The sequence below is a fragment of the Colletotrichum aenigma genome (assembly GCF_013390185.1).
Source record: "Colletotrichum aenigma strain Cg56 chromosome Unknown KSG_Cg56_contig04, whole genome shotgun sequence".
NCBI classification, from domain to species: domain Eukaryota; kingdom Fungi; phylum Ascomycota; class Sordariomycetes; order Glomerellales; family Glomerellaceae; genus Colletotrichum; species Colletotrichum aenigma.
Window position 1 is genome coordinate 4,735,662 of NW_023500910.1, and position 231,277 is coordinate 4,966,938.

General features: G+C 55.6%; 65 protein-coding genes across 65 annotated transcripts; 31 read left to right on the plus strand and 34 right to left on the minus strand.

Annotated features, from left to right (window-relative positions):
• Positions 1-7,088: 7,088 nt before the first annotated feature.
• On the minus strand, positions 7,089-8,711 carry CGCA056_v007095 (uncharacterized protein; the record flags this gene model as incomplete). The annotated part of the gene is made up of 1 exon (XM_037322344.1): positions 7,089-8,711. One exon carries the CDS (start codon positions 8,709-8,711, stop codon positions 7,089-7,091), a length of 1,623 nt encoding a protein of 540 aa, XP_037179679.1.
• Positions 8,712-10,720: 2,009 nt separating this feature from the next.
• On the plus strand, positions 10,721-12,100 carry CGCA056_v007096 (uncharacterized protein; the record flags this gene model as incomplete). Its single annotated transcript, XM_037322345.1, has 3 exons — positions 10,721-10,855; positions 11,834-11,936; positions 11,988-12,100. The coding sequence occupies 3 exons, from the start codon at positions 10,721-10,723 to the stop codon at positions 12,098-12,100; spliced, it is 351 nt and encodes a 116-aa protein (XP_037179682.1).
• Positions 12,101-22,244: 10,144 nt separating this feature from the next.
• On the plus strand, positions 22,245-23,354 carry CGR1 (Cell growth-regulated gene 1 protein; the record flags this gene model as incomplete). The annotated part of the gene is made up of 2 exons (XM_037322346.1): positions 22,245-22,671; positions 22,864-23,354. The coding sequence occupies 2 exons, from the start codon at positions 22,245-22,247 to the stop codon at positions 23,352-23,354; spliced, it is 918 nt and encodes a 305-aa protein (XP_037179681.1).
• Positions 23,355-25,232: 1,878 nt separating this feature from the next.
• Positions 25,233-26,387, minus strand: tae1 (Alpha N-terminal protein methyltransferase 1; the record flags this gene model as incomplete). Its single annotated transcript, XM_037322347.1, has 2 exons — positions 25,233-25,572; positions 26,083-26,387. The coding sequence occupies 2 exons, from the start codon at positions 26,385-26,387 to the stop codon at positions 25,233-25,235; spliced, it is 645 nt and encodes a 214-aa protein (XP_037179674.1).
• Positions 26,388-29,544: 3,157 nt separating this feature from the next.
• On the plus strand, positions 29,545-30,267 carry CGCA056_v007099 (uncharacterized protein; the record flags this gene model as incomplete). The annotated part of the gene is made up of 2 exons (XM_037322348.1): positions 29,545-29,633; positions 29,685-30,267. The coding sequence occupies 2 exons, from the start codon at positions 29,545-29,547 to the stop codon at positions 30,265-30,267; spliced, it is 672 nt and encodes a 223-aa protein (XP_037179673.1).
• A 2,255-nt stretch (positions 30,268-32,522) lies between these two features.
• Positions 32,523-33,086, minus strand: CGCA056_v007100 (uncharacterized protein; the record flags this gene model as incomplete). Its single annotated transcript, XM_037322349.1, has 1 exon — positions 32,523-33,086. One exon carries the CDS (start codon positions 33,084-33,086, stop codon positions 32,523-32,525), a length of 564 nt encoding a protein of 187 aa, XP_037180487.1.
• A 2,187-nt stretch (positions 33,087-35,273) lies between these two features.
• On the plus strand, positions 35,274-36,476 carry CGCA056_v007101 (uncharacterized protein; the record flags this gene model as incomplete). Its single annotated transcript, XM_037322350.1, has 1 exon — positions 35,274-36,476. One exon carries the CDS (start codon positions 35,274-35,276, stop codon positions 36,474-36,476), a length of 1,203 nt encoding a protein of 400 aa, XP_037180486.1.
• A 725-nt stretch (positions 36,477-37,201) lies between these two features.
• Positions 37,202-40,922, minus strand: CGCA056_v007102 (putative peptidoglycan-N-acetylglucosamine deacetylase; the record flags this gene model as incomplete). The annotated part of the gene is made up of 3 exons (XM_037322351.1): positions 37,202-40,168; positions 40,219-40,546; positions 40,597-40,922. The coding sequence occupies 3 exons, from the start codon at positions 40,920-40,922 to the stop codon at positions 37,202-37,204; spliced, it is 3,621 nt and encodes a 1,206-aa protein (XP_037180485.1).
• A 2,309-nt stretch (positions 40,923-43,231) lies between these two features.
• On the minus strand, positions 43,232-44,792 carry CGCA056_v007103 (Reticulocyte-binding protein 2-like protein a; the record flags this gene model as incomplete). Its single annotated transcript, XM_037322352.1, has 3 exons — positions 43,232-44,069; positions 44,120-44,641; positions 44,713-44,792. The coding sequence occupies 3 exons, from the start codon at positions 44,790-44,792 to the stop codon at positions 43,232-43,234; spliced, it is 1,440 nt and encodes a 479-aa protein (XP_037180484.1).
• A 3,833-nt stretch (positions 44,793-48,625) lies between these two features.
• CGCA056_v007104 (uncharacterized protein) lies at positions 48,626-49,930 on the plus strand (the record flags this gene model as incomplete). Its single annotated transcript, XM_037322353.1, has 2 exons — positions 48,626-48,753; positions 48,838-49,930. The coding sequence occupies 2 exons, from the start codon at positions 48,626-48,628 to the stop codon at positions 49,928-49,930; spliced, it is 1,221 nt and encodes a 406-aa protein (XP_037180483.1).
• Positions 49,931-50,952: 1,022 nt separating this feature from the next.
• Positions 50,953-54,806, minus strand: ypp1 (putative cargo-transport protein ypp1; the record flags this gene model as incomplete). The annotated part of the gene is made up of 4 exons (XM_037322354.1): positions 50,953-51,588; positions 51,641-54,486; positions 54,555-54,675; positions 54,801-54,806. 4 exons carry the CDS (start codon positions 54,804-54,806, stop codon positions 50,953-50,955), a joined length of 3,609 nt encoding a protein of 1,202 aa, XP_037180482.1.
• Positions 54,807-55,426: 620 nt separating this feature from the next.
• rix1 (Pre-rRNA-processing protein rix1) lies at positions 55,427-57,731 on the plus strand (the record flags this gene model as incomplete). The annotated part of the gene is made up of 2 exons (XM_037322355.1): positions 55,427-55,765; positions 55,812-57,731. 2 exons carry the CDS (start codon positions 55,427-55,429, stop codon positions 57,729-57,731), a joined length of 2,259 nt encoding a protein of 752 aa, XP_037180481.1.
• A 422-nt stretch (positions 57,732-58,153) lies between these two features.
• Positions 58,154-59,041, minus strand: CGCA056_v007107 (WW domain-containing protein; the record flags this gene model as incomplete). Its single annotated transcript, XM_037322356.1, has 1 exon — positions 58,154-59,041. One exon carries the CDS (start codon positions 59,039-59,041, stop codon positions 58,154-58,156), a length of 888 nt encoding a protein of 295 aa, XP_037180480.1.
• Positions 59,042-60,877: 1,836 nt separating this feature from the next.
• nirA-5 (Nitrogen assimilation transcription factor nirA) lies at positions 60,878-63,018 on the plus strand (the record flags this gene model as incomplete). The annotated part of the gene is made up of 4 exons (XM_037322357.1): positions 60,878-61,621; positions 61,672-61,988; positions 62,045-62,395; positions 62,448-63,018. 4 exons carry the CDS (start codon positions 60,878-60,880, stop codon positions 63,016-63,018), a joined length of 1,983 nt encoding a protein of 660 aa, XP_037180495.1.
• Positions 63,019-63,324: 306 nt separating this feature from the next.
• Positions 63,325-64,340, minus strand: CGCA056_v007109 (uncharacterized protein; the record flags this gene model as incomplete). Its single annotated transcript, XM_037322358.1, has 3 exons — positions 63,325-63,385; positions 63,441-63,567; positions 63,992-64,340. 3 exons carry the CDS (start codon positions 64,338-64,340, stop codon positions 63,325-63,327), a joined length of 537 nt encoding a protein of 178 aa, XP_037180494.1.
• An 880-nt stretch (positions 64,341-65,220) lies between these two features.
• CGCA056_v007110 (uncharacterized protein) lies at positions 65,221-66,356 on the plus strand (the record flags this gene model as incomplete). The annotated part of the gene is made up of 4 exons (XM_037322359.1): positions 65,221-65,848; positions 65,899-65,930; positions 66,229-66,279; positions 66,342-66,356. 4 exons carry the CDS (start codon positions 65,221-65,223, stop codon positions 66,354-66,356), a joined length of 726 nt encoding a protein of 241 aa, XP_037179568.1.
• Positions 66,357-67,473: 1,117 nt separating this feature from the next.
• On the plus strand, positions 67,474-68,655 carry CGCA056_v007111 (uncharacterized protein; the record flags this gene model as incomplete). The annotated part of the gene is made up of 1 exon (XM_037322360.1): positions 67,474-68,655. One exon carries the CDS (start codon positions 67,474-67,476, stop codon positions 68,653-68,655), a length of 1,182 nt encoding a protein of 393 aa, XP_037178798.1.
• A 487-nt stretch (positions 68,656-69,142) lies between these two features.
• CGCA056_v007112 (putative very-long-chain (3R)-3-hydroxyacyl-CoA dehydratase) lies at positions 69,143-69,927 on the plus strand (the record flags this gene model as incomplete). The annotated part of the gene is made up of 3 exons (XM_037322361.1): positions 69,143-69,371; positions 69,430-69,780; positions 69,833-69,927. 3 exons carry the CDS (start codon positions 69,143-69,145, stop codon positions 69,925-69,927), a joined length of 675 nt encoding a protein of 224 aa, XP_037179570.1.
• A 155-nt stretch (positions 69,928-70,082) lies between these two features.
• CGCA056_v007113 (uncharacterized protein) lies at positions 70,083-71,424 on the minus strand (the record flags this gene model as incomplete). The annotated part of the gene is made up of 4 exons (XM_037322362.1): positions 70,083-70,234; positions 70,284-71,113; positions 71,167-71,324; positions 71,383-71,424. 4 exons carry the CDS (start codon positions 71,422-71,424, stop codon positions 70,083-70,085), a joined length of 1,182 nt encoding a protein of 393 aa, XP_037179571.1.
• A 513-nt stretch (positions 71,425-71,937) lies between these two features.
• On the plus strand, positions 71,938-74,223 carry CGCA056_v007114 (Vegetative incompatibility protein HET-E-1; the record flags this gene model as incomplete). Its single annotated transcript, XM_037322363.1, has 1 exon — positions 71,938-74,223. The coding sequence occupies one exon, from the start codon at positions 71,938-71,940 to the stop codon at positions 74,221-74,223; it is 2,286 nt and encodes a 761-aa protein (XP_037179564.1).
• Positions 74,224-74,539: 316 nt separating this feature from the next.
• On the minus strand, positions 74,540-75,653 carry hxnY-6 (2-oxoglutarate-Fe(II) type oxidoreductase hxnY; the record flags this gene model as incomplete). Its single annotated transcript, XM_037322364.1, has 3 exons — positions 74,540-74,672; positions 74,721-75,562; positions 75,612-75,653. The coding sequence occupies 3 exons, from the start codon at positions 75,651-75,653 to the stop codon at positions 74,540-74,542; spliced, it is 1,017 nt and encodes a 338-aa protein (XP_037179565.1).
• A 954-nt stretch (positions 75,654-76,607) lies between these two features.
• Positions 76,608-77,744, plus strand: acmsd (2-amino-3-carboxymuconate-6-semialdehyde decarboxylase; the record flags this gene model as incomplete). The annotated part of the gene is made up of 1 exon (XM_037322365.1): positions 76,608-77,744. One exon carries the CDS (start codon positions 76,608-76,610, stop codon positions 77,742-77,744), a length of 1,137 nt encoding a protein of 378 aa, XP_037179566.1.
• A 338-nt stretch (positions 77,745-78,082) lies between these two features.
• PUS7 (Multisubstrate pseudouridine synthase 7) lies at positions 78,083-80,316 on the plus strand (the record flags this gene model as incomplete). Its single annotated transcript, XM_037322366.1, has 2 exons — positions 78,083-78,192; positions 78,240-80,316. 2 exons carry the CDS (start codon positions 78,083-78,085, stop codon positions 80,314-80,316), a joined length of 2,187 nt encoding a protein of 728 aa, XP_037179567.1.
• Positions 80,317-80,980: 664 nt separating this feature from the next.
• Positions 80,981-82,706, minus strand: MKK1 (MAP kinase kinase MKK1/SSP32; the record flags this gene model as incomplete). The annotated part of the gene is made up of 4 exons (XM_037322367.1): positions 80,981-81,113; positions 81,161-81,822; positions 81,869-82,588; positions 82,653-82,706. The coding sequence occupies 4 exons, from the start codon at positions 82,704-82,706 to the stop codon at positions 80,981-80,983; spliced, it is 1,569 nt and encodes a 522-aa protein (XP_037179572.1).
• Positions 82,707-87,362: 4,656 nt separating this feature from the next.
• Positions 87,363-88,982, plus strand: DBP8 (ATP-dependent RNA helicase DBP8; the record flags this gene model as incomplete). The annotated part of the gene is made up of 1 exon (XM_037322368.1): positions 87,363-88,982. One exon carries the CDS (start codon positions 87,363-87,365, stop codon positions 88,980-88,982), a length of 1,620 nt encoding a protein of 539 aa, XP_037179573.1.
• A 10,437-nt stretch (positions 88,983-99,419) lies between these two features.
• Positions 99,420-100,190, plus strand: CGCA056_v007120 (uncharacterized protein; the record flags this gene model as incomplete). The annotated part of the gene is made up of 1 exon (XM_037322369.1): positions 99,420-100,190. One exon carries the CDS (start codon positions 99,420-99,422, stop codon positions 100,188-100,190), a length of 771 nt encoding a protein of 256 aa, XP_037178751.1.
• A 5,822-nt stretch (positions 100,191-106,012) lies between these two features.
• afsR (Regulatory protein AfsR) lies at positions 106,013-108,653 on the minus strand (the record flags this gene model as incomplete). The annotated part of the gene is made up of 3 exons (XM_037322370.1): positions 106,013-106,018; positions 106,071-107,806; positions 108,008-108,653. 3 exons carry the CDS (start codon positions 108,651-108,653, stop codon positions 106,013-106,015), a joined length of 2,388 nt encoding a protein of 795 aa, XP_037178750.1.
• A 966-nt stretch (positions 108,654-109,619) lies between these two features.
• Positions 109,620-111,541, minus strand: CGCA056_v007122 (Kelch repeat-containing protein; the record flags this gene model as incomplete). The annotated part of the gene is made up of 5 exons (XM_037322371.1): positions 109,620-110,067; positions 110,121-110,450; positions 110,502-111,210; positions 111,266-111,358; positions 111,415-111,541. 5 exons carry the CDS (start codon positions 111,539-111,541, stop codon positions 109,620-109,622), a joined length of 1,707 nt encoding a protein of 568 aa, XP_037178753.1.
• Positions 111,542-112,866: 1,325 nt separating this feature from the next.
• Positions 112,867-114,090, plus strand: CGCA056_v007123 (putative transferase CAF17; the record flags this gene model as incomplete). Its single annotated transcript, XM_037322372.1, has 1 exon — positions 112,867-114,090. One exon carries the CDS (start codon positions 112,867-112,869, stop codon positions 114,088-114,090), a length of 1,224 nt encoding a protein of 407 aa, XP_037178752.1.
• A 53-nt stretch (positions 114,091-114,143) lies between these two features.
• On the minus strand, positions 114,144-114,947 carry cwf23 (Pre-mRNA-splicing factor cwf23; the record flags this gene model as incomplete). Its single annotated transcript, XM_037322373.1, has 1 exon — positions 114,144-114,947. One exon carries the CDS (start codon positions 114,945-114,947, stop codon positions 114,144-114,146), a length of 804 nt encoding a protein of 267 aa, XP_037178755.1.
• Positions 114,948-116,202: 1,255 nt separating this feature from the next.
• On the minus strand, positions 116,203-116,725 carry CGCA056_v007125 (uncharacterized protein; the record flags this gene model as incomplete). The annotated part of the gene is made up of 3 exons (XM_037322374.1): positions 116,203-116,350; positions 116,411-116,538; positions 116,663-116,725. The coding sequence occupies 3 exons, from the start codon at positions 116,723-116,725 to the stop codon at positions 116,203-116,205; spliced, it is 339 nt and encodes a 112-aa protein (XP_037178754.1).
• A 1,309-nt stretch (positions 116,726-118,034) lies between these two features.
• CGCA056_v007126 (uncharacterized protein) lies at positions 118,035-119,387 on the plus strand (the record flags this gene model as incomplete). The annotated part of the gene is made up of 4 exons (XM_037322375.1): positions 118,035-118,128; positions 118,181-118,682; positions 118,733-119,008; positions 119,063-119,387. The coding sequence occupies 4 exons, from the start codon at positions 118,035-118,037 to the stop codon at positions 119,385-119,387; spliced, it is 1,197 nt and encodes a 398-aa protein (XP_037178757.1).
• Positions 119,388-120,503: 1,116 nt separating this feature from the next.
• Positions 120,504-121,712, minus strand: CGCA056_v007127 (uncharacterized protein; the record flags this gene model as incomplete). Its single annotated transcript, XM_037322376.1, has 1 exon — positions 120,504-121,712. One exon carries the CDS (start codon positions 121,710-121,712, stop codon positions 120,504-120,506), a length of 1,209 nt encoding a protein of 402 aa, XP_037178756.1.
• A 314-nt stretch (positions 121,713-122,026) lies between these two features.
• On the plus strand, positions 122,027-122,607 carry PIN4 (Peptidyl-prolyl cis-trans isomerase PIN4; the record flags this gene model as incomplete). The annotated part of the gene is made up of 3 exons (XM_037322377.1): positions 122,027-122,167; positions 122,224-122,326; positions 122,393-122,607. 3 exons carry the CDS (start codon positions 122,027-122,029, stop codon positions 122,605-122,607), a joined length of 459 nt encoding a protein of 152 aa, XP_037178759.1.
• Positions 122,608-122,894: 287 nt separating this feature from the next.
• On the minus strand, positions 122,895-123,632 carry RPS12 (40S ribosomal protein S12; the record flags this gene model as incomplete). Its single annotated transcript, XM_037322378.1, has 3 exons — positions 122,895-123,019; positions 123,082-123,400; positions 123,630-123,632. The coding sequence occupies 3 exons, from the start codon at positions 123,630-123,632 to the stop codon at positions 122,895-122,897; spliced, it is 447 nt and encodes a 148-aa protein (XP_037178758.1).
• Positions 123,633-124,322: 690 nt separating this feature from the next.
• crp-27 (40S ribosomal protein S22) lies at positions 124,323-124,948 on the plus strand (the record flags this gene model as incomplete). Its single annotated transcript, XM_037322379.1, has 2 exons — positions 124,323-124,455; positions 124,689-124,948. 2 exons carry the CDS (start codon positions 124,323-124,325, stop codon positions 124,946-124,948), a joined length of 393 nt encoding a protein of 130 aa, XP_037179633.1.
• Positions 124,949-128,706: 3,758 nt separating this feature from the next.
• Positions 128,707-131,148, plus strand: cat-3 (Catalase-3; the record flags this gene model as incomplete). The annotated part of the gene is made up of 7 exons (XM_037322380.1): positions 128,707-128,985; positions 129,040-129,242; positions 129,290-129,362; positions 129,414-129,581; positions 129,633-129,995; positions 130,044-130,251; positions 130,304-131,148. 7 exons carry the CDS (start codon positions 128,707-128,709, stop codon positions 131,146-131,148), a joined length of 2,139 nt encoding a protein of 712 aa, XP_037179634.1.
• Positions 131,149-132,103: 955 nt separating this feature from the next.
• DRS2 (putative phospholipid-transporting ATPase DRS2) lies at positions 132,104-136,309 on the minus strand (the record flags this gene model as incomplete). The annotated part of the gene is made up of 3 exons (XM_037322381.1): positions 132,104-132,284; positions 132,337-133,004; positions 133,055-136,309. 3 exons carry the CDS (start codon positions 136,307-136,309, stop codon positions 132,104-132,106), a joined length of 4,104 nt encoding a protein of 1,367 aa, XP_037179631.1.
• Positions 136,310-138,902: 2,593 nt separating this feature from the next.
• On the plus strand, positions 138,903-139,256 carry CGCA056_v007133 (uncharacterized protein; the record flags this gene model as incomplete). Its single annotated transcript, XM_037322382.1, has 1 exon — positions 138,903-139,256. The coding sequence occupies one exon, from the start codon at positions 138,903-138,905 to the stop codon at positions 139,254-139,256; it is 354 nt and encodes a 117-aa protein (XP_037179632.1).
• Positions 139,257-139,763: 507 nt separating this feature from the next.
• Ephx2-1-1 (Bifunctional epoxide hydrolase 2) lies at positions 139,764-140,795 on the minus strand (the record flags this gene model as incomplete). Its single annotated transcript, XM_037322383.1, has 1 exon — positions 139,764-140,795. The coding sequence occupies one exon, from the start codon at positions 140,793-140,795 to the stop codon at positions 139,764-139,766; it is 1,032 nt and encodes a 343-aa protein (XP_037179629.1).
• A 1,255-nt stretch (positions 140,796-142,050) lies between these two features.
• On the minus strand, positions 142,051-143,110 carry CGCA056_v007135 (Pinin-like protein 1; the record flags this gene model as incomplete). Its single annotated transcript, XM_037322384.1, has 4 exons — positions 142,051-142,398; positions 142,448-142,516; positions 142,579-143,038; positions 143,094-143,110. The coding sequence occupies 4 exons, from the start codon at positions 143,108-143,110 to the stop codon at positions 142,051-142,053; spliced, it is 894 nt and encodes a 297-aa protein (XP_037179630.1).
• A 421-nt stretch (positions 143,111-143,531) lies between these two features.
• On the plus strand, positions 143,532-143,920 carry CGCA056_v007136 (PHD finger-like domain-containing protein 5B; the record flags this gene model as incomplete). Its single annotated transcript, XM_037322385.1, has 2 exons — positions 143,532-143,548; positions 143,605-143,920. 2 exons carry the CDS (start codon positions 143,532-143,534, stop codon positions 143,918-143,920), a joined length of 333 nt encoding a protein of 110 aa, XP_037179627.1.
• A 328-nt stretch (positions 143,921-144,248) lies between these two features.
• CGCA056_v007137 (uncharacterized protein) lies at positions 144,249-145,723 on the minus strand (the record flags this gene model as incomplete). Its single annotated transcript, XM_037322386.1, has 2 exons — positions 144,249-145,155; positions 145,221-145,723. The coding sequence occupies 2 exons, from the start codon at positions 145,721-145,723 to the stop codon at positions 144,249-144,251; spliced, it is 1,410 nt and encodes a 469-aa protein (XP_037179628.1).
• Positions 145,724-147,016: 1,293 nt separating this feature from the next.
• parn (Poly(A)-specific ribonuclease PARN) lies at positions 147,017-149,258 on the minus strand (the record flags this gene model as incomplete). Its single annotated transcript, XM_037322387.1, has 7 exons — positions 147,017-147,402; positions 147,452-147,821; positions 147,882-148,228; positions 148,275-148,326; positions 148,394-148,570; positions 148,626-148,975; positions 149,042-149,258. 7 exons carry the CDS (start codon positions 149,256-149,258, stop codon positions 147,017-147,019), a joined length of 1,899 nt encoding a protein of 632 aa, XP_037179625.1.
• A 1,703-nt stretch (positions 149,259-150,961) lies between these two features.
• On the minus strand, positions 150,962-152,168 carry CGCA056_v007139 (54S ribosomal protein L17; the record flags this gene model as incomplete). Its single annotated transcript, XM_037322388.1, has 3 exons — positions 150,962-151,255; positions 151,344-152,068; positions 152,120-152,168. The coding sequence occupies 3 exons, from the start codon at positions 152,166-152,168 to the stop codon at positions 150,962-150,964; spliced, it is 1,068 nt and encodes a 355-aa protein (XP_037179626.1).
• Positions 152,169-153,163: 995 nt separating this feature from the next.
• Positions 153,164-155,304, minus strand: CGCA056_v007140 (PHD and RING finger domain-containing protein; the record flags this gene model as incomplete). Its single annotated transcript, XM_037322389.1, has 2 exons — positions 153,164-154,899; positions 154,971-155,304. The coding sequence occupies 2 exons, from the start codon at positions 155,302-155,304 to the stop codon at positions 153,164-153,166; spliced, it is 2,070 nt and encodes a 689-aa protein (XP_037178824.1).
• A 3,753-nt stretch (positions 155,305-159,057) lies between these two features.
• RPL43 (60S ribosomal protein L43) lies at positions 159,058-159,945 on the minus strand (the record flags this gene model as incomplete). The annotated part of the gene is made up of 3 exons (XM_037322390.1): positions 159,058-159,121; positions 159,194-159,390; positions 159,928-159,945. The coding sequence occupies 3 exons, from the start codon at positions 159,943-159,945 to the stop codon at positions 159,058-159,060; spliced, it is 279 nt and encodes a 92-aa protein (XP_037178823.1).
• An 840-nt stretch (positions 159,946-160,785) lies between these two features.
• SCCPDH (Saccharopine dehydrogenase-like oxidoreductase) lies at positions 160,786-162,552 on the plus strand (the record flags this gene model as incomplete). The annotated part of the gene is made up of 5 exons (XM_037322391.1): positions 160,786-160,840; positions 160,927-161,070; positions 161,362-161,707; positions 161,779-162,344; positions 162,395-162,552. The coding sequence occupies 5 exons, from the start codon at positions 160,786-160,788 to the stop codon at positions 162,550-162,552; spliced, it is 1,269 nt and encodes a 422-aa protein (XP_037178822.1).
• A 1,024-nt stretch (positions 162,553-163,576) lies between these two features.
• Positions 163,577-165,214, plus strand: RMD1 (Sporulation protein RMD1; the record flags this gene model as incomplete). The annotated part of the gene is made up of 3 exons (XM_037322392.1): positions 163,577-164,686; positions 164,737-165,088; positions 165,141-165,214. The coding sequence occupies 3 exons, from the start codon at positions 163,577-163,579 to the stop codon at positions 165,212-165,214; spliced, it is 1,536 nt and encodes a 511-aa protein (XP_037178821.1).
• A 301-nt stretch (positions 165,215-165,515) lies between these two features.
• CGCA056_v007144 (uncharacterized protein) lies at positions 165,516-166,436 on the minus strand (the record flags this gene model as incomplete). The annotated part of the gene is made up of 2 exons (XM_037322393.1): positions 165,516-166,088; positions 166,146-166,436. 2 exons carry the CDS (start codon positions 166,434-166,436, stop codon positions 165,516-165,518), a joined length of 864 nt encoding a protein of 287 aa, XP_037178828.1.
• Positions 166,437-167,639: 1,203 nt separating this feature from the next.
• cct8 (putative T-complex protein 1 subunit theta) lies at positions 167,640-169,455 on the plus strand (the record flags this gene model as incomplete). Its single annotated transcript, XM_037322394.1, has 4 exons — positions 167,640-167,698; positions 167,768-169,160; positions 169,211-169,384; positions 169,438-169,455. 4 exons carry the CDS (start codon positions 167,640-167,642, stop codon positions 169,453-169,455), a joined length of 1,644 nt encoding a protein of 547 aa, XP_037178827.1.
• A 1,820-nt stretch (positions 169,456-171,275) lies between these two features.
• Positions 171,276-173,566, plus strand: chyD-1 (Amidase chyE; the record flags this gene model as incomplete). Its single annotated transcript, XM_037322395.1, has 5 exons — positions 171,276-171,447; positions 171,500-172,059; positions 172,115-172,232; positions 172,282-172,422; positions 172,479-173,566. 5 exons carry the CDS (start codon positions 171,276-171,278, stop codon positions 173,564-173,566), a joined length of 2,079 nt encoding a protein of 692 aa, XP_037178826.1.
• An 822-nt stretch (positions 173,567-174,388) lies between these two features.
• CGCA056_v007147 (uncharacterized protein) lies at positions 174,389-178,164 on the minus strand (the record flags this gene model as incomplete). The annotated part of the gene is made up of 5 exons (XM_037322396.1): positions 174,389-176,337; positions 176,387-176,619; positions 176,673-177,384; positions 177,444-177,794; positions 177,957-178,164. The coding sequence occupies 5 exons, from the start codon at positions 178,162-178,164 to the stop codon at positions 174,389-174,391; spliced, it is 3,453 nt and encodes a 1,150-aa protein (XP_037178825.1).
• A 3,414-nt stretch (positions 178,165-181,578) lies between these two features.
• Positions 181,579-181,815, minus strand: CGCA056_v007148 (uncharacterized protein; the record flags this gene model as incomplete). Its single annotated transcript, XM_037322397.1, has 1 exon — positions 181,579-181,815. The coding sequence occupies one exon, from the start codon at positions 181,813-181,815 to the stop codon at positions 181,579-181,581; it is 237 nt and encodes a 78-aa protein (XP_037178818.1).
• Positions 181,816-192,825: 11,010 nt separating this feature from the next.
• Positions 192,826-194,712, minus strand: CGCA056_v007149 (uncharacterized protein; the record flags this gene model as incomplete). Its single annotated transcript, XM_037322398.1, has 1 exon — positions 192,826-194,712. One exon carries the CDS (start codon positions 194,710-194,712, stop codon positions 192,826-192,828), a length of 1,887 nt encoding a protein of 628 aa, XP_037178817.1.
• A 404-nt stretch (positions 194,713-195,116) lies between these two features.
• Positions 195,117-196,672, minus strand: SEO1-7 (putative transporter SEO1; the record flags this gene model as incomplete). Its single annotated transcript, XM_037322399.1, has 2 exons — positions 195,117-196,374; positions 196,422-196,672. The coding sequence occupies 2 exons, from the start codon at positions 196,670-196,672 to the stop codon at positions 195,117-195,119; spliced, it is 1,509 nt and encodes a 502-aa protein (XP_037179710.1).
• A 622-nt stretch (positions 196,673-197,294) lies between these two features.
• On the minus strand, positions 197,295-198,398 carry CGCA056_v007151 (uncharacterized protein; the record flags this gene model as incomplete). The annotated part of the gene is made up of 2 exons (XM_037322400.1): positions 197,295-197,850; positions 197,902-198,398. 2 exons carry the CDS (start codon positions 198,396-198,398, stop codon positions 197,295-197,297), a joined length of 1,053 nt encoding a protein of 350 aa, XP_037179711.1.
• Positions 198,399-198,988: 590 nt separating this feature from the next.
• CGCA056_v007152 (uncharacterized protein) lies at positions 198,989-200,151 on the plus strand (the record flags this gene model as incomplete). The annotated part of the gene is made up of 2 exons (XM_037322401.1): positions 198,989-199,352; positions 199,433-200,151. The coding sequence occupies 2 exons, from the start codon at positions 198,989-198,991 to the stop codon at positions 200,149-200,151; spliced, it is 1,083 nt and encodes a 360-aa protein (XP_037179712.1).
• An 85-nt stretch (positions 200,152-200,236) lies between these two features.
• lacC (putative beta-galactosidase C) lies at positions 200,237-203,585 on the minus strand (the record flags this gene model as incomplete). The annotated part of the gene is made up of 8 exons (XM_037322402.1): positions 200,237-202,176; positions 202,223-202,337; positions 202,388-202,765; positions 202,834-202,986; positions 203,043-203,184; positions 203,249-203,292; positions 203,345-203,393; positions 203,449-203,585. The coding sequence occupies 8 exons, from the start codon at positions 203,583-203,585 to the stop codon at positions 200,237-200,239; spliced, it is 2,958 nt and encodes a 985-aa protein (XP_037179713.1).
• Positions 203,586-214,204: 10,619 nt separating this feature from the next.
• CGCA056_v007154 (uncharacterized protein) lies at positions 214,205-215,695 on the plus strand (the record flags this gene model as incomplete). Its single annotated transcript, XM_037322403.1, has 1 exon — positions 214,205-215,695. One exon carries the CDS (start codon positions 214,205-214,207, stop codon positions 215,693-215,695), a length of 1,491 nt encoding a protein of 496 aa, XP_037179714.1.
• A 1,880-nt stretch (positions 215,696-217,575) lies between these two features.
• On the plus strand, positions 217,576-219,135 carry rhp23 (UV excision repair protein rhp23; the record flags this gene model as incomplete). Its single annotated transcript, XM_037322404.1, has 7 exons — positions 217,576-217,593; positions 217,703-217,750; positions 217,838-217,910; positions 217,967-218,046; positions 218,099-218,431; positions 218,483-218,959; positions 219,010-219,135. 7 exons carry the CDS (start codon positions 217,576-217,578, stop codon positions 219,133-219,135), a joined length of 1,155 nt encoding a protein of 384 aa, XP_037179715.1.
• A 1,197-nt stretch (positions 219,136-220,332) lies between these two features.
• Positions 220,333-222,240, minus strand: bdp1 (Transcription factor TFIIIB component B''; the record flags this gene model as incomplete). Its single annotated transcript, XM_037322405.1, has 1 exon — positions 220,333-222,240. One exon carries the CDS (start codon positions 222,238-222,240, stop codon positions 220,333-220,335), a length of 1,908 nt encoding a protein of 635 aa, XP_037179716.1.
• Positions 222,241-222,837: 597 nt separating this feature from the next.
• Positions 222,838-225,446, plus strand: BRE1 (E3 ubiquitin-protein ligase BRE1; the record flags this gene model as incomplete). The annotated part of the gene is made up of 5 exons (XM_037322406.1): positions 222,838-222,969; positions 223,302-223,445; positions 223,501-223,561; positions 223,612-225,218; positions 225,273-225,446. The coding sequence occupies 5 exons, from the start codon at positions 222,838-222,840 to the stop codon at positions 225,444-225,446; spliced, it is 2,118 nt and encodes a 705-aa protein (XP_037179717.1).
• A 404-nt stretch (positions 225,447-225,850) lies between these two features.
• Positions 225,851-226,765, minus strand: saraf (Store-operated calcium entry-associated regulatory factor; the record flags this gene model as incomplete). Its single annotated transcript, XM_037322407.1, has 1 exon — positions 225,851-226,765. The coding sequence occupies one exon, from the start codon at positions 226,763-226,765 to the stop codon at positions 225,851-225,853; it is 915 nt and encodes a 304-aa protein (XP_037179706.1).
• Positions 226,766-228,815: 2,050 nt separating this feature from the next.
• On the plus strand, positions 228,816-229,862 carry FICD (Adenosine monophosphate-protein transferase FICD; the record flags this gene model as incomplete). Its single annotated transcript, XM_037322408.1, has 1 exon — positions 228,816-229,862. The coding sequence occupies one exon, from the start codon at positions 228,816-228,818 to the stop codon at positions 229,860-229,862; it is 1,047 nt and encodes a 348-aa protein (XP_037179707.1).
• Positions 229,863-231,277: the final 1,415 nt, after the last annotated feature.

The following is a 231,277-nucleotide window of genomic DNA, read 5'->3' on the forward strand; positions in this document are numbered from 1 at the left end:
AAAGTTATTATACTTAGAGCCTTTAATTTCGTTCGCGTTAGTTTTATAGATTAAGTTATTTAAAGTAGTTTTATTTAGTTTATATATAAGTATAATAAAAAGGAAAATATTATAGTTGTTATATATATAAGAGGATATAAAGAATAAGCTTAAAACCTTATTTAAAGTAGTAGTTAAGTTTTTATATTATAGCTATAAGAACCTTTTTAGCTATATAAAGAGTTATATTATTAAGTTTACGCCTTTAAGTATAGGTTTAAGCTATTGCTATGCTTTAGTTAAGAGTATTATTAGCGTTCTACATTATAAATAACGCTCTCGCTAGTATATTTTATTATTTTACTACCTACTTACCTGCTCTCTTCTATTTAGCTAGAGATAAGTTAAGCTAAACGTTAATAACTAGTTATACTGAGATTTATTTATTTACTTTATTAAGATTAAGTATAAGTTAAAATACTGCTATTAGGTTTTAATATTTTGAAAAAAAGTATAGAGTGAACTATAATACGTATTTATACAGGTTAACTAAACTGCTAATATATTATTATTTTATACAGCTAGTGTTATATACATAAGTAGTAAAAATTATAAAAAGAGAGATTAATATTAACTAGATAATTTTAGAACTTCATAAGTCATTAAATGAAAATAAAATAAAGTTAATAAATAAAGCTATTTTAAGTTATAATTTAAACTTATTAGAGAATTATTTTGAGAAGTTATTAATAGATAGAAAGCTTATAATTTTAAACTAAATAATTATTCTACTATTTAAATAGATATATTTATTTTTTATATTATTTATATATCTTAAATAATATTATTAGCTTTTATTATTAATTTTATTAATTTATTTTATAAGACTATTTATTAAAATATTAATCTTATTATTAATAAAAAAGAACATTTTTCTAGCTATTCTTTTTAATAAAATTACTTATTTTATTATTATCTTTAATAATACTTAAAAATAAATTTAGTTTTAATTTTATTTTATAATATTTTAAATAACGTGGTTTATCAGTCAGCCGGCCAGACCAGTCAGCTGGACGTTTTTTTCTAAACACTCTTACGTCCAAATCACTTAAACCTTTGACGCATAAAATCTCAACAACCATAATGCCAATCTACACCTAAGAAGACAGAGTCATTCTTGCGATTAAAGCGATCTGATCGACACGCGCTGCAGGTAATAACTTAAGCATTTCGCATGCTGCAAAGACCTACAGTATCCTAAAGAGCACCTTAGCCGATAGAATGAACAACTAACCGCAATATAAATAAACTTAACCCTAATAATATAAACTTAATCTAATATAAGAGAAAACACTTCTCTAATATGTTATTCAATAGGATTCCAGAGGATTTCCTTTCCACTTCAGCAGTGTGGAAGATATAGCTAATCTCCTGCTAAGAGCGCGTAATAGCAAGCCTGTCAGCAAGCAATAGGCTAGGCGGTTTGTAGACTTACAGCCTGCTCTGAAAACCAAGTTTAATTATCTATATGATTATTAAAAGGCTCTTTAAGAAGATCCTAAGGTTATATTAAAGTGGTTTGCACTATTACATAATATAATAGCTAAGTATAGCATCTAAAAGGGGGACCTATATAATTTTAATAAAACTGGCTTCATAATAGGCATAATCACTATATTAATAGTGGTTACATATACTGATTAATACAGCAAAGCAAAGTCTGTCCAGCCTAATAACTATAAATAGGCTATAGTTATTAAATATATTAATTCAGGTGGGTGGTGCATCCCTCTGTTTATAATTATCAAAGATGTATATCACCTTATTAATTAGACTATAGAATCAGGATTTCTAGGTAACTAGGTGATTAAACCTACTGCTAATAGATAGATAGATAATTAGATAGGTCTTAACTAAATTAAACACTTTAATAAACATACTAAAAACTAAATAAAAGGTGTCTACTAGATACTTATTATTAATAGCCACAAAAGCTATTTATCAGCTAAATTTAATAATTACTATAAGCAGAATAATATTATAACTATTAGTATACCTATATATTTATTATATCTACTACAGCTATTAGATATTACCTTTTATTCGCCTTTAAAACGCGCATACAGTAATAAAATCAACTAATTGATCAGAGCCTCCATAAATCATATCACCAAGTCTAAGTTCTTTATTACCTTCCACTAGGCCTATAATAAGGTTTTCAATAAGGAAAACATTAGGTCTACTTTCTAAGGCGCTAGAATTTCACCATAGGGCCTAGACCATATTATCAAAAAGCTTGATATATATTTACAGACGCCTACACCTCCTATAGCTAACCCTTCAACACCTCTACCTTAGTAGTTATAAACGCACTCTAACCTATAATAAACTATCTTACAGTCTAACTTTATCAAAAGTTATATCTCTGCTTATTAAGGAAGCTTACTAACACTAATTATTACTGCAGTTAAGCAATTATTAAAGGGTGCGCAGGCAATAGCGCACTTAATCACTATTTTGACTGATCGGCTTCATACCTTTGAGGATGCAAATATAACACTTGCTAAGCGCTAGAGGGCTAAAAGAACGCAGGTCCAGCTTAGAGGGGCACTTAGTATAGAGGAATCTCAGGTTTTACTTGAAGGGAAACAAAAAGGGAAACGTCCAGCACCTCAAGAGGACGACGAGGGGGGTCTATCAAAGAGAGCCCAGCCAGCTTAGAGACGCTGTGGTATGTGTGGTGAGACTGGGCATAACGCGCGAACCTATTCTAAAGATGTCAAACCCTCAGGAGATTCTGATAGCGACAACTAATAGTTAATTTAATGCGTTATGGTTAAGAAATACTAGATATTATTATGTATGTGGGAAAAGAACATCCAGCTGACTGGTCTGGCTGGCTGACTGATAAACCACGTTATAGAATATTTAAATAATATAGATAATAAATACTAATAAGTTTATATAACATATTTTTAATATATTTATAGCTATTACTCTATTTATAGATATGTTACTAGCTTTTAGCTTATCTTTCTCACTATTAATATAAAGAATAAGAAGTTTTTAAAATTTTGAAAAAAAAAAAGAAAAAGTTTATAGTTTAGCTTTATATATCTAGTTTATATGTAATTTACATAATATAAATTAATATAAAATATATTATTAAGTTAATATAGTTTTCTACTAGAAATACTTATTTTAGACGGAGTTTAGAAAAAATATAATACAGAAAATATATTTTATTTTTGTTTTTTTTAAGAACATGTCTATTTTTAATTAAATATAATAGTTTTTAATATTATTTTTTAGATATATAGCTATAATAAAGTAGAAAATACAGGGTTTATATAGGTTACTACGTAATATTATTAATTAAATTAATTTATATATATTTAAAAATGGGTCTGTATTTTTAGTATACTATATTTAACTTAAGAAGAAAAATATTAGTGTATTTATTATATAAGCAGCGATAACTATAGTACACTGGGGGCTATAAAAGTGGGCCCTATACCTAAAAATAGCGCTTTTTGATAGATAATTCTAATATATTTACTTTATATAATAGCTATATTAAGCGCTTAAAGATATTAATTCTAGTAGATTTAACCTTATGAGGGGATGTATTTATTTTGTATTTTTTAGACAATCTCTGATTTTAGAGGTGAAGATTTACTTAAAGACTTTTCTTTTAGTATAATAATATTATAGTATTAAAAATGGCTTATAATTAGTCTTAGCTACTAACTAATTATAAATATTAAATTATAGAGAAACTATTTAAAGAATTTATTTATTGTTTCTATCTATTTATACTAAATAAACTAATAGTATAAATATATTTTAAAATTACCAAAAAATATTTCAATAAAGTTATAATTTAATAAATATAATAATAAGTATACTAAAAAAATATTAATATCTTTATATATATTCTTAAACCTCTTAATAAAATACTAATCTATATTATTTATAACTAATATTAAGTTAGACTTAAGATATAGTTTTATAAAGAGTAAAATAAAATATTTAACTTAATATAAAAACCCCTCTATATTAATATAGCTAAAATAAATTTTATAAATAAGTAGATTATTAAATATAAATACTAAGAGGATATAAAATTATTAGCTTTATTTAAGGATATTTTATTTAAATAGTTAAATCTTTTTAAATAACTAACTTATTTATTTAGTTTTAATATAGTAATTTATATTACTTTTATTATTAAAAATAAATTCGTTAATATATATATTATAAATTTACTACTAATAAAAAAACTGTTTAGTGGTATTATATTAAAAAGTGATATTATTAGTTTTTTTTACTATTATTATATTAACTAAAAGTAGTATAAAATAATAGAAAATAATATATATAAATTAAATTTATTAATAAAGAAATTTTATATTTTATTAAAATAATAATCTTTTTATTATAGAGTAGTTTAAAGATTATTTATTTATATATTAATATTATTTTATAATTATTAAAACTATTTAGTTAACTAAAATATTTTAGTATATCCTCTATTAATAAGTATATTTTATAATAAATATAAGTAGTTTATTTAAAGTATTATGCTAGATTTACTATAGCTTAATTATAGAAAAATAATGTTGATAATAAGTTTTCAAATAACTTTCATTATCTTTTACTAAGAAGTAGTATTACTATTAGCTTCAATAATTAAATAGTTAGTAAATAGTAAATAAAAATAAGAATAAAAATATTAATATAATTTCATTTATATTATACTATTAAATACTATATATCTATAGTTTAAAGAATAAGCTATAATACTTTAGTATTTTATATTATAACTATAACTTCTATAATAATAATCTAATTTTTATAACATGTTTTAATATAATTTTTAAATATTTTTAGCTAATTACTAAGTAGAGTAATAGAATAAGCAATATAATACGTTTATATATATATAGACTAAAATTATTAGTTCTTCTTCTAATATAATATATAATTAATATAATTAATATAGATATAACGAAAAACAACGACGATAGTTAAAAATAATGAAAAGAAAGTATCAATTAATATAATTAAATACGTTATAACGCGGTAAAAGTGGTGGCGGGCAAAAAACCTGAAAGTTGCGCATTAACAGGGGTTTCGGAAATGTCAAACGCAAATGGGTGCATTATCTGCCCGCTGCGCCGCGCATTTCAGCCAAAAAAGTAATGGAAGCCAGAAAGGAACATCCAACTGCAACGAGCCGAGTCAAGCCGCTCAGACCGCTGGACGAGCAATGTATCCATCCGCAAGCCCCAATAACAGACGCATTACAGAAATAAGAAAGAATAATCACAGAAAAAAAGGTGAACTGACTGACCGGTTCGGCTTGGCGTCGTTTGGCTCTACTATATCCCGCACCACACACACACACACACACACCCTTTGGAAGATCAGAATCACGAATATTGTCCATGCCACTCACTCAACTCACCTTTCGGCTTCTCCATGTCTACCCCCACCCCCTGCCCACTCCCGATTCTTACCCTCTTTCTGCTTTAGGCCAGGCCATCTGTGAACGACAATCGAACATCCCACGCAGGTGGTAAGGAACCGGGCAAGAACACAGTCAACATCCCACGCAGAAAACTCCCACTAGAGAGGGCACAGTCGACATCCCACGCAAAAAGAAATCCCACAAAAAAGGCACAGTAACAGTATCCCTTGCCTGGCGCGATAAGCAGACGTCAAAGATGCGTTGGCACGTAATATGTGCCTCTCTTACTCTCCCCAAAAGAGTCAGTTAGTTTAGTTCACGTCTAGCTGACGGCAAGGGGTGGGCTCCCCTCCTCAATCCTAGAAGTGGTGCGTGACGTGGCTGAGTGGTTGGCCCCCCTCATTACAACAACAACAACAACAACAACAACAACTCTGTCAGAAACCTCAAGGAAACATGCAAAAGGCAGTTGTGATCCCACCTCTTCCGCCCTGTCAGCTGGCCTAGGGTAAACGTTAGGAACACATTCGGATGCTTGGGGTTTGCCTTATCTGGCTGAAGGGAAGGGGGTGTGCACGGTAGAGTACCTCACCTCAAAGGGGGGGCGCGACCGACAGACCGGTCGATCAGCCAGCCCAGCGCCTCCGATGATGGATGGATGACTTGCATTGTGGCATAAGCTGACTTGCCCACACACCGGGCTGCGCTGTGCCTTCACCACAAGCAACCCCCGACACGGGCATCTTCCCAGTCTCTCTCTTTCTCTTTGCGGTCCCTGATCGAGCTGGACTAACAACACCCCTCTCTCGCCTCACTGTTGCCTTTTCAAACCAAACTGCCAAGTCACGATCCCCCCCACGCCATTGGACCCGTCAGAAGGGGGGCTCGCGCCATCATCTTCCTCGTCATCGGTTTCCAGCAAGGCAAAAGCCGGGATTGAGGGACTTTGTCAAGTTAAACATAAAGCTGTTGTTGCTTTTTTCCAACACGCGGCTGTCTAGTACTGTTTGAACCTAGCACAGGTAATGCCGGCCCACGCCCGAGGGCATCCATCCACCCGCCGGTCTCTGTCCTCGCTCGCCAAGACCCTTTGCTCAAACAGATGTGATAAACACATAGTGTACAGATTCCACCACAATCAAATAGGTATCCGCCAGCAACGGCGTAGAGCAATACAAGAGAAACAGATAGCCAATGCTTCGTCTCGGGCGCCCTGAAAGACAACTTTGAAAACACCAACTTGAACCGCCCTTGAAGGCTTTGTCCTTTTTTTTTATACACATAATGCCGGGAACACATGAATAATCTTCTGGACCAAGTCCTGCTCTGTTTTTCTTTTTCTGTCCTGATCCTGATGGTGGAGATATCCCTTCTCTTTCCTCCCAAAAACGGCCAACTCCGGTAACAACCAACAAAACGTCCGCGTCGGTCGCCCAACTATGCGAGTCTTTGTGTGAAAAAGTCCCTGAACCCCAAATCAATTGTTCCATTTTGAAGCCGCCCCTCCTATTATAAATCTGTAGCCATACGATTCGAACGGGGAAGCAGCGAAACGAAGTGGGTATAAAGTAAACGAGTGTCGAAAATGTCAAATAACCTCTGGCTCATTGAAGGCCGTATTCTGTCGTATCGGTTCTCACCGCTGGCCCTGGTCATGCGGATGGTGTCCGTGGTGAGGCGGCGGGCCAGGGGGTCTGCTGGCGAACCCCGTCTCGTGGGGGACGCGGGTGTAGCTGGGGTACATCGGACCGCCGGGGGTTTGAACCATTCCCGGCTCCGTCCCGGGAGCTCCGAAGGGTCCTTCCATAGCTCGGAGAGGAGGCAGTCTTTCACCGCCGGGGGCCGTCGAAGGTGGGCGCTGCATCATGCCGTACGCTCCAGCCTGCATCGGAGGCAAGTTGCCCGGTTGGGGGACCGGCGTGCCATACGATGGGACCGAGAACTCGGGCGTCGGCGCGGAGTCGGTCCTTCGTCGTCGTGCCGGTCTCTCCACAGACGACTCGCTTGACGCGTAGCCCTGCTGGGGGTGAGAGAGGATGGGTGCCTGCGCCATTGGGCTGGTCTCTGCCATCGAACCACCGCTCCGTGAAGACGTCGGGCTGGGTGGCCCGTTCGCCATGTCACTAAGTGGTGTGCGCAGGACCACCTCACGCAACCGGTTCCGCTCATCCCTGTAAAAGTCTCTTTCTTGAGTCAAGTCCCGCAGGCGAGACTCCAACTCCCGATTCCTCTGCTCCAGCTTGTTCATGGTGGCGATCTGCTCTGCGTCTCTTTCCTTCTTCCGTTGTCTAAACCGTGCGGACGCGCCGGCGTTGCGTTGCCGCTTCTCGTCCGCCTGCTTCGACGCCTGGTGAACGTCGACGGGCACCACCATCCCGCTGTCCCCTCCAATCCTGAACATTATCCCGCCCTCCATCACCGCCTTTGCAGATTCGGACCGCAGGCTCTGGTACAAGGCCGTTCCGCTCCCAGGGGCTGACCACACGGGGCCGGGGGGGGAGACTTGTGGCGGGTAGTTGGGCCCGGAAGGCATCATGCCTTGCTGGCCCTGGTATTCCGGTCCTCTGGGATCTCGTGCCATCGGAGGCAGCTGAGGCCTATCAGCATGTGGTAGCTGTCCAACCATTGGTTGGGACATGGATCGGGGAGGCGTCGTCATTGGTCCCATGGTCGAAGGCGGAGGGCCAAGGGATGGCGGGCCGGAGAATGGGAGACCAGGCGGCGGACGACTTGGCTCCTCCTCGTAAGGCCGTTTCGCTCGCGGCGCTGAAGGGGGTAGGAAGGGGGTGTGTTGGCCCTCGTGACCCTTGATGCTTCCCTGTCCGACACTGGCTGCTCGTGTTTCCCCGGGGCTGAGAACTTGCCTGCCCATCGTCGGAAAGGGGAAGCCGCCCTTTGGCGAGCTCTCCGAGGGAGTGTACCCAAGAGGTGTCGTGGCTGGGTGCCCGGCTGGGGTTACTGGCTGTGATCCCGGGGGACCAGGAAACGAGTATGGTCGATCCGACGTGCTGTAGTGTCTCGGGGGCATGCCGTAGGGCGAGCCCTGGGACTCGGCACTCCGAGGTTGCGAAGTCTCCCCCTGGTACCCTTCTGCGTGTGCCTCGGAGGGGTTGATCAAGCCTCTGATGCCCAACGACGAGCGTGGAGCGAACGGATCCCTAGCAACATCTTGTTGTCCTGGAAGAGAGCTTTGTTGGAAAGGGCGAGGGGGTGACTGCGATGGAGGCCGAGATGTAGGTGCAGGTCCCCTCTGTGACATCGAGACCTGGTCCCCTTCGCACTCCTGGCCTTGAGGGCCCGAACATTGACCGCCCTGACCAGTGCTTGAAGCGGAGGAGTGATCCTGATCCGGGTGGGAGGCTGGGTGTTCGGATGTGTGCCCGTTGTCGAAACCAGACTGTCGAGGCGCAGTTGACGGATCTGAGTGTGCGTAATCGCTCTCCTTAGCCTCTCGGCTTCGTTGAGGATGTTGTACAAAAGGCCGGGCAACTGCTGAGACCGCCAGTTTGTCGACTGGGGGTGGGACTAACTGGGTCGAAGCCAACAGTCCCAATTTGCTAGAAGTCGGTCGTAGAAGGAGAGAAGATGAGGAGGCTCCGGCAACGGCTGGGAGGGCCGTCGATGATGTTAGACTCTTGACCTTGGACAGTAAAAATGGGTGGCTGCAAGAGTTGTCGAAGGTTGGTTGGGTGATTAGCGTAGCTAGCGTCTAAGCCGTGTGCTATCAAGATGTCGTGATAGTCCCTTGGAGATGATGGAGAGAACGTGGACGAGTTGATGAAAGTCCTTCTGCGGAGGAGGTTGATGGAGGGTAGTTAAGGATGCCCGAGGTGGCCACCAAGATGTATGTCGGGGGCTGGCGGTACTGATGGGTCAGGATTAGATGCGGTGAAAGGTGGGATGCAGCTGAGCGGACCACTCATGACTCTAGGAACGAATCCCAGACCATGAATGGCCAAGGGGATCTTACGCACTGTTTATGGCCGGATCTACCTACCAGCGTGGACAGTCGGGCGAGGTGATGGCGTCTTGTAAGCGAGCTGGTGGATGTTGCTGTGTCGAGGAACTGGCCCCCAAGCTCCGTTCTTTCGAAGAGAGAGAGAGAGAGAGGCGGTGTTGATGTCGGGTTGTTGGGGTTGCGTGTTTAAAGTAGCAAAGCTTGGATCGTGTTTCCCAGAGACAGTTGACTCGAAACCTTGACAGGACGGGTTGGCCGGCGGCGGTATCGGTAGGAATAAGAAAGTAAGATCGAAGGGAATCGTCAGGAAGTTCGCAGGTCTATTGCTCCAATGTAACCGTAGTTCATTACGCGACACAGACGACGACTAGACAAGGTCGGGAGGAGCCAGGTCTATTTGATTTTTTTCTGTCCAGCCCTAGCGTAGTTCTCCCATGGCGGCATAGCGTTCTTATCGAGCCCTGGCAACTTGCCGGGGAGCTTAAGGTGCATGGGGGTGTGGTGGTGGAGGAGGATGAACGGCGACATGGATACGGATACCTGGTGAAGCTGCAGCAGCTTGTTGGGTTGCGGTGGACGTGTGCTGGCCGGGGTGCATGTTGCCAGGAAAACACCGGGGGGTCGCCCCATTCTCGGCGCCATAGGGTGCTCAGACATTGACAGGGCTTAGTCGACCGGTGGCTCTTCGTTCGGGACCAGAGACAAGTAGCGGTACAAGTCCCCTTCTGACACGACCGTACCTCTGTACAGGTTGTCTTGCTAGCTGCGTGTCTGCTGTCTGTCTGCCTGCAGACTGTCTGCTTCTGCGTCCCCGTCGTCTGCAGTCTGCATCTGCGTGCCTTGCTTGGCTTTGACTGGGACCTTGACCATGACAAGTTTGTGTTTTTTTTTTTTTTTTTTTTTTTTACCTCCCCTCGCTTCCTCACTTTCTCTGTTGTTTTGTTTTATGAGTCTCTCTCTCCGGGGCCTGTCATGCGGGAAAACGCTTGTATTCCAGGAAGGCTAGCCATGCTTGCCGCACAGAGGATAAAAAGGTTCTGACTGCTGAGCCAGTCCGGAACGCCAGGAAGAAGACTGGGATATGCCTGTATATTTTCTCCTCGGGCCAACCCAGCAATGACGGACAGAAGCGACGGATGCTTCGCAGCTACCGTCCGTCCAGAATGGCGCAGCCCGAACGCCTGAAGGTCTGTAGCAACTGCTGCTCGGCCGAGACTCTACCGGCAGCTTGTCATTACCAGAAGGCATAGCGAGATGACGATGCGCTCCGCAACCGTTATTGCGCTAGGGCAGCTTCGTCGACGGCAAGGATGGGAGCACATCTGGCGCTCCACGATATCCATCCCGTGCCTTATTTCGCACAGATGGGCTCCTGTGTATTGGTGTGTATCGACTTTGGGCGACGGTCAGCAGCAGGCAGTCAGATATGCCTGAATGGAGAAGAGGTACTGCGATATCCCTCTTTCTGCACAAACATGTATCCCTCTGCATGATGCAAGGCTCGGGGAGGCTGGTCCAACACCGCTCTTCTGACCGACTTTGAGAGGAGGAAGAAACGCGGTATGTAGGACAATTTCTCCCTCATATCGACCGGCGGAGCGCGGAGAGAATGGTAGAGACTAGAGAAGAGAGGGGAAAAAACAAAATCGGCCGGGATTCGGAGGTCCCTGCGCTGGTCCCCGGGGAAGAAGCAAGAGAGAAGAGACTTGAAGACGATGTCCTTGGGCCAGGCTCATGGAAGCTACCTGGACGCTAGCCGGCTTGTCGCCTAGCGTGGTTCGTAGAGCAAAAGTGAGGTCGACGGGTCAGGTACAACGGCATCTACGTACACGCGCTGCTGCTGGCCTGCTGGGAAGTACATTGTAATGCGGTGGTGGTGAGGTAGGTAGGGTCAAACGTCCAGGTCGACGGATCCCAGCAAAAGACTTTTCGTCCCAAGAAGCCCGCCTGTCTGGGGCGGGTTAGGATCCAAAGCCGCGTTGCTGAGGGTGATTGGAGTGAGCAGATCGCCATTGCTCCTCGCGCGCAAGCAGCAGAACCAGGACCAGTGTCTCGGCGGCAGGCCGCCCGCCAGTGTGTGGCAACCAGTCACATCCATTGTTCCCAGGGGTCCAGCCGGTTCGTCAGCTCTGAGGCGAGGCAGGCCAGGCACTGGAGCAGATGCCCGGGTGGGAATCCCACAGTCAGGCAGCCTGCAAGGAGGGTACTTTAGCCTTTGCCATGTCGATTTGGCAGTTTGTCGGGCGGACGTCGAATCGGAAAGCCGGAGGCTAGCAGAGAGGAGCCACATATAATTCATTATGTGATGTGCAGCGGGCGGCAGCCACGTCGATTCCATCTGAATAACGGTGACGTTTGGGAAGCCCGTCCACGGAGTCTGGGGGCGGAAGATTTCTGCCCTGGTTCGCATGGCCGGCCTGTAGAGGAAGAGGCGGAAACTCTGGCGTCTGGAATCTTGGATACGTGATCTGGGCAACGAGCTCGCACGTCGTAGCTGGTACTTGTGTAATTGTTGGATACGGTACGCTGGGCCTGACCTGACCGGACGCCAACGGGCGCTCATTGCATCATCGCCAGGTCCGTTTGATGAGGCGGCAGACATCGAGAGCAAGGGTGTCGTTTACTGTGTTCTGCACCAGCCCCAAGTCCAACAGCCAGGCGGACGGGAGGAGGCTGGAGCAGGCGGTTGAAGAAACGGAGAAAGGGTACTGCGCACCTAGCCATGGATGATGAGGCTAGCGGAACTTGGTAATCGGTCAAGTAGCTTGAAGCATGGCGAGATTGTTGGCGACGTGACGGCCGAGGGTCCCCGGGTGGGTATGCGCAACATGCGTGATGCGGTCCCTTGGCCTGGACAGAGTGTATGGAGACAAAGCTGCTTTCGGTAGAAGCAGAGAAGGCAAAGGAAATTCGTTGATGCTCGGCTCTGGTATGGGTGCTGTCTGGGTTGAGGGATGTTGGCGACGATGGGCGATGGGCAGATGAGAAGCAGTTCGAAATGGCATGGTGGTGGTTCCTGCCATGGCATCGCCTGCTAATTAACCCAGATGAGGAAAGAGAATGGAACCAGAGCTACCTAAGCAGAAGAAACGATAGCGGAGCTTGAGGTGACGGGGAGGTGACCTGGGCACATGTATCGTCACACACAATCACCGCAGGGGGGGTACATGGCCATCAGAGTTTCCCAAGTGCCCCAGCCTAGTGCAGCGCTCCGGTCGGCATGTTTCTGTGAGCTGCAGGGGAGGCAGCTCTGGTGCCAGGAACTTGGTGCCAGGAACTTGGTGCCAGCCCACGGATACCTAGGTCCAGATTGCCCGCTGCCCGGGCTCTCACTCACCTTGGACTCACCTGGGCCTTACCTTGTTCCCTAGAGAGCGAGGCCAGCTCAAGTCATGTCGCACCGCGCCTTGATAACGTGATGAGTTGCACAAGCACAGCATGACACCGCATTTATTACAATTGGAGCACGGCGCCAAGAGCACGCATTCCTCGGGTGAGGCTCTACTTCCAGTCTCTTTCTTCTTCTCCAGAGGAACAGATGGATGATGGCCACTTACACCGGTGGCTGGCGGACAAGGCTTGCGACATCAAGAGTCAGGCAAACTGCTCGTCTTCGGTTGGGTATTAGTCGTCGCGAGTCCCGGTCCTTGGACCCTTGGCTTCCGAGGGTTTGGGCAGACACGCGTGCTTCTCTTCCCTCCCTCCACACACCTACGCAGAGCTGCTGTGCTCAGATTTCCACTCAACTCAGATGAAGGCGATTCAGGTATTTTTACCACCCCCCTTGCCCCAACTCAGCTTCAATCCCTTCCCTTACCGTAAGGCTCCTGTGGGATGGGATTAGGAAGGAAATGCCGCGCCCTCAGAAGTCTATTTGATGACGGAATTAGAAGGGACCGCTGGGTCAAGGCGCAAGATGCTTTAATGACTGACGGACGGACTTAGGGACTGGGGGACGGGGAGACGGGGACATAAACCAAGTGCGGATAGAGAAACCAGAGCAAGAGACGGAATGATGGAGGGCGGGAGGGATGGAGCAGAAAGTAAGCCGGAAGAAGGAGGGGTCATGATTGAACGAGACTGAAGAGTGCATTCATTATTAGCACTTGACATAACAACAGATGAAGGCTGAGACCCAACAAGTGCCGTTCATCATTCCATTGCCAATGCCAATGCCAATGCCAATTTGCCTTTGCAACTCTTTCTGCACTCCTCTTTCTTCTTCTTTCCCCCCGCCACCGGAGCGTCGTCCGTCTCGTCTCTGCCGCCGTTTCCCCCCGTGTTTTCTTCGTCCCAGCACCGCCCGCCGCGAACCTTCATCATCATAGCACACTCTATCTCAACACTGTTTACTGCCTAATACTTACTTTACCTTGCCTTTGGTGCCGCTTCCACCCACGTCGACGCCCTCCCGAGCCTCGATTCGAAGAGGGAATCCCATGCGCGGGCTGAGATCGATTAGACTTAAGCAACATACACCATCGACACCACTTACAGCACCGCTCTTGCGTCGCCGGAGGTGAACTATGGCGTGCCCTCATCGCCCTCCCTCCACCACGGACAAGAAGCGATCCAGCCCAAACCAAACCAAACCAAACCAAACCAAACCAAACCAAACCAAACCAAACCAAACCAAACCAAACCAAACCAAACCAAACCAAGCCAGACCAGGCCAATTGCTTTGCTCTGCTGCGATGTGACGCGATGCGATGCACAGCACAGCACAGCACAGCATAGGCATAGGCACACGGTGTAAACGGCATCATCCACGTTGGACGACTTCCTTTTGGATGTTGGGCACCCATGGCGCATCCACATTCCTTTTGCTGCCCCTGTCCCTGACACATCACAAACCACCAGGTCCAGACAGAGTGCTCTCCTCCTCCTCCTCCTCCTCCACCACCTTACAACTGTGAGGCAGAAGCCCGCCTGGGAAACTGAGAAACGGCCTCTCCACCGCTGCAATGAAGCTCCCCCTGCTTGGATCCCTGCCGCCCTAGCCCATCCCAGCTGCACCTTGAACACGTTTTGGCTCCTCATTTTCCCTCGCGGAACACGGAAACCGCCCCTGGTCTGTTCTAACGTCACCGTCACCGTCTTTTCGAGAAGGAGAGACGAGGAGATGTGAAAGTCGATCTCGTCTCATCCACTTGTTAGTCTACCCTGTTACCTACCACAGCATGCCTGCCTGCCTGCCATCGCCAGCAGCGGGACCCCGTACTTTCGATAGTACCGCCCTCTGTGCGTACTGCGCGAAGGAGGAGGGCGTTCCGCGGCGATCATGATCCAAAAGACCAAACAGCTTCACGCTCATCGAAAATCCGACTCGTCATATTCCGGACGGCACTAACACCACTCACCTCCTCGTGCTGGCCTGGGTTTGCCGCACCAGACTCGGCGCCGCAACAGTCATACCGCCCCCATGCCGCAGCGACAACTCCGTGACAACACACCGGTGCAGCTGGCGCTTAACTCACGCAAACATGCCTCACTTGAGTTGCCTCCTCCAGCCCATCAATCAACTCTGCTTCTGCCCCCCTCATGAGCCCGACATTTCCGGCGATGGTTATTCCCGTTGTACAGGGCCATGGAAGGGTGGTCAAGATTTTGAGTGTAAACGACGGTGAACTGAATCCATGCAAAGGCACGAACGTGACGATTCTGTCTACATGACTGCGTATGATTTAATCTGTCCGAGGTAAGCAACGGATCTGACCTGGCCTGCCCCCAAACATGATCCTCCTGCGAATAAATGAATAATAGCCTTACATATACATGACTTGATGTCAAGGTATAGCACCTCTCGCAAGGCGGTCAGTTGACACGCAAACTCTAACCCCCAAAACTGCGCCAGACTTACAGACCGACTGGTCGTCAAGATCCACCCTCATACACATGCTGCATCCGCTCCGTGGACACCTACACTATGTATCGCGCGCATCGCATCGAGGCGGGCGGGTGGGTGGGTGGAATAAACTGGACTGGTCATGGATGCTCGCTCACCACCTCCTTCTCTGATCCCACCCGCGCTGCATCTCAAGATCCTCGTCCAGGCCATGCCATGCCATGCCGTAGGTACCATGCCATGCGAGCCCTTGCTCGCCTTCCCGGCCTCCTGGAACACCATTCACACGCAGCCACGGCCGGCCGCTTCTGGATCGAAGCCGGACGAGAAGCCTCCTTGGGGCATGGCAGCGAGCACGCTCCATCGGCGGGCCACAGCAGAGAGACGGCCACATCTTGCGTGCATCTCAGTCCACCACCGGCCATGGGGGGACAGGGTCCATGGACGGAAAACGAACCGTCCCTCAGTCAATTGCGGCATGTACCTCCTCCCGTCGCTGGGAAATCTCCAAGGAGGGGGCGGAAGGGAAAGCTAGCACGAAGTACGAAGTGCGCAGTAGACTTTACATAGTGTAGTGCTCCGTACTTCAGCAGCTCTGCTGGCCCAGCAGCAAACACGCAGCAAGCGCACATTTCATTGCTGTTGTCGATGACCCCAGAACAGCAGGACACGGCATTGTGCAGGATGACGAGCCATCTAATTGTTTCTTTACCGTTGCGCTGTTGCTACGCTACGGTGCTGACTGACTGACTGACACCAATGGAGAACAGCCGTTTCGTTTATGCTCGGCTCGAGCAAGACATCTGGGTTCATTCATTCCTGCTCGCTCTGTGTCTCACGCACCCACACTCTGTCTGTCGCTCTCTCACACACACACACACACACACACACACACGCACACAATCTTGTCTTTGCAACTTTCCCCACACCACTATCGATTTCGATGTAATATACCCTGCAAGCAACCTTACGAACTGAAATAACCACCCATGCTTTCCCAAGACTCTCTCCCAGGTTCCCAGAAATGCCCCAGCGAGCCGACACCGACTATGACCGACCACTGGCTCCAGCTGCCCGTCACACGGTCACTCGCTCGTCATGGCATGGGGGCAGACGAACAGTGGGAGAAGGAGACCCAAGACCCTCTCAATTCCCCCTCTCTTCGCGCCATCTCCACCCTCGATGGCCTCCCACCCGCGCCTTTTCACACATTTCTCATTTCTTCTTCGTATTATCATCTTAATTCTTTCGCCCTGGGGAGGGGAGCCTGGATGAAGAGGAGGAGAAGGGACTTGATTCTTCACATTGTCCTTTCTTTTTTTTTTCCCTTCTTCTGGATGTGTGACCGACCCACTGGCACAGAGAGATAGCTTGACGGACAGTTGTCTGGTCTGGTCGCGTCCGTCATGGTCGCCGGCAGCCACCGACCGCGCCGAACGAGACAGACAACAGACGGGCAGGGCCGGACGAGGCGTCGTCGTTGGTTGTCGTTCGTTCAGTGTTGGTTGGGCGCACGTCGGCCATGATATCACTCACCCGCCTCTTGTCTACCATAGTAAAGACTACGGATGCTACAGATGATATCTGACCCCTGGCCCCCGGTCACCGACGCACAGCACCACCCGCGGGACGTGTCGTCGTTGTACATACTTACATGCACCATGCCGCCTGCATGAGCTGTATGCAAGGCCCCAGAAGGAAGGAAGTGCCATCTGCAGCCCAACATGCGGCCCCCCAACACACACACACACACTCGCTCCCTCTGTCTCTGTCGGCCGGCTGCCCTTCCACCTTACCTTCTAAGGGCAGGGACAGGCCGAGTACAAAGATACCTGACCATGTCGTCGCTCCAGAAGAGACGACACACGCGCTAGACCAGCGTAATCGACAAGGCAAGGCCGCCGCGGAGCCAAGGCACCTTTGACGAGAAGACGGTCATTGGTGCTCCGTACCCAAGGACCAGGTGGCCGCCCGCCGCCCATCAAACTCACTGCTCGCCTCAGCAAATGAATCGTTCCAAGAGAGTGGATAGGCGCAATAATTCCACGTTAGCTCGTCCGGGACTTTTCGTGCTTCCGCGAGCACCCCCAACCTACAACATGAGTCCTCGCCAACCATGCCAGTAGCCTGCCAGGCCCCCTTGAGTCCGTCCTGGAGCTGGGAGCTGGAGCTGGAGGCTGGCCAGAGCCTGGCACGCACCGCCTCGCAACCGATCGCAACTGGCTGGCAAAGTATCCGGGCAGACAGAGAGACGGAGAAGCACACTGACTGGTTTGCGTCGCCAGACAGAAACTCTATCCGTCAGGCACCACGCCTTATTACGTCTTGAGGAGCTTGGGGTGATTCACAGGTTGCGTGCGCATCTAATGGGCGGGGGGCTGAAGCGACGGCTGCACAGTCCTCACGGTCTTACCGCCATCTACACGCGCTCGTCTCTGCCGCGAAGCTCCCCGAACAACCCAACACCCCCCCCGTCAGTCTGCTCCGTTTCCAAACGTGTGAAAACGTGCCAGGGCCACCATGGTTCCGACATGCGTCACGCCTGAGTTGGCGAACTAGTGGCATATGCTGCCAAAGGTGACGACGGGAAGGCGGTGCAGACAGACAGAGACGACCCCAAACCAGACAGAGAACAACGTCCAGTCTCATACACCACACGCACGTTGGACGGACAGCAGAGCACCCTGCCTGGCAGGCCGCAAAACAAGATTACCTTCACACCCATCACGAGGCTCAATTTTGATCAACTTCCAAAGTGTTACATTTTGATGCCACGGCGCGCGACATGGATGCTACTGAATAAGAACAAAACCCTAGGGCCTGCCGCCTCTCAATTCAAACGAGATGGCCGACTCCTGGATTTTCAAGATGAACGGGCGCCCTCATCTTATCAGACCTTGTCGCAGTGTGCTCACAGGGACCAGAGTGCCAGGACGAATGTAACATCGGTTCACGTTGGGACCAGCAAGGCACAAGGACATGCCATCGCCGCTGGGAGGGAAATCCGTGGATCAAGCTTTCATTTGCGCTCGTCGCAGCCGAAGCCGACGCAACCTAATAATAAGAGGCTCGCCGCCAGGCGGACAGGAGCAGCGAGCCAAGCCAGACTGCCTAGATCCATGGAGGGGGAGGAGAAAGATGAGGGGGGAAGCCTACTGCTATGCCACCACCCACCCCCCAGTTATGACGATGCATCTCTAGCATGCCGTGATTGTCACGGGGAGTTTAACTTTGTGATTCGGAAGCCACGGTGCGGGGGGGGTGGGAGGCAGCATCTACAGATGCCAAACCGGCGCCGACTCGCAGCCGCAGATGCTTTGCCGTCGGCCGTTCAAGACTGCAAGAGAGACGGTTTCCGTGAAGTCTAACAGGACGTTATTGAGCCGCTGCATCTGGCCGGTTGCATGCCGGACGATAGAGTTGGTCCCCTCCCCGGTGTGGGCTGCAGAAACAAGAGGAGTAAACCCCGATGCGGCGATAGCGATTGCGCGCGCGCTGGTCCCCTCAAATGACATTCCATGTTCCATGGATGACACTATGAGGTGCGCGAGATGAACCCCACCGAGGGGCCGAGTCCTCGATTGTTTTTGATGAGACAACTGAGACATCTGCAACGATAAAATGAGCGCCGATATAACGATCAACTGCAACAGCGGCGAGCGCAACCATCGTGGAGCCAGCCGCCCTGATGAAGTCCTGTCGCGTCGGCCAGAGCGTTGCGTTGCGTTGCGTTCGGGGCGAAGGGGAAACAGCAACACACGCTGGGCAGACAGAACATGTTTGCTGCATCTCTCGGCAGTCGTCCGCAGAAGCAAGGACAGGCAGGGAGAGTTTCTGGCACATATCGATACTTCATGGTGACTTTGTTGTCTGTTGTTGTGCTGGTGGTCTTGGATATTGCTGTTCCGCGAGCTGAACTCTTTGTTTTTTTTGTTTGTTTTTTTCTCTTGTGAATGCAATCCTAATCACACCTCCGGATTCGGATTTGCGATAGGAAAAAGGCCACTTTGGCTTGCGGCCATTTCCCACCATTGCCCAATTTATTTTGCGCGCGCTCGTCCGCTCGTCCAAGCGCAGGAACTGTGTCGACATCGACAGGTCACATCAGCCCAAGGCAGTGTGAGTGCAGTGAGAGAGCAGCAGCACTTCAAAGCCTGTTCCCTGCCCGTGTTCGCTGTCCGGCCCGTCCCTAGCAATTTGGTTCGCCAGCTAGTCATACGCAGTACCATACATACATCCCACCAGTCAGCCGTACCGTACCGGACATGGAGCCTGGCGGTACATTTCCGTTCACGATTGTCGCTAGTGTGATCCGGCAGAGCGAGCGAGCGCGCTGACCATTGCAAGCGGAGGGATGGTTCACGAGAAAGGAAAAGAAAAATGGAGAGCAAAGCAACATGCGCCGACGATCACTGCAACTCGGAGAGCCAGCCAGATGGGGTGGGCGCTCAGAGGTTGCGCCAATTTCGCAAAACTGTTAAATGAGGCCTTGCTAAACTGCACTTGGGTTAAACTGCCCAAGCAGTGGAATGACAAGCAATCCCAATACAAGAGGCCAATGCTACCTTGACGGGAGTGCTGACTGAATGAGCGACACCGAGAACTGCCCAAACGAGGCGAGACGGCGGGAAGGGAGGAGGGAGAGACCATGGACCGCCCAGAAGAGGATGTGACGTGAGAATGGCATGCATTTGCAGCTGCAACTAACACAACGGTGCTCACACGGGCCGCGGTTCATGCGCCCGGCACCACCCCTGGACGAGAGCAGCAGCAGCAGCAGCAGCAGCAGCAGTAGCGCCTCGGAAACGGTAGTCCTTGATAGGAACGGTATCGCTACAGCACCAAGAAGAGACAGGCAGACAGAGAATGTGATCAACGGGTTGCCAGCGGGTGACCCGTGCAGCTTGCCATGCAGCTCGCCATTTGGAGCGAGAAAAGAGACGCCTGAACTGCTGCTAGGCTGCTGCAGTTCCATGGCCGGCAGCAGCAGCATACGCGCCCAACCGCTGACTGCTTGCCTGCTTCATGAGTGAGCTCTCTCTCCAACGTCACTTGTCATTGTCAACCGGTGAGGCTTACAATACGAGAGAGGATAGCGCCAACGGCCGATACCACGTGCCGGAAGGCTGTTTGAAGCACGTTGGAACCCCCTTTCGTTGGTTCCTGTTCATCCATCAGTTCAATGCTACATGCTAACCCGTCTGTACAGCTCGTGTGTACTCACAGCACTCTGTAAAAGTGACAAAAAGACAGCCCAGCCAGCCCGCTTGACCCGCATCGGCACCTGAGCTACACTACACGATTCATGGGCAAGCTACGGACGAGCCTCGCTGCAACCCCTCCTCGTTCGGGAAATTTGCAGACCTTCCCTCCACGGCTTGTGGGCGATCATGTGTCTGATCCCCCTCCCCCCTTGGTGATGGAACAGTTCGATCGGGGTTGCATAGCCTGCCTGGACTGGACTGGACTGGGCCATCAGCCTGAGAAGCCCTGTATTGCAACACAAACCTGGAGATATCCACCCCGTTTTGGGGGCCTTGATCGGTTCGTCTGTATCAAGGGCGCAGCAAACAATGTTTGATTCAATCTTACATTGTTGCTGCTGTTGTCGTTTCTGCTTTGACCCTGCTCAATCTCGCAACAGAAGCTCTTCGGGGTGCTCGACAGATCAAAGACAGTCGACCATCACCCGCAGCGAGGGTTCGGCACGTGAAACGGAGGGTTCGCAGGATGGGACCGTTAAGATTGGGAATCTGGTGAGCCAGTCGGAACCAGGGGTTGACTTCGACATCGCCCCCAAATGTCCACCAGACTTTTTGGCTGCGTAACTCTTAAGGCGGTGCGCCGTCCTGAGTCGAGTCGCTGAGTACTGACCATCGTTCGTGTCGCAACCCGGACGGGAGAGGCGTGCTGGCATCCCCTCCTACCCCCCGGACACACGCAACTTCGCGGGCGATCTGAACATTGTTTCCCTTCGGTCCACACCGCCGTCCCGGAACACGCGCCCAACGTTCCCCGGGTTCCGGACTTGCTCCCAACCCCCCGGAAGCAGCTCCTGTCGGGCATGTTCTCGTCACAAGACCACACATGCACTTTGCTCTGAGTAGTCACCAGCATCGATGGGCGAGCTAGCCTTTCTCAGGGAGCGGCTGCGCTTTTCCTAGCCGCCGAGCGCTTCCAGACAGCCGTTTGCTCGGACGCTTGGCGGACGCCCATCAGGAGATTTTCGGGCGAGATCTGCTGGTGTTTATTTCACTCTACTGGTTTTCTCATTGCTTTTTCCCCTTGCACACGATTTCCATCATCCCCCCAAATGCCGGGCTGATCGCGAATCAGTACGGTTCATTCTCTTACATGGAGTCGCATATCGCAACCGCAGTCGACGACATTAGAAGAAGCCTTCCACGTCGTTGATCTTGTGTCCTGTTGCACCGCTGAAGCCGGCGGCATATGAGGCTAAGCGGCCCGCCTTCCGTCGGCTTCACGCAACGAGTTGGGTTGCACGCGCGATACCTCCGTGTTTTCGGAACGAGATGCTTCGTCGCAAAAGGGCCAGATTGCAAGGTGGATAAGGGCTTCGGTTCGGTTCGGGGAGGAGGGGTTCAGAAAAAGAGCCAACAGTATATCCTGTCCTCATTCCGGATTTTGTATCATTATCTCTTTTAATGACAACTTTCTGACGTCCGTCACCAGCAAACTACAACTCTCTGTTCCAAGTGCAACTAAAGAAAGCGGAACCACTCGTTGTCGGGTTTCCTTCGGATAATTCTGGGGGTTGACAACACAGTGGCAGCAAGCAACGCGCCGCATGCAGAGGACATCCCGGGTCAATTCTGCAAGGAATAACCAACGTCTCTCCTCATCGCGAAATCCCTCATCAACCTTTGGGTCGACAGGAAACTCTGAGATTCTTCTCCGTCACGTCAAAAACGTAATCGGACGGAAAGGGCCGCGCAATCATTCCACACCTCCCGCAGCACGTAGCAGTCATGGCATCATCCCTTCAACAGTGGAAGGCCGACAAGCCTTACCTCAACATCCACTGCGCGCTGGGTGAGGGGCCGTACCACGACAAGAAGAACAACCTCCTGCGCTTCGTCGACATCAAGAAGAAGCAGGTCCACATCATCGACCTCGCCCGGGGCCCCGCGTCCCTGCGCACGCTACAGCTCGACGTCCCCGTCGGCGTCACGGCCGACATCGAGGGCGTCGACCCCAAGGACCGCATCCTGGTCGGCCTCAAGTATGGCATCGCCGTCCTCGACCTGCAGACGGGCAGGTACGAGTACGTCGGCAAGCCGCTCAACGAGCAGCGCAACGAGCGGCTGAGGGCCAACGACGGCGCCGTCGATCCTCACGGCCGCTTCTGGCTCGGTACCATGACGGATTTCGGGTTGGGCGATTTTCAGATTGAAGGTATGTCGCAGCAGCCAGCAGCAGAGAGGAAGGCAGTTGAAGCGGTCTGACGGACGTCACGACCCATGTTCAGGCGTGCCGCCCGTTGTCGTGACAACGCACTTCTTCACCGCATATACTCCTCAAGCCCCCCCAAAGGACAAACACACAGCAGCTCTGAAGCCAACTCACGATACTGACTGCACCCAAAAGGCGCCCTGCACCGCCTCGACGGCACGTCGGGCAAGGAGGACGTCGTCAAGGGCCTCATGATCCCCAACTCCGTGGGCTGGTCCCCGGACAACACGACCATGTACTTCACGCACTCCACCGAGCGCAAGGTGTACGCGTGGGACTACGCCCCCGCGGACGGCGCGCTCTCGCGCAAGCGCGTCTTCTACACGCACGACGGCCCCGGCGAGCCCGACGGCTTCCGCGTCGACGAGGCCGGCAACCTCTGGCACGCCGTCTACGGCGAGGGCCGCGTGCTCAAGATCTCCCCCGAGGGCACGCTCGTCGGCGAGATCCTGCTGCCCACCAAGGCCATCACCTGCGTGCAGTTCGTCGGCACCGAGCTCTTCATCACGACGGCCTCGCTGGGCGAGGAGGAGGAGGCCACGCAGGAGCAGGGCGAGAACGGGGGCGCGCTGTTCCGCGTCGACGTCGGGGTCAAGGGGCTCGATTTCTTTGAGTTTAAGCTCTGAGCTGGCAGCATGTCCGCATGACGGGCCTCCTTTTGCAGGGTCGCTACGGAGTACTACGAGGGGAGGGGGTGGAAAGTTCACGATGGAGTCAAGTGTCTCAGAAACTCCGGAGGGAAAGAAAGTTTTGATGGATTCGACGAGGGATGAGGTGACCCGGCGGGTTGTCAGGGTCCTTGACAGCACGATAGTAGAAACGTGGTTTGTGATGAATGACGAGAATGAAGCATACGACACCGCTCTTTGGGCTTTTCCTCCCCATCCCCTCCCCCCCCTTTTGCCTCCTCTTCCGTCCTTGCCGCGCTTTGCAGTGCGGCGGCTTCCCATTTTTCCGCCGCTGCTAAAGAAAAAAACTGTGTGTCGAGTCGTGTCGTGGTCTCTGAGTGGCTCCCCCCTCTTCTGTTCCAGTCCCGGTCCAGACAAAAATCGTCAACACGACGCTGCGACGACACCTTTCGCAGAGCACATTCACATGAACCAATCCGTGGTGCAGCCAGCAGCATACTCAACAAAACCTCCTGCGCTTCCTGCGGCTTCACGATAAATTTTTCTCGGGTTCGAAAAGCTGCTTCGTGTCTTTGCGTGTGTTTTATTGACTCGTGGCCATGTAAGTCGAGGGTTTGCTGGCCGGCTGGCTCTGCTGCGCTGCATGTTGGCCCCCAACAAACCCCGTATAATCACACTAAAAAAGGACTGCAAGCAGCATGCAGGAGGCTCGCCTCACTTTCACACCGTCCAGGTGGATTTGCAGTTTGGGCACCAATGCCTAATGCCTCCGAGAGAATACATGTACACGTTTTTTCTGTCAGATTTACTGCACATTGTCACAGCTTCGTGTATACCCTTTCCCATCGCTGGGAACGTATGACAGCCAGCGAAAACGACGTGGGAACGACGCAGCTAGTGACGTCCGACATCGCTAGATGGGGCAAGCAAGGTAGAGAGGTAGGGTCGAGTAAAACCCCAACCACACGCTGCACACGCCCACGCAATACAGACCACACGCCCGTCCGTCGCGTATCTGCATCTGCAGTCGACGTGGCAGGCCTCTCTCGTCCACGGCAGATTGTATGTGTACATGACACGCGCTCACGACCCTGTACCTCATACTTTTGTGCTCTTTTTTCACCTCTCGTCTGCTGTTCACAAGAGTCCACCCCGGTTTTTCCAGATCGGAGAATTAAAGTGGTTCCCACGAACGAACGACCGGGGGCCTGCCGCATCGTGCAGTTAGATCGGAGCCCGAGCCGCCATGTCATCCCATCCCATGCTGGCTTCGCCTGGGCCTGAAGAGGCCGGGACGCACGCGGGATGACCTAGCCCTAGGGGGGTTCTGCACCTGGGGGCTAGTCTAGCCCGTACCATTCCTCCATCGTCGTCCATCCGGCCGGCCCCCCAATCCCCTGGTCTCCCGGGCATCAGCCCCGGATCCATGGTTGGCTTGCCGCTTACCGCCGCCGCCGCCGCCCTTCGCCGCCACGGGTGTCGTGTCTGGCCCCCGCCTGTTCTGTCCGCCACCGCTGGTTTCTGCCCCGTCGTCTGCACTACTTCAGTGCGTACATGCGTACCGGGAACAGTTCCTTGGGAAAGCCACGCTGCAGCTCCGTCCTGATTAGGCGGAGACCCGCTTCCTCGAAGAGGCTGCGGAACTTCTCATCCACTCTATGTGTTTGTTGCACTTGCGTCAGTCTATGCAGGTGTCTTGCATGCATCCGTATACACGGGCCATTGGGGGCAAGGAACAAGGAAAGAAGACGAGAAAACAGGGCCTGGCCGGCGTTGGGCTCCGGCAGAAATTTTGCCACCGCGGTGGTTGGTGATGGAGTGTACGAGACGAAAGCTCGGGAAGGATGAACGGGGCCGGGTATAGCGCAAGCTAACTCACCTTGTCACGCTGCTGTCGACATCGTCGAACAGGTCAATACCGCTAGTGCTCAGGTTCTCCTTGACGACGATCACGCCGTCGGTGGGAGCAATGACCTCCTTGCAACGACGCAGGTAGGCAACGAGCTGCTCGTCGGTCAGGTGGCCGACGCACCATTGGTTCCAGACAAGGTCGTAAGCGGTGCCGTCGAGGGGCTTCCACTCCTCGAGACCAATGTTGAAGACAGAACCGACGCCCAACTTCTCCTGAAGAGCGGCGGTGAACTTGGCGATGGGTTCGACAATGTCGACTTGTTCAGCTACATCAAGCATGAGTCCCTCTGTGATGCGGCCGATGCTGGGGTTCGAGGGTCAGCAGGGATGGTCGTGACATGGTACGGAGACTTGGGTCGGGGAGACAAGGGCAGGGGGTGTATGTCAGAGGTACCGGTGAGAGGTTCCGACACGAGGAGGCAAAATGGAGAAGGCCCAGGGCGCAGAACAACGGGGTCAGGCGAGGCAAATCATTAGCTCGGCCCGCCTTGCAGTGTCGTTGTTGCGGTGGGTTAGGGGAGAGGTGAAGGGCATGGGATGGCGAAAAGAAGGGGTAGGACTGAGAGGACGTGAGAGGCGGTGAGAGAGTTGAGTGACGATATGGCGGTGAAAAGGGAAAAAACGACGGGGGTCCATGTATGTCGGTGGTGGTGGTGGTGGTGTTGGTGATGTGAGATGGGAGCAACCAGGACCAAACCAGCCATCAACCTTCCGCCGGATACATGACACTTGAATGTAACGGGTACCGGATTGACGAAACCCTCGGGCCTGAGAACAATGACAAGAGAGAAAGCGAAGAGAGAGAAAAACTCACCCGGCCCCGCCTTCCAGAGCGCGGCTCACCGTCCGCAGACCGCTTTTCGTGCCGATGCCCAGCTTGGCCAGAAAGTTGCGCGAGCCCTGCAGGTCGACCTTGCTGATGTAGGGGAAACCACCCAGCATGCCGTTCACGTCGGCATCGATGCCCTGCCAGTAGGAACGGCCATCTTTGGCGTTGATCTTGGCGTCGGGCGGCGGTGTGGTGGTGGTGGTGGTGGCTGCTGCTGATGCTGCAGACTGCTCTCCCGCTGTTGAAGATACGGCCGTGGCTGCGGGTGCCGCTCCTTCGTCGCCGGGCATTGTGACGTACACGCACGCGCACGCGCAATCTGACTTGACTGCCTCAGAGGTGGTGGGTGGTGGGTGGCGGGCGGATGCGGCGTGGTGGTGAAGAAAGATCGGAGGCGGTCGGGGGGTGTGACATTGTTGAAGAACCGCGCCGGAGCTGCAATGCACTGACATACAGGAGGGGAACGCTCGATTGATGCATAGCGGTACATTATGCGAGTTAGACACTGCTTAATGGGGTAGATGAAAGAGATAGTTGTCTAAGCACTCCTATCCATCTAAACAAATGAGATCCACTGATAAGGCTGATAAGACAGACTGCCGCCCCGGTGCCTGGCGTCATCACGGAACGCCCCTAAAACTAAGGTTAACTTTGCAACCTTAGTACGCCCGCCCGCCCGGGGCCTATCGACGCCCACTGCGCGCAATAAAGTTGACCTAAATGCTTGCTGAATTTATCTGCACTAACGGGAGTTTCTTTTGCCTTTAATCTTCTTTATATCCATCTGAACCGCTTCCCCCAGCTTATCTCAGCTCATGCACCTGTCAGCCTTGCCCGTAAAAGCTACGTGGGATGCGCGACTCTCAACGTCTTTTCATCATGGACGCGGGTGGTGACTACATGTCATCTGCGACTTCACGTCTCTCCCGCCGCGACATCAGCCAGTGCCCGTCTCTGATCTCAGCTCTTGCATTGCTGCCTCATCTGCGCCCGAACAACAAGGTGCTTACGATCGACCGTTAATGCGGCCAGAACCGACCGCCTGGGACGCGCGGGCTTCTCGACGAGATGATTCACGTCGACAGATTCCGGATGGTTCCTCAGGCCACAGCTTCTCTTACACCAGTCAGGTGACTTGGACATTTCCCGTTTGGTAATTCTTGCGATAGCGCGATCAATGTTTGAAGGTCCGTCCAGACGACAGCAGCGTCCACAACCAAGAAAAAAAAAAAGTCGCCGTCTCAAAAATAGGCCGTCGCTAGCGAACGGCAGCCATCATCCGCAGAACAATTGCTCCCATCGGCAATGTCAGAAGGACTGTCACCATCTCCAGATGAAGCAGGTATTCCAAACCGGACCTCAACGAGGCAACTGTTCGTCTCCGCCGCGGGAGAGCAGGCGATCATAATGTGGAAACCCGGCTGCGACGTTCTTCGCGATGCGCTTTAGCGACTCCGGCAAAACTTGTCTCCAAACCACCACGGCTCAAACTTCCCGAAATACATCGACAGGCCACCGCCTGGCCTGTGTCTCGAATCGCAAAGATTTTCTTCCAAATCACCCAAGCCGATCTTGGAGATCCAGTAGGCTCGCGAATCTGGGGTTGCCAAGACATGTAACCAACATGCAACCGCTGCAAACGGGCGTGGGATCCCTCTTGGAACAAAGGATCTGCAAATATCACGAGAAGGGGCAGACGTCCCTTTCTGTACAAGGCGTCACCCTGGGTCACTCGGCCACCGCCGTTGCACCTCAACGTCGACATCATGTGAAGCCCGTGGCGACACAGCCCGTTTCTCAGGTTCTGCGTGGTGCGGTCCAGGCTTTTTCGGCCAGCGAGGGCCTTGCGGCTGCATGCAGGCAGACTCGCAGCCGGGTCTTTCCTACACACTACCGCGTTCTGATACTGGACCAGGGGGGGGTCTGAACACCAGCAGACTGGGTCCCCTTTTCTTCCCCGCGGGGGCGGAACCTATGGATCGCGTGAGAGCTCGCCAGACAGAATCCACTAGCAGTTCGAGGCAGTTGATGGCGCTCCCAATGGCTCGGTTTTCCGGCAGGTTTTGTGGCGCATTCTGCTACTGAGGAGTACCGCCTGCTTCCCAAACCTAAGCCTTCCAGTGTCACGAAAGCTTGATTGACAGCGGCGATCAACCTGGACCGGCACTTTCTACCCGCGACGCGTCAGTCTTTTGATCCTTTGCATCGCGAATATGCAAATTTTCATCGAGCTTTACTCGGCGACGAAGAGATCCGGAATTGGATCGAGCTCCATTGGGGGCCGGACGCTAGCGTCATGGGCAAGTATGCTTAGGCAAGTATGCTTAGGCAGGTATGCTTACTTGACATCACCATGTCCTGGTCATTTGTAAACTGGGAAGATAAACGGTTCTTGACAGAAGTTACAATGTGCGTAATCCTCCAAGGGAACGGCTGAACTTCCAGCCTATCGAAAGTCTTCGTTCTCGGTGTCGAGTCGTAGATGGCAATGCAACGAATGGCTCTGGGCAGAAAGCGAAGCCAGGTCGGACGAGGCGAGGTGGTTTGAGGCGGTTTGACTTTTCTCGCCTCCTTGCAAGATGTTTTGCAGCTTGTGGCCCCGACGCCTTCGGGCCAGAAAGCTTACTGCCTCAAACGTGGTGAGGACAGCAAGGGGGGATCTTGCAAAAAGGCACGAGCCAGACAAGGGCCGATCACCCGCGGCTGTGGTTATACCAGCGTGTGGGCTCCCGTTCCTCCTGCTTGGTCGCTGAGACCAGGCCAGGGGCGGCCATACAGATGAGAGCGCATTCGAATCAAGCATGAATAACCTTAGCTGGCGCTGTGGGGGTCTCTTCTCGTCTGCAGAGCATGATACGCGAGGAGGGAAAAAAGAAAAAGGAGAGATAGGGTGAGGGAGACTGGCGACATCGGACGAAGGATTAGAGTTTCGGTTGCTTCGAGCACCTTGCCCCTTTGAAGGTCTGGATGTAAGGGACTTTGGACGACGATGGACCGAGTTCCGAAACACGACTCTGCGGTTGGCCTGACTCAACGGTGTTGCTATTCTGAATGATGCGATGAGAGAGGCAGCAGCAGCAGATGCATCTACACAATCCGGTCTGTTCACGCGAATCCTTGGAGTGGCTCAGCACATCGCGCCTGGACATTGACATCTGTCTGCCCCTGGGCTTGGGGGTTTCAGGCTCTCGGTCACCCTCTCTCGACATGTTCCGCTTCACGCCACTCTCAGTCTTGTTCAGGTCCTTGTTTGGGACGAGAGGCGAGTGAGTACATAAAGGCTTCAACCCATCCTCTCTCTTGGCAGTTCCTGGATTGATTCGACGGCAGGCCTCACAATACCAGATTTAACACATACATTCCCTTACAACCAATATCAGTTCATTAAATCGACCGGGTTCGATTATCTAATTCATCAATAACTTCGGTTCACTTCAGTCCAACAAAATGAAGTTCCTCACATTCTCCCTCTTCCTCGCCTCGACACTCGTTAGCGTCAGCAGTGCTCCCGCCGATGTTGATAGCAGGGCTGTCACGTAAGTCACAGTTGCAGCATCTCAAAGGACCATCACTAACGCACACCGCAGTTTCACCAACTATGATCAGCAGTTGCAGGAGCGCGACCAGGAGCCCCGCGGGGTTTCCGTCCCCTCCTTCAACGGAGTTGAGACCACCAGCGGTGTGATCGCCGACGTTCAGGACGAGGAGGAGGCCGTCCCCGTCCGCGCCCGCCAGCTGCTTAAGAAGAAGAAGGGCAAGAAGGGAAAGAAGGGCAAGAAGGCGAAGAAGGCTAAGAAGGCGAAGAAGGCCGCCAAGGCCAACGCCGGCGCCGCGAAGGCCAAGGGCAAGGCTACTCCTGCTGCCGGTGCTGCCAAGGGCAAGGGCGCCGCTCCCGCTGCTGGTGCTGCCGGCAAGGGTAAGGGCGCTGCTCCCCCCGCCGCCGCGCCGGCTGGCGGTGCTGCGGCCAAGGGCAAGGGAACCAACCCTCCCGCTGCTGCTCCCGCCGGTGGTGCTGCTGGTGCTCCTCCTCCCGCCGCCCCGGCCGCCGCTCCCCCTGCTGCTCCTCCTGCCGCTCCCCCTGCCGCTGCCGCGAAGCCCGCTGCTGCTGCTCCCGCCGCCGTTGCCCCGGCTCCTGTCGCTCCTGCGCTCCCCGTCGCCAAGCCCAACTAAGCTCTCTGCTTTTTGCGGTTTTGGAGGCGTAATGGAAGGGTCGCCGGCACTGGTGCCGGTTGCTTGATTCACGAGGGCTACGGAAAGCAGAGTACCAGGATAGTCTACGGACTACTGGATCTGTAACGATATGACAAAAAAAGCTTATTCTACACAGGACGTCCGGTCCTAAGGGGTTCTCCAGCCATTTGGCTTGGACCGGCGCTGTACGAAGGGTTCAGGGGTAGTTGAGACCGGAGCGCGGAAGTACATAGCCACGACGAGCAATTCAAGCGTCAGACGATTTCTTTCTCAACGGTCATGTGTTTGGTGAATCTGTTCGCAGTTTTCTCGGAATCGGGTCCGTATTGGCCCCAGTGACATCAACAACACCGCGATCCGATAGGTATGACACGAGATATCTTGGCGCTATGATGCCAATTATAGGGGTTTATCGTTTCATGGGTTGCCCGTCCACAGAAACATGTTTCGTGTGTTGGTCAATGCTCGGGCGCATGCGGGTAATACGCCATGTACGTTGCGGTCGTCTCGTCTCTTTGCGTGCAAAAAGCGTAAATCGCTGCTGTGTGGGTGTGGTCGATTCGAACAAGGACGCGACGAAAAAGAGAAGGTTGGCACAAGACGGGCCTCCATCTCTCCGGAATCTGATCGACATTGCGAATGCAACCCTCTCTGATGGGTTTTGCGGAGTGGATGGCGGTCCACTCGGACATTGAATCACAATCGCACAATTCTGTTTGACTGGAATTGACGGGATTTGGCGACGTATCTGACAAAGGCGCTTCGCTTCGCCCCTCGCGCGCAAACATGTTGCCTTTTTGGAAACTGTTCCGGGATGGGCTCTGGTGACCGAAATGCTCCGGCCGATCCACCCGGGAGCCCGGTCTGCGGTGAGCCAATGAGCACCCCTCGTCAACGACTCAAGCCTTTGACGGGAATCCTTTCGCTTCCCTTCCCATCCGAGCGTTTTTTTCTTCTTCTGCTCCATCATACCTGATCCACCGACCAACGTCGAGTCCACTTTTCCTGAGTGTTTTCTCTCTTTTCTCCCGCCCGTTCTCCACTGAACTAGCTCATCGTCTCCAGTCTCGTACTCATGCAAAGAAAAATCTCTTCGCCGGCCCCTTCCTAGCGTCTTCAGCAGGTTCTGCTTCGCGTTTTCCAACAACCACCTCGGCTCAATCAGCTGAAGCGGCCGGTTGGCCCAATGGCAAGGCGTCTGACTACGATTCATCGTGCAATCAGGAGATTCTGGGTTCGACCCCCAGGCTGGTCAAGTAACTTTTTGTTGCGTCTTGATATCTCGGCGGCACGGTGACATTTTTCATGATGCCTGCTACACACTTGTTTCGACACTGGCCACTCTTTGCCGTCAGTGTACACAAACTTATTTGCTGTGTTTGTCTCTTTCATCTTATTGTTCCTTGAGAAGGACGTTGGTCGTCGTAAAATATTTAACGACGTCGAGTCAATTCCTAGCCGTGGAGAAATAACGATAAGCTTAAAAAGGTGACAGAACTCAGTGAGGCGCTAGTCAGAAGTTACCACAGAGTTTGATCTCGCGTGGCCCGTCGCGTGCTGCGATGTGGCCTTCGCCCTGCATAAACTCAAGCCGTCATTCTGAGCTTGTTCGCCAGACGTCATGACTTGGAAGGGGTATCTTGGTCAACGAAATGGCCCGCGCTGGCAGAACTTATACACAGTTTGATGAGCTGTGGTGAGAATTATTACTATCTATGAAGCGAAGGCATTGAGAAAGGAGGAGTTCAGCGACCGATGAATTCTGCGGCAGCCTGGCGACCGACTGCTTGAGCGCTGTGTCCGAGACCTTCCCCTCTGATCACATCAAGGGTCCAGGGGTCTCCTCGGCAGCGTCAAGGTTCAACTTCGGTATGCGTTAGAGATGTCTTATCCCCGAATGTCCTCTTGGATCTAAGAGCATACCCTTGGATGACTTTTGTTGTCGCAGTGCGCGCAACCTCACTTATGCAATACGACAAGCTTTTGCTGCTTTCCTGTCTCATACCAAATCAAATTCGGTTGCACGCTTCACGTTGCCAATCGCAAGAATTTAGGGTAGTGTTTCACTCTCTTTGTATTTCTCTTTTGCGTCTTCTACCACTCATCCGGTTGAACCAATGCTCCAAGTCTATACTTCTCGTGGGTTTGCTCGCATGTCTATGCTACTACTGTTGGTCGGCGTTCCGACCCTGTCTGGCCTCCGATGGCTCTTCGGCTTTCTATCTCATGACTTTTCACAGCTCCACGCTAAAACACAAGCTGTAAAAGTTTAAATGTTCTTCTTGAGCCAGGTCAAGCTCAAAGAATTGACGTTTAGGACCCTCGACGCGTACTATGGTCTCACCCATAGTCACTGGCAACAGGTTCCAATCAACGAATGCGACCTTCTTTTCGTTATCGTCTAGGTATAACAAGACACAGTACTTTAGACGCGAGACTTTGACGAAGGATGCTGTCTTTTCCCCAGGTTGTACTTGAACACGCAGCGCAAAGGCCCCGCGATCATCATTTGCCTGGCGAGCTCGATCGATTTCCAACGCTTCCGCGAGAATGAACGGCACCTTGAGGTAAGCAGGTGGTAGCACTACGTACCATCTCTTGTGAAAAATGTCTGCAAGTGCCCATATCGCCATCTTGGTTGGACCGTTGACGTCCACGGTGATGCCGTTGCAGCGATCCAGAAGCCAGCGGATAGCGACTTCATTGATTTGTGGGGTGGTTGAGAGTATCTGTGTTAATCGATTTATCGCGGCAACGAATTCATGCTCATGCGTATCTAGGTCTCCCTGCCGGATCATGTGGTGGATCAGGATGAACAGCTGGCCTACTACTTCCGCGCTACTCCAATCCTATTTGGATGTAGAATGATTTGGCGTCCACGTGGTCTCGATAGACCATGGGCACAGGCGAGACCCTTGATCTGCTTCCTTATCGTCTGCTCCCACATCGTCCTTCGGAATGGCTTTCACAAGTTCCTTTTCAAGCTTGTCTTTCTTGTCTAGGAAGAACTTTTCCCAGTTGTTGATCTTGTTTGTTAGAGTTTCGTTCTCTCTTAACAAGGATATATTATTGCTCTCGAGTTCCTGGACCTGTCTCCGGAGAACGGCAGTCTTGGGAGGAGCCATGGTTGACGTGAATAGGCAAGTCGCAGCACTCAGTGTCGTTTCTCAGCTCGAGTTTGGGCTTCGTGTAAACTGGTGGCGATTGACTTCCAAAGCATCTATTGTTTCCGAGGTCAGGTATCCTGGTATGAGCGATGTCAGTACTTAATCGCCGCCTTGTCCGCTCATTTTACTGACCTATGCACTGAGATCTGCTGGAAAAGGTATGTCGTGAAGGTCTGTGATCAGTTGGATGATGTTTCTGGTCGTTGCCTGCGGGAGGTGTTTCTGGAAGATACGACTGGTTTTGGTCGAGTCCCAGAGATACTTAAGGAGAAGGGAAACAGGTGGCCAGTGGGAAGTTACCTGAAGCGCGACTACCTAATTAAGAGGGATCCTGCCTCATCTACGCGACCTTGATCTGGGCCCTTCTCTATTTGCGAGGTCCTCCTGCTTCCAAAGTCTATCTGGCTTTCAACCACACCTTCCATCAGATATCATCTCCCAACAAGAGTTCATAACACATTGACGACGGCAGCCACCTCAGACATGACGAAGATAATGGACACGGTAAAGACAACAAGTCCAGAGGATTGAGGGTTTGCTGCGCCATCACATGGTCGAATATCTCCTTGGGTTCTCGTGCGAAAGCTCCGGCAGGAATAATTAACAGGTGTGCAGTTTACCGTGACGTCTCCCCTTTCCTCGTGTGCTGTCCTTGGAGACCTGCTGTTCTGGGGCCTGCCGTGCTAGCACCTGCCAAAGTGAATCATGCCAAGGACCTGAATCGGGATATCACGACATGACTTGCTTTCTCTCGTTATTGGATGTTTGTTTCCCTCTGACTCTGTCAACATAATCTATCGGTCTGTAAAAGTCACTAGATGCTTCAGCCAAAGACCAACACTGTTGGCAACCGCCCGGAGCCCCTCAAGTATTGCATGCCATGGTGTCGGAGAAAAATTTGAAAATCACTGCCTCTCGCTCTTTCTATTATTTCTGCTCAAATTCTTGCCATTACGTATTTCGCGTTGTATGTTTCCTGAGCACTCTGTGAACCTTTCTGTGAAAACCGTCAGCACTCTCCAGGTGTCTTTGAGATACAGATTTTCAAAGAATAGAAATCAGTGAACCACTGACTAGTCGTTCCTTCTTCTCGATGTCCTGGTGATAGCTTCATCCCTGAGGACCCCACAAAATCTCACCCCTCTGCTATTCTGACCTCCTCCTCTACAGCAACATTTCACATTCACCATCGATTCCCAGTCATCCACTCTCGGGAACTGAGAAAACTGCACATTGGTGCTTTTTGTCACTGCGCTTTCTTTGCTTTCGCACTCCACAAAACAAATATTTTTCTCCTTGCACTCTGGTTTCCGCAACACCACATCTCCCCGAGCCTTTGACATTGCATCCTTACTTCTCACAACACGACCAAATAAACGCTACTTGGAGTGAGAAGACAAGCTGATACCGGGGCCGCAGCTTCCTCAATTCCTCCTCATCTACAGTCCTCGACCCAGTCTACAAATATCACCCTTTTTGTTCTCAACCCCCCACGCCAAACTCTCCTCCACAACGAATAATCAATTAGCTCCCGACTTTCAACCACCTAGCTGAAGACCAGTTAGGTCAGACGTACTAAAACAAGATCGAAAGGGACCGACGTGTCGTTCCTTCCTTCCTCCACCCCTTGGTTATTTCACCTCATCACCAGCCATAAGTATCCGTCACCCACTCCCACCACAACATCTCAACACAACATCACAACCACACAAAGTGATTCACCACAACAACAATATTCGCATTCACCCTCCACCCAGTATATATCGACGACCGCCCACCAACGTCATCCTTCCAATCCCTCACCCGACAACCGCCACCATGGTCAACACCAAGTCTCCCGAGCTGGTCGAATACCACCAGTTCCTCATCAACCGCATTCCCTCCAACGTCACCGACTCCTTCCGCATGGCCATCATCGACGTCATCGAGCAGCGCGTCGAGTTCCCCGACCCTAATGACTGCAACCTCCTGTGGTACATCCAGAACGAGTACGAAAACGACCGCGAGCCCAAGGCCGCCGAGGTCGTCGCCCTGGCCCTGTGCTACGAGAAGGGCGCCATCGAAGGCGGCATCTACGATATCCAGCAGAAATACTATGCCAAGCACTCCGACCTCGCCCACAACATCCACAAGTGGACCATCGCCGGCATCTCCGGCCAGCCTGTCCAGGAGACGGATGAGAGCGGCACCGCTTCTCCTGACGCCGAGTTTGCTGACCTTTATGCTTCTTTCCAGCAGCCTGATCCGTTCACTGAGCTGTTCAATGATCCGTCCGAGAGCTCCAAGGCCAAGGGAAAGCGCAAGGCCTCTGACGAGGACGACGAGGCCGCTAAGCGCGCCCGGCTGTCTCGCCTCTCCCACAACGACTACACTGACAACGAGGACACACCCCTCCTCAACAAGCTCATGGCCAGCGCCTTGGCTCCTCCCAAGAAGTCCTCCAAGAAGGGCACCTCCAAGACCGCTGCTTCATCCTCCCGCAACCAGAGCCAGGACGCCAACCCCGGCCCGACCACCGCCCTGATGGTGACCTCCTTTCCCCGCGTTCCCATGACCAGCAGCCACGCTGCGACTTCCGACAGGAACGACACGGGTAAACGCCAGATGCCCGTCACCCCCAACGCCGGCTCTCGCCGCACCAGAAGCAACCCCGTAGACAACCTCGAGGCCGCCAAGACAGCCCAGACCCAGGTCATAATCGACGTCCTCCACAAGCAGGCCACTGACAAGCTGGCCCACGCTGAGGCTCTCCGCAAGGAGAACTCTGCTGCCCTCGATCAGCAGCCCGCTGACATGAACCTGGCTGCTCTGACCGAGCACGTCACCCGCATCAGCAGCCTCAACTCCCGCATCCACTCCTACCACGAGAGCGCCATAAAGGATCTGAGCGAGGCCGTCCGCCTCCAGCGTGAGCAGGACAATGCCTCCTTCAACCGGCTCAACCACATGGAGAGCATCCTCAGCGTGATCGGTAGTGCCGCCCGCTGCACTCTCAGCCGCACCCATGAGTCTGAGAACTGAACGAGCACTTCCGCCCTAAAGGAACTTGTACGAACAAAGGATTCGGAACCATGCCCGGCTTTTTGAGATTAAGGGCGATTTTTAATTTTTTTTGCAGATTGAATTGAAGATTGGAGCGGGCTTGGCAGGTAATGAAGTTGGTTCGGAAAGCTCAGGAGTATTCAAGGCGTTGGACAAGGATTCAGATACCCAGGAAGGGGATTGTTTTTCGCAAAGCTAGATAGAGCGGGCCAGACCTTGCTAAATACACTGCATTGAATGAGAAGCTTTCACTCATGATGTTGTTGATATACTGTGGTGTCTGACTGCTAGACTGCTCGTTGTCATATGCTTGCTGTGATGGGATACCGCTGGTGTCTTTAGTATAGAATGCTGTTGAGCTTCAGGCAGGATGTGTTGGACAGATGAAACTCTCAAGAAATAATTGAAACGAGAGATCAATTAGTTCTTTCTCTAATAAACCCAAATGGGCTACTTTACAAGCTTGTTCTGCTCAAAAAATGAGAGGTATTGATCGCTCTATGTCAATGATGATGCTCCCCATGCATAAAACTCCGGAACAAGGAGATAAAAGAAAGACATGACAAGAAAATAAGAAAAAGAAAGGAAATTAGTGATTACAACAGAAAATTAACTTCTCTTCCGACCCCGTGTAATCTGTTGATAGACAACATTTTTTGTTGTCTTCAAAAGCAGCGCTGAACTTTTTTCATCTTCTCCTTTTTTTAGAAGCAGGTACCCCATTCCGGCTGGCAGCCGTTGAACGCGTAGCAATTGCCATTGTTCCAAATCCACACCTTTGTAGTCGCACATTGACCTTTACTCGTGCAGCAGAGACCCGTTCCGCACTTTTGTCCCAATGTCGAACCACAGGAGTCACCGACGTTGTTGACGACCTTGACGACCTTGGCCGTCTGCGAAGGGGCAGCGGAGGAGGAGGTCGTGGTGGATGTCAACAACGTGGAGGAGCTGAAGATGCTGCTGCTGCTGCTGCTGCTAGAGGACTGAACGCTGCTACTGGTATCGCTGCTGGAACTGCTGCTACTACTACTACTAGAAGACTGAACGCTGCTGCTGGTGACGCTGCTAGAAGACGAGCTGCTGGAGCTGCTACTAACAACGGCATCGGGAGAAACGACAGCACTACTGGTAATGATAACAGAGGAGCTGGCAACGACATCCGGAACAACGACAGGACTGCTAGTAACGACAACAGACGAACTGGCAACGGCATCAGTAGAAACAGAAGCACTACCAGCAGTAACAACAGTCGAGCTGCCAATGACATCGGCAGAAACGGAAGCACTAGTAGTGACAACAGAAGAGCTACCAATGACATCAGCAGCAACAGAAGCACTACTGATAGTAGCAACAGTCGAGCTGTCCGTGGTGGTCGATTGGGACGAAGATACGGTCGAGGTATTATCTGGCAGAGGAGGTTGCTGTGGAGGAAGAGCCTGAGAAGTAGTGTTAGCAGAAGGTAAGATAGAAGAGGTCAGCGTCGATGCGCTTGTGACCTCGGTTGACATACCACATGTGCCGAAACTGGATTGACATCCAGTGCCACAGTGAAGATCAGTGCTACCGCAGTAGCCATAAGCCGAGCAACAGTTTCCAAAGGTGGAGCCCTGGCAGGTCTCCGATCCCGAGGTGCCCGTGTTGCCGCACTTTCCATCAAGAGACACGTTCACATCCGAGCCGGCGCCAGAGCACTTTCCGAAGCCGCTCTGGCAGCCCGTATCGCAGTGAGCGGTGGTGTTACCACAGTAGCCGTAGGGCGAGCAGCAGTCACCAAAGTTGGTGCCTAAGCAGTTGAACCCCTTGGTGCCACCGCAGGAGCCGTCGCTGGAAGGGTTGGTGTTGGTAGATGCCGAGGCGGAAGCAGTGCGAGTACCGGTAGCCTGGCCAGGAGCGGAGCTTGCAGCGGAGCTTCCGCCGGATGCAGAGCTCTGGCAGCTGCCGAAGAGAGACTGGCAGCCAGTGCCGCAATGGGCATCAGTGCTACCGCAGTAGTTGTACTGAGAACAGCAGGTGCCTCCAGAGTAACCGACACAGCTCTTGCCCGCCGCGGCACCACATGAGCCATCGCTGGTGGCCGGGAAAGTAGAGCTTGCGAGAGGGGCAGAGGCAGAGGCGGTACCGGCAGAGCTGGCGCGGGAGCTAGAGCCGGCCGCGGCGCTTGCGGTGCCGCTGGGAGATGTGGCGTTGACAGAGCTGCCACAGGTACCGAAGACACTCTGGCAGCCAGTGCCGCAGTGAGCATCAGTGCTTCCACAGTAGTTGTACTGGGAGCAGCAGCTGCCCTGCGAGTAGCCAATACAAGTTCTGCCGTTGTTGCTACCACACTCGCCATTGTCGGAGACGGGAAGGGTGGAAGAGGGAAGAGCAGCGGTGCCAGTGCTGGAACGAGAGGCAGATGACGAGCCCGAAGCCGTGCCGCTGGCCGTGGATGAGCCAGACTGGGCGGAGACGGAGCCAGAAGCCGATGCAGAAGAAGACGCTGAGCCGGTGGACGAGCCGGAGACGGACGCAGCAGTGGCGGAGCCAGTGGAGCCGGTAGAAGAACCGGACGCAGAAGAAGTAGAACGGGAAGTAGACCCGGAAACAGAGCCTGAAGTAGAGCCCGAGACTGAAGATGATCTAGTCAGAGAAGAAGTTCCTGTGCGAGAAGTAGACCCGGTGGTGGCAGCAGTGACGCTTCCGGTAGCGGAAGTGCGAGAGCTGGGACCAGTGCTGCTACGAGTGCTTGAGCTGGAGCTGGTGCGCGACGTGCCAGTGCTGGAACGCGAGCTGGAGCTAGAAACCCGCGAGGACGAGCTGGAACTCGTGCGAGCGGTTGACGAGCTGACACGCGAAGAAGAGCTGGTGCGCGAGGAGGAGCTGCTGGTGCTGCGACGAGAAGTAGACGAGGTCCTACCTGTGCTGCTGGAGCCGGCGTTGCTTCCGCAGTTGCCAAACTTGGACTGACAACCTGATCCGCAGTACGCGTTGGTGCTACCACACCAGCCGTTGACAGAACAGCAGTTTCCAAAGGTAGATCCAAGACAGGTGTTTCCGCTTGTTCCACCGCAGGAAGCGTCAGTTGAGACAGCCAGGGACGTGGAGGTGGGAAGGGTGGTAGCGCCACCGGTAGAGAAAGCTGCAGTGGTTGTCTTGGATGCTGTGCTAGCGCAGGCCGCAGGGCTGGATGCGGTGATGTTGAAGTTGTAACCGGGGTTGCCGCGACGGTACCAGTTTTCAACGGGATCGCCCAAGCACTCGCCAACAGTAACGGCCCTCCAGCCGTTGGCAACGACGGAGTCCAGAATGTGAGGAGTAAGAACCTGGGCAATCTGCTGGTGAATGTCATGCTCGATGTGCAAGTAGGAGGCGTTGCAAGGAGACTTGGCCAGCATGGCTTGGTCCCAAAGGTTGACACTGACGCCGATCTGGCTGGGGTCGGTGTGCAGGTAACCTTGAGTGTCAAGATCAAAGTAGGTGATGTGGTAACCAAGATCAGCCATCTGTCCCTGACACTCAGTTCCGCAGATGGAGTAAGGAGGACGCATGTAAGTGGGGTAGAAGCCCAAGATGTCGGTGAAGGCGATCTCGTTGTACACCATCTGGTTCTTGCGCTGGGACAGAGTCAAGGAATCGAGGTTCTCGTGGGACCACGTGTGGCTGGCGATCTGGTGACCCTCGGCAACCATGCGCTGCTGTTGTCAGACCCCTGCCAGATTACGGACGCGATTGGAGGTCTTACCTGAATGGTGCCAACGTAGGCGGAGTTGATCATACCCTTGCCAATGTTGTTACCAGTGATGAACCATGTTGCAACAGCACCGTGAGCCTTGAAAGCATCCAACATGCCATCGGTGTAGAGGTACGGGCCATCGTCGTAAGTGATGGCGACATCACCGTCGTTGACGCAGTTGTAGATGCCAACACCGCCATAGGGAACGTCACCACGCTTGGGTCTGGCGTCGTTAGAAGTATCGGGGCCGCTTGGTTTTTGGTTGCCGTCGCAAGCAGGGCCGTAGCTGATTTGACAATCGGGAGAGTTGCAGTAGGCAGGGCCTTTACCACACCATCTATGCAGGGTTAGCCACTGATTGCATGCCAGAGAAGCATTGGAAAATACCCAGAAGCCGAACAGCAGTCGCCCGGGTTGCAAGCTCCGAGCTTCGGACCACACTGCGATCCATCTCCGACCGCGATTCCGGAGGGCAGGGCCTGTGTCAGGCCGGATGTCTGTCGGGCTTCGAGGGGGCTTGTAGCGTCTCCGCGGGGTTTGAGTGGCACTGATGGAGGGTTCCATGCCTCGTACGCCGCACGCTTCTGTCGCAACTCGCTGGGTCCACCGCGTCCCCAAATGACGTTCATGTGAGGCTCATGCTCATCGTGGCCGTGTGCCTGAGCGAATTCCAACCCAGTGAGGGAGGCGAGGAGGAAGGGAGACCAACGCATTGCGGCTCGCTGTATTAGACAAAACTAAGATGTGAAGTATAGTGAGTGGTGCAAAGAAATAAAAGAAAAGGGCTAGGAGATAAAAGAATGACTCCAAGCTTCTTGTAGGGACACTGAAGCACCTTGATAGAGGATACCGAGATAAAAGCTTCTCATGATTCAAGCGCGGCCATCGATGTTATATACAGCATGGGAGGCGTCGAGGATGAGGTCGTGGCATCAGAAACGGCGTCACAGTCTCCACAACATGGTTGCTGATGAACGCGAAGAAGCACCCCCCACCCCTCTCCGGGAGGCTCGAGCAGTAATGGATGGAAATTAGAGGGTCAAGAGGCGAGGCCGCCAAGTAGCCGGGTCGGGAAAGTTAGCGTGGCGTCAAAGATTCTCGATCACCGTCTGGACGGGTAGCAGCAACGAACTCATCGGCATGGAATCGCCGTGATGTGCGCGCCTAGCCTTAGACACGCTGTAAACCGGTCCATTCGTTCTGAAGAAATTCATTGAGCTCGTCGCCAAGAGCGAAAGCGATAAAGATGCCATGGTAGTGTTCAGGTGAGACCATACCGAAGGCAGCGAGACGGGAATAGGAACTGATGAACCGATGGGGACGGTAAGTGAACACGAAAGAAACGCGGTCAGAGCGGGCTGGGCGACACGCCACCGGTTGCGACTGTGACTGTGGGAGGAAACGCCAGGACGAGCCGAAGACGCCAGTGGCTGTACGGGGCCGCACCGACGGGTTCGAAGAGGCTCGAGGGGTATGGAATGCCACGCCGTGGTCGCATCGTTGGACCCTTCTGGACGTCCGCTATGAAAGGCGAGCGAACGGAGCGAGTTGTGGAGGTTGTCGAAGAAACAAGAAAGAGAGCCGATCATGGAAAAGCCTGGTCGGGCGCGCCACAAGACATCACCCGTTCCAAGGCTATCTTGGGAGCCTATTCCGTGGTGTTGAAGCCTACCTCCGTGTCTGTCCATTTTGGCTTCGGGTAGAGTAGCGATTCTGGTTCAGAGTCAAGAACGCGGCAGCACTAAGCCGAACCCGGACGTGCCTGACAGTAGCGCACCCCGTTGATTGGGCCATTGCTGGCAAGATCGGAGAAAAAAATAGAAATGGGACGAACGCATTCGGGTTGCCGGTCGATCTCATCTTTCATTCCTTTCTCCTCCACGGGGAACCCTGATTGCTTGGCTCTGCCGCACTGCGTAGGTGAGCAGCGTCCCCTGACACCTCAGTGCGTATCCTGCAATCTGCGTCAGTATCCGTCGCCGGGCCATGTGTTGATGTGGTCTTGGCGTTGAACGACCCGATCCTGACCAGAGGGCAGGCCGTCGCTCAGATGTTGAGATGCAGATTTGACTTCAGGTCAGAACAGACGCGAGCCCACCGGTCTGGTCAAGCTTACAGATGACGTCCTTGCGCTTGCATGGAAGCCTGGAGCCATGATGCCTAGCTGGACGCAGCGCCTGTGCAATAAACAAACAAACAAAGCAGTGCAGACTTCATCGGAGGATCGGCATGGCACAGGCGCTGTCATCCCATCGTCTTCATGCATCTCGCCTCTCGGCCGGCTGCTTGGGCCGAGTCGCGCGATAACATTTGGACCAGGGTGAACCGAGTCGTTGGTACCGTCGTTAGCAAACCGAACCCGAGCTCCCGCGACGGCGTGCCCGCTGCTTGTAGATGTGGCCGGTCAAGTTCTCACTGAGACCATGCAATTGGCTGGGCGAAAACAAGCTTGTTCTCCGCGGAATGTTCATTTGAAATTGTGTCCTGCCTGACAGCTCCCACGCTGCTCTCCCGAATTGTCCCCGATGTGCCGGTAACCCGGCTACCATTGTGCTGAATGAGGTTATGCATATTAACTCCAAGACGCCCGACGCCACACTCTCCGGAATTGGTATATCAATCCATTATCGGACCATTCCTCGCCTCGTCTGGGTGACGTCGGCCACAACCGCACGACAACCCTCTGTCCAACGCCGTTTGCGGAAGCCTCGGCATTCGCGGCAACCTAAAAAATCAGCGCCCCCGCTGGTATTGAACCACGGTGTGCATCTTAAAGATCCCCCCCTCCATACTGTTAAAGCACCGTCATTTCGAATTAGTTGACGTAGAACATGACTTCCCTTGTCGCCTCAACTTTCGTTGTTGTACCAACTGGCATTGTCGTCCTGGTGTCGCTGACGTTTCCTCGGAGCATTCCGATCCGACCGTGGTAAACGGTCAACTTTATCGGTTCGCCGAGTCGTGGCATGTCGTGGGCCCGGCAATCGCTTGTCGAATCTTGAAGTTCCGGTCGGTCCTGTCCTTAGAGTGGTTGAGTGCTTCCCGACTCCTTCGCGGCGGCTATCGCTTTCGCCTCTTCAGCCATCGCTTTAGCCTTAGCGTCGGCGTCGTCAGTGGATCCCGGGCCGGACGGAGAGGAGCCGTCGCCCCCCAGACCGTAGTCGAGCTTGAGCATTTCGTCGAGGTCATTTTCGTCAAGGTCGTCTAGTCCATTTGCTTTGGTGTCAGCTGGTTTGTTCTGGGCGTCGCCTTCGGCTTGCTTCTGCTGCTCCTGCTTCTGCTGCTCCTCTTGCTGCTTCCTCTGCTCCTCTTGCTGCTTCTGCTGCTCCTCTTGCTTCTTGCGCTCCTCTTCTGCTTGTCGTGCGGCCTCTGCCTCACCTTCTTTTTTACGACGCTCGTCCTCCTCTGCTTTTGCTTTTGCCTGTTCTTCGGCCTTCTGCTTAGCTTCTTTTTCTGCCTGCTCTTTCTCTGCGTCGGTGGGACCTATACCTCCTTCTCTGTTGTCGCCGTCGCAGCGTTCGCGTTCGAGTTTCATGTCCATGATCAGGCTGACCTCGGGACAGTAGTCAAAGATCTTCTTGCGCTGGGTCGGGTTCTTCCAGACTTTGTCGGGAAGGTTTTTGCCGCCGTCGGGAATGTGGTATCCCATCGGCTTCTCCATGTACACCTCTTCAACGGCGAGGGCGCCCTTCTTCCCGTGCGCCACCTTCTCCCCCTGCATCACCCACAGTCTCTTGCCATACCACTCATCTTCTGCTTCTGTGTTGTTATATCTTTCCTGGAATTGCAATACCCTCTTGATAGAGGATACTCTACGGAGGGAAAGACCGCCGTTACCTGAGAAACGGTCGTCGGGCGTTCTATGGGTGGGTTAGGACGGCAAAGGTATTAATGCATGGGGTTGACTTACTTGGGCGCGCCAGCCCAGCTCCAGTCCAACCATTCATTCAGACTCGTCGGAGAGTTGGAGCACAGGATGCTGTCCGACTCGAACTTGAGGATCCACTCCACGCCAGGGAGGAATTCGTCGTAGAAACGTCGGTCGGTCAACAGGCGGTAAATGTGCTCCTTGGACTCGATCGACCAAGGCTCGGGAAGGACCATCAAGTCCAGCTTGCCAATGATCTGCTGGTGCTTGACGCCGTAGCTCCGAGAGATGCTTACGGTGCTCTTGTTGGAGCCGATGAACAGGAATCTCCAGTCAGGAGGCACGACAGACGTCATATGCAGCAGCTGGGGAACCAGGTGAGGGAGCGGACGAGGCTCGATGATGAGCGCAAGCTTAGACGCATTGTATCGAGCCCTCGGGTCGTCGGTCGGATTCCAGTCGACCTTGATCTTGGGAATCTTCTGCCTCGCCTCATCCAATCGTGACCTGAATTGCGCCTTGATCATGGGCTGGTAGCCCGGGAGGATGTGGGCGAACCACCATCTGCACGAAATGTCAGTTGCGCGCACTGGGTAGAAGAGCACATGATTGCATATGCAGACGGGAAGACGAACGTAATAGCCAATGAGACAAGAAGCAGGAGCTTGCCTTTCGTAATGGCAAAAGCGCTCGTTGAGGAGGTTGCGGCAGCCATGGCGAATAGGCGTCGACGTCAAAGGACGCGCAGCGAGACGAACGTGAAGGGATCGGCTGTCGGGTGTTTTGGACGGAGCAGTAGTGAGTGATGGTGAAGTCGAAAAAAAAATGTCGAGGCAATACTCTCAGTCGAGGGAACGAAACGCTCGGGGTCGGCGGAAAATCAGCGGCGCGTCATATCGAGTTGTGAAACCGCCGAGAAAAAATGCCAATATGGACTGAATTTCGCGTTGTGGACAGCTTGACAGGTCCCTGGAAGGGAATTGGAGGGAGTCCAGAAAGTTCGCCCCGACGCGCAGGAATTCCGGGGGTATTGAGGCTGAGTATCGTTCGGGTTCGGTGTGCCGGGAGGAATTCAGAGACAAGGTCTGCGAGGGATAGGAAAACGAAATACAAGGGGTTCAAGGGCGATCAGAGAACCTGAGATAGATAGGGCACGCAATGGCAGATGACGAGTCGCTGCAGGAGGTGCCGATACTGCTGAGTCGAATGTCATCAAAATGTCCGTACCGTTGGCCACGTCCGCTTCACAGCGCAAGCCTGGGGGTCCAACGGATTGGGGCGCGGGAGGAGGGGGAGGCCTGGAAATCAAGCAATTCCACTTGCGCCCACAGCAGAGAGCACGCACCAGCACTAACACCACTGATTTGGAGAGGAGGGTGGGGGGGAGCTACTAGGCGTGGGATATGTGGGAGCGAGAGCAGAGGGCCCTGCAAAGCGTCTAGACTGTGGTTGATGGTGTTCGAGATCGAGTCGGCCTTTGGGGGAGGACGTGGAGGTGGTGGTGGCACATGGAGCACATGGGCGCAAGGGAGGAAAGAGAGACAGAAAAAAGTGACCGGCAGGTACCCGCAAGTACCGTCCGGCCGCCCAACGTCTGGTGCTGGCGTGGCATGCAGGGAAGGAGCTCTTCCCGTAGACCCCACCTTCCCGGGTCGCTCCTCCCTTCCACGTCGCCCTTCCCTGCGTCAACCCAAGGCCCGTGGACTGAACAGTGAACAGTGAACACTGCAAGAGCCCACGACGGGCGGCGGGCGCCCGGCTGAGGGAAAGGGCTCCCTGCGTTGCGACTCGCTCTCGTGATCCGGGGTGAGCGATTCAGCACCGGCTCGTTGTCTCTCCGCGCAGTCTCTTTTGCTGCCCATCACAATCACTTGAGATCAATTTTCCTCTGTCAATGGGTTCGTCAATCATCTTGCAGCTCCTCAATCGCCCCAACTTTTAATTGCCACGAACTATCATTACTCGAATTAACCTCACCTTGCATACAGTCTGATATGGAACCACCGCCCATTCGTGCACGGCTTATCGCAACTCCAGATGACAGTCGAACCTGCAGCAACACCACTGCATGAAGGCCTCAGTGACGGCCGTCTGCATATGTGGGTGATGTGCCTGGTAATAATGGCGCTGCCCAGCTGAAGCTCTGAGCAGGCTGCGCTCGATAGCCTTCCGCCCGAGAACAGCGGCGGACTTCAGGACACCGTTTCTTTTCCATCTCGAGAGGTGAGTCTATTTGATTCAACGCTCTAACGCGGCTTTTCAACGCCCGCTCCGCTCTACGCTTTCCATGCGAGCAACAAGAATGCTGCCGTCGTGTCGTCTCCAGAAGGAAGTTGGAGCTTCTCCGGGTCCGAGGAGCGATATGGGTACGGCCAAGACATTGTTATCTCACGTCCTCCCTGCATGGTGTGGAGGAACCAACCGAGCAAGGCTGGAGCCTGGAGAAACAGGCCTCGCGATGTGCAGCAAGGGCCATCTATTGTGCCCTACGATTGGTTTTGCTCGCCGGTTTGGACTCGACCTAGAAAACCTCCCATTCACAGAATCGTACAATGTACGCGAGCGAAGCAAACCAACGCATCGGCCTTCAGTGCCAAGACAAGCAAGACACAGCATCGTCCGTTGGCTGCATGAGCCATCACAGTCGGGCGGATTGCTGACGGTGTCCCAGTGTATCAGTGTGGGCGCCGTTCGTTCATGTAATAGCCTTTCGTCTGAAAAACTCATAAGCGATGATCATTTCGAAGCCTCGAGAAATTTGAGACAGCACCACACACGGTCCTCCCTTGTGTGCCCTTGCATCCAGTCTTTTTTGTCCCAGGGTCTCGGTCTTTTGTACTAGCTGGGGAACCGAGATTGATCTGACGTTGGATCAAGCGATTGACGAGGCTCCCGTGAGTCTGTGACAATTCGTCTCGAAGAAGCGGTTATCGGGAGCCCATGTGCTACCCGTAGACAGCGCAACACACCATCATGCTGCTAGCATTGGGCGACGCGCTGTGATTAGTACCCCTGGGCTTTAATACGGCCCGGCTAATGGGTGACACGGCCGGCGATACCGAGAGTGCGGCACGGGGGACTGTTGGTTTGCGATTGCGACCAAGGCCTGCACGTACTCGGTAAAGAGCAAGGTACCCTGAGTCTCGGAAGCTGTTGCGCAAGTCGCCGGCGCTCACGAATCGGTTCGCAGGGCAAGATGATGAGACGAAAACCGCTGCGCCCGCCGCAAATTGCATTCTGTCCGCGACCGCCGTTCGTAAAATGCCATCCTGTGACCGACCGACAGCTTCGTGGCGCTTCGTATCAGTTGCGGCATCCAGCAGCTGGAAGACGTCGTCGAGTCGGAGTGTGAATGGTGGCGTGACGTCCCGCTGCCGTTCGTTCCTTATTCCCCTGCCATAATACACACCGAATCGAGCCCTTCCTTTCTAAATCTGGAGGATCCCACCCCGGGTCAAACGTGTGAGGGGAGCTGCAAGTCAGAGGATAATGGAGGGGACGGCGAAGGAACCGCACTCGCAGTGCGGATAGCCTATAGGTGGCCTGGCGAAAGCATCCTGGGTCCTCATCATCGCGCTTGGCCGTCACCATCGGCGGGATACTTTGTGATACCTGACAGGTACTCGACCGATTTAGATGCTGCTACAGTGGCTGCATTGCGCGGTTTGACAGGGGCTCGGCGGTCGTCGACGGCAGCCAGGGGTGGAGAGGCTGCAGGGGAGCTCGCTTCACCTCCAGTTCTCTCGCTCCTCAGTTGCACGAGGAGCGGTGCTTGGGTGCTCCAGTGTGGGAAAAAGAAGAAAATCGGCTCGGCCGTCTGAGGCACTAGCAGCCCACTAAAACGTCCCATTCGCCATCCCTTTGGTTGAAACTTCCACGACCCAGGGCCTGGCCTGTTTGATTGGAACTCGCTGGCACAACTCTGTCTGGCCCAGGCGTGGGAGGCTGGCGTGGACAGGTGCCAAGTGTAAAGGGGGAGAGGGAAGGGGTGCAGTGTCTTATCATCAGATAGTTTTCCTTCCGCGACCCTCAACGAGCAGTCTGGCATCATTTCGAAGGGAGGCAATAGCTACATTCATTGCGGGTTCGCTTTTCGAGGCCCTGCCCCAGGAAAGTTGCCGCCGACTTAGTGCAAGTGGAATCAGCGCCTCTGTCACATCACGCTCTCTGGGCAGCTTTCTATGTCCCTCTCACTCTCTTTCTTCTCTTCTCATCCTACAACACCTCTTCCTGCATCTCCAACGCGGGCCATGAGCAGGTATCCGCGCGAGTAGCCATCCGCTGCCGTCGTCGTAATCACCACCCGGCCGCGGATCCGGGCATGCCTTAGTCCTCCCCTGGCACGCTACCGCCCATCCGCGCCATCGACCTGCGTAATCGCTGTGGACCGGACGGCTCTGCGAATCGCCAACACGCCCGCTCCCACAGCCGGTCTGGCCGCCAACTTCCCCGACACAATTTCCGACAGAAGCATCTCCTCGCTACAACTGCCGCGCCGGGGCTCGTCTCCAAGCGCTCTTTACCAGCCGTCTTGGCTCTTTCGTCAAGATGGCTTTACCACCTCAGCCAGACACCAACATGGCCGACGTGAAGCAGCAGGTCAAGGTCCTGCTGCTCTCCCTATGGGCTCTGACGAGCCGCAGGATGAGAGTGGCCGGCGCCTTCGTCCTCTTCCTGTAAGTCGACGGTCTGAAGTATCACGGGCTGTTCGCTGCGCCTGTGGACGTGCGCCGCACGAGTTACTGACAATGAGGTGACAGCGGCGTGTCGGTATGGCTCTCGCTACCCACGATCAAGACGATGACCGTCCCAAAGGTCACCCTCGAATACGCACATTCGCCATACAACCACTCCAAGGTCGCTCTCCTCGTCGAGAACCGACCCAATCCTATCCTGGCGCCTCTGATGCTGCATTTCATCTCTGTCGTGCCCCCGGACTGGCGCTTCCGCTTCATGGGCTCCATTGACTCGGTCCGGTCAATCAACCAGTCTGTCGCCATTCGCGAGCAAGTCGCCGCTGGCAAATTGGATCTGACCTACATTCCCTCCAACATGAGCACCGCTGGCCAGGAGATGATCAGCCGCTTTCTTACCAACCTGTGGCTGTACGAGACCGTTCTGCAGCCTGCCGAATGGCTGCTCGTCTTCCAGACCGACAGCATTCTGTGCGCCAACAATAGGCAGAACATCAATGACTACCTCGAGTATGATTGGATCGGCGCCCCCTGGAACCCCGGCGGTCGCTGGGGTGGCAACGGCGGTCTGTCCATCCGCCGTGTCAGCGCCATGATCGATATCCTTCGTAACCAGAAGCGTGTCGATGGATCCGAACCCGAGGACGTCTGGCTCGCCGAGCGTCTCGCTCACCGCCCAGGCAGCAAGGTTGCCAACGGAACCGTCTCTTTGATGTTCAGCGGTGAAATGCACACAGGGCCGGGCACCGTGATCAACCACGACGGACCCAACTCGACTTTGGAGGCGGCCGCTGAAGGCGAGCTTGTTGCCGGCATCGACGACTACCGTGAAGGCTACTACGAGCCCATGGGGTATCACACTGGTGGCAGCGGTATCTGGTTACACAGCGCCATCTGGGGCACCCCGGCCCTACGCAAACACATTTGGGACTACTGCCCGGAGGTCAAGTTGACGTTGGCTATGGACGCCGCCAAGTACGTTCCGGGTACATGCAAGTCCAACTGGAAGAGAGGAATCGACATCTACGAGGACGGAGGCCTGGTCGAACGCGAGGAGGAGATCTCCGAGGAGGAGGCTCTCTCGGCTTACCCGTTCGGGACCGAGATGATTGACGGCGAAGAATACCCCAAGCTGCCACCCAACTTGATGATGTGGTAGCACCTTGCTCTGTATGAGGAATCTTACTTTCAATCTGCAAAGGACCACATTTCGAGCCATGGAGGGCGCATGGGGCGAAGTTTGTTACATTACAGGTGGTAGTTACCACTGAATTTGGCTTGGCGTCTGGAGGACTGCTCCTGAATGGAAAGCGGACAAGACAGCTCGTGGAATGAGTCATGTATGGCATAGATCATTAACTTTCCGAAATAACCATTTGAACAACACAACTTGAGACGTAAATCCTCCGTAAGTCGGCCCATCCCGGCAGCGAGGCGGTCGGAAATGAAGGTGAGCAACTTGTGCAGGGCGACGCCCCCACGTCCTCGATGTCGCACAGGTCTCTGCTGTCGTCTTCTCTTCTCAGTCGCGCCGCAATCTACCTGCCGTACGCCGTCCAGAGTTTCTCAGAGTTAGAGAGACACGGACACCCATGCAAGAAACCGGGGCGGCCAGCGGCAAAGGGAAACCTTGACAAGACCGATCATACGCGCGCGAGAACAGGTGCATAGACCTACCTGCATGTGTACAGAAGTAAGGTTTTTCCATTGTCGAATTCTGCGCTCGGATATCGGCTTCCATGGAAGTTGCACATAAGACAGGAGTGACCTCCGGCGGAGGTTTCCGGCCTTGCTTGAACCCATTCCCCGGTTCCATCGCACAAATCTCCTGACGTTGGCCCGGTGGGAGCAATGCAATTCGATTAAGTTACGATCTAGGTAGCTACAGGCAAGATGGCCGCGGCGGGCCGCGAGACTGCAGAAGTGCAGAACGGCCCGTTTGGCGTTGAAGGTTGGCGCGTAGCCCTGGCTAACGGGATTCCAACCATACACTGTTGGCTGCGTCGGGAATGTAGGCAAGCAGAGGCACTCAAGAGTGAACAGATATCGAATAGTGCTACAAAACACGGGCCGCCAGGTTGTCAGCAGGCCTCTACTGGAGTGCGTTGTATGTCTTGACAGTAAACCAAGAAATGTGTAGACAGGAATCAGGACCAGAGATGGTCGGATTACAACAAGTAATTAGAGCACGTATCCGCCGCTTCCAAGACACTGCCACTCCCTCACGCCCGTGTGCTCCTCGAGCTCGACGCACCACCAGAGCACCTCCTTCGCCTTGTCGATTTGGCCGCTCTCCTCGTGGGCCCTGGCCAGCGCGAACCAGGCCTCCGAGTTATTCCAGGCGACACCTAGTTTTGTCAACGACGACAAGAGACCGTAGGCACGGTCGCGCGCTGCGAGGCGGTCAATCTTTGGCAGTGAAGCTGCCTTGTACGGCGCAGGCAGTTTCTCGTCCGACTCCGCCTTTTCCAGAGACTTGATAGACGAAGCGGTCGTTGCTGACTGATGAGCACTCGTCTTGCCGATGCCTGAGCCCGACGCACTGGAGCCCAGTCCGAGTGGCTCTGACGGGAGGCCGTGCTGCGGTACCAAGATCTCGGGCAGATCTGGCGCTGGCAGTGACAGACTTGAGATGTTTTCTGGCACGCTCAGCACCGGAACTGCTGGCGGCGGCAAGACCTTCTCGGTGTAGATATCAAGCAGAATATTGGACAAGCCCACGATAGCAGCAGCGTGATCTGGGAAGTGGGTGAGAGCCATCTCAAAGTCTGATCTCGCAAGGTACGGCGATCCCTTGGCCAACGAGAGATATCCCAACTAGATGTGTTGTCAGTGATTGTGTGCAGCATACCGGACGGAAGAAACTCACCTCTGCCCAAACGTCTCCAAGCAGTTCGTCAACCCCCTTCTTTTCCGCCCAGCCATCGCCTTTCAAAGACAAAGCGCCGGTAGGATCTTTGGCAACCTCGGCTTCGAGGATGCCGACGAGCTTCTGGGCTTCTGAAATGGCGCCCTTGCTGTCCTCAAACATGCCCGCCCGACGATAGAAACCCGCAATCATCAACCACACCTTGACCAGCAGAGCAGCCCGTTGTCTCCGCTCCAAGTCCTGAGGAAAGTGTATTAATGGCAGGGGGTTCGAGATGGTATATGTAGCACTGGCAGAGATTTCGGAAAAGTTGGTAGACCGTGACTTCTGAGAGGTATAAGACTCAAGGTGATGGAGTGACCGGCCCCGAGAGATGGATGATGCCGTGGAGGCCTGACGATTTCCAAGCGGAAACTCGCTTTGTTGCAGCTCGTCCGCGGGAGTGAAATACACCTCGCCATCGAGAACAGTTGGCGCGTGAGGGTTCGTGCCTGCGCTACTAACACTTGATGTCCTCTTGCGGCCGCCGCTGCTATCACGCTTGCGAAGACTGTGCCTCTTGCCAGACTCGCTTCTTGCCCGGCGGGTGACGCTGGAGAGTCTGCGCGATCGCTTTTCGTTCGGCGATCCGTTCTCCTGAGTGACCTGGATGGTGGGCGCGATACTTGCAGAGGTCTGAGTAGTCATTGGGCGCGCTGTCCTCTCAGTCTCCGCTATGCTTGCCCTCCTCGTTCGCTGCGAACCAAAGATGCTGCCCTTAAGACTCCTCAACGTGCCTGCCGAGCTCTTTGGTGGGAGCATTGTGGCCCCCGTCTTGGGCGGTTGCGCTGTAGATTTGGCTTCGAGGCTTCCGAATAGCCGGTTGAACAGCGACAACAGTTCGGAGCTTGCGTTAACAGCCACATCGGGACCCTCAAGAAGCTCAACCAGTGCGAGCTGCGTCATCTTGACCTCGAGAATGCTCTCTCTCTCCGTGTCGTCCATGTCGTCCACAACCCCCTTACGTTCGTTGGCAATCTTCTCGTCCTGAGCCTCGGCATCATTCAGATGCTCACTCTTGAAGTGGAGATCCTGTCGTCCGAATAGGACAGAGGGGTCACGGAACTGCTCAAAAGCGCCCTCGCAGGCCTTGGCAGCCATGTTATATTCTTGTCTCGCACTCAGAAGGAGGGCCAGGAGATGCCAAAGGGGAACTAGAGAGCGCTCCTGCCAGAAGGGGCCGTGATAGAGGCTATGCTCTTCGTCCGCAGACTTGTTGGATATCAGAGCTGTCTTCACAATGTCGATTGCGGGGGTGAGTTCCCGCCGCTCAGCCAACAAAAGACCCAGGGCGAAGAGGCTGCGGACATCTCTAGTGCGGCCCAGCTCTGGGGAAAGCGACTTTCTCAGACACCTGATCGCCTTTGTCTGAATCTCGGTTCGTGACGCTGCGTCGTGCGTGATTCTCGACCAGTGGGCCTGCGAGAGACCAATGGCTTGCCACGACAGCGCAATCAGGTGGGGGCGGATCTTGGGGTGAATGGTAGTCGTCTCATCCTCTTCCGGGACACTGTTCTCGTTCTCGACACCATTCTTCAGTTGCGGCAGTCTGAACAACCAGTCCTCGAGCACATTGCCAATGTCACGAGCCTTCTCGACGGCGTCTTTCTCACCGTAGCGGCACAACGCCAGAATGCACTGCGACATCGTCTCGAGCACCGTCCCGTCATCGTCGAGATTGGCCTCGAGGTGGCCCGTTTTGTCGACTCTGGCCTTGCCGTGCTTAACCAGATCCAGGTATGAGTCGAAGGCCTTGAAAGCGAGGTCAAACTCGGCCACCGCAAGATGAACCGTAAACAGGCAGCGGAGAATGGCAGTTGAGTGGTACGTCTTGGTTGCGCAGTCGTAGAGAGTATCGAGAACACCTCTGCTGAGGCTCTCGCGTCCTCCTTGACCAAGATCCTGTTCTTTCCACCCGCGGCCACAAAGGATAGACCAGTTGCTGACGACAGTCCTCACAAACGATTCAACCTCTTCCCTGGTTTCGTCGGCTTTAGGGAAGGTGGTTTCGCCGATCAGGAGCGCTTGGTATGCCGCTTCAGTCTTTTTGAGCTCGATTCTCATCTGGTTCCGCGCTGAAGATTCCTTGGTGATCTTGCCGAGGAACCCTGTCGGGAAGGGCAGATCTAGCTCGAGAATATTCGTGAGAGCCAGGTAGTATTCTAACCACACCTGTCGCCTTGGCACGGAACCCCTATATCCATAACCTCCCGTGACAGGTCCCGTCATCGACTCCCAGTATCTGGCCCATGATCGGAAGCAGGCGAGTGAGTTGGGATCCTCCAGCGACCTCTCGTTTGAGCGCAGAGCAAGGCTGTGCAGCACACAGTATTCCGTCAGGAAGAGCTCCGACCATACTCTGAATTGCTTGTGGGCGTTGCGGGTTGCCGAAGGCGCGGAAACGGATGGCAGCGCAGAGTCAAAAACGACCAGGGCCTCAGCGGTCTCATTGTTTCGAGACAGGCAGTTGGCCTTGATGAAAGCGGCCTTCAATGCGCTGATGTTGGTCCATTCGGAGAGCGTATCGGTAGAGCTGAGCTGCGCAAGCTCCTGCTCGAGGTTCGATGGCAGCTTCGCGGCAGCCTGATCGAACTCGCCAACCACCCAATGCAGCAAGCCAGCGCAGACCTGAGCCTGGAATCTGTCCTCTGGGAACCGTGACTCTCCGTCGACGGCAGCTTCGAGCTTCGTGATGACATTCGCAGCATCGAGGTCCTTCGCGGATACGGCAGTTGCTGGTCGGCCCGCGCCTGAGGGATCGGTCGCTTTTGCAATTGCGCATTCGGTTTCGGCGGCCAAGGTCAGACCTGTAGGGGATTCGAAGTCAGTAGGGTGGACGGGGCCGCGTATGCAGGTTTCGTTCGAGGGCACCGACAGGTTCGGTCAGGCGCATGTTTCCTGATCTTGCGGACGAACTCGGGAACAGCGCTCCAATTGCCGTCGCATCTCGCATCGTCGAGGGCCTTGATGTAGTGGGCGGCCTTGTTCGGGTCGGGCTGCAACGAACAAAGACAAACATGTGGTCAGTCAAAATGTCCAGCACACACAGCTTCGACGTCATGGGTTGGGGCATGCATGGGATGGGCGGTCTGTCCACAGCCCCTGGGAAAAGCACACTCACAGCCATTTTGCGATGCCTCGGCCAGTGCCAATATTTGGGGGAAGATGAGAACCAATTCTACTAGCACGGCATCTGGGCATACAGCATGTTTTGTTGAAGATAGCAGGGGGGCCGGCGGTGGTTGGCGATGTTTAGGAGCCGAGAAATGGCTTAATTAGGAGAAAGCACGTTGCACAAGTGATTGGGAGCGAACGCGATATGACACGCTTGTAGTGCTGCTGCTGCTGCTGCCACTCGCTGCACTAAAAATGATGGTGAGGTGGGCTGGACCTCCAAGGACTGCGAGGTCCCTGGAGGGAGCACGGGCCAGTAAACGGGTGAAGATCAGGGGATCCTGTCAGTGCCTGTGAAAGGCCTCTTTGTACCATTGTATCTTTGTGCTCGTTATGCCCCTTACATAACAGACCAGGGAGTCTCATATGACCAATCAGACGACAGCAACAGTGGAGTCGATGGTACATGCGAAATGTACCTTTTTCACTTACAGGAAAAAAGTTTCATTCAGCATCAACAGCCTGTGAAACGACGACAGTGCTCATCATTTATCGAGTCGGCAGGCCTCGAATACTATCTTGGAGACTCAATTGGGTCATTATATCTTTTCCAGTGTCTGCGGTGCAGTCAAAATGTCCCTCCCCCCCGATCTGAAGGTGCTCTGCCGCCGCTTGACCTCAACACCACCTGCCCAGTTACCTCATTCGATCCCGGCCTTCATCAACCACGTCCTCCGCTGCAAAGATGTTCTCTCGGCGCCCCAAGACCAAAAGTCCAAAGACGCCGCCTCATCCGAGACGGCGTCTCTGGTCCACAAGTTAAGGACTATCATCACGACTCTTCTCAATGGCAAGAGCGCCATGGGACGCTTCACTGGCGCAACTCTGGTCAAGGCGGTCGTTGATGTCGGTGGATGGGAGTGTCTCAAGGAGTCTGGTCCTTGGGTTCGCAGCCTCTTGGCTATGATACAGGTTAGTAAAGTTGCATTCCATGGGTCCAATCACTGACAGATCACAGAAGAACGACCCCTTCCCAGTAAAGGAGGTTGCGATTGTCACTCTCGTCAGGATATACTCTCTCATCCATGACTACCAGACTCTCACCAGAGAAATCGCAACACCCACCATCCCAACCTTCTTCAACGCATGCTTGCAGCTGATCAAGCTCCCGCCAGCTGGCCAGCGCCTCAAGACGCCCCTCGTTGTTGTCGAGACCATCCTGGATGCGTTCTCAACTCTCATCCCTCTGTACCCGACCACGTCACGCCCCTTCAACGGCCAGACCAGGACTGCCATCCGGCATTACCTGGCGCCAACTTCCTCGGACGGGATCACGATCCCCCAGCCTCTCCGCCGCGCCAGCAGACATCTGGCGCTCTCGCTCCATTTCACCACCGCCGGCAAGACGGGACCTACTGATGACTGGAACAAGCTAGTCGAGGAGCTGAGAAAGGACTTCCATTCCAGCGCCGACCAGGCTTTCCGCGCGGTGCAGGAGTCGTGGGAATCATCTGCGCCGTACACCCGCTCCAAGGTTGACTTTGACGCACCCCCGGCTGGAGCCGAAGGAGCAGCCCAGCTGCCCCCTTGGACCGGGATTTCGGCGGGCCGCGATAGACTTGTCGGTCTCCTCGAGTACCTCACAGACTCCCTTCGCTACACTACGAAAGCATCCGTCACCGTGCCCGTCGGTGCCTTGTTGGACTTGGTCTCCCGAGTCTCGTTGATCAGCCGCAATTCCAAGTCGCAATCCTGGGAACAGGCCCTCGAAACGCAGGCCGCCGTTGGTAGAGAAGAGAAGGAGGAGCTATGGGCCGTGATGCCGGACATTCACGTTGCCGCGCTCGACCTTTTGTTGGTTCTGGTCCAAAGACTCGAGAACAACTCCCTCCCCCTTGCCCCGGAAATCTATGACAACCTCCTCCTCGTCTTCAAATCCGGCATCAACATCCCCTCGGTGCGCTTTGCAGCCTACAAGCTCCTCAACGAGACCCTCCCCGTGTGCGGTCCCGGCCTGCAGAAGCTCACCGTCGAGACTCTTGGAGTCATCATCCTCGCCTGCTGCCGCGACATCCAGCAGGAGACAGGCTACGTCAAGGAGACCAAGGCGGCCACCAAGAACGGAGCAGACACCAAGAAGAACGGCATCGCAGCAAACGCGGACCTCTTCCTCCCCTCGCAAACGTCGGATGCCCAGTCGTCCTCAAAACCCAGCTTGTCCAAGGACCATCTGGCCGCCGCCGAGACCCTCCTCACCAGCCTCCTCTCCCACCTGCCCCAACAGCACCTCAAGCCCGGCCTGCGCGGCCTCCTCGACCAGACCGCCATCCTCTCCCGCAACAAGGACGCCATGCTCGCCAGCGTCCTGAACCCCTACGTCAACCAGGCCGGCGCCATGTACCCCAGCATCCTCCCCTACCTCTCGCAGCAGTACCCCAACGACAAGGGCGTCGAGATCCTGCGCTCCAGCATCCGCACCTCGACGCAGACGCCCACGCCCGCCGACGACTTCGGCGCCAACGCGACGGCGACGCTCGCGGAGCTTGAGGCCGAGGAAGCCGCCAAGGACGGCGAGGAGGAGATCGTCTCCGAGATCGAGGTCGCGCAGGACGAGGAGATGAAGGACGCATCCGCGGCTGCCGGGACCATTATAGTCGCGGCCGACGACGACGACAGCAACCCGTTCAAGACGTCCAAGGGCGCCAACGCCGCGCCGGCGGAGGTCGCGAACCCTTTCGCGGTGTCGTCGGCGCAGAAGCGCAAGCTCAACGACAGCGACGCTAGCCCGCCCAAGAGGCAGAGCGTGGAGAGGAAGGTGGAGCGGGCCGTCGTGCCCGAGCCGGTTGCTAAGCCCGATGAGGCGGGTGACGACGACAGTGACGACGAGAGTGTCCACTTGAACATGGATTTAGATGATGAGGAGGAGGACGAAGAGTAGGCCAGACCATATTTTTATTTCGTGTCATTTCAAGTGCAGATGGGCATGATACCCCCGAGGGAGATTCCAGCATTTCGACTTGTGAAGTTAGGGTATATAATTTGAGGAAAAAATGTGCGAGCTCGCGACTCCATGGTCTAAGCTGTATTCTGTTTACACGACACTGTGAAATCGCAGTATCCAGGGCCACGAGGCAGTTGACTATTCTCGGAGTATGTAAAGCGTATCCCGCGTGAGAAACGGGCGTAGAGTGTAGAAATGCAAATCCCAAGGCAATCCCGTCGATAGCCTCTCGCAACGCCGCCCAGTGAAGAGGTTCTCCACCAAACCCCCGTTCCATGTGTGAGCCAAGATATTTTTCAAAAGCAAATTTGCAAACCAAAGACCGTAGAAACAGAAACCCCCGTAGCGTGTCGTCTCGTTCAATCCCGCAGCCAGGCCCTGCGCTTCTCCTCCTTCCTAGCGCGTCGCTTTTCCTTAAACTGCTTGAGCTCCTGCTTCGTGGGCTTCTTGCCGCTGCGCTCGGCCTTGAGACTGCGCCCGTCGTGGGAGTTGGCCGCGGCGTCGACGTCGAAGAAGGCGTTCATCTGCCGCCTGCTCTTGGCCTCGTCCGAGTGCCGGTCCGGCCCGTCGCCCGCCGCCTGAAACTGCCCGGTGAAGCGGTTGAACTGTGCCATCGCGCCGTAGTTTTGTTCCGCGAGCGCGGCGGTTTGCTGTGCCTCGTCCTCGTTCGCCTTGTCTCCCTGCGCGTACCACGCGGTCGGGTCGTAGTCGCCGTGGATGGCAGGATTGTAGCCGCCCGCGGCGGGTCGGTCGTTTGCCGGTAGGGGCGGAGGGCCTGATGGAAGAGGCGCGGCGGTCGCGGTGGTGCCGGGCGCTGCTCCCGCGTCGGTTGAGGATGAGGCCGCGGCGGCGCCGGTTTGCACGCGCGGGTTCTCCCACTGCGTCTTGCCCGTGAAGCGGTTGAAGAAGAAGTACGCGTTGGAGGTGGGATCCCACTGGAAGTCCCAGCCATCGTCTTCGGCGGCAGGAGGCGACCCTGAGGGCAGCGGCGGGGCTTCGTTGGGAAGAGGCGGCGCATCGTCGTCGCCGGCAGGGGCCTTGTCGTCGGCGGTCGCGGGGGACGCGCCCTCGCTGGCCTCGCCGGACTCTGGGGAGCTGGCGGCAGCCTTGTCGTCGTCGCCGCCATCGCGAGAATAGTCTGGCGATGCAGAGGAGCTTCGTTTGTCGTCGGCCGGGGCATCCGCAGGCGTGCTCTGCTCGGGATCAGCCTCGCGGGGGGAGGCGGGTCGCGGCGACTCTGACGCCATGGTTTCAAAGGGAGATGGAATGCAGGGTTTAATTCGATGGTGCGTCGCGAAGTAAGTCAGTTGTCTGTCACCGAGTAACAAGAGTCTGTCGACCTGGCTGGACCCTCATAGCTTGGTGGTGAAGAGGTCGACGAACGGAATCGGAGAGTGCGCGCGCGTGCTGGGGGTGGTGGGAGAAGACAAGGCAGAGACTGAAGTTGGTTGGCAGGTCGCGCAGACCCAGTGCTCGGATGAGTGCATCACCTGAAATTTGGATACAAGGAAGACGCCGCGCCGGTGATGGGCCGCATGGGGTTCCGCAGTTGCAATCCTGTGAACTGACGGCGGGCTGGGCGGGCGGACAGGGGAAGGCCCAAGGCCCAAGGCCCCCTCCAGGCCAGCCAGCCAGGGCACTCAACCTGCCCGGAAGGCTCCAGGTGAAGGATGGCCAGGGTTAGGTAGGGGGCACACGGCCACCACAGCACCACTTTTGGCACTGTCTGTGCGCACTGTGCCGAGACCGACGCAGCGAATCTAGTGGCACCGTGTGGGGTCAGTGTCCTTTTCTTGTCAGAACCTAGTCCAAAAGTGACGATGGACCACACAGCCGCTGCAGGCACGCACTCTGCTGGCCAGACCCAGACCTAGCTAGACCTCTCTCTGGCTGGTGGCAATACCTACCTACCTTACGGAAAGTGGACGAGGGAAGGCGGGCGGGAGTGGGATGGGCAGTTGTCGACTAGTCGGGTCGGGTCTGACGGATGGATTTGCTGCCCGCAGAGCCCGCCTACCTGGTAATGTAGAGACAGACTGCAACACTGTACGGCCTGGACTCGAAAGAGGGCACGACAGAGGTGGGCAGATTAAAATCACACTCACTGGTCGGAACCTGATGGAAGTCGACGGAGCTACGTCCGGTCTTTTCCAGGGACAGATCGGATTCTCTCCTTCATCTGTCTGTCTGTCTCTGTCACTCTGGTTTGCCCTACTACTACCACACTCACACTGCGCCCAGCCAGCTGAACAGAGCTTTCTTCTGCCTCTCCCTCTGCCTTTCCTTCCTCTTGATGGTTGCCGTCCTCTCTATTTGACGATTGACCTGCTGTTATCTCCTACGCCGTCGTCTCACTCCCTCCCAAACCGTTGAGCCTCTGCCGCCCTCTTAGTCTCACCGTCTTCTTTCTGCCCGCCCTTCATCTCCGCCATCACCCGCATCGTCCGCACCACCGCTGATGATCTTGCGCGGGGAGCCGCAAATCCTCGCCGTCGTTGGATCGTCTCAGCCAATGTCTGCGTCAGTTGGAGCTCATCGACACGGGTTCTATCCTGCGCGGTATACGGACGATCGTGTGCTCTTTGTTTCTGCTCGCCCCCTCGGTTATTATGCTGCCTCCCCTCATGCCAAATACCCCTCTTTTCCCCATCACGACGACTGAAGCCCGTTCTGGTACCTTGGGCAAGTTCGCTCCATCGTGAACCCCTTTCCCAGTCGTACGAGCACTGCTGTTGAAGCAGCAACTCCCTGACCCAGCCGAGGGCATCGATGCAAACCTAGTCGGAATTATGCCTGACCAGAGTCTCCGTCGATTGCTTCCTGCCCCAAAAACCCCCCTCCCAGCTTTATCACGTCCACCGCCTGCCCCCTCTCGGAAACGTGCCACAGCGACAAAAGTTGCATGCAATGCCTGTCGTGCCAAGAAAAAAGCTGTAAGCACCGGGCCGCCCCGTAGTCTTCCTCTCCAAGTCAACTAACAGATCTACCTTCAGTGCGATGGCAAGAGACCTGCGTGCTCATCCTGTGTCGAGCTGAACGTGGCATGCGCTTATGTCAGTGTAGACGAAAAGGAGACGCCCGCAATGGCTCTCAAGCGCGAGAACCAGGCTCTCAAAGCCGAGAACGAAGCTAACAAGCGCGAGAATGAGGTCCAGAAGCGCAATAACCACGCTCTCGAGTCAATGTTGGCCCAGCTTAGCTACATGTCACCAGAGGCCATGGCGAGGACTGTGAAGGAATTCAAGTTCGCAGTCGACCCAAACGCTCCTCTCCGCTCCATCACACCGTCCGGCCTTGATCCTCGACGCTTTCTGCCTCAGCTGCACACCAATGTCGAGTTTGAACTCACGAGAGACTATCCGACTGCGTATCCTATTTCAGGAAACGCCCCTCGGTTCTCCAGTCCAGAGAGCACAGACTCCAGACCGTCCAAAATGCGTCGGATCACTGAAGCATCTGATTCGGCCTCGTCATCGCCTGAACCGAGCACGGTCTTCAGCAACGTGTCCGTGGCCGGTTCTTCATCGGGAGAAACCTCCAACGAGTCCATGGTCCTTCCGTCGAGCACGTCCAGCGTCTTCTCGGTTGAGTCTATCCGCCCTCCCCCAATTCAGACCGACTCGCGCCTGAAAGATCTCGACATCACACACTGGACGGCCGTGTCCATACCAAGCGATGTTGCTGCGAATGTCATCTCACTTTACCTCGAGACGGACCATGCCATCCTAGGCTTGTTTGACACCGAACTGTTTGTGCATGATCTCACCCACTACGAATACCAGTTCTGCTCTCCGCTGCTCGTCAGCGCCCTTCTCGCCTTTGCTTGCGTTAGTCTCGGCATCCCTTTCCAGTCTAACCACAGCTGACGCCTGAGTAGCAAGCCTATGCGGCATACGACCCTGCCGCCTCTGGCTGGAGTCACGAATTCCAGGCAGAAGCAGACAGGTTATGGCGCGCAGATCGAGAAGACTCCCTGACGACTGTTGCCGCCCTGGCTTTCCTCATTCAGTCTGTGGGCTGCAACGGCGACGGCGAGCTCGACGTTCAGTACATCAAAGACACGGCAGCCATGGCAAAACGCATGAAGCTCTTCGGCACTCCTGATTCCTGCACCACCGAAGACCTCGGCAAACTCTCCGAGGAAGACGCAAGGGCGAAAGCACAGGTCGCCTGGGGGGTCTTCAGCAATCTGAGGTGAGTCTCGGAGAAGACCACCCTTGCGACAAGAGTGTCCCTAATAATAGGAATAGCATGGCTTCGCAATTTTATCTGCCAGCTACTACCGAGTATCCGCCAGCTCTTCCAATACCTGGGAAGGATCCCATCGTACATGCTGGTACGAGAAGCGAGAGTCCTCCCGAATCTGGTTCTCGTAGGAAGAGAAGCGAACCACCACGAGGGGCAGCGACATTCGCAGCTCTTTGCGAGTTATGGGTCATCTCATCACGATTGACGTGGTACTACCAGCATGACACCGGCCCTGGAAAGGCCGCCAAGGGGTTCGCCCTGCAAAAATACCAAAAACTGCTGTCATGGGCAGCCAACCTGCCCGAAGGTGTAACCCGTAATGAGCACAGCCCTGGCCATGTGCTCGTTTGCCAGTACGTCATCCCGTAGCTGAGGCCGCACGTAGCCAAGACTCACCGTCTGTAGTATGCTCTTCCACGGCACGATCCTCTACCTCTTCCGGCCGTTCATCCCCACCGAACAGCAGCACACGATCAACTCGTGGTCGCCGTCTGCGCCAGCCGTACCGTCCATATTTGCTGCTTCCCTCGAGCAGCTTAAAAGCCTGGTGGACACCTACATGACATTACCTCAAAGGACCTACTCCATCTTCTGGCACATAGCCCTCATGCACGTGGCAAACGCAGCGGCAAACGACGCAAGCGATCCCTACGGACGCCACTACTTTTTCAAATGCATCTATGCTTATCTGGGTCTCTACCGTTCCTTCGCCGTCGCCGGAGTGATAGCGCAGGGCCTGCTGGGCATGGCGGTCAAGAAGGGGACGCTGAATGCCGCGGAGGGGTATGCGATATGGCAGGAGTTCCGAGCTACGGATAGTCAGAGGAGCAGCGGGCAGTCGGTAGCTCCGACGGGGTTGTTCGTCACGGATCTCAACCTGGCCGTGAGGGATCGGGAAGCGGCGAGGGTGGACAGGCTCATTGAGGAGTTTAACGAGTTGACGCTGCTAGAGGAGTTCACCGTGGGGGTTACGTGAGGGTGTCTCGGGCAAGTGCAGCCTGGCTAGGCATCCATGACAGAAAGCAAACGAATGAAAACGAATTCACCGCAACCTCTCTGGTCTAATCGCACGTTCCGCGCCCAGGAAGCTCCATGACTGTCGTCCCTCCTGTTCCTTTCAACAGTGAATAGAACCTCCCATTTGGTGCAGAGGTTTAGCATATCGCGCTTTCACCGCGGGGACACGAGTTCGAATCTCGTAGTGGGAAATCTTTTTGATTTATTGACCTTGTCTGCTTTTCATTTTTTCAGGCTTTGAGGCTGGCCGAAAATTCACCCCTTTTCATGACTCTTGCGAACTCGAGAGGTCGCCACTCACGAAAACTACTAACACTGCGGCGTATCTAAGGGGGGTACATTAGCTTGATATCTCTCAAGTGGTGACGAGGCTTGACTTACGCTGCGGTTCCTGCGAATATCTCCGACCTCCGCGCGTTCATCGTCAGCCCGACGCTCAGGGCGAAAAGAGCTGTGAAAAAGGCGATGAGGCCAAGCTTTGCGGTGTCGTTCTTGGCAAAGTACAGTCCTGTTATGGACCCTATCAAAAGGATTGCTGCGATGAGGGTACTGATGACGACGACTGCAGAGGATACGGTTGACTCGTTATAGCGTCCTATTCGAACCCCCTCAAATAGGTCGTCTTTCTAGAATGGTACCGACAGGTGAGTTTACTGCGTAGATGAGACACTGACTTGGGTCGGCAACATTCTTCTGAGGCATTCTGACAAATAATCCGTCTCTTGAGTGGGGTTCAAAGCGACCAAATCGTTCGCATTGTCGAGAAAGTACTTGGATCTCCCGCCAAGTTTGGGTATGCTCGTGAACCATGCCCTAAATGACGCCAGTGAACGTTTACTGGGTCGTCTAAGTCTGGAAATCTCGCTCTGCAGCAGTAGCGCTTTACCTGTCCAAGGTTGAGTTGTGTTCGAGAATACCCGGTGTTAACGTACGGTATGTCTCCAGCTTCTGACGTATCTTCTCGATCAATGCGATCCGAGTCTTAGCTTTGGTTCTGTAGACAATTTCTGTCACCCGTTCTTGCTCCTGATGGTTTGGTGCAGCAAGTTCATTCAATATCTCCCAATCGCTGATGGCATCGACCCAATCCATGTCCCCATCTATCACATCTTCCCAGTCAAAGTCCGCGAGCTGGTGCACTGAGCTAATGAGCTCGGACTGGAGATAAAGGAGAGTTCGTGCTCCGAGTTCATCGAAGCGACGGTAAATAAGACTCTCGTCATCGACATCCCGTGCCATCCAGTCCGCAACTTCGGCATATCCAATTTTCTGGCCTGCCATGGCACTTCTCATTAAGGGAGGGCCACCGAATTTTTTCTCAGTGTGTGAACTAATGGTATAACGCAAAAAGCTTCAATATTGGTGAATTTCGGGGTCGTCTAAGCCTCCACAGCGGTAAACATGACTTACATATACATAAGCAGCTGACCGGTGATGTCGGAACCGGGAGTTGCTGCGAAACCGATTGTAGCCAATACATTTGCAATATTACCCATCTCACCTCAATTCCTGCCCAACATGCAGCCTGATAACCAATTATCCTCAAAAGTCTTGCTGATGTGGCACCTGAAAGTGCAAAATTTGAGGCTATGAGCGTGTATTTTCGCACTTGTGTCGTTTCCAGGGCGGTTTTAGTCAGACTGGCGCGTCAAAGTAAGGCAGACGCCGTTTGTTTGTTAGGCAAGCATGAACACATATTTTACATATCGCTTTGGCCCCGGCTTTGGAACAGTCCTTGCTTACGGCGGGTTATCTTCGTACTCGAGTCAACAAGGAAACATTATTCACACCGTATACCAATTCGTTGAATCATGACATAGGGCGAGTTCAAATGGAAGACCAGCTGTTTGCTGATGAAGAAGCCCGTCAGCAGCGGGCGGACTATGCTCGAGCTCATGCTAGCGTGCCTAGACAACATTCGTCTCTTCAATCGGGGTCATGGTATGGAGGCTATCAACGGGAGTCGTTGTATTCACCGGAAACTACGGACTATGTGGTAGAAGGGGAAGTCAATGACATGCACACGACAGCATGCCCGGACACCGGGGCCGATGACTGCGTCATCTCCGACGATTTTGCTTCCAAGCTAGGCTTACTCCCTATCTCTGGAACAAGAAAACTGGCCGTTTTAGCAAACGGTAAGACTGTTGAATCGCCAGGAATGGTTGAGTTGCATTGGAAATTTTCTCGCGATCGAACACCACACAGCTTGCATTGCTGGATATTGCCCGATTGCATCAATGACCTCGTCCTGGGACGCACATTCCTTGGTGTGACGAAGACGCTCACGACATTTCGAGATCGCATCAAGAGAATTATTCGTCCGAAGACGCATCGACTGAAGCTCACCGGAACCGAGGAACAGCGTATCCTCGGATCATTCAACAACCAGGCCACAGCAGCACTCGCCGATACCGGCTCCGATCTCATGCTTGTTTCATCGAAATATGTCAAGCGCCATGGCCTCACCGTGAATTCTGGAAATGGCTACTGCTCTGAAGTCGAACTTGCAGACGGGACGACCACATATACTACTGGTGTTGTCAGGAACGCAACGTGGCGCATAGGGGACGACGCCATGAGGTGCGATTTCCACGTGCTGGATGACCTGATTGTGGATGTCATCCTAAGCAAAGATTACATCTTTGAACGGAACATTTTTGCGGAGCACGCTGAGTCGTTCATCGACATTGATTTGATCGACGAAGCTTCCAGACTCTGTGGCATCCGTGCCCCTGAACAGGGCAGCTTTGACATGGATACTTTGGAAGGAAATTTCTTGCGAGATGGTATGTCATATCCAAAATCAACCCATGATCCCAACTGATGGCTACTTCAGTCACTTCATACGATGCCTTCAACCTCGAGATGGTGAGGCAGGAACGTGTGAGGAGGGACATGGCTCGTGACAGGATTGCTACATTGCCTCACAATTTAAGGGATGAGGCCAATCTTCTCGAGGACGATAAGAAACGCCGTTGGGACACAGCGAGAAGCCAACATAGAGAGCTTTGGAAGAACCATCGAAGATCGCTTCCTAGCGTTGACATTCCATGTCCATGCACCGGTTGTCACAGTCTGATCTGGCTTCAACGACAAAATCACCGACGCAACGCAGTTCGCTTAGAGCGCTGCTTCAATTCCGCGCTTGGTAGGTACTATCACCCAGTTGGAGTATTGCAGCGTAATTGTTGCAAAGATCTCTCAACTTGAAATTATTGTAAGTTCTTGCCATATTGAAAGGCGTCCAGGTGAATGAACTTAGCTGATGTCCCCGACTAGGTGGATGCTACATAGCCCTTAAGGTTGACGCTTAAGGGGCATCGAAGTTCATAGAAAAGCATTACCCGCCTTGATTAACCCCTAATTCAAAATATGATTACGGAGAAAACGAAACTGACTGACTGCCCTCCACAAAATCACCATCGCCTGCTCTAAGCCCTGCAGCGGGTGTAAGTCGTGAGCAGAGTTGACAGGGGTGCAACCCTTCCTTCTAATTGGACGAAGCCCCCCCCCCCCCCCCCTCCACATGGCCATGAGCATCGTACCGCACTGACCTCTCGCGAGCTAGCAGCGTCAGATCCTCTCATTTACATCTCTCATCAATCTCTCATCAATCTCTCATCACAACAAGGACATCGGCCCTTCAGAGATAGCGTTGCAGTCCACGGTCATGACCTCCTTTCGCACAGCCTCCAAATGCCACCGCAGACCTCCCGTTACAACCCACAAATAGCTCAATGACACCCGTGCCGCCGTCGTCCCTGTTACCCGCCGCTTAGGAGTCTGGAGCGACACGGAAAGCTCCACGAGACGACGCTAAGAGAGCGACTGAGCAACAAACACCGCATCCGGCCGTTTAGGTTGGCTTGGTGTGCCAAATTGCTCTCCTCTTAGTCAAGGCTCATTTCTCCGTTCCTCTCCCCTCCGCTGCTTCCAAGCTTCCCGCCCGGTCCCTAACGGGTACGACGGGATCGCCATTGCCCAGTCGCGCTGGCCGCTGCAACAGCTCACTCTTGACGCTAAGCCTGAACTCTCTGCAGCGTTTTCAAATCATGGCGACCAAGTGGCCGCTAGCCAAGGAGCTCCCGACGCCGTTTTCGTAGGAATCTCGCGCGATCCCCAGTAGCTCTCTGCCTGTTGGTCACTCGATCTGCTGTGCTTTTGTTCGGCCGGGGCGATGGTCTGGCCAGCTAGTGGCTCGATGACATTTGGAAGGAAACAACAACGCACGATCACGTCTCACATTCCGGTGCGCCGTTGCTTGGGGATGTGTTTACGGCAACACCATCCCAGGCCAAGACAACGATGGATTGTCACCTCTTCTTTTTAAATCATCCCATCCCCGCGTTCTCTCTTTCATCCCGTCCCCGACAGAGCCGCACGCCACTCACTCTCTCAGACAAACACAACCATGCCGTCAACGAGCTCATCTATTTTGGGCTTGGCCCTCGCCCTGCTGCCTCTGGCTGTGGCTGACGACCACCCCGTCGTGGCGGACGATGTCTGCAACTGCTTCCTCACCAACACCTCAGAGAGCTACTTCACCAACCATCTGTTCTACGACTTCCGCAACCTCGGCCAGTACGCCGGTGTCCCTGACATCATCACCAGCTACAACGACAGCGGCAACGCCTCGGTAACATCAGACTACTTCAACTCTGATGCATGGACGTCAATATGGTCTATCCAGAGCTGGAACAACAGCGGCAACAGGGGCAGGAGCGGCAACGATGCCACCATCAGCATGGTCAACTCTCCCAATAACATCTACATCGAGAAGAACACCGACTCCAACCCTCAGTCGGACACCTACATGAGCTTCCGCACCGCGCGCCTCAAGGACTTCCAGACCTCTGCCGAGATGGAGTCTGTCTCGATGGGCTACCACTTCGTCTCGGTCCGCATGTTTGCCCGTACCATTGGCGACTCAGGTGCCTGCACGGCCCTGTTCACCTACCGCGAAGCCGAAAAGTACGCCGATGTTCAGGAGGCCGATATTGAGGTCCTGACCAAGGACCCCGACAACAGGATCCAGTACACGAACCAGCCCTCGTTTGACGACAGCGGTAACACCATCGACCAGTCGACCCAGAACGGCACGGTGCCCGTCTCTTGGCGCGACTGGGCCATCCATCGCCTGGATTGGGACTCAGAGCAGAGCGTCTGGCTTGTTGACGGTCACAAGGTCTCGACCATCAAGTTCCAGGTTCCCCGCGATCCCAGCCGTGTTATGATCAACTCCTGGAGCGACGGCGGTTCGTGGTCTGGCGTGATGGAAGTCGGCAATTCGGCCGTCTTGCAGGTGCAATGGCTCGAGTTGGTCTTCAACACCACCGACTCTCCCACAACCGTCACAAAGCGCGGTGCCGCCGATTCGCAGCACGCTCACGGACCCCGGGGCAAGCTGGCGCGTCGCGACGGAGATGGACAGTGCCAGGTCGTCTGCAGCATCGACTCCGCGCACGACTTTGGTCAAGTCGTCATGTTGCACAACGGCACGGCGCCTGGTCTGTTGCTCGCCCAGTCCAGGGCCCTGGTCTTCTGGGTGCCGGTGTTCATCATGTCGGCAATGTTCTTCCATGTCCTGTCTTAATGAGTGTGTGGGTTTGCTTTCCAGCATAGCAAGGGGTTTAAAATGCATCTGTATCTTGATAGATAACGAAGTCTACGATTACATTCTCGCAGCTGTTTCTCTCCTCACATCTTGACACTCTTATGTCCCCATGACCAGGGTGGTCAGACAAGCACAAGCTGTCAGCGCTCTGAAGGGATGAACAATGCAGCGAGCTCGACCCCTGTATCTCCAAACCGGGCATTACGGCGTACCTTGTACAGTGGGCCGCCCTGCAGAAACAGCGGCTCCAGGTGAGAAGCCAAGAAGCCTCGGCCCCGATGGAGGGGTGGGACGGGAGCGAATGGGAGAGGATCCAACTCCAAACCCTTGCTGCAGCTCAACCTCCCTCAACAAACTTCTCCAATCCCGCTGGCAGTAAAAAAAAAAAAAACACCAAAGCTGCAGTCCTGCGATCACCACGGAACACAAACCCCAAATCTACCACAGCTGCCAACCGCAAGCAATCATGGTCGACCAAGTCCCGACGAAGCCCCAGAGGCGCCCCTCGTCGCCCGCGAAGAATGCGTACCTCATCTTCTACAACTTCGTCTCGACCGTCGCCTGGTCCGTCGTCCTCGGCAGGACGGTCGCCCTCTTCATGATGCGCGGCCCTCAATTCGTCTTCCTAGGTGTCGGCGATTGGACACGCTGGACGCAGACTCTGGCCGCCATGGAGGTCCTTCACGCCCTGCTTGGTGCGTACCCCTAAGACCCAAGCCAATTGCTTCAAGAACTGACGGGAATCATGTACAGGAGTCGTCCGCGCCCCCGTCTTCACGACCGTGATGCAGGTCCTCAGCCGCTTCATTCTCGTCTGGGGCATCGTCTACCCGTTCCCCCACCTCGCCCGCAGCACCTGGTACTCGTCCATGCTCCTCGCCTGGAGCGTCACCGAGGTCATCCGCTACTCATACTTTGCCCTGAACCTCAGCGGTATCCAGCCCAAGCCCCTCGTCTGGCTGCGCTACAACACCTTCTTCGTGCTGTACCCGATTGGCATCACCAGCGAGTGCGCCTTGATCTACCTTTCGACCGGCCCCTATGCGAAGCTCAACCCGTTGCTCCCGGCCATTGGCTACATGGTTTTGGCCATCTACGTTCCTGGTACGTTGGTTGCGCAAGAGAAATGCAAAGACTCGATACTAATACACGGCAGGCTCCTATATTCTCTACACCTACATGATGGCGCAGAGGAGAAAGGTCATGCGCCAGATGAAGGCCGACGACTTGGGTCTCTCCAAGACGCAGTGATTGCATTGCAAGACGAGGTTTAAAAATACAAGTGGGTATTTGGAGGCTACGTGGGTATGGATTTAGACAAAACCGGTATCTAAAAGCGCGTCCTTCGTTGCTCTGGAGGCGCAACATTCGTAATAATATAGATCAAAAGGAAACCCTCTCGTGCATCAGGCAGTTGCACTCTCTCCCGCTTCCGTGATGGCCAGCTTCGGCTCCTCGCTGGTCTCGTACCAGTCATTCGTTGTCCACTGCACGATCAGCGACGCCGCATCCTGCTTCAGCTTCTCGTACCCAGGGTTCTGCTTCGCCTCAAACATGTCTGCGGCGGTGTCAGTACTCAGCTCCACGGTCGGTAGCAGGCAACTTACTCATATGCGCCAACGTCTCGTCGGTAGCCATATCATTTACAGCCTCATTCCACACCCCAGCAGGGCCCTTCTTTGGCAGGTTGCAGAACGTGCGGTCCTTGCCGAGCACCGTCCCGACTACACTGACCTCTTTGCTGCCCGCTGCCTTTCCCAGCCGGGTGTACAGGTTGGCAAACCCGACCCCGAGCTCCCGGTTCAGCTTGACCATGTACTGCACCCTCTTCTGCAGCTCCGCGCCCTTGGCGAGACATCCGACAAACTCGAGGTGCGACGTCGCCCAAGTCAACCCCTGCGTGATCTGCTCGCGGTTGTAATACGCCGCCCCGGCGCTCGCCGCAGCAACAGCGGCGCTACCTGCCACCATGGCAATCTTGCCCCATCCCCAGCCAGCCTGCTGCTGCTCCTTCTTGGCGGGCGGTGCCGGAAGCGCCGCGACGGGAGCTTTGTTCTGCGCGGGAGAGGCGGCTTGCTTCGCGCCCCAGATGGCCGTCCCGAGGCCGCTGAGCTGCGTCATGGCGGCGGAGGCGGTGTTGTAGTGGCCCTCGGCGCCGTGGGCGACGACGCCGGGCGAGATGCCGAGATAGGGGGTGTCGAAGGCGAGCACGCCCTGGACGTAGGGGAACATGAGCCCGTTGAAGGTGGACGGGTTGTCCGACTTCTCGACGCCGTCCTCGGAGTAGATGGGGTGCTCGGAGGTGAGCCCGACGACGGTCTCGGCGGCCACGATGCCGCCCATGGAGTGGCCGATCAGCACGATCCTAACGGACGGGTCGACCGTCGGCGACGGTGTGGCGTTTGCGACCTCGAGGTCGATGACCTTTTCTAGGAGCCTGGCTGGGTGTCAGTGGCCGACCCTGGCATCATACGAAGCGGGGGAACTCACCAGTCGCGGAAACGGCTGACACAGTCTCCCAAATCTCCGCGCGTCTCATACTTTGGGTACACGAGATGCTTTACGTTGATTTTGGGGAGGGCGGCGGCAAGCTGGGCCCGGAGCTGCTCTGTAAAGCCATCCTTGTCCCCAAAGGTGTCGTCACCTCCCTGTGAAAGTGTCAGAAGCTAGTTGCATGTTGAAGTCCCCCCGACGAGGAAAACATACCTTGAAGCCGTGGATGAACACAAGAAGTAAAGTCTTCTTCATCTTGTGATCGCCATCCACGGTTGCTTTCAGTTGGATGTTCGGGACAGCTGGCTTAGCTTCAGCCTACGGGCTTGTCGGCTGACAGTACGAGGACAGTGCGAAACTGCATGAACGACTGGCCCCGCATCGCCACCCCACCCATGTGACTCCCTTCTGAAGGGCAACTTCGATCAAGCATGTCTCTCCTTCATCTTGGAGTAGAATGACGTTACTTTGAGAGTCTGTCTTCATTAGTGCTTTGACAATAAACTTGACCATGAGAGTCAACAGATTGGATACTTGCAGCCGTTTCTGAGTTCCTCCGTTGGCACTATGGCGTACCTACGGCACAGCGTGCAGGCAACGAGCGGGTAGCTCATCCCAAAACCAATCAATCATGGCTAATCCTGTCACCTGATGAGGTATGCAGGCTGCAAGAGCCGGCCACTTTATCAAGTGCGTATGCCTTTGGCTGACGCCGCTTCCATTGCATCAATTGCAACTTCGAAACTTCAACACTTCAAGATATGGGAAATGCGTCTTCTCAACGTCAAGACCAGAACGTTGGAGCAGTATTTCAACAACATCCCGAACTATGCGATACTTTCTCATCGATGGGGCGAAGAAGAGGTCACTCTCCAAGACCTCAGCGCTCCAGCTTATCAACTCATGAGAGGATATGCCAAAGTCAACGGCTTCTGCGTCTTGGCTGCGGAGCATGGCTTCGACTATGTCTGGATCGACGCCTGTTGCATCGACAAGACGAGCAGCGCTGAACTCTCTGAAGCCATCAATTCTATGTTCCGGTGGTACGAGAATGCATCAGCCTGCTATGCTTACCTTGACGACGTAGGCAGAGGTCCAGCGGACGAGAGCCAGCCCGACGTTGATGGCGAATTCAAAAAGAGCCTTTGGTTCACGAGAGGCTGGACTTTGCAAGAGCTTCTCGCCCCCAAATGTGTGCTGTTCTACGACAAATTTTGGAGGCAATTTGGCGACCGCTACTCCTTAGCTGCTGATATCAACGCCATCACAAATATCCCCATTTCTTACCTTCGTAGGGAACAAGATTTTCGTACAGCGAGCATCGCCGTCCGCATGTCGTGGGCAGCTTATAGAGAAACTACCAGGATCGAGGATAGGGCATATGCACTTCTGGGAATATTCAATGTGAACATGCCGCTTCTTTATGGAGAGGGTGATCGCGCATTTGAGAGGCTCCAACTAGAGCTCCTAAAGCTCAACACTGACGAATCCGTTCTTGCGTGGAGCCCGCTGGATACTGCCTTGAAAGAGGAACCTTCGGATGTGTTCTACAAGCGTTTCCGGATTTATTATAGCGTTATACACCTGCTATCCGCCGACCCTCAAGAAACTCAGTACTCCAAGGAGTACTACCGAGAAGTCTCACATCGACCTGAGTATCACAGGCTACTCGCTCAGAGTCCCAGAGACTTCGCTTGCTGGTCAAACATTTCCGCTATACCGATGGGTGGAACAAGCTCAGTGCCTGAAATGACGAGCCGAGGCCTGCGAATCACGCTTCCTCTTTTCCAACTTGAGAAGCTTGCCTACGGTCTGCTTGACTGTCAGATTGGGACGGATTTCAGAAAAGTCGTTGCGATTCCTCTGTTCCAGACCGCTATCAGTGATGAGTACATCCGACCAAAGCAGCCCCCATGCTTATTGGATCTCCCCTGGAGCACTACGCGGCGCATGCAGTATCGTACCATCTACATAAGGAAGGACAAGCAGGATCACCGTCTTGAGCAACCGATCTGGAATACGGATGTCAAGTGTGGGTTTGTCCGTCTCGACGCTGCACCAGATTTACCGGAGCGGTTGGTGAAAGTAATACCGACAGAGGCGGACAAGAGGCAATGGAGCAGCGTTTGCCCCGTTTCAGGTGCTGACCAGACTTGGAAACGCATTCTCTTGCACTACTCAAAGGACGACGGTCAAGATGATGGGTTCGTTGTCGTCCTCGAGCGGCGGACCTTGATCCGCGCAATATTCTCGCGTACTATGGTTCCACCACCTTTCGTCTGTCACATCGTCGCCAAGAAAAAGGATCAGTCTCTCGAAGACATGTCACAGAATTTCGATAAATCCAAAGCAGGCGACTTGGTTGTGTGCCCGGATGGACCTCGGAGTGTCACAGTGAGACGCGATGCGTTCCTGAAGCACGAAATGTTCATTGTCACGATCTCCTCCTCTTATCCATCATGTCTGCCAATCCAAACTCAGATCTTCAGAGCACCCTCACGAGGACTATTTGCTGGGGCTGGGATGAATGCGGACGCTGCAAGCAGTTACGTCTACGAAAGTTGCATGTTTAGTTGGCGAGAATTCTATTTCGTCCCCATTACGATTTTCTCTTGGGCATTGCTTAGCAGTACGGTCAGCAAAGCAGAAATTGCTGTGTTGGCCGGCTATAGTCTCTCTTACTTTGCAATACGCCTCAAAGCTCGACATGCCGCACACGCCATCCATGTGTCGAACGTCGATACATCTGAGTACGAAGTCGCATTCCGTTACTGGCCTTTGGACCTGGCGTTTGTAGTTTGTTTCACGTTTATCAACGTGTTCATCTTCATTCGCTGCTATCGGCTTGGCGAGGACAATACTGCATTGCTGGGCCTTCATCTACTCTCGATCTCCATCTGGGGTCAAAGACCTAGGACTCTTGGTACGCCTTGGAGGGAACGGCTGGTCAAGACTTGGCTGCGTTCTCGTGTATTTGCATTGAATGTGTCTATACTTCTCCTGATTCTGTCATTCTATAGCCCATTGACGGAAATGGTGGCCAAAACTGGATGAGCCCACGACGGAAGAGTTACCCGACTTGTAATATACAGACTTAGGCAGAGAACCACAATGCTTTATCAGCGTGTAATTGACCAGGATGATGTACAAAATATGACCGAGCAAAGTCAAAGCACGAGCGATCGGAGGTACAATAAGCCTTGATTGATCATCTCTAAGTATACTTCGAATCAGTCTCAATCATGTTTTTGGCATACAACTTCGATCCTTCGTCAGCAGAAGGCGATATTAGTCAATTGACCCGCAGATCACCCTTGGTAAACACGATCAATTCGCTTTTAGTACATCGTTAGTATAAACACCAAGGCCGTTAGTACGTGGCAGCCAGTCTCTGCACAAGGTACTGCCCGCTGTTGATACCCTCGTACTTCTTCTCCGCCTCCGTTGCGTAAGTGCCCGGAATGGCCTCAATGTGGCTCTTGAAGTTGGGATTGCAAAAGTATCTTTTCATCGTTAGCATCTCATCCACTTTCCTTGGTCATCTGACTTACGCAATGCTGTACCGCGGAGGGTACTCGGATCCATCCTCCGGCTTCCTTGGGGGCTCGACAACACGGTGGATCGTGCTCTTGATTGTGTCGTTGCTCCATCTCGCCAACAAGTCACCCGCGTTGACGACCACTGTTCCAAGGATGGGCGTGGCATCCACAAACTGGCCGTTGGGGCTCTTCACCTGCAGACCGCCGCGGTCATCCTGGAAGAGCAGGGTGATGGAGCCATAATCGCTGTGAGCTCCGGCACGAACCTGGCCGGGGTTGATCTTGAAAACTTCAGGGTTGACTGACGGGTAGTGCAGCAAACGGAGCGTGTTATCGCCAACATCTGTGAACCCGTCAAAGTAGTGCTCATCGATGCCCATGCCAACGGCAATAGCGCGCATGACCTCGACGTGGAGGTTCTTGCACTGCCCAAAGAAGTCAAGCATCTGGGCCTTGAATCCGTCCACGGGGCTGCCCGCATTCTCCACGGGCCACTGGTTCGGATGCGTGGGCTCGCCTTCGCGTCCAATCTCGTAGCTCTCCTTCAGGTCGGGGTTGCCAGCGCGCTCCTTGCCGACCGAGGCGGCGTCCATGAACTGGCTAACCTTCTCGCGGCCAGGGGCAGAGTACCCGCGGTTGGCCTCGGGCGTGGTCCAGCCGACGGCGGTCTTCGCGTCGTCGTCCTGGGCGAAGAAGTCGGCCGACTTGGCAAAGGTGGCAGCGCGGAGCTCCTGGCTGATGGGGACATTCTTGAGGTAGATGAAGCCGGCGTTCTGGAAGCCGTCGAGTATCTGTTTGGCGGTCTCGGTGCGTTTCGCCTTATCGCCGCTGAGGAAGGCGGAGAAGTCGATGAGCTGGGGTGCGTGAGTGAGAAGTGAAGTCGGAGATGCTTGGCGAACTCACGGGAATGAAGAGACCCTCCTTGTCTACCGCGGTGGCCGCCATTGTGATTTAGTTATAAACAGCTGAGAATGAGAATGAACACTATGAGATCGCAGAGAGTTGATGAGATGTCAGTGGTCAAGTGTATCAGATACCATTACTCGGACTGAGACGTAGAATATTCCACGGCGTCGCGATAAGGTTCACGAGCGAGATCCGTGCGGTAGGGCATTTGAGTGACTTATATTCGTCTGGTAATACAACAGGACCCTTGTGAAAGTGCGAGTTCAGGCTACCAACCACATGGCCGGCATTGACCTCAGCCCGGGCATCTAATCAGTCCAGCAGGCCAAAGCCCCTTGCTGATCCCGGCAAAGAGGTGACGGAGGAAACAGTAAGCCATACAAATCCCTGAGGGGTCATAGGTCGGCTCAAACCGGGCGAGTCGCACGACCAAGGCCATCGGAGACCTCCTACGCTGTGCTCATAATACCAACGTGTAAGACAATAAAACAGAGTGGCGTTACCCCGCCAAAAAGACGACGGAAAGATAAGGCCGGCGCGGCGCAGAGGACCGGCGAAGATAACGGCGGGGTAGGACAATCGGCAGCCAGCGCAGTTGGAGCAAGACGCCCGCGTGTGGGGTGGGCGACTTGATGCGGAGACGTGCATTTCGGATGCAACTTCATCACCTTCCTGTAAAGACATAGCCCTCGGGTAGCTGGTACTTAACTCAGGAACACGAGAATGCTCAGCGCTTAAGAAATATCCGTCTCAAAGACTCGACGTTGTGCCATTTTTCATTTCTGCAATTGCGTGTTAGCTGAGAACCTTCACGACTCGCGATTGAGCCTCGACCATTTGTAAGTCGGCAACCTCCAACGTCGCATCTTCAATTTTCAGCCAGAGACTCACATCAAGCACAGAACACATCCAAGGCGCTCCCTTCATACCCCGCACCTCACCAAACAACAACGAATACAAACATCTTTGAGCATCTGGTATAAAAAAGACAGAATGGCCTCTTCAACACCGATGCGGGTGGTAGACATCCACACGCACATGTACCCCCCGTCGTACATCAAGATTCTCGAGTCTCGAACCACCATTCCTGTTGTCCGCCGGTTTCCGCAGGACCCCGATCCGCGCCTTATCCTCCTCGCCTCGGAGCAGCAGGCCCTCGACGAAGCCACCAAGGATGCCACGGCAAAGCCCCCGGGCCGGCCGCTGACCTCTCACTATGCCTCGCTGGAGCAGAAGGTGCGCTTCATGGACACGCACAAGATCGACATCTCGGTCGTTTCCCTGGCGAACCCATGGCTGGACTTTATCGACGCCTCGGAGTCGGGCCCCATGGCGCGGGATGTCAACGAGGAGTTTGACCGCATGTGCGCTGCGCATCCCGGGCGTCTGTTCTTCTTCGCTGCCCTTCCCCTGACCGCGTCGCTCGAGACGATCCTCGAAGCCATCAACCACGTCAAGGGGGTCAAGTACTGCCGTGGTATTATCCTGGGCACGTCTGGACTGGGCAAGGGCCTCGATGACCCAGACCTGCTGCCCATCTTCAAGGCCATTGCCGCCGCCGGTCTGACCATTTTCTTGCACCCGCACTATGGCTTGCCCAACGAGGTTTGGGGCCCGAGGGCGAGCAACGAGTACGGCCATGTCCTGCCCCTGGCGCTGGGCTTCCCCATGGAAACCACCATCGCCGTGGCGCGCATGTATCTCGCGGGCGTCTTCGATGAGGTGCGCGACTTGCGCATGCTGCTCGCTCACAGCGGCGGCACGCTGCCTTTCCTCGCCGGCAGAATCGAGAGTTGCATCCTGCACGACGGACAGCTGGTGCGCGAGGGCAAGGTCGGCAAGGGTCGCCGAAAGATCTGGGATGTGCTTAAGGAGCAGATCTATCTCGATGCAGTCATCTACTCCGAAGTTGGATTGAAGGCGGCCATCGACGCGAGCGGAGCCGACAGGCTCATGTTTGGTACAGATCACCCCTTCTTCCCTCCGTTGACGACTGATGAGCAGGGTGAGTGGGAGAGCGTGAGCATGAACGCGGATGCTGTGGCAGCAGCTGTCGGTGAGGGAAGTGACCAAGCGAAGGCTATCATGGGTGGAAACGCGATTGAGATTCTGAATCTGAAGGCGGATTGAGTAATTGCATGAATTGAAAATGAAAAGTACCTTGTAATCAGAACATTGCGATGAGATTTAGTGAGACGTGGGATCTCATATGAAAAGTGGCTCAGTGAGATTCGCTTCACCGCTTTCTTCTTTTAACCAAGACCGACGGAATTATTACACACCGCCTGCCATTTCATTCACACTCACCAGTTTCTGCCGGCAATTCCTGAAAATATGCCTGTTGGCCCCGCGACCCTTCCCATCAGACATCTCAACTCTTACAAGCCCAATTCACTCACTTTTATCGATATACAAGTCAAATTACTTGCAACTACATCGCAAACCTTGCTCAATATCATCACATCAATATGGCGACCGAAATGCGCCGTGCTAACGGCACGCGCCTCGATGCGTCTCTCGGCATCACAGAGCGCATCGCCCCGAGCATGACTGCTTGGACCGGCGACATGCGCAAGAGGTGCGCAATTCCAACCTTCAAACTCAACCGTCACTAACCAAGCCCAGATACACCGACTTCCAAGTCTACGAGATCAACAAAGATGGCTCCGTCCTCCATCTCACAGAAACACGGCTCCCGCAGCCCCCTAAGGAGCCCACCCCTCCGCCGCCGGCCGCAGAGGAGAAGCAGGAAGAAGTAAAGCCCGAACCACAGCCCGAGAACGGCGAAAACGGCGAAGCTCCAGCGCCAACGATCCCCGAGATCTCTCCCGAGGACATCGCCACCCTCACCTCCCTCACAAATGAGGACTTCGCCAAGCAGCTCGTCGCAATGTTCCAGACCATCTCCGCCGACAAGAACGCAAAGGTCGAGCCCGCCACCTCACCCGCAATGGACGACAAGGACCAGCGCTCGCAGCTCCACCAGGCCGTCCGCCGCATCTTCAACTCCGTCATCGACACAACAACCGACCCAACAGGCGCCATCGTCGCCAAGATCTCCCCGCCGAGGGGCAAGGGCAGGGGCGTGCGCGGAGGCCCCCAGCAGAAGAAGAAACAGGAGCCCAAGGTCAAGGCCCCCGGCGAGGGCGAGTACTTGCACTTCACGCTCTACAAGGAGAACCGCGACACCATGGAGGCGACGAACCAGATCGCGCGCGCCCTGCGCGTCAAGCCGCAGTCCATCGGCACCGCCGGCACCAAGGACCGCCGCGCCGCGACGACACAGCGCTGCTCCGTCCGCCACGTCCGCGCCGACAACCTCATGCGCGCGAACTCGCGCCTCAAGGGCGTCACCACCGGCGACTACGTCTACGCCACCACGCCCATCCACCTCGGCGCGCACACCGGAAACGAGTTCGTCATCGCCCTCAAGGACTGCGCCGTCGCCGGGTCCCCCGACCTCCCCCACGACGAGCGCCAGTCCAAGATCCAGGCCTCGGTCAAGGCCGCCATGGAGAGCATGCACTCCCGCGGCTGGATCAACTACTTTGGCCACCAGCGCTTCGGCACCCACGCCGTCGGCACGCACGAGGTCGGCCGCATGATCCTCCAGGAAGACTTCGAGTCCGCCATCAACGCCATCATCTCCTACGACGAGGACATCGCCAAGCGCGCCGCCGGCGGCGAGGTCCCCGCCGAGGGCCACCAGCGCGACGACTTCAACCGCCACCACGCCTGCATGCTCTTCCGCCAGGGCGGCTCCGAGGAGGACGCCATGAAGATCCTCCCGCGCCGCTTCAACGCCGAGGCCAGCGTCATCCGCCACCTCGGCCGCGCCACCTCCCGCCGGGACTTCATCGGCGCCCTGACGAGCATCACCCGCGGCCTGCGCAGCATGTACCTCCACGCCTACCAGTCCTACGTCTGGAACCACGCCGCCAGCCACCGCTGGCGCCTGTACGGCGACAAGGTCGTCGAGGGCGACCTCGTGTTCGCCGACGCGAAGCCCCAAGCCGACGCGACCGCCGAGGAAGAGGCTGACGACGACACCGCCGACGCCCGCGCGCTGACCGCCGAAGAGGCCGCCTCGGGCCGCTACACCATCCACGACGTGATCCTCCCGTCCCCGGGCCACGCCGTGCTCTACCCGACCAACGCGCTGGGCGACTTCTACAAGACCTTCATGAAGGAGAACGGCGACCTTGACCCGGAGAAGATGATCCGCCGCCACCGCGAGTTCAGCCTGCCGGGCGCCTACCGCAAGCTCACCGCGCGCTTCCTCGCGGAGCCCCGCTTCGAGGTGCGCGCCTACACGGACGACAACGAGCAGATGCACCCCACGGACATGGACCGCATCCGCGCCAAGCAGCCGCCCTCATCCAAGAAGCGCAGCCGCACCGATGGGGACGACGAGCAGGCGAACAAGAAGGCCAAGCCCGACGAAGACGCCGAGGTGAAGCCCGACGAGACGATGGAGGATGCTGCGGCTGCTCAGCCCGAAGAGAAGCCCGAAGCTGAAGACAAGCCGGCGCAGGCCCCCGAGACGGATGCGGTGGCAGCCGAGCCTGAACCGGCGGCGGTCCAGAAGACGGCCGTGGTGGTGACGTTCCAGCTCCCCAAGAGCGCCTACGCGACAGTCGCCCTGCGTGAGCTGATGGGCGTCGACGAGTCCGAGGTCATGACAGCCCCTGCAAAGTCATGAGAGAGAGCACTGGAGGAAACATTTGAAGAGGCCTTTCATCAATTCCACTTTGCATCTAACCATGCCTAGACTAGATACCCCTGAAGAGATTTGCTGGGTGAAATAAAATATGTACAACGCCCTAGCCTTTGCAAAAATGACCAGACTCCCCCGTTCCGTGGCCAAGGACAATGTTGAAAAGTTCATTTGTGTACTTTTTCTCAGTTGTACCATACTTAACATGTCATCGCTCCAGTGTCATGATAACAATGCCATGCTGACAACCACCCAATACACAACAGTCTGGTGCGAAGATATCCCCGCTCCTCCCGACCGTCTCGGATACCACGACTCGTGTCCAAATAGCCCTGTTCCCTCAAAGGCGGTAGCATCGGCAGTCCTGTGCCGTGCGGTATTTACTAATTGTGAAAAATCTGCCCCTTCTCTTGCTGGTGGATCGTTAGATTTCTAGGTTCGGTGTGATGTTAATTCTTTGTTGTGGCTGCCGTTGACGGCTCGTCTCGCCTCTCTGATTGTTGCGGTTTAACTCAATACGCGTTGCTTTCGTGTGCCTCTGTAGACCAACGAGCAACGCAGTGGTGTAAAGATTCAGACATATCTCCAAATTCGGCCATGAGAGTGCACCGAAACATGTATTGCCGACTTGGTCGCTTCTGAACAAAGCCTACTTGGTCTCCCAGCCCCATACCTGCGCGAGGTATTTGGCCATGTTGACACGCTTCGACCGCATTTCGACCATCCAAGGATGCTCAAGCATTCTCCAAGGGCTTGCTCTCCGGGTGGACTCCTTCTCTAGGCTTCAAGGTGTTAGTCATGATTCAACCGCTTCTCGAGGTATACTCACCAGCACTCGATGAAGTACTTGAAGTTGTCACTCCAAAATATGTTGGCATCCGGCTCGTCCTTGAGCTTGGGGATGGGCTGCCGCACAATGTACGTAAGAAGATCGATAAGGCCGGCGCGAGGCTGCATCTCGGTGCCGTCGGCGGGGAAGGGGAAGCGATGTTGTGCCACCTCCAAGAGGGTGACGCCGGTCGACCAGACGTCGGATGTGATGGTGTATGATTGGCCAGTGATTCGCTCCGGGGCCATGTAGTAACTTGTACCGATGAAGGTGTTTGCCTCGCCCTTTGTTCCAAAGTCTCCTGAAACACCGAAATCGCACAGCTTAACGTCTCCGTTCCTGCATAGCAAGATGTTGGAAGGCTTGATATCTCGGTGAATGATGCGCATGCCGTGCAAGTACGTCAGACCGCGCAGGACACCCTCGGAGATCTTGCCGAGCACCTTCTCGCCTGTGCGACCTCCAAGCTTCTTGACCTCCTTGTAGATGCTGTCGAGAGAGCCGCCCTCGCAGAACTCCATGGCAATCGAAATGGTGCCAGTAGTGTTGTCTTCGAAAGCGCCGTAGTACCTGCAAATGTGGTCCGACGCGCACTCCTTGTTGAAACCGAGCTCTCTCACGATCTGCTTCTTAACGTCGGGATCGGGATTCGTGGTGATGATCTGCTAGCGTCAGTTTAGTTCAAGTGGTGTGTCCATATTTACGCACCTTCAGGGCGAAGACGGTCTTGCCGCCTTTCAGCTTGGCTTTTGTGACGGCACCACCGGCACCCTCGCCGAGAGAGTCGAGCTCCTCGATTCTCTTCTCCAAGCTTGCGACCCTCCACCCATCTGCGTCGAGTTCCTCAACATCCAACGTCCTGCCGCGCTCCAGAGACAGCTTGTCAAAGCCCTCCAGACCTTGTAAGCTACCATCTCTTTCCATGCCCACGCCGCCGTCGCTTCTCTCCGAGTATATGGAGCCGACAGCAGACGACGGGTCAGGCGTTCCCCTCGGTGGCGCACCGAAACCATACTGTGAGGCAAATGACAATGCCGAGTACTGAGATCCGGCCGAGGTGGGGTTGCTGGCCCTGCCATCCAGAGGGCCGAAGCTTCCTGACCTAGAGTGGGCCGCGCTGCTCTCGCTGCCACCGCTGGCTGACTGACCCACGCCGACTGGCCTTTGGGGCTGCTCATAGGGGGTTGTCTGGCTGCCCATGGGGGTTGCAAGGTGAAGGGTCGGTAGAGGAGGTCGAGAATTTACGGGTTGGGGCGCAGTACCGCCGACGGGCTTTGCATTTGGCGAAGGTGGGATCGCAAGACCGAGTCTCGGTGTGCGGGCGCCGCCGCCGGGCCTCGATCCGGGGATGGCAGGACGAAGAAGAGGAACGGGAGAGTTCATCATGGGGACGGATCCGGGCGTAGAGAGGGGAGAAGGGATTGGAGCCTGCGTGGTGTCAGTCAGCGTGCGTGTTGAGGGCCGGTGAAGTGGATGCTGGCGAGAAGCTTACCTGCTGAGGAGGGTCCATAGTCTGTGGTTGTGAGGAAGAGTTTTGGTCGGCCATTACGGCGATGTGATGTTGGGGCGGCCAGAAGGTAGTTGTTGAAGCTGGGGAGGGTTATACACAAGAGGATTCCATAAAGTCGCAAAAGGGCCGAAGCCAAGTAAACCAACGACGTAGTTGGATGTAGGTCGAAGTGTGGTCGCTGCGGTACAGGGCACGGGCGGAAAGACGAGAGCTAAGGTAGCGTGCTCGAGGGATTGTGGGAGGAAAAGCTGACGTAGCAGTTGGGGCTAGACAATGGGATTCGCGGACGGGTGGTTCCTCTGGCTCAGGGCAGAATGCGTTAGTACCCGTCGAGGTCGGCCGTTTAGGCGGTTTCGTGAATATGGGTGTCGGAGCGAGTGGAAGACGGGAAACATGCAAGGAAGAAACGACGACGACTTTGACGACCGAAAGGGCGATACGATAAGCAGCGTGCGTTCCCCGCTAGGTGTCGCCTCGGGACGAATCAAGGCTGAAATGGAGGTAGGTCTCGGTATCTGCCCACCGTAATAATGGTCGAGGTCGGAAATCGGAACGGACAGTGTTGGAGCTGGCCTTGGAAGGTGGTGAGAGGGTGGAAGAAATGCAGTCGGCCGTGGATGCGTACGCGGTTTCAATGGTCTTCAGGCCCGACGTCTGGTATTGGGACCGGGGTCTGGAAGAGGGGGTTTCTTTTCCTTAGAGGGACGTGGTGAGGGACCAGCAGCAAGCAGGCCGAAGCAGGACGACAGGGACCGACCGACGGGGAGGAGGGGAGGGGGGACCAGACCAGACTCCAGAGGGACCCGACGAGTTGTGGCGAGACCAAGGTCCAAGGTCCAAGGTCGCAGTCTTTGGGAGCGCCTGAGAGTGGGATTCAAGTGGGTGAAAAAAGGCGGGGAGCGGGCGGGACGAGGGACGAGGGACGAGGGACTTGAGCTTGGGCGCTAATTCCAAGGCCAAGTTCCAATCGACGACACCAGTCACCAGGAAGCCTGCCTGAGATGACAATGCCCTGCTGCGGTTGTGAATGCTGAATGCTGCACCGCGCGCAACACAACACTACACAACACACGTAATTGCCCAAGGAAGGTGTACCTTAGTCATCCTTGGGTATTCATCCCATCTGCACCTACGTCCGTCATGCTCTAGCTGCTAGTACAGAGTTCGAGCATCCCGTCGGGGCCTTCCATCGCCCTGCCAGGGGCTCTTCCATTGCCTTTATTGCGCCTTACATACCGCAGTACATCAATCAGGTACTTTACCCAGGTTCAGGTCACTTGGGCTGTACCTGCCGTCGCCTCGAGAGCACGAACCCAAAGTCAACCGGCACCAGAGCGACGAGTCAATGGATGAAGCTTGGAATCTGAAGAGGACCGCGCTTGGTCATTGAATTTCCTTGTCTCTTTTTCTCTCCAACGTGTGCCATACGGGACGATTACGCGCGCCACATTACGGAGTCCCTTGCGTTGAGTCGTCTGAGGTTTTGCCATTCCCACCTTGGTATTTCAGGAACGGCATCGGCCTTGAAGCATAGACCGAAATCGCCGTGCTGGTCCAAGAGGACGACATATGAGACCTGGACGGGACAGCCTGACCTGACGAGCCAACAGGAGCAAGTCTACCGGAAACAATCCACCCACGGATATGTCTATACGCATAACGTGCTGCCGGGAGAGAACAGCAGCTCTGCGGCGGAAAAACGAAAACGAGACAACAAAAGCAATGCCGCTGTTCCGACTCAAGTCAACAGTCATCCAGTACATTGACTTTCCTTGCCTCAACTTCTCGCCTCGAGACGCGTCAGGTACCTGTTGATCGAAACCATCGCAACGCAGCCACCTCGCCAACAAAGCCTAGTGTCATGTTCACTCATCGCCTGTGTGGTGAGTCGCCCATTTCATCCAAGGCTGGCTCTGGGTGCACAGTGACCCCGAGTCTGGCCAGTAACACGCAGCTCTCGGGCGACGAGATTTGGGAGGGCACTTGCGATGCATCAACCAGCATGGGGGCGTGAGAGACGACAGGGGTTGTCCTGCGGTTGGTGGTGTGTCGTCTGTGTCTTGGGCTGCCATTCGATGCCCTGCCCTGCACCCAGAGCTCGCTGCTTGTGCCCTCGAGCCTGCCTCCCATGTCGCTGACGACTGTCGTCCGTCGTCAAGCAGTCTTGAGCTGCTGCTCCTTTGCATCCTGCGTCCTGCGTCCTGCATCCCGCCCTGGCTCTCGCCTGTGTCTGCTGCACCAAGCGGGGGGCGCCCCCGATGCATCAAGACTCTTTAGTCGAAGCAGAGGCCATGGGGTGTCGATCGACAGAACAATATGGATATCCCGCCTGTTCAATCAAAGCAGACGTCGTCGGACGATGGCTTTACCCTCTTGAGCATTGTCAGCTGGATTGGCTATCAGGCCCCTCCTCGCCGCCCCTCGATAATTAGCCAGACAAATTGTTGGCAGCCAGCCATCAATCACAATCACTCCCGTCACACTCTCACACGACGCAGTCTGTCGCCTCGCTCGCGCATACACTAATTAACAACCGGGAAACCTTTTGACTACTGCACAGTGCCTGCCTGCTTGCTACCGATAAACCAAGACGGGATTGGGGTCCAAATTAATGCGGGCTTTCGGCAGCCAATCTCCATCCACAGAATTGCCATTGTGGTCCAGAGCGTGTCGATGAAACTCGCATAAGCCAGTTGACAACGTCGTTTTGTCTGGAAAATGGGGCATCTCCGGCGGCGGTAGACGAGGTGAGGGGACTGAGAGAGACACAAACGGCGTGGACATATAGGGAGGGACGGCAAGGAGAAGGGGACAGGATGGGGCACCACACGGAGCTCCCCTCGGCACCTGTGTTGGCAAGCCTGCCACCCTCCGTGTTCTTGCACTGGCTGCTGCCGTGTTTCCATTCCAAATCATTCAGGAATTGTGACTGCCATTGCGACCCAACACTACAGACCATCGGCACAGCAATCCATCCTTCTGGGCAGGTTCCAGTAAGCTGATTGCAGAGAGTCATAGACGCGACCGATGGAGGATGCAGACCGTCTGCAGCACCACCGCGCCAACATCCTCTCCACCGGTCCTGCGGCACGAATAGGAGGGGGCCCCGAGATGGAGGGGGAGCCAGATACGGACGGGAGGGACAAGGAATCCTTTGGGGTCCGAAACACCACAAATTTTTATCGTCTTCTCTTTTTTTTTTCTGCCTTTTTTCTTACCCAACGCGGCCAACACGGTAGGCGGCGGCGGCATGTCTGCGGTGTTTGGGCGTCGCGCAACTCATTTTCCTCACCGCATCGCAGCTGGATCCCGACAACCTTCGGACGAAGGCCCGATTTTACGAAGCCCTGTCCAGGACACGTACGTGGTGCACCGCTGTTCGGCGATCAAGCTGCACAGGTTGCCTGGTTCGGGGATTTGCCGATGCCTGAATCTGAATCTCCGTTCCTTGAGTTGTCTGCCTTACCACACGGCTTCGCAGTCCGTCTTGGGTGATGGCAAGGCGTTGCCGTGGCCGTCACATCACATCATCCATCTGTCGAATCCGCTGCACCGGGACCCAGATGAGAGCTCAAACTCACCGACAGTCAGACGGTACACCAAGGTGCACTCGCTTGATACGAGAAACGACAATGTTCCTCGAGATTCCCTATTGGACAAGCGCTTACACGGTTTGGGTCAGCAGTAGGTGCGCCCCGAGACGTCAGTGATCGACACCCGATTCCTTTCTGCTTTACATGCCTCGTCAATCCTCTCCACCAGCATCCCACACACACACGCACCTAACGCACTGCCGCATAGGGTACGTGCCGCAATCTCACCTGGCTTCAAAGACGCCAATGCGATCATGGGCGCGGCGGCGGCGGCCGAGTCGTCCATGTCCGAGGCTCATGCTATGCACGGGGTCTGGGGGCATAAGCACACAGCGTCCAGGAACCGGTACCTGGAGTCTGCCAAGCACATAGGGCGGAAAATGAAGTCGAGCTGGCGGCATCCCTGGACGGGAAGCAACGCTATGCTGTCATCAGCCTCAGCCCTGGGGTTGCCAGCAAAGTATTTGTGCCTGGCCGTCCAACATTTGTAGGTAGCCTGCTAGCTCACACATGACGCCAAAAGGACTGCACCGCATTGTGGAAAGGTCTTGCCTCGACTCATCATGTCAGGTCGATCCATGCGGCGCCGTCGCGTAACGCACAGGTTGCAACCCGGGGGGCCAGAGGCATTGCAGCTCCAGATGAAATCTGCAACCAACAGATGACAGTCGCTCGTCGCTGCAAACCTACCCTCTGAGGTGGGCGTCTGAGTGGTCGAAGGCTTCGTTGCAACGCTTTTGGCGCCCTGTGAATGGCTGGTGATCACTTCTCATCCGGCTTCAGTGGCTCGTTTCCCCAAGCGCGCGTCTACCCGGTCAATGCGGGGCAGTTTCTGGCTTCCCATTGGGTTCTTCCACGCTAAGCCCCTGCATCACCCCGCCTGCCCGCCCAATCCCGGCAGCTGGCAACGTTCTGAATCCGCCCAAGCTTTTTGGCTCTGGCTCCGTCAATCCAAAATTTTTGGAGGGACCCTGAAGGAAAATTCTCATACGCTGGTGCAGCGCCGCCGTCCACCCGTCACCACCGTCCACCACGAACAAGCTGCATAACGTCTCAGGTTGCAGTCGAAGCCGACATATTTTGTGATTAATCACCTCAAATGCCGTCTTCCGCAGCTCCCCGACGGCCGGGCCCCGCGGCCGACGACGAGGATCCGGCTTCCTCGTCCGCCAACTCCTCCGGCGCCGAATCCGAGTCCGACTACCTAGACAGCCCCGGCTCCCGCAAGAGACGGAGGACGGAGCCGCCAGCTGCCGAAATCATCGAGGAAGACGACGATGACGACGAGGAGGAGCTCAAGGCTGTTGTCTCTACCATCCAGGCCCCTTCGCGATTCAAGCGCGCCGCCGTCCCCGAGCAAGCACCAAAGACCGTCCTTCCCGCGCCGTCGCAAAACGCAATCACTGCGCCGACAGACCCCAACACATCATTCTCGTCCCTCAACGTGCGCCCATGGCTGGTCCAATCGCTGGCAAACATGGCCATCAAGCGGCCGACGGGCATTCAGAAGGGCTGTATACCAGAGATCTTGAAGGGCAGGGACTGTATCGGTGGCAGCAGGACAGGTTCCGGTAAAACGGTCGCGTTCGCGGTGCCTATCCTCCAGAAATGGGCAGAAGATCCCACAGCCATCTTCGCCGTCGTCCTGACGCCGACACGCGAGCTTGCGCTGCAGATCTTTGAGCAGTTCAAGGCCATCTCTGCGCCGCAGAGCTTGAAGGCCATCCTCATCACGGGTGGCTCAGACATGCGCCCTCAGGCGATTGCTCTGGCGCAGCGACCCCACGTCGTCATCGCGACCCCCGGCCGTCTCGCCGACCACATCAGGACATCGGGAGAGGACACCATCTGCGGTCTGCGGCGCGTCAAGTACGTCGTGCTCGACGAAGCGGACCGCCTCCTCGACGCCACCGGCCCCGGCAGCATGATCCCCGACGTCGAGGAGTGCCTGTCCGTCCTGCCGCCCTCGTCGCAGCGCCAGACCCTCCTCTTCACCGCCACCATTACCCCCGAAGTCCGCGCCCTGAAGGACATGCCCATCAAGCCCGGCAAGCAGCCCGTCTTCGTCTGCGAGGTCGACACCCAGTCCCTCGCCATCCCCGCGACCCTCTCGCAGATGCACCTGCAGGTCCCCGTCACCCACCGCGAGCACTACCTGCACACCTTCCTCCTCACGGACGGCAACGCCGACAAGTCCATCATCATCTTCTGCAACCGCACCTCCACGGCCGACTACCTCCATCACCTCCTCCGCCTGCTCGAGCACCGCGTGACGTCGCTGCACTCCGGCCTGCCCCAGCGCCAGCGCGTCGACAACCTCGGCCGCTTCCGCGCCGCCGCCGCGCGCATACTCGTCGCCACCGACGTCGCCTCCCGCGGTCTCGACATCCCGGAGGTCGCGCTCGTCATCAACTACGATATCCCCCGCAACCCGGACGACTACATCCACCGCGTCGGTCGCACGGCGCGTGCGGGCCGCAAGGGCGAGGCCGTCACCTTCGTCGGCCAGCGCGACGTCGAGCTGGTGCTGGCGATCGAAGGCCGCGTCGGGCGGCAGATGGAGGCGTGGAAGGAAGAGGGCGTCAACCTGGAGACCCGCGTGCTGCGCGACGCGCTCAAGGTTGTGAGCGAGAAGAAGCGGGAGGCGTTGTTGGAGCTGGAGGAGGGCAGGGAGGTGGGAGGAAAGAGGAAGAGGGCGAAGCAGAAGCTCAGGGCGTAGGTTTGCCCTTGGAATGTATGATCTTGTGCAAAATGGGAATACATGGAATAGACAAAATAATACCCGAGATTTTGAGACTGATTAGCATTTGGCGGAGATGTATGTGATCTAATCGGTCTGATTGTGCGTGAAACATAAGTCATGGATGTACCACTGGGCAGACACGGTGAAGTGAGTATGTGGCATCATGGCTGCACCTTTAAGGAGACCTCTTCACCTGGGACGCGTACGTAGTATTGCAACGTGTCGGAATCATAGTCTTCGCGATGGTTATCCTTACACAATTGTGAGTGTGAGAAGCAGATATAGGCTCACCCGCGTGTCGTGGTCAAATATAGCTTCTCAAGTACCCAGCTCCATCGTCGTCTATCATCCTCGTCGGATGATTCCTGCGTTATAGGAGAACTGTAGGAAAGTCATTTGGCTTTGCAGTTTGCTTCACATCCTTTACTTTGGACGGAAATATAATCATAATGTGCCAAAACCCATTTTTTTATAGGCAAGGAGCACACGCAGTACATTCCTGTTTGAAAAGAAAAGGGTCATGAAAGGGAACATATTAATAGTATTATACCAATCATCGTAAGGTCTCGTTTAGATATCATAATAGCGATTGAGGCAATAGGGTCATGCGTGCCGTCTGGAGTATTCATAGCCAGAGCCTCTTTTTAGCGAACAGATAATTCCTGCCTCCGCCAATACCAGTTGAATCTTCAGGCGCTATACTTGGATGCTCTCCGCGTGATCGCCATGGTTAGGGCTGGTTCCGTGGTCTGCGTGTCAATTGCTCACGAAGCTGAGGTCAACCTTTGGCTCTGTTGCATAAGGGGTTCACAAACAAGCCTCAGTCGGTCATTTCCACCCGCAACTTCTACCTACTTTGTACTGGCTTATAAATAAGAGCAAGATGACATCTGACAATGTGTTGTCAAAATGGGTGGTCGATCCAAAGATCCATCGTGGAGTTATGCTTTGTAGCTCCTACCCCCATTCTGTGTTATGGTGTTTTCCTCTGCTTCTTCCTCAAGGCTGTTGAAATTTATGTTTGCACACTCTTCCTCGACGAATGAAGCCAAGACACACGCTCTCCAACAGTGGGCATCGCGATGAGCTTGGCATCATTAGAAGTTGCACCGACAATGGACCGGAACTCACAGAGAGGAGCCGATGATTGAGATTTTTCAACTAACATTCGAACCTCGTTCTGGATCAAGAGAACACGAGGTCATCTCCCTACCAATTGCGGGTCCTCAATGCCATATTTTCACAAGGGCGAAGGAACCTGTTACAAAAGAGCTGGGTAGCCCAATATCTGAGTCGTCAGAAACGAGCAATAGCAGTTCTTGATTGACGAAAGCTGGACACTCTAGGAAGTTGGTGAAGGGGGAGAAATCGCAGGTGTCGTATAGGAGGAAGAGCTTCTACTAAACTTACTCATGTTCTAACGGTGTCCGTCACTTTCTTACGAGTGGGTGAGAACGAATAAGACAGGGACGATGACCTGCCTGAGTTGTCTCGGCTTCGATGACTCATGGGAGTCAACTCAAACACCATACTATCCAGGTGCCGAAACGCTGCTGTGACCTTTATCAAGTGTACAGAAACAGGACATAAAGCTCACATTGCCCCCGAGGTCGTTGAACTCTGACTACGGAGATCGCTTCGACATCGCCACCAGCGCAAAAAGGTTACAGTTGGGTTCTGCATAAATGAGCCAGAAAGCCAGTTTACGGACTGCATTTTCTCTTCCTTATTTCAACAACCTACACATCATTCGACGTCGTCAACGAAAACCAAATCACACGTTGCATTATCTTTCCTACATCAACAAAGCAGCTCTTAAACAACAGCAAGATATTCACAATAACCCAAATCAATATCAGCAACAAGCATACCAATTTGGCAAGGCCCAGCGACCATCGAGGTCCGTCGGCACGCCCATCCTGCGCGGGCAAACGCCCGTATTTCAAGCCTCGACCATCCGGGAGGCTATTCCACCTCAGGCCAAAGATAATGTATCTTATCTCTGCAGCCATCATCATCCCTGTCGTTGTCAACAGCCTCTTTGACAGCCAGATCCTCCTTGCACCAACCAACGGCCTCGTTTCGATCCCCTTCGCCCTTCTCAGTCTCTTGACAAGCATCATTGCTACTGCCATTTTAAAAACTGATACAAACTTTCAACCGGATAGAAGAGGCCCTTCTGTGTTGGAAGCCCTTATCTTGGTGGTTTGGCCCGTGGCACCAGCCACCTACTTCGTCAGACTGGTTGATGCAGGTAGTTCTCGTTTGGGCGACGTCCTTGCGACGACCATCATATTACATGAATGCATGACCGCTCTGATGTGGATTGCTATGTTCGCTTACATGGTCGCCTGGAGGCAGATGAGGAGGCAGCTTAGGGAGGCATTTATGAAAGCAGCTAGGAAGGCAGCTCGGGAGGTAGCTCTGGAGGCAGCTGAGTTTATATTTGCAGACTCCTTTCCGCTGCATACAAATGCTGTCCCGGACGATGAAAAGTTTTTCGACTAACACGTTGAACATAATAAGCCTCCGCCAGCTTATGCCAACGTGTGAATGTAGACGGATGGCATCACGCGATCATAGGACGTGCATTCTCTCGGGAGTAGAACGGCATGATAGAAAGTTTTATCGGCAATTAACGCAGTGTGTAGTTAAAAGTTCTTTGCTAATTATCCCTTATTTAATATTTTTTTCCTTTTTTGACTTCCAGATGAAAAGTGCTATATAGTGCGGCATCTCTAAGCTAAGCTCCACCCGTAGAGTATAAAACCATCCAGGACGTACACCCGTGTAAGCCAGACCATTAGTACCAATAGACGGAGACTACGGAGACACTAACACCGTGAACGTTATTCTTTGGTCAGATATTGCCCGGATATGCGAGACTGTCATGCAGCACTGACCCTGATGATGGCAACCCTTGCGTTCTTTTCCACGTCACAGGAGTCAAAAGCAGGATGAGCGCGCGGGACTGCCAGTGCTATGCCAAATGTTCCTGAGATCGCGTGTTTATCTTCCCGCCGTTGTGACTCTTGCCTCCTAACTTACAGCCTCACGCCTTTTGCGACCACATCATGCCGTACTTTCAGTTAGAACAGGACTAAACAAGTCAAAGAGCTTCTGGCACTATTCTGTAGTCCCCTGACATCAATCTCTGCTGGGACTAGGCGCTTCGGAGGCAGGCTAACAGAAGCAGTTGTGCAGCTTAATGACTTGCTAAAAGGAACGTAATTTCTACCATGACGGCATGATCTACAAGTGGAAGAAACGGAGATATACCAGCAGCGTTGAGAGGCGTCCGCTACTCGGATCCGTTCAGCAGTAGTTTTCAAAAGACATCACTGGCGCGCTAGACGCCCCTCGTATCCCACATTGCCGCCGTTCTTTGTTCCAAGAATAACATGGCTAACATAGCACTTGCTCATAAAGCGCTCTGCCGATGTCATGCCCGTGCTGAACACTCAGGTTCACTCCGCCCTACTCCCAAACTGGGAGACACACACACACACACACATTACATTCGTGTTATTGCATCTTTTTTCGGCTCAGGAACTTTGGGTCAACATTGGCATGTCGCATCTGCATTCCAACCCAAAATGCCATTTCAGACAGACACCCCCAGACTAACACACATGCAGATGGGTATTTTCGGTAGCACGCCAACAAATTGATTCACCTTTACCGAACGATCGTCATTTGCCGTCCCGGAGATTTGGTACCAAGACACGGGGCTAGCTTCCAGCCGCGATGAAGAAACACGTACTCTGCCGCAGTGAGACCAGGCACCCGGGTCAGCCTCAATCACCGACCCCCAACGATCTACAATCACAGATCTCAGACATAGCAACACTTGCGATAGAATGTTGTCTACATGCAACCTGCGAAAAAGAACTCCAGGACAACATCCCCTCCCTTGTGTTTACTTCCCCCCTATTAAACCCTCAGCTCATCAATATTGTAGCACAGAGAAGTCCAAGCGCAAGACCCGAGCCGGGGGGCCGCATCAATCGTCTCACCGCGGAAACGCCACCGGACAAGGCCCTGGGACCTGAACCTAGGTTTCCGGCGCCGGGGGGCGGGAGGCGTGTTCCCCGACCAATCCGCTTCCACGGACATCGCAGAAGACCTGAGGTCAGACAAGTCGGATCTCCCTCCCTCACCCAGCCAGCCTGGTCCCCGCGGAAAGGGGAGAGCTCTCGTGCGGTACACGTAGCGGGACAGGCACAAAAATAAAGAAAACCGAGACGTGATGCGGCGGACGAAGCAATCTGTTTTTGGATAGCTTCAGCTAGACAGCTTCAGCACGTAGCTCGTGTGGAGCAGGCAAGGCGTGGTTCGTGGCTCGGTCCAGACCTCTGTCAGGAGTTGAAACGCCCTTCAGACGAGTCAAAACCAGGATATCTCTCACTATCTGATCGGACCTGACGTGACGGGAGTGCTTGATCGCCCAGCCAAGCGCACACATCACCCGAGGGGGCCCGCGTCGCTGAAGGCTCCCGCATTTCCGGGCATTGCCAAACCAAAGAAAGAGACAGACCAGCCTGACCGGGCTCTTATCCGGGTTTCGGAGCCCAGCCCCGGGGCCGCTCCCCGACGCTCGACCGCCACGGCGCCGAGAGAACGCCATCCCATGCTCGCGTTTGTCATCAATGCCTTCTTTCCAGGCACGAGTCCCATGTTCTTTCACAGTCCCGCAGATATCGACACGCCCTTTCGTGGGGCCCTTCAGCCTCCACGTGGGTGTACCTAGCGCAGCGTAGCGAAGAGGGAGGGAAAAAAAAATCTAGACTCAAGCCCACAAAAGCCCAGTGAAAATCGCGAACTGACCAGAAAGATACGGAGGAAACCAGCAAGAATAAGAAAAACTAGCATAAAATTTGCATCACGATATCCACCGCGATGGATCCCCACGGCGCCTTACCGACGCGAACCGGGCCTCTGTGAGTGTGACTGTGTGTGAGTCTGCTGACGTCAAAAAAAGGAAATGCCTGCAAAAAAAAGTTTTCCAGAGAGGAAAGAAAATCTCCACATGGTGTTGGTTGGGTTTTTAGTTGCCCAATCCAGAGCCCGGGACCCAAGTGTTCGCGGCTTCGCGGTTCGAATACTCCACCGTTCAAGAACCTGAAGAGTTCGTTCTCGCAACCCCTCCGATACGCGGAATAGTAGAGAATTTCTCTTCGCAAGGATGGTGGATGACCGGACACCCAGCACATCCATTGACGGCGGACCTTGCACCACGCGACACACACAGAAGCCACACAATTCCGCGCATCCACTTCCAGAAACGCCAGACAGGAATCGCGCAAGCCCCTGATTTACGCTAGAAGCACGCTAGAAGGCCGGATCTTCCACGCCAGAAGCCGTGCACGGTCTAGGAAAGCGGAGACCAGCCCAAATGGAAGGACGCTAGAAGGGCGGGAGAAGGGCAGGGGTCTCGCTGTTTTGAAGCCATCTTGCGACAATCCTCAAATCAAACACGCAAAATTGGCATGCCTATGAGAAACTTGGCAGCACACCTCTCTCAATTTACACCTCTCTGACGGGGGAGCGACGTCGCATTCTTTTTCTGCGGGTGATCCAGATACGCGGTGTCTCGCATACATATTCGGCGCCGCTGATAATGACCAGCGGTGACCGGCCAGGACGTCCTTCATAGGACCGCAGACACCGAACATGTACGGGGCGCCTCCATCACGCCCTCTCGAACGATGCCAATCTAAAGCGATTCCCGCTGCATTGTGGCTTGTGTGGGGGAGGAGAGATTTCAGGGCGTGTTCGGACGAGACCGATGCAAAATCCGGCGACATTCCGGCGCCTCAAATTCCACAAGCCGCCCCGTTCGTTCACATTTCCCGTTGCGCGTACGAGCTGTGCCGCCAGCGCCCAATGCAGCAGAGAAGCAATGCATACCATTTCATATACAGTCATCGGGGACGCTGGCGCAAATAGCCAATAAGCGCCGTGGCTGCATTTCTTTTCGGTGGTACACATACCAAGCCTTCGCAGCGCAAGCCACGAGCGGTGAGGATAACACGCAGCTGGGGTTGCACCGCCTCAGTCTTCTGATAGGGCGCTGATGCGAGGAGCGAATCATCGTGAGGGCGCGATGCAGTCAGCATACCGACCTACCCCAAAGAGCGGGAAAGAAGATTTGCACAGCAAAAATGGTCGTTGGCTCGCGAGTCGCGGGAACAGCCCTATCTGTGAAACCTGCATCATCGTCGTCGGCGAGTTGCTACGTTCCATTGTGCCCTTGGTATGTCGACGAGTAGTAGGTGTGCTGTGCTGACCCCTGGCTCTGCCATGTAAGAAGCTTACCAATGACTCTGCATTGGTCATTGTCGCGCTCCCCATTTGCACACTTGGCTTGGGGGATCTGTAAGCTCCGTCGGCGTCTCTCAGTCAACAGCAATTGGTGTGTCCACCGAGGCCCGCTCGCAGGGCTGCAGGGTCTTTCTGTCCTCGCATTCCATCGCCCTCGGCCATGTCCATAGGCTGACCGTGAGGCACCCTCCCACCTGAGCACGTCAGACCAACAAGAGTCGATGAGACGCCGTCTGAACCCTCAATTGGCTTCTCGCGTCATCAGTCCCGAGGGAACACGGAAATAAGGTGGTGATGGTCGCACAGGCAAGCGCTGGCGGGGAGAAAAGCATAGGGCAGCTGTCAGGACCGCGGGATTGGGAATTCAGCAGCGCGGTCCCCACTCCCAGCAAAGAAGAGAAGCTTTTAGCCTTTCGGCAACAGTCTGCTATGACGCGAGCGCGACGATGTCTGGACTTTTGCAGTGATGAGTAATTTTGCGCTGATCTCTTGGGCTCATGAAAGAAGTTCTCTCTCTCCGACCCGCCGACCGTCCGTCGGGACCGCGGTGTCAAGAGTGAACCGTGCGGGAAGCTCGGCAGGGTGGGGACGAGGGGTGTGTGCGAGCCTGCGAGGGGTGGTTTCTGGGTGACTCGCAGGCCGCAAGAGAAAGATGCCGAACTCCTCCCCCAAACCCGGGTCATCATCGACAGGAACTTTCGGACGGCATGGGGCCAGCTCGTGAGCCCTGTCCACGAGCCAAAGACGGGCGCGGGAACTGTGCTGTCATCCCGCGAGGGTTTTCAGGAACCATGGCTGGCGTTGCTCCGTGTTGCGCCGTAAACCGTAAACCCGCGATCCGTAGCCATCGTGGAGTGCGGGATACGTTGTTGGCGGCGGCGGCGGCAGAGCCTGGGACCCCGAGTCTGGGCAGCCCCCAATTTCCGCAACTTGGGGAGCCAAATCGAAGGCGGTCACGCGTGAACCGGCGGTCTAATCCACCAGCCCGGCCGTCCGCCCTGCCGCTCCAAGTAGCGACCGCTTCCCACTGCTGCCATCGTGGCTTGGGTCCTGTCCTCCCCTCTCGCGAGAGACGGCTGCAAGCCTGCACGGTATTTTCCCTTCTGGAAGGGGGACACAGCAGCTGGTTTAATTGGCTGGACCGAACTCGCGGTGAACGCGAAAGGGGACTACGAAGTATTGGCATGCTGTGTTGCGGCCACCATGCAAGCCACCTGTTCTGATGCCGTGGATTCGTACGTGGCCGTCCACGCGAATGCGCAGCAGAAGAGCATCAGTCCCATTGAAAAGCCGTCGTCCTCGCGACTGGCTTGGTCTGGCTGCAGGTCGCATGCGACAGCGCGCCAGATTGGGCTTGGAGGAGGGGAAACGGAATTTGGATGTGGCTTGACCCCTGCCAAAAGTCTGGCAGATGACTGATGAGCGATGAGCAATCCTGCTTCAGGATGAGTGTTTTTTTGAGTTTCCTCCCTTTGCTCCGTGCCCCCGAGTGCGGTGCCGCTGGTCTCCGACAACCCCACGCCCAGAGCAATCTCGGAGAGTAAACTTGCGAGAGAGGCTTTCTTTCGGCATGGGCACAGTCGGAGACGGCCCCCCATCTGGCTTTTTTGTCATCACTTGACAGCTCCCGTGCGGAGCCAGGGTCCTCTTGCTTTTCGTCGGTATCCAGGGAGACGGGACAAATCGGCGAACTGGTACGGCAGTATGACTGTTGTCGATGCTCAATCTGACGGCAGCCCGTGCGAAACATTGGATCAATGCTCAAAGAAGCAATTGCGGGTTTCTTCTGCTTCGTTCGCAAGGAAGGGCGAACAGAGACAGGTACGGGGAGACGCCTCAAAGTGTAGGCAGACGCGAGGCTCCTCAACGGCGCCGCTGATGCAGCAGCCCCCGTGGATGCTCCGTCGCCCCGGGCAATTGACCAGTCGCGAAAGGCCGGCGTGGGGTACCAAGCAGGCCGACTCATCACGACTGTGGCTGGTGTTCTAGGCATCACCGTAAAAGAAGGGACACCGCGAGAGCGAGTACGGCGTGTGCGTTACGCAGTAGCCTGTGAATCCCGTGGGCGTTATGCCCAACGCGGAGAGCAAATGTACCTCGCCCATTGGCTGCTGCTACGTTGCCCTCAGCCCTATCTCTCTTTCGGCGTGCTGTATCTGTACGTACACTCGGCACCCCTGCGCTTCTCTCTGTAATTACTGCTCGGGGCCACTCGTAAATCCGTACAGATCTGCTTCGTGTTCCTCGCAAGGTGCTGTGATTGGTGCGTGTCCGACAAAGCCAGTCAGCTGGTTAGATGGCCCCCAGTCTCAGGCTCGCACTCGCAGCCAGGTGAACGGAGCCGACGGGCGGGCTGTGCTGATGCTGATGCTGGTGCTGATGCTGATGCTGTGCTGTTCCGCCCAGCGCTGCCTGCCAAATTATTATCCATATTGGTGCAATGATTGATGATCGCGGTGCCCTTCGCGGCCCTCGGCGCCGTGCATGAGGCCCAGCGACCGACGGGGGTACGGATAGGTGCCCAGGTTGAGGTAGCAACCGCACTCGGTCTGCTCGTTTAGTCCTTTGGACACAATTAGGCTTCGAGTGCGGTACCTGTCCTGGGGTAAAGGACTAGGGATTAGGAATTGGTAATTGTGCCAATTGCAGGCCTTGGCCGGGCGATCACGCCCAAACACCACCCCGGGCCAATATTGAGGCCGTCCTTCTTTCGCTTGTCCGCCTCAGCCTGTCGCAGATGGCAGATGTGTCGAGAGTTACAGTTTCGAAGGGAGATGAGCCACGGCGATTGTGACGGGTGCGCCGAGGCAAGATGTGCGAATGCGCATAACCGCGTAACGGCCGAGGCGTAGGGGTCGTCGTACGTAAGGCACGCCCTTATTTTCACCAGTGATTGAATTCTGTGCAGAGGTTTGTCAGATGAAATTGTGCATTCGAGACTCGAGATGACGCGCTGGATGGGTAACGGGGATTGTGCTGTACAGGCCGGGCCGCGGCGGTCGGCATGGGTAATCACTGAGCAGAACAGTCAGTACCCGGATGCCAATGGAATCACGGTGGAATCGGTGGTCGGTGCGGAGTTATGCCTATCCCCTATGTCCAAGGCATCGGGTCGAGCCCGTGATGGCGGGAAGAGGGATAGCGGCCGCAGAGTTTGGACGGTCGACGTTGATGGAACTGATTGATTACAAGCACTGGCTGACAAAACGAGGTGTACAGTAATGGTAATGGGGATGGGATGGTATTCGAAAAAGGTACGTATCCTTTGGCCGAGTGCGTCAGAGAAGAAACTGAGACGGGCTTGACGGGGCAGCCACGTACCTGGCGCCGGACAGCGCTGGTAAGCTGGAAAGTCCGAACCACGACGGCAGACATACCCACGGTGAGATAGGTACCTACGGCAGGTACTGTGGCAGTAGGTAGGCGAAAGAGCGGAAAAGTCGACCTGTGGTGCGCTCTGTAATGGCAGCCTGTGGGTGCTGCGGAGGCTCGGGAAGCGCCTCGGGCTTCTGATGACAAAAGCCGCCCAAACTCCAAAGTCCACAAGCCCACACCTTTCCGCTGCAAGTGTGTGAGTCCTCAGCCTAAGCCTCTCCACCCGTCCACCCGTCCTCACACCCCCGTGGTCATCACCCCCCCTGCACCTGCACCTGCCACACACTCTCGACACCACACCCCTCCCCTTGTCACCGCTTCCTCACACACTTTTCTTCTCTCCGAGCCCGACAGTCCAGCGAAGCGGTCGAGGGAGTTAAAAGAAATCTGTTTCCCACCACGATCTAGATTCCCATCTTCCAGTCCACCAGCTCCAGCTTCACAATCAACAGCCTCAGATTTCCAAAACAACAAGCTTCAAACATAAACACATCTCATCCCCATCTTTGGATATCTCAAGCTGTCTCTTCGCCTTACCTCATCAACCACTCCCGAGTCCAACCCGAGAAAAGCCCCTTGGAGAAGATTATCAAAGCTTCACACACCGGAAACACTAGCCTAGGCACCCCTGCACCACAACAACCCCCGATCTCGCTTTGAGTCATACCAGCCAAAATCGCGACATCAGTCACCGTCGGTGCAAAGTCACACAAAATGTCCACAACAACCACCCGTCCCCATACTCACTCTTCCTCCTCACCTCTGCACATCACCGCCCTCAAGAAGAAGATGAGCATCACTCAGACCTACTACCTTGCCCACAAGGCCCGGGCCAAGCTCTCATCTGAGGCTGCCCGCGCCGACCACGACCTCCGCCTCCTCGTCGGCCACGCCAACCTTCTCGACTCCCTGATGCTTGAGCTTGCCGATGCCGAGCGTGAGCAGGAGAGCTGGTTCAACCAATCCGTCCGCGGTGCCACCAAGAGCGAGGAGCGCCACGTGCAATGGGCCGACACCATTGTCGAGGATCCCGAAAACGACTGGGACGCCTCCGACTCGGATGACTCCTCAGTCTCTTCCGACGACGACTACGACGAGGAGGACGACATCGAGATGGCCGACACCGTCTCCCTCCGCCGCATGCCCTCCGGCTCCGCTTCTCCGAGAACAACAACCGTTTCCGTCTCCGAGGACTACGACATGGAGGAGGACGACCTCGAGGAGGACTACGCACAGCTCGAGCTTGTCCGCACACCTTCCCACTCCAGCAGCTCATCACCACCAGAGCTCGAGCACGACTCCGACATCTCAGACGACGAGTCGATGCCCCCATCACCGCCAAACGCAGTGCTCACCTTCTCCGAGAAGGAAGCCAAGGAAGAGATCTCACAACAACAACAACAAGACGGCGCCTTCTACTCTGAAGGCTACTACCTGCCGCCCAGGAACCCAACGAGGCTTGTGTCTGCCATCTCAGTGTACTAGAAGCCTACACTTGGGACGTTTTCACTACTTCGACTGTGATTTGATCTCTTCTTTGGTTTTACAGCGAGCGTTTGCATAGCATGGCGTTATTACACATATCGATACCAAGACCGGCATGGTTCATGATTTTGAACGGGAGGGTTTACAAAAAGACAGCAATGTCTATCAGGAATTTCCTCTCATCTCTACGGATTTACTACAATATTTTCCTATGTCGGAACCGGGAAGCAAGGCACGAATGGGTTGGTCGGGTGGACCACATACGACCTTGATGGATAATGGATGGCTATCGGAATTACTTCTCTTCGGCTGCCGCCCCCGACTCCCCCGATCTCGGATCGCAGGAGCATCGTGGTTGAGTGGTTCAGCATTGTGTTACAGACAGATAGAACAGAGCCGCTGGGGTTGCAACAGTGCCCATCAGCGAGCAAAATGTCCAATTGAAACAGATTTCAATCTGAACCCCCCCTTTCCCCTCGTCTTTGCTTTGCACACGTGAAGAGGTCACGATTGCATCATTGCACTTCATTCGCCTCATCTCGGGGGTTGAAACTGGCTGACGAGTCATTCAGGCAGTCCACATGATTCAGCAGGAACGACAATGCGCTGCAGCGCAGCGAGCCAGCCAGCGAGAGAGAAAGCGCAGGCGACGGGACGCTTAGGTTACCTAAGCAGCAGAGACAAACCAACAGCCACAGCGATCTCGGCAGATCGGCGTCGCTCAACTTCCGTCCTCCCTGCTGCTTACCTCATTCAGCTCTTCCCGCTGCCGCCTTCTGCACAACCAAACTGTTCAACGAACCGACCGCCCCGACTTTCTATCGACACACCCCTGTCGAGCTCAGCAAGCCGTATTGCGGACGAATCACAAAGGAGCCATGGCATTCGGACTTTGGCGGTGTGTTTTAACTCCCTCCAAAAGTCGGAATTGCCAAAGGGCTGCCTGGAGCAAGCGAAAACCCCGACGCCAGTGATTATTCCCGTTGCGGCCGCTTCGGGCAGTCAATCGAAATTGTCATTTCGTCGCCGTCAATTACAACGGTACCGCGCAGGACCAAACGACGAGAGTTGCGCCGCTCCCCCGACGGATCTTAGGTATTGAGGCAAACGGCGATGAATGCAATTCCGACCATGGCGTGATTGCTTCGATGGCAACGCAATAGCGGAAACGAGTGCGAACGATGGCGGACGGCAGAAGCAGCGAGAAAAGGCGGCGCAGTCGTGAGTCCTGAGCGATTACGACGATACGACACGAGTCCTACAGCGTGTGCACCCGCGGGATGAATCTAGCGGAGTGCGCGGCCTCGCGAGCAGATGCGAGTGGCCGAGGGGGAGGGGTGTGTGGCAGAAATCTAGCCCAGCAGCTGGCAGGCTGGCAGGCTTCAATCAATCAGTCATCACTTTTCAGGACGGACGAATCCCGCCCGAATGGAGTCGGCGAGCCCAAGAAGGGGAAATTTTCGAGGGAGAGACCACCCAACGGAGCCCGTTCGACCTCCTCTCGGGGCCCGTGTTGCCTGCGCTCGGGCCGCCGTACACCACGTGTCGGCTCTCTGGCACACCCCCAAATCTCCATCTCCAGCCCCCATCAACCGCCCCCTGCGACCATCATCCTAGCTGACATAAGGCGCAGCAGAAGCTGTGCAATAGATCTCGCTGAGATTGGAGATTGGAGATTAGGGACTGCTGGAGATGGACAATGGCACGAGGTTCGCTTGGCTTTCTTATTGCGCGACCCAGGGTCCCGGTCTGGCATCTTACTGTGCCTGGTCGTGGCCCGACGAGATTGGAACTGCCAACCCCTCGTTGCTCAGCTCACCGATCCTTCAATGCTGACACCAAACGCCAGGCGGACCAAGGCTTGTGTGTGATGAGCCGTTGTTTAATCTTACTGGCAGTTCAACCCGACAAGCAGGGCTGAGAAGGAGGGCACGATTGCCGTTGGATAAACCGTCCAACCTTGAGAGCGCAGCGACACAAAAAAACGAGTCCGACTTCGCTCCCGCGCAAACGGCACAAAATCGATTGAGCCGACCGACGATAGATAACGAAGAGGGGAAAGCAGGACGGATGGAAAATTTGACGATCCAGTGACATTTTCCCGCCCGCCATTCGGCCTTCGCATCCGATGCGACGCAATCAGACACCCCCCGCCTTTCCGTTCGCCAGTCTCGGCAAGCCTAAAAGTGTTGGTTCAGTTGCTCGGCGGGAAGCACTTTAGCAGACGGCCAGCGACAGGCGACGCTTATTTGTTTCACCTGAGTAGAGCTGGCCCTTCCCGATCGAGTATCCTTTGCCCGCGAGAGAGATTGTCCCGTCATGACTGACACTTTGCTGCTCGCACGCAATCAACCGAGTCAATCAGGTCTCGGAAGACAAGTTTCCCTGGCGTGCCCAGCTTGCCAGCGTCCAGGCTAGGCCTCTGCGCTATCCCACGCTTTCGATTCATGCCCCGTTCCACGATACCTCCCAAACGCACTTGTTGACCGCCAACCGCTTCACCGTCCACCAGCCCGCCGTTTAAAATTTTTGCTCCTGCCCTACCGTGGAGCTTCTGGGCTGCGGTTGAGAGAGGGCCTCAACACTGAACCGGGCAACGTAGGGCGGTGAAAGGGGGGTCCCTTGCCTGTGCCTGAGCCTAACAAGCATTGAAATGCGAAATTGGGCCAGCGCGTTGCCAGCACGCCAGCAGCCAAATTTCGCTGCAAAGTGCGTGCAGGTGACACGTTCACCCCGGATGAGACACTGGGCGTGGGGTTGACCCTATCTGCCTTGACCTAGGACGATCATCTGAGGCGGGATTGTGCAAGGCACAAGGCGGGTACGCCATTTCGATCGCAATAGGAAACACTGATTACCTGCTGTGCGCGCTGCTCCCTCACGATAAGTCGAATGCTAGCTACAATGACTATTCTGCTAGAGTCCTACAACGGGTCACGATGGCAGTTGCAGTGGTCCGCTAGGACTATCGAGCGATCTTGGCCTCGACGATCTGCTGATAAGGGCACGGCTTGGCTTCCGAAGAATAATGCTGCATCCTTCTGTGGTCTACGGGAGCCTTCCAACAGGCCGACCGACCGCCGCACCGCCCGCAGGCGGCAGCGCTGCAGCAGCCGACCCCGCTGAAGTTCCCTCCGATCCGCTCGCCGCAACAAACTCCATCAGCAGGTTCGCACACACCCCCTTCTCCGCCCCTCCGCCGGGGTGTCTTGCGGCGAACTGACGAGATGCGGAAAGAATGTGAGTCTTTCGGCACCGGCGGGGCGGTGGGCTTCTTTCCATCCAGGCACGACGCACCTCTGCGGGGGTGGACTTGTTTTTTCTTCTCTGCGAAGAACCATGTCCAGCTGTGGGACGGACGCAAGGGCTGGGCGATGATTTCCATCGACCATCGTCGAAAAGGTGCAAGAGAAGCGAGGCAGATAAGATGGAGCACGTCGTTCCAAGGCCGGGCTCTCCACCTCTTTGAGTCATCACGACGAGAGAGGAATCGCGGCGTGCACAGTCACTCACACACAAATGTTACCTTCTCGCGTCCCACTCTTGATCCTCTGATGCGCGCATCTTCTGCTGCACACCCCGCTTGAGCTTGGCGTTGGAGTTAATCTCACTAAGTCCAGACCTTTAGCCCCGCCGGCAAGATTCCATGGGGTGTGAGTCTATCAGGAAAGATCTGGTGGGATTGATAATTGTGCTGCTGCTTGGGTAAGCCGAAGCCGAGCACAAGCCGATTATTCATCCAGGTACCAGCGCGCAAGTGACGCGGACTCCACACTTTTCCGCGCGTTGGGTGCAGAGGTGCGGCCGCGGCTGTTTGTCTGGCGGCTGGCCCTGTCGGCCTGGGACGTGCTCTTTCTACCCTCGGCCGAACCAACGCCCAGTGCCCACTGCCTAGGGACGAGTTCGATGCCGAGTGACCGAGGAGGGGTTCGACTACGGAGCCAGTGGGCTGGGATGGTTCACCGAGGTGAAGAACCCCCTTCAGACGAAACTTGAGACGGGTGCAACGGTTTGCGATGGCTTGGGGTTCTGATGTCAGAGAGATTAAGAGTCATGATGATGCTATTTTTTCAAAATAAGAATATCTGAAGCAAAACAAAATGAGAAAGCTCCTTATTGGGCCGTACGTGCCCTCGTGAGATGCCGTTCTCACCTCAGCCCACTATGCACCGCCATTGTTGTCTATCCGGGTGTTCCAGACCAACGGTTCCTTCAATCCATCACCAACTCCGAGTAAACAAGAGTTGGCCCGTCCGCGAGAACATGGTTGTGGCTGAACTGCAGCGGGTGCCTGGTGAACCGGTCTTGGGGGACATACTCGGGATTAAGAACAGCTGTCATCCAATGGCAGATGCACCCTCCGGAACCCGATGGTGAGGGAGGGGGGTGTGTGAGGTGCGTGACGTTGACGATCTGTGTGCTTCGGATTTAGAGGGGTGATCTGGTGATGCTGGACGAGGCTTCGCTCTCGCGGTGGTGGTGTTTGCCCGCGTATTCGACAGCGTGGGGGTGGTGGTGGTGTAAGACCACGCGGACTGTGAGTGTGAGGGCCGCGGCGCGGAGCGGGATTCGTGTGTCACCCCGACGCCGACGAACACTTTTGCTGTCAGTGTCATTGACTTTATTAGGCATAGGATGATCACCCTTTGCGCACAGGCCTGCCGGCCTCCCGGGACGTTCACAGCTCGGGGACATGCCAAAGTCCGGATCTCTCGCTGCGAAGGGGGGAGAGTCCCCACTGTTTAGACGTAATTCGAGTGCCAACAGGTCCCTTGCTTTAGCGTCGTCGCTCTTTGTGTGGCTGACGCCAATACCGAAGCCGCGGGGCCCGGTAGTTTGGACCCTTGGAGAATGGATGAAGTCATTTGCGAGGTGATCTGCGGATGAGATTGGTTCGGACGACGTGTTTGGACAAGGTGTCCGTCTAGGAGGCGATGCTGTCATGGAAGGGTGATCGGCGGGATGGGATGATGGGCCGGGGGTTGTTGACGTTGAGATTTTGGGTTTGGATCGATGAGAACGGTCTGTGGAGTTGGGTGCCGTCCATCAGGGTTGTGGTGCCGGATGGTTGGGTTCAACGTCTGTCCGTAGAGGTTGTGCTTGATTAGGCTCGGCTCATCAGCTGTTCTCGCGAACACTGTTCAAGCCTCGGATCGGGTGTGGGCACCGAGTGCCGGAGGAGCGGAGCAGGCACTGGACGGGTTGCATTCCGGGCCAGAATCCGTGCCGGTCGGTGAGGCTCTCCAAAGCCATTGGATTCAAAGCCAAAGATATATACGTACGGCGGCTCTAGCTAGACCTTTCTCATTCTTCCTCTACACAATTCGCAACTATCTCTTCACACTTCGCAAGTAGATCTTGTGCTGAAACAATCCGGGAATGAATCTCGCCAAAAGTTCTGCTTTGCGCCTCTATCATGTGGTTGATCAGAGTTCTGCCTGTTGTCGACGTCCCCACCGCCAAGTAAATCCCCGCAAGAACACTTTGCCTTGCTATCAAATCTTCGTCTTCTCCGTCGTCTTCACGGACTCCTCGCCTCTTAGCAATTACTTTCTCGGTTGCTTCGAGCTCCTGACCGAACTTGATTGCACTTACCATCTGACCCTTCATTGCGTAGGCTATCGCCAAAAAGGCGTTTATTTTGAGATGGATTCGTTGATGGAATGTCTGACATATCAAGCTCGGCCTACCCTCCATTTCTTCTGCAACAGCTGTAAGAGTCCGAATGGCGTCGTCACACTGATTGTTGCGCATGTACGCAGTCCCAAGCGCCAGCCGAAATTCTAGGGGCTGCAGTTGCGGAAAGTCTTGGCATGATACCGTCAGGTCTTCTCCCGGTGTGGATTCTAATAGGTCTATTGCCCTACTGGGCTGACCTACGGCTTCGTAGGCTAATGCAAGCTGTTGTTTCACGCTCAAGACTAGTAGTTCGTCGTCATGCTCCATCTCATCGTGCAGTACAAGAACCTGTTCCTGCATGTCGATGCATTCATTGAGTTTTCCGATGCGGAGAAGTTCCTGACCCAGATAGGCTTTTGCTTCTAATACCCAAGTGTGCTCATGAACGTCGAAGAATTTCAGCTTTGCCACCAATATATCTGTCCGGTCAGAAGCTTCGCTCTTTTGACCCGCCGAGAGGTATACTGAGACAAGATCCAGCTCTGCTTTGATCTCACTTGCTGCATCAGTCCAACGTGAACGTTTTGTCTGTTCAAGGACAAGCTCTGCGATTTCGACTGCTCGTTTTCTCTGCCTGAGCCCCATCTCAGAGAGAGATTTGAACAGAAGGATCCGTGTGGATATAATGAACGCTTCGTCTTTATCCCACCTCCTTTCACATAATTCGAGTACGCGTTCGGTTATTTGCGCAGACTCGTGGTATCTGCGGTCACTATATAGGAAATAGTTGGCATAATAGCCCACCTCCCATACTTTCTCAGTCAGATCAATCTCGGCCGTTTCTATTGACATAAGAAGTCTGCAAGCATGCGGGAGGTACGCCCACCATTCTTCGACAATTTCCTGCGGTGATTCTGGTAGCAATTGAGCCAGACGAATTACAGCAGCTTCGGTGGCGGCTTTGGAACCCTTCATTTCTCTGAGCCAAACTCCTGCGGCCAAGTGAACAAGGCTGTGCATATCGAACGTCTGTTCCATATCGCCTCGGTCACGGATGAAGGCGTAGCTCAAAAGCGTTCCAACAGCCTGATCCAACTCAATCTCATTTGTGAAATTGGGAAGCATCGTTCGTGGTATCCCTTTTGGCTCAATCTGAGAGCAAAATGATAGTAAAGTGGCGGCTTGCGGGTGATGTGTATTGATTTGTTCGAATGATATTGCCCATGTGGTCAAGACGGAAGCCGTCGCTCTTCCAGTTGCCATCCGCTGCTGAAGAAGCTTGATAAAATCTTCGTCGGTACCAGCCATAAGATTGACGTAGTCGCTCATGCACTTCCTGTTTCTTTTCATATAAGCTGCAGCATGGGCGATAGCAAGCGGCAAGCAAGTAAGCTTCTCCAGAAGAATGTCAACCATTTTGTCCGGCTCTGACCATCTGTTTTTGCCAATGAGCTTGACCAAGAGGCTCTTTGCGTCGTCTTCGTTCATGGCCTCCACATCGATCACATTCCCTTGCGAGACGCACTGGGCCACATCCCATGACCGTGTTGTGAACAGCGTGAGACAACCATCGTCTCGTGGAAGTACGCTATTTCCATCGCTATCGTGAAGCATATCCTTGAGCATGGTTTCGTCATCAGCGTTGTCGATGATGAGAACCCAAGGGCTAGCGATTCCGGAGGACAGATATCGTTGCAGCGCCATCTTCACCATAAGACCCTCAGAACAGTCAAGACCAACTTTGTGAGCAATATCTCCGTAGGATTTGTCAATGCTACCGCTGCTCAAAGCTGACATCCAGAATATGGAGTGATCTGGCATGGTGTCTTTGACCCAGTGGGAGAAGCTGAGCGCGATCTCGCTCTTGCCCGCGCCGCCCAAGCCGCAGAGAGCGACTGATTCGCACTCTTTGTACCGCAGCATTGTTTGAAGTTTCTGCATGATATCCAAACGGCCGACAAAGTTCAAATTCTTCCCATTAGGAATGTGATGCGATGCTGCTCAGCTTTGTTAGCACGCCATAGCTTCTGTCACATCGCCCGTTGGAGCGGCCAACTCACGCTTGGATTTGCCTTGATACTCATGTTTCCTTTTCGAGGGTCGCGACAGACAGGTATGGTCAAGGTGATCAGGACAAGAAACTGTGACGTTGATTAAACTCTATGTCTGATAAGATTGATGTCTGTCCTAGCTCTTACCAGATGTCAAGGTCCCAACGTCCCCGAAAGTATTCCCCGAGTTATTCCCTGTGTTCATTATACCACCAGACATGTTATACTGTGTGCCTGAGGCGTGGTCACGATTTGTTTGCTGCGCGTAGATCGTTCCCATCTCCATCTCGGAATCATCCAGGGATGGCTCAACTTTTGAAAGTGAGTTGATGGCCTCTTTGATCTCGTCAAGGTCATCGTTGAGACTGAAGACTTGGCTCATGGCCAGGATCCGCATGCGGTCCAAAATCTCCTTCATCAGGCCCTCCACACGATCAGCCTGCATGCCACGCATAGCTTCACGGTACCAGGCCCGGGCCCTCTTCCAAGTCTTGTCGGCGTCTCGATCCTTGCATTTTTCTTCGAGTGTGGCGAAGATCTTCTGGAGCAGCTCGACTTTGTCGTGGCAGGTGTTGATGGCCTCGCGGATAGAGTCGCTGTTCTCGTCGACACTGGGATCTATCCGTTGGATTCTTTCATAGACACGTTGAAGGACACCCCGGACCAAAGGGAGATTTTTGTTCACCTCGTCGAAAGCCTTCGGAAGGTTCTGGATCTTCTTGATGGTCTCGTAGGCGCTGGCAGCCGCTCCAATGATGCCAATGGTTGAGCTGATTACACTGAGAGGATCCATCTTGGAAGCCGAGGTTCAAAGATGGGAAAGGCTGCTGTGACGTGAAGCGTCTGAAATTCATGGGAAGAAGACGAGGAGTTGCTCCTTGGTGTTAGGAACTCAGCTTGTTCGAAGGTGCTTTCAGCTGAGTTTATACCCTGGTCCCAACCGCCGAGGCCAGGGAGCGTGCCGGGGATCAATTGGCTGCTGCGCTCGTCTTCTGCATGCCCAGCCTCACCAACAGCGTCTCGTGCGGCGCAGCAACACCAAATGCAACTCGGTCTCTGGTGGGCATACAACACAAGATTAGTGTCTGCGTATTAGCTCTCTGCAAGTTGAGGACATAGTGAAGTCGGCTAGATCTGATAGCATTATCGCTATCGGAGAACGTCCATTAAGGCCGGGTCTAAACTTCAGACAAGTTACGTCAGGTTCCTAAACGAAGCTTACTTACAGTCGATGTCATGTGAGATTCATTATTGTCAGTAAGTCCGTCTGTCTGAAGCTATGACGAAGGTTCCAGGAGCCGCCTCATCTCCTCACGCCTTCCGCCGTCTGCAAAAAGTCTCGAATATCGTCATCTTCTGGCAGCTAGCTCTCTGCCGCCGCAAAAATACTATCCAGCTGGTCAGCTCAGGTCTACGTGCCCATTGCTGAAAAGAGAACGATGCCTGCCAAGACCAGCCTTGCCTTCTCACCACCCATGAAAGTAATTCTTGCACGTGAGTAGTCTGCGGATGACCTTCACCAAGCGTCCTCCCCCGTACCTCTTCGACGCGCAGGTCGCATCTAGACATAGCTTTGCCTATGAAATTGGCACGAGTCATATGTGGCGCGACGCGGGATGACCCCCGGCTGCCTCCTTGGCGGTTGTCAGGTCCTCGAGAGTTGAACATCATTATAAGCTAGTTGTCTACAGTCTAAAGGTATCTCATGAAGGTATATTTACCGCTTCGGCCATTTCCTCCCTGTTACGGTCACTTTTCATCATTTATGCGTTCCCGACCCATCCAGCTCGTACATCACCCTAGGATTGGCATCCAACTCCGGAGGGTGCATCATCTTAGGCACGTCAGGGGGAGGCGTCCGTCCACTCTCCAACTCCGAGGCCGCAATCGTCGCCGACGGCGGCACGGGAGAGTATCCGTGCTGAGGGGCGTAGGGCTGCGCCTCCGCAACGGCGGGCTGGTTCGCGCTCTGGGCCTGCCTCTTGCGCCTCTTCAGCAAGCAGAAGGCCGCCAGGCCGATCGCCGCGATTCCGGCCACACCTCCGACGACTCCGCCGGCAATCGCGCCGGCGTTCGAAGAGCTGGAGCCCGAGTCGTTGGAAGAGCCACTTCCGGAGCCGGAGCCAGATCCTGAACCGGAGTCGGAGCTGGATCCATTGAAGAGAGCCGCGACCTCGTCGCTCGTATAAGTCACGCTCGAGAGTTTGCTTCGTCCATATTAGCTACGCCATCTCTCAACTTCGGCGCAATCAAAACTTACCCCTCGTCATACCAAGCCTGCACGGTGTCCGGCGTCTGGTACGCGGCAGCGCTGGGGTTGTAGTTGTCGGTCCACTTCAGCTCCGTCATGTCGAAGATGCCAATGCCCTGCGGGAACGGGTCCTTGTTCGCAAAGAACTTTACGGACTGCCCAACGCTGCGGTTGATGCCGCCGACGGTGATCATCTGGCGCTGCCCGCCAACCGCGCAGCCCATGGCGTCGCGGGGGCTCGTGGACGTGTAGTCGGCCTTTGTCCAGAAGAAGCCGGGCAGACTCAGAATCCAGACCTCGTCGAAGGTGTTGCTTCCGCTGCTGCCTCCGAAGATGAAGCTGCGCGCTTGGTCAGTATTTACTTGATATCTCGTTTCCTTAGCGACCTACATCTCATATGTGTTGTTCTGTCCCTGTGCTCCCACTGCGCAGTGCCATTGCCGCGGCGCGGGCGGCGTTCCAGACGTCTTTTGGGTGTACCACTTCTTCGTCACGGGGTCCATAAAGTAGAGCGTGTCAAAGGCTTGAAGCGCAACATCGTCTGAGGCCACACCCTCTCCAACGGTGTACGTGCCACCGCTGAAGAGCATGACAAGCCCGTTGTCGCCAAAGGTCGGGATGTACTGCGCGGCACCGCCAGCCATGGTGCCGTATGGCGAGTACGGGGCGTCGGTGTGGTTCGTCCACGCCTGCGTCTGGTTTGCGTAGTTGAACTCCAGGAACCCCGGCACGGGGCCGGCGGGCGTAGGGTCGGACGTCGCCTGGGAGTAGCCTCCAAAGTAGAACCCCGACTCGGGCGTGCTCACGAAGACGCCGCCCTGGGAGCGCTCGAAGTCGAGGAAGGTGCTGTGGCCGGGCTTGATTTCGGTGTTCCAGGAGCCGCCGCCCTGGTTATCGGGGTTGAACCTCCACAGCTGGGCGCTAGGGAGCGGGTTGCTGTACGAGATGAAGCCGCCCCAGATGTAGAAGATGCCGCTGGAGTTGTCCTTCAAGATTGCCTGGCGCATCATCGTCGGCGCGTCGGTCTTCTTGGTCTCTATGAAGGTGACGTTTGAGGGCGTCCAATACGATGTGAGGTCAATTGACAGCGTGCTGTTCACTGTTGGCATTGTTTAGTAGGGCGGTCGACGAAACGGCCGGCGGGGCAGACGAACTTGGGTTCGAAGCACGGTATGTGAGGTTCTTCCCGTTCACCAGCTGTGAAACTTCGCCGCCGTCGATGTAGAGATAGTTGTCGACTACGGTTGCTGTTCGCCGTCAGCGGTCGCGACTCTCACCCCCAGTAGAGCGAGCAGGGACATACTCCTAGCAAAAGCCCTCCTCACAAAGTTGTCGACGGACGGGACGTCTGATACCTGCGCGGCGGTTTGCGCATAACATGTCGTAGCGAGCTGCCCAGCGGCGAGCAGCGCCGCCCATCGTGAAACCATGGCTAGAGAGAAACTCAGGCCACCTCGAGATATGGCGTTCTTTCGCGATAAAAGACCGCGGTCTTGGTAGTTGCGGGGGACCGAGTCAAGGTGACGGCAATCTTTTCGTCCAAACAATCGAGCTTCGAGACTAGAAACCACGCTGTTCCAATCCGTCCATCCGGCGATCACGAAGGATTCAAGAGCAGAGTTCGCGCCAGGGAGAGAGAAAAGGCGGGAGAAGGATGCGAGGGGGACAACCCTCACAGAAAAGTCACCAAAATGTAAGACGGATCGGCAAAACAGATGGCCAAGCTAGCTTCAATCTACGGATACTGGGGTTCCGCTCCATGTCGAACTGCATTGGAGCATCAGCTTCAGTCCCTGACGCCGACATTTCATATCGAATGGCATACCACGTAGGAAGTGCCAGGATGCCGATCCTTTACCGCGACTCTGTGGGTGCATCTTTGGTGTCTCGCGTGCCTGGCTAATGGGAGGTCGTCTCTCACTTGGGGGTCGCACCAAAGTCCCCCGGCTAGCGGGCACTTAGCACTCATAGCCACGGGGCGTCAGACGGCTAGCGCAATCCTGCGCCCACAGAGCGTGTAACCGTAATCATGGTGATTGGCGCTGCAACGGCCAGGGTTGCGGTATCCTGGGAAATTTGGGAGCCCACTGAAGCGCATGCGGTTGCATCGATCCCCTTCAGCCTTGCCCGGTGGTGTGGTTGCCGGCGGTTGTTTGGGGCTGTTGCGCGGGACAGACGGGAGTGGCTGCGCTGTCGGTGTGAGTGCATGAGACTACTCGTCACTTGCTGCGAGGAACAATCTTGCCAAGGCAATTTGGGGCACAGTCTGGCACCGTCTCACGGAGTTGCCAATTTGAGAGAATAACGTGTGTTGTTGGGTTTGGAGACGAACAATTGAGAGGTGATTCTCGTGATGCTCAGCTGTGGAGTTGCTTGGAGCTTCAAGTTGCAGTTGTGCTAGGCAGCAACTCAATGTTCAAGCACAGGCCACGTACGTACAGGGATAGCCCTGAATGGATTTCCAGTCCCTTATCCGCTGGCTCTCTATCCGAAAATTCAGCAGAGGCCGGGAAATAATCGGACTTACAGCGGTCGTCCGATTGCCCATTCCCGGCTTGCCCCGTGCGTCCCGGACGGCTGGCAGTGCGTCATTACAAACCAACCCTGGAACAATTTTCTTTCCAGCACCCGATAGCTATCGTGGGGTACGGGACTCGAACCCACGCGCCTCGGACTTCGATTCGACCGAGCAAACCTCTTTCCAAGCTCCGGAAGCTGCAAGAGTTCTGTACGAGTTCACACAAAGTTCCAAACAATGCACGGAATCCCTCGACTCGCCGCGCGCAAGCAGCTGTCCGCAGCCAGCTTCGTCTGCCGGAGCTGTCGCCAGCACCAGCAGCAGCAGCGACAACGCCGCCCGTACTCGAGCAACATCAGTCCACCGCCCCCGGCACCGCCTGCCGCCGGCTTCACGGCTCTCCCCTCGCGCCGCCTCATCTCCGTCGCCGGCCCGGACGCCGCCAAGTTCCTGCAGGGCGTCATCACGGCCAACATCGCCTCCAAGGAGGCCCGCGCGCGGGAGACGGGCTTCTACGCCGCATTCCTCAACGCCACCGGCCGCGTCCTGCACGACGTCTTCATCTACCCGGACACCGCCGGCCTGGGCGGCGGCGCCGCTGCCGGAGAGCAGCAGGCAGGCACGCGCTTCCTGATCGAGGCCGACGCGAACGAGGCCGAGAGGCTGGCGAAGCACATCAAGCGGTACAAGCTGCGCGCCAAGTTCAACGTGCGCCTGCTGGCGGTGGACGAGGCGACGGTGTGGCATGCGTGGGATGACAGCGGGAAGCCCGTCTCAACCGATGCGGCGACCTTGAGCACGCTGACGCGAGACCCAAGGACGCCCGTTTTGGGGTACCGGTTGGTGCGGGGCAGGGATGCGCCGCCGCAGCTGGATCTTGAGGCTACCACGGAGGATAGCTACACCATCAGGCGATACTTGCAGGGGGTCGCTGAGGGACAGGACGAGATCATCAGGGAGCACGCGCTGCCTCAGGAGACGAACATGGATTACATGAACGGCATCGACTATCACAAGGGCTGCTACGTCGGACAGGAGCTCACGATCCGGACGAAACACCGCGGGGTGGTGCGCAAGAGGGTACTCCCATGCATGATTTACGATGTGGACAGAGCTGCGCCCCAGACGCTGCAGTATAGGCCGGACGAAGATGCGAATCACGGTCCCGAGGGCCTGCCAGCAGAGACGATCCCGCGAGAGACGAGCATCGGCCGGTCTGGCAAGAAGGGCAGAAGCGCGGGCAAGTGGCTCAAGGGCATCGGAAACGTTGGCCTCGGTCTGTGCCGGCTAGAGATTATGACGGACGTCGTCCTCCCCGGCGAGACGGCCGCGTCGACGTTCGACCCCGCCAACGAGTTCATGCTACAGTGGGGCGAAGAGGACAAGAGCAACGCGGTGAAAATCAAGGCATTCGTGCCTGAATGGCTGAGGAATGGGTTGAACGAGGCACCTGCCCAGTAGAGAAGTCAGTGCCATTCCTGTTGTAGAATAGAAAAAGGGGTATAATTGTATAATCAAGCCGTCGCCGCCTCTCCCTCCGCCGTTTTCGTTGACGTCTCCGTCCCGGGTGGTGTATTTGTGGCCTCCGCTGCCTTCATGGCTTCCTTCCGCCTCTGCGCTTCCAACATGCGCGCCTTGAGATCTTCCCATTTGGGCGGTGCTCGAGGAGCAGTGGGTGCCGGTGCTGGCGCAGGCGCCGGGTCGGGAGTCGGGGCGCCATCTGCCTTGCCCTTCTTCCGAGCCTTCTTCTCAGCCTTCAGCCGCCTCTTCTCGTCCAGTTGCCTCTGCAGCTCCGCCAACTTCTCATCGTATTCGTCCGGCTCCCTCTCCCTCTCCATGCGCTCCAGCTGCTCCTTCTTGAATCGTTCGGCCTCCTCGGCCATCCGCCGCTGGCCCTCCGCACGAAGCCGGGCCTTCTCTCGCTCCATCTCCCGTTCGCGCTCTTCCTTGTCGAGACGCTGCCTCTTGGCCTCCTGCTCAGCGGCCTCGAGCTCGTCGATGACGCGCTTGCGGGCCCCCTCCACGCGCTGGCGCTCAGCCTTGCGCAGGAGGGCCGCCTTGCGCGCATTGTCGTATGCAGCGCGGGCGGCGGTATCTAGGAGGATGTCGCGGGCGTTCTCGATGAGCTCCCACTTCTCGGGATCGAATGCGTCCTTGGTCTTGTCGGGATGGTACTTGAGGGACTGTTTGCGCCACGCTCGCTGGATTTCCTTCTCGTCCTTCGCGGACGCTTCGATTTGGAGTAGCTCGTAGAGATCGACATTGTTTGTCGAATATTCCTGCGCCTTAGCGAGGAGGTCCTTGTTGCTGTCTACCATTTCCGGATATTCGTTGACAGGTAGGTGTTGTGATGTGAAAGATGTTGAGCGACGGAAGGGTTGAATACTGCCAAAATAATCCGGTGGTCGCGTAAGAAGGTGGCAGGTGGCACGGGCGCTCTAGAAAGGTGGGTCCGGGATTTACGTCCGTACAGTGTACACCAACACAACGCCTTCAGTGTTTCCTGTTTCTTGCACCACCATCTCTTGCACCATCGACAAAAATCCATGATGAATTCGCTGTTGCGTATTCTTGCGTTTTCTTTTGCCAGCTTTGGTTCTTAGAATCCTACTGCAATATTCTAATTCTCTGCAGATCCTGAGTCAAACGATTCTTCAACTCAGTCGGTTCGGCCATGCTGAGTTTGTCACCTCCAAGCAACGTGATCACAGGCCTCATTTCTGCGGCTCTCAGTATTTGCAACCTCAATGCAGGGGCCCTACAAGTTCATGTGAAGATTTCTAAGGCTTCAATTGCACGTATTCTCGAAGAATCGCCTTCAGACGCCTTCCCTCAGAAGCTACTGTTCCTTTGAGTTAGACGGCATCGTCGGGCTCCATGGATGGCGTTCCGGCAGCGCCTGGCTGAAAGTACTCCCGTACTCCAGCAAACCACAGCGCCAGATACATGGATCTGCACACTCTGCTCGATCTTACGTCCGTACACCTTCGCCGTTGCTTGGCGGCGGTTCTGATCTGATCTAGAAACCACATGGCATTTTCAACCGTTCTGCAAGGATGCGATGGATGTTCGAATCCCCATCAACACTTGGGTCTGTGATGTCTCGGAATGCGTAGGTTTCTTCTCAAGTCTCCTCATGTCCAAAGCTCTCCTCTATAAAGTCGAGCATGGTAATTGCATACTCCAATACAGATCACAGATTACTGAACTTCCGTTCGCCCGACGATGACGCAGATGCAGTCTTACACAAATCACTCCCATTTCTGCTCCGCAGCAGGCAAATCACTCTTCCTCAGAGTTATGCAATTCATTCTACCACCAGTTGCATGCCTATGGCTGACTCCCTGGCGTTGCTGAATGTGCAGAGTCTTTGTTACTGACCACGAGTTCAACCTCCCTACTTGACCCGATGCGGCCTGTTGCCATTCACTCTCGACGCCCTCGAGTGAGGCTTCTCAGGCATCTCGCCATACTCTTTTCGTCCGAGGCCTGCCCAAGTGGAAGGGCCCAGGAAGACACGCGAGAGCCATCGTGTCCCCCAATTCACAGGTCACATTTCTCACAGCCCTCGTGTCAAATTTTGGAGCGCTCGTATCCAGCACCAGGGTTTGTGTGGATGACCTTGACGCTCTCGACTAGCTCGCCAGATTCCATGGCTTTCACGAGAGCGACGACGTCGGGACCACCCATGTGTTTGTTCAACGCATCCTCGTCAGCGTATCTGGTTGGGATCGTCAGTTGATCTCCCGCTTCCGCCGACGTCAGGGGTTCTTCCACTTACGTCTCCCTCACGACGAACTCCTCGAGACCACCGTTCTTGTCCTTGAGCCCCCTGTGGATCTCGTAGCGCAGAGTGCCTGGCTCGTTGGCTTTGGAAAAGTTGACGCAGTTGCTGAAGAGCTGGAAAACCTGGTTTCAGGACGTCAGGACTGCGCTACTCGTCTCGGAGTGAGACAGGTGGCCACTGAGACGCCCGCTGGGGAGTGAGGTAATGGGTGCACACAAGGCAGCATGCCGACCGGGTCGCACTCACTTGTTCCGCCTTACCCGGCTTGGGAGTGATGACAGCCGTTAAGTCGAGGAGTTGGGTGGACATGGTGAGGGCCACACCTTTGTCCCGAGGCGTCGGGTAGATTGGGCAAGATTGGGTTGAGAGTTTGACTCTGATGCAAGTCGACCGGGTTGGTGGCCGCCACTGATGAGTTCAGTCAAGTATGGTGAAAAGTCTCGACTGCAACGTTGGTAGACACGAGCAGCGAAAAAAAGCGGCTTGATCTCGGTTTCGGTACCATCTGAACCTTGGGCGGAAGTTGTGAAAGACTTTTAAATGGCACTAGGTGTTCGGGGACCACAGACACTCCGTGTGGAGGCCGGAAAAGGTTAACCACTGCTGACCCGGAAGCGAACTACAACATTTCCGGAGCAAAACCACATGGCCCGGCGAGGGACCGAATGGCCGGGCGGGGGTCTTGGCCTTTCCCGTGCTAGCCCGTCCATGCAGTGTCAGCGTCCTCGCCAACACCGAGTTTGACTAGATGTTTGATCTGTAACACGATGTCTTGCAGCATCGCCGGACTGGGAATAACCTCACAGGCAGATGATGCCCAAGACGTATGCAGCGAGCGAGTCGGAGTCTTGGAGCTCCCCGACAGAATGTTTCAGCACTCCCACGTTCCTCTGAGGAATCCTGAGACGTCCCCCTAGATACTAGCGGCTACCTCAAGTGCGGCCTTCCACTGCCACCAGTCTGGAACACCCTGAGCCATCGGGGCGCCTTCCCAATTGCTCTCAGAAGCCACCCAGCACGCCGGATCCTCGATGGCTTACGGGCTCCCACCTCCACCGGCTTGGCAGTTTTCGATGAGATGAAGATTCTTCAGCGCCACTGACTGACCCCCCAAAACTTCGTTGTCAACCCGAACCAAACCCTCGGGTAGCGTGCGCCACCAGCTGAAATGATACGATGAACTCATCGTTGCTGGTCCCCGATCTGAGACCTGCCACCCAAAGCTCTGGGTCCAACGGATTCTGCTTTCCCCTTTTGCATGTTTGTCTCATGGCAAGTGTCTTCGGGGCTCTCAAGCCAAACCGCCTTCCGAACGAATCCCCATCGCTCCAAACCCCCTGCGTTGGTCCAGGGGCGCACACTTGGCTAGTTTAAACGCCATGCTTTCTTCCCTTCATGCCATATCCGCATCTCGTAATTCTCATATAAGCTTCATTTCAATCCTCTTCAATCTTGAAATTCCATTTGGTCTTCACCCTCAGCCTCAACAGCCAGGACTGCAAGCAAGTCCAAGAACACACGAAACCATCAGCGTGTAGATGCAAGCTCCAACACCCACGAACATCCACAGCACGACTTCGATTCCCTAAAAGATCAGCCTCATATAATCAGCATCGCCATGTCGCCTACTCAAGTCATGATGAGGCCCTGCCGTTCACCCTTCCAGCTGGACGGATCATCAGAGACATACTTCATGAGGTACCCTGGATCAGGTCAGCAACCCCGGCATCCGATAGCACCCGCCACGTTCTAATATGCCAGCAGCCGCGCTCCCGCCTCCTTCGGTTGAGCCTCTCCCCACCAAGCAGGAGCTCCTCGAATTGTGCGATACCGTCCGAACCTCTCTTCGCCAGAACAGATGCCTGGGCCCCAATGCAGACAGGATCCAGAGCCTTCTCGAGAGGGCTCTCAAGGAAGAGCTTCGCCACACCCCGATCCTCGACTTCGATACTCTTCAGTACGCCCGCCTCGACAAGCTCCTCGCCGACATCGTCGACCCCGCCAACCGGCCTTCGCCACTACCTCTCCGCTTCCGCGCCGACATGGCCGTCGCCGAGAGCTTGCAAAAGATGTGGCGCGCGCGCTTCCGCGACCAGTACTTCGCCATCGACCAAATCCGCCAGCGCAGCCTGTCCATCGGCGGCGAGATGCGCGACATTAGCTTTACCGCTACCGGCAAGGATCCCCTCGAGTCCTGGACCGTTCAGGCTAGTTGCCGAGACCCCATCTCCGAGCTCGAGGGAAACCAGCAGTACGAGCCTGGCCAGTAAGTAATTGCCCATCTTCATCACATGCACTTATACTCACAAGTCGCAGCTGGTGGCTGAACCTGGCCTGCGCCCACCGCGACGGCATCCTCGGCACCGCAGCCGAGAAGCCCACCAAGAGCAAGTACGGCATCACTGCCCTGCCTCTCCTCACCGGCCGCGAGGAGCACATCCGCGGCAACCTCTACCGATACGTCCGCGAGGGTCGTCTGTCCGACATGCACGTCTCCCTCCTCACCCAGGTCGGCACCCAGATCCGCATCCTCAGGGGCTACCGCCTCAAGAGCACCCTCGCTCCCCAGGCTGGTGTGCGATATGATGGCCTGTAAGTAGCATTACTTGCTTACACTCTTTTGATCCTCGACTAATTGGACAATAGTTACACCGTCCGCCAGTACGGCAACAAGCTGGACGCCACCACCGACAAGTACCGCCTCGAGCTTCTTCTCGAGCGTGTTAACGGCCAGAAGGACCTCGAGCAGGTACAGCAGATCCCTCGCCCGTCGCAGATCGACGATTGGCAGGCGTTTAAGAAGGTCGAGGCCGAGATGGTCCGCCAGCGCAAGGGGGACGACGGCCTGCTCGACTTAAAGATGCGAAAGGAAGAGGAGCGCATCGATCGCGAGCACTGGAGGCGCGCGAGCGAGTTCAAGGCCTCACTTTGCCAGGAGGGATGCGGTCTGGGACTCATCATGCCTGTTTAAACCGGGAGAAGAAGCTGAAAATGGAGGGAGAAGCAGCGCTGCGTCTTGATTGATTTCTCACGAATACCCTGTATTACCTACGACACCTGTACCACTACTACCTTATGATTAATGATGACGAATGATGAACCATGCCTGAGCTTTTTGTCTACTGTGCCTTTTTGCTTGATTTGTCTAGCCCGGCGAGATGGCTGCTTCAATGGCGGCGGTTGCACGACGGAAAAGCTACGAGCAGTGTTCACCCTGTGATCGACGAAGACATTCATCGTTACCAAGACTAAGTAATAGAGGCACGGCAGAACGGGACCGGCCGATGAAGAAGGGTGTTGACGAAATAGATAGGCAGTAGGTTGCGTCATGTCTCGTAGAAGACAGGAACACCATATTTAAAAATTGAATCGGACGAATTAAAGCCCCAGTCATCCAGCAGTTACTGTGAAAATAGAAACGAAACATACAATCGTTAAGTGTGCATGAGTATGCATCTCGTGGTCAGGACGCAGTACATTGTAAGACGCCTGTGGGCCCGTTTCCCAAAACGCCGAGGTTTTCTGTTCGAGGCTCCCATCGCGCAGTTTTCATTCCAATTTTGCTACCTTAAAGAGTATGATGCGAGTAATAAAAATTACATCGTCGTGATCGCAAGAATCAGGAGAAGCCGATGCAAAAGAAACGCAAAAAAATTGGTAGCTTCTCTTTGATTGAGCGTGTCATCCTTAGTGCAGGGGCCATGCTAATCTTCTCTGTATCGTTTCAAATTGACCAAATGCCCGAAGGCGAAAGTGAGGCAACGTGGACCGATACATAAGGGCACTTGGTAAAGTGAGTCAGCAGGGTGGTGGCGACAGAGGTTGGCCAGTGCTCGCGGTTGCCTGAGGTGCTGACCGACCACGCTAGATCCCGGCGAGAACATTCCAGCGTCCTTCCAAGGTGTTCCGAGGTGGTTAGCCTGAGGTACACTTTGAATTGGTTGACAGGCATTCGGTTGCACAGAATGACCCACGCTCTGGTCGAATCGACAGTTTCCACTTGGACCGAACTCGGAACATCCAATCACCCTAAACAAAGTAAGCAAGCTGTTTTTGAACAAAGCATCGTATTGAGTATAATTACGTTTCAAAGAGGAGGCAGTCCAAATGCTGCATCGGTATGGGTCGTCTGCCGGCGATTGCTTCCCAGGTCCAGATTCGCTTCAACCTCTGCCAGAATCTCCTGGCTTAGCAGGCTACGCCATGTGTACATCTTGGACGGTTCCCCTTTCGCGCTAAACGGATACCCTGTGGGAGACATCAGCTCCATCTTCACCAACTTGTCGTACTCCCATATGAACAGACCCAGCCGGCGGAACGGTTGCAGAGGAACGCCGCGGATGGGCGAGGGCGGGAAGTGTCGGAGGCGTATGTTTGCGTAAACCCATCCGACGGGGTTTTGACTCATGAGATAGCCACGAGTATGGCCTGCCGGCTCGTCGACTGCGAGAGGGGGCGCGGGCTCCGGCCATTCTGTGACTGAAGCCGTCGTGGTTGAACACGGCAGACTCCACGGGCTGCTTTCCCCTTTGATGCGGTCGACAAAGTCCGATACCGTGAAGAACTCCTCCTTCTCATAACGCAGCGCGCCGTATAGGCCCTCCGCGGAGACCGGACCGCGTGTCTCATCCATCTTCCAGCCTAGGCGGTTCTCCGAGGTTGCCCGTTGGAGTTCGTAAAGCAGCTGCAGCCTCCAAAACCCACGCGTCACCCTGTGCTCTTCGATCCAGACGGGCGGGCCAATGTCATCGGGATTGTACGGGCGGCCCGCGTAGCGATTCTTCCAAGTCTTGTACACCCACCCGCGCATATCGCCTTCTGCGTGTGAGGGAGTTGCCGACAGCCATTGTTCACGGTAATAGGAGAGACAAGCTGGGGTCAGATAAGCGATTCGGCGAGCGATCTGAAGGAGGCTCCTGATGGCTCCTGGTTTTTGGCGCTGGTAAGTACGGGTCAGAGGTGGGATGCTGCTGTAGAATTGCCCCCGGCCGCTGTGTTGCATGTGATGGTTGGCCCGCTTGACAAACGCATCAAGGGATGTTGCTGGTGGGTCATCTGCTGTCGATGTTCGGACAATGGCGACGAGTCGGATCAAGCCAAACACTTGGGGCGCTGTTGAGGTTGCTAGGACGTGCTCGAAAGCCTCAGGGCCCATGGTCGGGCTATCAAAGATGCGGGATGCGGATGGAGAAGCCGTTATGAGATGATGGAGTGTCCTGAGATCGGCAATGTACGAGATGACCTCTGACAGGATCTCAGTCGGAAGATTGTCCAGTGAAGCGGGCGTCAAAGCCATGACGGATGGCTGAAGTACTTGGGTCACGACGTGTTTTTTGATGGATGATATGGATCGCTGCTAAATAGTGACGACGTGTTTGTTAGCTTGAGAAAGGCCATGTCTGAGAATTGGAGCGCGTCCGATGATAGCGTGAGACTCGTGGTGTTGCTCTCCGACATGGCGGCGGCAGCTCGGGTCATCTCCCCCGCATTTCGTCACACCCCTCTCGTGTTGGTTGGTGGGGTGAGAAACAGAGGGTGTGCCTTAACCCCCACTACATGCGGTCAACCCAATTTTCAACACCACCATCACGCCAACTTCACGCAGCCAGCATGGGAAAAAACGACAAGAAGCCCGCCGACAAGAAGGACGGCGGAAAGTCCGGCGGCGGCAAGAAGGGAGGCAAGAGCGAGAGCGAGGACAAGGGCGGCAAGGCGAAGGGCGCGCAGTCCATCAACGTCCGCCACATTCTGGTGAGCGCAGGCTTGTGTCGAGGGTTTACGGAGATTTCATCTGACGAGTGGTTCAGTGCGAGAAGCATGGAAAGAAGGAGGAGGCCATGGCCAAGATTAGGGACGGAGCCAAGTTTGACGAGGTTGCGAGGGAGTTCTCTGAAGACAAGGCCAGGCAAGGTAAGAAACGATTGACAGGGTGACTCACCAACGGCATGAGGGGTAATGATTTTGATTGCTCGATAGGAGGCTCGCTGGGTTGGAAGACGAAGGGTAGCTTGGACCCCAAGTTCGAGGACGTCGCTTTCGCTCTCGCAACAAGCTCAACGTCAAGCCCCGTCATCGGGGAGGCGAAGACGGAGTTTGGTTACCACATCATTATGGTTCGTACACTGATTACAGTCGCCTCAGGTGTTGTTACACATTTGCTGACCTACGACGAGGTGGAGGGAAAGAAGTAGATTCCCGGGCAGCGGCCCACATTGATAGCATCACATCACTAAAAGCATCCAAAAGTGCGCGAGTAATTTGGTTCAAGAGTGCCCAATGCCGTTTCTCTTTGTTTGCCCTGATGCAAGATGACCTGACCTCCAGAGGGAGTCCTCCATTTTTTGTTTCGAGATGCCAGCTGAAGAAGCTAGAGTACAACCGAAAGATTCGTTCGTTGCGGCGGTTCCAGATTTTCCCCGTCGCCCCTCTATACCCCCGTCGTGACGCCCAAATTCAAATCATGAAAGCCAACCCAAATTTACTGCTCGGTCTGGAAGTAGTTGAGGAGGATGGAGCGCTCCTGGGACTCTTCACCCCAGTCCTTGACGACGACGCAAGAGCAGTTGACGACCTTGCGGGCGTTACCCTCACGGTCCAACACGCCTGTCTCCCTGTTAGTCCACGCCCTCCTCCAATATCGCATCCGTCGCCGCGGGGTAACTCACAGAGACCAGCCCACTCGCCGAGCTGCTTGCCGTCGGGAACCTTGATCAGGGGGATCTTGTGCTCGGAGCAGAGAGCAATGACGAGCTTCTTATAGGCCTCCTCCTCGCAAGCCTCGTTGAGGACGCACATGTGGGCCTGGCGGCGGTCGAGGGCCTTGGAAGCCTCACGGAGACCGCGGGCAAGACCGTCGTGCATGAGGGCCAGCTTCAGAACACCCTTGAGGGCGTCCAGAACGGACATCTGGCCCTTGGAGCCAGCATCGGCGGAAACCTCGACCTCCTCGGCCACCTCGGGGGCGTTGTTCTCTTCTACGTCCGACTACAACAATTGCGCAACCCATCAGTCAGCAAGTCTGATCCTGCAACGACAATGGAGAGGGGGCGCGAAGCCCCCATGAAGGAAGCCCGGGGGGGAGGGTCTCGATCGGCCTCGCCCGCACGCCGCATAGTTTCCAATTGCCCGGCACCTCTCAATTGAGCACGCGACGGACAATGCGAAAAGGCGCGGCGAGGGAGATTCGTACGGGGGGTAGTCGGCGGAGACTCACCATCTTGGAATTTTGCGTCAAGTCTCTGTCGGTGCGATCCTCGAAGAGTGGTGTTGTGATGTGTATGGGTAGTTTATGAATAAAATGGTGCTTGTGCGATTCCACGGGAGAGGAGTTCAGCGCTCGAAAAAATTACAGAGTACCAGAGATCGCTTATTGGCTGGCCGGTGGGGTCGCCCAACCGTGCGCTTAGGGCAATTTTTCTCGGGCACGGACCACCCACAACCGAACTGGCGAATTTTTTTGCCTGGGTTTGGTCCACGACAGCTTCGCCCTTTTCCGTTGTTCTCCTCCATACCGATCTCTATCCATCGCCAATTGCCTAACCTTCAGCGGCACCACTACTCAACGAGGTACGTGCAAAGATGCTCATCATGCCGCCTTGATCAAAGCAGGAACTCTCGCCTTTTCCTTGATGCCGGAGAGGAGCAATCAGACGAGTCGCCCGCGACACACGAGAACACGATGATTCCTTCGAGGCCTCTGTTGCGTGCCGCCGACGACGATGATGACATCTGATACGCTTCTCTCTTCAGCAATGAGCTGGCGGAACCCTCTCCTCGATCAAGGCTTGTCTGCCTGGGAGGGCACTCTCCACGCTCAACAGGCCTCGGAAGGCTAACATTTACTTCTTCGCTGGCAGATACCTCATTTCACAAGACTTGAGAATCTCCGCATTCACCAACCGCCAAAATGGTCCGCACCTCCGTTCTCCACGATGCTCTCAAGAGCATGAACAACGCCGAGAAGGCCGGCAAGCGCCAGGTCCTCATCCGCCCTAGCTCCAAGGTCATCGTCAAGTTCCTCCAGGTCATGCAGCGCCACGGTATGTCACGACAACTTCCCACCCATCTGCCTCTTTTCTTTCTTTATCATTGGAGGAATATGGGCCTGTACCATTCGGCATGATAACTAGGGCGACCGTCTCTTTCACTCCCACGACCCAGCCCCTATAAGTTGCCGATATATTGAACGCGGAGATCTTACACCTTTTTCGGATTTTACCTCGTGATGTCAAAGTTTTAGTCTTCCGCAACACATCGCTCATCCATTTCCCAGGCTACATCGGCGAGTTCGAGGAGGTCGACGACCACCGCTCCGGCAAGATTGTCGTCCAGCTGAACGGCCGCCTCAACAAGTGCGGTGTCATCTCCCCCCGCTACAACGTCCGCCTCGCCGACCTCGAGAAGTGGGTTGTCAAGCTGCTCCCTGCCCGTCAGTTCGGCTACGTCATCCTCACCACCTCCGCTGGTATCATGGACCACGAGGAGGCCCGTCGCAAGCACGTTGCCGGCAAGGTCATCGGCTTCTTCTACTAAGCGGATCGGGATATCAAAAAAATGGATGATGAAAAATGGGGCATGGATTTTCAAGGCGTTTGGGGGGAAACATTTGGGTTAGCCATGGCCGGATACCAGCGGACGCCATCGAGCTAGGATCTCATTTACACCATAAGCAATGAACTTCAAGCAAGACCCCCACCAATACGACCACTCTTTCTGTGCCATACTATCGTGTACGTGTGTGTCTTTGCTTGTCAGGCACTGTTGTGAGGTGTGAAATATGTTTCTTAATCGAATCGAGCCGAGATGGTGAAATGAGATGAGCCTGGAGTATGCTCTGCCTGTGGTTTTCCCCGACCGGCAAAGTCAAAACGGATGAGCGAATCTAGAAACGACCTCGTTTATCTCACGTCAAGGCATGTTCCCGTTGCTTTTGCAGAACCCTGAGCTGGGGTTCGAAAGCAATACACCTGACACCGGATTTCTACAACGCCGTTGCAACCTTGAAACTGGTCTGCATACCTACATGTTGTCTGCGAGGGCCGGCTCGGATTCTCGCTGTTTTTCCTTCTTCAACAGCTTGCCGGCTCAATCGGCATGGCAGCGAGCCTCTAGATCGTCCCGATGCCGGACAGATTCTTCATGTAGTCTCAGTCTTCCAAACGATTCCCCATGATTTCAAATCACCACAAACTTTGCGTGGAGTCCTGGTGGGTTACCCAGGCTAAGGGAAACGGGCCCGCAAGCGATGTTTGTCCCCGGCCTCGGCTCGGCAGAGAGGTCGGAGCCAGGTGCCAGGAGGCCCCGCAAGAGGGAAGCGAGACGGGACCTCACCACCACGGTGGGTGGCATGCGAACTAGGGAGACTAAAGTGACTAACTGCTGAGCCTTGCCGGTTTCGAATGGCCTTCTTTTTCGTCTTGGAAGGTTGTACCGTGATTGTTGCTTTTGCGGGATTTCCGCCTTGCATTCCGCCTGCTACTCTGGGTTGATCATGGACGGTCTTGTTCGGAAGAAGCAATTGCGGGACACTGGGCGCGCGTCCAGTGCTCCCGTAGACGACAATCGCCAAGATTTATGATGGTTGGGCAGGTGAGAGCAGTTGACCATCCGCGTTGAAGCTTGGCTCTCTGGTTAAATGGTCTGACATGTCTATAAATAAGAGAGGGGAAGAGGCGCACATATGCGGTGTGAATTAAGGCTAGATGTGAATACCGTGAAGCTTGGGTTTATTTATGGAATATCACGTCTTGGTAGCGGCAGCACAGTTAAGAGGCTGGAGCAAGATGGGATGACGGGAAGTCAAATGACGGCCATCCCTCCCACCGTTTTCTGTTGTGCTAATGTAGACACGATCATTGGCCGGGGCAGGTCAGCGGAAAAGGAAGCAAAGAGCTCTGTGCGATCGATGAATTGCACGCCATCGGTACGTAGTGCCCCTCAAACCCCGGCTCCGTCCCGGACAGACCTCCGGGAGGTTGCAGTGCGCTCCCCTGCAGGGCACGTTTCCTTGGACTTGTTTCCCTCTGCTCGTCCCAACCTTTAGATGTTTGCGCATATGTGACTTGCGTTGAATATTTGCATTTGCTTTCGGTGTGCAGCTGCCAAATCATCCAGATTTGCAAACTACAGGGCTTCTCGGCTGCTGTAACGGAAAGAGTCGGCATCTGTGTAATTGGATGTGCCCGTCTTTCTGAACGCAAGAAGACATGTAGTTCTCCCAGCTCTCTAGAGACTTATCGCTTGAAAAAGAGTACATCTAGTTTGCGTCATTATCGTAATTTCGCATCTATAACATTCTCCTCGAGCCATTTCAAGTCTTCCTACACTCGATGCCGCCTCCGAAAAGTGCCGAGGGCTCTTTATCCTGACCCAATCCCTGGAGAACAGTCTCATTTCGCGGCCATGTTGAACCGCGAGCGAGCCGCAATTCAATCACCACCAAGATGCCTCAGCGTATTATCCCGGCGCAATGAGCCTGCCGCCCGCGACCGTTCATCTGGCCCAGACGAACCTCAATCCTGGGACTCACACGGAAACTTTTTGGATGGACTGCGCTGCAACCCCCCATCCGTGAAACCCCCGTCCACGAGATCCCAAGGCGGCAGCAACAACCCCGGTCTCTCGCTTCGACTGAGGTGATTTGTATTACAGAGGCCCGGGCAACGCAGCACAATATTTTTCTCCCGGGTGATCAGCGAGGAACGGCCCCACCAGAGGGCCCGCACGATGACGATGGCGGTTCGGCCTTGTCAACCTCAACCTCAACCTCATGCAGCGAGCTCTTTTCCTTTTCCATCCCAGTGCCGGGATTTGAATCTGCATGCGGATTTGGTCTCCTGTCTCATTCGCCCGCCTCTCTGTTTACTTTGCAGCACTGGGACTTGGCAAAAGTACCCAGCCCTTTCCATCACACTTGAGCATGTCAAGAGAACGCTACAAGTCCTGGTCGACGAGGGTCCCCGGGACCATTTCATCTCTCAACGGCCCTCCTGTAGGCCAGGTTTACTAGCCCCCAATCCCATCCCAAATCGACTTCTTGCTTCCCCATTCTTCGTCATAGACTAGACATAGCGGACAGACGGTCGTCTCCACGGCCGTTCTTCACTCCCATTGCCATCTCAACATTACGCACGCCGCGGCCGGTGCCTTGCTCGGCGGCCACCGGTCCATCGCCTGAGCCGCTTCCCCCTTCAATGTCGCACAAAAATCACCACGAGACGACGCGGTCGCTTCTGTGTTTTGCGTTTTCCCTTGTACACGGGTGCTGGGCCAAGACCCAGGTACCAGCCCTCCTGGAAGCACACAGACTCGCACAGACTTGGGATGATGGCATCGTCCGGTGCCGGGCTTCGATCTCCCGCAGCCGCATGTTCTGTTCCTAGCTTGAACTAATCTAAGTAAGGCCAAGCAGCGCCGCCGCCCTCCTGGGCCTCACAACTGCCGCAACGGCGCCCCCTCCACCCCCCTTCCAACCACGCTCCATCGCCCTTCTCACGCCAGTTCTAGACAACCCGGACCGAGCTCTAGCCCCTCTAATAGCCCACGTTGTCTAGATGTAACCTTATATCGAGCGTAGGCTGGATCCATGGGCCATGGACGGTAGTACCGTCCATGTTTTGCCTGCCTCGCCCGTGAGGCACACAAACTGCGGCCAAGGCATGCCATGAGCACACAACATCAGAGGTCCGGGACTGTGGGCGCTTCTGCGATGAATCACAACAACTCGTTTTCCAATCTCACAACATCTGTCGCCCCCCTCTTTCCTCCTTGGGCGCCCCCCTTTTTGTGGGGGGCTGCTTGCCTGATATGATTATGATGCTGTTATTCCTCAGTCCTGGCCGTGCCTCCTTCGCAGGAAGCAGTGCTGTTGTGCTCACCTGCCCCGGGATGTGGATGTGTTTTTGTTCTGGGCAAAGCTGCCTTCCTGCCTTAGTGCCTTTGCCGGGCCGGTGAAGACCTCCTCCACAAGCTCATGATTAGCAATACCGGCACAATTCTTGGGCTTGTGCTCTGACAAGTGTCATTCTCTTGCCGATCTGCCCTCGCATTGAGTTCAGCATGCTTTTGCCCTAGTCGTCTTTAGCTTGTATAGAGCTCCGCTTGTCAATCCAGGCCTCTGGAGTTCATAAGTAGGCTGCCGCCCTCCATTGTTTTCTCGTTTTAGTCGATAGTCTTGGAAAAGTACCAATCCTTTCCGCATAAGACATTGGAAACGTTCCGTGGTCTGAAGCTGGTTCTGATATCCAGCAGGCGAGCTACTTGTCACAGTCAGCCCTTGGCGCACACCCAATATGCATACCACCCTGCTGCTGGCCGGCCTCGGCCTGGCCACCCTCTCCTCCGCCGGCTGCCCCTTTGCAGATCCGGCCAACATCAAGGCGCGCTCCGATGATGATGGCTCGCGGGATCACGTTGCGAGCTACGAAGTCGACGACAGCGAAGGCTACCTGACGTCCGACGTTGGCGGCCCAATCGAGGATCAGACCAGTTTGAAAGCCGGCATCCGCGGTCCCACTTTGCTAGAGGACTTTATCTTCCGCCAGAAGATTACTCACTTTGACCACGAGAGAGTAAGAATCTCCTGAGCTGTCGTTCGCTTTCATGGCTAACCAATGCGCCCACAGGTCCCTGAACGAGCGGTACATGCCAGAGGCGCCGGTGCCTACGGAACATTCACCAGCTATGGCGACTACTCCAACCTGACCGCTGCGTCATTCCTCAGTGAGAATGGCAAGGAGACGCCGACATTCGTGCGGTTCTCTACAGTCGCTGGATCCAGGGGAAGTGCCGATACGGCAAGAGACGTCCATGGGTTTGCCACGAGATTGTATGTACCGGCCAACATCTGGTGAACTTCATGCGCTAACGGAATAGCTTCACGGACGAGGGCAACTTTGATATCGTGGGAAACAACATTCCCGTGTTCTTCATTCAGGATGCGATCCAGGTGAGTGCCCGTTGAGAAAAGCACCAAAAGCACTGATCTGACGATCCATAGTTTCCCGACTTGATCCATTCCGTCAAGCCTAGCCCCGACAACGAGATCCCCCAGGCGGCTACCGCTCACGATTCGGCATGGGACTTCTTCAGCTCCCAGACCAGCACTCTGCACACCCTGTTCTGGGCCATGGCTGGATACGGCATTCCCAGAAGCTACCGCCACATGGTGAGTATGATTGTCTCGGAGTTCAGGAAACATGGTTAATAACAGTCTCAGGACGGCCATGGCGTGCACACCTTCCGCCTCGTAAAAGAGGATGGCACCTCGAAGCTCGTCAAGTGGCACTGGAAGACTCTGCAGGGCAAGGCGAGCTTGGTCTGGGAAGAAGCCCAAATTGTCTCGGGCAAGAACGCCGACTACCACCGCCAAGACCTCTGGGACGCCATTGAGTCCGGCAACGGCCCCGAATGGGAGCTCTGCGTCCAGGTGCTCGACGAAGAGGACACCCTCAAGTATGGCTTCGACCTCCTGGACCCTACCAAGATCGTCCCTGAGGAGATTGCCCCTCTCCAGAGGCTTGGCAAGATGAAGCTGGACGCCAACCCGGTCAACTACTTTGCCGAGACAGAGCAAATCATGGTATGTCTCTATCCCAGCCACCCCTGGCCCGCAACTAACCAGCGGCAGTTCCAACCCGGCCACATCGTCAGAGGCGTCGACTTCACAGATGACCCCCTGCTCCAAGGCCGCATCTTCTCGTACCTGGATACCCAGATCAACCGCCACGGCGGCCCCAACTTTGAGCAGCTGCCCATTAACCGTCCAGTAACGCCCATCCACAACAACAACCGGGACGGCGCGGGCCAGAACTTTATCCACCGCAACAAGTACCCATGTGAGTTATGGCCTTGTCCAGATGAGATGCCTCGTTGCTGACCCAAGTGTAGACACGCCCAACACCTTGAACAAGGGCTTCCCCGCGCAGGCGAACCAGACCCAAGGTAGGGGCTTCTTCACAGCCCCGGGACGCACCGTCACCGGCCACCTCGTCCGCGAGGTCTCCGACACCTTCGATGACCACTGGTCTCAGCCGCGCCTCTTCTACAACTCCCTCACGCCCGCCGAGCAGCAGTTCCTCGTCAACGCCATCCGCTTCGAGACCAGCCACCTCGAGTCCGACACCGTCAAGCAGAACGTGCTCACCCAGCTCAACAAGATCTCCAACGACATCGCCAACCGCGTCGCCGACGCCCTCGGCATGGCCCACCTCCAGCCCGATCCCAAGTACTACCACGACAACACCACCCAGGGCCTCTCCATCTTCGGCTCGAAGTTGCCTACCATCGCCACGCTCAAGGTCGGCGTGCTCGCCAGCCAGGCCGTCAACGGCTCCGTGGCCCAGGGCGCGCAGCTCAAGGACGCCTTCGCGGCCGACGGCGTCCTCGTCACCGTCATCGCCGAGAAGCTCGCCGACGGCGTGGACATGACGTACGCCCAGGCCGACGCTACCTCCTTCGACGGCGTCGTCGTCGCCAGCGGCGCCGAGAGCCTGTTCAACGGCACCAACAAGTCGCCCCTCTACCCTGCCGGCCGCCCCGCGCAGCTCGTCATCGACTCCTACAGGTGGGGCAAGCCCGTCGGCGGTCTCAACACGGCGCTGAGCAGGTCTCCCTCGCTCGGCGTGGAGGACGGCGACGGAGTCTACTCGGCTGATGGTGTGAGTGCCCTCGTGGAGGACTTCAAGGCGGGACTGGCGACGTTCAGGTTCACCGACCGTTTCGCGATGGACTAAGGGTTGTCCGTTGCTGTCAGCGGGGGATAAATCTCTCTTCTTGTGTATAGTTACGCCCGTCCACGTTGAGAATGAGGCATAGAGTACGACTTTTAGGTATCAATACAATCAATCATGAACTAGACCTGCCCCTGCCACTCCACATCTTTCAATGCATTGATTCATACAAACATTCTCGCAATACGGGTCTCGACGATTTGGAACGGATGAATGAGGAGGATACTGGGTCAATTCATTGTGGTCCGAGAACCAAAACGCCCGCCGTCCCTGAAAAAAAGAACCAACGTACGCGAATCGGATACTCTCGATTCGTCAAATCTCTACTAACAACACTATCATCACCTCCCTGTCTCCTCGTCCACACAGCCCTCCCGCGTCATCCCAGAAAACAAATCCTTTCCTCTCCTCGGACCTGCCGCATCTTGACATGAGTTTCCATTGCCTAATCCGTTTTTCTTGTCCGTTCGTTATTCCCACGTGCGTAGTATTCCTTCGCCCTGCGGCTTTTCCTTCGGTGCTTTGGTGTGGGTGCTTGTGTGCCGACTTGCCCGTGTACCATACATGTGTGTCTGCGAGAACAAATCACACGTGTTGGGATACAGGCAGCCCGAGGGAAGCGGGTAATCAAGTTTTTTTTGAAAGAAAAAATAAAGCGAAAACGCCAGCCCATTGGGACCTCTGCTCATTCTGATGAGGGAGATCCCGACCATGCATATAAGAATAGGAAGCGAGAAGGGATGTGAAGGAAAAATAAACCAACAAAAGTTTACATCGTGCTGTCGTCGCTGCCTTTGCATTACCATTCGTTTGGGAATACACCAGTAATAATAATAAGTAAAAAACGCAGCCGGCCCCTTTCATCGTGATCATCATAGGCTTCTTTTTTTTTTTTTTTTGTGTTTTCGCAGCGCCGCCCTTCCTTGTGGGCGAAGGTGGCAGCGCTGACAGTGCGAGGTTACCTCCCTTGAGGCCTCGAGCTGGTCATCTCGCCGTACCGTCCACGCTGCTGCGTCGTGTCGTAGGCCTGCAGAACTCTCGTTTGACTCTCATCTGCCTGCGAGAAGGCGTAGCCACGCTGCTTGCGCATGCGCTGTACTTGGCGCACCTTGCGGATAGCTTTTTGGAATTGCTCCATTCTGGATGAATGTTAGTTATCAGATCCAACAACGGCAAAGGAATGCTACATACCTTGGTCTGTAATCTTGAATGTTGTACTTTTGAATCTCCTGGATGTGGTGGTAGGTCTGCGGCATGTACATGCGCTTGGCGAACTTCCAGGCAAAATCTCTCAGAAGACACATTATGGCCAGTGAGATGGTCTGCAGCCAGAAGACGGGGCTGCTGTACAGCTTGGGAATGACACCGTGGTACTCGGCCGAGAATGGGATCATGGGCGCGACCGTACCGTAGAGAGCGATGAAGCCCCACCAGAAGAGCATGCTGCCGGGGATGGCAATGACATGGTACTTGGTCCAGTTGTTCGTAATCAGAGCAGCCTTGCCCAGGACGGTGAGAAGAACAGCGGCATAGAGTGCAGTACCCCAGACCCAGTGACCGGCAATCTGGCCGTCGCCCTGGATGAGGTCACCGTACCAGATGAGCTCGCCAAATACGTAGAGGATGATGGAGTGGTAGATGGCATTGGCGACCCATTCGGCGAAGATCTTGATCTTGAAGAACTGGTTCTGCTGGCCCATGGTGTACAGCTGGGGGTAGCGGTCAAGAAGTCTAGCCGAGATGAACTGGTCAAGGATACCCAGAGCCAGGGGGGGCAAGACGGTGTAGAAAACGTTGTAGAATGACAGCGTCCAAGACTCGTAAATGACCGCGCCAGAGAAGACGTTTTGGAATGTGTACTGTGGATGTCAGCAAGCATGCAGTCAGGCGGGAGTTGGGGGAGACTAACCCAGAACTGGGTCATGTAGAGGGTGATGTTCTTGTAAAATGAGAACAAAATTGTCTTGGCGACACGCTGGTAACTCCAGGCACCGTGAACCAACAGGAGCTTTCTGAGGTAGCGGAACTGTCCAATGGACACATCGGCACTTCGGGCGGCTTGGAGACCTTCCATACCACTGATACCAACACCGATGTGAGCAGCCTGAATCATGGAGACGTCGTTGGCACCGTCACCGATGGCGAGCAGGATGGACTCCTTTTGGTACTTCTTGACCAGCTTGACGACCAGGGCTTTCTGCAAGGGAGAGACACGGCAGCAAATGACTGCTTTGCACATGATAGCGAGGTCGAGGAAGAGCTTTTCCATGTCCTTCTCGAGAGCGAAAGTAAGCGACTTGCCGTCGATAATGAGGGCTAGGGTCTCCGTTTCGATTGTTCCGTCGCCTTGAGTTCGAATGGCGTCAATCTTCTTCTGCAGGTTGTCTCGAGTCGCGGCGGCGCTTTCCTCATTGACAATGAGAAGCATCATATCCTCGCTAAGGAGCTTGCAACTCATGCCAATGTTGATGGCGGTTTCCTGACGATCGCCAGTCAGAACCCACACCTTGATGTTGGCCTGCTGGAGCGTGTGGATAGTCTCAGGGACACCATCTTGGAGACGATCTTCAATAGCGGTCGCACCCAGGAGGTAAAAGTCCTTCTCAATGAGCTCGGAGGCCTTGTCCAGCTCGTCGGCACGGTTACCACCGACCGTGGTGGATGCCTTGTCGTAGATCTGGTACCATTCCTGGAATTCCTGCTCGGGAACCTCGCGCATAGCCAAGCAGAGCGTTCTCAGACCCTCGGAGGCGTATTCTTCCAGGTGACGGAGGGTGGCTTCAACATGCGGGTTCTGGTCGTTGAGACGCTCGAGAATGACAGTGTCAGCTCCCTTGCAGTAAACGCGAATCTTTCCATCGGGGCACCGGTAAATCGTGGACATGCGCTTTCGGGTTGAGTTGAATTCACAGACCGCCAACAGTTCGTATTCCATTTCCCGTCCATGCGCTTCGATAAACACTGATCTCGGCTTGCGATCCGTGAAGACGTAGCCAAGCTCTGCCGCGCCCTCGACCAGGGCGCCCTCATCGGGAGAAGCTGCTTGATACTTGATCTTGCCGCCCTTTTCGTCGCTTCGCTCGGGAATAACCGTGTGGCAGGTAGCCAGCAGAGACAGGAAGTGGTCAATGACGGGGGCGGTCTCGTGGCTCTTGAGGTTCTCGGCCAATCGCTTGTAGTCGTGGATGCCTACTTCAACACCATCCTGGACCGTAGCCCTGAGGTCTTCCGGCACATCCTCTGCGTACTGGATTCCGCCAATCGAGGCCTGCTTGAACTCCATCATATTGCAGGTAAGGGTACCGGTCTTGTCGGAGAAGACGTACTCAACCATGCCAAGTTCCTCCACCAAGCTGGATGTTCTGCAGTTTGCCGGGGTGTCCGTCTTGTCGTAGTAAATATCCAGGTCGTCGTTGATAAGAATGCCGTGCCAGTACTTGACCATCTCCAAAGTGACGAAAAGCGAGATGGGCACCAGAGAGGAGAACAAGACCCAGTATGTGACCATGTCCTTAAAGAAGGTCTTGATGATGTCGCTCGCGGAACCTGTGGAGTCAAGCTGCAGGTAGGACAGGGCCTGTCCCTCAACCTTGCGCTGAACGAGATCGCCCACTGTGCAAATAACACTGAGGACGAGGAGGATGCCGACCAGGACCAGGACCAAGATGTTCAGCTTCTTCTCTACCTTTGTGCGCTTGATGGGTGCCGCCGTGGCGTTGCGCATGAGCTTTGTCTCGTGGCCAGTGAAGACAACGACACCGTGAATCCAGGGAGTGTTTCGCAGAGTGGCACCACGGAGGAGGAGCTGCTCGGGGTTCAAAGGCAGCTCTTTCTCTCCACCGCCAGCCTGCATCGTCAAAGTGGCCTCATATGTGTACAAGCTGCTGTTGGGCTGCTCAGACTTGATGCGGCCGCCAAGCCTGCTCAGCTCGCTGGAGCTGACCATGGCACATGTCTCTGGGAGAGCTTGCTTGATCTTCAGGTTGGTCTCTCCGTCGAGGTTGGCTGTTTCGATATAACACAAGCCCTCCGGTTCGGAACTCGCAAGGAGAACAAGATCGGCGGGGAACGGCTCCTCGGATTCTACACGGATGATATCTCCCACTGAAACGTTGATCCACTTGGTCTCCTGGAAGCCGGTGCCGCGCAAGATGCGCGCCTTGGACGTGTTCAGCGCATTGTCAGCCTGTTTGCGACGGTAGTCCTCCACCAATTCCTTGCCCGCAGAGACCAGCATAACAATGAAGAGAGGGATAATCGTCGTGTATCGGTTGGTAGGCGAGAGGTTGGGGATCTGCTGCAGCGCAGCCGTGAACAGGAAGAAAATGTTGGCGAACTTGGAGAACTGCTCGAAGAGGAACTTGGGGAGGAAGCTTGCGACATTGTATTTCGCCGTCGAGATGTGGTTGTCGACATACTTGTTCGCGGCGTTCGCAGGCGGGTTGTTGAGGTGGATGATTCTGGGACCCAGAGTCGAGGGGTCCGGCTTGCTGCGACCGAAGCCAAACTTGAAGTTGCCCATGTCGAACTTCTTGCCCTGCTTGGCCTGTTGATCCGCGCCGGTAGCTCGTCCCTGGCCAGCCTCTGTTAAAGGAAGATCCATCTCCGAGTACCCTTGGCCCATGCCCAGTCTATTCTTCATGCGGCCAAAGAAGCCACCGCCCAGGCTGAGAACACTGTTACGGTTCCGGGCGTTGGCCCTGCCGGAGGGATCCGCGACATTGTTCTGGCTCGTGGTAGCTCCTCCCTGTTGGTAGTAAGAATCGTGTTCGGTCGGGTAGTCGTCGAAGTCGTCGGCGTATCGCTGATAATTGTTCAATTCTGAAGTTTGGCTGTAATGCCTCTGCATGTAGGGAGTGCCGGAAGCAGCGCCGCCACCGACACCGGGGGACGAGGGGCCGGCGGCTTGCGGTCTCAATGTCGAAGGTTGTTGCGCATTGTGTCCAGCTCCTCCAGCTCCTCCGCCACCAACAAAGTCGTCGTAGGATACGGAAGGGCGACCCTGAGCCTGGTCCTGCTCGTGGGCGTAGGATCGCAACAGGTCGTCATCGTTCATCGCGGATCGCTGTCCTCCACCGTAGACGGGTTGGTCGTTCTCCAGATCTAGTAACAGATCGTTGTTGGAAGGTCCTCCAGGAGGGCCTCCCGTCGGTCGTCCAGCCATGCGGGGGAGACTGGTTGTGTTGCTGTTGCTGGGCGATCAAGGTGTGAAGGTGTCGGAATGTCCAGCATGCAAGGTCGGGGGGTTGGTGGATTAAGGTCGTGTTTCCGGACACATGAAGGAAGGAGCGATGGGAATCGAAAAAGGGCGAAAGGCGGCAAACGCGGAGCGTTTTCGGCAGGCTACCTTTGGTCGGTCGACAGGTCAATGGAATTCGTAACCGCGGCGGCAGCGGGCGAGAGAGACGACGAGGCGACGACGACGGCGGCAGTGAGACTGATCAGCGTGAGAATGGGCGCCGCAGCTGGGCAATGGCAGTAGTAGCTGTTGGCGGGAAAAAAGAGTGGCCCAGCAATCCGTATTTGTTGCAGCACAGCCTCCTTCTGGCGCAGGATTAGGATTACACAGTGGTCGGGTTCGCGCTACGTCAACGGGCGGAGGGTGCTGGACGGAGGCGACGTAGACGCAAGTCGACGTAGGCTGAGCCTGGAATGGTCGGACAAGAGTGCCGTAGTACTGCAAAGTACCAGAATGCAAAGCAACGCAGTCGCTATGGGTGGTGTATGATGTATGTTGGTTGTGTTTGTATGGGCAGTCGGAAACAAGAGGGGATGTCTTTTGAGACCGGGAGGCCAGGAATTGAGGTGATGCGAGGAGTCTCGTCTGGCGGCAGAGGAGATGGGATCTGCGGATGGTCGTGTTTGAGGTGCTGGGTGCTTTGCTTGAACAGGCGGCGCCAGGGAGCGACGGACGGGACGAGACGAGACGACCTGGGAGAAGCACAGCAGTGCAATGCAGCGGTGCAGGCAGGCAAGCAGGCAGGGCAACAAGGTGTAGGTGGTGCTGCGGGTGCGGGTGCGATGGATGGATGGATGGTGCTGCGCAGGTGGCAGTAACTGATGAGGCGGGTTGGGGCAATGGTCAATTGGGGGGGACGCTGAGGAGGAGGAGGGTGGAGGAGACCCAGGAGGGGAGGGGCGCCTTGGTTGGTTGGAGAAGCTGAAGGGGTCCAGTCTCATCCGTCTGAGGTGGTCCCGGTCCAGTGTCTGGCCTGGCCGGCCCTGGGCTGGTCGCAGCTGGCAGTGCGTCTGTCTCCCCGGTAAAGGTTCTGTTTTGCGGCGCTGTTTTGCAGTGCTTCCACCTCTTCTGCGCTCTTACCAGCCAACCAGCCAGTCACTCACTCACGCACAACACAATACAAACCTGCGAACGACCTGGAGCCTGGGCATGATTTGGCCCTTGGGGGTGCCAGCTCCACCGATAGGGGCACGTGGGGCATGTTACTATTCGTGGGCCGTTTAGTGGCCGCTCCCATGGGCTTCAGACCTCCAACTCCCCGGCTTAGACGCACGACTGGTTGCAGGCGACCTCCACGACAATCGTCTTCTCTCGTACCGGATGGGACGAGCTGACGGGCCAAGACGATGGGGTCTGCCAGTCCGGTGTCCTTCAGCCACGATACCTACGACGGCAGGGCTGACTATGTACCTCATGCCGGACACTGGACGATGGCAGGACCTAAGGAATGCATCTCTCCGTCTTGCGTGCTTTCTCCCTCCATCGTCACTCGACTCTGGGGAACATGAGGTGACGGACCTACGGAATCTCGGAGCTGTCAGACCTTCCGTCAGTCAGCCACTGAGATTGACGCAAGCGAGCCAACAGCACGGCAGCACTTTAGTCTGTTCCCTTGGGGTTATCAACGGTCATTGCTCGAGCAATTGCGCCGTCGCTCAGACAGTGACCACCCCCCAACTGCTAACGCTTAACCGACAACGCCGGCCCTGGAGCCAGGCGAGAGGAAACAAAACAAGACGAGGCGAAAGGTCCCAGGCCAGGTTGCCAGAGCCAGGCCCCCCTTCCAGCCCGCGAGATAAAGGTCACCAGGGAAAGGAATTAAGCATCTCCCGCAGAACCAGAGAAAAAATTTCCCTCGTCCACTCGCCCCGAGCGATCTGTGATTACGTGTGGATACGATATCTCGCTCGTCCGAATTGACCAGACGAAATTTGGCTCGGCCATCTTGGAAAGTTGGAAACCATACCAAGCATTGTCCTGCGCAAACGTCCAGTGCCCCTGACTTGGCCTGCCACCTTGGCCCCCGTTGGCTGGCGAGGCGGACGCATCGCTGAAGAAAGCTGATGAGCAGATCCAATTTCAATTCCAGACTGGCTGGGGACCCCGTGAAAAGTCAGCGAAAGAGAGAAAACATTCAGAGGGCCCCTATTGTGGCTACCTGCGCTAATCCACGATCCCGACAGGTGTCGTTTGCGAATCCCAGCTTCGGTAGGGCGCTAGCTCCGCCCTCTGGTCTGGTCCCGGCCCATCCTCTGCACCAAAGACTTCAGCAGAACACGGCGCCGCTCTGCACTCTAAACGCGGAAGCCTGTGATGTTGCGTCACTTCGCAGTCTAGCTTTCCAGCCACCCGAGCCATGTCTTAGGTAATATAGCCCGCTAGTGGCGCTACCTTCGTCAACCGTTATCTTATCGATAGTCGGTTCCTCGGTCATCGTCTTCACCATCACGACTGTCACCAACCACCCCTCACTCCCATCCCAACGTTCATCTCCAGCTACCAATCCATCAACCACACCATGGTCTGCGCAAAGTGCCAGAAGCTCGGCAAGGGCGGTACAACCCTCGCGACGCCCTCCGTCAAGAAGAAGAGCGAAATCTACCACGGCTCCGCCACATCCTCCGCGTCCTCCTCGAAAGCGACCCTGGGCAGCACCGGCATCGGTAAGAGCAAGCTGCTCTCCAAGGCCGCCAAGAACCCCTACGCCCAGTACTCGAGCGCGTGCTCCAAGTGCAAGACAAAGGTCTCCCAGGGCCACGCCCTCTGCCAGTCGTGCGCCTACCGCGCCGACTCCTGCGCCTCATGCGGCAAGCCCAACAAGAAGAAGACCGCCGCGCCTGCTGTTGCGGGGCAGAAGTTCACATTGAAGTGAAGGACATCAGGGCATTCAGATAACACACGATAGAAGAGGACGTTGCGCCGATGTCGATGAGGATTATCGTACGCTTCTAGCCGATACATAAATGACGGTAGATACGAGGTGCTCCGGAGCAGTTGCGTGCAAGCGGTGCATCACAATTGGATCAGAATCTGCTCGGAAACAAGTAAACGCCGATTCGATCAAGCAAGAGACGACGGACGCGAGTGCGCGGCTGATAAGGGATATGCGCGGATAGCTTGGCCCGTTGAAGCTGAGGTTGGTCAAACCAGTCGAAGGTCACGTCGCACCGCATGGTCGCAATAGGATGACCATTCGCACGTGTAAGCGCAGACATGCCATATAGGCAAACCTCACAAGCTTAGAGAGAGCAAGCAATGCTTGACAAAAAAACATCATATTCATCGTTTCTAGTCATTCCCGACTACAAAATTACTCCTGCCTTTTTTGCCCACATCGTTAATGCCATGCTCTTCCAATCCATTAAATCAAATTCAAAACTCACAAGTTTGCCGTTGGCTTGTTGACCTTGGTATCCAACCACTCCTTGATCTGCTTGTTCACCTCCTCAGGCGCCTCCCACAGCGCCCAGTGCGTCGCCGTCACCTCGCCCCTCGTCAGGTCCACAAAGTGCTGGTCCATGCCCGCCGCCATCGACGCCGGCAGCGCCGCGTCCTTGTTCGCCAGGATGAACAGACTCGCCGGCTGGATCTTGATCGCGGCCCCCTCCTTCTCCGCCTTCTCCGCCAGCGGCAGCTCCTCCTCGTAGTTGATCTTGCGCGTGCGGTACCAGTTGAGCGGCCCGCGGAGCCCGCTGTGGGAGAACTGCTCGGCGTAGTAGGCGATCTCGTCCTCGCTCAGCAGCGGCGTGGGGCCCATCTTGCCGAGGTTCTCGAACACGACGCCCTGCTCCGTCGTGAAGACGAGCTCGCGGTTGGGGCCGCGGCCGCCGTAGATGCCCTGCAGGAACTGGCGGATGTCCTCGGGCGTCTTGACCTTGGCCTCGACGTCCGGGCCGCGCAGCTGCAGCTGGTACTTGAAGTTGTGGAACTTGCCCGCGGCGATGAGGTCGGCGAGGTCGAACCAGTACGTCGTGGGCGAGTTGTACGGCGTGCAGACGCTGAAGACGCCCTTGATGAGCGACGGGTGCCAAAGGGCGACGCGCCAGACGAGGGCACCGCCCCAGTCGTGGCCGCCGAGGATGATCTGCTCGCCGGGCCCCGCGACGTGCTCCGAGAGCGCCTTGACGTCGTCCGCCATGCTCTTGAGGGAGAACTCCTCGAGCTTCTCCGGGGACGCGGTCTGGCCGTAGCCCAGGCAGTCCGGGGCGACGACCTGGTAGCCCTGGGAGAGGAAGAAGGGGATCTGGTAGCGCCAGCCGAGGGAGATGTCGGGGAAGCCGTGGATGAGCACGACGGTGCCCTTGCGGGTGCCCTCAGGCTTGCCGTAGAGGTAGGAGTAGGTCTTGCCCCTGACCTCGGCCTGCTTCCGCTCGATGCGGGGGTCGTTGGGCGCGATCTTGTCGACAGCCATGTTGAAGGTGAGGTGGTGGTCTGGGTCGAGTGATAGAGACGACATTGGTGAGGCTCTTGTCGAGGGCAGCAGGCGTTCGTCCCTTATATACAGGTTGGCTTTGTTACGTCGGCCAAGCAGGAAGCCCTAGTCCAGAAAGCGGCCGTTACTCCGAAAGGTGAATCCCGTGCCGGTGCGGGGAATGAGGTGAGAAGCAACGAATCCGAGTCCGATATTGGGTATGCAGGATGCCGGAGCCAGTTGCGGGATCTACGCCGCCCGAAATCCTCTGTTATAAGAGTTGAGTCGTCAAGCCCGAGTCATTTAAAAATAGGCGTGTTGCACCACGTAAACTGGGTAGAATCACCCAAAACGTACGAGCGGTGTGCAAGTGAGCCTCGGCCTAAGGTAGCTCGAACGACGCTCCCCAAAAAGCTTCCCGCAAGCTGTAACAGAAGAGCGGGATGGCAGCGCCAGACGAGCAGAGAAAGAGGGGCAAGCTTTCGAGTGACAAGGACGTGACGTGGGGTCCGTGGGCGGCCGCGGCCACTGAAGACCAGAGGGCCGCATTGCGTTGGCGACCGGCGTGGCCGGGAACCCCACCCGCGCGGGGCTCTCGCATGTCTGCCATCGGAGTCCCTAGATGGAATCGTCCTAGCGCCTCCGTCCGCGTTGCAGCGATGCCTCGGCCCAGCGCCCAGGAACCACCTCAGAGGCTCAGAGACATGCACCGAACGCTCTCGCGCCGGGAGTTGGAGCAGCTCCCTGCATCGTTGGTTCGAAACCAGACACCACCATTGTGTCATCCCAACAGAAACAAAGCATCGGATTCCGAGGACGTCGGCAGCTTGCAGATCGGAAAACTGTAAATCTGCCGCCTGCATCTAGAGGTAGTCGCCGATTCTTCAACGGCACAAACGGCTGCTAAAGGTGACGGGTCCCCACTAGCCGAGGCGGCATCGCGCATCACACGTCACTCGGCCGACGCCGAGTCAGCTCATTGCCTCGATCGCTCCATGAATTGATGTCTTGCAGTTCCTTGATTTTCGTATTGCATATCTCCGGGGGGTCGTGGATATCTTTAAGTCAATGCCGCTCTGAACTCCAATTGGTATATCGTGACCCGACGTTCAATCTTTTTGCCCCTCATGAAATAGAAAAAGCGCTTCCCGTCCACCGGCGCCAATCGTTTTTGATAAAACGATAAAAAGCGTAACCTCATACGAGGTTTGAAAAGAATATTCGAGAGCCGCAACAGAACATTCGGCTCCCTTCATTAGTATATGACCATATCCTCCTCGGCGTCCTCGACAACATCGCCAGACTCATCGTGCGGCTCTCGGTCGTGTCTCTCAGTGTCGTGCGACAATGTGTTAGTGTCGGCTTTTAAAGCTTCGGCTGGTGGAGCTTCTGGGGCGGAGGTTGCATCTGTCGAAGCTTCAGCAGTCACCGGCGCAGACTGCTCTTGTCTCGTGGGCGGCCTGCTCCGACCGTAGCGCCGCTCGTGCTCTTCTCTTCGCTCGTTGAAAACCTCGACCTCTCTAGCGATGGTCGCCTTGGCGTCTTGTATCTGATCGTCTATCTCGTCTTCTTGCTCCCTGGTGAGCTTCCATGGCCGGAAGAACTACATCATCAGTCAGCATGATACCTACGAGTACCGACGGAAAACATACGATTTGAGGCTGTGTCTTTGTCCGCAGCGAATGCGCCATTGCAAGCATGTTGGAGTGCCGCGTCTTCATCTGTGAGGGGGTAATCAGCGAAACCGGGGCGCATGCTCGCATGGGAGGAACTGTCCACGCACGACTTTCTCATCAAACTTGATCTGCTCTTGCCATCGCACCTCGGTGATCCTGGCAACCTTCTCTGCCCGCCTCCTGTCGTCTTCCGCCCTTTGTTTCTGCGCTCTCTCCTGCTGTCGCTGCTCGACCTCCCTGCGCTTCTTGTGCTGGGAGCTGGTGTTGGTCTGACTGAGCGTGCTCAGCAAACCGCCAAACAGTCTCTTTCCTCGCTTCTTCTCCTCCTCTTTTGACAGATTGCCCCGACGGGCGGCGCTGCCGCCTGCGTCCGCATCGCGCGACCTCACGGCTGTTGGCGAAGCTCTGGGCTCTTGCGCGCGCCGGTCGCGATGGTCGTCATCCTCGATTCTCGGCCTTTTCGACGTCTCTTCCGGCTCCTCAGATATCGATGCAGCTTTGCGTTTCTGGGAAACGTCGGCTTCGGGGCTGACCGGCTCGGGATCGATGGCGTCGGCGGGTGGTGCCCTGGCATGCATGTCAGCTCGCTGTTTTTTCCAAAAAAAGTGTTGAGAAGACGTACTCCGTAAGGGTCGCCATTATCGACGTCGCGCAGACTCCGGAGCCTTTTAAACTGTTTGCGACGATGCTGCAATACGTAAAATAAAATTCGGTATCGTCCCGGCCGGGTGATGTTCAATGCGACTTCGCCGTGGTACCTATTGAAGCTCAAAAGCTCCTTCGTGAAGCTCCAAGGCTGAGGTTTGTCAGCGGGGTTGGCCACTCAGAAGAGGGCGCCCCGCAAATGACCCCACTTCGGTACGGATCAGACGGCGGCCGTACCAATTACCGCGGGAGAAACGTCGAGAAGAGGTGGCGAGGCTGAATAGTGTTGACTACCTCTTCGTCGCCATCATTGCAAACGTATCGCAACTTTGCGATCCACATCACAGTCGCTTCTCAACTCCCGCGACTTTCAACCTCAGCACATCTGGCGACCTTTTGCGCATAATCGCCCACCATGTCGCGTCATCATCCGTAAGTCCAGTTCACGCCCCAAACCACCAAACCGCGTACTGACCGTTCTCCTCCAGCGATCTCGTCATGTGCCGCAAGCAGGCCGGCATCGCCATCGGCCGCCTCTGCGACAAGTGCGACGGCAAGTGTCCCGTCTGCGACTCCTACGTCCGCCCCACGACTCTCGTCCGCATCTGCGACGAGTGCTCCTTCGGCAACTACCAAAACAAGTGCGTCGTCTGCGGCGGTGAGGGCATCTCGGACGCCTTCTACTGCTTCGAGTGCACGCGGCTCGAGAAGGACCGCGACGGCTGCCCCAAGATTATCAACCTCGGAAGCTCGCGAACCGACCTGTTCTACCAGAAGAAAACGAATCGCACGGCGACGTACTAGTCCCTACGTCGCCCGGGTCTGGGCACCGGTTATGTTTTCGGCTTGAGGCAGCATGGATACGAACAAGAAAATTTTGCGACACATGGGTATGGCATTGTGTACATGGCGTTTGGGCGTCAATTATCAGAGACAACGCACGAGGGTTTCACCATTTAGATCGAAAAGAATGATATCCCACTTTGCTTGATGGAACAGCCAGTTGCCAACTTGTTGAAATGCTCTCATTTTTGAACCAAACAAATATCCAAGGCCACAACAATTACGGCCGTTCATCCAGATTCATACTTATAGTACAGTGAAAGCCAAAGCTAGCCGGTGTCCGTCGTAATCATATGTAGCTAACCTTGACTCCCATTCCCGCTGTCGCCTTTACTTTGTTCCAACCATTACCAAGCACGCGCTGTATCCGCTCTCGGACATTCTTCTGTCCAAACATGACGACCAAACCCAAAATAAAAGCCACGAGCCGCATCAGCAGCATCGGGTTCGTCTTGAACGACGCCCCTAGCTGGTCAATGAGCTCCTTCAGCCGAGACACGACCATAGATGCCCTGCTTCCAAACGTCGGGTTGGCTGGTGACTTGCCCTTTGCCCGTGATACAGGCATCTTTGGGTTTGAATTTGACCCTGAAGCGTTTGAGACGACTCTGGCATGTCGCCCCTTGCTCGACCCTGCTTTGCTAGAGCCCGCCCTGCTCGGTGTCCTTTCGATGCCATAGTCCACCTCGGTGCCCTCTCGCCTGGCTTGTTCTTCTTCTAATCGCCTGCGTTCCCTCTCTTCATTTTCAGCTCTCAGTTTCTTGGCCTCCTCAATATCGCGCCTTAGTTGCTCTTCCTGTTGGCGTCTGTCTTCGGCTGCGCGCCTTTCTGCTTCTTGCTGTTCTTCCTGCAAGCTTTGCAGTGCTTGTAGGAACGCCTCGCGGCGTTCGTCGTCTAATACGGAGCTGACGCTGATGAATTCTCGGGCATAATCCCACTCATTATTACGCAACAAAACATGCAGCGTGTACAGCTCGAGGATCTTTACCCTCGCATTAAGGTCTCTCGGCGTGTCAGCGCCGCTCGTCCCCTTCGCCGGCGACCTGTGCCGGTGATTCAGCCGCGGGGACGGCGACGGCGTGTCGGAAAATCTCTGCGAGAGATCCAGATTTGGTGAGGTTGAGGCAGCGAGATAGCTCTCCAGCCTCTTTTGGTTCAATTCCTGCGTCCGGGCGTGAGCTAAGAGCAGCGTGGCGCTAGGGACCCGGTTAGCACATGATATCCAGCATCAGGCGACACCCAAATAAACAATTTTGCTTACAGGTTTATGACGACGTCGGAATCGACGTCGCTCTCGACGCCGTGGTATCCGTTGCGGACGACCTCCTCCCACACTTCTCCGTCCCTGACCTTGGTGCACAGCGAGCGCCACTCTTGGCTTCCAAACGCATCCTTTCCCTCGTCCGGCTCCAGCTCGACGATGGCGTTGAGCGTCGTCAGGTACAAGCTCCAGACCTTGATTCTCGTGGATCGAGACGCCCTCACGACGGGCGCGGGCTCTGTTGGGGCGCCGTCCGACTGTCCCGGTGTCGGTGTGATCAATGGCAAGATGGTGGATAGGGCCTCGGGCAGGCGACGCGTGAGGAAGAGGGTCGAGGCCTGGCGGTAAGTCTTTGAGATCTGCGAGGTGTGGCGCGAAGACGTTGATGAGGATAGCGAGGAGATGGAGCTCGAGAGCATGTGCGGAGGGAATGCGGATGCGGTTTCGGACGAGGCGAGCGTGGGACTCAGAGTCGCCGTGTAGGAGCCGTTGAGGGACGACATGTTGGCGGGCAATGGCATTTAGAGGATGGACAGCAGCAACAGGCAGGGCGGCGTCGGATTCAATCTGTCGGCATTGACGTGCCCCAGACGGGAGGGAAATTGACGAGGGGAGGACCAAGAAAAAGAACGGGGTTTGTTATGTATCCGGCGTGCGGAGAATGGCGGCCATCATACGCGTTCCTGCTCAAATGCCACCAGCGGGTAGTGATGAGAGCCGCGACATGTGGTCGTGGTTAGATTCGGATTGCCGGTGCTCGGTGGTGGTGCTGGGTTGCTGGTTGCTGTTCTGCTGGAGAATGGAGAATGGAGCTGGGGCAGTCTTCTGACTGAGGAGGAATGGAGTGCCCTGGGCCAATCACCCGCCGCAGCTGCGCAGGCACGGTTACACTTTTCGGCCGTGGCCAGACTTTAGCCTCGGTTTGTTCTGCGGCGGTGTCTCGCTGCGAGTGTGGTGGGCTCATCCCGGCTCTCCTGCAGAGTGCATGCAAAGTGCCTGAGTGTGTGCCCGCCGGCCTGGCGTTCCTGGGCAGCTGACCGCCAGAAACATCGAGTCGTTCGCTGTAGCCAGAAAAACACAGAGATAAGCGAGTACATGGTCTTGGTGCAGCACGCCCCAGTGACGTCGCACCGGATGCGTCGCATGTGAAGTACCCCTCTAGCCTCCACGACCACGCGGGCTTCCTTCGGCGTCCGTTCTTCTCATTGGGCGTAGCTTCCTGATCGGGGAAGAGCGCAGGCCCAGACGGAGAAAACAGGGGTTGCCCTCGACGACCGGCCGAGCTTCATCTCAACTCGCGGAGATCAACAGCCGTTTCCAGCGATCGTCTCATGCTGCCGCCGCCTGTCATTTCAAATCTTCGTGATCTTGCCCTCCAACTTGGGATTCCCCCTCCACGGCATCGCCTTCTTGAGTGAACTATTATTACTCTGTGTTTTAATTGACCCATCAGATGCCATTCAAACGCGTGCAAACTTAGAGTTCGCGTGCCCCTGTTTCCCCAGATTATCCCGAGGCCGGCGGGTTCGAACAACCGAATCGTCCTCTACCCCTCTGCCGCCCCTGAGCTGAGCAAAAGTGATCAAAAAAGTCAGAAACGTGGAAGAAGGTCAATGGCCGATGAGAAAGGATCATTCTTGTGAAAGCCATTTCTAGGAAACAAATTGGCCAAATGTAAGGTACGACAGCCTGGCGGGGTCACTCGAAAGCCAAGGATCATCCATCACCAATTCAGTCTATTACACAGCCCATCGCCATATATCGACTCACAACGCGTCTCCTCCACTTAACGCGTCTCAAGAACTAATACTGCATCCTTCCGTGTCTGACTTCGGACGCGGAACCTGGCGAAAGGCTCGATCGGCTGCCCACTGTCTCTCCAGAAAAACATTGGTGGAGGGGCCGATCCGCAGAGTGTTGCGGAACATGTCGAACACAGAATGACCCCAGTAGAGCTCTCCGACTTCTTCGTCATCGCCGTCTGAGGATGCCGTCGATTTCTCAAAGTCCGATCCTGAGTCTGATCCAAAGCATTCGGGGTCACGTCCGATCTCTAGTAGCCAGCCTTTGTCGTACAAGCGACGCATCTTCTTGTCCCAGCTCTCACCCTCGTCGACGTTGTCGAGTGTCCTTCGAGCAAGTTTATGTGCGAGTCGCAGAAGAATAACAGCAGTCATGAAGCCTATTGCCAGGTCAGTTACAAAGTAGAAGGTAGGAATGTATCGACGCACTGTCGTAGCCTGCTTCATGGGCGTTCGCCCTTCGACTGTACCCATGGGCCGGATCCCAGCCAATAGACGGCCTGCAAGCATCGCCAATGAATCTGTCGAATATATCCGCCAGCGGATCTTCCCCTTCGATCGCCTGATCGGCGATTGCCATGAGTTTGGTATCGATTATGTGGGGAAACAACTCGTAGATGTTGGCAAAGAATTCCCCGCAGGAAGCAGGGAGATCGTCAAAGAAGGTTTGGTAAATGAACAACAGGTCAAAGAACTGGTTGTGACCGACAATTGGTGGGCGCTGGAGCTGGAGCTTGGTTTCGAGTGTCCAGAGGGCGGCCCGGATCTGATCGGAAAGCGTTGCTTCCGAGATATCATCCTCGCTGTGACGCTCTTCAGAGTAGCCGGCAGGATTTCCCTAAGACCCGCTGGGACTCACAGGCGTCTGCGGGAAACTTGTAATCCACTCCGACGATGATTCCGGCAGTCGCCAGGATTGTTGGCCTCTTGCTTCTTCCAGGGAGTTTCCGATGTTATTGGGTGATTCTTCGCTGAAGTAGCTGGATTCCTGCTCTGGTGTCGTCGACATCACTCCCTCGCTGTCCTCACCGGACTCTCGCTCCGGACTCAAAAGCGGCGCGTTTCCAAATTTCTGTTGAACCTCTTGACAAAAGCTCTGTACCGTCATGCCGCCAGGCCAGGATGATAAAGCCTCAATAATGTAGCTCGGGTTAATGATATCCGCAAAATGCCCTCCGGAAAGGGCCTCCATAATCAGGCGAAGACCTTAGGATGGTCAGCATCTGCCGGCTGTCTTGTCAATGAGACCTACCTGTTTGCTTTCTGATTGAGGCGGAAAGGTTATCTCGAAACGTTTGCTGCCTCTGGACATTGTTAGTAGGGCGCAAAACAGAGCCAACCAACAATCGCAACGTTTCTGGGGGATCGTACCTCTTGATTCTCGTCGGAATCTTCTGGGGAAATAATCACAGAAAGACCATGGTTCCAGGTGCGGCACTTCATGTGCGGAACCAGATTCTGAGCTGTTACTCGGACGATCTTGTGGTACACACTGCTTCTCTTCTTGCTATCCGAATAGGGGATCCGGATCTCGATCTCTGACTTTCGCTGCACGACCACAAGCATTAGCCATAATCCCCATGAACTCAACCGTGGGTCTTACATCGTCGTAGCGGTCGCCGAGCCATGAAGTGATCTCGTCAAAAACGTACGTGCTGAAAAAATTAAGGCCTTCCTCGTCCTCGTCGTACGGATGGTCCTTAATCGTTTGTGTCTGCGCTCGGGATTCCAGGCGTTCGATTGCGTCGCGCGATTCCTTGCGACTCAAGTACGGGACGGGGTTGTCGAAGATCTTCTCCAATTGGAGGCCTTCCTTTCTCATAAACCTCAGGGTGCTGAGTGATGCCGTCAAATTTCTACCCAAGCCTTTGGCGAAAAAGCTGTCTTCGCGAGTATCCTCGAGGAGTAAAGGGCTGACATAAAAACTGTAAGATTCCGTCTTGTACGAATCGTCTGTGGCTTGTCAGCAAGAAGTCGCGAGAGATGGAGGAAAGTACTCGCCTCCGTCAGGCTTGACACAGGTGAGACCCAGCTCAAAGACGTTGTACGTTGACGCGATCCGCTTGCCTGTCTCGTAGATCCCCTGTCGGGTTTGGTTGGTCTTTTTCCAGAAATTCTCCGACATCTTGTCTGCAATGCCGGTCATCTCGACGTCGATGGCGACAAAATTCGACTCTGCGATGGAAATCAATATTCTTGGCAGCTGCCGCCAAAAGTTTTCCATGGTGATCTCCATGGCTACGGGTGTGAGTGGCACCCACGATGGTGGTGTAGTGAAGGTGGTGGTGGTCGATATTGTAGGTGGGCAAGGAAATCGGGAGGGGAGTGAGGAAGTAGTGGCTCAGAACAGCACCACTTTTCTTTTTGTTTTTTTTGGAGGGAGGGGGAGAGAGTATGTTCCTCTCAAAGTTAACAAGACGTAACGAGGCTGCAGGAAAAGGAAATGGCAACGGAGGAGGTTCGTCAGTAGCGGACCAGATGTGAGAAAGTCTCGTACCGGGAGGGGCGACGACACTATGAACAAGGACGATATCAGTCAAGAACCATAATGGGGAGAGCGAAGAAGTTGGTCTAGCTGAGTAAACTTAGAAGTCGTCAACGCGCACGTGTAGATCGAGACTGAGCATGGCCTGGCTTCGAGATGTTTTCTTCCAGAACACCTGCCCGTCACGCCCAAGCCCAAAATCGCAAAACAAACATTGATCAAAAAAATCAAAAAGTTCAGGCAGAGCCTTATGAAAATCCATAGGAGATTCTTACCAACCTCAGGTGTAACGATGCTATGGATTTTTCTAACGGCGGCAGAGTAAGGACCCCGCTGACTGTCGACAGTGGGATTCGAACCTACCTACCCGTGGCGTGGGACGTTCGAGAACTCGCCTCAATTGAGGCGCCTAGTTACCCCACTAGACCACGGGCTGTTGTTGGAAGATCTAGTGATACTTTCGTACATAAGGGGTGGGTGGCTGGTTGGGCGGTTCGTCGAGCGTGGGAGGAAGGTGCGGGTGGGGCTGGTCGTCAGGCGACAAGGTGAAGATAGCTTCAGGTTGGTGCCTGGGACTTTGAGACTCAGGCAGACAAGGTAAGGCAGCTGCCCGGTAAGCCGACTGTCCTTTGTCCGGCCTTCAATGTTTCAACACTCCTCCCGGGGCAAGGAGACTGTCCAGATTCTAACCCCCTAAGTTAGGTATTGGTGCTTGTCTTTTATTCACCAACTGAACAACAACATGCCAAGATGACCGTATGTAGACAATTTGGATGTGATGGAGGCGGGACAGACATTCAATGGACCCCAGGTTCCCTCACCTGGTCTCGAGTATCCTACAACCTGTCTCGGCGATTACCTAGTTCGTAACCCCTGAAGTCAACGCTGATGTCTTTTATCCAATACAGACGTCGAACGACATATCACAATGCTGAAGAATGAATAGAATATAGAGAAATCGAGCGTGCTCTGCGTCGCCATACTCTGCTTCCCAAAAGCGTCTCATGTGGCCAACTTGCTACCCCAAGCTCTCCAGAAACAAAGACACAATCCCAATGAACAACATGAATGACAGAATTCAATCTGGTTGAAGAAAATGTAGTGGGATACATAGTGATAGCAACTGATGATGTTTAAGCCTGCTATGGGAGTGTCGTGATGCCTCCAGCCAGTTGACCTTCACGAAGCTCATGCTAATATCCGCCCATTAAGAGAGCCCTAACCTGACAGGATCCCGTTTTACTCTGCGGCACCCCTTGCTCACTCACCATAAGCCATCGTCAGGAAAGCCCACGTTTAGATCAAGACAGCCAACCCAACCGGTCGAATCCATCCAGCGAAGATTTGATTGTACAGTTCATCTATGATACAACAGCGTTACACTTTCCCCCTTTCATCCACTCATTTTTTGCTTTCTTCATTCCTCCCCTGGCTAGATCGTTTTACCGGCCGCTTTACCTGTCAGCCAGCATGAGCCGCACGCTGCGGTAGTACTCCTCCGGCAGAGCCTTCTCCAGCTCTTCCCGCGTCAGCCACTGGAACTCCTTGTACCCGTACGCATTGCTCGCCAGGTCCGCCTGCCCGGCCATGATGCGCCACTTGAGGAAGAAGGTCTTCTCGCCCCTGCGCTCGACGCTGCCGTCCTGCTTAGCCACAGGCTTGACGACGTGGTGCGCCACCGGCGCCCGGCCGACCATCCACGTGTTCATGTTGACGCCGGCGGTCTGCTCGAGAACGCGCGAGGAAGCCTATCGTGTCCAAGTCAGTACAATGATCACGTCTCTTCTCATGCAGCCATGGAGCCGTGAGAGAGTGACGAAAGAAAGAAAAACCCACCTCGTGGAGGTTCTCCTCCGTGCTGAGCGCCGCCGCGGGGAACTCCCACTTGGCATCCTTGCCGTCCCGCTTGACAACCAGATACAGCGTCCGGTCCATCGCGCGGTCCAGCCTCGTCTTGTCACCCTTCTTATCCGCCTCCGACACTCGCGGCTGCGGCGCCTCGGGCGGCACCCGGTCCTCCTCGGGGATGATCTCCGCATCATCACTCACACGCATCACAGCGTCCTTGAGCAACAACTCAACGCTCGTCTCGTGCCTGCTCAGCTTATCCCCGACGAGCAGCTCGTCGTCCCACGCTCGGGACGCCTTGCCGTTGTACACGCCCACGTCCTTGCCCACGGTGCCCTGACGGTCCTTGACCTTCATGTTCCAGTCGATGAGCGCCGGCGTGTCCTGCTTGAAGTAGACGGACGTGATGAACGGCAGCGTCAGCCGCTCCTCGAGGCGCTTCTGGTAGAAGAAGTACGCCTGCTCAAAGTCCGTCAGCGGCCGCGTGAGGAGGGGCGCCCGCGTGACGATGGCGCCCGACTTGATGCGGTAGCCCGGCCCGCTCGGCGTCGCGGCCTTGGGCTCCGGGGAGATGCTGCTCGGGGTCGACGGCGGGGGGTTCGGAGGGGTCGTCGTGGCAGCCGCGGCGGCGGCACCCGAGTACGCTCGCGAGGGAGCTCTGATCTGGACTCTAGCGCATTGTCGGCAGAGTCTGGGGGATGCTGTTGCGGGGTCTGCAGTCAGTCAATTGGGTCCCGGTCAAGAGTACGATAGCGCAGACTCACTTCGCAAAAGCCCTAGGACGGCAAATGCGCCTCTGCTTGAAGCCGCCATGCTGAAAGTCTGGGTGTACTGAGTCTTCTCATCAACGCCTCAGTCGAGATCTCCAGATGGATTGAACTTTTTTGCTGCATTGCGGTACGTACCGCTTACCTAAGGGCGAGGTGCAGTCGAGCTTCGTGGTGGATAGGTATCCCGCTCCGAAGCGCACGGTCCATGCCCGTCGACCAGCTCTCTGGCCTGAGGAGCTCGCACTGACGCGAGGCATCCACATCGAATTATGTCAGCAGCGGACATCCACCGCAAAAAGTCTTTATCATCTCAAACGGCGGGCTGACCTTTCCTCTTTTTCTTCTTTTTTCGTCAACGGCACCATTCCTTATCGTCTAGACCTGTTCCGCCTCCAGAACGTCCGGATCATTTTTCGAGTGCCCAGAGTAAATAAGCAGTCTTTTTCGCTAGCAGCGCCTGCATCTTTTCTACTGGGATTCACTGTTAGATAGATACTGCAAACATTTCAGCCCCCTGGCGACGTTGTTTCTTGGCGGCTGATCTTTTCATTCTCAACGGTCCAAGCTGGGCCTGAGTGAGGGGATTGCCGAGAGGATTTCCCGGCTCCGCGAGCCACGTCTGAAAATAAGGCGCACTCTACTCTTGAATTCTGCCTAGCGTCATCGTGCTGCCTCTGCTCTTTTGCTCACGTACTACGATGCTGCTAACTATGTCCAAATTTTAGTGGACTGTCAACCAGCCACATCCAACCCCGTCACACGGAAAGTTCTCATTGAGCAAAGTCGTTATGTCCATTCATCGTATCGTCATTTATCTACACAATACAGGAAACTTCTCTCGATCTCAGAACCGTTGAGTATCGAGTCATGCGAGACCCCTAGCATACAGATCGGGTCTACCCTATTCGAAAAAAAGCATTCGGTCCTAAGCCGAGACAAAATTCAAAGCCACTTTCAGATGAAGTGTTGGGTATCAAACCGCGTGGTTCGCTGCCAAACACCATGAACGCCTAATGCCCATGCCACTCGTGACTTCGATCAAGCCTTCAGTTCCTCGACTGCACGGGCCACTTCCTTGGCGGCGATCTTCTCCCATGTCTTTCTAGCATCCTCGTCGAGGGCCTGAGGGTCGCGCAACCCCTCGTACAGCTTTCGAGAAACGTCTCGGTTGATGTTTGCGTACTGCTCAGATGTGAGCTCTTTTGCGCGATAATGCGGGTTCAGCGCGGCCCGGACGATGCTGCTGATTCTCTCCTTGGTTTCGAAAGTGATGCCATGCCTGGTCGGCGATGAGTCTTGCGACCGGGAGAGGTTGGGTCGGCGGCGCATGGGCCGCTGGGGCCGGGGCTGGCGGATTTCAGCGCCGTTCGAACGACTGTCGGAGTCGCTGCTATCGCCCGAAGCTCGAGTCGGCGAGTAGTTGGCCTTGGGGAATCTTGGCTCGATGTAGGAGCTCAGAGACAGTGTTGGGGAACTAGGCCGGGGGTGGGGTGGCGGTGTGAGAGACAGCGACCGGGGAGAGTTTCGCGAGGATGGTGAGGGGGACGTGACTGGGGACGAGGGGTCGACGCCAGAACGAGTACCGAAATAATTCCGCGCCGCTTCGTCTTCCGCCGGCGTGCTCATCTCGACCTCCTTGAGTAGCGAAGAGAGGAAAGATGGACCTGTCTCTGTGCCGGTGGGGGATTGAGGGCGAAGAGCTGCAGCGCTTGCGGTGCCATTTGTCTGAGGCCTCGAAGCCGGCACAACGATCGGCGCGGGCGAAGATGGGGTTGCGGACGTGGACGTAGACACGGGAGCAGACGCGGAGGCCGATGTTGGGGCAGAAGCGGATGCAGAGCCGGAGGCGGCTGAGGCAGACGTAGATGGCTCTCCCTGCAAAGGCAACCGGCGAGTGCGAGGACGCTTCAGCTTGCGCTCGGGTTCTTGTGTGGGCTCCTGCGGGGAAGCCGTGACAGATCTCGACTTTCGCTTCCGGGTGTTGGGGGGTGTCTCGGTCTCGCGGGCGCGCTCAAGTGCACCCCAGGCTCGCTGCTCATCTCGAGTCTCCGGAGCAGGAGGAGGGGTCGGTTCTGCAGGGGCGACGGGGACGGCACCTAGGCGATGGCCGACAGCGGGCCGGATATTCTGCGCAAACGCCTCTCTGGCGCCCATTCTGCTGGCGATGGACATGCGCTGCTGCCAGTCGCGATGTTCCTGCATTTCTCTAATCTGTGCTCTCTGCGCCTGGGCCCGGCGGAAGCTCTGGAAAGCATCGTCCTCTTCGTGGTTATCGAGGTCGATCTCGGTGGCGTCGTAGATGCGGCTGGCAATATGGTCCCAAGCGCCCACCCATTCGAGAGATCTCGCCTCGCGCCTTGCGTTTCTGGCCTGGAGTTGTGTACGCAGGAAGCCGCGTCGGTTGTTGTTGCCCCGTCTGTTTGAGGAGCGAGCAGCCTGGGCGATGGCGTGGGAGATGGCCTGCGCCTCCTGGACGGAGCCTTGGGAAATCTCAGCAGGACGCGGACGGCCGGCCGAGTTGTCGTTGCACTCGAAGCAAAACCAGTACTCCGACTCGGGGACCTCAGGGAGGCCGATGCAGTGGGTGTGGTAGGCTGCGTTGCAGCCATCGCAGAGGAGGAGGACATCTTCGTGGTCCGAGGACTCACAGACAGGGCAGACCACAGCGGGTTCTGACTCTTCTCGCCCCTCGGGGTTTTCTTCGAGCCATCTGTGGATATCGAACTCCTGCTCTTGCTTTTTGTCCTGGACGGCGTACGAGTCGACGGAAGGACCTGTATTCCAAGCCGTTAGCTGCTGCTGTTGCAGTAATAAGGGTGGGATGGTGGTTTGTGGTGATACGTACCGTTGAGCTCAGATGATAGACTGACCTCATTGAAAGGCGTGCGGCAGATGGGACAGGTGTTGGAGTTCTTGGCCCAGCTCCTGATGCAGCGATCGTGGACTACATGGTTGCAGCCGACGAGAGTAGCAATCAGATTGTTTTCGTCTTCGAGGATTTCAATGTCGGAGTCGATGCGCTGGTAGACGGCTTGTTTTGTTGCTGTTGTTGATGGTGGTGCCGCTGCTGGTGCTGCTGGGAGTGCTGTAGGACCCGACCCGTTTGCACTGTCTGGCTGGTGCAGCGAGGGGGGCTGCAGCGACTCCAGGCATATGATGCACTGATCCGGTTCAGTCATTGTGGCAACAGTGGTAGTATCGCTTCAGATTTGAAGAATTCATAAAATTCGTCAAAGGGAGAGGCCAATATATGGCGTTTGAAGTTCACCAGAATTCACAGCCTGAGAGGTTGTTCGTTAATTCTGGAAACCTTGGTTTGTTTGCCTTGTTGTCAGGCGTGCAAAGGTGGGCGGCAAAGGTGAGTAGGGCGCTGGTGCTGAGGCGACTGGGTGGTGGTAGTGTTGTTGGTGGTGCTAGGCGCACTCACTGCACTGGGTTGGGTTTGCTGGTTGCTGAAGAGTGGGAAAGGGAAAAAAAGAAGAGGTGGAAGTGAGACAGACAGACAGACTGAGTGACTGGCTGGCTGGCAGGAGGCAAGGTTGGTCTGGTCTGGTGTCAGGTGTGTGGTGCGTTTCTAGCGGGAGAGGAACTGTCAGCCGGTTCGGGGATGTTTCGCCGCTGGAAGGGAAACCGAAAAAAATAAAGCTGCGAGAGGCCAGTGTGGGAGGGGAATTTCGCACTTCCGGCTTGAGGTGACGGAGAGAATGGGATGAGGGCGTGGGTGAGAGGTGAGGTGAAGACCAGGACTGTAAGGTAAACTGTAAGGGTGGTGAGGGAGGCAAGCAAGCAAGCCTGGCAAGAGGATAGGATAACTGCTGCTGCCAGCTGGTAGACGGGACGAAAGAGGTGGATGAGAAGCGCACTGCCGCCTTGGGGGGTCTGAGTGATGAAGATGAAGTGGACTCTGCTGCTTCACTGTGTGGTGTTGCGTTGCTGTACCTGCTGCTGCCGCTGCCCTGCCGCTGAAAGCCACGAGCGACCTGGAATTTTGTAGGAGAGAGAGTTTGAGGACCCGGAGCCCCAAAGCGGTTTTTTGCGAGCTTAGCGCAGGCCTGCAGCAGCTGGTCTCAACCGGGGCCAATCAACGGCCGGCTGATGCCCAGCGGTACGCCACACACACCATCGCAGACCGCAGACCGCAGGACCACAGACCTCAGACCATGGCCCAGTGGGCTGGACAGGGACCTGCTGCTGGACTGTGGACACTACGGCCCGGGTAGATAGGTAGCCCATCACCACCACCCGCAGCAGTCCGCAACTCTCAGTGCCTGGCTGTCTGTCTGTCTGTCTGTCTGTCTGTCTGGATGGTGACTTGCACTGGACATCGGAGACACTGGGCCAGGTGGACTGAACTCGACTGGACTGAGGCGGACTGCAACCCGACGGACCAGACTAGCCCACTAGGGCCGCTGCAAAGCACAAACCCCCAAGGATCCATGGATCGTGCAGCATTAGCAGCAGCAGCGGCAGCAGCAGCAGCAACATCAAGCAAACAAGCAGCACTCACTCAACTCGTTCACCTATCCGTACCTCACCTTCACCACACGCAGGGCGGGCAAGCTACGCGGTAAGGCAAGTCATGAGTGAATGGGGCCCCTGCTCCTCGGCAACCCCTCGAATCGGGCAAGTCAGGAAGCAGCAGCAGCAGCAAGTGAAAAAAGAGAGTTGTGATACGTACCTGCCTGCTATGGATGGGGACTTGGCGGGTAGAAACCCAGACGACACAGCACGACACGACACGCCTGCGGGAAGCTTGCGTGTGTTGCGTTGCGTTGCGTTGCTTCCTCGCGTTGCGCTTGCCGGCCTTGTCCTCTCGGTTCCTAGCTTCTTAACTGACCCTTTGCAACCTCTCTACTTCCGCGGCGACCCTCCAAGACTGGACGAATCGTGGGCCGGGGATGGAGGGCAAGGGTGGTGTGGAAGAGGAGGGGAGAGGGCGGTGGTAGTGGTGTCAAGGCAAGTGGGCGAGTCAAACACTCTCGATGGGTTCGCCTGGCTCGTGCGACGTCAGTTCGGGTCAGGTACCTCGAGCCAGCTGAGCGCGTGAGATGGGTACGTCGTGGGTCGAAGTAATAATAAGGTAGGGTAGGCAAAGTATAGACAATAATGTGTGTTAGGTTGGAGTCTGCGTCTGCATCTGTGTCTGCGTTGAGGCGACCTGAGAGTGAGATCGGGATGTGTCAGAACACACCCACAGGCACACAGGCACACAGTCAGGTGTAATCCACAACTCAGGCGGTGCCTTAACGCAAGGAGGTAAGAGGTGGTATTCCGGATTGGAACGCAGACTCGGCAACGGCAGGCCGGACGATAGGGGGAGGGGAGAGACGGAGGCGCAGGTGATTGAAGGATGAGGAACGGGTTGTGGAACAACGGAAGAAAAGAAAGAAGAAAGAGGACGGTTGAATCGAGGGCGGAACGAGATGGCTGAAGGGGAAAAGCCGGGGCGCAGGGTGTGAATACTCTTATTTGGCGCTGGAATGGGTCAGGTCGGTACAAAGTGCCATCTCCGCTTCCAAAAATGGGATGCCCTTCACTGTTATCACGGGAGTTGGGGGCAGCTGGGAGGGGCGGGCAGGCAAGGTAAGGCAAGTCCACCACCCAAGCCCTGTTCTTCTGGTATGTGGTGGTGAACACCTTAAAGTCGAGGTGGACGCGGATATGGCAGCTTTACGCAAGGCACACGTGAGACCTCGACGCCCCTCGAGTCGTCTCGGAGGTTGACGAGATTGGCTGGTCGTCTGGCCTGCGTCAGGTTGCGACCCAAGCCAGAGTCCGTCTCTTCCTTGGTGTGCCCGAGCGAGTAGAGTTGATAGGATGGGTTGGAGTCGACTGCGGTCGAGTTGATTGAGATTCCGTCGCCGGCCGCCCGTCCCGGTCCTGGCCACAAGTGCGTGTTATTTCCCTTGCCTAGCAAATTGAAATGGCCCAGGGTGAAATCATTGAAAGGGAAGGTAAATTGAAGCGGATGCACCGTTTTATACCCATGTGTGTCTCGATCGGACACGGCAGCCATGGCGGTCATTCCGCAGGGGAACAGCCCCCAAATTTGCCTACTCTCGCGCGGCTCATCTTGAGGTACGAAGATCTCATCTTCGCCAGCAATGATGCGTCCCTCGTATGTCTCTCAGACACCGTGTTGACGAGCAGGGTCGAGGTGACAATCAGAACTCACCGACTTACATGGTGCAAACCCGCCGTCCTGTGGTGTCCTCTTTTCCATCGGTGTTAGTCAGGCGTCTCATTGGCCGCCTAGCGCTGGCCAGCGGCGACCGCGCTTTGCCAGTCCAGGGCACCTGGATGACTCAAATGCCAACCGAACGTGGCACCGCTATTGCATGAAATTATTCGACAGCTTCGAGACCATTCTAAATCCAACTATTAAACTGTGAGTACATACAAAACGGAGTCGTTGTGGCCTCTCGTGAGTACCTTGCTGGGTCGTGCTGCCTCGGTCCAATGCAGGCACCCAACGGGACCGGCCACGAACTGTCTTGGCCCGACATCAAAATGTTGAGATGTGCCACTGCAAGCGTAGCGTAGCCTCGTAGGCGCCTCCTTATGACGAATGCCGCCGATCGACAAAGCGTGGGCCTGCCAGACCACGCGGCTATCAGATGAGGTTGGTCATTCTGTCCACGCCGGCCGGTCTCCACTCCACGTCCAACTGACCCCTATCACACTGTTCGTCACTTCACGGAAATACTTGCCTCGCAAGCTAAAACGACTGCACACCAAAACAGAGCGATCGGGAGGGGACGTTGTTGTACGTCAAGTTGTTCTTTTCATTGCTGACCAAGTGGTCCCTCTGGCAGCTGACTGAAGACCCGTTCCATTGTGGCCGTCGTCAGGGTAGACATGAATATCCGGTTTTCCCATACACCGCCCGAAAATGCAAAGCAGAAGCCGTCCACCATTCCGTCATCTCATCCTTAAACCTCAGCGATCTCCCTCAAGCGACGGAGAGTAGAGCGCATGGCAGCGGCGGCGGGGGTGCTGTGTATCTGGTTAGCGACTGGTGTCTCTTCGACATATCGAGGCAGAAGCCAAGGATGTGGTTGAACATACGCAACAGTGTAGGCACCGCCGGCGACGGTCTTTCTGCAGGCGTGGCAGTTCCAGATGCCAGTGGAGTGGCGCTTGACGGTGGGCTTTCCGCAGAAAGTACAGGTGTACTTGGCGTGCTGGGAAATTTCCATCTTCTTCACCTGCTTACGCAGGGAAGCACCGTAACGGGTACCGTACTTGCCGGTAACTCCGACCTTCTGTAGGGTTGTTAGCCATCTGCGGTTGGCGAGGTTGAGCGAGGGCCATGGCTTCGTCGGCTCCGTCATGCATCTGTTCGTGCCTGGATGCGGCGCTGCTTTCCACCGCCGAGTTGCGAACAAGAGAGAAGAGTACGAGGGATTGCGTCATATGTGGGTTGGAATTGTGTCCATGGAGATTCGCTGTGTCGTCACTGAGCAGGCGGCCCTTTGTGTCGTGTCAGAGTCGGGGCAGGGATTTTGGTGGTGAAGTTGTGGGTGAAGCATCTCGGGGGAGGAGCTTGACGTCGGGCGGCATGATCGAATCGTTCGGCTCTCTTTCTCTCTCGATCTCAATTCGGGGCGTGGTGCTGTTGCGCAGGCGGATGTATCCAGTCGACCTCATCCCGTATCTCACGATGCCTTCACGGTTCACCTGCCACTGTCGCCAATGGAGCAAATCGCGGACGGTCGTCGAGGCGGGGTAGGGAAATTCGGAGCATGACGAGAACTCGACGAAGCCAATCCTCCTGGGGTTAATTGTAGAGCATTACGAACCTTCGTGCGCTTGGCCATTTTGTCGTTGTGTGAGGGGAACGGGTTCGTTGACTTGAAGTTCGACGATGGAGGTGTTCAGGACGACTTGCTCGAGAAAATTCCCAAGTAGATTTTTCGTGGGCCAAAGTCGAAATCAGTACGTACCTAGGGCAAGCCTACCGTTCGAGTGAGGTAAGTGCGGGTCCGCTCGGCTGCCATCTGCTTCCATCGCAATTGCCAGTCGAGAAAAAAAAAATATCTTAGCGAGCGCACGTGCTCAGTCACATGACAGGCCGTCGCCGGCTGGCTGGTGGATCCTGGAGCTGTCCGCCTGTGAGTGGAGGCTGGGCGGTGTGCCTTTCTCTGCGAGGTTGCACCGGTTTCTCTCTTCAAACGGAGCTTTCAATCAGCCCGGGAGATCGGCGTCACACCTGTCCGCTCGGCCCTCCTAGGCCGCATTTGGAAAGCACAGCGTCCGGGTGGACGTCAAGAAAGCGCTAGGGTGGCCGAGGCAGCGCGGGCCAGATGCCTTTACGAGTCCATATCGCCGTTTGCTACTTCGAAAGTTTGCGTTCCCAACGGCCGCAGGCAAAGGAATGTGTCACCAAATGGACCACGAAACGGCAATAGTGAGGGATCATCGTCCGTACCTTCATGCTTTGGAAAGGGGCCGGAAGGGAGACGCGGACGCGGGGGCGCCACTTTTCGTGGCGTGCTGGGATATGTAAAGATGGCAGCCGCCGTGCATGACTTTTCGAGATGTCTGAGACTTTAAACCACCTTGGGGCTTCTGTAACTGTGCCTTCCCTTTGGACCTCTTGCTTTTTCTTCTACTGCACGACGACCAGCTCGAGAGTGATTTTGTCCAGCGATTTCAAGATGCCGATCAAGCAGCATGGCCGTCAGTACGACTTGGTCGTCTTTGGCGCCACGGGTACGTGCAAGTCGATGAACTGTTTGTGAAGTGATGATGCAACATGTACTTTGGACAAGAAGCCAAGCGCTGACGATAGCCCGTAGGATACACTGGAAATTTTGTCACGGAGCACATTACAACACACCTGCCATCCAATTTGAAATGGGCGGTGGCAGGCCGATCAGAGTCCAAACTTCGAGACCTCGTTGCAGAGTTGAAGAAGTTGAATTCCGATAGAGTGCAGCCAGGTGAGCCGAATGATTTTGAGTTCTTGTCACATCAGACGGGTGTCTGATTTTCCCCGGGAGTTCTCCAGCCAAGCGGCTTGGACGTTTCTTTCCCTTGGGTGTTCATCAGAATGAATACCAGTGCACGCCAAAAGAAAATGGGAACGGGCGATTACACGGCGTAGCGAGGGAGGGAGAAGAGTGATGACGAAGTGTTCTGAGGGGTTGGATCCTTCATGCGGCTTCATGCGGGCTTGGCGAACCGCTATTCGTGCACACCATATGCAGCTTCGTGTAACTGACTATTACCAGAGATCGAAATCTGCAGCCTCAACGACGAGGATCTCGAGCGCCTCGTAAAGAAAACTTACATTCTCATCACCACCGTCGGCCCCTATGCACAGTATGGCGAGCTTGCCTTCAGGGCATGCGCCGAGAATGGCACGCACTACATGGATGTGACCGGCGAGACACCTTGGACCGGCTCGATGATCAACAAATACGAAGGTGCAGCCCAGGAGACGGGCGCGATGATGTTCCCCCAGATTGGCATCGAATCCGCCCCGCCAGACCTCGTCACCTGGTCGCTCACGAAGGAGGTCCGCGAGAAGCTCTCGGCCAAGACGGCAGCAGTGACGGTTTCTATCCATCAGCTAGAGTAAGTCAAGTCCCCATCATCGCGGGCTGAAACATTGACAAACGTCGCTCTAACGCCGAATCTTTCGATAGTTCGGCACCGTCTGGCGGTACCCTGGCAACGGTACTCGGCCTGTTTGAGTCATTCTCTATATCGGAGGTGAAGGCACAGCACAAGCCATATGCTCTCTCGCCAGTGCCCAATCGCAATAAGGTTCAGTCGCAGAAGTCCCTGCTGACCAACTTGGTGGGATTGTGTAACGTCCCAAACCTGGGACTGATGACTACATCGATTGCCGGGATGACGGACACGCCCATCGTCCAAAGATCGTGGGGTCTCATGGCGTCGCTGCCCTCGCGAGAGAAGCAGTTTTACGGGCCTAATTTTTCATTCCACGAGTACATGAGAGCGAAAGGCTACCTTCGCGGCATCGCCATTCACTGGGCACTCGGGTTCTTTGGTCTGCTCCTCGCGACGATGCCGCCGTTCAGGGCGTTGGCCAAGCGGTTTGTCTACGAGCCAGGCCAAGGACCTGATAAGGAGCTGGCAAAGAAGGACGAGATTGAGTACCGCGGAATTGCTGTGCCCGACAAGGCGTCCAAGACTGGAAATCCGCAGGCGTACTGCCGTGCCAAGTACACTGGCAGCATGTATTATCGTGAGTTGTGCGCCAGAAGGTGTCTTGAGACGAGTTGCTGACTTGGATAGTGACGGGCATGTTGTTGGCACAGGCTGCGTCGACGCTGCTGGAGGATGACGTTGACTTGCCTGGAGGTGTTTTTACGGCCGCGTGCCTGGGACAGCCGTACATTGATCGTTTGCATGATGTTGGCTTCAAGTTTGAGACTAAGATCTTGGATCAGTAGTGTAAGATCGTTGTTCCTGTATGCGACGGACGAACAGACGGATTGTGTTCAAGTATGTATCTTGATGTAGTCGATTGTAATCATGCGCAAGGTTCAACTTTGTTTCCGCTGTGAATCATGATGATGTGAAGGAAACGATTCTGCTGACTCGGCTCTCGGTTGGTTGTCCGGAAGTCGCATGCAATTGAAACTCTGATCGAGAGAGGAGTTGCACGGTGGACGACGGAAGAGTGTGTTATTCCGGCGGCTCTAACAAAGAGTATTAGCAAATGGAGCGATCGTCGCTGTCATCCGCGTTCCTGGGTCCTCTGATACTGATAGCGCATGTATAGAAAACACGTTTATGCACCTAACTTGCTCTAAGTAGCGATAGCTGCAACCCAAGGTTGTCGTTTGCCAGGGGCATGATGACAGCTCAGGGGTTGTTGTAGCTTATCCACACAGCTGCAGCAGCTAGCTAGCTGTTGGAAGGGCGCAAATATGACCCGAGGTAAGCGCACTAACCAGTTGCACTTTCAACGACGAAGGACACAATGAGATGCGTCTTAAAAAAGTCGAGTCGTGATGATTAGAACCGCAGCAGGTTCCCACAGTGGATGAGAGCCTCCGAACCTAAGCTGCCCAGCGGCGGGCAGTGGTCGGGTAATTGGCGCACCGAATGCAGCTTTCCCCGCAAAATACAGCAGCCCACAGCTAAGAGGCAGGCCTCTGGAGCACGCCCAATTCGTGAAAACTGAGGACGTCATCAGACAAGGTGACTGCAAATCCAGCACCCGTCCGGACCCAGTAGCTTTGTCGCTTCCACACCCAGCAATGACCTCCCTCCCCCAGACACCATCGAACGACCCAATCGCCAAAAAATAAACCCCCTTTGCGACATGCGATAACACGATCGGCTTCCGACCACTTTCATCATCCAGGTCTCACGACTCTTTTTTTCTTTCTTTCATTTAGTGATACCCCCTGAGCGACGAGGCGAAGGAGAAAAAAGCCGGAGGGAAGAAAAATAAGAAAGCTTGCAGAGATGGATCAGACGACAACAACATCACCAGCCGGCTCGGCCTCGGCCACCGAGAACACGCCACTCCTCCCGACGACAGAGAACCGCCCCAAGTCGGCGCGAACAGTCACATTCAACCCGAACCCCGTCTCGAAGACGATAGAGCCGGAGCCAGACGTCCCGCGGCCGCGGACGAGCCACAACGCCCTCGCCACGAGCCCCGGCCAGAGCTCCGCCATCTCCGCCATCAACAGCAAGCTGCGCCGGAGGAACAGCCACGGCGCCGTTCCCAGTCTGCCGGCCCAGCTGGTGCCCAAGATCGGCCCGCAGCGAAGCACCAAGAACGCGCAGAAGTTGAAGCTGCTGCCCGCGCCGGAGCTGGGCGAGGAGAGCCCCGATGAGGAGAGCGGCAGGGACGTGTACTCGCAGTACACGCGCATCAAGGACCCGACTGCGCGAAGGGACGCCGCGCGTCTCGGCAAGGCGGACCGCGACAGGTTGCCCAGGGTGACGGCGTACTGCACGGCGAACAAGTACCAGATGGAGGGCTTGATGCGGTTCCTCAAGGGGCGGGGCAAGACGAGGGGCGCCAGCCCGAAGCTGATTGACGAGTGCATCTACTCGGCCTACGACTACAGCAAGACGGTCGAGAACAGGCACGACCGCCGCGTGGGTGCGCAGCCGGACCCCGTCCAGGCGTACGAGAGGCGGCACTCGACGGGCGATGTCTCGGACAACGGCTTCCACCGAGACAACCTCATAGACCTGCACTCGGAAGGCCGACACGACTCGGGGTTTGCTGACGGGTACGACGGCGGCAACGAGACCGCCATCGTCGGGGAGACGAATCCCGACTTTGACACGCAGGTGCACACCCCCGAGGTGTTCCTCTTCGACTACGGCGTGGTTGTGATATGGGGCATGACGCTGGCCCAAGAGCAGCGGTTCCTCAAGGAGATTGCAAAGTTCGAGACGGAGAAGCTAGCGCCGGACGACGTCGAGACGGAGCACTTTAACTTTTACTACACGCGCGAGTACCAGGCTCGTATATACAACGACTTCATCACGCTGCGTGACAAGAGGAATTACATGACCAAGCTGGCCATCTCCCACGCGCTGGCGCAAAGTGTCAAGGTTTGTGCCCTCTCGTCTAGCTGCAATGTCCTGATGCTGACCCGATGCAGACATCCCTTTTCGAGGAGTTGATAGCTTCAACCGTCGACACCTGCAAAGACATCCCCACACAGATCGCGCTGACGGGCAAGATCGCTCTCAGCCGGACCCAGATCAACATGCAGATCGGCGAGCTCTTCATCCTCCGCATCAACATCCATCTCAACGGCTCCGTGCTCGACACGCCGGAGCTCTTCTGGGTCGAGCCGCAACTGGAGCCTGTATACCAGGCCGTCCGTAGCTACCTGGAGATGGACCAGCGTGTCGGTCTCCTGACGGAACGACTCGATGTCATTGCCGACTTACTGGCTGTGCTGAAGGACCAGCTCAGTCATGGGCATGGCGAGAAACTAGAATGGATTGGTGAGCCCGCCTGATGGCCCCGTTGATCTCTCACAGCTAACAAAACGCGCAGTAATTGTACTTATCGCGGCTGAAATCGTCGTCGCGGCCATCAACATTGTGGTTGACTTGTATGCATCGGACTAGCAATATGGACTGTAGGCACTAGGAGTAGGGTTTCATTCACGGTGGGGATGGGAAAAATCAGTGACGAGACGTAATTCACAGAGGACACACAGAACACCTGGGGTTCAGTTGAGTGCATAGAAACGGAGCTTCACGGCGTCAAAAGTGCAAAGAAGGTGCATACTTGAAGAAACTGAAAGCCGCCCGCCCCATATATTTGGAGCTATTGATGTTTCCGCATAATGTGCAAGTAAATGCGAGAGCCCTCTACGCCAAAACCTGAACGCCTGAATATTGAGCAACCCGGTTCATCAAGACGGCTCTATTCGTCCGCCTTGTCGTCCTTGTCGTCCGCGGCTGGCGTCTCCTCTGGCTGTTCCTCCGTGTCGTAGTTCGTCATTTCCACGTCTTCGTCTTGTGAAGCTGCAGGGGCCTGATCTGGGGTCTTTTCGCGCTCCTCCTTGGGCTCGGCGCTCTTGCTCTTGGCGGCAAAGGCGTCCTTCTCCTTCTGGTACTTGGCCATCTCCTGGTCGGAACGGGTCTGGAACTCTTCCTTATCGCCCTCAGGCAGGTCCTTCCAGGCGCGCGCGAGCTCCTCGTCGATGTTGAGGTCAGCATCGTCCTTCTTCTTCTCCTCAAAGGCGGGGCGACTGTCGCTGCAGAAGAGCTCGAACGCGTTGCCCGGGCGCTTGGGCGGCTTCGCGACGCCGTTCGTACGAGCGGAGGCCTGGGACTCGGCAGCGTGGGCGTGGGAGAAGGTCTCGGAGCTCGGGGAGACGGTGGCGGCGTTCTGGCTCTGGGGATTCGGCGAGTCGTTCTTGGCGGCGGCGTCGATCTCGGCCAGGACCGAGGGCTTACGGTGTCCGCGTTTCGTACGCAGAGGCTTCTCTTGCGGCTGAGATGGTGTCAGCAGTCTGCTTTGTCGTCGAGGTGGGCTTGGCGGAGGGCCTACTGTCGGAGGTGGGCTCGGGCTGCCGTCTGAATCCTCCACGTTTGTGCTGGTTCTTTTGGCGAGCTGCTCGAGCAGGAAGGCGCGCTCCAGACGCATCTTTTCGACCTGGCGCTTGATACGGGCGAGGCGCACGCGGGTCGCGTCGTTCTCCTCCTCGACCTCGTTCGTGCGCTGCTTTAGCTGGATGCATTTTCTTCGGTACGCCTCCTCGACGGAGGGTGGAAGGGAAGGCGGAATGGCTGAGAGGTCGACGGCGGGTGGATTAGCTCGAATAATCTTTTTCGGAGGCATTGTGATGTTGGGAGACGGACGCGCGGGAAGGGCTGGGATGATGCGAATCTCGTGGGGTTGTAGTTGGATGCAAAAAATCAATCCGGACAATGGCTGTTTCCTTTTCCTTTGCGAGCGAGGACGGGTCAAGGGAAGAGTTGCGACGGGATGGGATGGGGATGGGGTTCGCAGCGGATGTCGAGCGGAGCTTTTACGAGCTTGCTTGATTCAAGGGAGCGCGGATGTGGACGGGCAGGAGGACATTGAAGTGACCAACGTACCAGATTGCGGAGCCATTGTGGTTTTTTTTTATAACGGAAGGTACAATGGATGGTACAAGGAAGCTTCCTTTACCTGCGTGCGCCAAAAAGCGGGAGAACCTAAGGGTAGATTGAGTTGAAGCTTGAATGGGACGCGAATCTGAAAGGACGGGGGAAGAGACGGGAGGTTGAGCCAGCCGAGACTGCGACTACCTTAGTATGTAAGGCACCTCAGGTCGCTCGCTATTGAGCAGCGTGATCTGAGCGACGGGACGGGATTGTCGTCAGGACCAACCAGCCGATTGCGCCAATCCAGTGCCAGCTGGGCAGTGCGAGGCTGGCTGGCAGCTGCTGTCTTACACCGAAGCAGGAACAGTGGAGGGGTGGGCCACCTGCCGGGGGTGATTAAATAACACCCGCTGCTTACCTTACCTTCAGGTGCCTGGGCTGGATAATATGGGGCTGCTCAACTGCGCCTGAGGAGGTGAACTGTGGTCTGGGGAATGTCATAGAACCAAGACTGCCCGACGGTAGAGTTGACGACAGATCAGTATGTACAACTACTGAAAAATGCTCAAAAAAACACCAGATATTCTTTCAATGTTATAAATGCCCGTGTAACAATTTGACTGTAAAACTCTGCTTAAGACACAACCACGAGAAACGCTCTTGCGCGATAGAACACTGAAGAAACGCTCCGTCGCTGGAGACACCCCCGAGATTTAGGCCACTCCAGTTGCGCCGGATCGGATCAATAGCACGCCTGCAGCGTCGTGATTGGTCATCTCCCTCTCCAGCCCACCAAGGCTGCAGCACACGCTCCCGCACTGCACCCAGACTTTTTTTTGAGTCTGGAGGAGCTCCCGCAACCACATCGCCAATATTCAGGGTACTCCCACACTGTTACGAGCGGCGAGACTGACACAACCCTGACACCCAAACCGTACCTGGTCGTCAGTCCATCATGTCTCTCAACATCCCCAACGCCCCCAACGCGGGCCTGTTCAAGCAGGGGTACAACAAGTGAGTCTCCTATCTGGAGTGAAGCTCCCCCGCCATCCCACCGTCACCGACTGACCCCCCTCGCAACAGCTACGACTCCGAAGATGGAGCAGTTCTGCGGAACATCGACGCCTGCCGCGCCATCGCCTCGACCGTTCAGACCTCTCTGGGCCCCTACGGCCGCAACAAGATCGTCATCAACCACCTTCAGAAGATGATCCTCACCTCAGATGCCGCCACCATCCTCAGAGAACTAGATGTCGTCCACCCCGCCGCTAAGCTTCTGGTCATGGCCAGTCAGCAGCAGGAGGCCGAGATGGGTGATGCCACGAACCTGGTCATCGTCCTTGCCGGCGAGCTTCTGCGGAAGGCCGAGGACCTGCTGCGCATGGGCCTGAAGACATCGGATATCGTCACCGGTTACGAGCGCGCCCAAAAGTTCGCCCTCGAGACCCTGGAGGAGCTGTCCGTCGACAAGGTTGAGGAGATCCGTTCTCAGGAGGAGCTGAGCAAGGCCATCCGCACCGTTATTGCCAGCAAGCAGAACGGCAGCGAGGACTTCCTGGCCAACCTCACCGCCGAGGCCGTCCTCACCGTCCTCCCCAAGAACCCCGTCGGCTTCAACGTCGACAACATCAGAGTAGTCAAGATCATGGGTGGCAGCTTGGAGCAAAGTCGTGTTGTCAAGGGTATGGTCTTCCCCAAGGAGCCGGATGGATCGATCAAGAAGGCCCAGAAGGCCAAGGTCGGTGTCTTCTCCTGCCCCATCGACACCAGCCAGACCGAGACCAAGGGCACCGTGCTTCTCCACAACGCCAAGGAGATGATGGACTTCACCAAGGGCGAGGAGTCTCAGCTCGAGGCCTCCATCAAGGAGCTCCATGACGTCGGCATCAGGGTGGTCGTTGCCGGCTCCACCGTCGGCGACCTGGCCATGCACTACCTCAACAGATACGGCATCCTCCTCATCAAGATTCTCAGCAAGTTTGAGCTGCGAAGAATCTGCAGAGTCGTCGGTGCCACCCCCCTTGCCCGTCTGGGCGCTCCCATGCCCGACGAGATGGGCTCAATCGACGTCGTCGAAACCCTTGAGATCGGCGGTGACCGTGTCACCGTCTTCAGACAAGAGAACGAGGTCACAAGAACAGCAACCATTGTCCTGAGAGGAGCTACCCAGAACCACCTCGACGACATCGAGCGTGCCGTCGATGACGGTGTCAACGTCGTCAAGGCCATCACCAGAGACCCCCGCCTGGTGCCTGGTGCGGGTGCGACCGAGATCCAGCTTGTCGAGAGACTGAACGCTCTCGGTGAGAAGACCCCTGGTCTGTCTCAATACGCCATCAGGAAGTACGGCGAGGCTTTTGAGGTTGTTCCCAGGACGATTGCAGAGAGTGCCGGCCTGGACGCAACCGAGGTTCTCAGCAGACTGTACATGGCGCACCACAAGAAGGACGACTGGGCCACCGGTGTCGATATCGAGGTAAGACCGCCCGCTGAGACCGCGTGTGACCGCGATGCTGACTATCACAGAACGACGACGGCAGCGGCACCCTTGACGCCCGTGATGAGGGTATCCTCGATTTGCTGGTTTCCAAGTCGTGGGCCATCAAGCTGGCTACCGAGGCGGCTCGGACTGTTCTGTCTGTCGACCAGATTATTGTGGCTCGCCAGGCGGGTGGCCCTAAGCCTCCTGGCCCCAATCCCGTAAGTTTTCGTGACGACTTGCTTGCTGGCCAACATACTGACCTGCCACTTAGAACTGGGATGAGGACTGAACGGGATAAAAAGGGGACCGGTAATGGAGTTCATGTCGGTTTTGATGACCATAGACTACGTCAAAATTCACGTCGAGATATCCCGAATAGATTCCTGAAGACAAGTGCTAGCGCCCTGTTGCGATTCGGTGATTTTCTCCGCCCTTTTGTGTTTTGGCTCTGGTTCGTATCTTGAGTTATGTGAATTTGACGACGCTGCGGCGGGTGGAGTCGACATGCCGCATCACCATCGCGAACTACCATGTCACCAGACGGGATGAAATTCACTAACCTCGACAGAACACGATGTATTCACCTGGAACACTCGCAGACTGGACAGCTATATAAACTGCCGTTCTATGCTCCCAATGCCAATCATCACAACAGCACAACACAACAGAACAACATCAATCACACTCCAACACTTCACACCTACAAACACCTCACAACTCCAACGCACTCTGCCAAACATGATTTCCAACAACATTCCTACTTGCAGCAAGGGCCCCAACGGCGGCAGCTCTGGCAGCGGTGGCTGCACCGGAGGCGGCAACGGTGGTGGCAAGGGCGGCAAGGGCGGCAGCGGATAAACGGAGCCCGGACATAGAAACGCAGAAGCATCGCAAGACATCATGACGATGCGACAGTGGTTGGACCAGATGGACTCTCGGAGGATCTTTCTCTCTCGCTACGCAGATGAAGTAGACCATTACAATACAATCATGCAGTCTTGAGTTAAACTTGGCCTTCTTACCTGCACCAATCGTGACAAGCCAGCCATCCAAACGAGCATTTTGTTTTGCGGCGCTTGCGCCCCCTTATACACCCGTCATCTTCAACGTGAGCACTTCCTTGGCTGAACCAGGCCAAGAGTCGTCGCCGGACATTGGCGTTTTGAAGTAGGCTGCGAGGCGAAGAAGGGAGTGATGACGCTTTGCCCTTTTTTTCTGAAATGTCAAACTGGCACCACGCAACCAACCACCGCGGACTCACACGGAATCCCACCACAACTCCCCAAGTCTGAGTTCTAATTCGCCTTAACCCTCGCTGCCGCGGAGTCTCAAGTAGTACCTTAAATGCCAAGTTCGTCACCCGCATCGTGGCTCATTCACCTCTTCTACGGAGTCTGCCATTGAGATGCGCACGGGGCGTTGTACCGATAATGCATAGCCAACCCAAGCCCGACGGAACGTTTCTGCAAGGTCTGTGTTGCGTGAAAGGCCGTCCGTCCCTTTTCTTGGGTGAGACCGGGCCAAGTCCGCCTTTCCCGGGGTAAATCGGCATGGAGAAGTTGGTGGTCACGGTAGTGTAGACCGTGAGAGTTTAAAGAGCTGCGTCTCCTCCTCCCCGCATCGTCAATGTCTCAAGTTCTCTTCTTTGGGTGCAGCTCGCATCACATCTCGCAACCACGCAGGGGAAATCTTCAGACAACGATCTCCCCGTATGTACCCCTCGGCCCGATCATCAGCTGTTTTCTGTTTCTCCCCTTCTTTTGTTTCTGTCCATTTTGTTTCTCCCTCTGCATCTACAGTGCAATGTAGTCTTTTTAGGTAATGTAAATTAGCAAAATAGATCATGCTGCCCCGTACGCTTGGGACTCTTTTGCCCCGGGCTGCTGGGATGACGAAGATTATGGATGAAGCGGCAGGAGGCGGCAGCAGAGGCGTCGGAAACGTCGAAACTTCTCAGCCATGTTCTTCTCATCGAGCATGCCATCTTAAATAGTTCAGATGCCGCTGCGGGAAAACAAGAGGAAGACAAGCCCCATGCTTCTTCGTTCGGTTTCCTTATCATTCTGCATTCCGTTCGTTCTGGGCCCCCTTTTGTAGTTCATTTACACCATGTGCGGTATCACGGCGACCATCGCCCTCGGGCAGGGCAGCAAGACCAACGGCCATGTGAAGAAGGTGGATAACAGCCCGCTCCGCAAGGAGCTGGAGGAGAGCCTGAAGGCCATTGCCCACCGCGGCCCGGACGCCTCCGGGGTCTGGATCAGCGACGATGGTGCCATTGGTGAGTCCTACACCATATTAGAGGGATAAAGAATCTCAACTGACTCCCGCAGGCCTGGGCCACTGCCGTCTGGCCATTAACGACCTCTCCCCGGACGGCGTGCAGCCGATTCACAGCGACGACGGCAAGATCCATGCCGTCGTCAACGGGGAGATCTACGACCACGACGCGCTGCGGGAGCGGTGCGTGGACCTCGGGTACCGCTTCAAGGGCCACTCGGACAGCGAGGTGCTGGTGGCGCTGTACAAGATCTACGGGACCTGCTTCTTCGAGCACCTGCGCGGCGAGTTCGCGTTCGTCGTGTACGACGAGACCACGGGCCGCATCGTCGTCGCGCGGGACCGGTTCGGCATCAAGCCCATGTTCTGGACGATCCAGGACCAGGGCGCCGCGGGGAAGAGGCTGCTGATGACCTCGGAGATGAAGGGGTTCAAGGCGCTGGGCTGGGAGCCCGAGTGGAACGTATTTGGGGTGATTAGCGGCAATGCGATGCAGAACAACAAGACGTGCTTCAAGGACGTGTTCAAGCTGGAGCCGGGCACGTACATGGAGATTGATGGGGAGGGGGAGATGAAGACGCATCTGTACTGGAACCAGGAGTTCAGGGATAAGGTGAGCCGGGCTGCTGCACACTGGTTGTATGTGACAAGATGCTGACTTGTAGCAGCGCGAGGTAGAGACTCGCAGCGTGGATGAAATGGTCCTGGGCGTGAGGGAGCACCTGGTTGACGCGGTCAAGCTCCGTCTCCGCGCCGATGTGCCCGTTGGCATTTACCTGTCAGGAGGTATGCACAGTCCTTTCTCTCACTCTGGACACCGCTGACAGCCCTCAAGGAATCGACTCTTCCGTCGTCGCAGGCATCACGACGAAACTGGTCCACGAGGGAGGCGTCAAGCTCGGTAATCAGGACGCGACCAAAAGAATCACCTGCTTCACGATCCAGTTCCCAGAAGCGTCAGGCTTCAACGAAGCCGGTGAGTCCCCGCGATTCTCCCTCTTGACATGCCAGCATCGCTAACACTAAACCCAGATATCGCCGACCGCACAGCCGAATGGCTTGGCGTCCGCATCCAGAAGAAGGACATGAACGAGGCCGAGCTCGCCGCCCACTTCACCGACTCAGTCTACCACAACGAGCACCACACCTTCGACCTCAACTCCGTCGGCAAGTTCTGCCTCTCCACCCTCCCCCACGCCGCCGGCATCCCCGTTGTCCTCACCGGCGAGGGCGCCGACGAGCACTTCGCCGGCTACCCCTTCGTCCTGCCCGCCTTCCTCATGGAGGGCGACCCCTCCTGGCCCGCCTCCCCGCTCAACGACGACGCCACCCGCGTCGCCATGTTCACCGAGATGCTCAAGGACATCAAGGACATGTTCGACAGCATCGGCATGTTCGAGGACGACGCCTCCATGGCCGCGCTGCGCCTCGAGCCCGAGTGGGACGCCTTCGCGCCATGGGTCCGCGACGTCTACGTCGCCAACGTCTCGCACGACCCGCCCCTGTCGCCCGAGGTCATCGCCAACATGAAGGAGCGCTGGCACGCGCTGCACACCAGCTTGTACCTCTACACCAAGGGCCCGCTCGCCAACATGATCCTGACCTGCCTCGGCGACCGCACCGAGATGGCGCACAGCATCGAGGCCCGCCCGCCCTTCCTCGACCACCACCTCGTCGAGTACGTCAACGCCCTCCCGCCCAGCCTCAAGGTCCTGTGCGCGGAAGCGGCGACCGCCGCAGAAGGCCAAGACGGCACGGGTTCCAGCATGTGGTGGAAGTCGCACGGCACGGCGCGCCAGCGCCTGATCGAGAAGTGGATCCTCAAGGAGGCGGCTAAGCCTTTCATCACGCAGGAGCTGTACGAGCGACGCAAGCACCCTTTCTCGGCGCCCGTCAAGTGGCCCCGCGGCGGGCCCATCCACTCCAAGATGTGCGAGATCCTCACCGAGGAGAACGTCGACCGCCTCGGCTTCCTCGAGTGGGCGAACGTTGCGAGGTGGCTGGAGCAGGGCTTCGGCGACGACGCGAGCCCGAGGGCGTTCCGCAAGCTCATCTGCGCGGCGTCCTGGGTCGTGCTCTCGCAGCGGCTCGGGGTGAAGAGGGCCACTGTCGCCGAGTAAGCGGCAGTGAGGTTTGTTAGCATTTTGATTTTGGGGAATGGAGGGGAGTTTTCGGCGTCTGAAAGACTGGGAATATACGGTGGTCTCATGATGCTACCAATTTGGGACGGCTAGATGATTCGTTGTAGGCATATTCATGACTGTGGCTTTTCTCTTCAAGCGTTCTTCGGACATCCTGCTGTGAAAGAAGTGAGACTAGGGCGGATGCAACAGTTGATTGAGGACTTACCAAGCCATTGACAAGAAGTCAATGAAGAAGAAGATACATCATATCACGGAAGCACCAAAGTTTTGGCATGTCAACAGCAAGGTATGTATTGCTCGTAGCTCCCGCACGTCGGCTCTGGCCGTTCCCAATCATGTACAACAAGAAGCGTACTTTTTCGCAGCCGAAATCCCCTCCTTATCCCCATCCAATACATGACCATCCCCTCCCTCACTCCGGCATCAGTGACATGACAAACGCGAAATTACAAAAATGCAAGTCCTATCGTGTAGGACGACGATAAACAGGTGTCTCATCAGACGGGCGTAGACAACAGGGTGTAGAGAAGAGAACGAAAAAACAAGTGTGGTATCTTTCCGGGCAAGCATGCGCTGCGGAGCGGTAAAGACGTAGCAGAAGCAGCTATATCGGTGAAAAACAAACAAGTGTGCTGTAGATCAGGGGTATGATGGTGGAAAAGACAAGCCATGCCGGGTAACGACCGTAAGAATACGTCTGTCCCAAGGAACCGATGCGCCGCCGCTTGGTCGTCCAAACGTCTAAGTGTCCCCAAAAAGCCAGCCATATAAAACAAGCAAGTCGGGAAGGAGAGCAATCTAGGCCTCTTCCATGATGCCGCCCTCGCCGCCTCCTTCCTCTCGCCACTCGCGGCTCTTTGATGTGAGCTTCTTCACGCCAGCGACCCGACCGGCCCACAGAGACTCGATGGGCGTCCGAAACGTGAAGGCGCGTTGGGAGCTGATGACGCCAATAGCCTGCAGCACAGCCTTGCGGCTGTCGCGGCCAAACACTGCAGGGTGGCTGATCCACTCGAGACTGCTCTCGAGCTCGGAGTCGAGGGCTGCAACAGTGTTGGCATCGATGCCAGCCCCAAGTCCGAGGCCGTCGTTTGAGCGGCTGCGGCCGATTGCTGCGGTAGCCGGATACCCGTTGGCAGCGGAAGAGTTGGCAGACTGCGTTGGCGATGGGGATTGCTTCCTATCGGGGGTAAGGGAGGGCGAGCCCTCGTTTCCCGGATGCGGAGTAGATGGGAGGGACCTGTTTGGCGGGGCGCCCGGCGGAGGGATCGGAGGAAGACCACCCTTTCCAAGTCCCTTGAGGATAGAACGGGTTTCGTTCAGTAGGGTGTGCGCTCGGTCGTGCTGGCCGCGCGACACGAGGGTCAAGGCGCGAGTCAGCATGTCCGACGTAAGCAGCTCCATGCGCCGCTGGACGATGTGCGGGTGAGGGGGAATGGGGGGCGAGTTTGCCCACGATTCCTTTCGCTTTGCTTGAGCAGGGAGCATAGTGATTGCGAGCAGAGAAGGGCGGGGGAGATGCGAGAGAGTGCCGTCTCTCAAGATGTCTCCCCAGGTGAGGTCCGCCTGGATAAGCGGTACCTCTTCGACGGAAGTGATGCGTTGGTCGTCACCGTCCGCGGCGCCGCCCAGAGCCTCCAATCCAGAGACGATATTGTCCCAGGGGTCTTGCGGGAGCTGCTCTTGCGAGGTGTTGTCCGGTACGATGACGAGTTGCACTAGGACATCACGCTTGTCGCCGAACCTAAGATCGCCCAGAGAGGCCTCAGCGTCGCGTCCAGTAGCCCGCTTGGTAATCTGCAAGGCACCAGAGATCTTGTGGAACTTGGCGGGCGATCCTTCCGGTAGCTTGAGCTTGAGCTTCACGTTCTGGTGAGAGAGGGTTTGTATCGAGCCAAGGCAGCCGGCAAGACACTCGCGGAGCATCATCCAGTCCTTGACGTAAGTGTATGACGCCTTGGTGCGAGTCGAAAGCTCAATCATCGTGTCGGGCTTGTGAGTCATGCCCAGGCCGAAAGAGTGGATGGTGATCTTTGCGGCCTCAGCACGCGACACGACAAAGTCGACGCTGTCTGCGTCGGAAGTCGATGCGTCGCTGATGAGCATGATGGTGGCGATCGGGTTGTTGTACTTGCGTTGCATCAGCAGGTCCATGGCGACGTTGGCGCCCTCGACCACGTCGGCGCGGTGGCTCTTCTGGCCGACCGGCTTGATGGAACCGAGGACGTTGCTCCAGCCAGGCCAGGCCTTGGTCGTCATGCCCACGATGGGCACGCCGCCGCCACCAGAGCCAAAAGTGACGAGACCCATTCTGTCCCGCTCCCCAAGGGTGTTGACCATGAACTTGAGCGCATCTCGGACCAGGTTGATCTTGACGCCCTGCATGGAGGATGAGATGGGCACGACGACAACCACGTCGATGGGCACGTGGACAGACGCGGGCATTGTCGGGCTTCTCTGGAAGTTGGTGTACTCTGTCGGCGCAGTGGTGACGGACTTGGCTCCGCCCCATGATGAAGCGACCGACGACACTCTCTGCTGTCGTGATCCGCGCTGCCATTCTTCCTCCTCCGTCTCCGAAAACTCGCCGCGGTCGTATTCCGGGCTGCGGACAGGCGAGGTTTCAACGGCGTTCAGGTCGAGCAGGGCCTGGTGCCACAGCTTCAGCTGGTTGCGGTTCTCGAAGCGGAGATGGAACTGCGGCAGCTCGGCCACCGAGAGGTTTAGCGTGAGGACGTTCTCATCGACTATTGATTGATTAGCGCCGGATCCTTTGCCAAAATGAGGGGCACTCACTATTACCCGTTTCCGAGACCTCGTTGAGGTGCTTCTTGATGAGAATGGATCCTTTCAGTGTGCACTTGGTGGCCTTTTTGGGCATTCCGTTCTCGTCCCACTGCCCCGGCACGGGCACCTTCTTCTCCTTCACGCAGATCAACATCTCAGCGAACAGGAAGCATTCCAGCTCCTGCCAGGACGCCTTATCCTTGCCGACACGTAGCGTGCCATATAGGCGCAGTTTGCCGAATCTGGTGGTTGTCAGTACTCTAATTGGCCAGCGCGAGTCGCTCGATAATCTCACCTGCTGAAATCGAGCCCATGCCAGTTGTCGACCCGGTTTCTGAGATTCTCCGTCATTTCCTCGAGCACTTCGCGTGACTCGTAGGGGTAGAAACGCGGCGCGCTGCGGGCGGGTGACGGTGGCCTGGCGAACGCCTCGTCGATTCTCGCATTCACGGCTGGAGGCCCAGGAGGGGCAGATCCCAAGTCTTCGGGATCTGGTCGCCATTTGTTGTCGGGCACTTCGACGGTGATCAAGCAGGTCAATGTCTGCTGCGTTCGAGACCTGTTGATGGTGGGGAACTCGGATCGCACCGTGACTGTCGGGGCGGGTATCGGGTTTCTCGTGATGGCGCGCGGGCTGCCTGGTGTGGTCTCCATTGCCTGGACGTCATAGTCGTGTCTCCGCGGCGGGCCGCTCTGCGTCGTCTCAGGGTATCCTCCGGATGAGGCGACGCCGGTGGCCCCGGTGGCCTCACTGTCGCTACGCGCATGTCTCGAGGTGCCGTATCGTTCTGAGGTAGGTGGCTGACTGCTTTCTCTCTCACGCCCGGTACTCCTTGGCAGGCTTTCGCGAGTGTGCGTGCTGGGCATGTTGCGCTGATTCGACTCGATGCTGGTGGGGCGCTGCGGCGTCGGTGTCGGGTTTTCCCAGGGCTGGGCCGTCGGCGTAGGGGTGTGGTTTGATCTAGTGTCGGTAGATGAGACAGATCGAACGAGGTTGCTGATTTTCTCTGGCGAGTTGAATATTAGCATTCATTGTCTCAGACAAAGAACAGGCCAAAGCGCTTACCGATATCCAAGACATTGCCGCCCCTGCTAGTGTCGAGATGCAGCGGCGCATCGCAGGAGGGGCAGTACTGCGACTCGAACTCGCGGATGAACTCATAAAAGCATGCCTCGTGCGACACGTGAGAGCAGGAGAACTGCAAGATGCGCTCTCCACGCAGGGTGTGCTCGAGCGGCTCCTCGCAGACGGCGCACTCGCTCCCTACGAAGGTGCGCTCCCTCCGATTGCGACCGGCGCCGGATGCCATGGTGCTGGAGGAGTAGCTGTCGCCTCTTCGATGTGCCTCCGAGTTGCTGGTTGCTGTCTCGGGTCTGTGAGCCTGCCCGCGAATGGTACCTGCGGCTATTGAGACGTCTGTGAGGAAGAGCTGTCAGCGAAAGTTTGCGCATAGAGTTTGAAAGCACGGGGAGAGGAGCGCAGCGTTGACAGCACGTCAAATTCTCTCAATTGAGATGGCTGCGCAATGCACTGCGCTCGGAACGGTCTGAAGTCGGCGTTGAGGAGGGGCCCACGTACTCTTTTCAGGGAAAGAAGGTTGTGCATCCGTCCAATCTGTCCAGGTGTTGTTCGATCTCGAAGTGGTGGCGGTTCCAGGACGATAAGGGTCCTTTACCGCCTTGGGGCTCACGATTCCGAAGTCAAGATGGTGGTTGCTGTGGCCGTCCTTGGTGCTGCCTGAGCTTCCAAAGCCGAATGCTTTCGATCCCTTGCGAGACCGAAACATTAGGAATTTGGCGCGTGGTAGAAGTGTGGTTCGGGGTCAGTCGTGCAGGCGAGGGTGGTGGGCAGGCAGGACAATTTAGAGGTTGAGATTGGAGTGTAAGTCGTAAGTTTGTCGGGTCGGCAGTGGGATTGAACCGGTTCGGGGTGCGCGAATCGTGGAATCGTGGAGCTGGGCGGGTTGGTTTGGTTTGGTGTGGAAGAGGGCTGGGCGGGAAGTATATTTTAAGAATGGAAGGTGATATCAGAGCAGCGGCCGGTATACTTCAGTGTAGCAGAGGGGAGGGGGGGGCGCGCCTCTGGATCTTGGGTGGGCTCCACCCGCGTGACTGGTAAGGCAGGAAGGTAGACAGACAGAAGTCAGGTATGCAATGCACACTGGACAATGCAGGTGCAGATGCTGGAGTACCGGCTTCTGGAGTACCTCTGGTGCGGTGTCTGTCTGCAAGGTTGAAGCGCAGAAAGAAGAAAAGAGGCCACTCTCTGTAAGGTGGGTGTACTCTGTAGGGTGAGGTAGGCCAGGTCAGGTCGGCTCCAGGTGGGTGGCTGTGGCGGGTGTCACACAAGGACTGGGACGCCTGGCAGGGTGTTTCAAATGGTTGTATCAACAATGCTGGGCCGAATGGTATGCAGACTGAACTTGCATGATTGCAGGGTGGCCAAGATGGTGGTTGACAGACGGACGGAGAAAACGGGAAAACTGCAGTCGAGAAGAACAGCCGAAAAGTCAATCCAGAGTTCGGCAGAATTGCGGTAATGGCTGCACGTCCAGATGCTGTTGCAGGTTCGCGCGTGTTGGCGTCGTCGCAAGTTACCCTCTTGTTGGATGGAGGGTTCGGTAGATGGCGTGTTGTTTCTCCTGAATCTTTTTTTCTCTTCCACTTTCTCTTCAGCTGTCTCTTCCTCTTGGATCCCTCTCTTTCTCTAGCGGTAGCGGTAGCGGTAGCGGTAGCGGCAGCGGCGGCGGCGTCGTGTGCGAATGATGCGTCGTGTCTCGGTCGTAACAGGTGTATTAGTCGAAATGAGTGGGCAGAAAGAGTCAGCCGGTGCTGGGCTAGGTGTTGCAGAAGCAGCAGCAGCGATGATTGTCTGAAGCGGCGGACAGGAGCAATTCCGAATCCGCGGCAGTGACCTGTGGGATGGATGATGGGAAGACGGGCTTCCTCTTGCGGTTTCCGGGTTCCAAGTAATTCTCAGCAGGTCAGGTCGACAAAGAGGACGCAGAGTCGGGGTTTCTTCTGGGTTTGTCTCGTCGGGAGCGCCCGCCAGCACGGTAGGGAAAGATACTATGTATGGCAGCCGGTCGCAGAAACGGGGAAGGGGCGAGGTATATACTTCTAGCAGCGAGAGAGCAGAACCCAGAGGCAAGAACCAAGACTCTTTTGGCCGACTGACTTTGACTGGACTGGACGGCGGAGTGACGGGCGAAGGAAGGGGAGGGAAGGGAAGGCAAGGCCAGGCCAGGTCCCAGGGGCGCCGGGGTGAGGTCGGGTGGGATGGACTGAGATGGGAGAGCCACCACAGAGCCCAGCGAGCGGCCTGTTGTGGGGAGGGGACGAGGGGCCACCTCAGTAAGGTACCTAGACAGTGGAGGACACTGCACGTTTTCCCTTTTCTTTGTTCGCTACCTGCCTGAACCTGGTCTGCCTCTCTCCCCCAGGCACGGCCTGGTACCTGGCTGTACCTGGGATCCTGTGTCCCTATCACCGTACCTGTTCCTGTTCTTGTGCCTGGCTAGTTTGTTGGTGTCGGTCTTACTGACCCTCCTGCGCCGGCTCTTGCTGCAGACCCTCACAGCATCCTCCTCACCACTAGGTAAGCAGTATCACGAGTACATGTCCATCTACACCAGGGCTAGCATGTAGGTACACTGCCTAGCGTGGGTGGTCTTGCAGATGGATGTGCCCTTGGGCCCTGCTCTGCTGCAGTGCCTGCGAGGGACGAGCCAAGGCACGAAGAACATTGGGGACGATGGCAAAAGGGCAGGGTTCCTTTTCCACTAAAATACAGGTGGCCCAGGTCCTTTTTAAGGCAGGTCAGGCCCATGGTCGACGCGAGAGACAGGGTAGCCGGGGCTCCTGGCCCGGCCCAGGCTGATTCGGCCGGGCCCCCTCCTGTTGTTCTTCTTGTTCTTCCTCCTGCTCAACTCTCAACTCTCTGTCTGTCTTGCCGGACATCTTCTCCTATTCATCCTTCAAGCATCTCGTCAGGCACTAGAGAAGGCGGAGGCACCCCCCTGGGATGGAGAGGACTGACGGCCGTATCTGAGTTGGTGGTGGTGCGTGCGTGCGTCCGGTGGCCCTTCTAGAACAGCGAAAACCCCAGGGTTCAGCACGTATGAGTGTGTGTTTGTGTGTCGAGAAACCGGGAATTCGGACGTGGGCGACATTGTTTGCTCGACAGTCACGGCCAGAACCAGGTAGCAGCCAGTGGTGTGTGATTACTCCGTACTATGCAATGCCGGGCGATGCGATGGATGACCACACGAACAAACCAAACCAAACCAACCCAGCTCAGACCGTGTTCTGCCGGTATGAACGACGGCTGTGCTTGTCTTGCGCGGCGCAGCGAGAGCACTGAGCGCGCGCCGCTCGTTCAGATTGGACGAGATCGGTTTGAATTCTTCTGCACATAGCGCATGGCGCCGGGCAGGGACTCGCGGGCCATATCAAAGTTTCCTCGCGAGTGAGATGCGATGGGGGTGGCCCTCTTTAGCCTTGGGCCAAACTAACACAGCTCCTCTCCCATCTTGTCGTCGCCCTTCAAAGTTTCGCCCTCGTAACTACGGGGTAGAGAGGGCTGCTGGGCTGGGTTGATGAGGTGTACCGTGAGTAAAAAGGTGGCTCCAGGGGAGATGATCGCTCCAGCGTAATCCTAATCCGCCACGAGGTCTCCGTCGCGGAGAATAAAAAGGAGGTGTTGGCGTCCAGGACTTCTCCAGATGCCGGACGAGGGAGCTTTCGATGAGGGCTGCTGCTTCTGTTAGTACGGACACGCAGTACGAATAGACAAGCAACGCAACGTTGGTAATTACGATGCCGTGGTCTAGCACATGGTACTGTGAGATGCTGGATCGCATCATTGGACGACAGCCCAAGGCGAGGCGGATCTTATTGTCTTAGCGATTCAATGGTCGGGCCGCTTCGCCCTTGTGCTAATGTCCCCCCCTCGCCTAACGGTAATGAAGGAAATATGTCAACGGGGGGCGGCGATGATACTCTCCGCAAGGTACTCCGTATCCGTCAGAATAAACCACATAAACCTATCCATCCGCCGGTAGTGCGCCGCAGTCGATTACGTGCCATGTCGGTGATAGTCATTCAAGAAGGAGACAATAGGCAGGAAAACCGGGGCCGGTCCTGGCTGGTTCTGATTGGATTTTCATCTGCGTCACTTCGTCTCTGTACCATCATCATCTTCATTTAGTGAAAATGGAAATGGCCTGTGTGTCTGTCTTTGCTGTGTGCACTTTACCTTTGCATGAGCTGCTTGATTGACAGCCACAGCCACAGAGCCAGACAGGGCTGATGAGCCAACTTTGGTAAGTGACCAACACCAACGACAGCCAACCTTGCTCGGGCATGGACTCTGGATTTTTTCCGTTTCTCGCCTCCTGTCGTACGGATGCCCTTTCTTTCGATTTCTCAGCAGTCATCTTGCTTCTTCTCGCCGTCGTTTCTTCTCACAGCGGCCGTCAAGTCGCTTTTTGGTCGTCGAACCGTGTCAACCCAGACCCAATGAGAGTTTGGCGAGGGGACCGTGCTCGAGAATGACACGCCGGCCGGGGGTCTCGCAGTACATAGTACAACTCGCTGACCCCGGTCAGGCTGCACCTGTTGCACTCGATCGAGGTACATTTTGCGTACATATTCTGCAGCTGGTCTGTCGCAGTGAGCTCTGGCACCTCGCTTTCTGGCTCTCATCAGCAAACCCTGCGCGGGGGCCCCGTCATCCTATGTGCGGTGCATTGCATCTGGAATTGGATGCTCATCACGAACTCGCCGTACGAGAAAAGTCTGGAGAAGGCCTTCCGTCACCACCCCGGGCTTACTGTCTGTGGGTAAAAGTCAACAGCAGGCCTTTCCGAAGTGTAGATGATTTGCCCCTCCTTCGCTCGGTGGCGTACCTGCAAAGCAAAGCAAGGCGTGCTTCAATGCCTCTTTGAGCTGGTAAATAAGTAGGTATGCAATGGCGTGTAAGTGGTGGTGGTGATGACTGGCTGCTGGGGGGCATTCCCCCGCCAGAGTTCATAATGTCGATGGTATTCATACCAACACACATGACGTGTAGCGTCTCAACGCCGAAAGGCAAGCAACCTACCTACCTTCTCGTCTACCGTGGCTCTTGCATCCAAAGTCAAGCAAACTGAGGTAAAGTACCGTATCCGTAGGTTGGTGCTTCGCTGCAGGCGAGAGTGAGAGCGTCCTCCGATGCTGCTCTGCTCCAGGGAGACATGAAGGTACTTGTCCGACCTGGTGGATGTCAGTTACCTGCGAATACAGTGCCAGTGCCATTGCCATTGCAGTGTTGCCCCCTTGGCGGAGCAGATACCTGCCTCAGCTGCGTGTTTGCTGCGTGTGATCATGTACCTGCGACTCAGGTAGCCTCCACCAGCCAGGGCTCTGGGCCACCGGATGGTAGGTTGGAAATTCGATGCTTGCTCTTCTCAGCCAGTCGCAACCAGGAGCCCCGAACCGGTGTCTTTCCACTTTGCTAGGCGCTAAGGTAAGAGTACGTGCCGGCTACTGCGTTAGTAAGGCGGTGGTAGAGTGGAGCGTTCCTTGACGAGCTGCCCTGCCGTTTACCCCCCATCCACTACCTAAGGTACCTGGCCCCGGGCAAGTGCACCACGAACGCCTCCTCCCCTGAACCCGGCAAGTGCGTCTCTCTCCAGAGGAAGGAAACGGCCGCCTGGGACTTTCCCTCTTGCCATTTGGACCCCAGGCCACTAGCCTCTCGCATTCCATCCCACCACCCACCACCACCACCTCTCAAACTCCCATCCTGCTGTCGCCTCGATGAAGCTGTCGACAGAGCCAAAGCTGGGATGAGCCTCCCGCTTCATCAACGTCGGACACTCCAGAGGACCCTCCTCGTCGCCGGATACGCTCCCCTCCTCCTGCGAGCTCGCATTTATCCAGGACCGTCTGTCGCACATGGCCAGGGATCCCGCCGTATTACGACGCTATTATTGTCCATGACCTGACCGATATGGGCCGTAGGTTTGCCTGTGCTTGCTTGCATTTCCACTTACACCTCTACGCCGCCTCCAAACACTCTTTCCCATGCCTCCAATCACTTGCCCTCCACGAGACCACGCGGATTTGTCTACACTGACCAGCCTCGATCTTGGTACGCCAGCATCCAACATGCCGCCCGAGAGCAGGCCCGCCAGATTCAGCTCAGGAACCGCTGTCGCATCGCATACCGACGGGCAATCACCACACCACCACGATCGCCATCATCCTCTGTGGGTTGCCCGTCTCCAGATCTTATTGGATCCCCCCATTCAATCTCTCGATATCATCCCTGAATGAGCCACTACGTCTACCAAGCACGGCATACTGCATAGTACGCATCATCGTCGCACAAACAACCATGCCGTGACTCTCAAGGCGTTCGCGCAGCGACCGTCTTACGCCTCTAGTGACAGAGGAGGTCGTCTCGCGCGTACTGGGCTCTCGTACGTAAGGAATGACCCATCTCGAGAAGGAGGGTATCAAAATTGGCAACCAACAAGTTTACCATGTTTGTCGTCCAGCCCGTACATATTATCTGGATCAATATCCAGGTTCCCACAAAAGTTGCAACGCATCCCTCTTTGGACGCCGCCTAACCTAGCCCCTACAGTTTCCACCCCAGCTCAGACAAACCCATGGGCAACCTGGAGAACCCTTTTTGTTGCTGCGAGATAACGAGCCGATTCATCTCGTTTCCCGTGCCATTGGAACGTTTTCGTCGCTGTGCAGGCCCTCCAAGTGGCACGATAGCCAGCCACATGGGCAAACCGCCAGGGTCAAAGGTTGCCTTTATGAGTTGCGGCACGTGGCAAGGAAGGGCTTGGTAACCGTAGCTAAAATTCCACTGAAGAATCGAAAAGCAATGGGTCAACGGGACCCCTAGACGTTCTTGGCCAAGCGCAAACCTTCGCTTGTCGGCTGAGCGGTTTGCCAACTTTCAGGGCCTTGTCCTCATTTTCCCTCCCTACCAACAACGCCCTGGAACGTTGGAAACGGTTTAGATGAGGCGTCCGTCTGTCCCACCTGTCCCTCGTTGGACGGGAGCCACCCCGCCATTGACGGATTGCCTGGACACGATGGCTCCAAAACGGCATTAAGGATTACCGTCTTCCGGAAGGGCTCCATCTCTGACATCCGCGACAGGCGCGCTGCGCCGTCATTGAGAACCCCCGGAAGCGCCAGGTTTCGGCGTGTCGGGCGTGTCGATCTTCTCTCACCCGTCCGCCCGCTTCCCACGACACAGTGTCCGGCCCGTATGTCTCGCGAAACTGCTCATCAACTTGGATACATCAGCAAGAGTCATCACACACTAGGAGTTCCAGCTGCAGACCCTGTCGACCGAATGAGATGTCGTGCTGGCTCTGTTACGTATGCGAAGGAGAAGAAGAAGACGCGGCCGGCTAGGCGAAGCCACGCCCATAGATGGTTGATGATGGCAGTCCTCTCCAATCAAGTCCGTCAGTCGGGGATCTGGGTGCTTTCGGAGGCTAAGCTAGCGTGGCTAGCAAGACATACCGAGGCGCCGGTGCTGCACGACTGGTGCTAGGCCTGCGGAAACGGTTTTGCTACTTTGCCTACTTCGTTCGTGGCTCTTGTCCAGGGGCTAACACGTCCAAGCAAGCGTATGACGCGCCAATATGCCATCATCGGGCGTCTCGTCTCTGCACTTTGAAGTGTGTATACGGTTCCAACGTGATGCCAGACAAGACCGTTTTGCCTTGGCCGGTCCGACGCACCAAAAAGGGGACGCTTAATTAGCTCGTGGGGACGGATATGTGCATCAAATTCCCCGTCGACGAGGGTCACCGCCTTGCCCGGATTCGAACATTTATGATCATCCAGCGAGTGGATCCCAACAGAGCCGACCCCCGAGTCGCGCAAGAAGGTCTTGATTCGATTGAAAGGGCCAATGTTTCTGTCGCACGGGTGCCGGATGGTTTTGTCATGTCTCTCCTTCGCCATGACTCTGGCAAGAAGGACGAATGTTTGCTTCACGGGCGTTTCTTCAAGCCTCCTGAACCACGTAAAACTGGCGTCTGGCGCGGACCAAGGCGAGGCAATTCTTGGGGCCAGGGGACCCGTTCAATATGCTGAATATTGCCAGGGAGTCCCTCTTTGGAGTTACATCAGTGGGGGTCCAGATGTCCCATCGTTCTCAGACCTTTTCACCTCCAGCCGATGTCCCAATTCTCTCTGGTGGCAGAGTTTTCCTTGCGGCAAAAGGAGGGCGATCCCTGTGGCTGCGGTTCGAAATCACCAGCGGGGGCCAAATCGGAAATTGATCAAAGACGAGGAGTTTTGCCCGCTGCCGGATCTCGAGCTAGGCACATAGGGCGTGCGACGGAACCCCCTTGGGCATTCCGTCCTGCTGGCACGGCCTTATTTGTTTTAACCAGACCTGCCAGACGGAGACTTTTTGTCTGGATGGCATTGACACTGACAGTTCCGTCAGGCGCAGCGCCGTCGCCGTGGGCCTTTTCGTTCTGGTGCCAATACAAACGAAATCTGATGACGGACAGCACCGGTAGCCCTGGCTTCGAAAGTGGCCAAAGCTCGAAATGATGTGCGCTCATCATATGCCAATCATCAGGCGGTGTCGAGCACTGCAACTGCAGCCCACGGGAGACCTCACACGTAACAATATCAAAATCCAACTATGGTTCGCCCCAAATCTTTCTTCCACGAGACGGACACCAAGCCCGATCCGGTATCTCCAACCGGCCAGGACTGAGGGCATGAATGGCCGTGGTTCAGCCATTGGGGCTGTTGGATATGCTTTCTTTTCCTCCGTCACCGACTGACAGGCAGAGAGTGGGTGGTGGGCTCATCTATTTCCCTGTTGTGCCAGCTATCCGGACAAAACTCTCGGCGCCCCAAGACACTTACCATGTACATGAGCGCATCGGAATCCTTCTGCTACGATGCGGGCCCATTCGTCCCGCATGGGCACCGCAGCCGAATGTGCCGCCAGGACAAAGTTACACCCGCTCGCAGCACCGTACCAGCAACCGTCCGGGCGTACATGATGGACGACGACCCCTCACGTCCAGCCAGTGATGTGAGGTAAAGCAGCACAAAGATGCGCGTTGTGCATTCGATGAAGATCTCTCCAGGTCGTCAGAACAGGCCAGCTTCTCTGTTTTCTGTTTCTCCTGCGGCCCGGCCGGAGGACAGGACAGGGTTGCAACGCCAGCACCAGCGGGTGCCCGCGTACCCGGCCTCTTTCGTAAAAGGGTTGAAGATATCCAAAGTTCCCAACCTCGTTTTGGCGATATGATTGCTGACTCTGGCAATGATCCACGCAAGCCGGTTCTCGGGCTAGTGAGCCATCTCCAGTGTTATCCTTCTCGCCACGTGCGGCTAGTGAGAACATTCCGCACTTTTCTGCAGAAGCACACGAAGCAGCACCAAGATTTGGGTAGGATCGACGACCTCCTTTTGTCAGTCTTTCTCTTGGCCGGTACGCAGCAGGACGCGGGAGACGGCGGTTAGCGGTTGAGGCCGTTCAACGTCGAGGTGGGAGGACGGCGTTGCACTTGCCCCCCAGGCTATTGTGGGATTGAGTTTACACTGTGTCTGTCAATTCATACGGGCCATGCCTAGTCAGACGGCGGCGCAGCCTCCATGTGAAGCCATCTCTGAGGGTGTGCTGCATCATTGCATCTCGAAAACGTCGTGGCACGGACCCTTTTGGGCTTGCTAGCGTTACGGCACTGCACACTCTCTGCAGCACATGTCGCATTCGACGCGACAAGAAGATGCGGTCCAAGACCGGATGAAAAGTGCCTGCGGGCCTCGGCCCCAGGTAACTGCGTTATGTAAGCTGCGTGGTTTAAAAAAGAGACTTTTTGAGACTAATTAATAGGGTACTTATAGGTCTATAGTAGCCACACTACTATGAATCCTCCTATACTTAATACTACTATATCTTAGCTAATAAGGCTATCCACTATACTAACGTCGCTAACGTCTCTATTAATACAATATCTAAAACTTAATACGAAATACTATTATTAATTACTATTAGTATAGTTTTAAAAGCTTATTATATATAAATAATATATAGCTAGTTTATTATTAAGTTTCTTAGAAATTATATATAGTTTAATAAACTAAACTAAACTCTTTAATAATAGTTTATTTTACTAGTTATTAAGATTAGTTTATTTATTCTCTTAAAATTAATATCCTTTTCAATAAGATATATATAGAAATAAGGATATTATTAGAAGTTAAGATTATATAGATAGCTAGCTATAGTTATCTCTATATTATAAACGTTAATAAAATTAAATTAAGCTATTTTAGAAGAGATTAATAAAGATATTACTATAGAGAGGTTAATATAGTATTAGAATTCCTACTAGCTTAGCTAGTTTTATAGCTATACTAATCCTTATTTTTAAGGTTATCTGTGACCGTAAGAGATGAGGCTAAATACAGGCAGTATATCTGTTGATGCCTTGAAGCTTGTTAGTAAAAAAAAAAAAAAATCTCTTTCTAGAACACTAAAAAAACTGGGTAACAAAACCAAAGACCGGATGAAAAGAATTGGTGAGGGGCTTCGGATATATTCCAGCGACAGTTAAGGGACTTTTTGGGGGATGACTGCCGGCAGAAGCGTCCGCATCGAGCAGGATCACGATCCGTTGCGTCGACCTGCGTAGTTCCAGCCCTCGGTGCCGAAGCAGGACGGACATATCGACGTGGCAGAGCATTGCTTCTAAGTTTTTGGGCCTTTTCATTCGAACGGTTGTGCCAGTTCCCTCCCTCAGAAGAGTTCCCTCAGAGTTTGGACTGGACTCTGTTCGAATCGATGCGAGGAACAGATGATGGAAAAACTGGAGCTTGGATTACCATGTCTCGGGAACAAGCCAAGACATTTGAGTGTCTCACCATCTCCCACGGCTGGTCTCCGCGCCTGGAAGAGCCCCCGAACATGCTTCGCGAACACCGGCCGACGTTCTCTCTGGAGCTAATCAGGCTTCTCGGGTCGGGACTGGGTAGAACTCACATCAGACGATCAAGATGCACTAGCGTGCCTGCTGGCTTTTTCTTCCACGGATGTACGTGCCAGGGCAGCACCGTGGTAGTGGTAATGCCGTACGAGATGCCATCATGCCTGCGACAATCATCGGCTTGTCCTTAGCCCGTCAACACCATAAATAGGTTTCAGCAGTAATGACAAGAAAAGACAGGCCTCCCTAACCGTGAGTTTGGAAATTCTGCTCAGGGTCAATCAAACAACCGTCCCTCACGACGACGGGCAGCCAGCTCGACTGTCGTGGACGTGAGAGCTTCAACAAGCAGGTTTTGGGCGCGCGCGATGGCCCCCCTCCCCCTCCAACGTCGTACTCGTCCGAGAAGCGTCCATGTGGCTTGCTTGTAGTCCAAGGTCGAGATCCGCTCCCAGGCGTTCAGTGTGGCTGTTGTCAAACCTGCCAGAGCTGCTGCTGGCGTGCGTGCGTACCTTATCGACGGACCGACCTTCTGCGTTCAAGTGTGTCGTCTTTCTAACGAGGGGCACACACACACACACACGCGCGCATTGGCGACGACGATCCTCATCAACATCGCACACTAGAAGCTTCGAGCCCCCTTCGGACGACACGATTCTAGAATACCGCCGTTTGCCGACTAGCGCGGCGCAACGAAACCGTTTTGCCGCCTTCTCCTACTTCCTTTCCAGCGGCTCGCAAGCTGCATTTGCATTGGGACTAGGCCATCCGCGGGATATCCCTCCTTGTGTGCGCGCAACCCTGGCCGTTGAGTCAGTTGGTCATGTGTGTGTGTGTGTGTGTGTGCCGCCGTCCTCCGAACATGCGTCGATCAAACTGTGGGAAATCGGCCGGCCAGGTCCATTCCATCGCTGGCGCCGATTTGAACACAACCCACCGCAGGTCGCGGGCCCGATAAGGCTCAGCCCGCAGAACCTCAAGAGATTACAGATGCGAGCCGGCGTCTGTGGTTGGGACGAAGAAGCGGACTTGAACCTGTTCGCAGTGAGCTGACTCGACACCGCGCGCACAACATCATTCTCCGGCCAAGCTTTTGTCGGAAAAGCCGAGTCACGCACATGTCTTCCAAGCATGCACATAACGATGACGATGTCCAATATAACCTGCAGCGGGACACATGCATACACACGCACGCACGCACACGGCTTCGAGCCAGATGGGTGTGTCTTGATGTCGCTTCTTCAGTCTCAGATCGAGACATGGCATGAAGTCGGCGGAGGAGCGCAATGGAAAGCATCCGGGGGAAGACAGGCACAGGTTCGGCACCTCGGTGACCGAATCCGAACTCTGTCGCATTCGAGAGGCGAGGAACGCGCAGAAGAGAAAGACACATATTAACCCCTTCACCGATACTGTGATTGGGGAGCCTGAAGTTGCATCTACCGCTGCAACGTGTTCTCCACGACGACTGGAAGACCGCGGATGAATTCCCAAAGTCCCCCAAGTTTGAGATCTATGCGTCGTGCAACACCCGGAAACATGGTTGCTTGTTCATTCCAAATCGAAAATGTCGGGAAAGGCTGGGGCCCATGCAAGAAAGCCCGGCGTTGCGCGATCTGTGATCTCGTCGTCCCATCCCCATCCCCCTACCCCACTGATGGGAAGTGTTTCACACTTATTTTCAAACATCCCCCAAGACGAGCGTATCCTGGAGCAGCGTGTGTGTGTTAAAGAAAGAAGGGGAGAAGACTCGCTTCTGGATCCAATCCAGGGCCCGGCTGCTCGCCGAGGTTCTGCCCCGAGACTGGGCTCCACGGGACGATCTTGCTTTCTTTCTCCAAGACGTCGTGTCACCGAAGGGGCGGGGTATCGTTGCGTCGTCCTGCCCGCCGCCGATTGATGACTGCAAGTGACCATCTCATCTTTGAGGGAAAAGGGACCTTTTGGAAGATCCGCTCCGTGTCAGAGAGATCAGGTCGTTGGAGCGGCGCGCGCGCCCGCTGCTTTGGATCAGACGACGTTGCTGATCCAACGTAACCAAACCCTTCATCCCGCACAGACGGATGCTTCTGGACGCGCTCTTCTCGAATCGAACGAGTTTAGACTCATGCCTTTCCTGTCAAACTTGTCAACCATCAAAAGAAGGAACCCACAGACATAAACTGCCCGGCCGGCCGGTGGCGACTGTGTGTGTTTGTGTGTTTGGTGCAACCCACGTGCAGCCTACCTATCTCACAAAAGAAGAAAGTAAAAAAGAGGTCATAGCTGCGCCGCAATAACGATTGTCATTCCTACATGGGACGGATACACATTACGGATTTGTTTCAGACGTCTGTGCTTAACTCGTGAAGAAGGAAAGATGGAATCCCAAGGAGGGGACAAATCCGAGAAAGGGCCCCCGCCAAAATGTCACCACACCGGTATGCAAGGCGAGCAAGAGAGAGAAGGAGAAAACGATGGGCCGGGCGCGATTTGGGAGGGCCCTTTCGGAAAGCTGAGCCTTCTTTTTGTTACTTGGGGGGGGGGGGGCTTAAGAGGGTGTGACCTTCGATGGATGGAGGGGGAGGGTATATCAGACGTCCCTTATTACGATTCTTCCCACACCGGCGAAAGCGTTCCTGTTGCAACAATGTGAACTCCCCGCCCTGCCGCATCGCAAGCAACCGCAGGGTCTCCACCGGATTCACACCGTGACCCGGCTCCGGCCAAATCGCCGTCGGGGCTAAGCCTTCCCAGCAGCAAATCCAAGTTCAGGGTCCGTAAGGTGTGCCGCCTGTTTGGGGGAGGGGCAGAGAGAGAGAGACACACACAGAGGAAGAGGGAGGTCGCCGACTCACGGCTGGCTTTTCCGACTTTCCCAGTGCCTGTCTGTCGATCAATTATCACGAGGGAAAGAGAGAGGGGGGGGGGGGAGACGGAGGGTTTCGTTTGGCGGGCGGGCATTTGGGGCAGCGAACGGCCTCTCCCTCTCCACACCGGGAGGAGGGAAGGCGCCGCTTGGGGCGTATCCCCTCTATCTATCTCCATCACTCGTATGACGAATTGTTGGCCGCCGGATCGCATTTCTTGGTTGTGACGCCGCCGGGGCGACTCGCAACTGGGGCTGGCTGGCTGGGCCGGGGAGGGTATTTCGTTTCAAGCCCACACCTGCGCTCCGCTCTCGAAGTCATGTTGGCGGTGGGTGCTTGCTGCCCATGCTTCGTGCTTCTGGCTGCTGCACCTAGCATGACTCTCTGCTGCTGTTGCTTGTCTCTTGCATGTGGTTCCGGAGAGAGAGAGGGCGCGCGCGGCGCCCACTCACACACACACACAATCTGTCTGTCTTGCATGCGAGCAATCCGGGTAACGGCGCAAGGACCCTAAACCGACATGTTTAATCGATTTTAATTATGGGTCTATGTCCATTTGGCCAATCGAATTGCACCGCTTCGCAACGCACAACTTCCGCACCCACCGCCGCCGTCATATCCCACAACATCGTGAGCTTCACTCAACAACGGCCTCATGGCGCAACGGTAGCGCGTTCGACTCCAGATCGAAAGGTTATCCGTTCAAATCGGGTTGGGGTCATCCAGAAAAGCGTCTAATCGCTCAAATTAATCTTTTTGGCCTCGTCGTTGAGTTGTGCGAAGTTGGTGGTTTGTGGTGGTGACGTTCGCACATAGTCCGGGCGACGCGTGTGTGGCAGGGGCGGACGCGGGACTCTTTCTGACTTTATGATAGTGTCTTACCGTTGATTCCGGTTATGAAAAAAGACGGAAGGAAGAGGAGAGCGCGTGCTGGTTGCTGGAGAGTTGCTCAAAGAGGACGGCTTTTTTGGTGAACATGATGATGCTGATGTTCAGCAGCAAGAGAAGTCTCCCTGTCTTCAAGCCTATACTAACTCTATTCCGCCTGACCGTTTCCATTTCTGTGAATTGGATCCAATCGTGTCAAATGGCGCTGATGCCCTCTCAATTTCTACTCATGCATCCTTCTCAATTGATGCCACAACAACATAATTCGTCCTTGATTGTTTACGCATCAAGCAGAACCGCCATGTCCTAACCCATTCATCACAAAGAACGACATGATTTGGCCTACGTCGCGCATTGTTTATTGTATGCCTGACCAAAACATTGTTTGATCCGGGGCTGAAACTTTCACCACCAAACCGAGTTGGCATTAAGGACTTCATAGACAGCGAAGCCAGGATACCCTCCAGCTCAAGCACTCAGTCACGACTGTCCGGTCCACTAGGTAGGCAGTGAAAGCTTCTCTGGAGACTCTTTCTAGCCCAATGGCCTGTGGCAAGTTTTCTGAAGGCATCACATGGCAAATCTGAAGGGCAAGGACAGAGTGAGAGACCAAGACGCTATTCCATTCTGTCTAACACTAGACAAGAGTATACTCGCTACTTATTCATCGCTCTTGCTTCCCTGCTTCCTTGCAGAGACATGCACTTCCCAACAGAAGTCCTGGATAACTTCATCGCCATCGGCGACAGCTCATGACAGTCATGCAAATCCAGGCAGTAGCTACGAGACCAAAGATCACATTCCCAGTGGTCCCAAGGGGCCCAGGTCCAGGTTCTTCGTTGGTCTGAGGGCCCCGACGTCCAGCACCGTCGTCCATCGTCGTCGTCGTCCGAGGGATCCGATATCCAGCACCATCGTCCGTTGGCGTCGTCGTCGTCTGACGGATCCGATATCCAGCACCGTCGTCCGTTGGCGTCGTCCTCTCCGCTGTCATCGTCTCCTCCGTTGTCTGTCGGTAGCCCACTTGACTCGAGTGTGGAGATGGCGTCATTGGCTGATATGAGGGCCTTCGTGACGAGTTCTGGGCATCGGGTGGCCCTGCGGGCGCCTCTGATACTCGCAGACGTTGCTGTTCAACTGGCATGCACGCAGGCCGGGGCGGCAAGACGTCGTGAGGGATGGCACTCGGGGGCAGCTGCCCCTGGTGTGTAGGGGGGAAGATCCCGTTCTTCCGTGCGTTGCTTGCGTCCTCCCATCGTCTCAATGTGTTCTCCATGTTGCGCACAGAAGCCCCTATATACGCTACCTCACCAGCCATAGCGGTAACGTTATGCTGCATGATCCTCTCAAAGTTGGTCAGATGCTCTTCTTCTTCTTCGTTTGAGTACCGAAGCCGCATTGAGCTTGAGTCGTGAGCTGGGCCATAGTAGAATCCGTCGCGGTCTTCGTCGTCGTAGACTGCGTATTCTGCACTTGACCTAGTACGAGCAGGGTACTCGTCCGGGGACGGATAGCGGTCTAGAGCCCACGTATTCTGCGGTACAGAAGCTAAGCCAACCCATGGAGAGGAAGGCGCAGGTTGTTTGGCTGTGTTTTGGTCTTTAAAGTAGACTCTTTTCTTGCCTGTGAGGTCGAGCTGGACTCTTTGCTCGTCCTTAAGGTTGGAGTGGACTCTTTTGTGGCCTTTGAGGCCTTTGAGGTAGGGCTGAGAAACGACGGGCTGACCGAAGTGCTCCCGGATGTACTGACGGGTGGACTGGGGGTTTTTGTCGTCGGGCACGTCTTGATGAGGTGTGTCTGGACGGGGCGCAGCTGGACGAGGCTTATCTGAGGGAGGCACATCTGGACGAGAAGTGTCCGGACGGGTCTTGTCCTTGCGCATGCCCTTATCGTCGTTGTCATCTTCGTTGTCGTACTTTTTCTTGCCCTTGTGGTCTTCCTCGCACCTGCCCTTGCTCTTGCCATTGCTCTTGCCGTTGCTCTTGCCGGTGCTCTTGCCCTTGCCGTCCTTCTCTATGCCCACTACCGTCGAGGCCTCACTGGCGTCAGACGAGTCGTCAGAGGAAAGGTAAGTTGTGTTCGCGGGGTCTTTCAGGCTGTTGAGGTCAACAAGCTCCAGGCGAGCGGGCTTATTATGGTCGCAGGCAATGTAGCCTTGGAATTTCTGGTTGTTCTGGCCGCTGTCCGCCGGTAATAGTTCCACGAAGAGGGCATGAGACTGGGAGTAAGACGTATTCGCAGTTGTACTTTGAGCCTGGGGTAGAGACGCATTTGCAGCTGTACTTTGAGAGGTTGGAAACGTGTTTGCAGCTGTACTTTGAGAAGGGCTATACAAGGTTGCAAATTGAGGCCGAGGCGGCGGTGGAGGCGCAGGGTATGTGGCATACTGTGGGTTTTGCACATTATTTGAAGTACTTTCGGTGGGTGAAGACACGCGAATGCTCCGGGGTATCTGGGGTGTGGGAGAGCCGCCGTTCACTAATGGCCTTGACGAGCGAGGGCCTTGTGCCGCAGCCTCTTGATCTTGAGTAGGGGGCTGCTGGACGGCATCCTCTCGAGCGGGCGGCTGGGCGACAGTAGAGCTCGCGCGCTCGTCATCGACGGTTGAATGAGGCATCTTGCGGATGTTACGATGTGATGAATGTGATAGTGGGATGTATTTAGAATGTCTTGGGTACTTTGTAGTCGAAGAAAACGTGTTCCAATGTTGGGCTGACGTTGATGTTTGGAAAACGAGGAACGAGGGTCAGAGACAAGGACGGCATATTATAAGGACGACAGAGGACGACAACAGCAAGGGCAAGAACAACGAGAACAGGAACAGCAGGAGCAGTAGCGACAATATGACGCGAAGAAGGTACGTTTGCTAAACGACAACAACCGACAGCAGTAGGGATAGGAGCAACATGACTTATCAGGCATGACAATGTGATGGCAAGACCGTCCCTCATACATGCCACAGAATGCACGTTTGCTCAGAAGATGAATTCCCCGACTCTTTCCACTACACAAGTCTCTTCATCAAACATTGCTGTTGCCTTTTACACCATCTTCTTCCTCCCTCCTGATGTCTTCCTCACTCCTTCCCCTTTCCACCCGACCGCGGTCCCTCCTGACCAAGAACCAGATCGCCCCAGTCAGAAAGAACTGAACAACCATCGTTCCCACGACGCTCCTGAACCCGCGGCGGAAGTACGGCGCCTCGACGGCAGGAAATTGCAGCAGCTGCGCCCAGGCGACAATGGCCTGCCCGATTGCGTTCATCGACGCCGTGACGATGGCTCTCTCCTCCGCGTCACCTGCCATCGTCACCGTCGCCCACGCCATCGTCAGCGAGGGAATGGCGCCCTCGAAGCCGTTCAGCATAAAGGCCGCCAGCCGCCCGCCCTCGCCGACGTTCCACGCCACCAGCATCACCACGCCAATCAACGACGGCACCGTCGCGGCGATGGACAGCCCTGCATACCAGCCTGTGCGGTCGGCGAGCGCACCCGCGGCGAAGCCGCAGACGATGGAGATGGCCGTCGCGACCGTCGGCAGCGTGTTGATGCGCGTGACGGAGTACGTCTCGGGGAAGGCCTTGAGGTAGAGCGAGAAGGGGGACCCGCTGGGCTGGAGGTTCTCGTTCATGATGGTCCACTGCGCGACGAAGAGGTACCAGTGCCAGCGGGTGAAGACCTTTTTGAAGATATCGCGTGAGACCTGTAGTTGAGGCGGCGCCGTGAGGCCCTCGAGACGCTTCTGTGCGAGGGCGTACTGTCGTGCGGGCAGCAGCTTCGGCCGCGAGCGGGAGGGCACGTCGGGGAAGACGAAGAAGCCGATCAGGGCGATGGGGATGGTGATGACGGCGTCGACGATGAAGAGCCAGCGCCAGCCGGCGAGGCCGTGGACGTGGTGCAGGTTCGTGTAGGCGGCCGCTTGGAGGTAGCCCGCGAACATGGTTCCCAGCGGCGCCGCGATGTAGAACAGGGCGACTCTGCGGCCGATCTCTGAAGATTTGTACCAGCTTCCGATTACGTAGATTATTCCGGTGAATGACGAGCTCTCGAATAGGCCTGTGAAGAAGCGCATGGCGTAAATTGTCTGCACGTTCTGAGCCCATGCAAGACCGAATGTCGACAGGCCCCAGCCGATTTCGAGGACTGGCAGGACGATGTTGATGGGGTAGCGGGTCAGATAGTAGCACGCCGGGATCATGGAGGTGCAGTACGAGGACCAGAAGACGATGGTCATATAGTTGAGCTCGTTGCCGACGAGGTTGAGGTCCTCTTTCATGCCGCTGGTCTGGTGAGCTTGAAAGACTGTCCTGGGAGCAGAGCAACATACCTAACGTAGGCATTGGTCAGAGATGACTGGTCAAGATACTTGGTGAAGAAGCAAAGACAGCCAAAGATCAGGATCAACAAATCCAGCCGCAGGACGAGGTTCTTCTCCTCGCTTGGCGTGTCGCGCGAATACCATCGGAGGGCCGTCATGAGGCGAATCCACGAGCCTTCACGAGAGGACTCCCGAGGTTCCTCGGTGATATCAGCCGGGCCATCAGCCACGGCTGGCGACTTTTCCGTCAGCGCAGCCATCATAATAGTCGGCGTCTGAGTTGAGCTCAAGGTAACTGTCAGGCCAACTGCAAAACATCGTGAGGCATCACGTTTATATAATCCGTGGAAATGAGGGAAAAGTTCATCAGCCATATCGATAACGAAGAACGACCGACTCGCACATCGGCAAAGAAGCTCGTTTCCCCATTCGGCCAGCATCCGCAGAGATGGTTGGACGACGCGATGGCGCAATCGCTGCCCACTATGATAGCACATGGCATCTCCATTCGAGTCTCCCAATGAGACCTCATCGTTGCGTAGCATTCTGCAAAACCAAAGGGTGGGTCTGTGATAAAAGACCCTGACATTTGGAGGCTGTCCACTTAACCAGTGCTAAGCTTTTGAGGCGCCGGGAACCGGTGGGATGGGTCACGAACTCATTCAACGTAGTGCTTACTTTTGGCCTTGGATTGTTCTGTTGGCTGAGATATGTCCTACGAGAAAAGAAAGCGAGTAACAAAGCCGTCCTGACGGGAAACAGTCTCATTAGTAGTACTCATTGCCTCGCTGGAGCCCCTAAATCCAAACTTTTGTATAATTCAGCCTCTCCGGGTCAATCTTTCAGTTACTCCCCTCATCCCCCCCATTAAGCGCCGCAAGCTCATCTCCGCCTCTTATCCTTTACCTTCTTATCTGTCTGCTGCGTCGTGCCGACCAAAAACCCCTTCTTCACTCCCACGGCCGTCCTGCCGCGCGCCAGCATCGCCTTCTTAGTGCCGATCGAGTACTTGTGCGACTTGGGCGCGAGCCTCTGGTCCTCCTGCTTCACCACCCGGAACACGGTCGACCCCACGACCTCGTCCTTGGGGCCGCGGCCCTCGCGGGAAATCTGCGCCTTGGCGGTGTTGAGCTTGCGCGCCTTGCGGGGCTGACCCTCGGCGCCGTCCTCGCCGTCGTCTTCCGAGTCGGACTCGAGGAACTCGGCCGGGAGCTCGGCCGGCAGATCGAGTCTCCGGCGGGTGGGCTTCTTGGACGCCGCCACGTCAGCCTGCTCTGCGTCCGCCAAGTCCTCAGCCTCCGCTGCGGCGGTCTCCATCTCCTCGTCCTCGTCGTTTGCCTTCTCCGCGGGCGCGGGCTTCTGGGCCTTGCGGACTGCAGCCTGTTCCTGGAGGCGGGTGTTGCGCTCCTGGCGCTTGCGCTTTTGAGCAGCGGCTTGTCTGCGAGATGGTTAGTTTTTAAAAAGTAATCAGGTCACTCGTGTAACGTACTCTGCGATGGCCTTGTTGGCAGCTTGAGCGGACTTCTTCGCCTGCACCGCAGCCTTGCTCGTCGAAACAGCCTCGGGGGCCTCGTCCGAGTCTGAATCGTCCGCCGCCTCAGCAGCTGGCGCCTCCGCCTTTTCCTCCGCCTCCTGCTCCTCCTCGTTCACGGGCTCTGGCGACTCCTCCGAGTCGTTGATGACCTTGTCCTCCACCTCCGACGCCGGCTGCTCGGGCCCTGTGATGATGGACGGCTCCTGGATGTCGGCGGTCTTGGACGGGATCGAGTCCGCTTTCAGCTCCACCACGAGAGACGACTTCTTTTTTGAAGACGGCCGGGCGCTCTCATCCTTCTTGGCGGAGCCCTTCTTGGGGGTGGCTCTGGGTGTGGACTTGGGTGTGCCCTTGGGGGTTGCGTCCTTTGAGCGGACGGGCAGCTTCTTTGGTGTGGTAATTTCTCCGGGCGACTCGACTCCCGAGCGCAGCATGTTCCGGGTGGTGACCATTGTGAATGAGAGACCGGCAGGTCGTGTGGCTTCCCGCGGGGGGAGGTGGCAAACCGTGTTTCAATGCGATCGCAGGGCGAGATTATGTATTCCAGCAGTTTTTTGCAGGGCTTCCGTATGAGTACACAACGCGAAACGCTTCGGGTCCCTGGCGACGGATGAGTGTGTGAGTTCGATGGTGTTGATGAGTGAGGACCGAAAAGTCATCGAGGGAAGGGTGCAGTCGCAACTTTTTTTCAAGGTGGGGCAAACCATCAAACAGACGGTGTTTGATTGGCTGCAAAATCTCGACCCACTTCACTCATCGTGAACCTCAGTCGAGCTTCCTACATCGAAGCTTCATCTGAGCACCACTGCGCCGAGGGCACCCACGACCGCATGAGCTGACTCGGGCGACCAGTTTCTTTGAATCTGTCATTGAGATTCTGAGCGAGGTAGACGATCAAGGCGGTCTCAATGCAGCAGGCTTGCCGCCTCAATTGATCTACACTAGAACCTCGAATTTCATCCTCCTGGCCCGCTCAAATGCTGTCGATGGACCATCATTGACCACACTCATCGCGCCATACTTACACACTCCATCCTTCACCATGTTTCGCCTCGCGAGAGCTCATGCCTCTCACGCTCGGCCTCTCATGGCCGGCGTTCTCCCCCGGCCATCGCCAGCTCTCAGCCCTCCACCAGCCGTCGCGACGAGCATAAGAACCATTCAACGGGCTGCAACCGGACATCGCAAAGCCCGTCCAGACCCCAACCTAAGAGACGAGAGAGCGCCCATAAGGATCCAAACAGTGACGATACCCAAACGCTCCAACGCTCTCTTCCGCATGCTGTGGAAGACGCTGGAAATCCCCGACGGCGACCCCGACCAGACATACAAAATTTACAGCGCCTACCTGTCGGCCCTCGCCCAGCGCAGGGAAGTCAAGAATTGGGAGTCCAACTTCCTTGGACGTGAGTCAGCTTTGCTACATGATCCGTTCTGACTCCCCTTCGATATCCAAAACACATTTGCTGACCTGCCTCCGCCACAGAGACAAGGGCGAACGGCACCGACCTCCACAACCTGGCCCTCTTGATCCTGGACTTTCCCAACATGCGCGAGGAGGAGAAGGACCTCTTCTTCCATGTCCTAAACACGGCTTCCGGCATCGGGTACGACGCCTCGGCCCTGTCCCTCGGCCGGACCCTCATCCATAACCAGGTGCCCAAGACCTCACCGTACTCCTACTGGGCGCCCCAATGGGGCCACATGCGCGACCACGTCGACTACCTCATCAAGCTCGGCCGCGACGCCAACGCCATCGTCCTCGAGGGCATGCTGGCCCTCAGCCGCAAGACCGAGGAGTACGACAAAATGGCCCTCGCCGCATTCAAGCGCGCGCGCGTGCTCGGCGACGAGATGACGTACTTCGACTGGGAGGCGGGCTGTCTCACGGGCATGGCCGAGGCGTACAAGCGTCTGAAAATGAAGCATAAGGCCCATGACACGTACCGGCTGCTGGCGGACAAGGGTTACGCGGATGGGGTGTATGAGCTGGCCATGGCGGCCCCGAAAAGCAGTGACTATCTCCCTCGCCTGACCAGGGCGGCCGTCTCTGGATACAGAGAGGCTTTTCAGCCTCTTATGACCGAGCATCTGAGGCTGTCAGACGAGTACAGCAAGAAGGGCGACAAAAAAAACGCGGAAGAGCACCTGTTTTGGGCGGCGGAATATGGAAATATTCTCAAATATAGAAGGACTGTGAAATAGAACAAAATGTATTACTACACGAACTGCGACGCCATTTTCTCTCTTCTTCTTCTCCCCCTTCCTTTTCTATCTAGGTACATCCCACTTAGGCGTACTCCGCCCTGTCCTCCCAGCCGGGCTGCAGGTAGCTCCAGTCGCGGTTGAATTTGAAGTCCGTCTGGTACTGGCCGTACTGCACCAGCTTCAGCCCGTCCAGCTTCGCCCCGGCGTCCGTCTGCGCCCACAGGCTCACGGCGATGGTGTTGCGGCCGCGGTTGTTGATCACGCCGGGCGGCACGGGGAACCGCGTCTGCGGGCCGATGTGCGGCACGTATTTGCCGTACTGGTAGCCGTTGATCCAGAACATGACGCGCGCCGTCGTGCCCGCGGGTGCGGAGAACTCGACGCCGAGAGGCGCGTCGAGGTCCGAATCGATGTTGAGCGTGAAGGTCGTGACATAGAAGGCGATGCCCGCGCCGGACAGGCCGTCGAGCGGGGACTTGGTCGCCCACGAAGACGAGGGTGTGAAGCCCGGCAGGTGCCAGCCGAGGCGCTCCGGGTGGAGGCCGCCCTCGTTCATGGGCCCGCGGACGGGGTCGATGTTGGCCTCGCCGCCCGCCGCGCCGGCGAGCTTCCACTGCTTGAAGCCGGTGGCCGTGCGGGTGCTTCCTGGTTGGAGCTGGGCGCCGAGGATACCGCGCGGGTTGTTGATGCCCTGGCCGGTGGAGGCCTGGTCGTGGCCGTGGTAGTCGACGACGACGGTGAGGACGTTGTCCGTCGCGCGGAGGGCGGCGCGCGGGAGGGCGAGGGTCTTGTTGGTAGTCGTGGCCGCGGCGGACCCGACGTCGCCGCCGATGGGCTGGCCGTTGAGCCAGGCGGACCAGCCGAACGCCAGGCCGCCCGAGGCGGTGATGTTGACGGACGTGGCGTTGGCGCCGTCGAAGTAGCCGCGGTAGATCTTGGCGCCGGAGTAGAAGCCGTAGTCGGAGCTGTAGAGGACGGGCAGGGTGACGGGGGCGTAGGGGCTGGGCGTGGTGGTCTTGTTGCAGACGACCCAGCGGGAGTCGTCGTAGTCGCGGGCCGCCTCGGGGAGGGCGTCAGCGGAGCGCCAGTTCTTGAGCTCCGGCAGGGCGACGGTGCGGTCCTCAGCGCCGGGGATGGTGGCGGTGAAGGAGCCGTACGCGGTCTTGGTCGCCGGCAGGCGTATGCCGTTCCAGTCGATGGTCTCGATGGGCTTGTCGCCGATGTAGGCCTCGATGGTCGTGGCGCGGTCGTTGTCGCCGGAGACGTGGAGGACGCCATGGGAGATGCTGGTGCTGCGGACGAGATAGGGGCCGAGGACGAAGAGCTGCTCGTCGGGCTTGACGGTCGGGTTGCCCGTTGTGGCGGGAGCCCAGAAGCGCCACGCCGTCTTCTGCTCGAGGAGGTATACGAGGACGCCATTAGAGAACTTGACGGCCGTGGAACCGGCGACTTGTTTCCAAGTGAAGGCGGTATGGTTTCCATTGCTGGTTTCCGTCACATCGGTATCGCCGTGCACCTCGAAAGTGAGATTGCCCTCGTTCTTGAAAGCAAACTGTCCAGTCTGGCCTTCTTGAAGGTAAAAGACGAGGACTTCGTTGTCAAAGACGCCGTAGGTGGCGACGTCGGCGGATGAGTACAGCAGAGTGTGCTTGCCAAAGGTGTAGTCGGATACAAGAATCTTGCTCTGGCGGCCGTTGAGAGTGACACCAGGAACTGTGACCGCGCCGGCCGTCGTGTTGAGGGTGACGTCGAACTGGATCGGGATCATGGACTTGGTGCTGGCCTGCTGCACGACGGTGAAGCCGGTCTGGGTATTGGGGTTCCGGAGGACCCAGCTGAAGGCGGACGTCGATGAGAGCTGGTACCCGGTACCGTTGCCGACCATCTCGACCTTGAGAAGTTCGCTGGAGACTCTGGTAAAGAGACTGATAAGCTTTGTCTGGAAGAGCTTGCTCCACTGCTCTCGAGTCTCGCGAAGGGGGGCAGAGTAGTCGTAGGATGTGTAGACTTGGGGTGCAGCAGCTGTATGTCGTTAGATATGCCAAAGCAGGCGGAGCATCTCACTCACAATGACCCCAGTTGGTTCCTCCATACGTCATATACAGGCTGAGCAAAGTGACCCGCTGTCCGATGTTGTTCTTGTAGTAAACATCCGCAAAGCCCGGATCATGCTCTGAGGCGCACTGCAAACGTCGTCAGTCATCCCCCGTTTCTACTCTTTTCCTATATGTACCTGGTCGTAAAAAGTCTGGCTTCCCCAGTTCGAGAACCAACCTCCCTCGAACTCGGCCAGGTAGCTCGGCTGGGTGAAGGAATAGTTCTGGAACCACTGGAAGTACGTCCTGACCACGTTGAACCCGACCGTCGGGTCGGTGCAGGACAGGCCGCCGGGGTAGCTGTCCAGGCCGTAGACGTTGATGGCGCCGCCAACGTTGTTGTAGTCCGTCGACCACGAGCGCGAGCGCATGCCCTTCTCGTTGTGCGTGAGGGGGACGACGACGCCGGCGTCCTTGAAGGCCTTTTTGATCTGCTCCATGTATACGACCGCGGTGTTGTTCGCCTGGTAGACCGTCTCCTGGTATTCGTTCTCGACCTGGTTGAGGATCACGGGCTGTTTGGCGTATTCCAAGTCAGCTTTGCCCCCTTACAACTTCCATATAGACGTTTGAAGCCACTTACACCGCCGTTGGTGATCTGGTTCGCGGCGATGATCTTGCCGACCTCGGTGATGAACGGCAGCCATCCCTTGTAGTAGTTCTCATCAGAGGTTCTGATCTTGCCGAAGCGGCCGTCGGAGCCCCAGAGCGCGAGGCCGCCGCCGTTGGTCTCAGCCTTTATAACAATCAGCAAAGAATTCTCGAGCATCAGGAGTTTGGCGTCTCTCTTACATTACAGTACGGGCCCGCTCGGGCGATCACGTATAGGCCCGCCGCCTTGCAGTCGTCGAACAGACGCTGGATATTCTTCCCGGCTGTCTCGAAGTCGAAGACGCCCTCGGAGGCGGAGTGGTAGGACCAGAAGAAGTAGATGCTTTTTGTTTCGTCTGTCAGTGTTGCACCCATTTGATTGCTGACTTGCAAGCCGTTCTGCCTACCTCACGGTGTTGAAGCCATTGGCCTTGAATTTCTGCAAGACATCCTGCAGACACTTAGTAGGAAGAACGATGGTGAGCAACAACCCTGTGACGTACGAGCCATAAATCTGGGTTCGGCAACCGCTGGTAGTGAAACTCCGCAGAGCTTTTCTCATCGTCAGCAATTGTTACAAGTTCCTAATGGTGAGAGGGGCACCGACTAAATAAAGACCCTGGTGTTGTTCACCGACAGACTGTACTTGTCCCACGACACCACGTCCGTGAGGCCATTGTCAGTCGCAACGGCCCCAGAGACCAACAGCCAGATCAAGGCCGTCACCGCCCTGAAGAACCGCATGCTGGAATACCGTCAAAAAGTTGCCAATGCTCGCGCCCAGATCTTGGCAGGGTCGAAATCGCAATGGCTCGCGTCGGCATGAAGCAGCCAAGAGATCTTCCCTCGAGATCGGAACGCCAGATCGTAGTCTTTAAAAAAGAGCCTCACGTCAATCACAAACATATAACAAGACCTCCTTGGTCGCGCGCTATCGCGGGAAATGAGGCCGAGCACGACAGTTTCGTCATTCCAGCAATCAGGTTCACTGCCGTCTACCTCTCTTGCGGGGTATCCCAGTCTCTCGCCATATTGCCATTACGCGCTCGAGGCAGGTTTTTGGCGGGCCGAAAGGTGCAATTCTTCCGTTAGCTCACGTGTGAATTGACCAAACTATGGCCAGCCGCAAAAGGGCATGGTTTGCAAGGTCGAGCTGCCAGTTTGGGAGAGAGCCAGATGGAGATCTCGGCGTTATGGCAGCCGAGGGTTTGGGCTGTTGTCCGTAGATTGCGGGGTTTGGGGAACTGTGATCACCTGGAGATCAGAGGGGGGGCGGATAGCCGTGCCTGTCGGATGGCGAGTAGTCTACGTACAGACAAGCTTTTTGGGGAACGCGCCGATGCATCTTGGCCGATTCTTCCGTCCAAGACAAAACGTGACGTGATTTTATTCAAGTAGAGGAATGTTGTGCTGCATCTTGACTGCACATGCTGCTGCAAACTAGCCTCAGCTTTTCAAGTAGGTAAGCTTAATTGCGGCCGGATTGCCGAAGCCGAAGGCAATGACTTGAGCGTTAATGTTGACGTCGAGTCCATCTTTGGTGTCAATGGACATTGAATTTACTGTTGCAAAGGCCTCGAACCAGAATGTATTTCTTGAACCAAAATCAGGAGGACCTGGGAACCAGCGAAACAAGCTCCAACATCGAAAAGTGGATTGCGGCACACTATCGGATTCTAATTGACAGAGAGAGCGCGAGCGGAAACCTATGCCCAACAATATGCACGTCACAAGTCCATCCTCGCGGTTGAAGTGCCAGCAAGACCTTAGCTGTTGACTGCGCACCGGATGTCGACCATATCGTACGCTCATCGCGTCAGAACGGGAAACAGGAATGGAAACGAGAAACCTCCGTGACCATGACGACGTCGGGACCGAGGCTATCACCAAGGACAACCTACCTGAAAGGTGACAAGACCGCCGAGTTCGAACACGAACGACTGCAAGCATACAATGGACGATGGGGTCCGGGGCTGATCCTACCCATCAGTCGGATCGAATCGCGCGACGTGCCTGTTGGAAGACGAAGACACCATCGAAGCTGCTCCAACGCGTCTCACGTAGTCCCGACCGTGATCTCGTACACGAGATGTTGCCAGCCAAGTCGATGCGGGCGTTAGAATCCTCAACATCCTCAATGACTTATCCGGAACGGAAGGTGGTGCGCGACGGTGAGAGTTGGCCTTTGCGTGACGTCGCCGGTGAACCTGAAGCTGGCGACAGAGAATGATAGCTGACGACATGGTCGCATCTCTGCAGGCGGTGTATTAATTCTGTGTTTGAAGGTGACCTCACCGGGACTCGTGTAGACGATATCGCGACTCTCCTATTTTCGAGGCTGTCCAGCCAAGACCCCACCAACACGAATTCAGCATCGAACCTGACTCAAACCGCCTGCTCGAGACGATCACTGGCAGCGCCGCGACGACCTTTTGAGGTCGGTGAGGTCGGCGATGGACCATCAGCCCCATGTCCACGGTAGCCGGGCGACTGGATCCTCCCAGGGCGCCGCGCGCGCCCGTGTCAGGCCTGAATGTCGAAATCCGAACTCAGGTCTACGAGTTGGTCGACACTTGTCAACGAACCCAGCCATCCACGCTTCCTAGAAACTTGGTTGACTTTGTTGGTGAATCGATAGCGCCGAAGCTTCTATGTAACCCCTGAGCGAGGTTACATCTGGTACCAACCATCTTACCAGCGATTGCGGGCAATCTAGCAGAAACAGGGGCGGAATGCTCTCCCGGGGAGAGAGGCTGGACGTGCCGCTGAACAAGACCAGGGTAGGCGAAATACAAAGGGAAGCGAAATGCAACAGAAAAGGGTGCATTCGAGCCCCTTTCGAGCAATGATGGCACTTGGCAGGATGCCCCTCTCATCAAATTTTGCACATAGCAGAGGCGCTCAGTCGGTCAATTTTCTTTCCCTCACCCCGGATTGTCAAGCAGACCCTTGAATGCCGTGCGGGAGTCGGAGAATAACCCTCGACCACCAACCACCCTGGCCAACGACTTTGCAGCAGTAGCACCAACGCAGATGACGGGTGAAGTCGGCGACTACCTGGCGACGTTGTGCAGGTGCGACGTCGGCCTTGCAGACGGATGGGATCCTGGCGATCTGGACCTCTCGAGTCGTTGACCGAGAACAGTGGCAAGCTGGCGCCCTGGGCGTTGTGCCCGGTGCACGCACCTGGTTTGCTTCCGTGGGCAGCAGATCTTGGTGCGATGACGCTCGTGGCCGACAACGAGCCGGTGGCGGCCAGCACCGTGCGATGGCTGAGCAGCGAACAGCACAGACGTTGGCAACGTCCTGGCGCTGGCGCACCAGCAACAGCGACTGCCAATTCTTCATGGCCACCGTGAGGATCTACCCGACGGCTCTGCAGGTTACCGCGTGCGATGGCGGGATGAGGTGTCCTTCAACTGTCTGTTGACGATCAGCTACACGCCTCGGACATCAGACCGATGGGTTGCACGGGTGACATCGTGACGGACGTCCATCAGCAGCCGGGAGAGTATGTCCAGACATAACCGTAAAAGCCAACTCATCCTGTCTTGAGAGGCAGGATACACACAGGTTCTTGGCAGGGTGTTCAGTGAGAACTCCATGGAGCAGGGTCGATCGGTATGTGGCGTCGTCTAGAAGCCATCGTGCTTCGAAACGTTGTCCCGGCTATTTTGATTCGGCCGAGGAAAATGAAGGAGAACCAAAGACGGATTAGCTGGTCGCGAGACTCAACATGGTAGAAAGCGGAAGAACAAAACGAAACAGGTGACCGAAAGCGCGCCGGAAGGCAGGCGTCCCACGTGTTGGGCGCGCGTTGACTGCCATCGTGCCGTTTCAGTTATTCCTGAAAGGACTGAAGGAGAGCAGAGACAGTGACATTGAGTGGTGACAAGCAACGTGAGGTCGCAGCGCTCGTCCGTTCTGAGCGCAGGTGGCTATCGGGCTAACCAGGCTTTTGGCCATTCGGGGCGCCGACTAAGACGAAACTCTGGTGTTGGATTGCCGAGCGTTTCTTCCAATTTTGGCAACACTTTTTTGGCCTGACAGAACCGGAGCAATTGCACGACAGGATGGAGAAAGCGGGTTGAAGGAGCAGAATTTTCTTTTTGTTTCATGGCCGTCAAACATGTGTGCGGGCTGACACGTTGCGAGTGGACCTGGAGAAGAGAGCCGTTCGCAGCGACGGCGTGCCATCTGCACCGAGGGTTCAACATCATCGTTGGTGCTTTGGCCATGGCGGGGATGGCCTCTCGAACCCCCCAGAATGATGCCGAGTCAGTAAGGCAAACTCTGTCTGTCTCTGCCTCCCTCTCTCGCCTTGGGCGAAGACCAAACCGCCTTCTGGTTCGTGCAGCTGGGGGGATCCCCTCGACTGACAGCGGCATTTTCAGGCAAGATCCTAGAGAGGTCTGCGAATGGGAAGCGATGGGAACGGTCCAGGTCGGACTTAGGGAGAGGTATTGTATAGTAGCATCTGGCCAAGTTGCTCCTCTCGCGTTCTCATTGCTGCGAAGAAGTCAGAACTCTGGGTCAAACTCCGCAGTGTGTGGGATCAGAGATTTGGGTATGACTCTTCATTCATTTTTATCCCTCTTTTCATCTGCGTCTGCATCTTCCCCTCACTTGACGTGCTGGGCGCGCGGTGAAAAGCTGGAATCGGACAGAGAAAAAAGACTCAAAAAATGACAAAGCAACGAGCATCGTGCAGATGGCGCAGACGGGCGTCCCCACAAGTGGTGCATCAGCGTGAGCCCTAAACGCAGGAACAGGCGCATCTGTTGGACCCAGCAGTCTTCGTCCGATGCAGATGGGACGAATGAGAAGCGACGGATTTGCTCGATCCTTGGGCCGCGGAAGGGCGAGAAGTCGCCTCAGCATCGCATCGCAGCGCATCATGCTGCTCTTGGTTCAGGTACCAGCGGCGGGGGTACGTATCTTTTTGGTAACCTGTAAGACGTCGCGTCGGGTTTCCTTCTGGCGAACGGCGACAAGCGATGGCAGACAACGGCCAACATCCGTACGTACGGGGCGAATGTACTTTGCAGCAGAGAAAGAGAGACACTGCATCTGCATTTGTGTCTCCTAGCGTCAGTCCAAAGCCGCACTTCCGACCCTCCATCGCGATAGAGACCCTTATTCGCAAGGTGCAGTGGCCGGCGCCGAGAGATTCGGATCAGGAGATCAGAGACTCCTCCATTCCAGCCAGCCCAATTGGCGAGCATCCTGTCCCAGGTCGGGCTTGTCTCAGCTTTATTCCATCTCCAGAGAGATAGTCACAGAGATGACGACCAGCGGGGGAGGCTTGGAGGAGGTGTCTCTGATTGGGAGGTGTCGGAGAAAAAGAAAGCAGGAATAGAACATGTGGAAATGTGCCGCAAGCCCCCCGAGGCATCAACCGACGCGGGCTGGCGCTGACTGGTGGTGGCCCTCTCGGCTGGCTGGAGGAGGACGGGAGGCGTGGGAGGAGGACAACCAGGCTATTGGGAGGCGATCTCATCGCTGAGCCAGCCAGATTCCAGAGGCGACCTGAGAAGCGACTGGTCGTGGAAACCCAGAAAAATGCAGGTAGCGAATCTAGGAAATCTGGGAGATGGTGCATCTCAGATCCATCCCTTTCGTCATTTGTGCCATTCTTCCAAGGTCCAAGAGGTCCAGCCTCTGGCCGTGGAGCTAATTCCCGCAGACCCCGTCGAGAAGCATCGGAGGTTGGTGGCGCCGGGCGGTGGTCTCTCTCGTGTCCTGGTATCCGTATGTAGTGCCGTCTCTGCCTTGTCGACTGTCGTGACTGTCATGGAAGGCGGGAAGGCGGTGATGGTGGCCTGTCTTTGCCCTGCCCTGCCCTGTTGACGGCCCTGTCCTCGCTTAACCGGGGAATAAGGCCTGGTCTGCACTCTTCTGCAGCATCTCCCGGTCGCTTCCAGGAGTGACGGATGGAAAGCAGGGCTGTGTCGTGGGAAGTGTGGCCCTGTGGAGAGAGACGGAGACGACAGGCTGGAAGCCGTGGGCTCTCTGTGAGTGTGAAGCCTGGTCACCGACAGCGAGATCAAGGCCCGTGGCACAGCGAGCGAGATTTGCAGTGGGGAGACGGAGATGAAAGGTTGGCGAATCAAGACGACGAGATGGTAACAGCGGACCGGGCGGAGGCAGGCGGAGGCGTGAGCGGGAAGAAGGTCCCAGGTGTGAGGCACTGACGAGAAGGAGGAGGAGGTGGAAAAAGACGTTGAGAGGGTCTTCCCGGTAAGAAAGGTACTTTGCACCATGTACCGAGCTTACTTACCTAAGGCAGACAGGGCACGGTACACACAACGGCCAAGCATCCAGGTACTGTAGCATCTGCCATTGTTTCAAGCCCTTTCATCGCCCTTTCATCAGAGCTTCCTGGCCCCTCTTCCCGACCCATTCGCAGCCTGTCCTCTCCTATTTTCCTCCCGCTGTGGCGTTGGGGGCTCAAGTCCCATACATGACACCTGCCTACGGTTGCAAAAACTTACCGGGCAACAAAGGAGAGGTTGGTGCATGGCATGGCATGGCATGGCTTGATGAGGTGAGGCGGTGCGGATACGGGGGCGGGAGGGACAAAGGGACAATAGGCACAATGCTGGCCTGCCCAGCACTCAATCCCCGGGCTCAGTCAGGGCTGGCTGGAATGAATGGATTCGTTTTGATAGTGCTCTGGCGTCATCCCGCGTCCGTCCCGTCTGCATCTCCGTCCTCCCCCTCCGCCTCTCTGCCCCCAGCAGGCAGCAAGGCAGGCAGGCAGTCAAATGCAGTCGCAGGGCAATCCCGAGAATAGAACAGCAAAGTGCGTATGAGACATTTTACATTTGCATTTGCGTTTTATTGCACTCTCCACGGCCAACCAGCGACTTGGGTCCTTCGGTAATAATCAGCACCTCATGTTTTTTTCAAGGTGCCGGCTTACAAACTGCTACAGAGTAGGTACTTTGTACTTTGTGCCTTCCTCCCTCACCTCAAGGCCGGACATCACCTTGGAGGTAATCAATTGTACTTTTGCGCTTACTTTTGGCAGCCCGGTACCTTCCACCTTCTGACCAGTGCGCCTTCTCAGAATTGACTGCCAGTCGCACATCTTCATCCAGCGAGATTCATGTCATTTTCAGCAATGATTGAATAGGTCGGGCTCTCCGTCTTATCTTTGACTCCTTTTCGTCCTACCGGATTTTTCTTTTCCAAGGCTGGTTTTTCTGCCCCCTCTCCTTTAGCAAGGGAGGTTACACAGTTGCATCCATCATGTCAGGTCCAGAAACAGGACCCCCGGGAAATCTCTCCTCCTCCCATGCACACACACCAGCACCTGCGCAATTCCAGACTCTTGTGTGTTGGGGGCCGAGTCAGTCTCCGGCCCAGTTCGGCGTCCACGGATCCGGTTCGCACTCAGCTGCTGCCAGAGTTGGCAATAGCCAAAAGCCAGCCGGGCAGGGGGCCATAATGAGGGAGGCCTGAGATCAAAGAAGCCACTTGAGAGTTGACGAATATCGATACCGACGTCGATATCACCGGAGCTTTGCACATCTGCTGGCCCGTTCTGCACAGCTCGGCTCAGCTAAGAGCAGCTACTGTTTACTATGCAGTAGTTTATCCAATGTTTATCTGACCGTCCGCTTCAACCTTATGCACTCGGCGTCCCGAGCGTACCCGGGGAAGCGGCACAAAAAGCCCTCTGTCATGCACAACCACTGGCCAGCATTAGGACCATCAACCTAAGCTTCCCCTCTGCAGAACATGGTCCACCCATGCCACCAACCTCCCAGAGTCCCAACGCCAACGGCCTGTCCCCGTCCTCTCCAGCGGCAGACCTTCAGTCTCCTCACTGCTCAGGCACTATCAGGTACCTACGGCGGTACGGAGAAGGCATCTCAGGTACGCCGTAACGCCAGACGCACCTCGCTCTCCACTGGACGAACCGCTGCCGCCTCGTGGAGAAGGGCTCGCCGGGCACGGAGGCGGGAGGAAGGAACACCCCCTCTCGAAACAAGAAGCACTGGCTTTTCTCTCACTGGCGCCTCCGCTCGTTTTATTCGGCCAGCTTAATTGCCATGGAAACGAGTGGAGGACACGAGGTTCCCGTCGATAACCACCGTCGCTTGTTTACCGCGGGCGATTCAGCAGTCGTGTTGCCAAAATGTCTTGCCGGAAACTCGCCCCTCAGTCTTGAGGCCATCGTGGACTGGCAGTGGCAGCTTCTCCGACTGGAAGATGGTATCAGCCGGTCTTGGACGGTTTCCTGTCTCCCTCTGTTCGCGACCAACGGACAAGGATCCGCGTCCTGTCTCACCCAAAAACAACAACATGCAAGAGGGACGACGCCACGCATCTCATCACTAGCCCCGTCGATCACCGTCCTCTCTTTGGGGTAAAATGACTGAGCTGAGCCCAGAGAGGAGGTCAAAAGAGGCACAGCAGCACCGCGTCCCTCGCTGCGACGCCAGGACGGCTTGACGGACAATTGACGGATCGCCCGTCTGATTCATGGACGCAAGGGCGCACTCACAATTGGACGTTTGGAACAACATCAAAGAGGGCAGGACCGGAGATTGTGCCTGCACACCCCTCACATGGGATGCAACGAAGGCCCTCTGCCAAATCAAGAACAAGTCCAGCCTTACCCTGCGCCAACTCGCTGTGCTAGTGGCCTCCCTCGACACGTCGCTGCAACCATGCCAAAAACGACACGATGTAAACAGAGCTAGAACGGCCCAGAGCCTCACTTTTTTCCCTTCCAACCGACGGATTCTCGGGGGTGCGCTCTTCCTGCTCGACGCCCGTCATCTCGCCTCTCCGCACCGCCGAGAAGGAGAGATGCCATGGCGAAGGGGCCGCTCGGCGTGGAAACGTCACCTGCCTCCTCCTGGATGCACCCAGTCGCGCGTCATGAGGGCGGGAAACATTGTGGTGGTCGATGCCATCGGAACTGAAGCAGAGGAATATAACGTCCGTGCTAATCAACAAACCAGACCAGGGATAACCACGCAGGAGCGCTCACACTTCCAACTTTGGTCTTATTGCGGCCAACAGCCTATATGAGAGAGAGATGAGAGATGAATATAGCGGAGCGCAGCCAGCAAAAAAACAGCGCAATCATCAATCAAGTCTTGTTGGTGTTGGTTTAGTCTATCATCTCTCTCTCTCGCCCGGCTGCCTGTTATTGCCGCAGCGTTTGCCGTAGCCTGTCTGCCTATTGTCTGCAGGTTTCTTTTTCCGCATCCTATTGTGGCTGGCGATGCCCGCTTTGCCCCATCGTTGCTTTTCCCGATGACACCGATGGCGGGATGATGGATGATCCCCCCTCTCTCCCTTCTCTCACGCCATGCGTCTCTGGGCTTCTTTTTTCTCAGTGTTTTATATGGCGCTTGTGGCTGTCCTCATCTAATCTGGAAGCCGTGGCCAATCACCAAGGGCAGCCCAGCTGTCAGCTCTCGCCGTCTTGTCGCCGTGTCATGCTAACACCGCAGCGCCATTGCCATTGCCATTGCGCCGCCAGCGTGTGTGCTGACTGCTGCGAGACAGACGACACACAAACTTCGACTCAGAAGCCACGAGGAAGTGGCCGGATCATGCGCAACGTCGAGGGTGCAGTCGAATCAACGTGTTCAATTGGAAAGTCGAGTTAGATTGCCACAGGTACACGGCAGCTTCTTTTCCCTCTCGCATTGTGCTGCCCACTGCCGGGTCTCACAAGCACAAGGAAGGACGAGAGGTCGAGGTCAGAGAGCACATAGCCGTCGCATCGTCGGGTCATCGTCCCATTCTCTAACTGGCTCTGCGTGTGCATTGTCAGAAGCATATCACCAGCGCCAGCGGGAGCATCGTCACTGGATGGGACGACAGAGCCCTGCATTTTGCCCTCTTTCTTGATCCTTCTTCTTTAACGTCTGGCGGTCTCCCGCAATACAATATCTGCAGCTGCGGTACATGGCATGCACGCCGACCCAGGCACGGCAGAGCGTCAGCAGGATTAGCAGCAGCAGCAGCACATCACAGATCCCGAATCATCTCGTCACCGGGCCTCAGTCCCCTGCCGCCGCGGACTCCCAGTCCCTGGCCCCAAAGTCACTTCCCCCCCGGTCGCAGTAGATTCGAAAGAAAGAAAAAATCCCAAAAATCTCAGACCTTCGCACCAAAAGCCGGAGTCTGTCCCAGGAGCACACACCCCCCCAGCACGGACAAGGGTAGCTGCCAGTGTTTCGTTCCGAGCACTCCACCACGGCATCACTCCCCCTCCACCCTTGTCATTGTCGTCCTTTCATCCACTCGTCTCTCACTGCCCCTTGGAAGAAGCCTGGCACCTGGGTCGGGTTGGGTCCTGCAAGACAAGACTCCAGCCCACCGGCCGGCCGAGGCGTGAGCGTAAGGTACAGACCACAGAGTACCTGCGCTACGAATAAACTCGCTCGGTCTGCCGTTTGCCCACGCGACGCTGGACCTTCTAGTCCCAGCTCCTCCTCCACCTCGACAGGGAATGCCATCTACCCCCAACCCAGGCACCGCACACACAAAAACGCGTCCACGACCGTCTGCCATACTTTATGCGTTTGGTTCCCAGGTTTTGTTCTTCGTCCCCTCTACTTACACCTACGCCTCTTACCACAACCCCCCATTCCGTTCGTTTTTCACCAACTACTATTCTCTCGTTAAACCTCACCTGGGCTCTGTTCACTTCACCCAATCCCATCATCGACAACCTGGCTCGCCAACGACCTACTCTCGCGGCCCTAGACTCAAGCCATCTCTATCTCGCCTCAACCTTGCAGTTCCATACAAGAATCTCGCTGCTCATTGCCTGGCGTCTCATTCGTCACAACCACGACCCCAGTTTTACCCATTCAACCTGTCGAGAGAGTTTCTGTAACGGAGCTCTCTTACAGATCGAATAAACCACCAGTGCCCATGTACACGGCTGGTCAACCGCGTCCCCCATTTATCTCGTTCTCCCACAGTCTACTATCCGGGACCCTTTCGTCAACTGGTCGCTTACAACAGTTGACATCCCGTGGCCGTCTCGCCTCTCTGGGGCCCAGTCCTCATCGTATAAGGTAGTCGGCATCGCTTGCCCTTTGCAAGGCACTCACCAACTTGCCGGCTGGTCTGTGATATCACCAACGATCACAGCTCGGACAGGTCCTCTCAGCGTTTGGGTATACGGCGTTGAAGAGCAAACAGATTCTGGCCCACTCCGGTCTCCGGCAGACCACCACTACGCATCCCGTTCGGCGTTTGCTCACTTGAAGCAACCCTTGTCAGCCCGTCTTCCTCATCTGGAAAGAGGAGGATATACAGCACAGCAACTACACCGGTTCGAATACGTTTAGTTCTCGGCTTTGACAGCCCCAGTTTACACCATGGGTTTACCGCGAGCGCTCCCAATCGTGGCCGGCGCACTTGCGCTCATCGCTACCATCACGATTGTCGTCATCCACGTCGTGCTCGCCGCACACATCACACAGGTCACCCCCGTAAGGACGTCGTCCGTCCTGTCTTCGGTTTTGGAAAGCATTCTTTTGGCGGTCTTGGGATGGATGTTGTCAGCAAACTTGATTCCCAAGTTCCGGAACTCCTCGAAGCGCCTCATCAGCGCAATGTTCGGCGTCAGCGTCCTGACATGCACTCTGGCCACCGCGGCGTCGGTCGCCACCATGATCTGCCTCGGCAACGCGACGAGGGGCTTGTCGGATTCGATTCTCGGTGCGAAGCAAACGAGCTTCCTCATCGCCTCGTCCGTTGCGCTTGGTCTTTGCTTCGCGTGTCAGCTCATCTTCATTGTCATTCACTTTGTCTTGGCACGTCTGTCTGCCCGTGAGGAGGCAGACTCTTACAACACCGACGAGGAGTCGACAAGGAGGTCGCCTCACTTTCACACCAAGTCGGTCAAGTCGATTCCTTACACCCGCACCTCGCCCACGTACGAGAGCCGGAGTCGTTCCACCTCGATGGGTTCTCAGACCCCTCCCCAGTCGAGCAGCGGCCGCTCGGCGACTGAAACCCTGAGCTCCATCCGCTCTTCCCTGTCCAACGTTGTGCGCCCCATCTCTTCCAGGACGCGCCTGCTGCCGTTGCGGGAGAAGCGCAGGGCCGAGTCAATCGACTCGAACCACTATCGCTCGCGGTCGAGCAGCGTCAACGAGGACTCGTCCTTTGACTCCTGGGACACCTCCTCGGTTGACATGCAGAGCCGCATGACCGTTCTCGGCACATCGTCTCCCCCCGGCCGGTTCTTGGAGACGATCCCCGCCAGCCCTACCACAAGCCGCAGCCCCAGCCCCGGGACGCCGCTCGATTTAGAGCCTCCTCGCGCACGCCGCCGGAGTCGCAGCTACAGCCCCGTCGCCGACCTCCGCCGCCCCAACACCACCTTCACCATGCAGAACTGCGCGAGTGACGGAGAGCTTCAGCGACCGGAGCCGGCGTTCACGATGCAAGGCTCCGCCAGTGAATCTCACATCCACCCTCTTTTCCGGTCTGACTCGCCAGACCCCCCGCCGATGGTGACACCCGGCACCATGGTGGTAGCCGCGCCCGATGCAGGCCGTGTCATCTCGGACAGGCACAGCGTGCGCCGGATGAGGAGCGGCAGTCTGCCTTCCGGGCCGAGCCCGCTCAGTCGCACGAGCAGCATCGACAACTTCTTCCCCAACGGGCCTCCCGTCAAGGAGGAGAAGGAGGAGCTCGAGTCGCCGCAGGAGAAGGAAGAGCTCGATGATCCCAACGAGAGACAGATGACTCCACTGATCCCGGAGTGGATACTCACCGCCGGTGCTCGGACGAGCCTGAACGGGTACCACAGCCGCAAGCTCCGGATCGAAGACGGGGACGTCAAGGAGGAACAATCATGATGATGATGACGGAGGGGAGGGGCAGCGGTACAGCAACAACACGCCCCCTCCCCACAGGAATATGAGGAGGGAAAAGAAAACAAAAAAGGGAAATACCCTGACCCGGCGTGGTCTTCATGAATGTCTAATTCCTAGTAGTACGTCCTTCGGCGACTTACGAAACGGAGTACAACACACACAAACTCGGGCGGTGATACCATATTTGAGGGCTTTATTTATTTTTTCTTTGTTCCAGCGTGGCGTTGTCCCGGGAGGTAGGTATGGAGGAAAAAAGGAGGAGAGGAAGCCAGTCTGGCGGTCGTGAAGCCAACACCGTCGAGCAGGTAGAATAGCTACAGTAGCTACAACAATCAAACGAGTCAAATGAATCTTCTGTTGATGGGTGCAGAGTGAAGTAGTCGTCCTCCACAAACACACTACCTAACAAGGGATAGGCTGAGTATAGGTGTTGGCGCCGGCGCAGAGGCGGACTTGGACGGGCGCCTCGGAGGCTTCCGGGGTTCTCCAGATCTCGGAACATAGATGATCCCGATGCGCTAGTCGGGACGGATGTACCTTGCCGTTCGGTCCGGCTGGTGGGAAAGGGCACGGCCACGGACGAATATTTTCTTACCTCAGCAAACACTTACTGCGTAGTCTGGTCCCAGCAGTCAAGGCGCTCCTACAAGCAGCTTACTTGCCGAGGTTGGTACCTGGATCACAGAGGGTAGGGTGGAGGCATGTAAGAAAATCAGAGATAGGTTTGCATCATGATATTTGACAAAAGTCGTGGTTTGCGCATCGATGGCGGTCAGCAAAGCTCCAGACTCTGCGCGGGTTCGCAGGCATGGTGTCACTGTACGGCAGTTTTGGAGACATATCCGGTTGCCAGCACCCCGCCCGTTTCTCGTGGCTGTCCGACAAAAGTCTGCAGGCTACACATCTTTTGAGAATCGTGGCTGCTGGGTTTTGGTTCCTTGAGGGAACGAATGAGTTGAGGCGCATATGACAGCCAGTAGAGACGACCAAGGCAAAAAAAAACAAAAAAAAAAACAGCCGTTAACTGTGTCTTTCATCCAATGGTTCCAGCGGCTTCCCTGGTTGTCCAGACAGGCCTCACCTGCAAAGAGGTCCCCCCCCCCGCCTCACCTTTGCCTGGCCTCTCACCTGCCTAAAAGTCACCAGAGTGCTACTTGCACCGCCACCCTTACCACACACACATGGGGAAAAGTTTACCATGAGAGCCACCAGAGCCACGGCAGCGCTAGGCACCTGGGTAGGTAAAGTACTTTGTAGACGGCCAGTCAGCAATGCTTCTGCCTTCCGCCAATGTCTGGCAGCGTCACAGTGTGTTGTGACTGCTCGGCTGCAGTAGGGAGAGCGGAAACTTGAACCACCCAAACCTCACCTCAGCACCGCCCAAAGCACCAAACGACGCTGTTGTGACCTCAAAGCAAAGAAAGACTAGCAACACCTCAGCGCCAGCGCCAGCCAGCACCAGCACGGTACCTGCTACCCACCCACGGTACCCTGCCCGCCATTGGATCGGTGGAGCTACCTCCCTCAGCCAACCAACCGCCGGACGCCTTCCCTTCTCAAGTCCCCTCCCCCCACTGAGCGGCAACACAACCAAAACTGACTTCAGGTCACCACTTACCTTCGTCATCTCCATTAATTCTGTGCCTGAGTACCTTGCCTGCTCCTGCGCACAACAAAACCCTTCCAGCGTGGGTGACGGATTTCCCATCTCGATCGCCTCTGCTTTTCCCACGCGTTCCATTCCTGCGCATCTACAACTGCAACTGCCCGTCCCCATCGGCATCGTCCGCCTCTCATCTTTCCGCCACCCTCTGTCCTCCCCACCGTGATCGCAGCCTTTTGCTGCTTTGAAGCTCGTCAAGATGAAGGTCACATTCAAGGTACGCAGCTCCGCCCTCCGAGCCCGCGATCCCACGCCTCTTCGCATTGCGCTCTCTCCTCTCAGCCGACCCGCCCCGAGCTCCAGCTAATCGTTTTACTCTTCCGCAGGACTTGAAGCAACAAAAGTTTACGCTCGATGTCGAGCCCACCGACCTGGTGCGTTGTTCCCCCCACTTCCGCCTCCGATATTTCTCGTCTGCGGCTGCCTTGCGACCTCCCATCCGAAGCTAACGAGACGTACAGATCTCTGCCGTGAAGCAGAAGATTGCTGGCGAGAAGGGATGGGATCCCAAGGACCAGAAGCTTATCTACTCTGGTAGGTGCTCTCGCGGCTCAGGCACCCTGCGATAGCTCCGGCTGACTGGGTTTTAGGCAAGATCCTGAAGGACGACGACACCGTCGAGTCTTACAAGATTGAGGAGAAGGGCTTCGTCGTGTGCATGGTGAACAAGGTCTGTACCCCGGAGACGCTACCCGGCTTCGCGAATGCTGACAACCGTACAGCCCAAGGCACCCAAGCCAGCCCCCGCCGAATCCTCTTCTGCTCCCGCCGTCCCCGCGACTCCGGCCCAGCCCGTCGCCGCTACCCCGGCTGCTCCTCCCGCGCCGGCCGCTCACGCTGCTGCGCCCGCGGCCGCTCCCTCCACGCCGACGCCCGCTGCTCGCTCTACCGGTGGTGGTGACGCCGCCAGCAATGACCCCTCGATGGCCATGGGTGCTCAGCGCCAGGAGGTGATTGCGAACATGGAGGCCATGGGCTTCGAGCGCAGTCAGATCGACGCTGCCATGCGTGCCGCCTTTTACAACCCCGACCGCGCCGTCGAGTACCTGCTCAACGTAAGAACGGTTGGCTCGTATGTCGTCTTGATCAGAAACTGACTTTGACAGGGTATTCCCGAAGGCGTCCAACAAGAGCAGGCCCAGCGCCAGGCTGCTGCCGCTGCTCCGGCCGAACAACCCGCCGCCGCCGCCGCGGGCGGTGAGGAAGGCGTCAACCTCTTCGACCTCGCTGCTCAGCGTGGTGGCAGCGGTGGTGGTGCTGCTCGCGGCGCTGGTGGCAACCAACAGGCTGCGGCTGCTGCTGCGGCGGCCGCCGCTGCTCAGGGTGGCTTCGGCAACCTCGACTTCCTGAGAAACAACGCTCAGTTCCAGCAGCTGCGCCAGGTCGTCCAGCAACAGCCTCAGATGCTCGAGCCTATCCTCCAGCAGCTCGGTGCCGGCAACCCCCAGCTCGCGCAGCTGATCGCCAACAACCCCGACCAGTTCTTGCAGCTTTTGGGTGAGGAGGTTGACGATGACGTGCCTCTTCCCCCTGGCGCGCAGGCCATCGCCGTCACCGAAGAGGAGCGCGATGCTATTGAGCGGGTGCGTCACTTGTACACCTGGACTCGCGTAGTGATGCTGACAGATCCTAGTTATGCCGTCTCGGCTTCGACCGCGACGCTGCCATTCAGGCCTACTTCGCGTGCGATAAAAACGAGGAGCTCGCGGCAAACTTTTTGTTTGACCAGCCCGACGACGATGACCCGCCCCAGAACTAAGCCACCCTTGAACGACTGCATGACAAACCCAATCTACGACAGACACGCACAGGAATTACCGGATGGTGTTGGCTTGGTAACAAAGACTTAGGAGACTTGAGCATATCTTGGTCGGGACGACGAAGGTCCCAACCGTCAGGGGCAACATGGACGCTCATCGTTCGCAGTGGAGGTAGAAGGTTCTTTTTCCCGAGAGGCCGGCACGGAGGCGGCCAGACGACGATCGGTATGCGGAGGACGAGCTGAAGCATACGAGGGTCGCAAAATATTCACGGTTGCAAATGCACTTGCTTCATCTGTTAACCAGGATTGCTCCTGTTCTGGCTTGGAAGAGAGCGTGGCGTCGGTCCCAGGTAGCCAGGCCAGGTAGTACCAGGTAATTCAACTTTTTCCAGTGCCACTGTGTCTTATCCTATTTGTGTCGTGGTGATGTGCAAGTGTCTGGGCAGAGGTACGTCCATGTGAGGCCAATTTGAAGGTCTGGCCTCACCTTTTGGCCTCGGTACGTACTTTGCCCTTAACTGCCTGAAGTAAAGCCATTCCCCACGGGTATAAAACCCGACTCTTCCCCGACGCTGTTCAAAACCTCTTCTTCTTCTTCTGTATACTTACCTGCTTGAACGGCCCGGAGATCAAGAGAACCGGGCCGTGGTGCTGAGGGACCTGCATTGCACACCGCGGCTGTGCCCCTCATCGTATGGTACTCCGCTGCGAGGCCGTACTGGGCTTATTTTTGCGTTCTTCTCGATCATATACTCTTTTTCATTGTGCGTTTTCGTCGCTGCGGGCGGCGCCACGAAGAAGAAGACTGAAGACTGAAGACATGGTATGGATCAGGTGTGGTGGGATGGTAGTCACTGTGGAAGCTTCAGATGAGTGGAATGGGAGTAGTTATTGCTTGCTTCGGACGTGTCATGGGATGGTAGGAAGGTGGTCAACTTTGAAAAGTGGTTGTATCTCTCTTTTTCTTCGTCCCGTTGTTCTAAACGAGGGCGCAAGCTACTGCAAATAGAATAGAAAAGCCAGGAAAAACCAAACGCCGTTTGATGCAAAGTGAAGCCTCCCCCCTAATTCAGGAAGCTTCGCGTCCTGGAGCCGAGTGCTAAGGGTATCTGTCTTGTGGTAGTAGTAGTAGTAGTAGTGAGAAGTAGTAGCCCGCCTGCCCATGTCCATCCATCCCTTTCTTCGCCGCCCATCTTATCTGATGATTTCTCCGCGCATGTTGTACTCCACAGCCTTCTTCTTCGCCTTCCCCGCGCCCCTCTTCTTGCGCGCCCCCGCGTCGGGGTCCATGTTGGTCTCGTCGATGGTGATCATGCCGTCTGCGTCGACGGTGATTTGCGGCCCCGCGCTGGCCCCGCCGCCGGACTGCTGGCCCCGCGACTTGCTCTTGCCGCCGGATGACGACGCCTGCGCGCCGCCGGGGCGGTCGCTGGGGTCCTCGAGCGCGGCCTTCTTGCGTGCCATGTCCGCTTCCTTCTGGGCCTTGGCCTTGGCCTGCTCGGCGTCGAACTCGACCTGCTGCAGGCGGTGCGCGGCCATGATGTCCTCGACGGGCTCGTACTCGGCCTTGGTCCAGGTCTTGTACTCCTCGAGGTCGATCTGGAGCTCCTTCTTGCCGACGAGGATGGCGTCGATGCGGGCGGGGGCGTGGCGCTCCTCGCGGTTGAACTTCATCTTGACGTGGCGGCGGTTCTTGCCGGGGAACATGCCGCTGATCATCTGGAAGTCTGTGCCGAACATGCGCAGGCCGCGGTAGAAGAGCTCCGTCTCGTCCTCGGTCCAGACGTTGGGGCCTTTGAGCTTGGAGCCGGTGCGGTAGCTGTTCTGCGTCGTGAGGGTGGTGAAGTCGTTCTCCTCGATCTCGAGCATGTCCTCGGCGTTGGCGTCGGCGATGGCGTGGCGGTCGAGGGCGAGGGAGTTTTGGTCCACGACGATCTGGCCGTCGATGATCTGGAACTGCGGTCCGGTCTGGCCCATGCTGGCCGAGGCGGCGGGTTGCGGTTTTGAGGCAGGTGCGGCGGGGACAGGGGTGCCGTTAGCGCCGCGCGGTCCCGGGGTGCCGCTTTCGGAGGGGTCTTCGGTGCCGTTGCGCCTGCTCTTGAGCCGTTCCCTGGCCTTTGCCTGTTTCTCGCGGTGTCGCTCGAGGAGCTCGTCGTGCCGGCTGAACTTCTTGCCGATGCGCAGGTCTCGTGTAAGGTCTCCCATCGTGAGAACGCTCAGGTCGGCCTCCTGGTTCTCGGCATCCTCTGGTGTTATAGAGCGGGCTCGTCGGGGACGTTTTGGCTTGGATTCCGCTCCTGCGCTGTCTTCCCCTCCATCGGTTGTTGCCGCCGCCGCCGCCGCTGCTGCACCATCCTCCGCCGTCTTCTTTTTCCTCGGGCGGGCCGGTCGCTTTGGGGCCTCGCTACCGTCTGCGGTTGTTGTGTCGTCCTTCTTTTTCCTCTGTCGCTTCGGTTTTGTGGCTGCTGCGCTCTCGCTGGCCTCTGCGGTCTCGTCGTCGTCTGCTTGGGGGGCTCGTTTCCTCGGTCGCTTGGCGGGGGCTTTTGACGGTTCGCTCGCAGGAGTGGCGGCAGGCGTTTCGACGGAAGGGACGACGTCGGTGGCAGAGGGGAGGGTGGCTGGAGGGGTTTGTAGTTGGGCGGGCGTCGACGTCTCAGTTGGCTGAGCGGCGGTTGGAGGGGCATTTGCGGCGGGAGTGGGCGACGTCTGTGTCGAAGGAGTCTCGCTGGTGGAGGTCTCGCCCGATGGTGTCGCATTCTCTGTTATCGCTTCGCTCTGTGCTGTAGGTTTTGACGCAGTCGCGGGCTCGCTGATGGGCTTCTGTGTTTGCGGCGTGGCCGTCTGTATCGCGTCCGAATTCGTCGATGGCGGGGTATCAGTGACCTGAATGCCGGATTCTTTCGTCCCTGCGGCATCGTCGACATTTTGCGCCGACTGACCGGCAGCCGGGATGGGGGCCTCTGACTGCGTCGCTGGTTCCGTAGCAGTCGTCGACGGGGCCCTTGATGGCTGGGAGGAGGCAGCACCTGGCGCTCGAGGACGGGCCATGGGCATTTTTGGCTTGAAAGCCATGCCTCCCTTCTTTTTGAACATGGAGCTCATGATGACGGTTCTGTTGAGGGTCCTCTAATTATCGATGTGGAAATAGCCTCATGGCCGGGTCTTTGGTGTGTGGTTGCGGACTGCAGTGGGTTGTTTCGTCGGAGATTTGGCTTGCGCAAGACTTTGATGAGCCGCGGGAGGGACAGGAGTGACTGACTGCGGGTGGGATAAGAAAAAAAAAAGGTAGATACGGGAGGGAAAAAGACGACCGACGATTAACCGGCTCCTGCGGGGCGCTTGATAACGAGGCCCCATCTGGTTAGCGTAAGGCTAGTCCTGTTTGAGAAGTGGACCGGGCTGGCTTGATCTCAGCAGGAGAAGAGACGTGAAGCGTCGGCAACCTCGAATTTTCACTCCTTGCCCAAGCATTGCCTCCCACCCCCCATCCTCTGCGCGAATTCGACAAGCCACGACCATCTCGACACCGCGCGTGGCCCGGATCAACGCGTAATCATCATCTGGCTTCATCATCCAGTCCCCTTCATCGCTTTCGCCGACCCGGTTGCTCGCGCTGTCTCAGCCTCTCTCTCTGCCTTTCTCATGCCTGTAGCGACTTCAGCCCCGACTGCCTCTCCGCGTCCGTCCACCTTATCCAAGATGGAGGACAGGAAGAGACCTCCCATCAGCACCGCTGAGGATCTCGCTCCTCCCAGCAAGCGACACCAAACCGTCAATGGAAGCAAGTCCAAAGGTGACAGCGGCGATACCGCCGAGGAGCATTGGATCGAGGTAAGTGTCACGAGACACGGTTTCCCAACACATCAAGTTTTCTCAACAATCAATGGACCCCTACGGGACCCCCTTCTGCCGTCAATGGCTGCGCGACATCACGATCATCGACAGCCCCTAGCCACGCCCAACACTGGCGGATCGCGGTCGACTGGTCTGGAATGGCCTTTCGGTCGGCGGCCGAGGGCGACGAGGCTGGCTGAAGACGATGCCGTCTCCCTGTCTTCCACCACACCACGCATCCGATTTCCCTCCCATACCATCTGCCTCTGGAGACGATCGCATGACGCGAAATACATGGAAAGGGCCCGAAGCTGATGAAGTGACTTCAGAATTACCAAAAGGGCGCCATATACAGGCAGCTGCAGGAAACAAAGAGGGAAAAAGCCGATTTCGAGTCACGCGTCGAGCAGTTGCAGAAGAACCTCAACCATCGGGAGGATCACATCCGCATCATCGAAGCATGGTGGAAGCAGGTCGGTTTTCGATTGAATCCCTTGTGACTCGTGTGGCTGGGGCTGACTGTCGCAGGTATTGGAGGAGATGGAACAGCTCGTGGATCCTGCGCTACCACTACCGTCAGGCCCAACCAGTAGGTTTGCCCGTGATCGGATCGACGCGGATTGCTGCTGACAATTCCAGGCCCCCCATACATTACTAGCACGCATTTTAAGGATAACGAAGAATTCCAACGGCACCTGGGCGACACCACCGCGGACATAAGGAAGCGAGCCGAAGCAGTCATTAACCGGATCGCAAGCGCCAGAGGTGAAATAACGCCAAACATCGCCGACTTGGAAACTAGAGTGAATAGCCTTCTCGCCCAGCAGAAGGACTACCTGGTGAAGCTCGACCGAGCGAACCAGGAAAATGAACAACTATCAGAGGATCTCAACAAGGCCAGCCTGAGATTCTTTAAGGCGGAAAAGCGCATGGACCGACTTAAGAGCGCCCAAGTACAAAAGCTCGAGCAGCAGTTCATTGCTAGTGCCAAGCCGACGGCCGCTGGAGGAGAGAATGGCAGCGACAACGCCGAAGCGAATGGTAATGCCGCCGAGGCCTTGATCAAGTTCGAGGAGGCATCGGCGGTCGTCGCAAAGCAAAAGGAGCAGCTTGAGGCTGCGCAGGCCGATATCAAGACACTACAGGAGGAGAACTCGGCGCTCAAGGCGCGACGCGAAGGGCTCACCGATGAAGACTTCATTAGGACCGATGTCTTCAAGCAGTTCAAGAGCCAGAATGAGGACCTGATCAAGAGAGTTAACCACTTGGAAGCGACGAACAAGCAGCTCAAGGAGGAGGCTGAGAAGCTGCAGGCGGAGCGAACGGCCTTCCGAACCAAGCTGCATGATGAGGCGCAGGGGATGGTCATTGAACTGGAGCGGCAGGTTGAGGAGCGCGACGCGGATCTGACCCGAATTCGAGCCGCCCGAGACGAGTGGTACGCCAAGGCGAACATGCTGGAGACGCGAGAAAGGGAGGAGAAGCAGGCGCACCAGCACCTCAAGGAACTCACCGGGTCCCAACAAGATCGAATCACATCGATGGAGCTGGAGTTGCAGCGATTGAAGCCCGAAGATCAGCAGATGGCGGACCCAGACCCCGAACTGGATACCCTGCCCGCCGAAGAACTGCTGGCCAAGTATAAGAAGCTGCAGCAAGATTTCGAGTCTATCAACAAGGAGTTGCCGGCACTGCAGCAAGCGTACAAGCGATCCATGACCCTGGCACAGAAGAAGGTCATGGACTTTACCGCCCTCGAAGAGCGGGTCGCAGCAGCGCTCGCTGAGAAGCAAAAGGCCGACCAGAAGTACTTTGCAGTAAAGAAGGACGCCGACATGAGGGATAGAGAACTCGGTGTGCTCAGGAGCCAGCATCGCAAGAGCTCCGAAATCGTGTCGCAGCTAAAGGAAGTTGAGGCGCAGCACAGAGTTCTCATTAGCAACCTTGAAAAGCAGCTCTCCGACCTGAAGCAGGCGAACGCGGCCATGGCGGCGGAACACAAGAAGATGGAGGCAACCAGCTCCGACGCTGCGCGTCGCGCTGATTCGTATAAGAACCAAATCAACGAACTGTCGGGCCTCGTCAAGTCCCGCGATGCGGCCGTTGCTGCCGCAAGAGAACGAACCACGACTCAAGAAGCGGAGGTGGAGCGCCTCAAGGTGCGCGCAGACATGGTGCAGAAGGACAAGGACGAGTGGAAACGCAAGGCGTTGAGCAACTCGTCGGAGGAAGAGGAAATGCTCAGAGTAAGCTGCCCCACTGTTTCCTGCTCAAGAATGCAAGTATCTAACAGATGGCAGACCTTTGCACTATGTACTGTCTGCCGCAACAACTTCAAGGACACGGCCCTGAAGACTTGTGGTCACCTGTTCTGCCACCAGTGCGTGGATGACCGGATCAGCAACCGCATGCGAAAGTGCCCCAACTGTTCGCGGGCATTCGATCGGCTGGATGTTATGAGTGTCCACCACTAGCCCTTGGCAGTTCCGCTTCGCTTCGACGTCCGACGCTTTTAATTTGAGAGCCCTGGGGCTTTCGACGCGCGGGCCGATGTTTCGACTACTTCGAACATGTTTGTGTGCCATATGGAGTTTGTTTCGCAGAGCAAGGGGTTTCATGGCATGATACCTTGGGGTTGGCCCAGAGGATGTTTGACTTGGACACGATGGATCGCTGTACTTTTACGTGTATGGAAGACGGCCTGGACTGAGTATGTACATACTTTCACCCCGTTTGAGGGTTTTCACAAGAGCAGGTGGCCGGCGAGAGGAGGACTGATGTACGAAAGCTGGGGTGTACAGGATAGATCTAGAATATCCTACCACTGACCCATCCATACCAAGTATTTCTAACGAATTTGTTGCTCCGTGATGAACAACTACCTTCTGCTGGTCGAGCCAAAGCCGGTGCTCTCATGTCGCGCAGAAGAGGTTGAAGACGAGGACGATCTGGTAGAGGATCTGGACGGGCCAGCTCCCCACTGGTTCTCGTCGTAGCCCCAGCCGCGCTGCTCGTTTCTGGTGGCGTTCCGTCCCTGGTAGTACCCCGCTCCGTACCCAGCAGCGCCGCCCGCTGCTGTCCCGGTCCAGAAACCAGGCCGCCATCCTTGCTGCGAATTGCTGCCGGAGGGCTTCGTCCCTGGGTACGGCGGTGGAGGATCGTTGTTATCCGGGCCGAATCCGGGATTCCAACCACCACCGCCGCCGCCTCCTCCACCTCCTCCACCACCCCCACGGCGCCGGCCACCGGCCCTCCTGTTCTGCTCGCCCGCCACACACGCCGAGTACACGATCCAGCCCAGGACAGCGAAGAAGAGAACGCCAAATAGGACCGCGCTCATGTCGAAGTCCCCGTTCGCGCCGCCGCCGCCGCCGCCCAGGTCGGGATACCTGCGCTCGCCCTTGTCGGTGAGAGCGAGGCGGTACTCGACCCCGCAGCTGCCCTTGAGGACGTACGGGTCGTCTTTGGAGCTGTAGCCCTCGCAGATGACGTCCGTGGAGCCGAGCTTGAGCTCCTCGGGCAGCTGGGCGACGCAGGACCACTGGATGTCCTCGGAGCTGTAGCCGGCGCCCTGGTTTGTGCAGCGCATGACGTCGATGGCTAAGAGGTCGCAGAGGGGTTTTGCGGAGAGGCATTTGAGCTGCGGGGCGGCGGGCGCGCGGCGGTGGGTTGTGAGGGCGCCGTTGCCGCGGAGGGTGAGGGATTGCACGTCCGAGAGGAGGATTGCGTTTTTGGGCTTGCTGGCTGCTGCGGCGAGGGGCAGCAGCAGCGAGAGGGTGAGTGAGAGGTGCATCTTTTTTCTTGTCGGCCTTGGGGGCCAGAGTGTCGAGTGTGTCCGTTGGTTGCGACGCTGGGGTCGCTTTTTCTCGGGGTTTGGGTATGTCCCGTGTGGCGGGGGTTGCCTGAGGAAGTTGGTGATATGTCAGAGCATGAAGGTGAGAGGGTTTCAAGCTGGTTTTCCCTTTCTCAGGCTGTGTGGTGTTTTGGTATACGTCGCCGAATTATAGAAGAGTATGTGTCCAGTGAGGCAGAGTGAAAGGTAAGGTTAAGGACAGATATGATGTTGGGAGCAGGCTCCTCTCCTCGCCCGGTGTAATTGGGGTGCTGTGAGGAGGCGACGGCGACGAGGTCGCGATGGGATTGGTCCCGTGGCGTCGGTGAAGAAGTGGCGTAGGTGTGGCGGGCGAGTAGCAGTGCGCCACATGTACGCAGTGGAGTGTGATTGGAGACATTTTCGCTGTGGCGGTGCATTCATCTTACGTAATATTTGTACCTTTTGTACATGTTCAGGACCGTCTGTCTGCTCTTCGACTTTGGCACCATGATTTTTGGACTCGAATGCAGTGAGAACGACAAAGAAGACCAGACAAGGAATTCCTGAGATGTTGAAATGCAGGCAGAGATAGCGGCTGTAAAATACATACGAATAACCGCATGAGCATACGCAAAATATGATGCTCAATGTCAAGAAAAGCCAAGCTTCGTCCTTTGGACGGGAACATGGTCACTGCTCTGCTTCACTTTGCGCATAGTAGGCCCAGCAGATCGCCAAGACGGGTCCCCTTTCTTTTCCATGCTGACGGGCCCCCCTTTCCCCTTTCTCTACTAGACAGCCGAAAGGCAATCTGCCTGTTGTCATCTTTTTAAGCGGGGTGTTGCGGCGCGGGAACGATTTTTGCGCTTCTTAATTCTTCGGAGAACAACGATTCCCCGAGCTGTGGTCATCAAGCCTCTTCCTTGGCAGTTTGTCCCTCGACGTCCAGGATAGGCATGTCGGGGCCGATAGGTGCACCTGAGATGCTGACAGCGCTAATCCGCCCTTCAAGTCCTTTTCACGGGAATGCCGCGCGGTCTCCCATCCCTACGGACGTGGAATTCTCTGGGAATCCCGTGTCTTGGGGTCTGCTCCGGTTTTTTTCTTTAGACTGACGATCGTCGTTCTGCTCGCTTCCGCTATCGTTTGTCTCGGAGTGCCTGCCGGTAAGGTTCCCACTTTTGCGGTTTTCTCGTTCACCTTCTTTTTGCTCTTGGCTTCAGGAACGCTGGGAGCATCTCTGTCCAGCGGAACTCCACCAGGGACCGAACATGTGAATCGTGGGTGTGAAATGTTCGTTGCGGAGATCAGATAATGCAGCTCGGGCTATTCTTCTGCCTGGCTTGTGTAGTGCGTGGGTTCCGTTCCTCTGCCGCGCCGCTCAACGTCTTTTGAGGGCCGTGCTGTACGTGAGGGCGCCTGCCGAGTCAGCACTGCGCAGGAGGAGGGACTTTGGTTGGCTTGGTCCAGGGCTTTTGGTATTGAGGTCCGGAGAGTTTGTCCGAAGCTGACTTGGGTTTTCGGACGACGGCTGGGAACTCCGCGAGTCGGTACCGAGACGGCGTTGGAGTGCGGCAGCTGCTGTCTGGGGCTGAATATGTCACGGGCCAGCAAGGAGACTGAGTTTGTCGTCGGCAACTCGATGAAGAGGATAAAAATGGTAGCTGCAATGGAGAAGATGACACTTCCGAAAGAGAATCAAGAGAGAAGGCGACGCGCAGGATGATGGACGGCATCGAGGTGAACGACGCAGAAACAGGCAATGGCAGAGACAGGACACTGGCAGTATCAACAACCGTAGCATCTCCATACCAGGAGCTATTCAGTGTTAATTGCCAACCTTGTTGGGTAATCGGCATTTGGATCGCAAAGTTCAGCAATCCCAAAGGTTCCTCCAGCTGGACCTCACAAGGTCGTGCAGCAATTTATACACCAGGAGCAACTGGGCTTATGCCTGGACGTCGACGAACGTACTGACCAACTGCTAATCCGGCAGTTGAAAAGTCAAAAATAACACACAATCCCAACCATGTACATCAAGACCTTGAAGCACATGCGTGAACAGCTTGCACGCAAGGCGAAGCTTAAGGAAATCTACGCACCCTTCGCCAACCTTCAAAAGGGATCCGATGAGTACGAGAGACTTGCAAGCTCGGGCAGGGTATGGGAAGACTATTTTCAGCCCAGCGACAGCCGCCGACTGGGATACGTAGACCTGCAGCAGGAGTCTAACGGTTTGCTAGAGAGGATCGATGACTTGAGAGGCAGGCTGCCGGCCCTGGAGCTCGCCAGGAAGCTGGTCTCTGGCTATGCGCAGCAGTCCGTCATGATCGAGCATAATCCGTTACAGGCCGTCGATGCGGTTCGCATCTTTGACCAGTTGAAGTTTGGGCAGAGGTTCGGGCCTGTGGGGATGCTCTCGATGCCGTCGAGCAAGCTTCCCGATCTCGCGGAGCCGGACGAGTGTTCCGCGACGGCCGAGCTGCGGAACCACATCATCGCCTCGCAGTGGATCGCCGACAACGCGACCGCGAAGCGTCACACTTCAAGCATCACGGAAACCGAGATGCGGGACCTCGCGGCGCTGTCGATCAAGGGCACCGCCTCCGAGGCCACCGCGTACGGCATGGCATGGGGCGGGCCGGTGCCGCTGGGGGGATACCGGACGCTGCCGGTCGCGGTGCGGAGCAGCCCGCTCGCCGTGTTCCCGTACCCGCAGGAGGTGCCGGCGTGCGTCCGGCGGTTCTTTGCGTGGCGGGACGCGCAGCATGCGGCAGGACTGCCTCGCCCGCTTATACTGGCGTGCCAGATGACGGCGTACTTTGTGAGTGTCCACCCGCTCCCCGACGGGAATGGGCGCGTCAGTCGCATGGTCATGCAGGATTACATGGCGCGGCAGGGCTACCTGCCCGCGATCCTCCGGCCCGAGGGCGAGCTGGAGAGGGAGGAGTATATCCGGATGATACGCGGCGCTTGCGAGGGGAGGCCGCGGGAGTTTGTGGCGGCGGTGGTTGAGGCTCAACTTGCGCTCGTCGAGGGTCATCTGAGGAGGAAGAGCGGTGACGGCGACGCTTGAGGCTGGTGGTGGTAGAGGACGGTAGGATGGCAGCAGAGATAGACTAGATAGGGCAGGAAGGAGTCATGAAGCTATTCCAGCTAGCTTCGGCCTGTGATTGTCCACCTGCTCTTGCAACGGACAATCTCGATCCTATCTGTCGCTACATTCTTAGTTGATGTGAGTAACACCTCATCACCACCATGCTGTGCCGCTCCCCGTGAAGCACCGCTGTTTGATAACAGAACAAATGTTTCCGAGATGTCAGCAGTTGTCTCGGTGACTCGTTGCCGTCGTTATTAGCGCTGCCGTTTTGCCCGCCGTCGCTTACATCGAACATTCGTACATTCCTTTGCGCCCAACCTCGCATTGGAATGCGAGCACAAAAGCGATTGGATAACCATGGTTCCTGTTTTTTGCCACTAAACTGACGGCGGATCCGATCGCCAAGAGTTCGATATGGAGTGACTCTCTCTCGTGGCGATCGGTAGCGCGTGGGAACTTGTCCCAAGTTAGCAAGCACTTCGGTGCTAGCACATGTTACATTTCCGTTTAGATTGTTGCATCGCTTAGATGGGCGGACGCCACGCCGGGATTGACAGGGAAGGCCTCAACCCCTGTCCCCCTTCTGGAAGACTTTGCACGTAGCTAAGGTAAGGTACCTTAGGCTTATCCGAACTATTTTGATTTGGTTCACCGCGTATCGCCGTAATCTACGCGTGTCCCCAGTGTCATGTGTCTGCAAATCGCAGTGACTTGTGAGAACCCCTCTGAGTATATGACGATGCTATTCAGGCAACATCCTCGTCCCGGAGTTTAGCAACTCTCACCCGATATTCTCACAACGCTGAACGAAATGTTGAGACGATGGTGTTATCTGGCGGGCAGCCCACCGCTTCCCGGCACGAGGGAACCTTATGCTCAAAGTCCAGATCGTCCCGTCCGTAAGGAAAGGAACGGGGATGATTGGTTGAAAGCTTGTTCCCGAAGACCAACACCCCTCTCAAACTCAGCACAGCAAAAGAGAGCTTCGGACAATAAGTGACAATCATTCATATGTCAATAATTAGAGGCGTTTCTTTCTTCTCGGATGGTGAGGCAATAGTCGTCGCAATGGTACGGCCACGCGGGAAGAGTAGGAGAGCTGGTAACCGCGCCAAACGCCCAGCGCCCAGACGGAGTCTTGTCCGTCGGTGGCACAGGCAGGTGTCACCGACAGGTCTGACTCTCTTTGGAACTTTTAGACTTGTTGGTGCCAGTGCCAAACCTGCGAGCCTCCTTTTCTTTGCGCACCCGCATCGTCGGGCCCGAGAGCAACGTTATCGCCGGCGCACGATTGTTGTACTTGTGCAGGGAAACGGGCATCCTACAGGGGACCTTGTTACCGGGGGATTTTGAGTCCAGGGGGGTTTCTTCTATTTGTGTTCCCCTGTTTT